Source organism: Artibeus jamaicensis, unplaced genomic scaffold (assembly GCF_021234435.1).
Source record: "Artibeus jamaicensis isolate MK-2021 breed Jamaican fruit bat unplaced genomic scaffold, CSHL_Jam_final contig_519, whole genome shotgun sequence".
NCBI classification, from domain to species: domain Eukaryota; kingdom Metazoa; phylum Chordata; class Mammalia; order Chiroptera; family Phyllostomidae; genus Artibeus; species Artibeus jamaicensis.
The window spans coordinates 29,308,302-29,558,890 of record NW_026521871.1 but is presented as its reverse complement, the minus strand read 5'-3'; the positions used below and the strand labels follow the sequence as shown (position 1 = coordinate 29,558,890).

The window sequence follows — 250,589 nt, the reverse complement described above, 5'->3', positions numbered from 1 at the left end:
TGAATTTTTTTAGAGATGTGACAATTTGAAAAAACAAACATGTAACATAGAAATATTGAAAAAAATTTTTTAAAGATATGTCATATGTGCATTAAATGCATGTCACTGCTAGTCTATTTTATCATTTACTATTATAAAGTATCTATAACCTGTCATAAAAAGATAAAATTTATCAAACATGCACCCAAAGACTGCATGATGCCATTCACAATCTAGAGAATGTTAGCAAATGTAAAGATGCAATATTATGACTTCCGCCAAGATGGAGGCGTAGGTGGAAACACTGTGCCTTTTTGCACAACCAAGTTTAAAAACAAGGTTTTAGCAACAAAAAGGCAGTTAAACCACAGAAAATTGAACTGTACGAAGTCTGACAACAATGAATCGTTCAGCCAGACCGGTAAGGGGTAGAGCCAGCAGCAGAGCTGGGTGGGGCAGGAAAGATCCACTGGACCGACCCAGGAGTGTGACCCAGGTGCACAGACAGCCATGGGCGGATCCCAGGTGTGGAGTAGCAACGGGCAGACCCACTGAGGGTGCAAGGCAGCAGGCTGATCTTGGTAGCACATTCACGTTCATAAACCAGGTGAAGGAGCTGTGAGACAGACTGCGCAGGCCCCAGCAGCGGGAAGCAGCAGAGGGGACCGCCATTGCCCCTCTCTGACCCCGCCCCCACATACAGCGTCACAACCCAGCGACCTGGGCAACCCTGCCCTGCTGAACACCTAAGGCTCCGCTCCTCATACCTAACAGGTGCAAACAGACCAAAACATGGCTCAAGAAGAACTCAAAGCCCAGGAGCCGATAAATCTAAGTGAGGAAGAAATAGCCAACCTATCAGATGCACAGTTCAAAACACTGGTGATCAGGATGCTCACAGAACTGGTTGATTTTAGCCACAAATTAGAGGAACAAATGAAGACTAAACTAATTGAAATGAAGGGAAATGCACAGGAAACCAATAGTGATGGGAAGGAAACTGGGAATCAAATCAAGAGAGTGGATCAGAAGGAAGAAGAAAATGACCAAACAGGAAAAATATGAGGAAACAAGAATTCAAAAAAATGAGGAGAGGCTTAGGAACCTCCAGGACATCTTAAAACGCTCCAACATCCGAATTATAGGGGTACCAGAAGGGGAAGAGGAACAGCAACAAGTGGAAAACTTATTTGAACAAATAATAAAAGAAAACTTCCTCAATCTGGCAAAGGAAATAGACTTCCAGGAAATTCAGGAAGCACAGAGAGTCCCAAAGAAGTTGGACCCAAGAAGAAACATACCAAGGCACATCATTATTTCATTAGCCAAGATTCAAATGAAGGAGAGAATCCTAGAAGCAGCAAGAGATAAGGGGCCAGTCACCTACAAAGCAGTTCCCATCAGACTGTCAGCTGATTTCTCAAAAGAGACCTTACAGGCAAGAAGGGGCTGGAAAGAGGTATTCCAAGTCATGAAATCCAAAGACCTACAACCAAGATTGCTCTATCCAGCAAAACTTTCATTTAGAATAGAAGGACACATAAAGTGCTTCTCAGATAAGGTCAAGTTCAAGGAGTTCATCATCCCCAAGCCCTTATTATATGAAATGTTAAAGGGACTTACCTAAGAAAAAGAAGATAAAAAATATGAACAGTGAAAGGACAGCAAACTCACAGTTATTAAGAACCACACCTAAAACAAAAGCAAACTAAGAGGAGAGCTAGATCAGGAGTGAACCATAGAAATGGAGATCACATGGAGGGTTAGCAACAGGGGATTGGGAGGAGGAGAAGGGGGGAGAAGGTACAGAAAATAAGTAGCATAGACGGTAGGTAGAAAATAGGGGGGCAAGAATAGTAGGGGAAATATAGAATCTAAAGAACTTGAGACACGTGGTCATAAACTAAAGGGGGGGGGATGGTGGGGAAGGGGTATGCAGTGTGGAGGGGAATGAGGGGGAGAAGTAGAACAACTGTAATGACATAATCAGTAAAATATATATATTTTAAAAGATGCAATATTATAACTGCATAAAATTAGTACATGTTATAATTTCGTAGCTACCTGTTGCTGTTGTGAATTCGTGTTGTGAGCGTCCACTTAAAATGTCTGATGTTAATCATCTCCATGTGAGAGTTCATCTCTCTGGTAAATAGCATATTACAGTAAAAAAAAATGACCTCTTGCAGTTCTGGTGTGTTTCCATTTTTCGTACAATACTGTCAACCTTGTATGACAGCATGGGACTCATATGAAGTGTCACTAGTGTGCTGGGACTGCTCCTGAGAAGCAGAGAACAGTGATTATAAGGACAGTCGAGTTGCCTGGTGTGTGGTGTACACTGGGGTCCGCAGCTGTGGTCGCCCATCGTTTCAGGGTTAGTGGATCCAGTGCAAGGACCATTGTAGAAAAAGACAAGGAAGTTGCGAAGTTTTTGCTGCAGCTACGCCAGCAGACACAAAAATTATGTGCTTTTGTGAAATACCTTTTAAATGCAGCTTTTGTGTGGGTGCAGGGTTGGTATAGGAAAGTCATGCCTGTAGACTCTATGATGATTAGAGAAAAAGTGAAGTCATTGTATGATAAAGTAAAAGGAAGGTGAAGAATCTAAAGCTGGAGAATTTAATGCCAGCAAAGGATGGTTTGATAATTTTGAAAGCAGTTTGGCTTAAAAATGTCAGGATAACAGGAGAAGCAGCTTCAACCAACCAAGAGGCAGCAGACAGGTTCCCAGGTGATTAAGAGAATCACTGAGGAGAAAGGATGTCTGCCTGAACAGGCTTTAATGCAGATAAGAGGCCCTATTCTGGGAGAAAAAAATTCTACAAAGGACATTTATAGCAACATCCAGGGAGGCATGGAAAAGCTAACCCTATTGTTTTGTGCAGATGCACTGAGTTAATGATGAACTGCCATATGTGTATCTTTAGATATATAAGGATACACAGGTATATATCTATGTCTGTCTGCTAACGCCTGAGCCTTGAAGGGAAAAGATAAACACCAACTTCCAGTGTTCTGGTTGCACAACAGAAGGCTTGGACAATAAGAACTCTGTTTCTGGATTGGTTCCATCAATGATTTGTCTCTAAAGTCAGGAAGTCCTTTGCTCGGAAACTGCCCTTTAAAGTTCTTTCGATATTAGATGATGCCCCTGACCACCCGGAACCCCGTGAGTTCACTGAAGATCTCAAAGTGGTCTACTTACCACTAGACATTAATTCGGGTTCATCCTCTAGAGGTCATACGGACCCTTAAGGCTCATTACCATGTGACACTATAGAAAGGATTGTCAGTGCTGCAGAACCCCATTAGAGGGAACATTGTGAATGTCTGGAAGGGTTACATACACCACTGAAGATGCCATCCTTGTTCTAGAAAACAATGGTGAAAGTCACTGAGTCCAAAACAGTGAACTGCTGGAGAAACTGCCCAGACGTTGTGTCTGACTTCACAGGATTTGCGACAGAGCCAATCAAGGAAATTGTGACAGATTGTGGATATGGCAAAGGTGGGTGATGAAAGGTTTCAAAATATAGATCTTGGAGAAATTCAGAAACTAATAGACACCGTACAAGAGGAATTACCAGAAGACGACTTGATGGAGTTGAGTGCTCTGAACCAGTGCCAGAAGTGAGGAGGAAAACTTGGAAGCAGCAGAGCCAGAAAACAAATTGACATTGGACAGTCAGGCAGAAGGGTTCCGATTATTCAAGACTGCTTTTGTCCTCCTCTTTTATAATGTAGACCTATCTATGACATGGGCCCTTAAAGGAAAGCAGATGGTGGAAGAAGGGTTGGTACCATATAGAAACATTTTGAGAAAAATGTTTTTTCCCCCCAATGCCACCGAGAGGCAGCAAGCCCACCTTCAGCCTCCTGCTTCTCAACGTGGAGATGAGGAAGAAAAGCTTGATGTATTTTAGTTTTTTCTTGTGTATTTTTCTTTTTTTTTACCATTTAATTTTATTTTATTTTAAGATTTTGTTTACTTTTAGAGAGAGGGGCAGGGAGGGAAAAAGAGAGGGAGAGAAACATCAGTCAGTTGCCTCTTGCACATGCCGAACCGGGGCCTGGCCACAACCCAGGCATGTGCCCTGACCCGGAATCAAACTGGTGACCTTTTGCTCCATAGGGTGATGTTCAACCCACTCTGCCACACCAGTCAGGGCAGCGGAGGAAAACCTTTATGAGGACCCACTTCCACTTGCTGAATAGTGAGTGATCATCCTGTTGTACAGTTACAAACTTCCTGGTTAAACTTTGTGTGTGTGTCTTCATGTGAAAATCTAATAACTGCTCTGCAGCAACAGTTTGAGACTTTGTCCTCGTGGTTGTGGCCTCAGTGTTCCAAATGCAGAACATCCTGCGCAAGACTGAGCGTGAAGAGCCTGTCCTTACATAGGCATAAGGTGCACGATAGTATATTTATATGAATAATGAGTTTTCTTATTTCATAACTTTGCTTTCAAAGAATTACAGTAAGATGCCCTCTCTAATTGGAAAAGTGGCCTATCATCAGAGGCAGGTGGTTTTTTTTTAAGTGGCAATGTTCCCAGTAGCACATTATGAACAGGACCGTAGCGCCGTGTGCCACAAGACTTGGAGAACCCTGCTGGCGGTGCCGCTGTGAAGCCCTGGCGTCGATGGCACTGGGCCGCCATAATCATGCTGCTGCTCCGCACAGTCAGTGCAGGAACCATTACACCTGTATATGGATATGAGTTCCTTTTTCACATTATCTTCTCATTTTCGATGTCGTCTTAGTAATATGTATAACATCTACAATGTTCTGTATCATGCAAGACAGTATTTACCTGGGTACTAACAGATGATTCATTATGCAAGCAGGTGATGTCAATGTATATCTATAAGTACAATATAATACTGTACATTTATTTTCTTAATAACATTTTCTTTAGCTTTATTGTAAAAATACGGTATAACATACGCTTACAAAATATATGTTAGTGGAGTATTTATATTATTGGTGAGACTTCCAGGCAACAGGAGGCTTTTATATTATTGGTGAGACTTCCAGGCAACAGGAGGCTATCAGTAAAGTTTTGGGGGAGTCCGCAGTTATACACAGATTTTCAACTGTGTGGGGTGTTGGCGCCCTGCCCCCTGTGTTGTCCAAGGGTCAGCAGTGTCTTTATTGAAGTTAAAAATGTTCTGTCTTTGACCAGTGGAAGGGAGGTTCTTTGTTCTGGTTGCTGAATCATTTTTATTTATTTTAAAAAATTAATGTGGTAAAGTACATATAACATAAAATTTGTCACTAAACCATTTTTGAGTGTACGGTTCAGTGGTGGTAAATCCATTCATAGTGCTGCATGGCCGCCATAGCCACCCACCCGCCACCCTCACTTTCCATCCTGTAAACACGAACCTTAAACCCATCAAACAGTGTTGTCCCCCTCGCCTGTCCCGGCGCCTGGCAGACACCATTCTACTTTCTGTTCCCCTGTTTTGACGAAGTAGCTCATGTAAGTGGAATCATACAGTATTTATCGTTGTGTGACTGGCTTATTTCCTTGTGAAACTAGACTTTAAATACGGGCAACCTATTCAAAGTTCTTAAAACCAAGCGGGGCATTTAAAAAAAGTACCTGTGGATTAGATTGGACCCAGGTTGCCAGTTTGCTGCCTCAGGAGAAAATCTGAAGTTTAGTTCCCTGGAAATAAAGTGAAAATTAGAGATTACAGGAAATTGTTGAACAGTGTACTTTTTACTGAGCTCATTGTTGAATCCGTTGTCTCTTTAAGTGACTGAACTGCTTGCACTGTGGGTAGTTTCACCACCAGGGGCACTTCTGCTGCTTTTATGAGGGGAGATAGGAGGGCAGGACTTCAGGGAAGCTCGTTGTCAAGGACTGAATATCCCCCTTATCATATCTTAAAGCCCTAACTCCCAATGTAATTGGAGGTGGGGCTTTGGCAGGTAAAAGGGTTAGATGAGGTCAGGAGGGTGTGGCCCTCACGAGGGGATTAGTGCCCTTGTAAGGGCACTAATGCTCCCTGTCTCTTTCACGTTCACTGTGAGCTGGTTGGTGAGCACGCTGCGAGCTGGCAGCCCTGCCTGCAAGTCAGGAAGAGAAGCCTCAGAGTGAAATCTTCCCTGCCAGAACCTTGATTTCAGATTTCCCAGGCTGAACAACTGTGAGAGATAAATTTCTATGGTGCAAGCCACCTGGCTTATGGTAGTTTGTTATAGTGGCTTGAGCAGCCTGGGGGACCAGTTAGCAGAGGGAGAGGAGAGTTTGCTCTTCGATATTCAGGGCAAGGGACTGATCAAATCAGAGCCGCCTGCCCATTGAATGAACTTGGTATAAATTAGCTAAAACTTCAGAAACAGCTGGCAGCCTGTCCTGAAGCTGCGGGTGGTAGTGGGGGCATCCCCCAGTGCTGGCATGAAGCACACACCGAAATTTGGAATTGGTACCGTGTCAGAAGCTGGTAACTGGTTTCTGGCTCCAGTGTTGGTTCTCATTTTGTTTTGCTTTTTAAGTATGTGTGAAATTTTGAGTATTCAGGTTACACCAGAGCCCGCTGGGTGCCTGAAGACCTGGGTGTTGGTGTTAAATATCGTTCATCCTCATGCACATCAACCCCAAGTGGTTGTGTGGACTTTGAGTTGAATTCTGTGTCTCACTTGTGGTCTTGTTACCTGGTCTGTTTAAAGGAGAACAAGAGCCCTGGATGGTGTGGCTCTGTGGATTGAGTGTGGGCTGCAAACCAAAGGTTCTCTGGTTTGATTCCCAGTCAGGGCTCATATATGCCTGGGTGGTGGGCCAGGTCCCCACTGGGGGGCTTGTGAGAGGCAACCACACATTGATGTTTCTCTCCCTCTCTTTCCTAAATAAATAAATAAAAATAAAGGAGAGCTTGGAGCCAGGTGAGCTCTGGAGTGGCAGTTGTCCAGGCTGCGGTTCTGGCCGTCAGTGTGTGACCCTAAATGGGGGTCACAATACCTCCCTCACCGCAGTGGTCTGTACATCTGGGAGATAACTTTGCAAGAGAGGAGTAAAGCCCCAGAACTGTTCAAGTGTTGGTTCTGTGTACAAATAGGAATTAATACTCATGCTTACATTTTTATCATTGAATTGGTGTGTACTTTATATAACAAGGTTCGTGCGGTCGCCGTGCATTTCCAGTTCTCCAGTGGCAGTATGTATACAATCTGATGCCCAGAAGGAACGTTTGCCTCAGTTCCTGGCCCCTGCCAGTCCTTGCAGTGTGTGAGCAGGAGGAGAGGAGCCCCGTGTTCTCAACCTCCTCATTTCAGGGAAATTTAATGAAGATGTGCCTGGAAGTAGTGAGGGAATGAGTCATTTCTCTTCTGCAAAAGGGACATATGGAAGTAATTCTACAAATACTTAACAGCACATGATCAGTTGTATTGCTGCAAATAGAACTTAAGCTCAAACCCCACTCATGACACTTCTTAATATTTTACAGGACTCAAAACCAGCCCTTCATATACAATTATCTGGTTTCCCAGCTTTCTGAGACAGGAAATGGAGCAAATTTCCTGGCTTTCAATGTAAGAGTTGACCAGAGACTATCTTGTCAGCCTTAAGATAATCGGGGTGAGTTCAGGGTCTTGATGCGCCTCTGGAGTTTAGAGCAGAATACGTGGTCGTTGCCTGTGGAGCTGGGTGAAACCACACCCTCTAAGTGACTGGGACTTTCCTAAAGCAGCTCAGGCTAATGGAAAACCTCTGAAGTCAGGCCTTGGATTGAAAGTGCACAACCTGCTCTAGCTCCAGGCAGGAGAGGAGAGGCTTGAAAGAAGCCAAAACAGGGAGGCAAATTTGGAGAAGACAGACAATGAAGGAAGAGGAAAACACTGGAAAAGAAAGCTATCACTCAAACACTTAAGAGGTAGTAGCCATTACATCCAGAAAATAACAAGATACTACTTAAATTTTTTTTAGAGAATTAAAACCAAGACTTAGAAATTTCTTAAAAAGAAAGATAGCAGAAGTAAAAAACAACGGGAGACAGTGAGATGAAGTTGAGAAACAATTTCCTGAAGCAGAGTAAAGAGACGGGAAAATAGGAGACAAAAGTTAAATGAGAGACTCAGTCCAGGAGGCCCGTTGTGCAAAATGGCCTAGGTCCTGGGGGAGATGAGTTTTGAAAAAAAAGGCGTGAGCTGAACAAATGTTTGTGTGGCCCCCAAATTCATGTGTTCACATCCTAACCCCCAAGGGGATGGCATTTGGAGGTGGGGCCTTTGGAGGTGGTTGAATCCTCATGAACAGGATGTGTGCTCTTATAAAAGGGACTCCAGAAAGCTCGCTTCGGCTCGTCCTGCAGTGTGATAACACCATGAGATAGCAGCGTTCGGAAACCTGAAACAGGGCCCTCCACAGACGCTGGGTCTGCTGCTACCTAGATCTTGGATTTCAGCTTCCAGAGCTTGGACAAATAAATGTTTGTTGTTTTAATCCACCGGTTTAGGGAATTTTTTTTACAACAGTCCAAACTACTAAATGGGTGGAGGACACAATACAAACTTCAAGACTTTCCCAGAAAGCTACTGGATGCCCATTCTGATCGATGAAAATAAGCTGGTACGCATGCAGGTCGTTGTGAAATTTTACAACATGAAAACAGGAGGTTTTGGTGAGCTTCCAGGGTGTGGCAGGAGAAGTGGAACACATTTCCTGAAAGGGGCAAGTGTTTCTCCGGAACACTTAAAATTAGAAGACAGGGAACGATGCCTGCAGAAGTCAGAGAAAAGGATTTCGCAGCCCGGAGCCTGGATCTAGTCAAACTCCCAACTGAGTGAGGGGACAGAATTGAAATTTGGGAACACACAAGGTCTCATATTTACCTCCCATGAGTGTTTTCTAAGAAACTCCTGAGGGAGATTCTCCACATTGTGGTGAAAAAGATCCTAAATTAAGACAGTAGCTTATACCCGACTTAGAACACAACCAGCCCAGAGGCTCTGGGAACCTGTTCTTGCCGAAGATGAAACTGATAGACAACCTGGGTGTGCAAATATACTGGGGACGGGGGGTTGACCTGCCTGAGAGAAGAGTTCAGGAGGGTCAGACAGCAAAATAATCATAGTGCATCTGACATGGGAAGGTTAGGTTTTGACTGGCACCAACAGAAGCGTGGTGCCAAAGGGATTATAGTGGGAGAGAGAAAAACAAGGAGGTGGGAGAGAGGGCATGGAACTTTGTTGGGGAAAGAAGGTGAAAGACAGCTGACTCTTCTAAATTGAATCTGGCAGTAATGGCTATAACATGATCAGCATAACACTACGAATAGTGTTTTATCACCAGGCCAGATTTCCCAAGTGTGATGATTGTGCTATGGGTAAGTGACATGATGTCTCCTGCTGACTCCCCAGTAGCAGAGGTGTGTGGGGGAGGGGTGGCAAACGTGCGTTTAGATCAGGGCATATACTTGTTGATGACACTCTTCATGTAACCTTTCTGAAGGTGTGAGGTTCTTTGAGAGTGAAAATGGAGAGGACTAACAGTGTGACTGCATTACTTAGGAGTAGGTAGCCCTGCTCCTTACGTGTTGAAGTGGCTGCCGATGGGGATGGGAAATCAGCATGTTGGAAGGGTTGGAAGCAGGAACCACTGATGTTCTTCGTAACTGACTTTGAACTCCGATAGTCCATCTTTGATTAAGAATAAAAACTAAGTTTTGAAAAATCACATATTGGGGACTTCCGCCAAGATGGAGGTTTAGCTGGATGTGCCTGCCTCCTCACACAACCAAGTTTAGGGACAACTAAATATTAGCATCACAAAACACAACCAGAACACGGAAAACTGAACTTTTCGGAAGTCCGCTAACAACAAATTCTTCAGCCTCACCGGTAAGGTGCGAAACCAGTGTCCGGTGAGGACTTACAAAGGAGGGCTCGGTCGGACCGGCGCGGAATCGGCGCGCGAATCCAGTTACGCGGGTTCCAAACCCAGGATTGGACCTGGTGAGCCGCCGAGCAGCCCACCGGGGGAGCGACACAGTGGGGAGGCGGTGGCAACGAATTGACTCTGGTTGCGCGCGAGTGAGGGAGTAAGCGGTTGGACCAGCCCGGTGGCGGCGGCGGTGGCGGTGGCGCCGCTCTGACCACACCCACACATACAGCGTCACAACCCAGCGACCTGGGACTCCAAGGCGCCGCTTGTCCCACTTAAAGGGCCAGAACAGACCAAAAATGTCGCAGGCAGAACTCAAAGCCCCAGAGATAAATCTAAATGACGAAGAAATAGCAAAACTCTCAGATGCACAGTTTAAAACACTGGTCATCACCTTTCTCACAGATTTGGTGGATTACAGCCACAAATTAGAGAAACATATGGAGGCTAAATTAAGGGGAAATGAATGGAATTCCACAGGAATCCCATAGAGATGAAAAGGAAACTGGGACTCAAATCAATGCAAGAGTCCAGAAGAAAGCAAATAATGGACAAGCAGAAAAGAGTCAAGGAGCAAGAATTCAAAGAAATGAGGAGAGTCTTAGGAACCTCCAGGACATCTTTAAACGCTCCAATATCCGAATTATAGGGGTACCAGAAGGGGGGAAAGACACAACCACCAGTGGAAAAACTATTTGAACAAATAATAAAAGAAAATTTCCCCAATCTGGCAAAGGAAATAGACTTCCAAGAAATCCAAGAAGCCCAGAGAGTACCAAAAAAGTTGGACTCAAGAAGAAACACACCAAGGCATATTATAATTACATTAGCCAAAATTAAAATGAAGGAAAGAATCCTGGAAGCAGCAAGAGCTAAGGGGACAGTCACCTACAAAGGAGTCCCCATCAGGCTGTCAGCAGATTTCTCAAAAGAGACCTTACAGGCAAGAAGGGGCTGGAAAGAAATATTCCAAGTCATGAAATCTAAAAACCTACAACCAAGATTGCTCTATCCAGCAAAACTTTCATTTAGAACGGAAGGACAGATAAGGTGCTTCTCAGATAAGACCAAATTCAAGGAGTTCATCATCACCAAGCCCTTATTATATGAAATGTTAAAGGGACTTATCTAAGAAAAAGAAGATAAAGAAACATGAACAGTGAAAGGACAACAAACCCACAGTTATTAACAACCACACCTAAAACGAAAGCAAACTAAAAGGACAGCTAGAGCAGGAGTGGAAACAGAAATGAAGATCTCAAGGAGGGGTTAGCAACAGGGGAATGGGAGGAGGAGAGGGGGGGAGAAGGTACAGAAAACAGGTAGCATAGACAGTAGATAGAAAATTGATGGGGGGGGGGCAAGAATAGCATGGGAAATATAGAATCTAAAGGACTTGAGACACATGGACATAAACTAAAGGGGGGTAATGGTGGGGATGGGGGGGCAGGGTGGAGGGAAATGGAGGGGGGAATAGAACAACTGTAACAGCATAATCAATTCAAAAAAATAAATAAATTTAATTAATAAAAAAAAAAAAAGAAAAATCACATATTAAGGGGAAATGAAAACTTGGTAAAACCAAAATTTTAAAACAGTTTTTGTTCATGTCAGCAATGTGTAGGAAATACAAAAATAGTATCCACAACAACACAAATATCATAAAATATTTAGGAGTTACCATAACAGGAAATGTGCAAGATTTTTACAAAGACTGACCTCCTCCTGAGACTCATGAAGGAATTTCTGAGTGGAGGACATGTCTTACGGTGGGATGACTCAGTACTGCGGAGGTGTCCATACGGTAAACTCAGTGCAGTCTCCAACAACATTTCAACAAAGTGATTTTATGGCTCATTTGTGAGATACTACAAAACTATGGGAAAGAATATAGATGCAATTGCTCAACCAGATTTTAAAGTATACTAAAAAGCTAGGGAATTAAAACAGCATGGCATAGACACTGTAAACAAAAGGCGAACAGAAGCAAACAGTTTAAAAAATCAGTCCAAATAGACGATAAGTAGCATGTGATGAATGAAGGTGGCCTTTCCATCTGGCTTTTTGTGACAGCACGGAGGGACTGGGAGGTGATTATGCCAAGTGAAATAAGCCAGTCAGAAAATAATCTAACAAACAAAATTGATGAACAGAATAGAAACAGGCATAGAAACATGGAACAGACTGACCTCAGAGAGGGAATGGGGAACTGGACCAAATAAGGTGAAGGGATGAAGCAAAAAAAAACCCACCCAACTATATAATATGAAAAATAGAGACATTTATTGAAGAAGATACGAGAAACATTGTACATAGGACAGTGACGCCTCAGTTCCCTTCAAAGCAGGCACCTTGGGACCTCACACAGTTCCCCAATTGCTGTCAGCTGCCCTGTTGTATTTTCCAGAATTTTCATCATGGTCTGAAATCTCTTCCCTTTCAAAGGTGATTTTAGTTTTTGGAAAAGCCAGAAGTGGCAAGGCACCAAATCTGGGCTGTAGGGGAGCTGAGTCACCTGGGTGATTCGAAGTTTCCCCCCAAAACTCTGTGTGAGACGTGGTCCCTGAGCGGGCGCATATGAAGCTGCTGATCACCAGTGGCCCACAGCTGCGGCCTTCTGAGTCCTCCGAACTGTTTCCGTGGAGGAAGGTTCGTGCCTAATGCAAAATCAGATGCAGGTTCGTTGCTCCGCTTGCTCAGTGATTTTTGAATGTGATGGCCACACAGTACACACGCTCACTCAAGGGCGTCTACCTCCCCCGTGGGCTGGTACAGTGAAGTTGTCACTGTTCACACGTGCACATTCCAGTGCACTGTCCTTGGCTGCCAGGTGACATGGATGTTGCACAAACAGTTCTCATTATATTAACAATGGCTGGAATTTTTCCCAACAGACCTCATGTATATAGACACAGGCCACAGTGTGGTGGTGGCCAGAGGGGTCAGGGGTGGGCAAAGGGGTGGACATTTGTAATTGTGTCAACAATAAAAATTAAAATAAAAGATGGCCTTTCCACTGAGAATGTGTGTGTATCTGGGTGAGAGAGAGAGATGGAGCCATCGAGCAACTGGCTAGCCATTCTGTAGATCCGTCGTACATAGGAAAGGGTCTGTATAATGAGCCGCTGACCCATTTTCTTCCATGCACATACATCCCAGGTACACCAGAGGGTTAAAGGAAAAAATAAATATAAAATCCATTAAATAAACCTGAGTGACCCATTCTAGCCCATTGCCTGGCCAGAACCATGAGCCCTCTTCACACCATTTTTTTAAAGTTTAAATGCATTTTATTTTTAGACAACCTACATGACACGTTTTCTTAAAACATGACACAATTTCTTAAAACAGGGCCTCCGCTCCATATAAGTCAAGGTCAAAATTTGAGGAGCTCAACATCAGTCCCATTTGTCCTAGTCTGGTATCCCCGTCCCATTTTTAATCGGTCTTCTGTTGCTGCTCCGTCCTGGCATCTCCAGTCTGTCTCCCCCATCGCATAGGCCTCTGACAGAGTCTGGACAGAGTCCATTCTTCATCGGGTCCTACTGCTAAATCCAGCCACGGTCCGATCGATCTTCCCAGCCCCGGGCTGAATGCCCTTCCACCACTCCAGGTGTTCTTGGGCCTCAGACCCGTGCCTGGTCTCGGGCTGCGAGGCCCTTTAACGAGGCAGCATTTCTCCTGCTGTCGTGGCGTCTCTCCAAAAATGATGAACTCAGTTTCTAGAACTAGCCAACCTTCTCCGCCAGCCCTTCCAGAATGTTTCCCCCCAGAGCGTTCTGTGCTCTTCCTCGTACCTCTCGTTTTCAGATCTGGGAGCCTTTCGTGACTCCCTGATAACGCGGACTCTTCCGACGAGAGTGTGCTACTCAACACACCCTTCCCGAGGCGGGAGACGGCACAGGAAGAACTCTGAGGCTGCAGTACTGTTACCGGTCAGCACTTAGCACCCTGGTTGCCAGGAAACGTCTTTTACCAATTAGGTAGAATGAATAGTAAACCGAGGCAGGGAGGAGGAAGGAGACAGGTCTCACATGCTAACTCAGCAGTCCTGGGACTGGTCCGATAATATTGCCAGGTGTTCCAACATCGCAAGGGACACTATGTTAGCAAGAAAGAAGGGATGTTCTTGAAATTCTATGTAGTGTTTCCACTATCTGGGAAAGAAAGCCTTGAAACTGCTTTGTAAGTCCTGAGAACAAAGGTCTCTCTCTCTCTCTCTCTCTCTCTCTCTCTCTCTCTCTCTCTCTCGCCTTGGCTCTCTGGCCACCAGGCCTCAGGCTGCCCAGGGGCGTGACACCCTGGTCGTCAGCGGCTCCTGCTCATGTCACCCTGCTTTGCCCTGAAACTTTGCCTTCACCCCCTACTCTACCTGGTCCTGTTCCCTTCCATGGGAATGGGCCACTAATAAACTGATTGCACACCACTAGATTTGCTGATTTGTACTTCTTTACATGTGTCGGCAAGAAGAACCAGGTCTCTCCCGTCAGCGTTCCCACAGGAGGTAAGGTTGGCTAGGGCAGGGATGACGTCCGTCTCTTCCACCTTTACACCCCCCAAATTAGCATTATGCCTAGAATATAACAGACGCCCATTAAGTACTTTGTGAATGAATTAGGCTGGGCTTGTGTAAGTCAGTTCTTAATGATGTTTTTTAAATGGCGTGCGTTCACGTGGTACCAAATGGCTGGTAACAACAAACCGTAACCTTTATCAAGTGGCATTAATAAAACTCTGGGCTGTCCTCAGTCAGTGCCCGGTGGTGAAATGACAAATTCCTGCCTCAGGCCAGTTTCCTTTGTCTTCTAAGTATTTCCAACAATACCAGCTCCTCGGAATTTGGCCCTTTGAGGTTTGGGGGTGGGATCCATGTCTCCAAATGAGAAATCCCACCGTAATGTTATCTTGCTTCCTGCTTCTAGGTTCTTCAGTTGGGGTTGTTTCAGACTCACCTGGCAGTGTCCTCAAGTTTCTACTGTGGAAATGGGATCTTAACAAGAAAATTTTTATAGAGTATTTCCCATGATTTTCCTGTGTAAGTACCAGTTTATTATCTCAAGGTTGTGTGGTTGATAAGAATTGGACTCTATCCAGCACAAACAGGTGGGGTTTTCACTTGCATTGGCGGCTGGAGGAAATACCCCTGCGGGCGAGGACAGCCCGGGGATCTCACTCGTCGGGACACCCTTCTGCCCAGGATCGCCCAGGTCCTCCCTCCCAGCTCTGCCGTCTTGGCCTGGTGTTCTCTCCGTTCCGTCTGCTGCTGTGCTGCTCCGACTAGAATGTCAGTGAGAAATCCTTTTGATCTGAATGCACTTTGCTAAGTCCTGCAGCATCCATGCTCCACTTCTGGCAAAATATTAGCAATTCTGTGAATGGCTGTCTCTGCCTCTTCTGGACGGTGTTTGTCTTGAGCTTTGCCAGCAAAAGCAAAGTTAAAAATAGAACAAAGAAAATCACTAACATAATATGTGAGGATCACAATATTTTGTGGGTTTGTTTGCCTGTCAAATTGTTTACGCCGTTCAGCTGTCTTGCAGGGTTGGAAAGAGACTAGTTGCAAAAGGGTTTCAGCTGGATTTGTAGCTAAAACTAACTTCAACCAAAGGGGGAGGGTAGACTCCAGGATCAGCAGGTCTGTGTTGCCTGGAGAGCGGCACCTCGACCACCCGAGTGCAGGCAGCAGGAGGAAGCCCACCTGCTCGTCAGGAGCACAGAGGAGGGGCACTTACCCTTCTGGGTGCAGAACAGGGACTGCCGTTCTGTTCAAGGGGGCCATCCCTCAGGCTGATTGAGAGCTTAGTCCCTGGTAGTGCGGAGTTCATTTAGCATCTTGGAGACAGAGACAGGCGTTCCGAAGAAGTAAGTGGAATGAAATGCAGCAAGTAAGCCATTTGGGGACAATTTCCCCTGAAGCCAAAAACTTCATCACAAACAATTTTGTGGGGAATGTGGGAGAGAGTAGTTGATGATCCCAGTTTTGAATTTTATTAAAAAATGTCTCACCCTGGCTGGTGTAGCTCAGTGGATTGAGCATGGGCTTGCAAACCAGGGGGTTGCTGGTGCGGTTCCCAGTCAGGGCACATGCCTGGTTTGCGGGCCTGGTCCCCAGTAGTGGGTGTGCAAGAGGCAACCACAGATTGATGTTTCTCTCCCTCTCTTTCTCCTTTTCTTCCCCTCTCTCTAAAAATAAATAAAATTTAAAAAGACAAAAAGATCTCCTTTTGCCATGACAAAATTGTTATGAATTCCCACCAAACTGAGAGAACTCTGGCTCACAGATCAGCTGTACAGCCTTAAGAGCCTGAGCATAAACCCTCTGTTCCTGGGTGTTGGGGCCAGCGCTCTGTTTCTGCTTGGAAACCCTAACCCTGACCCTGACCGCCCTGAGCGAACACCACTTCTCCCTCAGATGATCTTCAGTGGTGTTGAGAGCACAGGATCCTTGGTCAGCTTGAAATGCTTAGCAATTAATCCCTTGCCCTGCTGAGGTAGTTCATTCGTTCATTCATTCATTCATTCATTCATTCATTTTTTATCTTAAATATAGGAAATGCACTGGAGTTAACTTTTTTTTTCCTTCCCCGGACAAAAACATGAAAGACAGAAAATCGCTGTCCTCCCTTACTCACTGTAGTGACAGTTGCTTTGGGCTGCCTGGCATCTGTTCTCCTTTGCTGTTAATGCCCCAGGTCCTCTCCCCGAGGAGTGTGCTTTGGCGGGAAAGTGCCCTGGTGGCCCCTCAGACTGTGGGAGCTGAGTGACGGGGCTGCTGTCCGGTACAGTAGCCACTGGCCACCCAGTGACTGCTGAGTGTGTGAAATATATCTAAGGAACTGAAATTTTAATTTAGTGAACTTACTTAAATTTAAAAACGGATGTTCAATTCAGTTTTTGAAAACTTTTAAGAATTTGAGTTCAGTGAATCTACTTTTTCATTAAGTTTTAGGAACTCTATGTAAGTTAACTCCTTACGGTTCAAGTATTTCCATTGAAAATTCAGCTTCCAAATGAAGATGTGTTATAAATGTAAAATATTCTCTGGATTTGGAGGGGGAAGTATGAAATGTCTTATGGATAATTATTGATTACATGTTGCCATGATAATAGTTGGGTATATTAGGTTAAATAAAGTATACTGCTAAAATGAATTCCACATGTTTCTTCTTACTTTTTAAAATGTAGCACCAGAAAACTTCCACTCCTCCACGTGGCTTGCATTATAGTTCTCTCCTCTCTTCCTGTTCCAGGACAGGCGAGAGCAGACCTGGGACCTGAGTTTGGCCAACCAGAGGCTCCTCAGAGCCGGAGCAAACCAGACAAGGACAGAGGAGCCGGGAAAGGTCGGAGGGAGGCGAGCCACTGCAGGGGTCGCTCTGCCCACCCGCGTCTTGGTGAGCTCCTTCACGCCGCCTCGGTCTTCCACCTCCACCTGCCTCACGGAGTCCCTTTGGCTCACGGGAAGCTAGTCTCTTCCTGGTGTTTGCAGGCAAACATCCTGATAGACCCAGTGAGAATTTGGCAGGAAGTGAGTCTGTTCCCTCGACCCCGGTTTCACCAGAATCTCTGGTACATCTTACTACCACTGAAGTCACAACACTGGGGCTGGGGCTGCCGAGTCTGGACCAGGCTCCCCGGGATGCTGACGCTCAGCCAGGGTGGAGAAGCACGGCTTCAGGTCTTCCTTGCAGCATCTGCATGGCCAGTGAGTACACAGTGAGTACACAGAAGCCTGTGCTACCATGCTTCTCTTTTACAAGTTAAATTCGTTGGGGTGATACTGGTTAGTAAGATTATAAAGGTTTCAGGTGTACGTTTCTATGATACATCATCTGTATATTGCACTGTGTGCCTACCACCCAAAGTCAAATTTCCTCCTTCACCATGTATTTGACCCCCGCCGCAGTACAGAGGTGGATGTTAAGCAAACTCGCCGGACCGCTGTCCTCCCACCGGAAGTGTTGCATTCCTGCATCCAGCGCATGTTTGGTGAGGGCCTTTATTATGCATGTTCCAGGCATTGTCCTAGGCACTAAGGACATAGAAGTGAGCAAAACAGGCAAAAACGTTTCCCTGCTAAAGGTACTTTTTTTAAAAAAAGATTTTATTTATTTATCTCTAGAGGGGAATGGAAGGAGAGAAACATCAATGTATGGTTGCCTTTTGTGCGTCCCCTGCTGGGAAGTGACCTGCAGGGAACCAGCCTGCAACCCAGGCATGTGCCCTGACTGGGAATTGAACCGCGATTGTCTGGTTCGCAGGCCCGCGCTCAATTCACTGAGCCACACCAGCCAGGGCTAAAGGTACTTTTTAAAAAATATGTATTTTATTGATTATGCCATTACAGTTGTTCCATTCCCCCCCTTCATTCCCATCCACCCTGCACACCCCCTCCCCCACCATTCCCCCTCCTTTAGTTTATGTCCATGTGTCACAAGTTCTTTGATTCTATATTTCCCATACTATTCTTGCCCTCCCCCCATCTATTTCCTATCTACTGTCTATGCTACTTATTCTCTGTACCTTCTCCCCCCTTCTCCTCCCACTCCCCTGTTTCTAACCCTCCTTGAGATCTTCATTTCTATGGTTTCACTCCTGATCTAGCTGTTCTCTTAGTTTGCTTTTGTTTTAGGTGTGGTTCTTAATAACTGTGAGTTTGCTGTCCTTTCACTGTTCACATTTTTTATCTTCTTTTTCTTAGATAAGTCCCTTTAACATTTCATATAATAAGGGCTTGGTGATGATGAACTCCTTGAATTTGACCTTATCTGAGAAGCACTTTATTTGACCTTCCATTCTAAATGAAAGCTTTGTTAGATAGAGCAGTCTTGGCTGTAGGTCTTTGGATTTCATGACTTGGAATACTTCTTTCCAGCACCTTCTTGCCTGTAAGGTCTCTTTTGAGAAATCAGCTGACAGTCTGATGGGAACTCCTTTGTAGGTGACTGTCCCCTTATCTCTTGCTGCTTCTAGGATTCTCTCCTTCATTTTAATCTTGGCTAATGTATTGATGATGTGCCTTGGTGTGTTCCTTCTTGGCTCCAACTTCTTTGGGACTCTCTGAGCTTCCTGGATTTCCTGGAAGTCTGTCCTTTGCCAGATTGGGGGAATTCTCCTTTATTATTTGTTCAAATAAGTTTTCCACTTGTGTCTGTTCCTCTTCCCCTTCTGGTACCCCTATAATTCGGATGTTGGAACGTTTAAAGATGCCCTGGAGGTTCCTAAGCCTCTCCTCATTTTTTTGAATTCTTGTTTCTTCATTCTTTTGTTTGGTCATTTTTTTTCTTCCTTCTGGTCCACTCCCTTAATTTGAGTTCTAGTTTCCTTTCCATCACTGTTGGTTTCCTGTGCATTTCCCTTTATTTCAATTAGTTTAGCCTTCATTTGTTCCTCTAATTTGTGACTAAAATCAACCAGTTCTGTGAGCATCCTGATCACCAGTGTTTTGAACTGTGCATCTGACAGGTTGGCTATCTCTTGGTCACTTAGAAGTATCAGCTCTGGGGCTTTGAGGTGTTCTTCTTGACCCATAATGTTTTGGTCTGTTTGTGCTTGTTAGGTATGAGGGGTGGAGCCTTAGGTGTTCACCAGGGCAGGGCAACCCAGGTCACTGAGTTGTGACGCTGTATGTGGGGGCAGGGTCAGAGAGGGGCAGTGGCATTTGCTCTGCTCTCTCTAGGATTTTGGGTCCTCTGCTGCTTCCCACAAGCAAACTGGGCCCCCCTGCTGCTGGCTCCTGGGTGTGTGGGCCTGTGCACCCTCCGGGACCCTGTGGGTCTCTCCAACAAACTCTCTGTGAGCCTGGGAGCTTCTCCCGGCTCCTGGACCCCAAAAGTTTTTCCAGTTGGTACTTTTAGGCTTTAATTCCCAGTGCTGGGGCCCTAGCCTGCCCAGTCTGTCTCACTGCTCGCTCCTTCGCTTGGTTTATCTGCGCATGACTGTGTGACCAAGGTCAGCCAGCCGCCTTGCATCCTCACTGGGTCTGCCCATTGCCACCCCACACCTGGGATTCGCCAACCGCTGCCCGCATGCCTGGGTTGGTCCAACCGATTTTTCCTGCATGACCCTGCTCTGCCAGCCTCTGACTCCGCCCCTCTTACTGGTCTGGATGAATGGTTTGTTGTTGTTGGACTTTGGTACAGTTCAATTGCATTTTTGTTAATAAAATTTTGTTGTCTTTAAACTTGGCTGTGCGAGGAGGCACAGTGTTTCCACCTATGCCTCCATCTTGGCTGGAAGTCCCCTAAAGGTACTTTTTAGTGAAGGAAGGTGGTTAAGTCAGCCAGATAAAAAGGAAAAGTATGTTGCATGGTGAAAGTTCCAGGAAGATGATTAAACCAGGGAAGGGGATAAGGAGTGCAAGGATGTGTGTTTGAAATTTAGATGGCTGATCCAAGAAGGAACACCTAGGATGTTGTATTTTCAGGAAAGGAGCAAGCCTTGGGAATATGGGATGGCAGAGTAGAAAAGCAAGTGCAAAGACTCTGAACTAGGGCCTTGGCCTTAAAGTTGTTGGGAAGTTCGTTAATTTAGGCCACGTCTGACTTGTGAGGCTGAAGGCTACTCAAGGCTTCTGGATGCCAGAAGTGGCCGCTGAGGAGCAGTAGGCAGGACCACGTGGTCCTGAAGGATGGGGGTAGGAGGAAGCTGGGGTCAGGGCTCTGTGTGGACTTGGCAAGACTGTTGCCATTACAACAGCCTTGATCTTGTATAATTTGGTGTGCTATTTAAGAACATTTTGACAGGTTTGTTCTTGTCCATTTACGGGATCTCAAGAAGATTTGGAGATGAAGTTAAGTAGCTTCTAGACCAGGTACCACCTGTGGCCAAAGAGCTGTTATATCAAAAACCCTCCTTGTTTTTTTTTGTTTTTGTTTTGTTTTTAGATTTTATTTTTAGGCAGAGTGAAAGGGAGGGAGAGAGAGGGAGAGAGAGGGAGAGAAATATTTATGTGCAGTTGTCTTTCGCACATCCCACAAACCGGGCACCCTGGTCTGCAACTCAGGCATGTGCCCTGACTGGGAATTGAACCAGCGACCCTGTGATTCGCAGGCAGACACTCAGTGCACTGAGCCACACCAGCCGGGGCCCCAAACCCTCCTAGTTAAAGAGGAAGTCTCAACTCTCATTGGAGACACTGTGTGTTTTCCAGCAGCTGACCAGGAGCTCAGACTTCTTCAGTCCCTAGTCAGGACCCCGGACTGATTGCCAGGTGTGGGCTTGAGGCCCACTTCCATCTTTCAGGCCCAGTCCACTGGGCATGTGTGCCTACTACAAACAGATCGCTCATTAGCAGTTGATTTGAATAGTTGCATGTGTGAGAAAAGAAAAGTAAAATGAGAGTAGCCTAATCTCCCGGTGGAGAGCTTTCTGGTCCACACAGGAAGGAAAGTTTGAATCGACAGCCCCAGCCTGCTGAGGTAAGAGGAAATCCAGGAAGGCCTTTTTGCACAGACTTTTCCCAATAGTGTGTCCTACTTCACCAGAAAACAATAAATATTCTAATTTTTAAAAAAGATCTGCGGTATTATAGGAACAGGTGGGTCGTGTGGAGTGAGGAAGGAACCAGGGTGTAGAAATCGGAGTCAGAGAGGTGAGGGGTGGGGAGGGGAGGGGTGGGGAGGGGAGGCAGCGCGGTCTCCACTCTCTCCCGTGTAGAAAGGGTGTCGGCCGTCGCCCTGCGGCACAGCAGTGCTGGTAGAAGGCCTGTAGGCCCTGTCCACCTGCCGTCCTGCACGGAGCAGTACTCACCTCTGGTGCCCTGAGGGAGGGGCCCCACTCCGGGGTAAGCGCCTTTTGTTTTTTCACACACTTCCGGGCGAACGTGAGGCAGAGAGAAGCCCTTGTTTCACAGGGCTTATGACAACCACAGTCTTACCTGAGAATGTGTGTGGGTGTTGGTGATAAACACATCATCACAATCAGAGACACTGAAAAAAAAGGGGGAATAAAAATGTTGTGGCCGGATCCTAAACCCTAAATATTCTTTGGCTGCCTTAAATGAAGTGAGGGCACTTCCCAGAATCCTGTTTATTTGGGAAATTGGAAAATTCTAACAGTCACACAAGAATGGTTTTGTTTTTCCGAGCTTTCCTGGCTTCCCCCTGGACCTAGAGCTGATTGCAGCAGCAGAAGTTTGAAAAGTAGGCGTGCATTCTCCTGGATTGTTAAATACTCATTAAATACTCATTAACAAGTATTAAATACTTGTTTCATCAGCTGAATTGCCCAAACTGCCGTGTGCTCTGCCTGCCACTGCTAGGGGACCCATGTCCTGTCTCAGCCCCCTTTTCTCCAGCCACCTGTACCCCATTCTGGGCCTGCTGTCCAACCTCAGTGTGCAGGGGCCAGGGGCCCAGGTGCAGGCTTTCTGCTCTGTTCTCACTGCAGACCTAGAAATAAATGTTTTGTCCTCTCACTGATTGCAAGTCAGGTCAGGAGAGCATCCATGCTTATCATTCATTCATACTTAAAAATTTTTTTCTTTTACTTTTCAATTACAGTTGACATACAATATTATGTTTCAGGTATACAATCCAGTGACTACACATTCATATAACTTATGAAGTGATTACCCTGATAAATCTAGTACCCATCTGACATCATCCGTAGTTATTACAATGTTATTGACTATTCCATATGCTGTACTTTACATCCCTGTGACTATTCTATAACTAACAATTTGAACTTCATTTTTTAAAAGATTTTATTTATTTTTAGAGAGAGGAAGGGAGGGAGAAAGAAAGGGAAGCATCAATGTGTTTGCCTCTCGAGCTCCCCCTAATGGGGACCTGGCCTGCAACCCAGGCATGTGTCCTGACTGGGAATTGAACTGGTGAACCTTTGGTTTGCGGGTTGGTGCTCAGTCCACTGAGCCATAGCAGCTGCGGCCAACTTGTACTTCTTAATCCCCTCACCTTTTCCACCCATCTTCCCATCTGGCAACTGCCAAAATGTTCTCTGTATCTTTAAGTCTGTTTCTGGTCTGCTTATTCATTTATTTTTGTTGTTTAGATTCCACATACAGGGGTGGGCAAAGGTAAGTTTACAGTTGTTTGTATGGAAAAATAGTATAATAATTAATGAAAAACACAAGAATTGTGTGTTTCACATTCTCACAACTGGAAACTTACTTTTGCCCAACTCTGTATAAATGAAATCATATGTCATTGGTCTCTGACTTACTTCATGCAGCACAATACCCGCTAGGTCCATCCACATTGTTGCAAATGGCAAGATTTCACTCCTTTTTTTAAAAATAACTAAGCCATATTTCATTCTATATATGCTCCAGTTCTTCTTTATCCATTCATCTATTGACAGACACTTGGGTTGCTTCTATATCTTGGCCACTGTAAATAATGGTGCAGTAAAAACATGGGTGCTTATGTTTTTTTGACTTAATGTTTTGGGTTTCTTCAGATAAATATCCAGAAGTGGGTTTGCTGGGTCCTTGTTTGTCTCATTATATACAGCCCTTGTTTTAAAGTCTATTCTGTCTGGTGTAAATATTGCTACTCCAGCTTTTATTTAATTTCCATTTTCCTGAAATATCTTTTCCCATCCCTTTCCCTTCGGTCTGTGTGTCTCGTATCTGAGGTCTCTTTTGACAGCCAGTGGTAGGGTCTTGCGTTGTTATCCATTCAGCCAGCCTATTTTTTTGATGGGAGCATTTAATCTATTTGCATTTAAAGTAATTATTGATAGATATGTATTTACTGCCATTTTATTACTTATATTTTTTATCTCTTTTGTTCTTCCTAAAGAAGACCCTTTAATGTGTCTTGTAATACTGGCTTGGTGATGATGAGCTCTTTTAACTTTTTCTTGTCTGGGAAGCTCTTTATCTTTCCTTTGATTCTGAATGATAGTTTTGCTGAGTGGAGTGATCTTGATTGTAGGTCCTTGCTTTTCATCACTTTGAGTATTTCGTGCCAGTCCCTCCTGGCCTGCAGAGTGTCTGTTGAGAAATCTGCTGACAGACTTATGGAAGCTCCCTTGTGGGTAACCAGCTGCTTTCCTTTTGCTGCTTTTGATTTTCTTCATCTTTGATCTTTGGCATTTTAATTATGACATGTCTTGGAGTGGGCCTCTTTACATCCATCTTGTTTGGGACTCTCTGTGCTTCTGGAACTTCCATGTCTCTTTCTTTCACCAAGTTGGGGAATTTTTCTGTCATCATTTTTTAAAATAGGTTTTCAATTTCTTGCTCTCTTCTCCTTTTGGCATGTCCATGATGTGAATGTTGGTGTGCTTGATGTTGTCCCAGAGTTTCCTTAAACTATCCTCAATTTTTGGATTTCTTTTTTTTTTTTTCTTCTGTTCTGACTGGGTATTTTTCTGCTTCCTTATTCTGATTTGATCCTCTGCTTCATCTACTCTACTGTTGATTCCCTCTAATGTATCCTTCATTTCACTTGTTTTATTCATAGTTTCTGACTGGTTCTTTATTTCCTGTCAACATTTTTATGTGTCCTCTGTTTTGAAGTTCCTCCTAAGTTCATCTGCTCTTCCCCTAAGGTCACAGAGCATTCTTATAACCAGTGTTTTGAGCTCTGCATCAGGTAGATTGCTTGTCTCCATTTTATTTAGTTCTTTTTCTGGAGTTCTGTTTTTTCCTTTGGGACATGCTTCTTTGTCTCCTCACTTTGGCAGCCTCCATGTTCATTTCTGTGTATTATGTGGAGCTGCTGTGTCTCCAGTCTCGGGAGAGTGGCCTGCTGTAGTAGGTGTCACATAGGGCCCCATGGCACAGCCTTCCTGGTCACCTGAGCTGCCTGCTCCAGGTATGCACTCTCCTGTAGTAGTCGAGCCTTGATTATTGTTGGCCTGTCAGTGGGAAAGATTTACCCCCAGGCCAATCAGCTGAGAGGACTAGTTGCACCACAGTCGAGCAGATGCTGTGCAGGAACTGACCCTATGAGAGGACTGGCTTATCAGGGCTCTGGTGCCCACTGAGTGTCATTCATGGAGGTGATTGGGTGATGCTCTGGCATTGTCTAAAGCTGTCCACTGGTGCACTGGCTTTTGGTCATCCCAGGAGGTGCAGGCCAAGGTAGCCACAGCCTGTGCCCTGCACAGGCCACCCAGTGGGAGCTGCAAAGCGATCTGCAGATGGCTGCTGCTTGTGCTGGACTTGGAGGTGCCCACAAGAGGCCAAGCAGTGAACCAAGGCTGGCTGCTGCTAGTGCCAGGCCTGGGCCACTTTAGCAAAAGCATGGGCACACTCAGACCAAATGCTGCTTGTTTGGGGTCTGTGGATGGATCTTTGAGAGATTTTAGGAAAGTCCCCAGAATGAGCCAAGACAGTCTATTTGCTTGGAGAAGCCACTGGAAAGGCTTGGGTGGGCCTGCAAGTTGCCATTCATTCATACTTTTATTGAGTGACTGAAGGAGGTCAGGTATGGTTGCGGGAGCTGTGGAGGCCCCACTACACAACAAGTATGAAATAAGTGACTATAGGAGGGGAAAAGAGAGGCTACACTCTAGCAAGACAGACCATAAATAAGTAGGTAAGAGATGGCAAGTGATTAGTGCTATGAAGAAAGAATGGCAGATAAACAGGTGGAGAATGGCAAAGCACGCTGTGCCCATTTAGAATGAGGAATCAAGAAAGGACCCTTTGATAAGGTGACTTTGGATCAGGCTTCTGGAAACCTCAGGTAGGTCTTTTCTGACTGGTCCAGAGCCCTTTACTCCTGGGGGGGAGGGGATCATCAATTGTCAGTGAAAGAGTGAAGCCAGCCCCTGCTATCTGGCTTGACTGAAGAGGGCATTTGTTCACGGAAGACATTTGCTTCAGTACATTTCACTTTTTAAAATCCTTTATTAAGACCTCTACTGATTTAATGCCCTCAGAAGCCTGGGTATGAAGTTCCTTCCTTCTGAACTTCCTACAAACTATAGTGGCTTAATTAAAGAACAATGAGAAAAATGTTTTTCTGCAAGCTTTATGCAACCTATTAAAGAACCTAAATGCTGCTTTTCACCCACTTTAGTTCTCTTGGGTGAAACAGGAGCCTGCCTGTGACATGTGACTGGCCACAATTGTGGGGAGAGCTGGGGTGATGTGGACCTTGGGAAACTTTTGTAAGTAACCAGAGTGATGAGGAAATCAGCTCCTCCATGATCAGCTGAACTTTCTATTGTGTGTTCTCAAAGTTATAATGTCGGCTACCTCAAATACCAGAGAGTTCCCTGGACAGGCACTGCCAGGCCTTCCGTGACGGTGACCGTGACCACTTAGTGTAGAGCCTTGTGGTAACTCCCCTGTGGGGCACTCACGAGGCCCCTCCCCCAGCTGCCAACCACATGCAAATCTTGGATGGTGAAGCGCAGGCTGGTGAGTTCTCTCCTTCCCACTTGTGGGTGCTATAAACAACAACTTTAAAGCTACAGGTTTCCAATGCACTGTGAACCTCGCTGATGGCCAGCCCCCGCTGACCACCAGCCCCAGGAAGGCTGCTGCACAGCGACACCTGGTGGCAGCCCGAGGAGCCCTGGGAAATGGCTCTGAAGCTCCCAGGTTTACACTCAGTCACCATGATGGAGGCAGAGGGTCCCTTGGTCATATGTTATGCTTTGGAGACTGGAATTTTCCCTTTCAAACCAAGCCTTACTGTTCTTTATACCATTTTATCTGAATAAACTAAAGGGAAGAGGAGAGAAGTGAGTGTGGATCACGTGGAGTGACTTGCCTTAGGGACAGGTGTGTACATGACATAGAACAAAGCAGGTTAATTTGAAACAAGTTAACCACCAATTCAGCCAGGTTTCCTCAAAGACAGAGGAAATATTTATCACAAAATTGTAAGTACAAGTTATAATCTTTAATTCTAATTGTTCGGAAACAGTCCTGATTTCTTCCAGGTCTCAACTTTTAAAACTAGTAATAGGGTGAAGTAGCTTGGGTTAAGGCTTTATCCACGTTAAGTCAGGCTACCCTTCAAAGTACTTCCTTGTGCTTCACAAATACCAAGGTGCTTCTCTGTGGCTTCAGTGATTGTCACAACAAACCCTCAATAGGTAAGGGTCCTCTGGGTTTAAAGTTCACTCCGACAGGCAGAAATAGAAATGGGGCGCTGAGAGGTTAAGGCTCAAGGGCCAATGCTTCGGAAGGAAGTCCACGTGACACCAGGGGTCAGAATCTAGACTGTCTGCTCCCCACCCCCACTCGGAGGTGTTTGAATGATGACTAAAATCATCTTGGGACGTCAGTAAACTAGTGTGATAGTGTAAACTTTCTAATAAAACCATTTTATAGTTTTTAGAAATAACATTACTTTCATTTGAAATTTAAAAATTTACCAGTTACTATTCCAGTGGCTTCCACGCTAAAAAGGTAACAAGGAAGAGGTAAAATTAATTTAAATATATTTTATTTAATTCAGTGCATCCAAATTTTACCAATTCAATATGGAATCAATATTTAAGAGTATTAGTAAAGTAAATGTTAATAAAAAGATTCTTCTTTTAATAATAAGTTCAAAATTTGGTGTCTTTTACACTCGGTTTCTTAATTTGGATGCTAAATTTTCATTCAAAATACTTGCTCTGTATTTAGATCTATAAAATTTACATCTGAAAAAGCCAGTTCACATACCCAAGTTATTCCAAACATACTTAAAGTTTTCCAGTAACTGAGTTGAGAATCAATTTAAATCAGCATTAAAAAAATAATAAAACCCTCACTTACTCAGTTGCACTAGCCAGCCCACAGCCCGAGTCCTGGGCGCCCCACAGGGGTCTGCTCTCTGCACAGGGTGTGGCTAGGCAGGCTCTGTGTGACCTCTTCTCAAAGTTAAAGAACTTTCTCGTCGCTTACACTGTCCACTCTCTCAACATAAGTAGTTAAATTCTTCTCAATTATGCTGCCTCATAATATGCCACATTTTCTAGTGAACTTTAAACCGCATTCAGATTTCACGTGTAAATGCTTCCTGCTGAGTGATGAAGATGCTTCTAAGGGCACGAGTTGTAAAATGACCCACCAATCATGCCTCTTTCTCCGATGCCAGCGTCACAACAAAGCATTAAACCAGACCTGAAGCGAGTGTGAAGGAGATACCGCTCTAGTTTTTACAAAGTAATGGTTAAATAATTCCTTTAATCGTTAAGGAATGATTCATGACATTCAAAAAGTAAAAACTTTTTATGCTTTAGCTCTCCAATTTACTTCATTATCTCTTTACTAGTTGAGTGTTTAAAAACTAAATGCTAAACACTTAAGTATTAGAGTGAATGACAACAGCTGTAGAATTTCTTATGTGACTTAGTTAAAACCCACTGATCAAACAGATGCTCAAATCTTTCCCAAAAGCGAGTAATTAACCCTGTGCTCCCCCTGCCGCGTGAGAGCCCAGTGCTGCAGCCCCGCCTCACATCCTGGCCCTCACACCTCTGGCCTGGTCCTCCAGCTCCAGTTTGGCGATGGCCGAGAGGTGGACTTCGTCGGGTCCATCTGCTATGCGCAGACAGCGCGCTATGGTGTACCTGGGCAAACAGAAAGAACAGGATGGCAGGAGTTACCAGAGGAACATGGTACCTCGACACCGGTCACTTTGATTCTGGCCACAGCAGTGATGAGAAAAAGAGCGCAGGGAAAATCAAGTGAAGAAGCCCAAGGACTTCTGAAAGGCCCCTTAAAGTGGCACAGTGCAGGGGGCTTGTCTCAGTCTTGGTTTGCTGTAGGTTACTAGAAATTGCTCGAAGAGATCTCATAGGTAAGCCACAAGCAGTGAACTATGAGTATATAATACTTATATGCTAAAAATACGTAGTACTATGTGTTTAGATCTTCCTTAAGGTTAAAATTTGATAGGGGAACCAAAGGGCACTTCTCCAGGGGGAGGGAGCTGGCTGTGGAGGCAAGTGGCCCTCCCTGACTCCTAGCACCCGGGATCCGGCCATGAGAGGGTCACCAGGGTGCTACTGCATGGACGGGCTTCATGGTGGAGGGGTATGACATCCCGAGTCCCTGCCTCGCCTGGCCCTGGGCTCCCTTTGGCCGTCTCTGCCTGCGCCTCTCCTGCCTGGTTCAGGGTGAACTCCCATGCTATTTCTTCTACCCAGGAACCCGGGTGTGGAAGTTTACACAGTTGAGTGAGATGGCCATTGTCCGTATAAGAGGTCTGTATTAAAGCACCCATGTTACAGCCGAACCTTCAACATGGGGGTTGGGGCGCTGACCTCCTGCATGGCTGAAAATCTGTCTAGGACTAGTACTTTATTTAGCTTTCAAGGATAATTTAGAGTAAATTGGTATCTCTATTTTCTTCTTAAATAATTAGTGTCAAGGCATCTGTAGGTTTGTGACTCCAAGCAGGTCAAATATGGGTGGTTCTTAACACCCACAGAGTAAATAGCATCTACTCACATATTAGCCAGAGGGTAATCCTGGGAAACACCTGCAGCTCCGCACACTTGGATGGCCCGGTCAATAATTTTGCAGACAGCCCGAGGGGCGGCCACTTTAATCATTGCAATCTACAAAAGCAAGATAGAAGAAGAATTTCCCTTTCTTCCACAATACACCACATGGCAGAATTTGATAAAATCTGTATTTTCTTTGTGAACTCTAACAAAGGAACTTTTCCACACACTCGCACCACTGAAACAGGATCTTTGATGAAAACCAACACAGAGATCCAGTGTAACACAGCTGATGGCCATATTTCAGTCAATGCAGACCTTTGGGAAAGGTATCACTTCTGAGTCACATTTTGTAAACCTAAAGAATTTCAGGCAGCTGATAAGCTACATCCATCACCATAGGGATGATAAAAAACATCCAAGAGTTTTCAGTAATCAGTTTTCTCTTAGCAATTTTACTTGCTGTTAGCATTAAGCGATCATGTTCCTATTCCACATAATCCAGAACCATAACGTGGCGGAGGACAAGCAGTTCTATGAAGCATTCACTGCATGGCAACCCAGTGCTGCACAGCCTGTGTCATCTGGGCCAGTCTTCTTTGCTAGCACCCCAGGCTTTTGGCAGAAGGGTTGGCTACTCTGCCCAAGGTCACAGAGCTGGCAGAAAGTGACACAGTGGGTACAATTCCAAGTCTCTGTGAAGTTTCAGGTCTCCCTACTCCCTGTTGCGGCATCTGAAGAGCACCGAAGACATTCTGCATCCTGAAAAATCACTCTCTAAACCAGCTCAGTGAAAGGAAAACTAGCAAGTGACATGCATTTATAATCCTTAAACCAGAAAACACAGAAGCTCCCAATGTTCTCAGTGCCATCAGAGTGCCACAAAACCCGACACGCCCATTGGAAGGGAGGCTGGAGAAGGCTCGTGAGGGGTGCTGCAGGGGCCTCACCTCCTTCCTGGCGTCAGCGCTGCCCAGAGTGTCAATGCTGTGGGCGGCTTTCAGGGTCAACAGGCGGATCTCTTCAATGGCAATGCGGCTTTCAGCAATCCAGTGAGCAACAACCTCCTGCAGGGGTCAGGGACCGCAAAAAGGAGGAGATGAGCTGATGTCTTACATCCCATGTAACAAGGCCTTGAACTCTGGTGAAAGCTCTCTAGTCCAAGGACTGTCCCCAAGCCTCGCTCTGTATATTTTTAAGTGAAAGAGTTTTTTCATCTGATACAACCTCTCTGCTAGTTGCAGAACCTTCAGGCACTTTGGTAGATGGTGGCTCTGGGGGAATCAGCCGGTTTCACCTAAGCTGTCTAATTTATGTGCTTGGCACACACGCCCTGATCAGGAGAGCAGAAGACTCTGCTTCAGCCTCAGCTCCAGGCCCGGTCTCCCATTCTCCCAGAGAGCCCTGCGCTGTGTGTAGACTGCTGGCACAGATTAAGAAAATGGCACTTCCAGTGACTTCTCCAGGAAAACAGAAAGATGTACTTTACCCATTTCTCTTGCTAAATGCAACCAAAAACCTAGGCATCATCTATAAAACAAACCTAAGAGAACTCCAAAAGGTGGCAAGAAGGCAGACCTGCCAGGGACTTCCGGACTAAAAGAACAACTTGGTGGTGACTTCCCTGGGTTTTCTCTTTGCCTCATATGTCTTGGAGTTGGAGCTGAGGAAGCCAGCAACCTGAAATTGTCGATGAGCACAAAGAATTATGCGAAAAAACAGCCCAAGGAAAGCTTATTCTCTGTAGCTGAGGGGTTGGGTAGGGGCAACCTAGCAAGAAAGCAGACTTACATGGAATAACTGCTCTACCCAAGTCAGACACCACAGAAAACCCTTCAGCCCTGCCCCTGCTCACACCAGCAAAGACTTCCACCCGCACCAGTGCTGTAATGAGGAGCCTCAGCCCCCCTGCCAGGGCGGTGTCAGAATGCCACGTGAGGAGCTGGGCCAGCAACAAGGACCATTCTCCCTGTGGTGTCCCTGGACTTCCATGCCACCACCTCCAAACAAGCCATCAGTGGTGAGTTTCCTTTTGACAGCTGTAAAATGGTGGTGACAATGTCATGAACAGACCCCACACTGGCCGAAAAGGGTTAAGTGGATAGAAAGTGCTCTGAGGAACTGCCAGGTGGCTTATTAAGACAGAACTTGGGCACAGAGCTTTCAGCCTTATCTCCTGGAATGTTTACAAGGCAGCTGGAAGGAGCCTCTGAATTCAGGGAAAAGGAATGTTAACTTCACACACACAAGCTGGCCCAGATTTTTGTTTATGACGTGCGTGCGCACACATCTCCTCTACTTCTGCCAGATCATTTTCTTTGTATCAAATGCAAAGAGTTTCCAGTAAAGGGAGTCATATTTCTGAAAAGCCCAGGCTTGTTCTGCTTGAAACATTAACCTGAAAAAGCAGGAGGGAAATTTCCCTTCAACGCAGTGTTAACACCTGTCCCCCGAAAGCAGCAGTTGAGCAGAGTGCTTCTGCGCATTCAAGATGCCTGTCCGGTGCCCTCCCTGCACCCTGCACCAGGGGAGGGATGAGACCTTAGACCCAGAAGAGCGTAAGAGGTGAGAGTGCCTTGAGCAACGTCTTCTCTCCTCCAGCAACAGTGGGGAGCAGCACCCACGGCCCAGTTCACTCCCGCTTACCTCCTCCCACAGAGCCCATCCGCAGGGCAGCCCCTGCCCTTGCTGTGTACTGAAGGGTTCCCCAGGAATGACTCCTGGGTGTGTGCCCTGCAGCAGGCTGTAGTTTTCCATAAGAACAATGTTATGACCAAATCACAGATACGATGAATAATATTTTACAAAAAGAAATATAACCTATAGAAATTTAAAGTAAAACTATACTGCAAAATTTTATAAGATGGTCACAAGTACACTGTCCAAGGGCATCAATGTACTAAAAAAAATACACATGTTCAACCAACACAAATACAATTCATCATGACATGCTTGACACTAACATGGTAGCAATCGAAAGCACGACATATTTAACGATAATTTTTCTTGTTTTCTTAAAAGTTAGAAGGGCTTTTGAGGGGATGATCTGCACATCCCACTTTGTAAAAAGCTTTCCAAGGAAGTCTGAAATGATACCTTCTTCTCTCTTGATAAATGTTCCCTAATTTTGATTATATTGCCTGCACATAATGCTGTTTACCGTGTAAACAACAGACTCGCGTGTGGTTTATGGGTGAGAGCTCAAAACTCACGAACGGCCCAGCAGATGTTGGTTCCACTTCTACTTGAGTTTCTCCGGTGAAGCAGCCCGCTCCCTGCTTGGGTCTCTCTCCTCTCACTGAGTGTTAGGCCCTTTCCCTCTGTCCTGACACTTACCTACCCTAACTCCTTCCAGAAAGCCCAAAGACAAGGCAATTCCTCTCCTGTTGGGGACCGCTCTGCCTGGTTTCAGGAATTGTAACTACCCCCCATGGCTAAGGATGAGCGAGCGACTTCCGGAATTCGAGCCACAGGAGACAAAGGTTGTCTCTGGTAGCAAACACTGCCTCAGTTTCGTCTCCCTGCCCCCAAAGCTTGGTCAGAAATCAATGACCGGTAAGACTACTCACAGAGAGAGTGGCAACCTAAGCCAAACTCGATCACTTAGGAGGCCTTCATGGAAGGACTGGGGGGGGGGCTGCAACAAAGAGGAAACAATGGACCCTTGCCCCCCCACTATGTGACATAGCCTGAGTCCCCATGTCCTCTAATCCACTTAAGCCTGAAAACCTGTGATGGGGAGGTGGTGCAGCTCCTTGCCTTGCTAGAGCAGTATCTGGGATAATCAGGCATAAGAAAGAATTCCTAAAAATCCTGTGAAACCTGCTTTGCTAAGAGTGCTTTCATGCATCTGTTAAGCGTCCAAACAGGAAATGAGTATGTCTCCCAAAGTTTCTGCAAACCCCCTTCCTGACAGACTCTGACTCAGACTAAGCCCTCAGATTTCTTTGAAATGTTATCTACTGTTTGATCCTTGCTGCCCTGTATTCCTGTGTATTACAACCCAATAAAAGCCCCTGGAGGAAGGGGCTCCAGGCCTTTTTCCTCTGAGAAACTGGCCACCTCTCCTCCCCAAGCAGATCATGTCTTGGTAGTGTTTACTTTCATCCGTGGTGGGCAGGGGGACTTGCGGGCAAAAGTCGCCCCCACATTCTCCCTCACAACAGCCCTCATGGACTACCAGGCTCTCTAGAGAGAATGGGAATCTGAGGAATTCTGAGACTCCCCTCAGAGAATGGGAATCTGTCCATACTCTGTGTGCTGAGGTGCTGAAGCACTTTAGGAGTTACTGAGTCTTTCACACAGATAACTCTCTCTCATCAGACTGTATTCAAATACAGATGTAAATATGCTTTGGGGAAAAGAATTAGCTGGTTTGTGTAGAGGAAATCTCTCTGCCCAAGGAATGCTGTTTGGTTCAGGGTTAGCCTAGTGTGTCGGGCTGTAGTAAGTGGAAATAAATGGTTATCCTCACGTGGGAATGCAGTTTCTTCCGAAAGGCCACCCTCTGCGCTGCCCGCTCACACATGATCTGCAAAGCACGTTCCGCCAGGCCCACTGTTCTCATGCAGTGGTGGATTCTGCCGGGTCCAAGGCGGCCCTGGGCGATTTCGAATCCCCTCCCCTCACCTGTGAGGGGAAAAGGGGGCATGAGGTGACTACGGTCCACGTGTTGTGTCCTGAGGACTCATGTACACAAATCCTGAGCAAATGACGAGCTGCCCTCAGTATAGATAAAGGCCGTCCTGGCAGGGAAGAAGTCAGTTCTACAACCGGGTTCATTATAGACTGATGGAACTTCTCACTGCTCAGTTTTTAAACTGCCACCAGTAAATGTTGTGATCAAATTTAAGAACTATTACCTGAGTATCTACTACACATAAGCTATCAATGCCGTGCTGGTTACAAAGGTCGGTTTGACGCAGTCCCTGCAGTAGGGACTGGGGACAAGGACAAAGACAGGCGCAGGAGGGAGAGACTGCAACCTCAGGGCTGGGCAGGCACAGGCGTCCAGGCTGAGTGCATGGGACGAGGGACGCAGACGCCTCCCCGAGAGAGGTGCCGTCTGACATTCCCTGAAGGCGAGTGGGATTCCAGTAAAGCAAGAGGGTGGAGTCATTCCAGACTCACAGTGCTCAGAGTTATTACACTTTGATGTGTGTGCGGCTTGAATTCGGAGAGTGCTGAGGTTTTCTTAAGGAGAGGCCTGAGGACCATGTTCTAGGAAACTGTGTGTTGCTCTGAACTATATAATTTCTTAGCTGTGTTTTCAATTGATGTGGTGCAAAATCACAAACACTTTAATAAAATATTCTATATAAGAAAATCCACAAAATAGAAAAATGTTCCCCTGTAAATGGACTAAGAAGGGAAATGAAATTAAGGTGGACTTCCTATCTTTTCCACTTTTAGACCTGAAAATATCTCAACACACAACACCACAGGATCATTTTTGCAAATGTATCTCACCTAGGATCACATTGGTGGCAGGCACTCGCACTTGATTAAAATGGATCTCAAGATGCCCTCCATGCAAATAATCTATCAAATAGGAAATAAAATTTGAAAGAGCAAAAGGAATTCACCAGAAGAAAACAAAACAGTCTCATGTAATTAACCTGCTGAAGTGTAATTTCCCAAAGAAAGTAGGCCTCCCACGCCTCGGGTGTCACAGGCCTCCCCGGGCAGGTGGGAGCCCCGAGCCCCGGCAGCCCCCGGTGGCCCCAGCGGCCCCAGCCTGGGAAACTCGTCCAGCGTTCAAGTCAGCAGGGACTGTAGAAATCTTCCGTCCATTCTGAACGTGTCTCTGAAGCTGCAGAGCTTTCACAGTGGAAGATGGCCGCACAGCTCCAATCAGATCATTTTATTATTGCTGCTTCTTTGAAGTTTTTAATATATGGGCTTCCAAAGAAAATTTTGTTTGGAGGGAAAAAAAGGTTTCTATAGTTTAAAAGTGAAAGTGCATAATGCAATGCAAGTTTCTTATTTTTTCATTGTAGAAACCGATGCACAGATGCGAAGGGGCTGCTGAGGGAGGAGGCGGGCTCGGCACAGACGAAGCGCAGGCAGGCCCTGCGGGGTGTTCACTCCCGGCCTCGGCTTGTTCACTGCGTGTCCCCTCCTGCAAGTGCTGGGGCTGGGAACACATTCACATTTCTGTCTTCACAGCGCCCCTCATCTCCGCCAAGTTCTGGAGATAATCTCTTGCTCACTCCACACCCTTTTCCTGTCAGAAAGACCTTAGTAATCAACCTTCTCCACACTGTTTCTTTTGGCCTTGGGCATTGGGAGTTGGAGAGGTGCTGGAGAAGTGGTCACACTGAAAATTCTCACATGGCTCTGCAGTGGCATTTGCAGCCGATCTCTGTTATGAACCCGCTTCGGGAGTCTGCACACGGCACTACAACTGCCCACGCACAGTCTGCTGTGCTGAGCTTGCTCGTCCCCGTTTAACCCGTGGGTAAATTCTACCACAGCCTCCTATGGGGACAACCACGTCAAGTGGTCCATGGAACTTCAAGTCCCACTCTGTTCCATGAATGTTTTCACTGGCCTTACTCAACAATAAAGAGAAGGCCAGCTTCTCATGGAACATGAAGTTCTGTGAACTTTTTCACAGCATCATCACCTGCTGTGTAATCACTATGCTTTCAAATGTACTTATTTACATGTTTATAGTCATTCCCCCAGCCCCACCCCATGTAATCTCTACGAGGGCAGAGGGTCTCTGTTTTCAGTCGTGCACATTAAGCACTGAGAATAGCCGTCAGCACTCAGACCCGCACTGAGTGAACGACCGAGCTGCGGGGAAACAGTGGGCGTGAGTCTGGCATGGGTGGCAGGAAATAAAATGCCCTTGCTTCTTAGAAATTCTATGCATGGAGCAAGAGAAGGAAAAGTTTTGCATTCAAATCAGGCAACACTGCTTGCTTATTAAGAGCTCTTATAGGTTGATTAAGATAGTTAAACATGAATTTTATTGTGGACTAACTGGCCTTCATTTTTCTGCGTGTATCTCATGAACCCATTCTCCTGGATGACAGACAGAAGACTGGTGGCCAGCAGAGCTGTCCTTCCTTGGATATGACCTGCCCTTTCCCAAAGTGCAGAGAACAAGGGGTACTGCTGTGCCACCTCTTTTTATCTGATGGCGTTTATGTTACGACAGTTGTTGGGGCCAAAAGGTTTCTAAGAACACATCTCGTGCACTGAAGCGCCGTCTCTCCCCTTCAGTGACACCACACACCGCAGCCTAGCCACACGGCCACGCTGATGGGGCACTCACCCAGGTAGCCAAAAACTGACAGAGGCCTCCTGACTTCTACTCCAGGCGTGCTGAGAGGGACAAGAATCATGCTGTGTTGTTTGTGTCTGGTCAAAAGAAAAACAGACATGAGGAGAAGCCTGCTAAGTGGAAAAATAAGACATGGTAGGCAGAACTGCAGCTGTAGTTCTTGTTGCTGTCATGTGATCGTGCCAGGAGTGCTGTCCAGAATGCGTGTAAAAACCACGCCAGGCAGAGTGGGATGTGGGCTGGGATCCGAGACGTAACAGGGATTTGAAAATGTGTGAAAGTTATTTACTGAGGCTTCTCATCGCTCAACAGTGGGAACTGATGGCATACCATGGTAAACATTTCAGGACCACTGCCTTTGATTTACACATCACTTAATTACTTACAGACAGCTTGGAAAAATTTTGGCTTATAATCTGACCTAGAAAGCTGTGAGGATTCACAGCAATACTCTAATACTGGAATTTCCACAGTGAAGAATGTGCAGCAACACTCCCTAAAATGTTTTCTCGATATATCTTTAAGCAAAATAACAGTAAAATACAAGTACATGACATTTAATCTCATAATGTATTTTATATTATTATGATTTGTGAGCCCAAATGGTGCGTTTTAAGTAAATTAAGTGGACAGAGAGAAAGACTGACTGGTAATCCTATACAGACTCCCAATCAAATTGTTTTATTACCTGGCTGCTGAGGTATTTTTAGTTCTTCCCAAAACAATCGCAATTTTGCACTTCGGATTCCCAGCTCCTAACACCAAGGGGAAAGTGTACAGAAAACATAAAAGGAAATTTTTAGTCTGACATTATACCCTAAAAATTCTAATTCTTCCAAGTTTATCTCTGGCAAAAAAACAAGAAAAATCCTTGATTTGTGAACAAAAATCCACTTCTGTACAAAACTGTGTGTCGACTCAGGAGGAATGACCCGGTGAGGCCCAGAATGGACGCTGTCCGTGAAAACTGCCGCATGTCGGTGAGCAGGAGTGAAGCCGCGAAGCAGCCGCAAGCCTTCAGACCACAGGACAGCTGTGCTGCTCCTACCGTGTCAGACTGCAGCCCACAGTCCCTCACGTCCAGAGCTCCTGCTTTCCAGCACGTAGCCAAGAAGGCATTAAAGCTCATAGGACGTTTCCTCCCCAACCCGTGGCTGAGAAATGAAGCTAACTTCCCCAGCTGCGAGCAGGGCGAGGCGCGCCTGCTGGAGCATCGCAGTCGCTGCCCCAGACCACGGCGCCTGCCCTGGCCACGCCCTGGAGCAGCAGAAGGCGCAGCTGTGCTCCGCGTACGTGAGGCTCTCCGGCTACAGAAAACCTAGGTTCTCATTTATGTATTCAGGGGTAGAAATTTGAAAATATAGTTTCTCTCATTTTAAGGCAAACTTTTACTTTATCGTAGTTCAGAGGTCTATGGCCTCATAGCAAAAAGCACATTCCACTTTCACCAATAAGTCTAAAATCCTGGTCCCACAAGGAAACTACCATTTAACTGGCTTTCTAATTACAAGGCCATAAACGACTGGGTCAGACTAAGTTAAACACATCTGTACAAACTCTTAAATTATCATATTTTTTCTTCTGACTTCTCATAAAAAGTGGTTTCAAGAGATTTGAAGTGACGTGAAGGTTCCCTGAGAAATGTCAGGAATGATGTCACATAGCCGAATGCCATGAAGCCCCAGCAGTTTAGAAGGAAAACACCACAGAACGTATTGGGGGACCACGCAGGGATGTAACCAGTAAAACCCACACTGGGATTTTTATCTATGGGACAAATGATCCGGTTCCTTTAACAATTAAACTGAAATAAAAGGAAAGAGAGGGAGCCTGCAGATTAAAAATGACTTTAAAAGCGTATCAACCAACAGTAATGTTTACATATCCGATGCCAGTGCAGTCACACAAACTGGAATGAGTGAATGACAATTGTGAAACAATCATAAATGTGAATCCTTCCTGGACACACTGACACTGACACAACTTCGGGTGTGCTAAGGGCGCTGTGGCCACACTTTTAAAAGTGCCCCAACTGAGAAACATCATAGAACATCGGAGGGGAATGATGTGATGCCTGGACTCCATCTCACATAAGACGGGGGGTGGGAGCAGGGATGAAGCCTGACTGAACATGAGCTGAAAGCTGCTGTGTGTGGAAGCTGTCCAGAGAGTGTCCCTAGGAGGCGCGCATGCAGCAGCGACACGGAGGAGGGACAGGCCGGCACGCTGCCAGGGTGTCTGGGACTCTCCCAGTAATGGTTCACAGTAATGGTGAACAGGACCAGTAATGGGCGGCGGCAGGGCCCGGAGAGAAGAACAGTGTGGTCTCTGCAGCCTGCGAGGGGACTCAGCAGAGGGCACAGTGAAGAGTCGGTGCTAGAAGAAAAGGTGATGAGGCAAGAAACAGAGAGCAAGGCAAGCTGGGGTTAAACACTGAAAAGTGAGAATGGGTCCACTTTAAACCCTAGCACTTGCATTTGAAATTGTGAAACTCCATGCAGTTGGATCTCTTGATCTATAGGAAAAAAAAAAAGACAAATGAAACAGAATGCACAACTGTAGCTCTTGTAGTATTTTCAGTCTATTGCAGGGGAGACTAAACAGAGAAAACTATATAATGGGAACAGTCTAGAATTTGCTAGAGTTCAGAATGGAAAACTGAATTGATAGCTTTTCTAAATCCAACTTGGAAAGATTCAAGATGGCCAGAACTGTTTCCCACTGATATAAAAATGTAAAAGTATGATGAAAGTATAACCTTAACAGAAAAAATATAGAAGGTGAGGCGTGGGATTGGTCAGCAGCAGATGAGGGCTCAGTGAATGCCCAGGAAGCAGAAAGGGGCAAGCTGACCAGCGGCAGGGACAGAGAAGTCAAGAGTCTAGGAAAGGATGGAAGGAACCATAAAGGGAGAGGGCTCGGGCCCCAGAGTCCAAAGGTATAACTGAGAAGTGAGGCTACCAGATTTATGAATGGGCACGGTTATGAAATTTATGAATGGGCGCCGTATCAGGCACCACTCACAGGCCAGTATCAGACAGCCTAAGGAGAAAAGCACACAGTGTGTTACTGAAAACTTGAACAAAGTCATTCCGACACTTGAAAACCTGAACAAAGTCAGCTTCCCGTCAGCTGACTCTCAAGTGAGTCCCAGCTGGTCTCCTTACAGAATTCCTACTCAGGAGAAAAATGTGGCTGGAAAAGAGCTCCGAGTTACTAATGAAGAAGACAACCAATTGCTCTTCCTCTTCTCTTAAGTCTGAACAGAAAATCAAGGACCTGCAGTATGTGAAGAGAGCTTACAGCATTAAAGAGAATAACTGTCCAAAATAGGGAATAAGAGGCCCCCAAGGAACAAAATAAAAGAAACAGAACCTAAAACAAAACAAAATTCAGCCAAACTGAACAACAAAACCTCTAGTTAATGCAACCTGAGAGACCCAAAGGTATTGCGGCCATAAAACCAGAAAAGAAATGTTATGAAACAGGAACACCAGGAAACACGAAAATAAAAACTCCGAGTGATTAACCTATGACTGCTCAGACATAAAATTCAACAGAATCCCTGCAAGTCAAGTCAGGAAAATTCCCATAAGCAGAGGAAAAAGTCAGAGATTAAGAACAGGAGAGCAAACATAGAGATACTTAGAGCAAAAACATAAAGTCTAACATCAGAATAAAAGGGGTCCAATAAAGAGAAAATAAAGGAAAGAACTTATCGAGGAAAGTTGTAGAAGAAAATTTTCTAAAACCGAAAAATAAGTCTTTAGATTAAAAGGACCACTGCCTGGCAAGAACCTTCAGATATGCGCTTGTGACACTTCAAAACACCAGCAATAAAAGGGAAACCCTAAATGGTTTCAGAGAGGAAAACCAGTCCCTTATAAAGGAATAAGGATTAGACTTGCATCAGGCTGAAGACTTTCAGGGAGAGGCCTTGAGAAAAGAATGAATTACAGGTACAATCTAGAATGTGTTGATGTGTAAGAGCAGATAATAAAACCAAATAATCCAATGCAAGAAAAATGGCAATTAGAAACTCCAGGAAAATACTTTCTGAATGTACAAGTGAACCATGGTCCAAATATAAAACCAACTACAAACAGGGCATGAACTGAAGTAATGCCTAGAGTGGAATATAAGCTTCTAATCGACCTTGATGCTCTTTCGAGTGGCCAAGGGGATATTACCTTGCCTCAGTTAGAGAAGGGCACGCAATCTAACACACTTAGATTAGAGAAGGGCACGCAATCTAACACACTTAGACCGGCACCGAACACTGTTAACCAGGCTCTGTAAAGCAAGCGTGCTGGGTGTGGGTTTTCCAAGTTGAGTCCCTGTGGTCAAGCACACCATAGAGACACAACATAAATGTCAGTTCTCCCGACAACGTAAAAGTAGAGGCTGTGGCTGCCATAAGCTATGATATGGAAGGAAGGGATAAAAGGTAAAGAAAGCAGTAAGTGCACTCATATCCTCGTGTTACAAAGTTAAGCTTGAAGAGAGTCTGTCCATGAAGATGCAGAGGAAAGATCACAGATCATTTAAAGTTTAAAAGTAATTGAAATATTGGAAACAATAATATATATGTGGAAATGGCGATCATATTACAAATGAGTGAAACTCTCATATTCAAATTGGAGAGTCAATGGATAGTGCCTAACATGAATAAACTTGGAGAGAAAAAAACTTCTGACTTAAAATTAGAGCACAAACCAGAGCACTCAAGCTAGAAGATGTTAGAAGAGTTTTCTCTGTGGTGTGGTACTGGGGTGTGGAGGAATGGGAAACAGTATGCTCTTAGACATGTTCTCATTTGTTACCATTTCTAATTTAATAATAATAGTAATAATTTTATTTTACTATTATTTTTTAAACCTTTATTTATTTTTAGAGAGGGGAAGGAAGGGAAAAAGAGGGGGAGAGAAACATCAATGTGTGGTTGGTTGCCTCTCACACACCCCCTACTGGGGACCTGGCCCACAACCCAGGCATGTGCCCTGACTGGGAATCGAACTGGTGACACTGGTTCGCAGCCCACGCTCAATCCACTGAGCCACACCAGCCAGGGCTAACAGTAATAATTTTAAGAGCATTTTATAAACTAGCCTACCATCTTGCAGACAAATTAGATCAGAGGAAGAGGGGACAGAGACTTGCTGAGTAAACTGCAACATGTTGTTTTTTTCCCCTTTCCTAATCTCTTTTTAATTTGAACATTTAACACAGCTGCAGAGAAGCATTTCCTGCCCAGGGCAGGGCATTTTCCCCACTTCGTCTGTGTGATAATGCACAACTCTAGAAGTCCTCCGTGCACGCTCTGCCTTATGAAACATGTAAACTGATTTTTAAAAATGCACTAAAAATAACCTTCATCCGGGAAAGGGAGAGAAGGGGGAAGAAGACAGTGTGCCTAAACTAATGACTCAGTCCATGCCCAGGCTTGTGGTGACATAAGGAAACACCTTAGACTGGTTTAGACCTCGAATCACACGACTGCTTTCCGGCCCTGTCGGGACCTGCACTTGCATCTACGTACAGGAACATATGATCCATCTGTGACTAGAGAGTACAGGAGAAGCCTGTTAACTTAGAACAGGACATCTTAAAAAATCGACATGAAGTTGGTGAGTAGATACCACACTGTAATCACAAAACAAATAGGCAAAATTGTCTCCAAATGTATGACTTATTGTCTCTATTACACATGAGGTAAAGAGCTACACCATTTTTTCCTGCCTTCTGGGCTTTTGCAACATAATCATTACTAAGTCCAATTGTTTCAAGTAAAATTAAAAAGTTCTACTAAAAAGAAATAAATCTGTTTTTCATTAAAAGAAAAATACAAGCGTTTTCATAATACAAGAGAAATGTCATGTTGTTCAAATAGAGCGCTGTACAAAGCCCTGAACAGTCGGCAGTCTGGGTACTGACATTAGACAGTAGGGCCCCTTAATTCAGGATAAACATATTTATTTAAACAGCTGATAATAAATCACAGTATTCGAATTTGTAGAGAGAGAGTGTGTGCGTGTGTGTGTGTGTGCGTGTGTGATTTTTTGAGCAGTTCTAGGTTCACAACATTTAGGGGAAGGTACAGAAGTCCCTTGTATGCCTCCTGCCCCCACCCACACGCGGCCTCCACGACTTCCAGCATCCCCCACCAGCAGGCCCGTCTGTTAAAGTAAACTTACACTGACCGATCACAGTCACCCAAAGTTCACAGTTTATACCACAGTTCACTAGATGCTGTACATTCTGTGGGTCTGCGCAAATGCACCACGACGCGTGTCTGTCACACAGTATTTCTGCTTCCCTGAAAACCCTCTGTGCTCCACGTGTTTCTGTCTCTGCACCCTGAACTCCTAGCAACCACTGGTCGTCTTAGTTCTGCCTTTTCCAGAAGGTCATGTGGTTGGAGTCCGAGCCTTTCACTTAATAAAATGGATTTAAGTTTCCTTCATGTCTTTTCATGGTTTGGTAGCTCATTTCCTTATAGGGCTAAATAATATTCCATTATCTGGATGTTATTCTTTTAAATGGCAATCTCTCTCTTTGGAAATTCTGATCACATATATTTTACACTTTTTGATATTGTCCACAGCTTTCTAAGAATCTTCATTTCTTTCCACCTTTTCTTCAAATGGGATAATTCCTACTAGTTTATCTTCAAGTTCATTAACTCTTTCCTCTCTCATCTCTATTATGCCATTAAGCCCATTCAGTGATTGTTTTTTCAGATATTTTACTTTTCAGTTCTGATATTTTCCAATTGATTTTTTATATTTCTCTTGCGATATTTTTTAACTGTTTATTTTCTAACTTGACTGAGCAAACTTATAGTTGCTGCCTTAAGCCCTTGTCTGATAATTCCAATATCTCTATCCTTTGGGAGTTGGGTTTTCCCTTAAAATCAGTAGTCTCCATGGTTCTTCATTTGGTGAGTAATTTTAGACTGTATTCTAGAAATTGAGATTCTTTTGTTTTGAAGAATCTGGATCTGTTATCTCTCTCCAAAGAGCACTGATGTTTTTCTTTTATCGGGCATTTAACTCAGGTAGAGACACACCGCAGGATCTGTCTCCCATAGAGGTGGGCGGGAGATCGAGTTCCAGTTCAGCTCTACCAGGGGCTCTGCATCTGCCCTGTGCAGGGCTCTGATTCAGGAGTCAGCCAGAGAGCTGGGCAAAGCTTACATGCAAAACCTGAAACTCCCCTTTTCCGACTCTCCTTTCCCGGAATATCCACCCTACTGTCTCTTTATCCAGCAGCAGTGTCTGCCCCAGGCACTGCCTTCTGGTTTCTTAGGACACAAAGACCGACACCACATTGGGGCCTCAAAGCCTGAACATGGAAAACTCACCTTGTGGTCACCTCATCTTCCAGCTTTGACTCTGCTACAAAAGCAGCCTGCTTTTGTTCATTCCTAAGAGTTTTTAGGAAACTTTTTGGTAGCTTTTTAGTTGTTGATCTGTGAGAAGGTCAATTTTAGGTGCTGATCCCACCACACTGTAAGTGGAATCCCCTTAGATTCTTTCCTTTAAACTTTGTCAAAACCACTTTTCACATATTCATGTACCTATCATTACTGTTCCCTGAAGTTTCAGAAATGCAGTCACCTCAGAATATGATCATGTAAGGACAATTAGAAATCTTAGAAGCTCTAAAATAGTAAAACCAAGATCTTAAAATTCTAATCCCCTCAATTATTCTGTATTGTGCATTACACATGTAAAATATAGTTAAGATTAAAATGCAACTGTTTTAAAACAGAAACAGACTCATAGATACAGAGAACAGACGGAGGGTTCCAGGGGTGCGTTGGGACTGGGTGAGCAAGCTGAAGGGATTGAGACGTGCTGATTGGCAGTTACAAAACAGCTGTGCTGATGTCAAGTACAGCACAGGGAACGTCATCAGCGATGCTGTAACGACTGTGTGTGGTGCCGCGGGAGTACTGCAGGTACCGGGGCAGCACTTTGTGAAGTATATGGTTGTCTAACTACCGTGCCGTACACCTGAAACTAACACAAACTAATACTGAATGTAAATTATAATTTAAAAAACTGAAAATTATAAAAATGAAATGTATGCATGACTTGTGACTTGAAAGTAAAAAAGAAACTTTATTTAAAAAATGCATTTGTTTTAAAAACCAATGGCTGTAGTTTGGGTTCCTTCAAATTTAATGGAATCTACTTTCTAATCAGTTCTGAAAAGTCTCTCTTTAGAGAAGGATGTTTCCATTGTTGCGCCTGTCAAATTTTAATGAGAAAGGATTCCCCTAGTCACAGATTTCAAACTTAAGCTTTAAAAGTCTCAGATGTTATGCTCTGGACAGTAAGTCCACCTGACTCTCATCTGTGGAACCACATCTGAACTTCCAAAATTATCGCTGTTTTATTTTTACAGGAGTGTGTCCTTTTGGTTTCTCTAGGTGCTAGTAGGTTAAAAAAAAAAAATGAACTCCCTTAGTAAGAGGACCAACCCAGAGAACACCAGGATGATGCAAACGGCAAACGATAGTACTGGCATTCACTGCAGATCTAAACTGAAATTTCTTATCTGAAAATGCTGGGCTGGGGGATTTCTTTTCACCCTTGATTGGACCTAGATGTGCAATAATATGCAAGCATGCTTTGATTCTTAGTTAGAAATTATAAAGCGCCTCTCTTTTTCTAGCGAGGGTCACTTTTAATTTTTCAACTAGGTATTTTTCTCCTTGGGGTTTTTAAGGTTTCAGTCGTAGGAAACCTCAAGGCCCCCAGGCCAAGGGTCAGGCCACTTGCCCCATATAACTCTTTGCCTCCTTGGTGACCATACTTCTGAAAATCAGATTAGGACATGACGGTATGACTTGGGTTCACTTTCATTATAGAACTTTTCTTTCTCAATTTCTATCCTGGTAATCAAGAACATTTTGGACAAATCTTTTAAGATTTCATGGATCTTAATCCTAGATAACCAGAAGCTAAGTCCTTCTCTCCAATTTCCTTAAACCCTAGTCAAGAGCCCTGCTTCCTAATACTCGTAATATGTATTTTTCTCTAATATTTCCCAATAGCATTTCTTACCTTGGAATTTCTGTCATGAAAAATTGTTGCCACAGCACTGTGTAAGTGCCCAGCAGAGTTCAGGTATCTGGTACAATTCAAAGACAATAGATAAATAAATAGTAAATAATTCCTTGATTCTCCCTTGCTCAGTCTAATCTAAAACAATGCAGATTAAAAAAATCACAAAGCCTCTAAAGTGGCTCTCGTTTTGGGGCCACTAAGTAGGGGAAGTAAGAGTGAGCGCATAGATTGCAAGGGTTGAAATATTTTGATTTAACCTTGATGTTGCATGAGATAGAAAAGAACCCTCACAAATATATCATCTCCTCTTGGCTCCAAGCAGACTTTGGCAGGTACAGCAGCTGAAACATCCTTCTTCTAGAGAGAGTTTTGCTCTTTCATATTATTTTAGTTAATGAACAGGATACCAAATGTCGTAGATAAAATATATTAGAGGAAACCTGAATAGACTAGCAAACATTCAAACATATCTTCTGTGTCACAGGCCTTTGTGAATGAAAACAGATGGCATAGATAAAATAACTTTGTTTTTGAGTCAAACTCTGGCATTTCAAGACTGTTCAAGTGCCAGGATTAAGTCAGGCTGAAAAGGACATCTCCCTCATGTTTGCTGATGAATTTTTATTTCTTAGACTTGTACAAACCACCGAGTTATTAAACAGAATCACTCTCTACCAGAAGGAAAGATGGCAGCTGGGGAGGGAACATGACTGCTGGGTATGGGTGCGGTCTGTAGCGATAAAGAAAGTGATGTGAATGATTTTATGATACAAAGCACAGTCAGCCATCTACAAATTTCCAAGGCTATTTCTTCTACCAGCACTGAATCTCTAAGGTGAAATACTTAAACTTCATTTGGTCTTAGGTTTAAAACTAATACTTAGCTTTAATCCAAATTCGAATGAAAAACCATTATGAATTAAGTACCATTTTACAAAGAAATTTCCACTTGCTAACAGTAATGTTCATCATATACTATCATTCAGTTTTAAAAAAACCAATCTCATGTATTCTGTAAAAGTATTCATAAAAGTATTAATATGTGTGGTTTTTAATGGGGGAACACTTTGAAATTCACTTATTTCAAATGCTATTACCACGCCTCCAGGCGAGTTCAGTATCCAGCACTCAGTGAGTGAGTGTCACCCGCTCTGTGGCTTGCTCTACTGCTGTAGTCACAGGATGCAGCTGGATCAAATTCCAGATAATTACAAGGGAATTTTTTTTTAACTTAAATAAGCCATAAGAAACTAGAAGAGAATTTTTAAAGAAATCTTTGGATAGAAAAGAAATTTTAAACCTTAAAAACGATAAATGAAATCAAAGAAAAAGATAAGTTGACGTATCTATATAAACCTATCATACATTGAAAACAATGTTAAAAAGAAAAAAACAAAAAATTGGAGGAAAATACCACACGTGGCTGGCATGGGCGGGGAGGGAGGAGCACTGAATCTGTTAGAAGCCATTTGGAAAGCAAAGTGCTGGTCAGATTACACGTCTCTAGGCCAGGTTCTAGGGAAAAGACACTTCCGTACCTTATTGGTGGGAGTACAAGGTAATGTACAGGGAGGCAATGTATAATCCTGTAACAACTCCACTGCTGAACTTGTAGGTTGTGGAGGATAAGTTACTTAAAACTGATTGATTTGTTGATTCATTCATGTACTTAATAATTATTCAGTAAGCTAGTACTTTGCAGCCATTCAGCATTCAGCCTGAGAATTAATTCCACCCACTGATGCGCCAACAGCAATCAGGGCTCAAGTACAAGAAGACACACACAACCCACACAATGTTACATACATCCCTGGAGCACCCAGCTCAGGTGGCCACGGGGACTGTGTCACAGGCTTCATAGGACACCTACTACGTCAGTTCAATCTGTCAAGACTGGGAGATGTAGCAGCTCTACCTAAGGCACAGAAACAAACACAGGGAGGCTGCCAAAATGAGCAGGCAAAGGAACATGCCCCAAATGAAAGAACTGGACAAAACTCCAGAAGAAACAAAATTGAGGCAAGCAATCTACCAGATACAGAGTTCAAAACACTGGTTATAAGGATGCTCAATGAACTTAGGGTAAGAGTAGATGAACTCAGTGAGAACTTACCTGAAGAAATGGAAACCATAAAAAAGAACTAGTGAGAATTGAAGAAAACAATAATTGAAATGAAACAAATGAAATATTCCGTTTAATACATTAAATGGAATCAATAGTGGATTAGATGAAGCAGAGAACCTGAACTGACACTTCTCCAAAGAAGACGTACGGATGGCCAATATACACATGAAAAGATGTTGAATATCATTGATCATCAGGGAAATAAAAATTAAATCCACAATAAGATTATCACCTCACACCTGTCGGAATAGTGAATAAATCAACAAACAAGTGTCGGTGAGGATGTGGAGAAAAGGGAACTCTCATGCACTGTTGGTGGGACTGAAATTGGTGAAGCCACTGTGAGAAAGAGTATCAAAGTTCCTCAAAAAAATAACAATAGAACTACCACAGGACTTAGCAATCCCACTTCTGGGTATTTATCCAAAGAAATACAAAACATGTATTTGAAAACATGCATATATCCCTATGTTCACTGCAGCATTATTTACAATAGCCAAGATATAAAAGCAACCAAAGTGTCCATCTATAGATGAAGAGAAAAGAGGATGTGGCACACACATACAGTGGAATATTACTCTGCCATGAAGAATGAAATCTTACCATTTGTGGCAACAGGGATGGGCCTAGAGAGTATTATGTTAAGTGAAAGAAGTCAGTCAGAGAAAGAAAAATACCAAATGGTTCCCTTATATGAGGAACCTAAAAGACAAAATAAATGAGCAAACAGAACTGGAACACACTCATAGACACAAAGAACACACTAATGGTGGTCAGATGGGAGGGGACTGGGGAGCTGGGTAAAAAAGGTGATGGGATTAAGTACAAAGTTGCCAGTTATGAAGTAGACAGGGTGTAAACACAGCATAGGGAATGTAGTCAGCAATATTATAGTAACCGTGTGTGGTGTCAGGTGGGTACTAGACGTACCAGGGGGATCACCTCTACATTATACAAATGTCTAACCCCTCTGCTGTACACCTGAAACTAATGCAATACTGCATGTCAACTGTAATTGAAAAAAAAATTATTTTTAAAGATTTTATTTATTTATTTAGAGACAGGGGAAGAGAGGGACAAAGAGAGGGAGAGTAACATCAATGTGTGGTTGCCTCTCACATGACCCCCACTGGGGACCTGGCCTGCAACCCAGGCATGTGCCCTGACTGGGAATCAAACCAATGACTGGTTTGCAGCCTGAGCTCAATCCACTGAGCTACACCAGCCAGGGCTGAAAAAAAAATTTAAATTAAAAGAAGAAGTATAGCATCAAGGGCAAGTAAAATGGGGTAATAATCGGAAGGAAAAGTACGATTATTTATTAAATAAAAATATTAATTGCAGACATACTACGTGCCAGACACTATTCTAAGCACTTGGAAGCTTCTATACCAGTGAAGAAGCAAACAAAAGTACCCGCCCTGATGAAGTTTATATTCTACAACAGGGCAAGAGACAACAGACAACTGATATGGTACATTAGCACATGGTCAGTGCTACGGGTAAGGTGAATTGGAAGTGTAGGCAGAGGGAGCGCATTTCCTCAGTGAGAAGGTGGTGACTGGACAAAGAGCTGAAGCAGATGAGAGAGCGAGCCTTGCAAACATTAAGAGGAAGCACATTCCATAGGATAGAAGAGACGATACAAAAGCTCTCAGTAGGAAATATGCGTGGTACATTCCAACCCAGCAAGGAGGCTGGTGTGGCAGGACGAGCAAGAAAAGGGGTGAGTACTATGAAGTTTGGTCAGAGAGGCAGTGAGAGATGGAGGGATTTTGTAGGCCACTCAGAATTTTGTGGAAGATTGCTCACTCATTTCCTCCTGCCCTGATGTGTATCAAATCAAGAGGAGTAACAGGTAAGAGAGGGGCAAGACCAGATAGTCTAGAGAGGGGAGCGATGGGGATAACGTTAAGAGCGGCGTCCTTCTGAAGGCAGCAAAAGATTAACTATCAGTTTGGTAAATATAAGCGATGCCTCCTTTGGGAGAAGCGTGCTGGAGCCTGCTCAGGAGGGCTGATTCTGCTCTCAGCCATTTTCCTTTCGGCAGCTTCACGTTGGTAGCTTAGAACTGGCCATAGAGGGAACATTTATGGAAAATGACAAACATCACCGATCCAGGGACTGTTTTTCCTGGTGTGCTGGTTTAGTTACATGAAAATGACTCTTCCTCAAAGCCTGGTGGGTAACAAGGAGGAGAACCTGGCGGTACCCTCAGATATGTACTGTGGGAAGTTATGGGAAGACAGAGGCTGCAGTGAACCGGAGCCTCTTCTGTGAACTGAATTAGAGCAACTGCTTGAAGAGAAAAATGGCATGGGTCTGAAATAACTTCTGCAGGTGGAGACTGAGCCCAGCCTTGCGTGAATACATAGTGAATGGGAGAACTTATGTAAATGTGAGGAGAGTAGAGTTCAAATGAACCCCAAAGGCTAAATCTGCATAAATGTCTCATCCTTCTCTAATTTTCATTTGTTTAAAATGTAGGAAAATTAACAACTTACTCAGACACAGGATGGGCTGCTGGCCTGAAGGAAAGGGTTACAAGAAGGCAAGGGGGTTTAAAGTCACGGGGAAGGACATTCTCTGAGATTAAGGGTAGGGGAGTACAGTGAAGTAAAAAGGAGTCTCATAGCTTAAGTAAAATATTAATGTGGCATACAAAATTAAATTCTAGATATGCCTAATGTTTACTTAGAATTTAGTCTTTGATAACATAGTCTTCAAAAAGATAACTTTCTGGGTGAAAAAATCATTTTGTTTGCTTTCCTAGGCAATACAACTTGAGAGAGAGATTTCCTCTGCTGCAACCTGCAAATGCTTGTCAGCTGCCTTGCTGCTCCTGGGGGAATTCTTTAGCCGGTGGCTTGGCAGTCAGTTCCTAAACCACAGGAGCTTTCTGGTTGCTTTTGGCTAAATGAAAACTTTGAAAGGCCTGTAGTTGTTGAAACAAGATGAAATTCTTTCAGGTTTGTATCCCTGGACACTTAAGAACCTGGATTTAATTTCACAGGATGGTTAGACATAAAACACAGATCAAGCACCCACAAGGTTAAGTTGCAGGAAAGCCCTCTTGGATGCAAGACAAAGGCGGGGTATAAAACGAAAACAAAAGTAAGCGCAGTTAAGAAGAGGTCTTTGGATTTCATTCACACCGCACTCAAGACTGCTCCTCTCTGCTCACTGAAACAGGTTGGTTTTCCTTTTCTCATTCTGACTTAGGATTTTTTTAAAAGCCCAAAGACTTTGTGTATTTGCCTTTGTAGGGGAAGCTTTCATGCATAAAAATCTAAATGTTTATGTGCAAAAAAGAACTTTCTGAAAACAGCTGTACACTTTAAGCTTACAACAAATATCTGAACACAATAAGAAGAAAATGTATTATTTTAATACCATTACTTGTCTCTGGAATGTTGTTAATGAAAAAAAGCTTTTGCTGTTTATCATTTTGTTGCTTTGTTTTACAAACACTATTTTTTTAAAATTCTTGTAGTAATTACAAAGACATCTAATGTGTCTCTATGAATCTGTTAGAGGATCCTTTCTGGAAATAATTTCCATTCCTATCCCTATTTATGAACATTTTTGGTAAGGTCAGTTCTTATTTTAAAACATCTTTCCCTAAAACCTTGTATTATTTGGCCATGTTCTTCCTTATGATCAGGTTTAAAATTTCTGGTTTAAGATGAAAGAGAAAGAAAGAACAAAGTTCTTTTTTTTGTTAATAATTAATAAAAATCAGAGTAATCTTCCAGATTGGAACTTTCAAATTCAAATCGCATTAAGGATAAAAGTAGTCATTTTAAACTGTTAGCACCTGGTTTTTACATAATTAAAGTAATTCTTTTATGTGGTGTCTTTCCTCAGGGGGCCTTCTTTATTTTACTTTACTCATCCCCCAAAAGGTTAGCAGGTATAAAAATATTATTTTGAAAATGTACTGTAAAGTTGTCACACTGGTTTTTTAAAGATTTTATTTATTTATTTATTTATTTATTTATTTATTTTAGACAGAGAGTAAGGGAGGGAGAAAAACATCAATGTGTGGCTGCCTCTCATGTGCCCCCTACTGACGACCTGGCCTGCAACCCAGGCATGTGCCATGATTGGGAATTGAACCAGCAACACTTTGGTTCACAGGCACTTGATCCACTGAGCCACACCAGCCAGGGCATTCCACACTATTCTGAAAATATTTTCATTACTGATTCTATAAAAATATTTGGGGTTCTTCCAAGGACAAAAATAACCAAGGGCAGACAGAAAGGCTAAAAAAAGTCAAAACAAAACTCATTAATAAAACTCTAATAAAACCATTGAAAGTTATTATTAAATACATTTTAAAACTTGTGAATTCTGCATATTAATAACCAATATAGTAAAATAACAATAATGAGACAGGAGAGTAATAGTTTAATATCTGCTGGCGAAACCTTTCTTTGATAGATATTTACTGAGCAACTAGTGTGTGCCAGGCACTCTGTAAAGTATTAATGACAATCTCAGGAAACTTAGAACACAGAGGGAAAATGTGGTCTAGGAAACACATCTTTTCCATAGGATAGGGTCAGTCCTCTGAGAAGTATGTATGTATAGCTTTTGGATCAGGACAATCTTCCTGGGGGGAACAGGTGACATCCAAGGTCACTGAGTAGGAACTGGCCCTTCAAGGGAAGGACAGGAAATAGTATAACAGGTAAAGGACCAGAACGAGTACCATAGCTTGCGTTACTCAGTACTAGTACTGCCGATGGTACTGGGGCCCACAGTAGAGAGAGGTGGCAGGAACCACAGGTAGGACCAAATTATGGATGGGGCCTTGGATATCATGCCAAGGAGCTTGGACTGCATCTTTCAGGTGAAGAGATGTGTCTTTCAGGTGAGGAGCCAAGCGGGGGAGTAACAGATGGGCGTTTTAGAGACACAGCACTCTGGTGACAGGAAGACAAATGTGTTTGATGAGGAGGTAGGAAGAATAAGAACAGTAGGATGCCAGTTAGGAAGCTACTGTGGTAGGCCAGGTGAGAAACAGTGACGGTCTGTCCGTGTGGATGTGGCAGTGCTGATTAAGAGGAGACAGATTCGAGATCTGTTTGGAAGGTCAAAATCAGAACTGAAGGACTGCCTGGAAATCACTGATGAAGGTGAGAGAGAAGTGGGATGGTGCGTGCTTAAGGGACTAGTGGGCTTGGGGACCAGTGGGGTGGCAGGGCTACCAAACAGTGGTGCACATTGAGCAGGTGGCGACAGCATCGAGAAGAAGGCGAACTGGAAGAGACTGCTTTACAAATGCCAGCTAATGAGGCTAAGCATAAATGCTCAGATAACATCTAAACATAAGTTTATAAATAAATAACATAAAAAGAAACTTTAAGCAATTAAAATATGTATTTTTATATAATTGGTCAATATACTGCATATGAATCACAAACTTGTATATGTAAAAATTATAACATTTTTATTTCTTTTAATTGAAATCTGACTAAACTTTCATATTTTAAAAACTTTTTTTCACAAAAAAGTCATGATTTTTTATTTAGGATTTAATGATTAAGAAAATTCCTCAGGGTATTATTTTTAGCTTCTGGTATAAATCCCAGCTCCTGCACCCAGACTTATAAAGACAAAGGATGAGAAAAGTCCTTGGGACATACTCTAGTGTGGCTTCCATTAGGGACTTCAAAAGTGGCAGATTCAGGTTCATGGATGTTATGGTAGCAAACTATTCTCTAGTAAGAGAACAAAACATATGCTAGATAAAAAGTGTTTACTTTTAAGCAACATTAAAATGAGTATCCTGTATTCTTTCTGCCATTTAGATTGCAGCTATGGCTTTGGAACACAACCAATCAATGGATTACTACTACGAGGAAAATGAAATAAACGGCACTCATGACTACAGTCAGTATGAAGTGGTCTGTGTAAAAGAAGAGGTCAGGAAATTTGCCAAAGTTTTCCTGCCTGCCTTCTACACAATAGCTTTCATCATCGGACTTGCCGGAAACTCCATAGTAGTGGCAATTTATGCCTATTACAAGAAGCAGAGAACCAAAACAGATGTGTACATCCTGAATTTGGCGGTGGCAGATTTACTCCTCCTATTCACTCTGCCCTTTTGGGCAGTTAATGCAGTTCATGGGTGGGTTTTAGGGAAAATCATGTGCAAGGTCACTTCAGCCTTGTACACAGTCAACTTTGTCTCTGGAATGCAGTTTTTGGCTTGTATCAGCATAGACAGATACTGGGCGGTAACTAAAGCCCCGAGCCATTCAGGGGTGCAAAAACCATGCCGGCTCATCTGCTTCTGCGTCTGGATGTTTGCCATCTTGCTGAGTATACCTCAGCTGGTTTTTTACACAGTCAATCACCAGGCTAGGTGCATTCCCATCTTTCCTTACCACCTGCAAACGTCACTGAAGGCATCGATTCAAATGCTGGAAATCTGCATCGGATTTGTTATTCCCTTTCTCATCATGGGCGTGTGCTACTTTATCACGGCAAGGACCCTCATCAAGATGCCAAACATTAAAAAATCTGGACCCCTCAAAGTTCTGTTCACAGTGGTTATAGTTTTCATTGTCACTCAGCTGCCTTACAACATTGTCAAGTTCTGCCAAGCCATAGACATCATCTACTCCCTGATCACCGACTGCGACCTGAGCAAACGCATGGATGTGGCCATCCAAATCACAGAGAGCGTTGCACTCTTTCACAGCTGTCTCAACCCAGTCCTCTATGTTTTCATGGGATCCTCTTTTAAAAACTACATTATGAAAGTTGCCAAGAAATATGGGTCCTGGCGAAGACAAAGGCAAAATGTGGAGATTCCTTTGGATTCCGAAGTCCCTACAGAGCCAACCAGTACATTCACCATTTAAATTGAAAACTGCCTCTGTCTTGCTTCGACGCACATGAGTGATGCTTGGCCCTCAGATGAAACATCTGCATTATTCTGAACTTCAAACCTCAAACACATGGTCACAACTCAGAACAAAGAAGAGTTGGGGTGAGGAATGGGGGAGGGTAGAAGCCACGAACAGGAAACAAAATAATCAATGCATAAAACATGTAAATTAAAATAAACAATATCAGAAAACAGTAGTAACAAGCATAAGTAATAAGACCATCATGCTATAAGTAGGCCATCTAACATTAATACAGAGGCTTATATTAAGGGGCATTTATTATTATTTTATATTACATAAAAATGATTTTCCTGCATAATTTTAATACTTGAATAACTATACAGCACAATTTCATTCACCCTTCTTTTCTTGTTTCTTGTAAGCGATTTCATAAAACTCCAAAAATAACAATCAACAATAAAAAAGTACATAAGCTTTTCTGGCCTTTTTAATACATTGCTGGTAAGTTTCTCAGCACACAGTTTGCTTCCCTGTGTCACCTTTCTTTAGTGGTGAACTGGTCATCCCGTTGGATTTATCATGCACACTCCAGAAGTGATCGTCAGACAACCACATCTGATTATTATAATCAGTTACTTTTATAACTTTCTAAAGTGTTCATCTATTTATCTGAGTCTTTTATCGAGAGCTGACTAAACAATGTATTTTTCTGTGTAGAAAGATTCTTACTTTTCATTTAAGAACTTGTATTTTTAAGACATAAAAATATGTAGTACAATAAATTATTTTAGGTAACATGTAGCTTCTCTCTAAAAACAACTACATATAAATTATTGTAGTACATATGACATGACCCTGTTAAAATTTAATTTTGATAGATATTCCAAAGGTCAAAAATATCGTGCATTAATATGAATTTTACCTTTCACAAACTGTAAAAGGAAAAGACATTTTCTGCTCCTAAACATCATCTAATCAAGACATGTTATAAGATTACTTTTTATCAACTATTTCTAAATTTGAAAATGCTAAGACGGAATTTAAAGAACTGGCATTGTAAAAGCAAGAGCTGTGTGTCATATTATTTTAGGACAGCATCTAGCACAAAGGATCGGTTGAATACTCACCACTGCTCCACCATTTCTTGCCATTAACTACATAGCTATCTCCATCTCGTTGGATGCTACATTCGATGTTTGTGGCGTCACTGGATGCTACATCGGGCTCTATAAATAAACAAAGGCTGAATATGTCAGTTTACAAGAGACTTGCAGAGGGAAATGGGAACTCTCTGAGGACAGAGAGAACATCTTTTTCATCTTCCTATCCTTCCCCCATTCTGCCCTGGTTCTCCCATAACCTACAAATAGTAGGTATTCAATAAATGTTCATTGGAAGAATAAGTGAATGAAATAGTTAGAACAGTGGAGATCAGCAATCTGAACTGTGCTCTTGGTTTCCTCATTGATATATGTCTTGGGATAAAACCCAATCCTTTTTCCAGTCATCAAGTGTAGATTAAAAACATTGTTCTTACCACAACGGAAGTCTGTACTAAATATTTACAAGCCAGATTTCCTTACCATACAGTTTACTATCTTAAACAATTTCTAACTATGCCTTGCAAATTCCATCAGGAATGCTTTCACTGACTTACTTACCTTGCTTTCTATAAAGCCTGCTCAACACTTAGCATCTTCAGAAAGTTTTCCGTGGAACTCCTACACGACTGCTTTACTGCATGGAATTTCAGAATCCATGGGCTAGGTCCCGATCATAGTAATCTGTACTTGGTAACAGAATGCTCTTTTAAATGGGTCCTCCTTCAGATATTTCATGTGCTTGGTTTCTAAAATTAGAGACTCAGTTTCTTTAGAAAGGGGGCCGTGGACTCTGCTTAATCTGTAACCTCAACTTAGTGCTTCATAGATAGTGCATTGTACTACAGGTGTTATAAATGCCTGTTACTAATAGAGAGTAGTTTGCTATTATAAATGTATGTAATATTACAGAAGACAACAAAATCTGGCCAAAATTATGGCCAGATGAAATTTAGTTTACTTCTATCTCAATTACAAGAATACTGTTTGTCTCTTCAAGAGTTAACTAGTGTTTCCTATGTGCAAGTGGTACCAAACCATTTTTATTAACATGCTCTCAGCTGTATTTCCCCATAAGATAATCTGAGTTACATGACCAGCATTGGTGAAAGCTCTACTTTTCCAGGTTTATGCAGAGTTAAGTATTTTGTAAGTATCAATACAAAATTATCACAAAGATGTATATTTCATACATAAGGGCAAAAACGATCTTTAATAACCATAGGTGGCAATTTTAGAAAAGCGAGGCAAAACATTATGAAACTAGGTGTACTCTGCTGCTAATGTCTATGAGAAAACACCTCGTGTCCTCCCTAAGGGGAGGTCAACTTTAATTTTGCACATTTAAAAATTCCAAAATTTAGCCCTATCTGGTGTGGCTCAGTTGGATGGGCATTGTTCTGCAAAATGGAGGGTTGCTGGTTTGGTTCCCAGTAAGGGCACATACCTGGGTCCCAGATTCAGTCCCCAGATAGGGGACATGCAAGAAGAAACAGATCAATGTTTCCCTCCCTTTCTTCCCCCCGCCTCCCTTTCCCTCTCTCTAAAAACGAATAAATACAAAATTTTTAAAAGGGCCCAAATTTAAAACTGGGCTCAAAACAAAGCCATTCACATTCTGACCACAAACAAATTGCCTGCCACACAGAGCCACACCCCACATTTCTTCCGCTCACCCACAACGCCTCTGAGATGATGAACTTCACGAGGGAGAAGAGCGGTTTGCTTTTTTACCTGTCATACAGAAGCAGGAGGCAATGCTCCCTTGAAGAAGAGGCTGAAGCCACTGCTGCTTCTGCTTTTCACTTCCATATAGGTGGAGTAACTCCATGTTCCCTGTGTCTACATGTGATAAGAAAAGCATTTGTTTTCAATTTTATACTTTACTAATATGAAGTCTAAAATTTATGCAGATAATACAGATGTTCATCTTTTTAGAGCAAACTTTGCTAACAATATTTTGAAGCATAATAGTAAATATAATTTACAACAAAGGTGTGCTATACAGTATTCATAAGTACATGGCTTTCAGTGCAAATTTATTCGGCTTGTTCTGAATCACAGACACTTGTCCACTCTATCTCAGTGAAGCACAGCCCTAATGAGATCTAATTCAATTAGGACTGATGGAAACAATTTACTGGCCTAACCTTTGCTGGGTATCTTGCAAATATGCTCTGCCAGGGTTGAAACACTCCTGGAAAACAGTGAACATTATTCTGAGATTCCAGTTCCTTAAACATACTCCTTGCTTTCTAACTTGCATATGTTTGCACCAGCCAGGGCTTCTCTCAACTGAAATTCTACTGATCATTCCTAAGTAAATTCCTGCTTCTGAGCCACCTTCATTATGAAGAATCTTTGATTACCCAGTGAGAAATATCTCCTTCTGAACTCACATAGTAATTATTGTCTCTTTACCTCTAACAGTGTTCTTAGTACTGTGTACCCAACACCGTCTAAAAAAGTATCAGCTTGTATCTCAAGGATGCTAAACACAGAAACCCTGCCCTGGGTAGAACATGACCAAGACCCTCTACAATGCTCAGCAGGCATTGTGCGGTGCACGATGACACTATGGTATCACTCTCAGGTGTTTTTAAAGAAAGAAAGAAAAGCCTCAGGTCTGCCATAGAGCAAAACACTCTAGATGCCTTTCTCTGATTTTCATTTCTATCAAATTTCAAAAAATAATATATACAACCTTTCCCTTGAATACTGATTACTTACAAGATTTTGAGAAGGAATTTAACATCACCTCCTACAATGACTTTAGGACAGTCACTAAAATGCCTATGAAAATTGAGTGAAGTCTAAGTTAAGTCTCTCAAAATATGTTTGTACTCTGTTCAGATTCTTGTCACGGAGCCAAAGTCATAGTAAAATGCAAACTTCTCAGTAGATTAACACAAGCTTAAAATTCTTTTTGACTGAGGAAGAAAATGAGACCTGAGCTGAAAAAAAAAAACAACAAAAACAAACCAAAAAACGAAGCTCACTGTTTTCTTTGTTTGTTTTAAATTCGGTGTTTCTTGTTATAGTTCAAATGAGGTAAATGTTGAAAATAAACTCTCCAGAAGGGTTTACCAGTTTATTCCAAGAAGCTGGCCCAACAAACCTATTATCTATGGGTTGGGAAAAGAGCCTAGGTAAATTACTTCTACAAAAGTTTCTCCCCTCATCAGCCCAATGGACCCCCAATTTTCCACTAATAGCTTTAGAATTAAAATTGCTATTTTTGGCACTCCAATATACAATATTGGAGTATGACTTATTGAAGGGCAAAGCTCAAAAAAATCAAATTGGATGATGACATATGTTTCCTATAAACTTTTATAACTACTTGAGAAATAATTTAGGTAGCTTGAGTAGAAATTCATCTTTTTTAAAAATTATACTTTATTGATTAAGCTATTACAGTTGTCCTGATTTTTCCTCTTTGCCCCCTTCCACCCAGCATCACCCTACTCCCTCAGGCAATACCCACAGCACTGTTCACGTCCATGGGTCATGCGTATAAGTTCTTTGGCTACTTCATTTCCTATACTGTACTTTACATCCCATGGCTATTCTGTAACTACATATTTGCATTTCTCAATACCCTCACCTCTTCACCCATTTTCCCCCTCGTTGCTCCCATCTGGCAACCTACTGGTAACTAACTTCTTTTATCTTGCTTTTAGAAGTCTTTATCTTTAACCTTTGGCCTTTTACGATGATGTGTTTTATAGTGGGCCTCTTTGCACCCATCAGAATTGGGATTCTACTTCCTGGACTTGCATGTCTATTTCTTTCACCAATATAAGAAAGTTTTCTTTCGCTATTTTTTTAGATAGATTTCCAATTTCTTGCTCTTTCTCTTCTTCTGGCATCCCTCTGACGTGAATGTTGGATCTCTCTTAAAGTTATCCCAGAGGCTGTTTCTCCTAACCTCACTTTTTTGGATTCCTTTTTCTTCTTTTTGTTCTACATGGTTGTTTTTTAGTTCCTTATGTTCCAAATCATTGATTTGATTTTTGGCTTCTTCCATTCTATTGCTGTTTTCTTGCAAATTGTTCTTTATTTCAATTACTGTGTCCTTCATTTCCGACTGGATCTTTTTTATGCTGCTGAGGTCCTCACTAAAGTCCTTGAGCATCCTTATGAAAGACTGTTTTTGAACTCTGCATCTGATAGATTGTTTTGTCCATTTTGTTTAGCTGTTTTCGGGAGTTTTGATCTGTTCTTTCATTTGGGTCATATTTCTTTCTTTTTTTTTAGTTATTTTAAGTAAGTTTTTTGTCTATTTTTCCATCCCAGCCTCCGCTTGCTCTTTCTGTCTCCTCATTTTGGCAGCCTCCCTGTGTCTGTATCTATGTATTTGGTAGAGTTGGTTTGACTCTGTGTCTTGGTAGTGTGGCCTAATGTAGTAGGTGTCCTGTAGGCTCCAACGGCAAGTGTCTCCTATCACCCAAGCTGGGTACTTGAAGTGTGTCCTTTGTGTGAGTAGAGTACATCCTCCTCTTGTAGTTGAGCCTTGGTTGCTATTGGCAGATCGACGGGAGGGATTTACCTAGGCCAGTCAGCTGCAAGGATTGGCTGTGGCCACTACCACCAACCTCTGCTCTCTGTAGAGGATCAGCTACGCAGGGACAGGGTAGGTGCTCAGTGGTCTGTAGGTGTCCACTGGGTGCACAGGCCCCGGGGTTTCCATGGTGGTGCAAGCCAAGGTCAGCTCCCACCTGTGTTTTGCCCAGGGTACTCTGTCAGAGCTGTAAAGCAATCTGAGACAGCTGCTACTTGTGCTGGGCTTAGAGATTCCCAGATGAAGCCAAGCTGTGACTCTAATCTGGCTGCTGCTAGGTCTCACTGAGACCACCTGTTGCTTGTTTGATAGGATTTAGGAGCCAATACAAGCCATTCTTATGGAAGAGCAGCTTGGGTGGGCCTGTAAGTTGAGTGGGGTAGAGCCTCTGTGGATCACCAAGGTGGGTCAGACAGTGTTAGCCAGGTTGATGGAGTTTCAGATATGGTACTAGCCTACTGGGTCTGTGGGATGAGGGTTTAGAAAAGGGACAATGGCCTCTGCTCACCCTGATGTCAGACACGTCAGTTTCTCCCTGCATGCCACTGGTGCCCTTCAAGCTGCCATCCTGGTTCTGGAGCTCAGAGGGAGCAAGTCTGAATAAGCGAGGCCATCTGTGGGTTCTCCAGGGGGAACTGCTTAGGGCTTCAGCAGTCTCCTCCACTAACTCAATCCTTGCTGGGTTTTGCAGCCATAAGTTGTGGAGACTTATCTTCCTGGCACTAGAATCCTGGGCTGTGAGGCCTGGTGTGGGTCTGGGATCCTCGCTCCTGAGATACCTCTTCTGAATTTTTATCCAAGTGGGTGTGAGACCAGCCCGTTCTGCATCTGTGTCCCTCCTATCAGTCTGTGTAGATGTGGTTTCTTCAACTCCGTAGTTGTCAGACTTCCATTCGACTGGATTTCGTGGTTGTCAGACTTCCAGTCAACCTGATTCTGATGTTCCTGAGTGATGGTTGTTGTATATTTTAGTTGTAATTTTGATGTGGTTGTGCAAAGAGGTGAGCCATGTCTGCCTATGTCACCATCTTGACTGGAAGCCTACTGGAATTCATCTTTTATACTTAAGAAACCTCCCAAAGTATTTAATTGACATCCATTACATACCTTTTTATTTGCTTTGGAAATATTCCAAAACACAATGCCCCAAGCCCTTCATGAAGAGATCTCCACTACAAAGAGAAAATGCGTAGTTTTCTACTTATGAGTTTATACATCTTGTTTGCTGAGGAGAGTTGTTGATCATACTTTGATCAAAGAAAATATATTTCCCTGGCCAATTTAAAAATTTCAGTGGTTTGGTGATATCCTTTACACAGTACAATTGATAGACTCATGAAATTTTAAAACTGAAAAAAGAGTCCGACCACCTTGTGAAAAGTTCACAAGTCAAACAGAGAAATAGTGGCAGAGCTGCGAGTGCAAAGGATGTCTGTCCTCTGTGGCATTATTTTCATATTATGACTCATTAGTGTGTCATGGAATTGATTTTGTAGAATGTGGATAGCAACCTATAAAAACTAAAATAGATCAAAACAGACTGCATTAGATTAGACTCAGTGGAAAATACATGAATGTAGTAAGGGAAACTTGTTTCATGAAGCCTTTTTTCTTTTAAAAAAGGATTCTATTTATTTATTTATTAGTTATTTATTTATTTTTAGAGATAGATGAAGGGAAGGAGAAAGAGAGGGAGAGAAACATCAATGTGTGGTTGCCACTCATGTGCCCCCTACTGGGCACCTGACCTACAACCCAGGCATGTCCCCTGAGTGGAAATTGAACCGGCAACCCTTTGGTTCACAGGCTGGCATTCAATCCACTGAGCCATACCAGCCAGGGCAAACCTTTTTTTTCAATAATATATAAATATCTCTCTCCCACTTCATCTCCCCCATCCCCCCTTTTATCCATAATGAAGACTCATACAACTACTATATATGCTATATATTGGGTCACATTATAAAATATATTTCATAATATTAACAATAAACGAGTTTTAAATAAAGATGAGAAGTTCTCTTTCCATAAAAGTGAGCTACCTATGCAGTATGATGTAATAGCTTCACACCAATGAGATGAATCTTTAGAAACTTTGTGAATAGATTTCTTTACTTTCACAATAGTCTCATTATTAGATTAGAAAGTACTACAACAGTGATTTGATAAATCAGGGTTTTGCAGAGGGAAAATCACACAAGGGTCAAGGTCAATCATCAACAGAAGTCTAGGAACTATCTCAATTGTTCCAAAGAAATGAAGAGTCAAAGAACAGGGAGGAAACACTTTGCTAAAACACCAGCTTATGTTTTCTCTCAGATATCCAATATACCTCTTTTTGGCAATTCCACTCCTCACTAATACTTTTAAGGAGAACTTTAGCACCAGGGCCATACAATTAGCTCCAAAGACAATACTGAGTCCTAACTTGTGCAGGAATACTATAAGCTATCATCCACTGCCCTTCTATTCCACATCAACTGCCAGTTCTTGACTGGCAGCATCAGGGTGTTCCCAGGGCCTGTCCTAGACCTACCGAGTCAGAATCTCCAGGAATGGAGCCTGTGACTCTGGACTTTAAAAAATTCCTTAGGTGGTTCTTCTGCAAATCCAGTTTTGAAAACACCTTCCACAGATTATATTCCACATTTTCTTTATAAAGAAGAGTTAGCCTCCTTCCCCCATCCTTTCAATTTTCATGTCAAAGTCCTTAGCAGTGTCCTTGACTTCCCCATGTACACCCCATATCCAATCAGGAAATCCTCTTGGCTCTGCCTCCAAAATATATTTGGAATTTTTCCATTTCTCACCCCTTCCACTGCTAGTCCCCTAGAACAAATCACTATCATATTTCACTAGAATAATTACAATAAACTCCCCACTTCCCTCCTTCTGTTAATTCTCAACATAGCAGACAAAGTGACACTCTTAAAACATAGGTCACATCTTGTCACTGCTTTGCTCGAATCTCCAATGGCTTCCCATTTCATTGTGATAAGCCCTTACCTGCTCTGTAAGGCCCAACATATAAATAAGGTCCTTTCCTCTCTATGTCTTCTGCTATTCTTCCAGCCACACTGGCCTCCTTGGCTATTCCTGGAACACACCTATCACACACACTATTGCCTTCAGGCTGTACATTTTCTGTTCCCTCAGCTCTGAAAACTCTTCCCCCAGACATCAGCATGGCTAACTCACTCCTCTTAAGTCTTTATAAAATGTCATTTTCTAGATAAGGCCCAGTCCAACTGTTCTATTTTAAATTGTAATCCACATCCCTTGTCTTTCAGCATTCCAGAGCACCCCCATCCCAACTTCCCTGCTGAGATCTTTTTTCCCAAAGCACTTTTCATCTTCAAGCTTACCACATTATTTACTATATGTATCACTTAATTTTGTCTCCCTCCATTAGAATATCAGCTCCATGGGGGCAGGAATCTTTATTTTATTCCTTGATATAACTCAAGGATCTAAAACAGGGCTTGGCACATAGTAGATAATAAATAATTGGTGAATAAATGGAAAGACAGCAAAGTTCCACATCAAAAGATGTGGAACTCCCTATTCATGCCAACTAGCCACAGAAATATCAAATACCCAATCAGGAAACTGCAACCCATCATTATACTATCCATCCTTGGGTGGCAGATTCTATTAACTAATACTCTTAATGTAATAATGTTTAACAAAAGAGTAATCCGTTGAGAACATTAGATTCAGTTTTTAATATCTAAATCAAAGTAACTAAGAAGTAAAAGTATAGACAAATTTAAATCAAAAACTTTATGTATGAAAAACTTCTTTGTCATAAAATAGAGAAAGTTTAAACACCGCTCAAAATATGTGAGAACATCTGTTATTAATAATGTAGTAACCTGGTGCTTGGCAGTTAAAGACTTCTGGGGCAAAAAAGCATTTTCCTGTTTCTTCAGCAATAAAAGCATAGTCCACCTGGCTGAGACCGCTGACAGCCGGCAAAAACAAGTTCCAGAGACCTTCTGCTTTGGCCATTTCCTGTCAAGGTGATGAATATGTCAGAGTGATCATAATTTGCCATGACTTAAAGTAGTTTTATTTATATGGTATTGATACTTAAGCTTTTTGAAATTTAAGAACATTTATGAACTTATTTATTTCATTTTATCCTGTTATCTAAAAACAAGTCACTATTAATTCATCATGACTGATAGTTTCTTAACTGATAAATGACTTTTCCTCCAAGCTTCCTTGGATTTGGCTAAAAAACTAAATTTGCTTGAGTACTTCTTACTGAACAGAGCTATTACAAAAGCTCCCGTACTTAAGCATAATTATGCCAAACAACTTTTTTGCACTGTGATTTGAAAACATGAAATTTGGGTTAAGCCCAGGTAAGACAAATGCCTTGCTTGACTTTAGCCTCAATTAAGAGACAGATGGTGGTAAGTAGTGTTCACTGTATTTCTTTCCTTTGAACAGCTTTAAAAGGCTGTCTTCATCAGTATACATAAAACACTATGCATCCTCCTTTGTATATTACATATTTTATTTTTAATTTTTTAAAAAAAGTTATTATTGCTATAATTATCTCTACATATATAACAGCAGCAACAAAAAAAAAACTAAGGTCTTAAAAAGACCTACACATAAATTTTCCAATGTTAAAGGTGTTATTTTTCTTACCTTGAGTTTATCAATTACTGAAGGCTTTTTCCACTTGTCTACTGAATTTTCATTTTGAACATAGAATTCAATTACCTCCTTAAAGGAATAAAAAGAAAAAAGTTCATTGGCTAAAGTTAGTACAAAGTAAATCATGCCATAAACTGTTAATGTCCAAACAAAACATATTTAGGTGAAGCAGCACTTTCAACTATTATTAAATCAATCATATTTCTTTCTAAAACCAGACACAGAAGTATAAAATATTCTGGAGGCTTGCTGCCCACAAAACTATGCTCCCTCAGTGTTAGACGACAGAATCCCAAAATCTATACCAAGGTTTGAACGTTTCATTTTCAGCAATGAGACACACTAGATGGTCACAGAAACCCCTCCCAGAGTAGTACAGCTAAAAATATCAGGTGACATATTTAAAATAACTTAAAAAATACCTTTAGTAATGCATAGCTGTGCTGGGAGGAAAATTTTAAAAACCCTCAGAGGCCAGGAATTAAAAAAGCCTGACTCCAGGTGTGAGCGAGCACTGGAGGTGCGTTCGACTGAGGGGTGCAGTCTGACCCAGGGCGGCCCCGGCCTTAGTTTCCAATGGGCCACTCAGGCAGTGGTCAGGAGACAAAGCCAAATGCCCTAAACAGGGCAAAGGGGAGAATCAGAGGTTATCTCTTCCCTCCACCAAAGCTAGGGTACCTAATGGGCGAAAGCTAAGTGGGGGGAAAAAAGAAAACAAAACCTCACTCCTCAGACGCAGACCATGTGGAAAAAGGCCACATCTACAATAGGATGAAACAGAAAAAAAGAAGTATTTCTAGCCTGAGGCCTGTCTTTGTCCAAGTTTGGAATCTGAATTCAGAGACCTGTGGGGCACTAAAATCTGAAGCCAAAAATTAAGCTTCCATCGTTTCTGGGGACAGTGCCTAGATTGGCAGGATCTGAGCCAATCCTCTCTGGGGGGAGAGCTGTGAACACAGACTTACATTATCCTAGCAGGTAAAGTGAAATTCTGAAGAGCATGAGTTCAAAATGAAAAATTACCAAACATTTGAGGAAACAAGCCACCATTTGCAAGAATCACCAAAAACAATTGTTCAGCAAAACAGAAATGCACTCCCCAAAGACTAGATAGAATAATGATCTGATACAGAATATAAAGCAGTTGTCTCAATAGGTTTTGAGAACAAAGGAAGGAAATAAAAATATGACAAAGGATTATCAAGCTGGACAAATATGAAAAGAACAAAGTGCAACTTGAGGAAAAGAAAAGCAATAGTAATTAAACTGAAAAGCTCAGTGGCAGTGGTTCTTGAACTTCAGCATGTTTCGCAATCACTTGGTAAAAAAAACAGGGCCCAGGCCCTCTCCTATCGCAGTGACCTGGGGCTTCTGTATTCTTTACTAGCTTTCTAGGCAATTGTGACACAATCTACATTTTGAAAACTACTGCTCTTTGGATGGTTGAAAAGTGAGATTAGATTCATCTGGAAAGAAAACAATCAAAAGAAGGATTGGAAGAAATTCCTCCTTTCTTGAATGAAGCACAGAATTCAACAGAAGGAAAATACCAGTGGTTGAGGGACATGATAAACAGATAGAAGTTCTCACATACGCCTAATTGGAGCTGTAGATGAGGAGAATGAGGAGAGATGGAATGCTGGAGAAGACATCTAACACGTTTCAGAACTAGAAGACAGGAGCCCTCAAATTCAGAAAGCACAATGAAGCCAGAGCACAAACTGCAGAAAATCAAAGGGGAAGGAAATCTTTTAAATGGACAAGGTCACATATCATTAAACAAGACTGAGAGCTTACATCCCAGAGCTACAAATGAGGATGTCAGTGGGATAGTATCTCTAATTGCTGAGAAAATAACTGTTAATCTAAAATTCTATATCTAATAAAATTATCTTTCAAGAATTGGGGCAAAATAAAGGCACGAGAGAGAGAGAAACAGAGAGGCGGAAGGGTATAGAGGCACAGAGGTGGACAGATACAGAGAGAGAAGAGATGAGGATAAACCATTACTTCCCTCCCCTGGGGCAAAAAGAAAAAGAAGGAAAAGAGAAAAGCTTATTAGGAGATTCTCATTAAGGGAACTTGAAGAAATATCTGAGCCGCAGAAAGGAATGAACAGTAAGTGATAAACACGATAGGCAGTAGCCACACCAAACAACAATTTGTGCAACTAAAACATCACGATGAACTAAAATCTTGGACTACAGTGGCGTTCTCCAATATTTTGCTAGCACAGCGTCTCTGCGCCCACTTCCTTCCCTATACACCTGCACTTGGGCTAGGAGAATTACTTTACCGGATTAAAAGCTATGAACATTGTCAAAACTCCAGATTACAAAATTATTTTCTAAAACTGTTCCACCAATTTAGTCATATACGTAATGTACTAAAATATTCCTGTTTTTGAAAGATGGTTAGTCTAGAGCAGTGATTTTCAACTGGTGCACCACAAGAATTTTTAAAACATGCAGTACCTGACTATTTAGTCAGGGCCACTGACCTCTTTTCCCTCACATCGTTAAATTTAAAAAATGACAATGGCCAACACAACAATAGTTGTCTGGTGTGAATGAATCAAAATTATATATATTTTTTGGCCAGATTGGCAAAAAATATATTTTATGGTGTGTTGCGGAATTTTAGTTGATAGCTTCTGTGTGCTGCAATGTGAAAACGGTTGCAAACTGCTGGTCCGAGTGCTGCTAGATTCAGTAAAAACTTCAAGAAGACACAGGATAGCTCTTTCAAAGGCACCAGGATGAACCGCACTTGTTGTTTCTCTCAGGAAGTCACTGAAATTTCCTATTTAGGGTTGTTTATTATCTACATGCCTCGTATTGCCACAGAAATAGTCAATGCTGTTGTGTTTGATAAGAAACACGTTATGCAATACAGTTACGAATTCCTCATCTCTGACTGCCTATGATAATACAGTTCTGAGAAATTATGTCAGTGTTTATATAACTATTTGAAAATGTGATTATTTAATACTTCCTGTTCTAAAATCTATTCATTTAGAGATTTGCAAACTATTTGTGGTACAGTAAGGGTCAGAATTAAAATAAAACACCTCATTACAAAGAGCTTTCTTTAGTTCTTAAAATACAAAAGAGTTTACTGGTGGAAGAAGAAAGCAGAAAATATGCTTGATGCCTGATCAATTTCCCCAAAATATCACCTTTAGTATCTAACTTCCTCATTCACTGACTGAGATACTGTGATGGGGTCCGTTGGTTCCGAATCTTAAATCTGAGCCTACAAATAATTTGCAATTTACTATGTTTTTTATGTTAAACTTGAGTCTGTTAGAAAGAAGCAATAGTTCTTAGTGTATTATTAGACTCAGTAGGAAAAAAAGATGAGTGTTATTATGTTAAAGTGTGTCCTCAGTAACACGTCAAATTGCTAGTTCCTGTTTTACATGCTATTTTCAGGACTCCTTATCCTTCCTTGTACACTTTAAATAAGAATTGCTTTTAACATTTTCATAGATAATGAAATTACGTTCTACCTTCATGATATCCAAAAAGTTTCAAAAGGTCATTAAAATCGTTTAAATAAACTTATTTTTTCCTGTTATAGAAAATTGGGAAAATATGTAAAAGTACTAAGAAAAAGTGATTAATGGGCTTACTAGCTAAAGTTACATACTATTAAAATGTTTGTATATTATGTGATACAATCTTATTTTCTAAACCTTTTAGTTTTTGTAAACTTATATTTGATAGAATTTTATAGGCTTTCCCCCTTCCATTTTGAAAAAACAAATTTGTTTTCTCCAAATATCATTTTAAAAATGTGTGTTCAGACAGGGAATATTATTGTTCAGAATCATTCTATAGTACAAACCATTTTTACAGATGTTGGTAAGACTTTTTAAAGGAAGAAAGAGCTCACATTATCAAAAGTGCATATATTCCAGATCTGAAAGATCTACAACTACAAAATAATGGTGGGTTTCCTTCCCACAAAAAATACTGACAATCTTCCCTTTAAAGCTATAGTCTGGTGTTTTTTTTTTTTTGTTTTTTTTTTTACTTATAAACCATTTTATTGCAAATTCTTTTTTTTAAAAAATATTTTCTTTATTTATTTTTCAAGAGAGGGGAAGGGAAGGAGAAAGAGTGGGAGAGAAACATCAATGTGTGGTTGCCTCTCATGCATCCCCTGCTGGGAACTGGCCTGCAACCCAGGCATGTGCCCTGACTGAGAATCAAACTGGTGACCTTTTGGTTCACAAGCCAGTGCTCAATTCACTGAGCTACACCAGCCAGGCCTGTTTGACTGTTTCTTTAATTCCTTGGTTGTCTTAGTTCCATGCAGTTTGATTTGTTTTTATTTTACTATTATTTTTTAAATATTTTATTTGTTTATTTTTAGAGAGAGGAGAGAGAGGAAGAAAGAGAGGGAGAGAAACACTGATGTGTGAGAGATACCTCGATTGGTTGCCTCTCAAAACACACCCCTCACTGGGGACCCAGCCCACAACCCAGGCATGTGCCCTGACTGAGAATGGAAATGGCAACCTTTCCGTTTGCAGGCTGGACTCAATTCACTAAGCCACACCAGCCAGGGCTAAAATATTAATATTGTATTTTAATGAGGAGCATGAATTCGTACTTAAGAAGGTTGAAGCATACGTTTGAAACTCTCAAGGTCCCACATCTGGAAAGTGGCACAAAAGTAATTCAGATTTGAATAATCTGACCCCAAAGTGTTCGCTCCTAACCACAATATTATCCTGTCCCCCCCAAAGAAGACTTGCTTGTGGTCACTCATTACTACTAATTTGCAGAATTTATACTGCAACCCAGAGACAACTGTCTCTAACTGCCACGTTCTTCCAGGGGCCCTGCTACCTTTTCCTATGCAGTAGTATCAGTACTGCATTTTGTGACAAGCTCAGAGAATGGCCTTCTCTGTTGTCTTTTCAAAACCTTAGTCCTCTGATGTGTCCCCCTCCTGTTTTTATGCTTTCACCAATTTATTCCATTTGTGGGAGGAGAGGTAAATGCTACCATCTTGAATCAAAAGATTCAATACTGTAGGAGACCATTCTGTGTGGCGTGGCCCCAGCTCCCAGTGGAAAGCGAGGTCCGATGCACAGAACCCATGCCCATGGATAGGTTCTCCCATGGGGAATCAGGCCTGCATTGTACCTAGGCTGCTTTGAGACTCGCTTTTGCTAAAACTCCCTCACCTTGAATTGAGGCATCAAGTGCTTACTGCAACTTCCTGAAGTCTGTGCTAAACTTCCCCAGTATGGAGTATAACTGGTTCAACCACTTTTGCCTTTGGTCTGCAACATCCTTCTCTTTGAAGTAATTAGTGGCATCCTCTTCTTTGTCTTCTGTAAAAGGTAGCCATCTAAACCAATCCTGTGCATAGTAAATGAGGACTATCATTTAATGTGCCCAGAAAAGCAATAAAAGCCTGTCAAGGTGAGGGTTAGTGCCCTCTTTACCCTCAGTGAACTGACTGAAACATAATACCTTAAAACAGTATCGTGTGAGGAGATGGGGGGTAGTATTTATAAACTGCTTGAAATGACATTCAAAATTCTCTGGGTATGCCTACCTTGTTTCCTCTACAGTTCTCTTAATTTTCAAAGGGGTCTATAAAATAAACAAAACCAACCAACCAAACAAAACACCTTAAAGTCACTGCCTTGGTAAAGGCCCCCAAAGTAGTGTTTTGTTCTAATATAATAAGGTTCTAAATTTCACAAAAAGAGTTAATTTCTTTCAACTTAATTTTAATTCCACAGATTTATCTGTAGCATTCCCTTGGCATATTTTAGAAGCTTGGGATTTTTCAGGATCAGGTTCTATAGCAGCTCAGTGATAAGGTTAGGAAGGGCACCTAGTTAAGGACTGACTACAAAGACACAGATACTGTGGTACTCCTAGAAGCGGAGATTACAGAAGTAATTCGATAGTCCTTGAGCACAAACACATTCTGTTCACACAATGTTCACCTTTTCAGCTGGAAGGATGTGCTGCTTCATGAAATGCTTCACCCTCGTAAGAAGTTCCTGGCCTCTTCGAGTCTGTACAAACAACTTTGGGGTACTCCCCATCTGTGGTAGTGTAGTTCCAAAAGATCTTTACAAAAAGAAGTTATGAAGATATCCAATTATTATATTTCTGAATATAATATGAAGTCTTCCCTAACTCCCTAAAAATAGCACTCAGAAGGAGTTGCCATATTTTGAATTTTTTAAGTCTTTCATATTATGGGGTGAATGCAGAATTACTTTGTTTTTACCATAAACTTTAACGCTTACACATTACTTGGGGAAAACACAAGCCAGGTGTGACCTCAATCAATGATAATTTTGAATCTTTAATGAAGTCACTGGTTAGAATCTCTAAAAAAAGCGGGGGGAACAAAAGAAATTGAACATAAATTTAATGGTTACTCTCAGTATATGCCTCGCAAATATAACTGCCAGGTATCATTATAAACAATACCTCTAAAGATCATTATGATGAGCAACAGTCAGTTGTTATATTGTGGAGATTACAAATATTCATCTATACAGAGGATTGTAAAAACAAGACTGTGCTAACATTATGACATAAGTACTTGTCGCTTGGGCAGAATTTCCAGGGACAGCATCATCCATGAATTCAGTAAGTGCTATGTATTACACCACTTAGATGGAAGCGTGGCTGGCAAAGTGTATTAGATGCCTCACAAGTGCTCCACTGATGGAGACATGGATTTGAATGACACTCACAAAAGGTGGGAATAAAATTTCATGGCATGTGATGATGGAAGAAAGCAGTATTTCTAAATTTAATAAATTACCTTGTATAATTTATAATTTTAAATAGGTAAATGTGAGTAACGAATATTAGAAGGAAACATTTGGGAGTTTTATCTATATCCTTAAAGTTTATATACTCAAATTGTCAAAAATACTTTTAATCAGAAATATGAGTATTTTCTTTATATTTGAAGTTAATTTATCTTCAGGTAGGTAAGACATTGACCAAGCAAATTATTCTGATTGGCAGCAGCAATCCTGGTGTAAGAAATAAAAGCGATCCCCATCCCCCTCGAGTTTCTAACTTTCACGTACCTAATAGGGGCTCTAATTTGAGTTAGCCAAAGAATCTGTTTACTTACATTTTTGAGACCTGCAATCCAGTTTCTGCCAGAGGTTGAACAAAATCGGCAAACTGGAAGCTATTCTCAGATGCATTATTCCCCAGAAGGTATCTACTATATATTCCCTGTAAATAAGTTAACAGAGAATGAAGAAAAATTACTGAAAACTGTTTGTCAACTATCCTGCCTTTCCCAGCTCTGTGGAGTCACTAAACCCACAGCGTACCAAGGTAAAAATGAGACCGAGATGCTCAATTCCATTAATCTACATGAAGAAATAATTACATATCACCTCCTAAATTAAATAGTCATACTTACATCATCTGGTTAACACACTCGCATCCTAACAAAACTGCAACTGGGGGTCAAACCAAACTTGAAAGGGAACTCAACAGTAACCAAAGATACCAAACTGGCAAATTACACCACCTCTAAAAATCATTGCTCTCCCTTCATAGTGAGGGAAAATCTACAGAAACAAAAAAAATTTAAAAGAAACTATGAAACCAAAGAGAAAGCAATGAGATGGCCTCTAAGAATATTTTATCTCATTCTTTGAACCGAGAGTTCAGGTTCAAAGAATGAGATAAACTTCCTCTCCTTTGAAGAATGTTAGCAGAATGCTAAACAGCTTTTCTTTCTTTTTAAGAAAGTTTTATTTATTTATTTCTATAGAGAAAGGAAGGGAGGGAGAAAGAGAGGAAGAGAAACATCAATGTATGGTTGTCTCTCGCACACCCCTCACCAGGGACCCAGCCCGTCATCCGGGCATGTACCCTGACTAGGAATCAAATCAGCAACCCTGATTTGAGGAGACCTCAGCAAGGGACAATGGCCTCTGTTCACCTTGATGCCAAACACTCAGTTTCTCCCTACATACCACTAGTGCCTTTCAAGCTGCTATCCCAGTGCTGGAGCTCAGGGGGAACAAGTTTGAGCAGGCGAGTCCATGTGTGGGTTCTTTAAGAAGAACTGCTTGGGGCTCCAGAAGTTTCTTCCACCAACTCAATCCCCACTGGTTTTCACAGCCAGTTGTTGTAGTGACTTATCTTCCTGGCACTGGAACCTGGGCCTGGGAGGCCTGGTATGGGGCTGAGATTCCTTGTTCCTCAGATACCCTCTCAAATTTTCAGCCACCACACATTGGTATGGTACCAGCCAGTTCTGTGTCTGTGTCCCTCCTACCAGTAGGGATAGATGTAGGTTCTTTAATTCCATAATTGTCAGACTTCCATTCAACTTGATTTCTGACAGTTCTGAGTGATGGCTGTAATATATTTTAGTTGTAATTTTGATGTGGCTGAGCGAAGAGGCGAGCATGTCTGCCTGCACTGCCATCTTAACCAAAGTCCCACAAATGGTTTTAAAGTCTGAAGCAGACATCATTAAAAGATTTTAGCTGTGTCTTACAATGGATATTCACAATAGGGCCAATTTTCATAAGTGTTTCTTTTTTTATCATTATGTCTTTCTGCCTGCCTCTATCATTTAAGTTTAATATACCAAAAAGTGGTAACACATTTCGCTACTCATATTCTTTCCTCACAAATTCCTATTCTGTAAATTCTGAATTTATATTTAACCATGTCTGTTATTTGTCATTATGAAAATCCAAATGATCTAAGGATAAAAAAAGAAATGTAAAACCCATGAACACCAGAAAATACTTAATAAATAATGGTAAAACACATGTTAAAAACAATTAATTACCTGTGATATTCCAGCTATTTTAAAGTATGCAAGGGCAAGAAAGAAATTCCAGTTAGGAAGAGTACAGCTAATTTCCCTGCAGCGGCAATATATTGAAATTAGTTCTTCCATTGATGGTATTCCTATAAAAACAGTACATACTGTGAACTTTAATAAAAATCTCATGGTGAATATTTCAAAATGTCATAATATTACATGTGTTTAATACCCATGTCCATATAAAAAACCATTAGTCCATATAATAACCATTAGTCCATATAAAAATAACCATTAGTCCATATAAAAAAACATGTTCTAAATGTTGATTTCCAAAAGAAAATTGTATACGAAGGATTATGTTTTACCATAAATTACTATAAGTTCAACGCAATATTCAGAAAAAGAAATAAAAATGACTTAGGAATACTCCAAAGACAAATAAAAGCTACTTATCTAAAATTGAAATATAATCCTATTTTTTAAATGTTTTATTTATTTACTTTTTAGAGAGAGGGTAAGGGAGGGAGAAAGAGAGGGAGAAGAACATCAACGTACAAGAGATACAGTGATTGGTTGCCTCTAGCATGGCCCCAGCTGGGGACCCAGCCTGCAACCCAGGCACGTGCTCTGACTGGGAATCAAACCGGTGACACTTTGGTTCACAGGCTGGCACTCAATCCACTGAGCCACAGCAGCCAGGGATATAATCCTATTTTTAAATCATGAGGAATAATGAAGATAGATAATTTTATATTAATAGGAATTTAGGCATCATTATGTTTCCATACCTGTATTTTCTTGAACAGAAGAACTGTGATTTAGCATTGCAACTGTACTCGGCCAAAAGTAGATCATGGAGAGATAAGCTAAGTCTGACAAAGGATGACCAATGGTTGAAAGCTCCCAATCCAGTACAGCTATAACTCGAGACTGTAATTAAAAATACAAAGAATTGAACATTTTAGATAAAAGATAACTAAAATTGAGGAAATAAGTGAAATAGAATACATTCAAAATCGTATTTTCCATCAAAAGGAAAGCTGAGGCCATAGTTTGTAGCTTTACCCACAGCAGCACATCTCATATACAAACTAACTAACGGGCCTTGATTGTGCAGAGCCAAGTCCTCCGACCCATCAGTTCTCCTGCTTTCCCTTTGCACAGCCTTAATCTCTCTCCTAATGAGCAAAGACCGAAAGAGTAGGAAGGACCCAGTTGGGAGTAACTGTGGTAAAGAAGAAGTTCTAATAATATCTTACAGTTTAAGAATTTATGGCATGTGTAATTAAGAGTTTGCTCTGGTGATGAATCTTACTACATAAAAAATATTACAATTTTATGGCGCTCGTAATTTTTTAAATAAGTTATTTCACAGTGTAAGGATAAAAATGTAATTGTTATAAAAGATGTTGTTGGTTTTACAAATACAAAGTCTAGCATTATCTAGCAACATAATAGTCATATAATTTGGAATCAATAAAACAAAATTTCCCTCACTCTGTTTTGTATAACAATATGTACCAAAGGAATATATTTCTTCATGTTAAGAACACAGGACAGTTGACTGTAAATACAAGAGGAAAAGCAATTTTCTGGTAACATGTATAGTGTTTTTGTTTAAATAAAAAGGTTATAAATGAATTACTTCAAGGGGCTGAGGAGTGTGGGGGTATAGAGAAGGGAACATCCCTTGGACTGTTTGGGAGAGAGGAGTGGCAGGACAGAGTTTGCCTTTGGAGGGTCACTCGGGCATCTGAATGGATTGTAGGAGGGCCACTGAGGAGGTTCCAGCAATAATGTAGTTAAAATTATTCAAGCCAGATAAAACGACAGAGGTCACCTGGGCAGTGGGAATTGCTGGGTTTCAGGCCTTTACGTAACTTTCTGTGTGCTTGACCTCCCTTGCTCCTCTGGCACACTTACATGTACTATTGTAGCTTTGTGGAAAAACGTGGATTTTGCATTAGACAGACCTATATTCAAATCCTAACTCCACCATTTATTAGCTGTGTAATTCTAGACAAGACGGTTATCTTCTCAGATTCTTAATTTCCTCAGTCACAACATATATCTCCTTGCATAGCGTTAAATGTCACAATTAACGGAGTGCAGGGAGCATGTCTGTTTTTTTCACCAGTTCCTAGCAAAGTACCTGGCACACAGTAGGTGGCCAATTTATATTTATTCAATGAATAAGTACAGAGCCTGGTATATAACAGACAATTAAAATTTGCTATTAGGACCATGGGAAAATTGATCACTTCCTTCCACCATGATTTGATGTCATAAGACCTTTCATTGCTGTGGTTATTCTGTTATTATAAACTACTATACTAGCTAGATTTTATAAGCTAAAGAAAAACATTGGGTACATTTTTCTCTATCATTCTATTTGCTTCTGTGCTCTTAACATCCAGAGAAGATGAGATACGTATTGTATACTCTAAATGCTTAACTTTTGCCCAGTGAAAATTGGAAATCTCCTCCACAGTTACATTTCAAGATACCTGAAATATTTTTTAGGTAATTCCACAGAGCTGTAAAATAACAGCCAGTGAGAAAAGGTGATGGTTAATCAAATTGTATCAATTAGTGTAAATTAATTAGCAATAGTTTATTAGCATTCTGTCTATGCTATTTGTGTACAGAGCTGTAAAAAACTCCATATAACTACTAGTACTTGAGATGAACATTTACTAGTTCATTTTGCTAAGCTATTAACAAAATGATTTCTGACGGTTTTCCTGAAACCTCAGCACAAATGACTGTTTTCTTATTGTTGATTGTGTTCTACATTTTAAAATTTCTCTATGTATGCTTTTTGTACTACTTAGTTCTATTAAAATATATGTATCTTACCTTTTCAAAACAAAAGAAGCATATGAAAGCCCAGAGGACAAACAGTAGATAAAGAAGGCAAAGAAGAACATTATGGAATTCTTAATAAAAAGATGAAACTAAGAGTAAGGTTATTATATAAAATTAAATGTCATAAGTCATATCTAGTTGTTAGTATAAACAGTAAAATTTGTCTTTGAAGAAAACAGCAATGCACACATCAATTCCCAAAGCCTATTTAAACAATAAGTCAGGTATCACTCAGAGTTAGTCCCATCCTTAAAGTAGGCAACTACCCATGTCAGAAAATCCACAGGACTCATTTCTGGAAGTTCGAGTGGTGAAGACAGTCCTGAATGTGGGGGAAAGTGGGGACAGGTTGGCCTCCTTCAGCACTCTGTGGGGGGCGGGGAGGGACATCGACTTAGTACTTGTGTCCCATGTCGGACCTACTTAATTTATTGTAAACATGGCTTATCGTACCTCTTTAGGGTGGAAAACTATGTTATCCAGTTTGAAATCTCCATGAATCAAATTTTCCTCATTATCATTTTCTGGCAGGTTTTGCGTGAGCCAGTCAGAGAGCTGGCTCATGGCAGGGATGTCCTGGTGAGCTATAGCTTCATATTGCTTTGTCCAGGTTGATACCTGAAGGTGTATAAATAAAAAAAATAATAGAGTTAAAGTGGAATGTAAGATCCAGTACTTCTAAAATTGAAGCAAAATTTAATCACCAAATTTAGTTTTATTTTTAAATGCTCAAGACAAATGCCTGTAAGTGATGGTCATATCAGCCTAAAACATTAATATTGGCCTAAAAATTTAAACATTTAAGTCTTTCTTCTATTTAGTTCCATTTTACTTACATAGATTTTTATCACACACACACACACACACACACACACACACACACACACACACCACTGGCCTAGGAATCAAGAGATGTGGGTCCCTGTTTTTTTTGGCAAGTGTTTTGTGGAAGAAAAAGAAGAGGGCATGTAGACACACATAAATAAACAGGCACAGAGAAACTCTGGAAGGGCTGCAAGAAATAGGACCTAAACAAGGAAATATGGAAGCTAGAAGCAGGGAGATATTTACTCTTTATTTAAATACTCTTTCTTATTAGCCATAGAATCTTCTAAATATATTATTAGTATGAGAAGTGTAAAGATTTTTTATTGTTCTTAGACTTGAATGTAAACAAGTCAACCTATTCTTAAAGTCCTCCATAAACTGAGACCATATTATTTATCTGTTTATATAAAGAGCTCCACTCCTCAAGGTTATCTCTGTTCAGTTTAATGCAGTGAAGACCTTTATGTTTGGAATCCTGTGGACCTGGGTTTAAATTATGTCTAAGCCACTTATTTGTGTTACTTGATACCTGCAAACCTGTTTCCCCATCTGCAAAATAGGAGTGAAAATACCTATGCCTTAGGGCTGTTGCAAAGATTAGAAGGATGTGGCATATAGTGAGTACTCTCTAAACCTTAGTTCTCTTTATTTCTCTCCTTAATCCCCTTAAAAAAACACACAAAGGAAGAGACATACAAAGGGAATCAGCCCCATACATATCTGGTTCTGCTGATCCTTTGATTTTAAATGCTCGCCACCTGTTCCCTATCGCTCTAGGTTTTACACTTTCTTAAATACACAGTGCAAGATATCTCTCTCCCAGGGAGCTTTCCCTACTTAAGCAAGGGCATACTGATATGTACCATCTGAATGGAACAGCTCTCATGATGAGTGCAAAAACACTTACTACTAGATTTATATCATTTTCTTGTTTCATATAAATGAGATTCATGTACTGGTCTCTTAAAATGACCATAGTTCCTTTGTGCAGAGGACTTATTTCTGTTTTCTTGCTATTTAATGCAGTACTCAGCACAAATTAAACATAGTCATGCTTAATAAATATCTGTTAAACCAACGTCAAAAGGGAAAATTGTATAAAAATATATTAATAAAGTGACGGTAGATGAAAGGGCTGAAGTAGCTTTAAGTTTGCATTCATTTACATTCTGTCAGTTACAGAAACTTGCTAAACAAAATATGATCTAAAAATATAAAATTGTTTTACACTTAAAACAAATCAAACTAAAGGCTGATATTAAATGTTACAGCCAAGTTTTAGAAAAGTGTAAGTAATAGGTTTTTTATTTTGACTAATAATGTATATTACTCCTGAGAACTTTAAAAGAAGAGCGATGTGGGTCCATTACCTGTCTTTTGCAGTACCCAGCACCTACACCGTATCCTTCCAGCTGCAGTGAGTGTATGTTTAAAGAATGTAAGCGAGCCAAGGTTTCTATCACTGCCACAAACAAGGCTGAGCGTTCTGCTGGGCTAACTCCAGGAATTATGAAATCACGAAAGATTCGACCCTATGGAAGCAATTACAATTGATAATTTAAAACAAGACCAATCTTTTCTTACCAACTTTTTGCAGTGTTGCTATCCCCTACTGCCTATAAAAATATCAGGATAACAGTTTGCAACCAAAAACAATTATTTGTAGAATACGCTAGAAAAACAGACATAGATATATGTCTAATATGAGTGTACATGCATAAGGGAAAATACAAGGTGAATTTAAAGAACAAAGACTACTCTTAGTTATATTTTACAAAAAAAAATCTTTTTTAAAAAATATATTTTATTGATTATGCCATTACAGTTGTTCTATTTTCCCCCTTCATTCCCTTCCACCCTGCACACCACTCCCCCACCATTCCCCCCTTTAATTTATGACCATGTGTCTCAAGTTCTTTAGATTCTATATTTCCCCTACTATTCTTGCCCTCCCCCTATCTATTTTCTACCTACCATCTATGCTACTTATTTTCTGTACCTTCTCCCCCCTTCTCCTTCTCCCATTCCCCTGTTGCTAACCCCTCCATGTGATCTTCATTTCTATGGTTCTGCTCCTGATCTAGCTGTCCTCTTAGTTTGCTTTTGTTTTAGATGTGGTTGTTAATAACTGTGAGTTTGCTGTCCTTTCACTGTTCATATTTTTTATCTTCTTTTTCTTAGGTAAGTCCCTTTAACATTTCATATAATAAGGGCTTGGGGATGATAAACTCCTTGAATTTGATCTTATCTGAGAAGCACTTTATCTGCCCTTCCATTCTAAATGAAAGCTTTGCTGGATAGAGTTATCTTGGATGTAGATCTTTGGATTTCATGACTTGGAATACTTCTTTCCAGCCCCTTCTTGACTGTAAGGTCTCTTTTGAGAAATCAGCTGACAGTCTGATGAGAACTCCTTTGTAGGTGACTGTCCCCTTACCTCTTGCTGCTTCCAGGATTCTCTTCTTCATTTGAATCTTGGCTAATGTAATTATGATGTGCCTTGGTGTGTTCCTTCTTGGGTCCAACTTCTTTGGGACTCTCTGAGCTTCCTGGATTTCCTGGAAGTCTATTGCCTTTGCCAGATTGGGGGAATTCTCCTTTATTATTTGTTCAAATAAGTTTTCCACTGGTGGCTGTTCCTCTTCCCCTTCTGGTACCCCTATAATTCGGATGTTGGAATGTTTAAAGATGTCCTGAAGGTTCCTAAGCCTCTCCTCATTTTTTTGAATTCTTGTTTCTTCATCCTTTTCTGTTTGGTCCTTTTTTTCTTCTTTCTGGTCCACTCCTTTGATTTGAGTCCCAGTTTCCTTTCCATTACTATTGGTTTCCTGTGCATTTCCATTAGTTTAGCCTTCATTTGTTCCTCTAATTTGTGACTGAAATCAACCAGTTCTGTGAGCATCCTGATCACCAGTGTTTTGAATTGTGCATCTGAAAGTTTGGCTATTTCTTCTTCACTTAGATTTATCGGCTCTAGGGCTCTGAGTTGTTCTTGAGCCATGTTTTGATCTGCTTGTGTCTGTTAAGTATGAGAAGCAGAGCCTTAGGTGTTCACCAGGGCGGGACCACCCTGGTCACTGGTTTGTGACACTGTACGTGGGGGTGGGATCAGAGAGGGATAATGGCGGTCCCCTCTGCGGATTCCTGCCGCTGGGGCCTCACTGCTCGCTCCTTCACCTGTTTATGGTTTATCTGCGTGCAAGTGTGTGACCGCAGTCAGCCCTCAGTGGGTCCGCCCGCTGCTACTCCACACCTGGGATCTGCCCACAGTTGCTGGCGTGCCTGGGTAGCGCACCTGGGTTGGTCCAGTGGGTCTTTTCTGCCCAACCCCGCTCTGCTGTTGGCTCTGCTCCTCTTACCGGTTTGGCTGAAGGGTTCGTTGTCAGACTTCCATATAGTTCGATTTTCTGTGGTTTGGCTGCATTTTTGTCGCTAAAACTTTGTTGTTTTTAGACTTGGTTGTGCGAGAAGGTAAAGTGTTTCCACCTACGCCTCCATCTTGGCGGAAGTCTCAAAAAAATCTTTTAAACAATTTAAAATATTGTCCTCAATGGACTGAGTTTCAATTTGGAGTTTCTCCCCCCCACTATCTGGATAGTTCGGGGTTTTTACCATTACATGTGGCTCTTTACTGACACCTAGAGGAAAACACTGTGCTCAAACTAAAACAAACATTTAAGCCCTCACAAAGCAAACTAATCACCTAAAATGTTCACAATGAGCTATCATTATTAACATCTAATTTCTTAATTGTAAATAAAAGCCATGCCAAAGTAAGAATGAGTGTTAATTTACCTGCACATGTTCCATCACGTAAAATTCTGTTCCAATGACAGAAGCATCACTGCAGTACAACAGAGGCTTGGGAACAGGGAATCCAGTCGCAAACAAAGCTTTCTGGACTTCAAATTCTCTATCAATCTAAATAGGATGGTAGATTATGAAAAATCAGAAACACAGAAATTTAATAACTACTTGGGAGTTAACATTAAGGCTAGAATTCAATTTTGAAATAACCCAGAGGATAATAAGTTCCTTATTATTTTCTTTAAATATAGCCTCAGCGCAATCATTATAAATTAGACCAGCACTAAAACATAGTAATTTTTTTTCTGGGGGAATTTTTTAAAAGATGTTATTTATTTATTTTTAGAGAAGGAAAGGGAAGGAGAAAGAGAAGGAAACATCAGTGTGCAGTTGCCTCATGCGCCCCCTACCAGGAATACAGCCTACAGTCCAGGCATCTGTGCATCCACGACCCACTCAATCCAGCGAGCCACACCAGCCAGGGCAGGAATATTTTTTTATTTTGAGGTATAATGGACATGTAACAATGGGAAGTTTAATGCTGAGCCCTGTAATGTTAAGTTAGTATTATTATAAAACATAATTTAATTAAGCTAAAAAGAATAGGTATATTCATGGGGCTTAATCCCGGTTCTGGTAATATGAAGGCAACAGATCCTGACCACCATATTCCACAGATACTATCATAAAACATCTCTTTGTTCTCAGCAGTTCTCCGATCACTGGCTCACTCTGTCTCTCTATTCTAAGGTCCTGGGCATAGTCAGCCATAGGATGCTGGGGGAGGCCGGTAGGTATCAGATGGAAAAAAGCAACTGCTTCTTCTGGAGATCAGTGGAGGGAGCAGGGGTATGGGTATCCTTCCTAGGAACTGAGGCTGCTGCAGAGCTCAAGACAACTCTTGGGGAAGGAGGCAAAGAGAAGCAAGCTAATACTGAAGCAGGAGCCCAAATAAGATGGTGAGCAGAAATGGGTCACCTGACCAGGACAGATGTACGGGCCTGTCACTTAGGACCTGAAAACACAGCCTACACAAGAACTGTGGTGCTAACTCATCTGCATGCCAGTTTCGTTGCCCCAGGCTCAGGCAGTGGCAACTGATGACTCATAAAGAGAAGCAGCCATGCAGCTCACTTTGATAGCAGGGATAAGCAGGTGCTGCCGCAATAACTGCAGCAGGGAAGTGGCTAAATCCATGACCAAGGCCAGAGAAGCCAGTGGTGCCAGTGGCTGTAGAAATGAAGTGTTTGTAACACCTTTTTGCTTGGAAATGGGAGCGGGGGTGGGATGGGATGGTGGTGGGGACAGACAGGTTAGGGAGTCACAAAGTGGGTGACAGTGTGGGAACCTTGCTTTTTTTCAATGTAGACTTGGGAAAAATAGAGGAAGCTGAAACAAAGTACTCTAGATCCTTGAACTGAGAGCATTATGTTATGCTCTAATGTCTTCTGGTAGGATGTTATCAAAAAGAGAGACAGAACAGTTTTGGGGGGCATTCGTCACTGGATAGGTAGGGATTCTCCTTCGGCCACGCCCATGTTGAGGCATAATAAAAGTTTCCCATCTTATTCATCTTAAACATCCAAGTTACTTCACATTTCTGGGAATGTGATATGAGATCAAGAAAACCAAAATCAGCATTTTTTATCTCTGTGACATTAAGCCCACTCCTTAATGGCCTGAGAAGTCAGCTGGGCCTGGGAAGCACCTGTGGCTATAATAATACTCTAATTATAAATATCAATGTTTTCCAGGACTTTGATTTCTGTATTCTCCTGTTTTCTTCTCTAAAAATTCACAGATAATGTTTTCTGAAAACAGAAAGACCCAATTAAAAATATTTTATAATTCTCACTAAGTCTACTATTTAAAGAATACTATAAAATAAGTATTCAAATATTTCTTTTACCACCAAAAGATCAGGGGATTATTATAGCAAATATTTTTAAATAATTCAGTGAACAGATATTGTTATAAGATATAATATGCTTTTAAAAACATTACTTAAATATATAACCTAAGTACAAAACATCTATAAATGAGCAGCACTAAAAATATTCACTGGAGCCCTGACTGGTATGGCTCAGTTGGTTGTATATCATTCTGCAAAGTGAAAGGTTGCCAGTTCGATTCCCAGTCAGGGCACATGGGCTGCAGGTTTAGTCTCTAGTTGGGGCACATATGAGAAGCAACTGTTCAATGTTTCCAATGTTTCTCTCTCACATCAATGCTTCTTTCCATCTCTTTCTCCTTCCCTTCTCCTCTCTCTAGAAGTAAATAAATAAAATCTTAAATAAATATTCACTGGATGCCTTTATTTCTGGCCAGTTGTATAGGAAGAAATGAAATACATAAATGGACTCGGTGTTGTCCAAGATTAGTATCCTAAAGATAGACTTAATTTGAACCTCAAATCCTTTTTCAAAGCAAAAATGGGAAATGCAGTTCAAGTAAAATGTTTTATCTAAGGAATAAAATGCACTTTCTATTATTTAATAATCAGGAAATGACTTTTCTGTACAAGTCTGTTCCAGACCTCTGCCCTGACCTCCAGACTCCTGTATCTGTAGACTGTTTGGACATACCTGGATGTCTAAAAGGCATCTTAAAACTTAACATTCCAAAAGTGAGTTATGATATTTCCCAAAAGCAATTTTAATTGGTTTTGTGTGTATAAGAGGCATTTATTCGTCATCAGAGAATGTATCATTGCATCTGCATACCATACCTTATGTGCCTTAGGAAGAAGTGAACCAGGCGGCTTCTTTCTGAGGACATACTGTTGGAAGCCCTTCTGCAGATAAAAGGTTGGATTGGACTGTCCTGACCTAGGTAAGAGGAAAGAAAGGTCAATTACAAAGATATTTTTTCCTTCTTCCCCAAATCCTGCTGAAATGTTAGGAGAAATACAAAATGCAAACACATCCATTTCAGTGTTGGAAACCAAGAGTGGTGCCACCAGAAGCTCAGACTGTGGGTTTTTGGATAATGAAAAGCAGATGGCAACATAGTGGCAGCTGGAGAACCTGTAACTGACCCAGGTGGAAGAGAGGACCTTACTCACTGCCTGCCCATTTTTTAAAAAGACTTTTCCTGACCTCACTTCTCCCTATACTTAGAACATTTTTATTCCCCTTTGTGGAAAAACTTGAGAGTTGTTTACATTCCTTCCTCCAATTCCTCTCCTATTTTCCCTTATATGCATTTCAATCAAGCTTCATTCCTATCTTTCCACGAAAACTACTTTTTCAAGGTCACTAATACTGTTATGGTACCAAACCACAATTTTTCTCCTGCTGCTCCAGCCATTCCTTCATATGCTCCTTTGTAGCTTCCTCCTTAATTCTTCAGCTTCTTACTATTGCGATGCTCTAACTGAGTTTCTAGACCTCTTTCTGTTGACTCATTGTCTAAGTAAGTTCTATGGTCTCATGACTTTACATACTATCTCCATGTCAATGACTTCTATATGTACATATCTAGTTCAGACCTCTGCCCTGACCTCCAGATTCATAAATCTGTTGATTGTACAGATCAACTTGGATGTCTAAAAGGCATCTTAAAACTTCACATTCCAGGAGTGAGTTATGATATTTTCCTCCAAATCTGCTTCTCTATAGTCACCTCTACTTTATTATATGGTAACTCCATCCTTCTAGTTACCAAGACAAAAATGGAATACTAGTCGCTTCTTCTCTTCATCCCCCTATATCTGATCGGTTCTACAAAATAAATCCCAAATATGATCACTTTGAACCTATTCTACACTACCATCCTGATCCATGCCACTAATATTTCTTTACTGGGTCACTGCACTATATTCCAAACTGGCCTCCTTGACTCTTCCCCTTTCAGTCAAACACAACAGGCAAAGAGATTTGTTTTAAAAGACAATTCAGTCCCCCCTCTGCCTGCAAAACCCTAATCTCTCCCCATCTCAACTTGAAGGACCCAAGTCTTTATAACGACCAACAGGGACCTGTTGCCCTTGCTTCTCCTCCTTTGGACATAACGGGGCTCACTCCCCCTTCAGAACCTTTGCTCTCGCTGTTCCCTCTGCCTAGAATCTTCTCCCCCATGTAACTGCATGGCTCATATCCTCATCTCCTTCAAGTCTTTGCTGAACATCACTTTCTCAATGAGGTCTTCCTCCCCTACCCCAAACACTGCCTATTCTTCTTCCTCTCCATAATACATACCACCCTCTCCTACACTGTAATATTTAGAAAGTGATTTTATGCATTGTCTGTATTCTCCAGATAGAAGGAAAGTTCCAAGAAGGTAAGATTCTTTGTTTGTCATAGCCCCAGTGACTGGAGCAGTGCCAGGCACATATTAGACACTTAGCAGCAAAATGTGGGTTTTGTTGCAGCAAGCTATAAAATGCTTTCAATATTTAATTCCAAATATTTTGTTTTTCTAATATGATTTAATTTTTGCAACTTCAAAACTAAATTTTGCATAGATAAAAGGATATTTACAAAATCAGTAAAGGATAAAGAATGATAACACAAATACCAGTGTTCTCACTCCCCAGTTTAAGAAAATTACTGTATTTCTGAAGCCCTCTGTGTGCCCCTCCCCCCTCCGAATACCTACTGTTCTGATTTTTAAATTTACCTTTCCCTTGATGTTTAGATCCTTACACAGTATACTGCTTATTTGCCCACTGTTTTATTCTGTTGTTTTATATAGTGGCAGCTGAATCATTTTCATGGCTGTATGGTATCCTGTCATATAAATGTACTACAATGTATTCATCCACTCTGCTACTGATGAACATTGTATTATTTCCTGTATCTTTGCTATTACAAAGAGTGTTCTTATAGATTATCTCTTGATACCCTAACACAACAATATCTCTAGAGTATATACCTAAGAATAGAATTGCTGTCTCATGGGGCATGTATATCTTTCTATCCTCATCTTTACAAGATCATGTCAATTGTTCTCCCAGGTAGTTGTATTAATCATGTTCCCACCAACTGTGGATATGAGTCCCTGTTGCTCCATACCCTGACCACTGTTTGATATTGCCATATTAAAAAAAAAGTCAGCACAGAGGTGAGAAATGGTCTCTCATTGTTTCTATTTGCCTTTCCCTGATTAGTACAGTGCAAAGGACCTTGGGCATCTTCAAGTCTTTTAACCATTCTTCTGTTAGGCTGTTGGAGTTCTTTCTACTGGCTATCTTTATTCTGGTTATAAATCTTTTGTCCATTATTTTTATATATTGCAAACATTTCTTTTTAAATTTCACTTTCTTTAAGGTGTCTTTCACTGCAAATGCATCAAACATTTCCTTAATGGTTGTGCTTTCATCTTGATAAAGATTTTCTTCTCTACTCCAAAGTCAAAGATCATATCCTATACGTCTTCCAAATAGTTTTAGTTTTGCTTTAACACTAATTCACCTGGAACTTTGTGAGACGAAGTAATGAAAGGGTCTAATTTCAATGTTTTCATACAAATAATAATTATACCTATATAATTTATCAAAAAGTCCTCCCCTACACATACTGATTCCTGATGCCAGCATAGTCATATATCAAAATTCTACAGATATGTGGATCTTTTTTGTGGCACTTTATGATTTTATTGGTCTATGTCTGTGTCAATATCATGCCTTCTTAATTCACATTTCTCATTTTGTTCCTCTTTGGAAGTTTTTACTATTCTTAGTCCTTTGCTCTTGCACATACAATTTAGGAGTAATTTCTCAAATTAGAGAAAAAAATTTAGATTTTGATTGCCATTGTACTGAATCTATACACCAGGTGGGAAAAAAGAGATTTACTAGTGAAATTTTCTATTAATGAACATTGGCATCTCTCAATTTAATTCTTTTTAAGAGTCTAATAAAGTTTTATAATTTTCTCTGCAAATGACTCCCACATATTACATTAATATTTAGACCGTTTATTTTTTGATGAGTTTATTAATTGCATCTTTTTGAAGATAACATTTTAACTGTTGCTAAAGTACAGATATGCAATTGGTTTTTGCATGCTGAACTTTAATAAACTGTTATTAGCCATAGATTATTGGTTTTTTTTAAATCCATGAGTCATTTAGTTTCTAAACATGTATTTGGTAACTTCCTTCAGCTAATTTCTAAACTTTTGGCATTTATACTCTGAATTTTTTTAACTGACAGTTCAGAATTTTTATTTCTATTTTAAAAACAATTTTACTTACTTATTTTGGGGCAGAGGGAAAGGGAGGGAGAAAGAGAGGGAGAGAACCTGGTGGTGGTGGAATGGGCAGTGCCACACTCACATGTGGTGGATAAAAATCAGGACACCTTAGGAGCTGGCAATCCCAGCCCCAGGCCAAACTGCACAGCCCAGGGTTCCAGTGCCAGGAAGATAAGTCCCCATAACTTCTGGCTAAAACCAGTGGGGCTTTGGGCAGTGAAAGAAACTGCCAGATTTTCAGGAGAGTCCATTTAAAGGGCCCACAAGGACTTAGAACCTGTGCAAACCCTCCCACTCTGGGATTCACCAGGGCAGCAGCTGGAAGGGCACCAGTTACATACAGGAAGTAGGTGAAGTGACTAGAAATGGGGCACATGCCAGGCAAACCTCCAGAAGCCAGGCAGCAGCACTGTCCCCTCTCCCAGCCCTCTTCCCACACAGAGCCACAAAGCAGGTGAAATGGGTTGCCCCGCCTTAGAGATTACCTAAGGCCCCAACCCACACAATTTACAGTTGCCTTTTCTAAGTCAAGGAGTCAAAACAACTCTACTTAATACACAGAAACAAACACAGGGCAGCTGCTGAATTGAGGAGACAAAGAAATATGGTCCAAATGAAAGAAAAGAACAAACCCCAGAAAAGGAACTAAATGAAATGCTGATGATAACCAATCAGATGCAGAGTTCAAAACACTAGTGATCAGGATGCTCAAAGAACTCACTGAGTAAGGCAAAATAAATAAATAAATAAGTAAATAAATAAGGGAAGAAATGAAGGTTACACCAAGTGAAAAAAAGAAAAATCTACAAAGGCCCTGGTATGGCTCAGGGGATTGAGTGAGTGCCAGTCTGGGAACCAAACGGTTGCTGGTTTGATTCCCAGTCAGGGCACATGTCTGGGTTGCCAGCCAGGTCCCTAGTAAGGGGTGCAACGAGAGGCAACCACACATTGCTGTTTCTCTCCCTCTTTCTCCTTTTCTTCCCCCTCTCTAAAAATAAATAAATAAAATCTTAAAAAAAACCAAAGGGAACCAACAGTGCAGAAAATGAAGTCAAGAATCAAATTAATAATTTGGAACACAAGGAAGGAAAAAGCGTTCAATCAAAACAGCAGGAAGAAAACAGTATTAAAAGAAACGAGTATTGGCTTAAGAACCTCTGGGACAACTTTAAATGTACCAACATCCGAATCATAGGAGTGCCAGATGAAGAAGAAGGGCAAGAAATTGAAAACTTATTTGAAAATATAATGAAAGAAAACTTCCCTAATTAGGTAAGGAAATAAACATACAAGTCCAAGAAATTCAAACAGTCCCAAAGAAATTAGACCCAAAGAGGACCACACAAAGACACATCATAATTAAACTACCAAAGGTTAAAAATAAAGAATCTTAAAAGCAGAAAAAAAAAAAGAAAGAAAGAAAGAAAGAAAGAAAGAAAGAAAGGGAAAGCAGAGTTAACTACAACTGAGTTCCCATAAGACTAACTGATTTCTCAAAAGAAACTTTTCAGGCAAGAAGGGACTGGTAAGAAGTATTCAAAGTGATGAAAAGCAAGAACCTATAACCTAGATTACTCTATCCAGCAAAGCTTTCATTTAGAATGGAAGGACAGGTAAAGTGCTTCCCAGACAAGGTAAAGCTAATGGTGTTCATCATCACCAAGTCATTATTACATGAAATGTTAAAGAGTCTTATTTTAAAAAAGATCAAAAGTATGAACATTAAAAGGGCAACAAATTCACAATTATCAACAAATGAATCTAAAAAAACAAACCAAGCAAACAACCAGAACAGGCACAGAATCATAGATATGGAGTTCATTTGGAGAGTTATTAGTAGCGAGGAGCAAGGAAGAGAATGGGGGAAAGAAGCAGTGATTAAAAAGCAAAATCGTCAGGTACAAAATAGACAGGGAGATGACAAGAATAGTATAAAAAATGGAGAAGCCAAAGAACTTGTACGCACGACCCTTGGACATGAACTAAAAAGGGGGATTGCTGGAGGGAAGTGGGGTACCAGGTGGAAGGGGGCAAAGGGAGAACAACTGTAGTAGCATAATCAATGAAATATATTTTAAAGAAGGGACAAAGAGCCCCTTTTAGCTGGCTATCTCTCTTCCCCTGAGCCTGTCAAGCATAATTAACTGTTTTTTTTCCCTGAGCATCTAGTCTCAGGACGAGATTACTAAAAAGTATCCCCACATAGTTGTTTCAAAACTTAATACAAATAACAAACCAGACCGGAGGCCTGGACTCTGACCCCTGACCCTGACCCCAAAGGCAATAGTAAAACAAGTCGAAGCCTGCATAATCAGCCTGAAACCTCCTGATATACAGCTAATTGACAGGACTGTCCAGCTCCATCCCCCTCTCCCTTTATCACGAAATAAAAGCTTAAAGCCTCTGCAATTTGCAGTGAGTGTATCTCTTCAGACCAGCCCCTTTCTCCACTTGGAAAGTAAACTTTGATTTTTTTGCCTTTCTTCTCTTTGTGAATTCTTTCACAGCCCCAGGCACCAGCCACCCTAATAGGGAACTATTCTCGGGACATCTTTCAGTACCATTCCCTCACTTCAAAAAGAACTAAAGCCCAAAGTGGTGCTGTCATTTGCCAAGTGGAAGATCTAGCATTAGAATTCGGATCCCCCAGCTGATGCCATTAGCTCAGCCTTTTAGAACATGGCCAATTATAAAGGAATTTCACCAGTTTCTCGGGGATGGGGGCGGGGGGAAGATCTTATGGTTATAGACCAAAAGTTGAGAGAAGTCTTCTGTACACACCACAGAGCTTCCAAGCCTCAGTGAACCTTCGCGGTACATAATTGTATCCTTTAACAAAGACTCTTTCTCATGGTTTTGGAATCGTGACTATGATCGCTTCCAATATTGCCCACGAATTGGAAATACCCGGAATGTAATACAAGGGACGGGTGATCCCAGCTCCTTGCTGCAGAATTCGTCATTAGGAAAATAAACTGAAAAATAACTAAATAAAATTAAAAAAAAAAAAGAAAATAAACTGGTTGCGGAGAATTGGGAACCCATCCAGGGTCAAGGGAAGAAAATCGCAATGCACAGATTTGTTTCCACTGGAGAAGGCTGGCAAGCCTCCATACCTGTACTGGGCAACGGTCAGCTTGGTCTCAGGCTCGGCCCCGAAGCCGGGCAAGTGCTGGTTGAGGTAGGTCTCCAGGGACCTGCAGTCGAACTTGTGCTGAGGCAGCACTTCGGCCTTGTCTGAATCGCCAGAGGGACTTGTCTTCATGACTACTGCGACAAATCCCAGAGACGCTGAACGAGCAAATACTTCCGGCACAAGGAACTGCTCCTTTACCGACTGGGGGCGGGGCCCGCACGCATTTCGGGATCTAGCCAATCACACGCATGAGGCACGGTTGCTGAGCAACACTCGGCAGCAGATTCTGGTGATTTCGGCTCTAGTCGGGCCATGTACGACCTCTTGTGGTTTAGGATTTTAAATGATCAGTCAGCGTCAGAATTGGAGACCTCAATTTTAAAGACTGCGAAGCCGCACTAGTCGTTACCAGTAAAGAAGGACGCAGAGGCCTCTTCCACTTCAAAATTTATTGCACTCGCAAGCGGAAGACCTATAGGTCCGGTTCAGAAAAGCGCCCGTCGGGACCTCGAGGCCAGGAATAAAAGATCCTGGTGTTTCTCCTTTTCGCTCAGTTTAAAAGGCAACATCGCTGGCCGCCCGTTCAGCACACTTAGGACCCTCGCTCTGCTGCTGCCTCATCTCTTAGGACCCCACAAAGAAAGAAGCTAGAAGGGGCTTTTGTTTGTGTCCTGAGGGGGAGGCATGTCTGCAACCGGAACCAGTACCGTGGGAGGCTTGCGGGAGTGGCCGCGTCCTTCCGTGAGGCGCTGAGAGCACTTCCCCGGGGTTCTGAGCTTGGAAGGCCGCTAGGTGCCTTCTTATATACTCCTTAGGAGCCCAGCAGACCTGCCAACGTGGGGCGGCGGCGACGGCGGCGGCCGGGGCTGGGAGCGTTAGCGACCGGAGTCCCAGCCATGGCCGAGTCTGTGGAGCGTCTGCAGCGGCGGGTTGAGGAACTGGAGCAAGAATTGGCCAGTGAAAGAAGTCGGCGGGCTCTCGGGGGCGGCGACGGGGGAAGCGGCCGAGCCCGCATCGAGAAGATGAGCCCCGAAGTGGTGGACTCCAACCCCTACAGGTGACCTGGGGTCGGAGGGGGCGAGCGGGGCGAGGTGACAGTCTCTGTGTGGCCTGGAGTGAAGAGCTTCCCATTCGACCAGCTCACATGGCATCCCACCTCCCTTTTCTTGTTCTGAGGATCATGGCCCCCCAACAGGCAAGGCCAAACCTTAGTAAGGGTCCAAAGATGTCATTTCTCTTTAAAAAATTTAAAAAGAAAACCTAACAAGTGAATCAGCCATATGGTACTGCGCCTGCGCCTGCCCAGGACACGTATGCAGTTTTCTGCCGCTCCTGGCTGTATCATTCAGCCTCATAAAATTGATAGTAACACCTTTCAAAAGGTGACAACAAATGTAAAACCCGCTAAACATAACCTTCGAGTTTTGAGTTTCGTAAAGACTTCTTAATGTTTCTTAAATGGGGGTGTGGTGGGAATAGCTTGTTTAGTTCTAAAGCCATTGGATTTTACCAGTTCTGTCCCCTCCCCATTTCTTCGTTTTCTCAAGTTAACGCAGCAGCCGAATACAGCGCAGTGGTTAAGAGTAACATCTCTAGAGTCAGATTAATTAGATTCAAATCCCAATTCTTAGTAGCTGAGTAATCTTGGGTGAGTTATGAACATGTCTGCTTCAACTTTTCACTTGTAAAATGGGGATAATGTTAATATCTTTCTCTGTCAGAGTTGTGAGGATTGGAAACGTCAGTATATGTAAAATTCTTAGAAGAGTTTGTACATGACTTTATTGCTCAGTTGCATATACCACCGTTAACTGAGCTTTCACTACCTGCTAAGCACTTTTTGTGCGTCGTCACTCTTGCATTTCCTCCCCACCACAACCATAGGATATGACCATTACTATTTTACCCATTTTATAGATGAGAAAATTGAGGCTTAGAGAGCTGTTGTGACTTGCCTCAGGTCAGGGAGCTAGTAGTACATAGTAAGGCCTGGACTGGCATTAGATTTGTTTTACTTCAAAATTCACATGGAACTGTCTCCCCAGTAAAAATAAATAAGCCAGTAAGTACTGTGGCTAAAATTTGGATAGTTCTTAAAGTAGGTGAAAAGTTTTAAAGTAGGTGAGAAAGGAAAGATGTTATTGTTGCTCTTTTCCTTTAAAGAGCAGGAGAGTTTGGATTTTTTTAAGTTTTTATTTATTTATGACATAAAAAGCCTCAGAGGAAGTTTTGGAGTAAATGAATTTTTTTGACCAATGTAAAATGAAAATTAGTATTTAGGTGCAAAGATTTTAATTATAATGCTTATACTAGAAAAACATGACAAAATTCTAATTGTTCCATAATTACAGAAGAGTTCATATTAACCCAAACCAAATGAAATCATTCCAGGTTCTTGTTTTTCCCTCACTCATCAGATCTAATAAATTAGCACATTGTCTCAATTCTACTTTCTTCTTTTCCTTTTTCTTTCAATTTTATTGAGATATAATTGACAGGTATAATTGTGTGTACTTTGACTGTTTCCAAATATGAAGGATTTATGATCCAAAATTTTGAGATTTTGAATAAGTATGAATTGGCATCTCTAATAAGAATGAGTGGAAACTGTTCCATTGGCATCCTTAAACATTTTGTGATTTTACAAATGAAAATTTTGAAATTTTTCCATTCAAGAATGAAAAGCAAGGAGATGTGGATCATATATTTAGAATCATCTTTCAGGCATTATTTTAATGTGAGACAATCCATTGACTTTGTGTTAATCACAACCAAAGTTCAAAATTCAAATACAAACATTTAGTATTTTCTATCTTATTTGCACCATTTGTCTTTCTTAAAACTGCTACATAGGAGATGGCAGTTTTCACCCAAAGCTCTTCATTAGTACGTGGAAATTTGATAAAGGTCGGCCTAATTTTCTGAGTATTCATTCAGCAAACATTTAGTGAGCACCTTTTCATTTCTAGCCCTCCTGGATGGTATTGTCCACCATTTATTACCTGTTCCTTATTTATGCACAGACCCTGGGGAATACAAAGTAAACATGATCATTTCCCTCCAGAGATTACAAGATAAGCATGAGATAGATAGAAAGTTAAATATGGGATTGCAATGTGAGTGGTAAGAATTACCACTTGGATCAAGTACAGGGTTATCAAAAATACAGGAGAGGGGTTTGTAGGTGCTCAACATCATTTAACTGCGAGTGACACAAAAGAGGTGTAAAGCCTCAGACCCTCAAAGACCTTTTGCTTTAGTTTGGGAGACTCAATGGCTGTAAAATAATGATCCAATAACACAACGGTAAAATTGTGTGAAATAGAATATAATTATAAGCATATGGAGAAAATTGAAAGGGGGAGCAGAGGTTTTAAAATGAGAAAACTTGGTTTCAAATACTAGTTTAAAAACCCAGCTCTGAATCCTCGTTTGCCAGTTAGCTAATCTTGGGAAAGTTAATTCACCCAGATCTTTCCCTCATTTGTAAAAGGGGGTTGCACTACACTCTTTTTGGGGTTACTTATGAAGATTACAAAGAACATCGAGGTAAAGATGGCAGATTGATCGTAGGTGTTTATTATCACTGTCTACCTAGTCCCACCAAAATGACAGTAAAGTGGAGGGTTTCTATTAATAATCAGGATAGGGGCGGAACCTGTACTTGAAGATTATAGTAACAAAATTTTAGAAACTAGAAAAGGGATGAATGACAACGGATTTCATGGATCAAGTGAAGTCAACTCTTAAGCCTACACTTTACATCACAGAATTCCCAAAGGCTTAGGATTGGTTCTACACGGGCTTAAGGTAGGACTAAAAAAGATATGGTTGAAAGTATGTTGAATAAACAGGGCCCAGGTTTCCTATGTTGCTTTTTGTAGCTGAGGTAGTGTGCCATGGACCAGCTGCAGCAGGGTCCAGGGATTCCAGAAAGGTAGGTAAGGTGTTGGCGATGGGTAACAGATGACAACATGCCTCAAAGGATAGTGAAGCTCTGTTCCGTTTATTTGCAAGTACAAGCAGGTTTTTATATTTTCATTTTAGGTAGTGATTAACATTTGCAGGTGTGTAGCATGATCAGTTAAGCAGAAAAAAGGTTGTAACCTTTAAAACATTTTCCTCTTTGTTTTAAGCCGCCTGATGGCATTGAAACGAATGGGAATCGTAAGCGACTACGAGGTATGATAAACTTTCCCAAGTTTTTTGAAGATGATTGCAATAAATGAAAATAATTTTTGATGAAGACTTATTAACCAAGACATATAATTTTGCATTTTACAGAAAATCCGTACATTTGCTGTGGCGATAGTAGGTGTTGGTGGAGTTGGTAGTGTGACTGCCGAAATGCTGACAAGATGTGGCATTGGTAAGGTAAAAACATTTCTCTTTGCCTATTAGGTAGAGAACTACTCACTTCTGGAGAAAAGCAGGTACAAATTAGGATTTTTCTCTCCTTATTACTAATGGCTTATTGATTTGCGGTGTATTTATTCAGATTGTTCTTCCTACCCAAGGGAGTTAAGACATAGCCCCACCCAAATGGAAGCTGGTATTGATGCTCATTAAGCAAGGACTTTGTAATTGTGTTCGGGAACTTTTTTGTATAAACAATTTGGACTTAAGTGTTTGAAATTGAACTGGAGAATGCTCCAGATTTTTTAAACCCATATATATTTACTTTATTTTTTTCTAAAATTAGCTTAGACTGTGGATTGGAAGAAGTAACTTTATTCCAGGTATCAATCTACCAGTCTTAGACTTACAAAGCTGGAGTCCATGATGTTAGATATATAGTGGTTGAATACATAAACTTTCCACAAATTCTGTACCCTTTAATTTGTCATTTTGATAAAGCATGCACTTTCCTATAAAGTTTATCAGTGTTTTTTTAATATGTTGGTTCACTCCACATGCCAAATTTGTAAAAGAAAGTAATTTCAAAGTTGGCACTCATTTATCAGTATAAACAAAACAACACCAAAATACTAAAATTGTTTATTAACATTTTAAAGTCCGTGAAGAGGCTCACAAAAGCCAGCCATCAGCTGTTGACAGAAGCATCCTGGCTGACCGACCCCGGGCAGTACAGGTCCTGGAGACCCGTGGTTTTTAGGTTTGATTGTGCATCAGACGCCCTTGGAAGGCTCATTAAACCACAGATTACCAGACCCTTCCCCAGTGGTTTCAGTCCTGAAAGTTTCAGGTGAACCTAAGAATTTGAATTTTTAACAAGTTCCCAGGTGATTTTGATCTTGTTGCTGGGATGGCACTTGAAGGACCTCTGGATCCTTGCTACTCAAAGTATGGTCCCTGAGGTAGTAACATCAGCACCACCTGGGAGCTTATTAGAAATGCAGATTCCCAGACCTCACCCCAGAATGCTGAATCAGGACCTGTATTTTAACAAGATCTCCAGATAATTTGTATGCATATTAAACTTGGGGAAGTGCTCCTGTATATTCACAAGCTCCACGCGATGCTGATGCTAGACCAGGACACGTTTTGAGTATCAAGTGTCTAGACAGTGACTGTCAAATACTGCTGTAATTAGAATTACCTGGGAAGTTTAAAAAAATTCTCATATCCAGACTGTACCCCCCAATAAGTTAATCACAATCTCTGGGAATGGGACCCAGACATCTGTATTATTTTAACTCCCCAAGTGATTCCAATGCACGCTTAAGGTTGTACCCCAAGGATCTACATAGGTAAGTAGGGGAGTGCAGGGTTAGAGAGCCAGGGCCCACCGTTTATCCCAGAAAGTTTATGTCTGGAATCCCCAGTGCTCCCTGGAGCCCCAGATCCAGATCAGCTGCTTTATTTTACGGATGAGGAGGACACTCATCTGTTTCCTTTTTCACATTTAGGCCTTTTCACATTTTTTTCACATTTAGGCCTTTTTAGGCCTAAAAAGTGAAAGTGACTCACCCATTATCAGAACTAATTAGTGTCAGAGTTACAACTCACCCCTCCTGTCTTCAAATTTAGGGCCTTCTGCAATTTACTCATAAATTGGCTATGCAGCCAACACTCAAACTTAATGCTTGGCCTGACCCAGTAAATATTGTTGTATGAGTTTAAATAAATCATATTTTGGAGACTCGGGGGGTAGAAAATTATCATAGGGGACATAAGTGATATCTTTTCTAGCAATATTTTAAGGGTTATTTAGGTGTTGTTTTTATGCACTGGGTTAATTTTTTTAGTTTCCATATGGAGAAGAAGGAAAAGTCATTTTTTAATTTTGTTAAATTTAAGATGCTGGGAGTTGTATTACAAAGTCACAGAATTTTAGACAAGGAAGGGACTTTGGAAATCCTTGGGTCCAGTCTGTTCTTATTGGTAAGAAATGGGATCTTTGGGCCCTGTTAAAGTTGTGTGTGTGTGTGTGTGTGTGTGTGTGTGTGTGTGTGAGTGTGTGAGAGAGAGAGAGAGACACTGTCGTGCCTAAATATATAGCAGTGAACAGGAAGTGATTAGTTAGTAATTCTTTTTGGAATAATGCTTTAGCTGTGGCATGGGTACTTATGGTGTCATATTAACAAAATGAGTCATGCTATACTATAATTTTAAGTTATGGCATTTGTTTTTATCTTATTGAAAATTTTATTTATCTAATGGGTTCTTGGTTTTTAGCAAGAACTCGGAATGAACATTAATTTGGAGAGGCAGTACAGCATCATGGTTAGGGGGCAGATGCTGGACCGAGAATGTCTAGATTTGACTCCCTTTTCCACTACAGATGAGCTGCGTGGCTTTTGAGCAAGTGCTCTAGTTAAATCTCATTTCTAAAATGAGGATAACAGTATCTATGTGTTGAACACTTACCTCATATGAGCATTAAATGAGTTAATATATGGCATCCAATGTTTCAGACTTTATAATTACTGCCAAACTGTTAAACCCATCAAATGTAAACCCTACTATTTCATTCTCTCTTATGCTTTTCATCAGAATACTGCTATTTTTGTTCTAGTTGCTACTCTTTGACTATGACAAGGTGGAACTGGCCAATATGAATAGACTTTTCTTCCAACCTCATCAAGCAGGATTAAGTAAAGTTCAAGCAGCAGAACATACTTTGAGGTAAATGAAATAACAATTAAAGACCATATTTATTGAAATCTTACTTCATGTATTTGTTATGAGTTAACGTGATGTATAAATGGACCTGACTTTTTCTTTATAAAAATGCAAGTTTCACTTATGTGAATGATTCTCTTATCTCTTGGATCTGTGTTGGCAACCTTTTCCTGTAGAGGGCTAGATAGTAAATGTTTCAGGCTTTGAGGGCATATGACTTCTTTCAAAACTGCTCAGCTATGTCTTAGCAGCTATCTATGCCTTAGCAGCTATCTATGCCTTAGCAGCTGTAGGCAATGTAAAAATGAATGAGCGTGGCTTTGCTCCAATAAAATTTGATTTAAGGGCTCTGAAATTAAAATTTTATATATTTTACATGTCATGAAATAATTATTGTTCTTTTGACTGTTTTTTTCTGTAGCCATTTAAAAATGTAAATCCATTCTTAGCTTTCAGACCTTACAAAAGCAGGTGGCAGGTCAGTTTTAGTCTAAAGGCCACAGTAGGCCAACCCTTATTCTACGACGTTTCTTTGTGGGCCCAGACATACTTGCACTGAGTTGAGTGAAGGAACAAAGAAACTCTTTTGTCAGGCTGATGTGTAGCTAACAGAGTTAGTTGATAAGGCTTAATTTTCAGCACTTAGATTGTGGGAACATTTTCATAAGCCTTCTGATATATTAAGAGATAGAAGACTGCTTAGGGTTTTCGTTGAATAGCTTGAATTCCATTTCTCTGATTTCTGTTAAGTGATCTTTGTTTTTTTTCCTGCCTTCTCTTAACGTTCCTACTAGTAGGTTTTATACTCATTCCTTTTTCCTCTCTTAGGAACATTAATCCTGATGTTCTTTTTGAAGTACACAACTATAATATAACCACAGTAGAAAACTTCCAACATTTCATGGATAGAATAAGGTAAAATTTTATTTATGAATATTTTTCATAGTGTCCAGCTTAGTTAAAAAGTATTATTAGAAAAGATACTGATGACTAATTCAGTGAGTTGGTAGAATGAAATGTATTTTTGTTTTTAAAAGTTAATTTTTGTGTAGTTTTTATATGGGGGGAGCTCAGTTAGATGTATATACATTGTCCAAAATACAATGGTAACACCAAAATAAAAAACCAAAAAAACTCTACTATCATAATAGTATAACAAGGAATCCCCAATTATACATTCTGTGTTCTATAATATATTTCTATCTGAAAGTGGTTTTCTACAGAGACTCTAGTATTACCACTGAAATAATGAGTTGCATTCAATTAACTTTTTGTTACATTTGAACCAAAGTCTGAAAGCTGGTAGGTAAATGGTAACTTTTGTAAATAGACTATACTTGCATCCTTGTACTTCTCGTGAGAGAAGTACTAAACTATGTTGATGTTCTATTAATAGTTATTTAATAGTCTTTTTATACTGGATCTTTAGTATTACTTACTATTTCATAATTAACTTAAACATTTACTGAAACAATAGATGTATGACTGAACAAAAATAAATTAGAATGTATTTTGTGTCCTGATTTTTTTCCTAATAAAATTTATTTTCTTAGTAATGGTGGATTAGAAGAGGGAAAACCTGTTGACCTAGTTCTTAGCTGTGTGGACAACTTTGAAGCTCGAATGGCAATAAATACAGTGAGTGTTCCTACTGGATAAAATGTTGCACTTACGGATTTTTCTATTTTCCTGTTATGTTCTATTTATGTATATTCCCCATCCTAAAAGTAGTTCTGCATTTAAACCCTTTTATAATGTGTCTTATTTATTTTTAATGTTCTCTTCACCTACCTTTGAAATGTACTCTAATGGCTGGGGCACCTGTCTAGCCTTGCTATTGGGACATATGTCTCAACTTTCTGCTCTGTCAAATGCCACTAGAGGAAACTATAAAATAGCAGATACTTGTGATGTACAATTTTTAAAATAAAGGAACATCTTATAATACTGTTATTCTTTGTCAGCTTTGGTTTTAACTTAACTTTTGTTATTTTAAATAAATGTAGAAATATATATAAATTGCCTCTAAAAATGGTTTCTCAAAAATAAAACTGAATTTTTTTTAACTATTGTATTTTTAGCTTTTCAAATGACATTTGGCATTTTTTGTTGCTGAAATAATTTTAAAAAAATTAAGTTTTACATTAGTAAGAAGTTCAATGAACTATGCTTTAATTTAATTAGATTACTTACTGACTGCTTACCTGCCTGTTTATTTTAAACAGAGTGACGATGGCCAGGGAATCCCATTATTTACAACTTACCTCTCTTACTTTGAAAATTAATTTCAGAATAAAATTGATTTACACTTATTATTATACTTATTATTAATTTACACTTCATTCAGAAAATTAAAATATACTTAATTCAACCTCAGTTTTTCATGAGAAGAAGGTATAGTAAATTACTTCTTGCTCTTTTCTTTCTTGTATTTTTACCTATTTCTACCAAGGCTTGTAACGAACTTGGACAAACATGGATGGAGTCTGGGGTCAGTGAAAATGCAGTTTCGGGGCACATACAGCTCATAATTCCTGGAGAATCAGCCTGTTTTGCGGTATGCATACTTCATTTTGGGGTATTTCTCACTGTTAAGCACTACATTTCCTACAGGCATTGAAAGTGTATTACAGTGCAAAGGAAAACAAACTGAACACGGCGGGACACTATTTGAAATGTACACTTTCCCTTTTTTGACACATGCTCTTTTTTTAATCTTTTTCCTGCAGTGCGCCCCGCCACTGGTCGTTGCTGCAAATATTGATGAAAAGACTCTGAAACGAGATGGTGTCTGTGCAGCCAGCCTTCCCACCACGATGGGAGTGGTTGCCGGGATCTTGGTACAAAATGTGTTGAAGTGAGTGAAGCCTAATTTCTCTGAACAGTCTTGTTTCTTTTGATAAAAATAAAGATATTTTAAGAAGTATTTTAAGATTTGGAATTACCAGGTATTTAATTTAGATTTTGAAATTTAGTCTTAAATATACATGTATTTTTAATTTTATGTACTATGTATAATAATTGTATACTTTTTATTTGTATGTAATATACATTAATAGACATAATTTAACTGGACAGTTGACTCTTGAACAGTGCAGGGGTTAGGGCACTTACCCTTGTGAAGTCAAAAATCCATATATAACTTTTGATTCTCCCCAAAATGTAACTAGTTAATACTAGTCCCTTGGTATCCACTGAGGATTGGTTCCAGGACCCCCACGGATACCCAAATCCGAGGATACTCGAGTCCCTTATATAAAGTGGTGTCGAGCAATGCGTATAGTTGGCCCTCTGCATCTGCAGATTCCTGTGGATAACAGAGGGTTGACTATGTAGCTACTGAAAAAAACAAACATGTATATGTGAACCCCGTGCAGCTCAAGCCTGTGTTGTTCAAGGCCCAACTGTATGATTATTAATATGTGTAATATAATAATATGCATACACGTTTGTGTCACTGTCTACATTTGGGAAAGCTTTTGTTAAGTGGTATAATGGTACTGGTGTATTTATGTGACTCCTTAACCAAATAGTATAAATTTCTACAGGTTTGACCAAACGTTGGAGACTTAGGTATAAACTCACATGTTTCCACTCTCAATTTAACTCTTACTAAAAGTAATATGAATGTGATTAAACATTAACCAGGGTAATATCTCCATTATCCCAAAACAAATATCCAGCAACCACACCAACTAAGTCCAAGTTTCAACCTTCGTTATCTCATGGCACATACAAACTAATTACTAAAATTCTGTGGCACACCACAATATATATTTTTTGCTGATCTGACAAAAATGGGTATCATTTTGACTCATTCACATAGGATGGCTATTGTCTATTGTTGTGTTGGCTGTTGTAATTTTTTATTTGACTACCTCAGGGAAAAGAGGTCAGTGCCCTGACCAAATAGTCAGTTACTGAATGTTTTAAAAAATCTAGGATAAATATCCTGGGACACACTGGTTGAAAATTTCAGATATAAGCTGTAACTAAATAGGACAAAAGTTTCTTCAAAAATAAAATTACTGTAAAAGAGTTTTTGAATCAACTCACACTTAATTAAAAGTAGAACTCCTTTAGGTGCTCCCTCTCTCAGGCCTTTTTTTTTTTCTTGTCACTTGACAATGTTAATAAGCTTAGTTATGTTTCCTAAACCTCCAACACAGTAAGAACAGGCTGCAACATGATGTAGGGATGCACTCTGATATCAGAAGTGTCTACTACCAGCAAAGATGCTATAAAAAGCATACGTAAGAACTCTCGAGGCAACTGTCTGGAGCTATTTTCTATGGGAGCAGACAGCTTGTACAAACTTCAGGAGGCCCTGGCTAAACCAAACACTTTGCAGAAGGACATGGAAAGGGCAAAGGAATCCCGGCTGTAAAGTCTTCTCTCTCGGGTGTCATATTTAGCAAGCCTTCTATTGAGGGACACTTAGCTACTTACAGATATTTTGCTATTGTTAATAATGCTGCAGACAACATCTTGTCGTATATTATCTTAGATTTTTATAGTTTTAATTTTTAGGAGTGGAATTTCTGGGTTTATGTAAAATTTATTTTGACAGATACTACTAAGTTTCTCTTTCAAAGGGATTGTACATTTCCATCACAGTGTAAGAACACCTGGTTTACACACAGCTTTGATATCATTTGACATCATAAAACTCTTTAATCTTGGTCCATATGATATATGAAAAATGGGTATCTCTTTTAATTATATGTGTGATAATTTGAACACTTTTTTGTGAATTACTTGCTCATATTCTTCACTGTTTATTTTGTTTTTCCTTGTTGTATATTAAGAACATACATTTGCAAATATTTTTCCTTTTGTTATCGTATATATATCATTTTCCCTCTATATACAAGCTTCTGAAAGGAATCAGATTAGAGTGGGGGGAAGCACAGGAAGCTTCATGCACACTGGAAATGTTCTGTGTTTCGATCTGGTAGTAACTATATGGATGAAGACTTTTGTAAGATTTAATTGAGCTTTACTTTTAAGATTGTAAACTTTATAGTACTGTATAAAAATTTTTAAAAATTAGATTTAGTATCATATCTCAGGAATTTTTAAGACATACTTCTTTGACATTTTAGTCTCTCTGAAATCAGTATGCTTCTTAAAGTTGTTAACATACTATCATTTAATTGGCAGCACTTTATCTTTATTAGAGATTCAAAAAATAAGACTTCTATGGTTGATGAAAGTAATCTTTCTTGATGTCATTTAACAAATATTTTCTACGAGCCAGGCCCTGTAAATGAGACAATAAATTTCTGTTTTCTTGGTTTCTTATTGCAAAACTCATTACTTATTTAAAAATTGTTTTCCAAAAATCTGATTACTTTCTTTTAATACTTTCATTCTTTTATTTATTTAAGTCTACTTTGATTTGTTTCTCTAGGTTTCTGTTAAATTTTGGTACTGTTAGTTTTTACCTTGGATACAATGCAATGCAGGATTTTTTTCCTACTATGTCCATGAAGCCAAATCCTCAGTGTGATGACAGAAATTGCAGGAAACAGCAGGAAGAATATAAGGTACATGTCAGTCTGTCAAAATATATGAGACAGCATTTTGCATAGGATAATAACTTTGAAAAGATATTATCCTAATTAGATTTGGAATGATAATTAGATTCTGGGTTCTTAAAACTTTTAATTTATCCACCATGCTTCAAAAATAAAAATTCTGTTCAAAGTCCTTTTTGCTTTTGATTGGATAAAGAGTCTGTCTGAATTCTTGATTAATGCGTCAGAGAACTGAGGATGAGTTCAAACGCTTTGACACTGTTTGATTTCTACAGAAAAGAGTGGCGGCACTGCCCAAACAGGAGGCTGTTCAGGAAGAGGAAGAGATAATACACGAGGACAATGAGTGGGGTAGGAAGCCTTTCATGAATTGGAAGGGCAGCATAAAACATAATTAGAGAATCCAATTACAATTAAGGGTATAGAAGTTTTGAGTTCTTATTGCTTATTAAGTTCCTTTACAACTGTTAACAGGTCAAATTTAATTCTGCAGGGATTGAGTTGGTATCTGAGGTTTCAGAAGAGGAACTGAAAAAATCTTCAGGTCCAGTTCCCAGCTTACCTGAAGGAATCACCGTGGCCTACACAATTCCCAAAAAGGTATGTCTAAAACCTGATTTACCATAAGTAAATATTGTATCAGAGAAAATGTTTATCTTTCTTCTTCATCCAACTTTATAATACCAATGCATTATTTCCTGTATTAGATACTTTACACTGTAGGCATCAAGATGTGTGAGAGAAGTATTCAGTGCTAATACGGATGTGCACGCAGCACATTTAACTTTGTTCACTTACTAACGGATCAAGTAAAATAGATTTTGATAAAATGAAAATATTTTTGTAAGTTGGTAGTTTTAGCCACAATACCATTTAAAAGTACCACTTCAGTAGATAGCTCAGGAATATTGAAATTACTGCCTTGTTAATCAAAAGACTGATGTAGAAAGTAAAAGGACTTTGTCTTTCCTAAAAATTAGAAGGCATATTTAGTTTTTAAAAAAAAAGACTTTGTAAACTTGTTGAACATGGTTAAAGCTTACTGATTATATATTTCTAAGCATCAAGAATTGTATATGGTTATTTTTTCACTATATTTTCCTGTGTTGATAGCAAGAAGATTCCGTACCTCAGGTAACAGTAGAAGATTCTGGTGAAAGCTTGGAAGATCTCATGGCCAAGATGAAGAATATGTAGATAATGGACTGGACTACATTTTATTTTCTGTGTTGAAGCCTATTCCTTTGCAATTAAAAAAAATCATTTTAAAACCTGACAAAATTTAGGGCAACATCAATTGATGTGTTTTCTTTGCTAAATTTTTGTTATACTTCTTGAAAATACTTTAACTGTTGCTTTTTGCTCCCCCACCATCAACTAAGTCAATAACTCTTCATTCGGGTAAGAAAATTTCACAGGATCATTTTAGGCAGTTATAAATCCTATTGAAAACTTAGCTTTGGAGATGCTTTGGTCTTTGTGAAGGATGGAAGAAAGGACCGATTTGATGCTACACATATCCTTTATTTCCAGTAATCCTTTGCGGTTTGTGGTCAGGGGCAATGAAGCAGTATGAGGTCCCGAAATATCGGGAGAAGGACAAGAAGTGCCACCGCCAGATTTGCACCAGCAGGTATGTTCTCATTGTTTTGAAACTGCTCTCTACGAGAAAACTGCTCACCACACTAACTTGACCAACAAAGAATTTACAATGGTTAACCTGTGAAAGCAAACATTCCCTCAAACGTTTCCTGATTACATACTGAAATGTAATCATTGGAAAAGTTTGTAAACTTGTGAATTATATATTCAAAGTAGTCGGGCAACCTAAAGGACGTGTTTTTGTGGATAGACAGGTTAAGGTAGTTTGAGGAAGTACAAACTATATTTCTCCACTGACCATGGAAAAGGACTCATAGCGCCTGTGGGACATATGTCTGGAATCAGTGTACTTTAATGAGGGGCAAGGGATGCATGGAGGCTACAGTCATCTGGATTAGAATCCTATGGGTTACCTTCTGAATACTGTATTCCATTTAAATTTGATTCCCTAGTATTGACAAGGGTTTGTCCCGGAGAGTGGGTGTTAAAGGGGCCTAAAGTGCCTCTGCAATGACCGACATGGATTTATTCACTGGAATCGCACCATTTGCCCCGATCATGACCACCAAACCATAAATTGACATGCCGGTTTTCTCTGGACTTACATACAAATAATGAAGGCTTAGAGAGCCTTGCCTGTAACAAATTCCCATTGGTTGGGAGACCAATACAAAATCATGTGTGTGTAACCATTATCCGAGTGAGCGCCTGTCTCACTCATGTTCCCAGTGTCCGAGGGAGGAAGATCCGTAATCCAAGAGATCTGTAGGCTGTTGTTATGCTTATCTATTCTGATGATTCTTTGCTTTGAAAATATGTCTAAATGTATCTTTAGGGGGAAGATGTTATGGAAAAATTAAAAAGTGCATTCTCTACTTGTAAAATAAACTTCTAAAAACTTATTTCAGAAAGCCCCAAGTATCAGATGTGTTCGATATATTAGTTTTGAGATTCTAGGACTGTATCGTGATTCTTTGGTTTAGAGTAATGTCAGGAGAGTAGAGGGGCAGTTTTGTAGCCGTGAAACTTATGTGGCCTTGGTAGGTCATTTGACATATTTTTAAAATTTAGTGTATTCATCTATAAAAAACTTGTTACTAGAGATGTTTTGAATTTCAAAAAAGAAATTCAGTGTTCCTAAATCCTATTTCTTTGTAACCTCTGGTATGCTAATTTGGTAAGGCTTTATTTATCATTTAAAATTTTAATAGTTTGATAAAGTATAATAGCTAGAACTTGCCGTAATTTAAAAAATTTTTAAATATATTTTATTGATTACACCATTACAGTTGTTTCATTCCTTCCCTTCATTCCCCTCCTCCCTCCCCCATCATTCCCCCCTCTTTAGTTCATGTCCATGTGTCACAAGTTCTTTAGCTTCTACATTTCTTATACTATTCTTGCCCTCCCCCTGTCTTCTTCCTACCATCTATGCTACTTATTCTCTGTACCTTCTCCCCCCTTCTCCTCCTCCCACTCCCCTATTGCTAACCCTCCATGTGATCTCTCCATTTCTGCAGTTCCACTCCTGATCTAGCTGTCCTCTTAGTTTGCTTTTGTTTTAGGTGCAGTTGTTAATAACTGTGGGTTTGCTGTCTTTTCGCTGTTCATCTTTTTTATCTTCTTTTTCCTTAGATAAGTCCCTTTAACATTTCATATAGTAAGGGCTCGGTAATGATGAACTCCTTAAACTTGACATTATCTGAGAAGCACTTTATCTGCCCTTCCATTCTAAATGAAAGCTTTGCTGGATAGAGTTATCTTGCATGTAGGTCTTTGGATTTCATGACTTGGAATACCTCTTTCCAGCACCTTCTTGCCTGTAAGGTCTCTTTTGAGAAATCCGCTGACTGTCTGATGGGAAGCGGTCTACATCTTTGTAGGTGACTGTCCCCTTATCTCTTGCTGCTTCTAGGATTCTCTCCTTCATTTGAATCTTGGCTAATGTAATTATGATGTGCCTTGGTGTGCTCCTCCTTGGGTCCACCTCCTTTGGGACTCTCTGAGCTTCCTGGATTTCCTGGAGGTCTATTTCCTTTGCCAGATTGGGGAAATTCTCCTTTATTATTTGTTCAAGTAAGTTTTCCACTTGTTGCTCTTCCTCTTCCCCTTCTGGTACCCCTATAATTCAGATGTTGGAGCGTTTAAAGATGTCCTGGAGGTTCCTAAGCCTCTCCTCATTTTTTTGATTTCTTATTTCTTCATTCTTTTTGGTTGGATGTTTCTTTCTTCATTCTGGTCCACTCCACTGATTTGAGTCCCAGTTTTCTTTCCATCACTATTGGTTTCCTGTGCATTTTGCTTCATTTCACTTAGTGTAGCCTTCATTTGTTCATCTAATTTGTGGCTGAAATCAATCAGTTCTGTGAGCATCCTGATCACCAGTGTTTTGAACTGTGCATTGGATAGGTTGGCTATCTCTTGGTTGTTTAGAAGTATTGGCTCTGGGAATTTGAGTTGTTCTGCTTGAGCCATAATGTTTTGGTCTGTTCGTGCCTGTTATGTAAGAGGGGCGAAAGCTTAGGTGTTCATCAGTACAAGTCAACCCAGTTGCTGGGTTGTGTCTGGGGGCGGGGTCAGAGAGGGAGCAATGGCGTTTGTTCCACTCTCTCTCAGATTTCTGTCCCCTCTGCCACTTCCCACAAGCAAATTGGGCTCTTCTGGTGCTGGTTCTAGGATGTGTGGGCTTGTGTACTTTCTAGGACCCCGTGGGTCTCCCCGGAACTCTCCTGTGAGGCTGGGAGCCTCTCCTGGCACCTCAACCCCCAAAAGTTTTTTTCAATGGGTGCTTTTAAGCTTTATTTCCCGGCACTGGGGCCCTGCATTGCGCGGTCTCACTGTTCGTTTTTTCGCCTGGTTTATTTGCACATGAATGTGTGACCACGGTCAGCCAGCTGCCTTGCGCCCTCACTGGGTCTGCCCATTGCCACCCAACGTCTGGGATCTGCCAACTTCAGCCTGCGTGCCTGGGACGCTCCAGCAGCCACCACTTTTCCCTGCCGCAACCTCTCTCTGCTGGCTGCCAACTCCGCCCCTCTGACCAGTCTGGTTGAATGGTTGCCGTACAGTTCAATTTTCTGTCAGTTCTGGTTGTGTTTTTGTTTCTAAATCTTTGTTGTCCTTAATTTTGGTTGTGCAAGGAGGTAGTGTTTCCACCTACGCCTCCATCTTGGCGGGAAGTTTCGCTAGAACTTGCTGTCTTCCAGAAAGTTTGTCTGCTCTTGGCGCTGCACACTCCTGACGTCTTATATCAGAAGATCTTGTCTAAGTTGTCTAATTTTTTTTTAAAGTTTTAATTTATTTTTAAAGAGGGGGAGAGAAGGAGAGGGAAACATCAATGTGTGGCTACCTCTCACACACCCTCTAGTGGGGAACCTGGCTTGTAACCCAGGCATGTACCCTGAGTGGGAATTGAACCAGTGACCCTTTGATTTGCAGGCCAGTACTCAGTCCACTGAGCTACACCAGCCAGGGCTAAGTTGTCTAAATTTTGATATTACATCTTCCATTAAAAAGTTATTAGATTATTTCACCAGAAAAAAGTCTGGGAACAGGTATCTTTTATCTTTTGTAATCTAGAGTGTTCTCTTGACAGTCTGATTGCCCTGAAAACTTGTATATGCAGGCAGCTAATGATAAGAAATGAATCCTTACTGAAATTGATACTACTAAATAAGCCCATAGTGCACGACAAGATGTAATGCTATTGTTTCTAATGTGAAAGATGCAAATATGGTCCCAAGATTGCCTTAGAACAAAATATCTAAATTTTAGTAAAAACAGTAATGTTCAACTTTAATCCCTTCCCTCATTATTAATGGGAAGTTAGTTTGTGGTACTGCTCAAATGATTTATGTGGTAAAGAAAATATGTACTACAGGTTTCTTTAAAGAAAAATCCTCCCTTAACACCTACAAACACCGACAACACAAAAAGGTAATGACCGTTGAAGAGTGTTAGGGAAGCTCTGAGCCCCACCCACACTGCATGAAAATTTCTTTCTATAGAATGTTAATAAAAAGCCATTAGTACCATAATTTGGACCCTTCCAATTCAGTTTTATAACTGAGTTGTTGAAAGGTTCTTTTTTGGGGTGAAGGAGGATATTAATGTGAACACAATGTCCCTGGTTGAGAACCTCGAATACACATCATACCTGTCCCAGGTAGCTTTTCTCTTTTTATGTAGTCTATGTGAAAACATAGGCTCAAAATACAGTTTTAAAAATTATATTTAAGCCTAAATATTTTGAAATGTAGTCACCCCCAAATGTACTTAGTGAATTTTTACCATAGGCACTTGAATAATATTAATAACTTGAAAAATATTAAGTTTCCATTTTTTGTTTAAAGTCCAAATTTTGTAGGCATAAAGAATAAATGGATATTATTCTTTTGCTACTTTTGCCTTTTTTCAAGGTTCTTCTAATATATTGATCTCAAGTTATTTCCTAAAGCAGATTTTAATGCATTTAAAGTTAATGTATTACTTACAATATATTATCACTAAATAATCATTTTAAATTCTAATAGCTCAATTATAAAGCCAATGTCCAGTATATTTGTAATTAGATTAGTTTGTGCCTTTCATAAACCCACAAAGATGTATTATGGTCATATTTGATATTTTTTCCCTCTTGAACTTCTCTCATAAGGGGGAAGAAGGATGTTTATTTGATAAGATTTCACCTAATTTCTTTTTAAGTTACCACTGTTGTGCCTTAAAGTTAGACCAGCTTCTTAATCTTATGTGCATCTGAATCACCGAGGGATCTGGCTAAATTGCAGATTCTGATTCAGTAGGTACAGGGGCAGGCTCGAGAGTCTGAATTTTTAATAGGCTCCCAGGAGGCAGTTCAGGGACTGCCCTGTAAACAGCCAGGCCTTCAAGTCACTAAAATCCTACAGTCACCAAAGTTCAAGTTGAGCAAACTACTTAGCAAGTACAGACAACATTCCAGTCCTTTTTATAATGTTCAATGCATTTCTTAATTATGTAAATATAAACTGCTTGTATAAATGAATGGGAAAAAGCCAGAACATCAAATTGCACTTTTATTTTAAAACAGTGAGGCATGGTTATTAAATCTTTTCACCTTTACAATGACTACATATCAGAATCTTACAAATATTAAAGTTGAAGATTTTTTTATATATAAGTACATAAATGGTACAAAATAATATAAAAATGTGACAAAAATATTTATAAAATCTATAAAAATATTTAATTTTCAGTATAGAATCACAGACCTTTTAAGGTAGGACAGAGTAGAACACCAGGACCATATTTTAGGTCAAAGAACGCCAACCAGCTTGGTTTGTTACTGCGTCAACAACTTCAGATTACACAGATACCTACTACACAGTAAAATATTACACAATGTAGACAGCACAGAAAGCAGGGGCTTGGCCCATTCTGCTCAAGGAAAAGATAGAGTAAGAGAAATGTAGCAGTCAGAGATTTCTGTTATTAGTTCATTTTACAGAAGACAATCCATACTTTTCATAAACATTATCCCTTCATTTCTGGAAACTTTTCTTTGAGGTAGGGAACTGGGCCAGACTACTGCTGAAAAGCAAGGTAAGCAATGGTGAGGTAAAGCAATGTCTGAGAGATGACAAGAACATGGAATTCTTGAACTCCCCGTCTTAACTACTCTGCCAGCTCTGGTTGAACGGAGGCCGCTCCGTTCTTCATGTCATCTGAGGACGTGAGTGTCTCTACAGCCTTGGATCCCATGCAGCAGGGAAGTTAGTTCTTTCAGCTGCAGCCGACATCATCATGCCTCAAACGTCAACGAAGTCCAATCGAATTTTATACAAATACCATTTCATATAAAATAAAAATAATTTTCTTAAAAACATTTTAATAAGTTATAAGTTCTAATGTTCCAGATGTTTTTTCATTATTTTATCCTGAGGTGCATTTGCAATGAGTTGTACTTGCTGCTATTACCTTTGTCCTTGATGAAGGAAAACATTAGGAGAATGGGTTGTTTTTACACTAAATGTATCTCCACTTGATGAGTGTCGGGAAGGAGCTTTTCCGCCCAAAAGGGATGTTTCTGCTTCTTTTATTTCCATCGCCCTTTTGTACAGTTCAGCAGCTTTTTCAAAATCCCCTTCTTCATAGCTATTAGAGGGGAAGAAAAACCTCTTAAAATCAGAATATAACCTTCTAACAATTCTAAATGACCTTACAGGATTAAAAAACAAAACAAGTGAATAATTGCTTATTTTCACCCTAGTACATTTATTTACTCGGGTCAAAAAAAATAGAATACCCAAACTCTCTTCCTTTCTATCTGTGCTGCTAAGGAACATTTCAGTGTCTCCTATGGGCATCATTAAAGCCATGTTGTGGAGGATGCAGTGAAATTTCTAAGGGAAGTCGGGAATTCTCTGTATCCGGAGTTAAACAAACACGAAGCAGAAGTCAGCATGTTCTTAATGGTAAATTAGCTCTGAGGACAGCACATTGCTCATATTTTTCCAGGGCCAGCTGGCTGCAAATGTAAACCATTCTTCACTATTTGCCATGACAAGTTCCTCTGCAAAATACATTGTGCAACCTTCACTTTGTGTCTATTTACTACTACTGCATCTCTTGAAATCACTCAACCAGAAACAACCCTTCCACTTCCAAGAAAAAGCATTTAGCAACAAGTAATTTTTGTCATCTCATGATGAGTCAAATTAAAAGTTGTTCTAAAAGGGAGTTTGGCTGTGTGGGGAAAGTGAAGACATTCTTACCTAAGCACAGCTAAATTTTTTAACGTTTCTCCAACTCGAGGATGCATCCGACCCAGGCTGTCTTCATAAATCTTTAATGCTTTTTCATACAGTGGCAGTGCTTCGATGTGTTTTTTCTCATTAAAAAAGGTAACAACACTCACTTTAACACATTGGGTTTAGGAAATCATTATTAATGCACTCTGGATCAAGCTGACCAAGTTGGGTAAGCACTTTTAAAATGTTAATATCCTTCCAAACTATGTGGATAAACAGATTAATTTGTGACTAATCATAATGGGGGAAGCAGTACAATGGAAAATCAGAAACCACTTTTAGATGTAGCTTGGTAACCATTCATCTACATCCAATTGCATCAACACGACCTTGTTTCTTTACTGACCAGTGGGTACAAAACCTGTTCTCACCTGTCACAGGCAAGTATCCCAGCTTGAGGATAATATTAGATACAGAGATGCAGGGAGTCTCCGGGCTTTAAAAATACTAAGCCTATGCAACGAACTAAACAGTCAGTCAGTGCTTTATACTAGGAGGAATGTGACCTCAATGATTTCTCAAGTATTAAAGGTCGCATTAGGAGATAACCTTACATTTCCATGAATTATTTTTACTCTGCCACATCTAATTCATATTTACCTACATTTTCTACCTTAAAACCATTCATTTATAGAGTGAAAGTGTGGGAACTTACCATCTGGCTATAGAGGACAGCTAAGTTCACCAAGGCAGTAGCTACACTGGGGTGCTTTGGGCCAAAGGATTTCTGCCGGATTTCAACAGCCAACTCATACAAGGGTACAGCTTTGTCAAGTTTCCCCTGAAACATAACAGTGAAATCTAACAAAAATATTAAAGCAATAAATACTATCGCAGCTTTTCCATAAATAAAATTTTGTATTAAAAAGTAATTTTTGAGAAAAAATTCAGACACATTACCTCCTAGCTCAATGGTTGAGTTCAGAGACAACTGGAATCTAATAGAATATGTAAGTAAAACTATATTAAGTACAAAAACATCTTCTTTGATCATTAGAAAGCACTTTAGGATTACCCATCATTACTCATCCTTTCTGGTAAAGTAAGGACATGACAAAGTGCAGCACGGGGCAAAAGCAGGTTTGCAGCTGTGAGGACACCAAAGGCGATTTCTTCTGTATTATTATTTATTAATTATTGTACTATTTTCCATAGGAACAACTGTAAACCTGCTTTGCTTCATCCTGTATGTTGGTTATTATATATAATTTAGAGATGGCATCAAAATAAAAACTAATTTCCCACCAAATCTTTTCCAGACTTTTCCACTTATTTTTTAATTGTTAGGGAGAAACAACAGCAACGCGGCCTTTTTACTAAAGCAACCTCATCGCCTGGAGGACCAGGAAGGGTCCCACGAGGTCTAGAGACAGTGTAACAGCGAATGCAAACTGCACTGGATGAAGGGAAGCTTCTCTGGCTTTTTTTTTCTTTTTTCTTTTTTTTTAAGAAAAGTTATAAAAGTTCTAAACATCACTTGACTGGAAGCCTCTGGCAAAGAATGATGTTTAGTTCATTACATATAATTGTAGACAAAGAGAGTGACATTAAAATGCTCATTTAATCAACTATAAAAACTCCTTCAGCTATGACAACTGGATAATTTATGTTTATAGTAGCTTAACACAGCAAACTTAACACTGGTTGAATTTTAGAACTTCTGAAATGTAATAGGAGAACTGAGTTTAATTAGAATACTGACAAGCCCTGGCCAGTGTGGCTCGGTTGGTTGGAGCCATCATCCCCCAAACCAGAAAGTCTTGGCTTTGATTCCCAAAGGGGCCCACACCTGGGTTGTGGGTTCAGGGCTCATGCAAGAAGCAACTAATCAATGTTTCTCTCTCTCCCTCCCTCCCTTCCCCTTTCTCTAAAATCAAAAAGCATGTCCTCAGGTGACGATAAAAAAAAAAAAAGAATACTGATGAAGACATTTTAACAAAAACAAGCCATTACCTTAACTTAGTTAAGTCTGAAGTAACATTTCAGACTTAAATGTTCTATTCGGCTATTGTTAAAAAATGAAATTGTTATGATTTAAAAGCTCGTAGCAAATAACTTACCCATGAGAAGACAAATGATTTTGCTCATGCAGTTATGGTTGCACTGGTATATTATAAAACACATGTAAGCATGCCGAGGATTACTTACCATCTTCTTGTATAAGATCGCAAGGTGCTTCACTGTGTAAGCCAAAGAAGGGTGATCGGGAGCTAGTGCCCGTCTCCGAATGTCTAGAGCTCTTTCATAGAGCTCTTCCGCTTTGTCGTACTGTCTCATCTCATTGCACAGCGCCGCCAGGTTGTTCAGAGACTGGGCACAGTCAGGGTGATCTGGTCCTAGGACGCGCTCCCTCATTTCTAAGGAACGCTTCAGAAACTGGTCAGCTGTTCTGTGAACAAAGCCCCAAAGTGGTTTAAACAGCTTATTCTCTAGAAAGCAAAATCCCTAGTCTGAGTTAGGTGGAGAACCAAGCATTTTTGTTCTTAAATCCAAGGGAATGAAAATGAGGGATTCAGCTCAAAATCCTTTCTCCCTTTTTCCCAGCCCTCTTCCCTTCCTGCTCTTTTCCAAAAATCACAAATGCTTCCCTGCTAGCTTGAGGTCATAAATAACTGGGTGATGGCCTCAGTTCTCCACTTCACTTCTAAAAGACACACCCACATACATTTTCCAAATAAGCTTTTTACCTCTTTAAAATAATTAGACCTAAGGCAAACAAGAGATTATGATATTTGCTCTTTCTCCCTTTGGGGTTAGTACTTAATACTTTTTAATTAAAAAGCCTTTTTGTGAAGTAGACTAAAAATCTGTTACATTTTTGATATCCAAAGTATCAATTTTGCTATATTTTTCTGACATCTAAAGAAGCCCCAATACGCTTCTTTTTCAGAAAGGATAAATATTGTCATTTTATCTTTTATGTCCAATTAAAATGAAGAATTGGAATCCATCTACATTCTTTTCTTTATTCTCCTGTAGTCCCAAGTTTCTTTTTCTGTGAGGCTCATATACCATATTTACACAAACTTGCTTTTCATAAACACACAAAACTCTAGGGAAGCCACAGATAACTTTTTAGCTACTAAGAAAGCAATGTGAAAGAAAGCAGAGGAGAAAATGTCACGGACTTCGTTAGGTGTGGCAATCTTCATAACATGTCATACAGGCAATGTGGCATGGTTGCTATCTATTTTCTCCAGCTTGCCTTGATAGAAATGTAAAACAGCTTTGCATCTAACAGAAAAAAGATAAGATTCATGTTTGCATTATTAAGACCACGGTACTCACTCTAAGTTATTCTGAAGATAGTAGAGAACGCCCAGTTCATTGAGGGTCCGAGCATTGTCAGGAGTGTCCTTGCCTAACGTAAGCTCTTCTAACTGCAGGGCCCGCCTGCGCAGAAGGGCAAATCCGTACTGTAGCAAACACAAAATTGGCAGCAGTCACTACCTGAGTGCGAACTGTGGTTCCCAAACAATATACTGAGGCTCTAGAGATTCCTTTCTCCTGTTTCCTTTAGGGCAGATTACAATTACTTTAGGTATCACACTGAATCTAATGGTTACTGAAAATATACGTATCTCTGCATGGCATCACATTCCAAAATTCATTAAAAACTATGGTGAAAATAATTATGGGATATTTTAGCAAAGTGAACTGAGTCCCAAAGAGCTTCAAAAAAGATCAGGAAACAGAGTTAACTTGCAGATATTTGTTAACCCTACTGGTAAACACTTAGATTGTACAAATGGCTTACAACTAGTAGCCAAGGGAGTGTTGGAGGTCGAGTGCACAGTATAATGAACATAGATAACCACATGTATTACAATCATCAAACTCGCTAAGAGACTAACTCATAATTATCTCCTCTAAAAAGAAATGATAATTATGCAATGTGAATAGAGGTGATTATCACTTCCATGGCAATCATTTCAATATATAAATGTATCAAATCAGTATGTTGCACTCCTTAAATTTACACTTATCTGTCAAATATATTTCAGTTAGAAAATTGTATATAACATTTCAAGTTAAAACAAACATGTCCTATTCAGATTTTATCAGCAGCTTAGATATGTGAAAATAATTTTTTTGTTCTCAAGGGTAATAATTTCTTTGCTTTTGAATCCAACATAAAATATAGCAAAATTTCTTTTACTACTTTTTCCAACCTTTTAAAGAATTGAGGCAGCTTTCAAGTCTATCTTCCAAAGTCCAACCTTCACATGACTGTTCCAGTTTTCACTTGAAAACAGTGACATACAACAGTACAAGTTTAAAGTGCCCAGCACGATGACACTGTGGAGTAATTACTATATACAGTTCTACTTCTTAGGAGTCCACTAAGTTGTACCTCTCAGCAACACGAATATTTAATACACATTATAAGTGAATAAGAAAATACTAATCAGCATTTTTCTAGAAGTTGCTTTAAAACCTTGAAGTTATTAAACCATGTGAGGCCCACGTGGCTATATTCTGTGAGTTGGACAGGCTCTGTTCCCCTCTGGTCCAACACAGGACAAGAGAAATCTCTCCTTACCAAGTTGCCTTTTCTCCTTGTAGCTTTCTGACGAATTTTAAAGGATTTTTTCCTAAAATGTTCAGCTTGTTCGTATCTTAAGAAATAAAAAGGAAAGTGAGTCAAACAACAGAAACGTGTCCAGAGCATCACACTTCAGTGAAATGAGAGCACTCCTTACCCAGCGTAAAGCTTTTTTGGCTATTAAGACAGTGTTTTTGCTAGAAGTAAAAGTCATGGATTTAAAAATATTTTAAATAATTTCCCACTTTAGAGAGAGAACAGGGAAGAGACAGAGAAAAATATCAATGTGTGAGGGAAGCATCAACCTGTTGCCTCCCGCACACTCCCCAACCAACTGGGGATGAACCCACAGCCTAGGCATGTGTCCTGACCTGGAATCAAACCTGCAGCCTTCTTGGCCTATGGGATGATGCTTCAACCAACTGAGCCACCTGGCCAGGGTGGAATTAAAAATCTTTAACAGAACACTTCATAAAATGAAATCGAACAAAACAAATCTAGTCCTCCAAGTAGCAGATATTGAACAGATATTTAACTGATTTAACTCCCTTTGAATCTCTAAAGGACAATCTAAATAAAAATCTAAAATTTTAGTTTGCTATAATATCACCTTCTTCTGTAAAGGCTAATTTGTGGTCAAATATAAATGTGAAATTCATACAAAATTTGTGAACAATACTTCTAAAAATTAAAAGAAAAACATTCCAATATGTCTTAGTTTTGACGGAGTAAAAGAAATGACTTCTGGTAGAGGAAAAGATGTGCTTCAGTGGGTGCCTAATAGATACTTTTTGTTAGACCAGGGTCCAGCAAAGGGCTAGATGGTGTTTTTGGCTTTGTGGGCCATGTGGTCTCTGTCAGAACTACTGAAAGAACTCTATGGCTGAATCAAACAAGCAACCACAGACAGTATGTAAATGAGAAAATGCAGCTGTGTTCCAATAAAACCTTGCTTACAAAGCAGAAGGCTGTCTGGACTTGGCCACAGACAGTGGTTCACAGCCCCTTGTCTTAGTAAGGCGCTCAGTGTTACAAACACCAAGCTAGTAGTCCGTGCAGGAGCCCAGATTCAAATCCAACAACTCCGTGACTCCAAACACCATGCTCTACCCGCCACTCATCTTCAGACAGAGAGGAATCTTACAATTCTCATTTTCTGTTTACCCCATGAAGACGCAGGCCAAAAAAGAGTATCTGAACTTGACACATCCTACAGACACAGGATAAGGAAAGGTACACAGCCACAAAAGCAGCCTACCACATGACTGCTTTTAGAGCTATGTAACTCCCTGTCACAAGACCAGAGTATTAGTGATCTAAATCTTACTTATTTTGTTTCTGGTACAGAGTTGCAAGTGCCTCAAGTTCCCGAGCAATATGTGGATGGTCCGCACCATAGGCATTTTCAGAGATTTCCAAAGCCTGCTTATACAGTTGTTCTGCATTGCCAAATTTCTTCCACTGCACGTACACACTTGCCAACTGGTGGAGGGACTGAGCTACTCTTGGGTGATCTGGATCTAAAGCTGTTTCTCGAATTTCTAGAGACCTCTGCAAAGGCACCACAGCCTGGAGGGAAAAAAGATTAAAGGCCAACTAAAGTGAATGAATGGTTGGAATACCCACCATCTGATTAGCACAACAAATGAAGCCAGAGTAAACAGAAAAGCCCACACTGCCCCACTCCAGCCAGAGTTACCTGGCTGAGTAGGCCCAGGTCCTTGAGAAATCGGCCCAGGGTTTCATAGAGACCTGCTAAGCAAATCATGTTCTCCTCGCCTTCGCAGTTTTTCTCGTACTGCTTCAGCGAATCGAAGTACTCTGCTGCCATTGCACTTTTGTCTTTGCCGACAAACTGCCAGTAGCTCAGCAACTCAGCAAAGTGTCCTCTGTTTCAACAAATAATAGCAATTAATGACAAACTTTAAAAGCCATTATCAAGTGAAAATGCTAGAATTCATATCAAGTTATTGACAGTCTATTAGTAGGCAAGTATGGTGCAGCGAGGTAAGACTCGGACGCAGGCTGTTGTGTGAGTCACTGCCTCCTAGCTGTGTGTGACCGTGAACAGGATGGGTGACCTCTGAGACTTCAACTTCTGCAGAAAGGGAGACACTGACACTACCTGCCTCAGGTGTTCCTGTGAGTACATGATGGCACACACAAAATGCTCCACGGTAGGGGTTGTTACCATTAACATCGTTATGGATGTTACTCATCAATGGAAACTTATCAGAGTTCTTTTTAGGTACTTCATGACATGTAGTCAACTGCTGAGTTCACCCTAAAAAGGTATTTTAAGTGATGGAAATGAGAACAGAAGAAACTAACAAAACACTGGCAACCTGTCGTAGGATATCTACTTTGTATTTTCATCAAGGGACTGAGTAATAAAAGTAAGCTCAATCATCTGTAGATGATACTAAGTAGGATGGGAGTTGGTAAACTAAAGCATGAATTCTGATTTCAAAAGAATCACAACAAATTGGAATGAAGATAAGAAATGAGCTATGAGGTACAACAATGAAATCTGAGAGTTCACTCAGGAGGAAAAGCAAATTATGCAGCTGTCATGAGAAATGTCAAATTTTCTAAGTGAGAAAGAAAAACTTCCTCGTGAGGCTTACCAGGCCAGAAGCTTGGCTCATAAGAATATGTGGTTCTAACACTGGTATGTTCAAGTATACCAGAAAAGAAACTTATTTAAAAAGGGTAATAGTTTCTTTAAACTCAACACCAGTCAGATTCTCGACAGAACCCAACACACTGTGAGGTATCTGACAGCCTTGAGGGTCAGATATCGCAAACCACCTCTTCAGGTGATTTAGTATCAAACCTGTTTAAAGGCAAGATTAAGATACAAAGCTGTCTCAAGATCATTCTAGACTTTCGGACAAGATGGCAGCACATGTAAACACAGCCTGCCTCCTCACACAATCACATCAAAATTACAACTAAAATATAGACCAACCATCACTCAGAACCATCAGAAATCTAGTCGAATGGAAGTCTGACAACCGCAGAATTAAAGAAACCACATCCGTCCAGACCGGCAGGAAGGTTGCAGATGTGGGACGGGTTGGTCCCACACCCTCATGTGGTGGATAAAAACTCAGGAGGAATATCAGAGTGAGGAGTTCCAGCCCGGGGTTCCAGAGCCAGGAAGATAAGTCCCCATAATTTCTGGCTGAAAAAACCAGTGGGGATTGAGTGAGTGGGAAAAACTTCTGGAATTCCAAATGGTTCTTCTTCAAAAACCCAAATACGGACTTACTCAGACTCACTCCCTCTGAGCTCCAGCACGGGGGTAGCTGCACCAGTGGCCTATAGGGAAGAACTGAAGTATCTGGCATGAAGGTGAGAGCTGGGGTACAGCTTTCTCCCAAATAGAGAGGAGAGCAGAGGCCACTGTGCCTTTCTGTACCCCACCCCCCCCCAGCCACAGAGTTGGCAGGCATGTGCCATACCTGAGACTCCATCAACCTGGTTAACTCTGTTTGCCCACTCTACAAATCCCTTGAGACTGTCCACCCAGCTAATGGGCCCACCCCATATGAATGGCGGCTGGTTTTGGCTCAAGCTTTGCAACTTCCTTAATCCTCAAACTAGCAATAATGGCCTCACTGAGCCACCAGCCCCTGTACCTCTTGCTAAGTGGCCCCAGGCCTGGCACTAGCAGCAGCCAGCCTAGATTCACAGCTTGGCTTTGCCTTGGAATGTCCAAGCCCAGCACAAGTAGCAGTCATCTCAGATTGCTTTATAGCTCTTGCAGAGTGGCCCTGGGCGGAACACAGTGGGGTGAGTGACCTTGGCATTTGCCACCGGGAAACCCCAGAGCCTGCACACTCAGTGGACAGCTACAAATGTTGTTGAAGCACCAGCACCCTGCCCCTGCACAGCTGATCCTCCATGGAGGGCAGAGGTTGGAGGTCATTGGTCATAGATAATCCTTGCAGCTGACTGGCTTGCGTAAATCCCTCCCATTAACCTGCCAACAGCAATCAACACTATACTACAAGAAGAGGGTGTATGCAGCCCACACGAAGGGCGCACCCTGAGTACCCAGTTTGGGTGATGGGGAAGGGTGTGTCACTGGACCCTATAGGACACCTACTACATTAGGCCATACTACCAAGACAGGGAGCCATAGCAGCTCTACCTAATACAGAGAAACAAACACAGGGAAGCTGCCAAATGACAAAGAAACTTGGCTCAAATGAAAGAACAGATCAAAACTCCACAAAAAGAACTAAACAAAATGGAGATGAGCAATCTATCAAATGCAGAGTTCAAAACACTGGTTATAAGGATGCTCAAGGAACTTAGTGAGGACCTCAAAAGCATAAACAAGATCAGAAACAAAGGACACACTAATTGAAATAAAGAACGATTTACAGGGAAACAACAGTAGAGTGGATGAAGTTAAGAATCGAATCAATAATTTGGAACATAAGGAAGCAAAAAACAACCAATCAGAACAACAAGAAGAAAAAGAAACCCAAAACAAGGATGGTGTAAGCAGCCTCTGAGAAAACTTCAAGCATTCCAATATTTGCATCATAGGGGTGTCAGAAGGAGAAGAGAAAGCACAAGAAACTGGAAATCTACTTGAAATAATGAAAGAAAACTTCCCTAATTTGGTGAAGGAAACAGACATGCAAGCACAGTGTCCCAAACAAGACGTATGCAAAGAGGCCCACTCCAAGACACATCATAATTAAAATGCCAGAGATAAAGAGAGAATCTCAAAAGTAGCAGGAGAAAAAAAGTTACCCATAGGAAAGTTCCCATGAGACTATCAGCTGATTTCCCAAGAGAAACTTTTCAGGCTAGAAGAAAATGACAAGAAACACTCAAAGTCACAAAAAGTAGAGCCCTACAGCCAAGACTGCTCTACCCAGCAAATATATCATTCAGAATCAAAGGGCAGATAAAGAGCTTTGCAGACAAGAGAAAACTAATGTGTTCATCACCATCATCAAATCATTATTATATGAAATGTTAAAGAAACTTAAATTTAAGAAAAATAAGATAAAAACTATGAACAATAAAATGGCAATAAATACATATCAATCAACAACTGAATCTAAAAAACAAACTAAGCAAGCAAGAACAAAAACAGAATCATGGATGCAGAGAGTGTTTTGATGGTTGCCAGATGGGAGGAGAGCGGGGGGAATGGGTGAAGAGGCGAGTGGATTAAGAAGTACAAACAGGTAGTTACAGAATAGCCATGGGATGTAAAACGTGGTACAGGAAATGGAGTAGCCAAAGAACTTATACCCACGACCCTAAAGACGGGAGGAACAATGGTGCGGGACTGCCTGAGGGAGTGGAGGCTACTGGGTGAGGGGCACAGGGAGAAAAACTGGGAGAACTGTAACAGCATAATCAATAAAATATAGTTTAAAAAATAAAAAGATCGTCCTAGCTCTGATTTTATGAAGCAGCCATTCTCTATCTTTTTACTTTTTTCCTCCTGGAAAAAAATAGAACTCATTATAATTTGCAAACTGTCTTAAATGTCTCCCACACTTTTATATTTCAGGCAGGAATGAAACTGGACCCATTTTTAAGTTAAAAATGTTATTTTTCTTTGTTAAGCAGCACAACTGTTTAAACAGGTTTTTCTGGGGAAAGGGGTTCTAAAAAAAGTTTCTTACCTCTTATAGAGGTTTTGAGACACAAAGAGATTGAGAAGGCAATCGTGCAACTGCTGTTTACTTCCCTGCTGCTGAAAAAGCCACGGCAGCTCGTCTGCGCTTCTCCAAGTCACTGGGTCCTGACTGCGGAAGAGAAGGGACAACACTCACAGCACCTTCCTACAATGAGAACGCTTCGAAAGGCTTCAGACCAATGCTGAAGGAAGAGAAGTATGTGTAATGTACACCTCTGACTCTTTAATTACCAACGCTAGAAACTTTACAAATACAACTAGGGAAATAAATAAAGTCATACTCAGGGACACCAACCAAACTGTAGAGGTATTTTCCTAAAATTGAATTATAAAAAAAACCCTAACACCAACCCTCAATGAACCCACATATACACACACAGATATACACAGGCCATTTTTTTCAAACTATTTAACTGGAATAAGATGAAAATAATAAAGTGATCCTGTATTGGTTTTATTTAAGTTTGAATCTTTAGCACAGTAGTATAAGACTTACGGAATTATCTTTTATCCTTTTGACATTAACAAAATAGGGGGAGAAGTTCATCTTTTTGTAGTGATTAAATATTTATACGTGAAGTTGTACGTTAAGAAAGAGAACTAAGGACACAGGTGAGGTGGGCAGCAGAAAGCACGACGGACACTACGGCATTTACGGTACCTCAGCTGCGCGCTGAAGTAACCGATTAGCTTCTGCCTGTACAAGGACGTAACGGTGGCATCTTCCATGTGCTCCAGCCTAACTGTCTCCCAAGCCTAGGGACGAAAAAGAGAAAATACTGCATTCTACTTTTGTATTATGAATTCGTAAAATGGAATTTATAATTATTTAATTCTTATTGTTGTATATTAGAAACGGCATTAGAATATTTAAAAATTCAGGATGTATTTATGTGATAAACTGATACAAGAATAAAAATTCCTGTACTAATATTTTAAGAACTCAAACATAATTTACTTCAAGCTTTTAGTTAATATATTTTAAAAAATTCCAGAAATGTAAATGAGGAATAATTACTGTACACCTGAAACCAATATAATGTTGTGTATCAACTATACTTCAATAAAAATGCTTAAGATGTAGATTGATAAAGTACTAAAAAGAATAACAATAAAGGAGAAAAATAAGCCTGTAAAAGTATAAACATTTTATACTTACAAATACAATACAGCATACTCGCATGAAAGACTTTGTTTCCATTTGCATACGTATATAAGCCAATCATGGCATTGCAGATGAAAATTGTATTAGTAAATATTTCCTAAACATTTACTACTATGTGCTACACATCACGTCTCGTACCTCACAAGGACCAAGGACCATGTCAGTTACTTCTCTTCACAACCCCTGTGGTAGGCTGGAAAAGTTGCCCCGGGCTTGAAGAACTGGCCCAAGGTTATGTAGCTATTAAGCTCTAAAGAGCTTGGTTGTAAGCAGAGGCTGACTGACTTACAGAGTCCAAGCTTTTAATACATATATAACTATACCTGCAATTCAATGAATTATAAAACTGGGAAAAAATATGCTTCCTCTTCCAGAAAGAAATGACCTTTTAAAGTAATAACCATCTCATAAAGATATTACATATAATATTAAATATAAGCCAGATTTTATTAACCAAATTTTACATCTAACCTAAAATCATTACAAAAAAATTTATAATAATGAATTTCAGATTTCAATTTTGTCTTATAACTGAAACTTAAAATAATATTGTATAATACGGTATGATGCAGTATGCAATATGTTGACATTTGTAAGTAAAACTAAACAATATTTATTAAAATGACATTTACCTGTAGATGTTTAAACTTGAGCAAGCCACAACCGTAAGTCAGCAAACACATTTTATATAAACTATGAATAAGGGAGGTCAAGACAGGCCAGGACATCTCTGGATAGAGTTCCATCAGTTCTGATTCACTCACACCATTATGACTAACATTTATGAGGCAGAGAATCTAGGTAGAAAATCAGGTTTACAGTGATCATAAAGTACTTCTATACACAGCTAATGATCATTAAAATTTCCATAATTCTTTTAAATTTACTGATTTATTATTCAAATGACTTAAGAAACTGATAAAGATTTTTTAGAATGAAACACACTTCCCAAAAGACACTAATCAAGAACAAGATATGGAACTATAAACGACCCTGAATAGCCACAGCAATTTTGAGAAAGAAGAACTAAGTAAGAAGAATCACAATACCTGATATAAAACTACATTACAAGGCCACTGTAGTCAAAACAGTCTGGTACTGGCATAAGAACAGACACAGAGATCAATGGAACATAATAGAGAGCCCAGAAATAAACCTAAGTCCCTATGGTCAATTAATATTTGACAAAGGGGGAAGAAGCATAAAATGGAGTAAAAATAGCCTCTTCAACAAATGGTGTTGGGAGATCTGGATAGCTACATGCAAAAAAATGAAACTCAACGACCAACTTATACCATACAACAAAACAAATTCGGGGTGGATAAAAAACTTAAATATAAGTTGTGGCATCATAAAAGTCCTAGAAGAGAACATAGGCAGGAAAATGTCAGATATTACACACAGCAATATTTTCACTGATACGTCCCCTAGAGCAAGGGACATAAAGGAAAGAATAAACAAATGGGATCTCATCAAAATAAAAAGCTTCTCCATGGCTAAAGAAAACAGCATTAAAGTCAAAAGAGAACCATATTTGCCAATGATACCTCAGACAAGGATTTGATCTCCAAAATATATAAAGAACTCACATGACTCCATTCTAGGAAGACAAACCAACCAATTAAAAAATGGGCAAAGGACTTGAACAGACACTTCTCCAAAGCAGACATACAGAAGGTCCAGAGACATATGAAAAGATGCTCAATTTTACTAGCCATCAGAGAGATGCAAATTAAAACTACAGTGAGATGTCACTTCACACGGATCAGAATGGCCATCACAAACAAAGCAACAAACGAGTGTTGGAGAGGATGTGGAGATAAAGGAACCCTAGTACACTGTTGGTGGGATTGCAGACTGGTGCAGCCACTGTGGAAAACAGTATGGAATTCCCTCAGAAAACTAAAAATAGATCTGCCTTTTGACTCAGCAATACCACTGTTGCAATTACACCCTAAGGATCCTGAAACACCAACCCAAAAGAACCTATGCATCCCAATGTTCATAGCAGCACAATTCACAATAGCTAAGGATGGAAGTAACCTAAGTGCCCATCAGTAAATGAGTGGATCAAAACACTGTGGTACATTTACACAATGGAATACTAAGCAGTAGAGAGAAAGAAGGAGCTCCTACTCTTTGTAAGAGCATGGATGGAACTGGAGAGCATTATGCTAAGTCAACCAAACCAGGCGGTGACAAATACCATAGGTTCTCACCTGTAAGTGGAACCTAATCAACAAAACAAACAAGCAAGCAAAATACAACCAGAGACACTGAAATAAAGAACAATCTGACAATGATCAGGGAGGAGGAGGGAGAGGGAAATAGAAGATAATGGAGGGGGGGCATCAAGGAACATGTATGAAGGACACTTGGACAAAGCCCAAGGGGGTGGGTTTGAGGGTGGGAGGTAGGGATGGGTGGGGTGGGCAGTGTGATGGGATGAAAATGGAGACCAAGGTACTTATACAACAATTTTTAAAAAATTTTAAAAGAATAACATAGAGTGAAAATAAATAAAGGAAACATTTAAAATCAAGTCAGGAAGCCCTGAAGGGAGAACATCTCATGCACCTATCACTCACTGAAGCCTGCATAACAAGCAGGAAGAAGAAAGACAATTATTTTGACAAGAGAGGATATTAATCACATGGGAATTTCATCTCCCATGTTTAAGAAATAGGGAGATCCCTTTCCACCCCAGCAACAATGCACTAACCACCGCTTGTGGCCAGTGAGAAAGTGTCACAACCTTGAATTCTTGTTCTGATAGGGGACTCAAGAGTTGGAAAATTTTAGTTTAAGGTAAAAAATTATAAGCCTAGACAGTAATGTATATGTTAAAGCTTTTGTTCCGATAAGGTCTTGTTCAGATAAGGTCCGTCCTGGCTCCTGGGAAAACAGCCGACCTCCTGGGGCACTGCTACAGATTACTGCCTGGGGACAAGTGGAGGCATCCGGGCCTTTGTGTTTCAGGGAGAGAAAGACCACCACACTCCCCTGGGAACAGCTAACTGCCTAGGACAGGAATGTTGCAGCTTCTTTCACATAATCCTCCCTGAATCTCAAAGCCCTCGCCTCACCTTGTTTATTCCCTGGTATAAAAATCAGCCGGGAAAGAAAAGACAAGATGGTCTGTTAGGGTATGAACCCACCACCTTCTCAGATCACTAGCCATCTAAACAAAGTACCCATAAAGATTCAATCGCTGTCATTTCTTATTGGGTTTGGTAGTGACAGACAGCCCGAATACCTGTGTCTTTTCTGGTTTCAGTTCTCCAATGAAGTTCTGTTCAAAATAACTCTCCCCAGTGTCCTCCTAAACCTTGTAAAAGCACGCCCCTCTCCTTGTTATCTAGGCAGGCCTATGGTGTTGCCGTGGCCTGCTTGTCCCCAATTGCAATTCTCTGCATTCTTGAATAAACCCATTCTGCTAATAAAATAACTGGTGGTTTTATTTTTAAGGTTGACAATAGTGCATATATAAAATACAGCAGGCCAAAGATAACACATATATGGAAAAAGTTTAGTGAAAACTAAAACTTCAGGAAATGCATTATTAAAACTAATGAAACAGTTCCAATTCTTAGGGAGGATGTGGAAGAAACTAGCTCTTCTGCTAACAAATCCCTGTTAATATCAGACAACAGATAAAATATTTCCAAAAGCACAGCTGAGCCTAGGGGAAAGAAAGGGAAGTACTCTGGGTGCCAAAAATGATAGAAAAGTGAAACTCAGAGGGCTAAGTGCTAGGGTGCTGTCTCTGGGGGAAGGCAGGGATAGAGGATGGGTGCTTCAGAGCCCTGGTTTTCACACCCGGAGTGAGGAGGGAGGGTGGGCCTACATGCTCCTGGAGACAAGCAGCTGGAACTAGAACGCCTGCCAACACCGGGACCTTCCGGGGGCTGTCCCCTCAGGGAAGGCATACAAGAGGAAAACATTAGCCCACAGATGTGGGGGAAGACAAGGACATTCATGGGCTGGAAGGTAACATGAAAAGTCAAAACCCCAAGGAACCCCCAAGCTGAGAAATTAATGTAAAAATGGACTCAGGTTCAAACTATGAGTTCATCAATGTTGCTAAATATAAAGTAAGATTTCAGAAATCAAAATTGAATTTAACTAACACATTTTACAATGTTATTTTATTTATCTTTCTCTTTCTAACTTACTTCACTTTGTATAATACCCTCTGGGTCCATCATGGTGTCTCAATGGCAAGATTCCATTCCTTTCATTGCTGACTAATATTCCCGTGTACATACACCACACATTCTTTATCCATTCATCTATCAATGAACACCTAGGTTGCTTCCAGATCTTGGCTGTTGTAAATAATGCAGTAACGAACACAGGGGTGCATACATTTTTTCAATTTAGTGCTTTTGTTTTCTTCTAAATGCCGAGGGATCTCCATACTGTTTTCCATTGTGGATGCATCAATTTACAATCCTATCAACTGTGTATTAGGGTTTTCTTTTTCCCACATCCTTGATGTGTATAAAAGGTGAAGGGAAATAAGAGGTATAAACTTCCAGTTATAAAATAAGTAAACTGCAGGAATGTAGTATACAGCCCAGGGGCTATCGTCAATAATGTCACAGTAACTTGGCAAGTGACAAATGGTTACTAGACTTAGTGTGGTGATCACATCAAGAGGCATATAAATATCGAATCACTATGCTGCATACCTGAGACAAATGGACTGTTTTATGCCAACTAAACTTCAATGAAAATTAAAATAAAATGTTATTTTAATTATACAGTCCTTAGAAACAGATCTTAAGCAAACATGTATAAGACCTTTATGGGGAAGAAGGTAAAATGTTACTGAAAATCATTAAAGAAGTCGACTCTGTGGAGAGCTGTCTGGTTTTCCATGAAGGAGCAGACTTACACGGTACTTTCCTCAACTTAAGTCTCTAAATTCAATGAAATTCCAAAAATTCATGGGTTTCCATGGCACTTGCTGAGCCAGTTCTAAAAATACACATGGGAAATTAGCCAAGACAATTATGAAGAATAATATTAAGTAGGGGCTTGCCCAGTCAAATATTAAAGTTCACTTTAAAATTCTAATAGTTAAGACACCGGTATCGGCAAGAAACAGGCAAAACTGGAAGAGAAAACCCTGGAAGCGAATTCATGTGTCTGTATCGACAGACAGCATTCCAAATCTTTAGGAAAGATGCACTCTTGGGTAAAAGAGGCCAATGACCAACGATTAAACAGTAGACTCCCTTCTCACACAATAAACACAAACAAATCAACATGAGTTAAGATTTACACCTGACGGGCAGAACTGTCTGCTATTCTGAAGGGAAAATGAGAACACTTGCATGACAGCAAAGGATTTTAAAAAGAAGATAGGTAGGCCTAAACCATAAAAACAACTGTTGATAACTCTGACTTCATGAAAATAAAACTTTGTGTAATGAGTAACACCATAAAGTTAAAAGATAAGAAACAAACAGGAAAAGAACATTTACTTGCACACTGGGTAACAAAGGGTTTGTGCTCGGTATGTAGAATATTTAAAAATGCATTCTACAGATGTATAAGGAAAAGACAAATACCTCAATTAACAAATGTTTAAAGGACTTGAACAAAGAATTCACATAAGAAGAAACAAGAATAGCCAATAACCATGAAAAGATTAAAAATCTCAATAAGTAGGAAAATGCAAATGTCCTGAGATACCAGTTCTGGATGCAAGCACACACTCCTGTATCTGCTTGAATGTACTCAAGCACTGATTCACCAAAATTTGCTATTTGCTATTTATTTCAATTCACACAAATACAAACAAAGCAAAATACTCCTCTTTTCATAAGTTTATTGCACTTTACCTGTTTCATTAGTTCTCTATCCGTATCATTTGCCATGGATTCCTGGATAGACCGCAGAACAAGTCTGTACAAGGACACAGTGTCTTGACACTGGAAACACTGATGAAGGGTTTGATCTAAACTGTCTGCTCTCCCAGCACTGTTGGAATCGAGAATAGATTTAATTTCCTACAGACTGCCAACATCTGTGAAAAATTTGGGGTAGATTAAGAACAATGTGATCTCTATTTTTTACACAGCAACTGATAACAGGAATTCTGAAACATGATGGAGGAAAAGAGTAGTTTTATGGGGCTGCTAGGGTCAAGTTTATTTTAGCGTACCATTTAATTCAATTCAATAAACAAAGGCTGGTTCTTATTAAATTCAAACAATTACTATGTATTACAGAACATAAAAATGAGTAAGATATGGTTCTTATCATCTAGAAGCATGCCATCTAAATAAATATTAGTTAGTAGGCCATGCAAATTAAATTTTTTAGAGCCAGAATTAGGAAAATATCAGGCTAAAGAAAATTAGTAAACAGGAGTGTTTGTTTTAAATTATTACACAATATTTACCAGTTAATTTTTTAAATTAAAAAGACATCTAAAAAAGAGAAAAAATCAAAACAAAAAAAATGGTCCATAGCCCTTCTCAAATAGATAATTTCAATAAACACTGTGAAATGTGAAAGGGACCTGCACTCTTGAATTGTACTTACTGATGTTTGCAGAGGCCAGATTCACTGCACAACTATGGGAACAGTGGGAAAGAACAGTGCAAATACCACAGGCAAGTCAAAGTTTTTGAAGATTTTTTTCACTCCAGATTTAGTGCTTAAGATGAGAATGTGGAATTAAGAGACGAGTACTAGACTCAGTGTCTAGAATATGAGTTGTGCTAGGATTAGTATCTATTGTAATGAATACCAAAAATTAATCATCTTTAACTCTGGTTTCATATGAACAAACAAGTAGGCTGAGGGAGTACTAAAGAAGAAATAAAAATAGTGAAACTTCCTAATGCTCAGCTAAACATAAATTACTAATGAATTATCTAAAATAATCTATTTTAAGATGAAAGATTTATCAGGATTTGACACCAGAGACAAATAAAAATTCCTACCTACATACCTATCTACTAATACTCAAAAGCACCCGAAATAACTTTTTTATGCCTCAGCTGACTCCTCACTTCCCCAAAACCAGGGGGTCTCAAGCAGGTGACAATAAGCCCTCAGGGGTGGGCCCCGAATGAGGCCAAAGATGGCCTTCTTTTGCAACCCCCAGTAGGTAAAAGGTTAGTATGATGAAAATTACACAAACATATTCAACAAGTTGTGGTAGTTCCCAGGCTATTGATCTTCAGCCATAAGTCACATTCGCACAGGATGTTAGTATCACCGTTAGAGTAAAGAGAATCTGAGTGGCCTAAGAGATTGTCATGGTGATCAGTTCTCCGTGCCACATGGTGAGGAAGCAGTGTGCAAACACGAAATATGCAGAAGATCATGTAAAATAATCACCACTTACCATGCAATCATTTTGCCGAAAAGGGTGACATAAAGAGCATTGCAGGTTGTGGCAGAACGACAATGTCGTTCTAGCTTCTTCTCCTGCACCAGTTTGCCAAAAAACAAAACAAAATACAAAACCACCCTGGGATTAAGAGGTCTTTACTACCGAGCCACCAACAAATGTCCCTGCAGGAAGGACACAGGTCCTGCCATCTCATCAAAAGCATCACTGCCGAGGGGTGCTAGGCCACGGGGCAAGGAGGGGGGGGACATGCAAATGCTTGTGTGGCTTTTAAAATACCTGCTTAATATAATGTAGTCAGGTAAACCTACGACCAAAATCTTTCTTACTGCTTTTGTATCTGTTATAAATTTAAGAGCAAATGCACTTAACAAAGTAATTACTAACCTCAATTTTCCTTATAAGAAGAGAGAGTAATGACTTTTAAGTCTCATATAAGATGTTTTACAGAAAAGCTGATAAAGAGTAAAAGATAGCAGCATAATTCAAAATACTTACCTGCTCCTGACTCAATTCAATGTCTACAGAGTGGCATTCTGCAATTATAATAGATCTTGCATCTTTTGGATTTAAAGGATCAAGATGAAGAGTAGGCCACAACCTTTTATTTAAAGAAACAAAAAATGAAATTCTCTTCTAATAATAGCACAAAAGCTGTACTCTACCCAAAAGTCAAAATCCACTACAAGAATTAATTTTATATACCGCCTTTATAAAATAAGCAAAACTAATCTGTTAATCCTATTAAGTGATATTATTTCATCTATTCTAATGTGTGTCATTATTTTCAACAATTAATCACAACAAAGACTATCATAAAATAAATAGCATGTGCATTAGGTAGTGAAGTGGTAGAACATCTCTAGTTCTGTGTACTATACCCATGAGGAACAGCACAAAACACAGTCTTTGCCCACAAGTTACTTGTAATCCAAATGAAATTCAATCACCCTACAACATGCATTCTCAATGGCATGGTGAAGACTGGGGGGGGTGAAAAATCTTATTCTTTTTATGTATGAAGTACAAATATACACACATATCTGTTTATATGCATGAACTAACAAATAGAATATGTGTGGTATTAAACTTCTAGGCAGGGAGGTGAGAACATTTACTGAAAAAGCTCCGTGTGGGAGCCAAAACAGGTGGGGAAATCCTGCCCCATGGAAGTCCACCACTGCGTCCCTTCCGGGAGGACTGTCACCATGAGCTCGCATTTCAGGACCACAGATGTCTCAGTCCAGCCCTCTCCCTGTTTTCCTCATCCATAAATGTAACTGCCTACTAGACATCAAGTTATGATTGGCAACTCAGACTAACCATGTTGGAAAACAAACCTTCCTGTCCTTTGGGCTTCCCCTTCAGTTCATAGGACCACAAGTTACTTGATTCCTCATCAGAAACTCGGGAGTCATCTCAGCTCTCCCCTCTCTCACATCCCAGATTTAACCTCCCCCAAACCCTCCAGTTTGCATCTTTTTCCTGACAAGGTCCACTTCTCCCCATCCTCACTGCCACTTTTATAAAAAACACGAAAAACGCAAACACACATCAAAAACCTTGCCTTGTCTGTACCTAAAACATTTCACATAATCTGGAAGAACTAAAGTGAGCATCGTACCTCCATGCTGGAGGGCATGTTTCTACATTCACAGAAACAATTACTCTTACATTCACTGGCAGTGGGTCTATCAGCCACTTCATGTGTTTTTCAACTTGCTTAAAAATATAAAAACAAAATTCAATCTATTAATTAAAATATTTCAGAACAACCCAATAATAGCTCCCCAAGTTAAATAAAAATTCTCTGTAAGTTTCTCACTACTATTAAAGATAAAATCTTATTTTTTGGATGATTTATCTCAGAATATTAGAAGAAAAAAGTGGCAAAAGGCAATTGCTACAGATCTAAATTCTGGACACTTTAAGGAAATACCCAGGCCCTAAAAATATGTCAAAATTAACAATTTTTGCTATTTTTGAAAATTTAGTTGCTCTTTCCCAACAAGGTATTAGCATCTACTGGCAAACAGTATTTTTTTTTATCCACATGCTTCCTCTGTAGAAATTAAGCAGAAATAAAAGAAACAATATCAAGACTCTTTTCACAAACATGTAAATTAAATGCCTGCTATAGTCATTACTGATATTTTTGTACTGTTCTGAGTATATCAATAGGTTGCAAAGTAAAAACAGTACCTGAACTTGATCGATGGAATCAATGATGATGATGATGCTGCCTTGATGACGGGCAGAGAGCTTTTCTAGCCAGCGTGGAAATTCTTCTAGAAGCTTAGCAGGATCCAGCGTGAGAGCAGAAACTGACCAAGAGTGCTGCATCAGCTGGCGGATGAGAACACACACAGACTGAAGTAGTTACGCTTTATCACAGTTGGTGACAAGTATTTCTATCTCTGCATTTTAACCCAAAATTCAGTCACAAATTGCAATGAGTAGTATTTTTAACCTTATGCAAAACCAAAACAAATGGGTAATATTGAAAATTGGTTTATCACCAGGTACTTAGCCCCAATAACATCTGAATCTAAATAAAAACTCTGGTAATTCCAAAAGATGGCACACTATACCTTTAGAGTAAGTCGTTTAACAATCAAGGAGGACTCCGAGCTGGTTGACATGGGTCTCCCCACAAAATGAGACAGAATGAGCGTGTTAGGGGAATTCTTCTGTTGTAACTGAATCCTGAAAGAATGAAGCTCATTTACCATCACAGAAAAGGGTTCACAGTGCATTCATTTTCACATGCTACGTACCAGCAATCACAGGGCCAATTTTTTAAAAATATGGGAAATTTCCATTTTTCTCTACTTTTAGATACTTTTAAATTAACTATTAAAAAATTATAGATTCATTTTAATTACAAATTGATATTCACAAATATAAGCCAAAATAGTGTACATTTGAATTTAAAGTATTAGTAAAATGAGCATCAACTTCTAATTACAAACATGGCATTAGACAAAAAAAAAGGAGTTTCTTTGTTAAATACATAAATAGTATTTTCTTTTTTTTAATTTTATTTTTTATTAATTATGCTGTTACAGTTGTTCTATTCCCCCCCATTCCCCTACACCCTACCCCCCGTCCCCACCATTACCCCCCCTTTAGTTTATGACCACGTGTCTCAAGTTCTTTAGATTCTGTATTTCCCATACTATTCTTGCCCCCCCCCCCCATCTATTTTCTATCTACTGTCTATGCTACTTATTTTCTGTACCTTTCTCCCCCCTTCTCTTCCTCCCACTCCCCTGTTGCTAACCCTCCTTGAGATCTTCATTTCTATGTTTCCACTCCTGACCTAGCTGTCCTTTTAGTTTGCTTTTGTTTTAGGTGTGGTTGTTAATAACTGTGAGTTTGCTGTCCTTTCACTGTTCATGTTTCTTTAACTTCTTTTTCTTAGATAAGTCCCTTTAACATTGCATATAATAAGGGCTTGGTGATGATGAACTCCTTGAATTTGATCTTGTCTGAGAAGCACTTTATCTGTCCTTCCATTCTAAATGAAAGTTTTGCTGGATAGAGTAATCTTGGTTGTAGGTCTTTGGATTTCATGACTTGGAATACCTCTTTCCAGCCCCTTCTTGTCTGTAAGGTCTCTTTTGAGAAATCTGCTGACAGTCTGATGGGGACTCCTTTGTAGGTGACTGTCCCCTTATCTCTTGCTGCTTCTAGGATTCTCTCCTTCATTTTAATCTTGGCTAATGTAATTATGATGTGCCTTGGTGTGTTCCTTCTTGGCTCCAACTTCTTTGGGACTCTCTGAGCTTCCTGGATTTCCTGGAAGTCTAGTTCCTTTGCCAGATTGAGGAAGTTCTCCTTTATTATTTGTTCAAATAAGTTTTCCACTGGTGGCTGTCCCTTTCCCCCTTCTGGTACCCCTATAATTCGGATGTTGGAGCGTTTAAAGATGTCCTGGAGGTTCCTAAGACTCTCATTTTTTTTGAATTCTTACTTCTTCACTCTTTTCTGTTTGGCCATTATTTGCTTTCTTCTGGTCCATTTCATTGATTTGAGTCCCAGTTTCCTTTTCATTGCTGTTGGTTTCCTGTGCAATTCTATTCATTTCAATTAGTTTCGCCTTCATATGTTTGTCTAATTTGTGGCTATAATCAACCAGATCTGTGAGCATCCTGATCACCAGTGTTTTAAACTGTGCGTCTGAGAGTTTTGCTATTTCTTCATCGCTTAGATTTATAGGCTCTGGGGCTTTGAGATCTTCTTGAGCCATTTTTGGTCTGTTCGCGCCTGTTAAGTATCCATAAATAGTATTTTCCAAACATAAACTTAAATGAAAAGGCAATAAGAAACAACATATGCTAACTCTCAATGTCAATAGTTATTAATGAAAAAAATATTCTTACTACTTGTCTTTAAATAATATGATGAACTAAAATGAAATGGAAAGAATTTATTAGCTTACATGAACCTTAGTCCATAGTTTGAAGAACTAGTTGACATTCATAGTAAAGGTTATCCTTTATATTTATATTCTTTATGACTTATTTCACTCTAAATAGTCTTTGCCTTGTTTCACATATTTAAAATCCCAATGAAACCTTTAAGATGAAGCCAGTGATTGAAAATAAAGGCACATCCCTTCTAGACTTCACCTAACTCTGTGTCACACTGCTCACTCCCTTACAAAGCACTCCCTTAGCTCTCACCTGCATCATTAACTACACAATCACAAATTCCTATTCATTTCTCATTCTGTATCTTCTCTCTAATATCTCAACTGTGTACAGTTCAGGGCACAAAGCTATTATATCACCTCTTTTTGCTCTTTTAATGTTTAGCACAGACTACGCACCAAGGCAGACACGCAACACTACATTTTATTGAATGAACCTGTAATTCAAATGATACCATGATAACAATTTAATTGTACTGCATCATACCACTTTGATAAAAGAAGGGATTTTCCAGACCCTGGGCCTCCGGATACTAGAAGGGGCGGGATCGGTGCTGGTGCTGCCACGAGGTCATTAAGGCGTTGGTAATACTAGAAATGAAAATGAATTTAAATTGTGAGAAAGCGCATCTCCTTAAATAGTCAATACAGTCAACTTCTGATTATCCTCTCAACTCGTTGGAGAAAAGCTGCATGAGGAAATGAAACCTGCTGTAGTCAACAGCAGCCTCGTCATTGCTTATTTTTATGGTTGGTATTTTAACCAACTACAAATGGGCCCCCATTTCTTCTACATATAGTTTTGCTATAAACAATGAAAGGGGGACACTTAAGATCCCCGTGTGGTTTTACAGGACTCAGGTGTTTTGTACCATGCTGCAGGGAGGCCACTGTATTATCCATTAGCCCCTAAACTACAGAACGTAACAAAGAATGTTTTCGGGGGGCAACCTGCAGGCATCCTTGAGCTCCTGGTCAAAACACCTGTCCTGGAGACCACTTCCGTTTCCAGGGATTCCTGAGGGTAGGTCCAAACAAGAGCAGGTTTGCTACAGAGAATCAGGTTAGGACGGGCCACCTGAGACCTTTCTGAGCTCTGGGCGAAGTCCAAGAACCATTTTTCCCAGGCTTTCCCCAGATACTAAAAACTGGTTCAGAGCTGCAAAGGAAACATTCAGAAAACCAAAATATCTTAGTACTTATTAAGGAGATTCCAAAGTTAACTTGAGGGCTGAAACATTTATTAATTGTACCAGTCATCGAAATGACAGCTGATAAGGATTTAAAAGAATTTGTAATAAGTAGTTCGTGGCTAGCTTTAGGGCAGCAGAAATTTCCAGCAATTACAATAAATGATTACCTGGTACAGTTTCTCAATTTCTGTTTGTCAAATTTAAATACATATTATATTCTCCAGGATCTCAAATAATTCTGAAAGCAGTGAGTTTCTGAAGAAGCAAAAGCTTTATTGACTAATGAACTTGCATGCCGTAACAATTTAATTCACTGTCCCACATAGAGCTCATTTATAGGTCCATAGTTCCCAAATTAAGACCTCTGGCTATAGAAGAAAAAACCCTAAGATTTAGAGCCAGATTTTGGTTCAAATCCTGGATCTGCAATCTACTCACTGTGTGCCCTTCGGCAAACCATAATCGGTATCTTAGGTTCTTCATTTATAAAATAATGATCATAATACCTCTCTTACAAGGGGGGACCCCCCCAAAAAACCCCCAGAATTAACTTCTGGTAGGTAGGCCCCTTGTAGTACCAGTTTCTCCCCGTAGCTGAGTGTCCTGAGAACCCATCTGTGCCACTGTACCAGCTGAAGGTGGTGTGAAAGGCTTCAGTGGATTTTCTTGAAGACTCTTTCGATGCATTTGCCCATTTCACGATGGGTGATTTATGAGCTTACCTGCCCACACTGTGCTGAGTGTTCAGCGGTTTTTGACCAAAAAACAGCATGATCCCCATGTCCCACCCTCCTTATTCACCAGGTCTTGTACCTTGAGTGACTTATTTTTTTGTTTCCCTGCATGAAAAAGTCCTCAAAGCGAAACACTTTGCTGATGTGGAAGAAATGAAACAAAAAAATGGCAGAAGCATTAAAAGGCATCAAAAAAGATGAATTCAAAAAATGTTTTGAGCAGTGGAAAAAACATCTTGATAGGTGTGTTGCCTCAAATCGAGGGCAGCTTAAAAGTTACTAAAGTTTAAACATGTAAGAATACACAATTTTTTGTTAATTGGTTCCCCACTCATAAAACGATAACAACAATTTAACATTCATCTCGTGCTGGGTCCAATGTCAAGTGCTCTACATGTATAACCTGGTTTAATCCATCCAACAACCCTGTGGTGGGTACTGTTAACTATCCTTATTTTATAGACAAAAAAGTCAAAGTTTGGAGCTAAGTAACTTGACCAAACATGGTTAGGAAATGGAAGAATCAGGACATAAACATACACAGTTCAAATTATAGATAAAAATATAGCTGTTTGTGATAGCTACTATATAATATTTTTTAAAATATTAGTTCTTAACATTAATTTAAAAAGCACTAGAAATATTTTGAACTTGGACACAGATACCATGTGCACTTCAAATTCTGTTATTTAAAGATGCTGAAGGAGTGATCTGCCTAGAACGTAAATTCCTGTCATGTTTTCTGAATGCTTGATACTTTGATTTCTCCAAGAACTGGAAAAGTAGATAGGCTTACTCTTTTTATTACATTTCCTAGATCTGGTGAATGACGGATGGTAGCATAATGAACACGTGGTTGATAAATCCTAATCTGTAACTAAAACTGTTTGATGTTCATAAGTATATTTCAATTCACTTGAAATGTAAGTGCATGTCTCACAATAGACAGTCAAAGCCATGAGGGCGGACACTAACTGCCTTGATTAACCTTGATTATATTTAAGTGAAAAGACAATCATCACACAGCCTTTAAGTGGAGACTGATCTTTGTTGGAACAATACTCTAAATGCTTACTTTCTCAAAGCCCAATTCATGGGCTGAGTTTGAAGCCTGTTGAAAAGTTTCCATTTGCTCTTGCTCATCATGTATGTCCCACAGGACATCCCCAAAGTCATCTTCTTCTGGAACAGAATCTTCACTCCCCAAATCCTTAGTCTCCAGGTCTGTGTTCTCAAAGCCTAGGATGTCCTGAGCACCAAGAGCAAGCACATGAAAACTAATGAAACACAAAGAAACCTTGTAGCAAGTGGCATTCGCACAAAGGCCAAAGGTGGACTTCACTACTAGGGGGAACAAGTCCAAAACCATGGCTCTGGGGGTACCTACAAGAATAAACTGTAACTATAAAAGAACACAAGTTTTAAAATAGGAAAAATATTGAAACAATAAAGACAAAGACCTCTCTCTTTTATTAAAAATAGAGTTAGAAGGGTTACTTGACTCCCATGGGATCGGTTTTCTGAAAAATGTTGTACAACATCTTTGGTTCGATCTGGCTGATGAGTCATTTTAAAGATTGTATAAATACTAAGAAACATGCTCCTTTACATTTTTATAAGGATGTAATTACTTAGATGAGGTTCTTGATATCAAATATTTCTGTTGTGATCTGTAGCCTTTATAGCACTGAAAATCTGTGATCCTTTTAGTGGTGAAGATGGTATGTCCATCTCACTTGCTGTCACTTAACTATGCTCAAGTCATTTTATTTCATTGGTCCTAAAGTTCAAATGGTTGTTCAGAAAATCAAAACTGATAATGTCAAAAGTTATACTAAAGAACATCACACAAAATGTGTTGCCAGAAGTCTTATCATCATGTTTCGGGGCTCACTTTTTTAACTCTGATAATGTATCTCCATACTTCTCAAGTTGGGCCCCCAGTTCCCTAAAGGAGGTTTCAGCAGGTATGGGCAACCGTGGCTAAACATGGTACATCTAGTGCCAATGTGACTTAAAGGTGAAGGCTTATTTTTCTTTTCATCATTATTACCATTTTTGCTGATACGTGATTTTAAATATTCTATGTTAAAGTAGCCCTGGCTGGTGTGGCTCAGTGGATTGAGTGCCAGCCTGCAAACCAAAGGGTCACTGGTTCGATTCCCAGTCAGGGCACATGCTTGGGTTGCAGGCCAGGTCCCCAGTAGGGGGCATTCGAGAGGCAAACACTCAGTGATGTTTCTTTCCCTCTCTTCTTCTCTTCCCCCTCTCTAAAAATAAATAAAATCTTAAAAAAGTAAACACAGATGTACTATCAAGCAGCATATATATATAACCCTCATACAGTTTCAAGGTAATACTTGAGACATCATAGAAACTTCCAGCTCCAGACACCTCCACGACCCTGAGAAGTGTTTCGCCCCTCTGTGTTGTTAGGATTAATACAGTAGAAAAGTGCGAGGACTTTTCAAATACACTAAAATTCAAGGAGTGAACATTTTCTCTTACTTTTTAACTAGCACTTTTGTATTACATTTTATACTTCAGAGTACTGAAGCATCAAACAGTTGTGAGAGAGAAGAGAGAGGGGCGTGGTACTGTAATTGCACAACGACACCACAGGACGAACACCCAACACAGACAAAGGCGCTCTCCCTGAGCTGTTTTCAGAAAACAAACAGGTGATTTTCTCCAGAAAACCCAATTTTATGGAAAGCAGTCTTAAATATTTTAGATGAAATTTTACAGGGGATGCATATTTACCTGTTTAATAATCTTTTCCACATAAATATAAGTTTTATATACACCTTCTGCAGGATCTCCTGAGTGATCGATGATCTGGAGGGGGAAAAAGAAGTTTAACAAGAAGAAAAAACAGTAATAACGGGGAAGAGGGGGTGGTAACCACTTTTCTAGTGCTTATGTGCCATAAACTGTCCTAAGTACTTTCCGTGGATCAGCTCTTTTACCCCACAACAACCCTCTGAGGGAAACCCTGTGATCACTTCCATTTTATGGAAGAGGAAATCGAGGGAAGGAAAGTAATCTGTCTAAGGTCACACAAAGGATTTAGTATGAACAATGCTATGATCAAATAGTGTATGTTTTTGCATATGGATCCAAATTTTGTCTAAATATTTCTGTACCATTCAATATACATAACCTTCAAAACACACCAAAATCCATTTTTATGCCAGTAAATTCCACAAAACAACAAAGCAAAATACTATTTAGCTACGTACAACAGTCTTTTGAGTTTGCTGAAAGAATGCCCTATCTGTAAAGAACATGCGTATTACTAAAATGATTGACATCTGTTAAGATTAGAATAAGACAATGGTTTTAGAAAGTGTATCGGGTGAACTGCCATGAAGGCTTAGCATATGTTCTCATTTATAATATGGTAGAGAGAACCTTATTTTATCTTACTTCCATAAAATAAATTCATCCTTCTAGTACACTAATTTGTAAAAGCATGATTTATAGAATTAAAAGACTAGAGATAAGAAAGGTGAATTAGTATCTTTTCTCATGAGACCTGGTGGAGTAAACTGATAATAAAAAAATAAAAACAAAGACAGAAATGGTTCTGGAGATTAACTATAATAAAAAATCACTTTTTTGACTTAGACTCTTTGGATTAATGTTATGCTGGTCTCAAGCTACCTTTTTAACATTAAATGACGTAAGAAAAATGCTTGTGCCCTGGCTGGTGTGGCTCAGTGGATTGAGCACCGGCCTGCAGACCAGAGGTCGGGATACAGGCCTGGGTTACAGGCCTGGGTTGCAGGCCAGGTCCCAGTTGCGGGTGTGCAACAGTCAATCAATGGGTGTTTCTTTCCTTCACTTCCCTTCTCTTTTATTTATTTAATAAATAAATAAATAAAACCTTAAAAGAATAAAATAAAATAAAATGCTTGTATTCACATTTGATCTTATTTTCTGGCTAAAATAAAGAGAACTAAAAACGTTAAAAATCCTAGAGCTGTTTTCTTTTGTATTCTTAACATTATATAAACATTTCCCAAACTAACTCAGTGTGCAGTCATGCAAAGCCTGCAATCTCCGTTCTAAAGTGTATCTCACCATGAATGTAGGGATGATTAAATCTCTTCCTTCACTCATCAGTTTTTTGCTTTTCCCCACACTCTTAGGAAAGATTATTATAAAAAGGCTCCTCCTTATGCTAATTCTTGGTCAGGTAGATAGAAAAGAAAAGAAGAGAGAAAAGAAAAAAGAGAGAAAAGAAAAAGAAAGAAAAGAAGAAACTTGGGGGAAAAAAGCACAGAAAAGAATCTGAGTTGTCCACTCACAGGTCATACTTTTTAGCCACGTACTGCTATTTATTCCTCTTTCTCTCATAGTTCACAATGAATCTGTTAGGAAATCTGTTGACTCTTCTGCCAAACCTCACCCAGAACCCTAGCATTTCCCATCACCTCCTCTTCATCACCCTGGTCCAGGCCACCAGCACCTCCCACCTGGATGACTCCATCGTATCTCCAACTCTGACCTCTCCCACAGGCCCTAAACCACAGTCAGTTCTCAACACAGCAGCCTAAGCAATCCTCCTCAGAATTAAATTTCTTCTGCTGTTGCTGCTAAAAGTCCTCCAACAGCTTCCCATCTCACTCCAGGAAAATAAAAACAAGGTCCTTAAAATCGTCTCCGGGGTTCTTCACAACCAGGCTCCTCTCACCCTTTCTACTCTTCTCCCCGACTCTGCCTTCCATGCACTCTGCCTTCCTTCCTCTCTCCACACATGCCAGATCACTCCCATGTCATGGCCTTTGCTCTAGCACTTGCCTCTGCCAAGCATGTTCTTAAAAAACAACCTACGAATTTTACCTTGACTTTGTTGGTCTTGTTCTGGTTAGAAACTTGATCAATCAATTGTTGGACAGAGTCAGAACTGACTTTCCCATCCTCCAAACGATGATAAATTAATCGTGGTTTGCCTTCAGGATTTTTCAGGAAAGCTTCTTCACAGTCTTCCAACAAGCAGCTAGATCGGAAATCAGTATTTCTTTTACTAAACTGCACTGGAGCAGCAGTCAATCAACCTAAGTGCCCATATGGGGGTTGCTGCAATAACAAGTGGCCAGAAAAGGCCCAGGTGCAGAACAAGGGCAGCTTTCTGAAAATGGATGTTTTTATAGCTCTGTTCCAGCTTAGCCTTAAAATAAAATATGTCGATTATCAGATGGTAAGAGTGCATTAAATTAAATTTTAAAGTACATGTAACTTTAATTTTTTAAATCTAATATAAAAAACTCTCAAACATACTGTTAAACATGGCTCACAATGATGGCTCAAACTCATGAGGCTTTGCAAATAAATGAAAAAGTTAGAAGTTTAACTCCTGTAAAAAATTACACAATTTTCAGCTTACCTTGGTAAAGTTAAATGAATGAATAAGATAACTAATGAACTCTTCTCAATTTCCCACTTTCTTACAGTGAGGTATTGATTTTCAGTATCTATTGGAAAATGTTCAGCATGGAAAAAATATCCCATTGTCTCACACATTCTTTTAAGTTTAGGTGAATAGTCCTAAAAACAAGTTAAAACATATAAAAGCATAGCATATTTAACTAAAGGTCTAGTCAGTTTCATACTACTTAAATTAAAAAAGCATGCTTTAGAACAGGTTCACTATTTTCTGATTAAAAAATATACAAACATATTTTTAAAAAAATCTTTCAGAGAAAAGCCAAGTTAATGAAAAAGAACTATAAAATGAAAATAATAATAGTTTAATAACTTGGCTATTTCCTAGCTCAGAAAATGATAAAGCCTAAAACAACGTGAGAAAAATACTAGGTTATTTTGCTTTGGTATTTATTTTTATTAATATTATTCCAAATGATTTATGTTAATTTGTTGTAAAGAATGAAAAATATAAGTCCATACATCTATATAGGAAAAAAGTACCCACCATGAAATATTAGAACACTAAACAAACATATATAAAATAAAAATATGTTGGTCATAACAAATTAAATTACTAAGTAATGATGACTTTCATTTTGCAACATAATAGTAATTTTTTCAACATGTCTTTGGGAATAAAATATACTCAGTGAGTAAAAGCTTTGTTTGGCAATATATTTACCTTTTTACCAAAACTGAGTAACATTAAAAAAAAAGCACTAAATGAACTTACTAAGCAGTCTAGAGGATGCTAATATAGCAGGTACAGTACAAGACGCGCAGATTTACTTAAAATTCAGTTAGAACAACTGACAGCAGTCGGCAAATGTTTTCACAAATTCATAACAGCGGAACAACTTGGCTGCTCTGGCAGAGGTCTCTGTGGTCCACTTAGTCTCTGTCACAGGTTACTGAGAAGTGGCCACAGAGGAAATGTAAACAAACGAGCGTGGCTGTGTTCTGATAAAACTTTATTTAGAGACACTACAATCTGAATTTCATGTCACAAAATATTACTCCTCATTTGACTTTTTCCAACCATTTAAAAATGTAAAAAACAATCTTTCCTCCGGGTCATACAAAAGTAGACAGCAGGCCACATTTGGCCCACAGGCTGGAGTTTGCCAACCCCTGCCTTCCATTAACCCCGATGGCTGCTTTGAAAAATCAAAAGCCGTAACAAGGATTAAATTTTGTTATAACCTGACACAGATTCAAGAATAGAGCAGAGAGTTATTAACTAAAGCAGGCATTATCAGCAAGGGATGTACACATTGTGGAGAATGTGTAATGAAGCATTCAAAACCACAAAAGTTCCAAGACCTTAATTTAGAAATACTGATAATACCAAGCAAGATTTTCTCTTAAGAAAAGTCCGAAGTGCTTCCTGCTCTTTAAGACATATCAAGGAGGTAGCAAACCACAAGGTTTAAATGTAGTAGAATTAGAAATGGGAAACAATATTATTTTATATTTTAAATCAGTGAATACAGAATTTATAAATATCTTTACCTTAAGGAAAAGATCCATTTCAGGCTGGGTTTCATCTGTAGAAACGAGGTAACATCTGACAGTGTTACTCCACAGAGAATGTGAAAACAAGGGAGTAACCTGTAACAGACTAGCAACAGCAACATCCCAGTCATCTGAAAATAAAGTTTCCCGTAAGTTCATGAAAAAAATCACCAGAAAGCACTGACAAGATGATTTTTAGAAAGTCAGAAAAAACACAACAGGTATCTTACACTAGAATCTGATCTCACTTGTTAATACTGGTATAACTTTTAGATAACATATTAGAAGACAATCAGTTCTGTAATGTGAAATTCTATCCTGGGACTTAAAGCAATCAATGTCGCCAGTGGTCTTCGCTGGGGTACTGGTGGTTTCAGTCAAATGTCATGCAATTATGTCACATGGGCTGTTCAAAAGCCTGCTGCTTGGGGAGAACCTACGTTACCAGGCTGGCCTATGGTTTTACCTATTTACTATTCTTGAATTATATTAAGTCAAAATGAAAGTTCTAGAACAGTGTAAAATGATGGCAATCATATGCTATTTAGTGCTAAAGAACATTTTAAGAAATATTTGGCTAACTCAAAAGGCATAATTTAAAAAAAAAGATTTTTATTTTGCTAATAGATAAATAATTTTACAGTTCTAAGAAAAAAGAGCAGAGCTACTTACAACACCCCAGATCTGCATTGGTGCTGAAATTCTAAGCAGATGTTGGAGATGTTTTAGATACCAAATTATAAAAAATGACATTACTCTTGACTAAGAGAACTGTATTATATGACCGAGGTTTTGTATGCTACTCTGAAACCTGCTCTAACCTACTACATCATCAGAGATGCTCAGGGAAAGACTAAAAACTACTATTTCTCAGTTAGACTCTCATTACTCATCTAAACACCTGAGAATTCAGACCATCTGTTCAGTTATTAGAACATGAATGGACAGTCTGGCCATGGAGCACCACCTGATCCTGAGGTGAACAAGGTAATTTCATCAGCCCTGGTCAGTGACAGCACCAGCGCATGATGGTTTGACAATGGAAGGCATCCAGTATACGAATCTCAGGTTCTGCTGATGGTAGTTGTCCCAGCACCAGAGTATAGTAGATGAACGGTCACTATCCTCAGCCACAGTACTTGGCAAATGATGTGTGTTACCTCTGTTGACATTTGCAAAGGGTCCTTCCACATCTATAGAACTGTGGGCGAACTCAGGACCCCTGAAGGACTGCTGAAGCTGGATCATACTCCCTATGGAAGGTTCACTTCCCAAGGCTCCTCCAGGCCAATATTCACACTGGGTTCCAGCAGCTGTGAAAGCAAGAGATTTTATCTAAATGTTCAAAAACTTACCAGGTATACCGAACAGGATTTCTAGTTTAAAAAATACTATAATATTATAAGTACAACATACATTTGAACTTGAATCATTTTGAAAGTACTTTGCCACCCATTTCTGCCAAGTTCTAAGGTGCAGGTTAATGTAATTCTGGTAATCATCTCAGTTTCAAAGAAGGAATTAAAAAGGGAAAGATGAAAAAAATGAAGAACAGTACAATATACATATGATGTTTCAGAGAACTGTACACTTAAAACCTATATAATTTTATTAACCAATGTCACCTCCATAATCTTAATTTAAAAAAAAAGAAATTATAGTAACAGACATAAAAACATCCCCACATACAAAACTCTAAATAACATTTCTAACTATATGGTTTAAGTATCAATGTAAAATTTGAAGGAAAGAATTTCAAAGGAATGCTATTACTAGCACAGTAGTAATTAATGTTGGTAATTCATTAGGCTGTAAGTTAAAGATGTAAACAGTATATCTTTTTTAATCTCCCAAAGCAACAAAATTGTTTGAATTGATAGGTACTTATGTAAATTATATTTGCTAGAATATCTATAAAGCATCCTTGACTAAACATAAGGAAACTGCAGGTTGGGCTAAATTTCTGGCAAAACTGAGATTATCTGTAGGTTTTTGAATTCCAAATGAGTGACATTCCCTCAGATATTCTCTCTCCATGTTTAAATTAAAAGATGAAGAAAGACCTAGGAGGAAATATGAATTGGTTTTTTTTAACTTGTCAAGACAACAATACACTAGTTTTAAAACACTGTACACTTTTAACATGTGTCAAATCTAAAATAACTGCCAGGATTACTGTGGGGCATAAAAGCATCTTCTTAGTCACTCTGAGCTAACAAGAATCACTTCATTCCATGCCCCCCTGAAAACCTGGTAGTGAGAACCCTACAATGCTGGTCAGATTCCAATCGTACTAAAATACAAATTAAAAGGAGATGTCAGTTGCCATACTTTACTCCAAAATGTATCAGCTTGTAAGAATATAATTATTATTTTTTAAATAAATGGGAGTATGTCTGCATTTTCCCACCACATTTAAAATAGAATCTTTTTTCTTTTTTTCAATATCAGTCACACTTTATTAATGCTTTCTTGGAACACAGTAGACCCTTTCATTCTATGATTCCAGGCGTTTCTTTCTTTCTGTTTCTTTTAAATATTTTATTTTTAGAGAGAGGAAAGGGAAGGGAGAAAGAGAGGGAAACATTGATGTGTGAGAGAAACATCAATCGACTGCCTCTTCCAAGACCCCAACTGGGGGCCTGGCCTGCAACCCAGACATGTGCTCTGACTGGGAATCAAACCGGCAACCTTTTGCTTGGCAGGCTGGTGCTCAATCCACTAAGCCACACCAGCCAGGGATAGGTATTTCTTTATTTCTAGAAAAAATGTATTTTATATGTTTAATTACAAAATAAAAACTTTTTGAATAGTTCATAAAACTGCACTGGAAACTACACAATGAAATACTATGCAGACATTCTAACTGACAGTTGCAAAGATGACACCATTATGTAGAAAAACAACGTGACAGAGACTGTTAACTGTCCAACAATACCCATTTTCCCCTTCTTTCTTTTATAAGAACCCTGTACTTTAGATGGATACAAGGCTCTCCTATTAATGATTATACTTTTCAATTGTCCTAGGTGTAGTTCTGGCCAATGGAGTTTGAGTAGGAGTAACTTGTATAGCTTTTAGCCTCTGCTTTTAAGGAAGGGAATGTTACCCTTTCCTCTTCCCCTGGCTAAAATATAGATGTTGACAGTGGAACGTGGAGAAGCTATCTTTGACTAGAGGGAGAAAAGCTGTGGGTCAAGGCTGTCAGAGCAACAAGACAGAACAGACATCAGTCCCTGACAACATTATGTACTTCATGGAAAAGAGCTTTTGTAAGAGCCAAGAACCAGAGAGAAAAATGCAACTCTGTAACAGCAATCACTGGTAAGTAAAAGGATTCAAAGTTGGCTCTACGACAGCATCATACCCACATTGAAAGCTCAAAATATTGTAAATAGGAAATACATTTACCAGTAACATCTGTACAGTTGTCATCCGAATCAGACTCCCCGGGATCAAATACTTGGATCCCCTGAGCTTGCAGCCTCTGAAGTTTGCTCTCCAACTCTCGTTTGGCCCTCAGTAAGTCCTGAATTTCATTTTCCTTGGTCTCCCTAAAAATCTTGGAAAGAATTTATATTTTGAAAATCTGCTATAGTAAAAAGTGTCTTCAACTTTTAAAGGAAAAAATCTTTCATTCATCTGGTTCTTGCTCCCCTCCTTTGTAGGATGAATAATCCGAGTACCCCACCTCACTGTTTACGACTGGACCGGCTAGAACGACAGCAGGATGTGTGTGTGTGTGTGTGTGTGTGGTGTGGGGCTGTCTCGTGAAGTGCGGAATGTTTAGCGAATGTGTCCCCCCTGCCACTAAAGGCCAGTAATGTCCTCCCATTCAAAACACCCCAAACATTTCCAAATGCCTTCCCCCATAGAGAAACACTTCATTTCTTTTAAAAATCTTTGTTTATGTTCACTTTTATACCTTTCCTTTGAAACTATCTCAAGTTCACTGGGCTTAACTCAAAACTCTAAAGTGTTCTACTCTAGTTCTTAGAATTTTCATGACTCCCACATTGCTTACTATTATTTTTATCTCAGCATTTTATGAACCTTGAATATATGTAGTTATTATTCCACATCATTTTGAGAATAAAAATGCAAGGAATACCTTGAATTGCCTTTTAACTTTATCTCTGTCATGTTCAAATGTAGCTGCCCTCTCCATTGCTTGATATTTGGCTTCCAAAGCGCTCTCCTTTTCCCGAAGTATCTTCTGATAAGTTTTTTGAAGTGCCTGAAATAATTTACTTTATTATTTCTAACAAAATGGTATTCTTCCCCAGTTTTATATTACCTTACATACATATTATATATCTTAGAATTTTAACAATTTACTTATTATTATTTTACCAGTTATCAAGAACTATATATTGCCGTTTTATTCAAACACATAATAAAAAAGTGCAAACATGCCTGAACTATAGTAAATGAAGACACTTCACCATTAAGCTTTCCATGGAAAATACTTTTTCTCTACTGTACAAGTTCTTAATCTCACACCTCACTTTCCCCATCTCTCAGGGAACAAGAAGTATAATTTCTAAGCTTAACTTGAAAGATAATTCTGTGAGAACACATGCTCTTTGTATCCTATCCAGGTCTTATTTATCTTATTATCCATAGACCTCCTCCATTTAATATGACTAAATGCTTTAAGTAAATAGAGAAGAACTATTTATGCCCCGCTATGTGAGAAAGTAATGAAAAAGATTACATAAGGAATCAGGACTGGTAACAGGAGGAACCTGTGGCATTTGTCCACCCTTAGTGCACTTGACACTGGTTCTCTTCTACCTCCATCTCACAGTTATTTCCAATGTGCAGTGTTTATTGGAGAGTGGCTTGCACCCATAAAATCAGATATCTGAAATGTATACAACCATTCTGTACATGCAAGTGCATTAAGGCTGCTTGGTAGGAAAACTGTAAGACAACCGATGGACTGCTGATAAGTATTTATTTCCAGGTAACAAGTGTTGATGATACAACAGCTCATGTTGCGGTGGGGGTTGACTGGCATGGCTAGTCTAGAAGAAAAGACGGCTTCCTCCTTTACGAAAATGCAGTCTGAGGTATTTATTCAATTCCTACTGTGATGCGCCCAAGAACACTTGGACTGTCTGTCTAGAAGTGTCTTCCATAGTAAAGAAATAAGTAAACAAACCACAACTCTCAAAGGGTCCCCAAACCATTGGCACAAAGTCTCACAACTCTGATCACAGAAAAGCAACCTTTAGCTTTATTATATACTATTTTAATGAGTTAAAATAGATCTGCTACAGGGAAGTCAATTTTTTTAAAAGTAAATTAAATGGATTAAGGGAATTGGAGTATACCTCAACCACAGCAGTTAAGATCGTGATAATCAGGGGCTTCCAGAAAAATTCCCTTTAGGGTCATTAAAACCCAAGAGCAATGGAACCACACAAAGAAACCTAGACATATATCCCACCTCGGAGGTCTGTAAAATTTTAGCAGAGGAGGGAGGTAAAGACTTCTGGGAAGATTTTGATGAGTTGTTTCAACAGATTGTATCAGAGTATTTTTTGTGTGTGTGCCCTGTGTGAACCTACTTCTCTAGAGCCCCATGGAGACTAGCATTTGCTGCTTCGGGACACTTTCAGGCTAACTGCTTGAAGGCCAGTGAATGAATGAACCATAAATAGAAAAGGGGTGGAATTCGTTAGGAAATCAGTTTAGACTCCAAGAGAATATGCCCCTTTAAATTAATACGCACAGCAGTTTTCTGCGCAACTTTCAAAACTACTTGGTTTGGAAAGGAGACAGGATGGGCTCGGTCCGGGAACACCTACGCAGCCAAGCGTAGGCGGCCCGGACGCCCCTAGGCCCGGCGTTACCTGCAGCTCGGCCCGCAGCCGCTTGTTCTCCGTGTCCAACTTGGCCTCACGACGGCCCATGGACAGCAACTCCTGATTCTTGCTGACCCGGAAGATCTCGTACTCCTTCTTCAGCCGCTCGTACTCAGCCACCGCGTACTCTAGCTCCGGCACCGACGAGCCAGTGGACTTGAAGCTAGCCCCCAGCAGCCCGCCGCCGCCGGCCCCGCGGTTCAGCGACCCAGGCCCGGCCCCGGCTGCCGCCGCTCCCGCACCCCGGCGGAAAGAGCTGCGCAGCAGGCGGGCCTTGGGCTTCACCTCCACCGGGATCTCGCAGGCCTCTCCACCGCCTGCCCCGTAAGTGTCCTCGATTACCTCCCCGCCCGCGGGGCTCACGAGCGACGACGCGGTCCCCATTGCGCCTACAGCGGCCACTACCTAGAGTAATAGAAGGGGCGGGACAGAGCCAGCGGGGCGGGACCCAGCAGGCGCCCAGGAGCTGGGCAACCAGAGAGGTACGGGGTGGGACCCGAGGCGGGGCGAGGGGCGGGACGAGCACGACGGGGCGGGGCATCAGGGCCGGGCGGGGCGGGGCATCAGGGCCGGGCGGGGCGGGGCATCAGGGCCGGGCGGGGCGGGGCATCAGGGCCTGGAGGGGCGGGGCATCAGGGCCGGGAGGGGCGGGGCGAGCAGCGGCTTCTGGGACTGGCGCCGTCCCACGTAAGAGCCTTCGGCGGAGCGCACACTCACGGCCTCTCTTAGCAGCCCTCACCGGCTCGAGGTTCCCTGACTGGCGCGTACCCCACATTGAACACTGGCTTTGGGCTTCCAGCTGCCACCTCTCGCTGCTGCTGTTGGTGTCCCGCGGCCGCGCCTGACAAAAGCTCTCCTCCCGAAGGCAGTGGGGAAATCTGAGGAATTTCTTGAGCGCCGGCTCCGTGCCTTTCACTAAGTGTCTCTGGGTATGCAAACAGTTGGAATGCCCAGCAAGACAGAGTACGAGCCAAGAAAAAGCTTTTAGGCTTTGCAGCCTGAGGCCACCAGGGACAGTCCTTACATGAGGTGAAGGTTTTTGACGTTTTGCGACAACTGATACTGGATGGAAACTGCACATCAGAGAAACTGTGGGGCAGCTCACAAAATAAAGGAAAAGATATATTGCTATATGACAGGGGAGGGGAGGGTTTAGGTGACTAAAAAGAAAAAGAGAGAGGGGGACTGTTTTAGACGTTCAAGTCAGAGAAGAGAGGGGTGGCATCGTCTCCCACCGTATCTAGTGGTCTTGCCCCTCCACCTGACTCTGTCTTGTAACTTCTACAGGTTGGGAGCCCTGGGAGAGAGGACCAAAGAGAAGACAGGAAAGGCTTCTGTTTGATTGATACTGCTGTGGGCTGGATGTTGGTGCCTTTTGGACCACAGGTAAATTGTTAAAGCCGGCCCTTTTAGGTGGTTTTGTAAGTTCTGGAAAGACGTTTCTCCCCCTCATAACTGGAAGTCTTTAATCTTCAATTCTCTATTGAAGATTAGCTCTATTGAAGATAAAGTTAAAAGGCAATTCAAGGTATTGCTTGCATTTTTATTCTCAAAATGATGTGGAATATATTCATATTATGAATATATGAACTACATATATTCAAAGTTCATATAGTGCTGAGATAAAAGTAATAGTGTAGCTGTATTCCAGCTGTCCAGCAGAAGGAGTGAGCTTTAAGCATCCTCTCTGCTGATGTTTGTTCATCTCTCCAGGGTGTCCCTTTGACAGACCCAAGATCATCCAACTTGGTTCATTTCCCCAGGGGCCCACATCTGATCCACAGGTGTTACAGGTCAGGCTTCCTGGGAGGTGGACTCCGAGGTGGACATAACCATGCGCCATGTGTGCTGGGGAGTGCCTTTCCGTCAATTCACAGGGAAAGAAGCAAAACTGGGAAGCAGAAGTTGAGCTTCGCTGCAGTCTTAATGGAGACCTCAGCCAATCGGGGAGTTCAGAAGATGAGAAAACCCTGTAGAATTTGTCTCAACTTGGGGCGGAGGAAGGGGCTGGGACTTTATACCCCCACACCAGCCAGTTATGAGCTCTCTTCAGCCAAAACAATCCCTGTGGGGACTGACAGTTGAGGGCTGTCCACTGGCATCCCTTCTGGGGTCCAGAGAAAGTCTTTTAGTTATCATGACATCTACTGCAATAGGAAACACAATCTTTGCCCCAAAGAACTCTGGGGATGCAGGCCAGTTCTAACTCCCTCCATCAAAGTAGCTGGTCATCCTGTCTCCTCCCCTCAAGCTTTTCTCCAGGAGGGAAGCAGGCACACAAAGTGAAGTCATCTTGGACTCCAGTCAAGCCTATTTGCTAGCTCTTTACAACCAAGTGACTTGAGGGCAGAAGAATCACCCAGCTAGCCCCTACTGACACACGAAATCATGAGATATAATAAAATTGTGTTGGTTTAAGCCACTGACTGGGGGGCAATTTCTTCTCAGAGCTGAAACAAGAGAAATTTTTCTCACATTAGGTCAAGGTAGCTTGTAAAACTTATAAATACTGTTGCCACCTTTTAAAAACTGTCATTTGTAAAATAAATATTACCTGTGTAGGTTAGTATGTGGGTGGTTCTCAGACTATGAATCTCAGAATCACTCGGGACAGTTGTTAAAAATCGAGGTCTGCTGAATTTTAATTTCTGAGACTGGAGCTTGCAAATTTGCACGTTTAGCTAACTCCCAAGTGGTACTTATGTAATTTAAGACCTCAGAGCCATTGAAATTGTATAAAAACTGGCTAGGGATGATCTAATTCGTTGCTACTCACAGTGTGACTCACAGACAGCAGCATCAGCATCACCTTGAAGCTCGTTAGGATTCAGATTCTCAGGTGCCATCACAGGCCTATTGAATCACAAAGTGCGGAGAACAAGATCCCCAGGTGATTTGAATATTCCTTAACATTTGAGAAGCACTGCTGTAGAGCGATGAGTCTTAACCTTGGTTGCACATCACAATCACTCAGAGAACTTAAAAAAATACCGCCACCTAAGCCTCTCCTCAGACCAATTAGATCAGCAACTCCAGGGGGTGGAGATCGGGACATCGCTGGTTTTTAAAAGCTCCTGAGAAGATTTTAATCAGTAGTTGAGGGGGGAAACCAATGAGTTCATCCATTGCTGTCTCATTAATGCCAACACGTGTGTGATCCCCTTTGTTAACCTTCTCTTATGTCTGTGTGCATCTGGATTCCTGTTTACACTTTCTGTCCTTTTATCACAGTTCATCATAGAGAATGCACCTGGGATTTTGGTCACTTTGGTAGTTTGTACTTCAATTTCAGAGACAGACGTGGCATCACAAATGGGCAAAATATCCCTGAGAAAATGTATCGCTTTGGGATGAATGACCTATCCAGTAATGCTGTATAGGGAAATAGTCTTTGAAGACAAAGGAATTCCATAAAAGGAAGGGGTTCTAATTCTCATGAAAGTTGCTAACCTTTTCCTTGGCTGTTGAGTGCTCCTCAGTTCTACCAACTCTGATTGGTGAGAACTCTGATTCCCGAAGTCCCTTGCCACAAAGTTTATTAAGTATGACTCTGATTTCAGGAATTACATAATGATGGACAATATGTAATCTGATCAAACATCTGTGATTTAACATTTATACCACTAGAGGGCAGTATAACTCAGGAAAAAATTAATTTGACAGTAATCAGTATATACATGGTGGTCAAAAGTAGGTTTATAGCTGTGAGTACACAGAACACAATTTATTCCTCTATTATTTATTAATTACTTTATTTATATGTATGACAACTGTAAATCTCCTTTTGTCCACCTCTATATAAAAGAATCATATTTCTTATATGAAGATGAAGACAATCTACGGGGGTTGAAGGGGAGCATTGAATGGAAGATGGGGAGGGGAGGGCAGGGGAGAATAATGGGGAAGAAATGAGGACAACTGTAACGAAATAACATTTAAAAGTTAATAAAAATTAGATTGAAAAAATGAATACTGTCTGTAAGAACTCAGTTCAGGTGGTGTTTTCGGTAGTGATTATCCACATTGCCGTACTTAGTTCTCATCTCCAGTAATGATGTGAATCTGGAAATTAGTTATGAAAGAGACAAGAGCAGGAGTCTGCAAACTTTCTTTGATTAAGGACCAGATAGTACATATTTTATTCTTTGTGGCCCACATGGTCTCTTTCTCAGTTATTCAACTCTGTGCTATAATAGCACGAAAACAGCCATAATGATACATAAATGAATGGGTATGTCTGCATTCTAATGAAACTTTATTTACAAAAACAGGGTGGGAAAATACAACCAATTTTCATATTTCAAAAAGATGAGCTCAAATAAATACATTTCTTAAAAACTTAAAAAAAAATGAAACAGGTGAGGAGGCAGATTTGGCTTGAGGGCTGTATATCGTTTCCTGACCCCTGAACGGGAGTGATAGTTTTTGAACATGGATACTTTTCAGAAGTACCTGAAGAGCCTATTGAATATTTAGAGTCCCGGACCTGACATCAAATCTACTGAATCAAAATATCTGTGGATTGGGCCCACGTATCTGCTTTTTAAAAAAGTCCCCACAGGGTTCTAAAGCAAATACTAATTTAGTAACCATTATGCCAAAACAAAGTTGATTGCCCCTTTTAAGGAACTGCAGGGTGTTCCTTGGCCTATTATAATATTTTCACTATCTCACTCAGTAACCATCCGTGGTATAGAAGATACAATTTAACCTTAGGCTCAGATGATTTCTCTAGGTATCCTGCAAGCCCATCAATGAAGGTCTCATTCCTATGTAAATATTTGTACTAAGCCACTGGTCTGGGGGTTATTTTGTACCACAGCACACCCTAGCCTGTCCTGATGGATAGAGGGGCATAATGAATTAGTTTGAACAGAGATGGGGAGGAAATAGAAGAAAATGGTACAAAGAGAAGGAAGCATTTAGAGAGATGGTTGAATGTTGTGTAGTATCTCCCCAAAATGTTTCAAATCTTTAATAAATTTATAACTTCATAAAACTTGCTGTAATTGGATTTTTTATTTCTTTCTTTCCTTCTTTCGCAGAAATCAGTGAAGGAGAGGAATTGAATGCCTAGGTGAGTACACGGTGAAGCAAAGGCAACACAGGGATACAGTGGGGAAGGAAATTAGATAAGAATATTTTAAATATGAAGTGTCCATGCCTCATGAAGTGTGTTCTCCAAAGATAGGGTTGCTGTGGGCTGTTTCACCTTGGACTAAGTAAACCTATGGATATATAGAAAGCCATGCTTTAAAAAGATCTGCAATGGGTTTCAGTAATAATGTGATAACATATATATTTACTTGTGGTCCTAAAGCACACTGCGTATTTTGGACATTTGTTTAACAAATAAAGCAACTATAATTTTCTGGAGCAGAAGAAGCCTCAGATGCAAGAAACCATTTGTGTCTTGCTTGCTGAGGAATGTCCTTCTGTTTCTCAAGTTCAGAGCTGTTCTATTCCCTGCTGTACCTCTACTCAGTTCACTGGTGGAGTTGAATATAACCTCCGCTTAATTTCTTTCATGGAACTGCCCATTCATTCCAAGTCTGGTAGCCAGTGTCCACTTCAGGTTGTCAGTAATGACCATCACCCTTTTCCCAGACTCCTGACCCTCCTAATCCACATGACAGGAAGTCAGCAAGGGGCCAGATGTAATCAGCTCCCACCAGGGAGAAGCGAAGTCTTCTTCACCACTGTGTAAATTTGCAAAAGGATGTGCTTTTCTGACTTAAGTCAGAGACTGAGAAGAAAATTAGCTGAGGTCTGTAGTTAGGGAAGGAAAATACTATATCTCTTTAGAAGCATATATACAAAATAGCAGGTTTTAACTTTCAGAGTTTAACACATAGAAGTTTCTCTTTTAGATAAGATTTATTCGTGGTTATAAAATTTTAATAATTTTGATCATAACACTGATAGCTTTTATACACATTATAACCTCAATTTGTAAATGAGTCGTGTTCCAATGGCTAATTTAATAACCTAATATTTAGTATCTGAAGTATATTTTCTCAAGAAACAATGCTGGGGAAGGTGATTATTGTTTCAGCTCAGCACACAGAAAGCTATTTATGCTAAATGCTGAGCAAAAACAATCTGAGCACCATTATAATGTGTGTTCTATGGAACCATGCTTTTAGCATATTCACTCAAATTATTTAGGACCACATCTACTCTTGGGTTGTGAAATCTTAGATATTACTTCTGCTCATGTTTGTGGCCTGCTAGACGCCACAAAGGGGACACCTACAGGAGGAAATAATAAAGGGTAGAGCAGAAATAAATGGAAGAGAGAACAGAAAAACAATAGAAAAGGTCAGCAAAGCTAAGGTTTGGTTTTATGAAGCAATAAAACCGACAAACTTTTACCTAGGAAAAAATAAAACAGAGGAAACCTATAGAAAAGGCTCCTTGGTAATGGTCTTGGCAGTGATTTTTCTTTTAAGGCATAAGCAACAAAAGTAAAAATAAACAAATGGAATTTCATCAAATTAAAAAGCTTCTGTACAGTGAAAACAACCAACTAACAAACAAAATAATAATCAGAAAAATGAAAAGGTAACCTATGGAATGGCAGAAAATATTTGCAAGCCATGTATCTAGTAAGGAATTAATAGTCAAAATATATAGGGAACTTATATAAGGAACTTGTACATGTCAATAGCAAAAAAGAAAAAAAACCACAAAAAACAAAAAAACAACTGAAAAATGGGCAAAGGACCTGAACAGACATTTTTCCGAAGGAGACATACAAATGGCCAACAGGTACATGAAAGGTGATTAGCATCACTAATTACCAGGGAAATGCATATCAAAACCACAATGAGATACCATTTCACACCTGTCAGAATGGCTCTTGTCAAAAAGAGAAAGGATAACCAGTATTGGTGAGGGTGTGGAGAAAAGGGAATCCTTTCGCTCGACTATTGATGAAATGGAAATTGGTATAGCCATTATGGAAAATAGTATAGAGGATCCTCAAAAAATTAGCAATAGAACTACCATATGATATAGCAATTTCACTTCCAGGTATATATTTGAAGGGAATGAAATCACCATCTCCAAGAGATATCTACGCATATTTATCACAGCATTTTTCACAATAGCCCAGACATGGAAACAATCTAAATGTCAGTTGACAGAAGAATGAATGAAGAAACTGTGGTATACATACACAGTGCGATATTATTCAGCCTTAGGGGGAAAAGAAAGAAATCCTGCCATTTGTGACAACATAGATGGATCTTAAGAGTTCATGCTGAGTGAAATAAACCACACAAAGAAAAGCAAATACTGTGTGATGTCTGTCATATATGCATTCGAAGAAAGTCAGATTCATAGAAACAGTAAGTAGAATGGTGGTTACCAGAAGTTGGGGGAAATGTTGATTAAAGCATACCAATTTTCAGTTATAAGATGAATGAGTTCTGGGCGGTCTGATGTACAGCCTGGTGGCTATAGTTAATAATATCGTATATTCAGAATGTGCTAAGAGAGTAGATCTTTGTTCTTATGACACACCCCAACATTGTATCTGTATGATGTGATGGATGTGTTAATTAATCTTATGTGGTAATCATGTCCCACTATATGCATATCAACTCATCATTTTGTGCTAAACTTACACAATGTTATTTATCAAGTATATCATGTAAAGCTGGAAAAAATGCAATTTCACTACATAGCCAAACAAACAACTAAAAAACATGAAAAACAGAGCTAATTTTAAGTGTCACAAGGACAAGGATCTGGAGCAACCGGAACTCTCCTGCACTGTCTGAGAGAGTGTAAATTGAGGCAAGCACTTTGGAAAATGCTGTAAGTATTGCTTAAAGTTGCATATCCCAGCTATTTTAGTCCCAGGCATAATTCTTGCAGAAATGCATACATACATTTACCAAAATACACATATGTATTTTGAAGCCAATATGAAGTATTGGGTTAGCCAAAAAGTTCATTTGGGTTTTTTTCCATAAGAAGGCTTTAACAGTGCTTAGCTGTCTTTAACTTCATTCGAAATAATTCTGTTAGGTTATACTGTGACAGCTGTCATATCAGTGTGCATTTTAAAAAGCTTATCAAAATTGGTGAATTTTTGTGTAGCCATTTTAATATTGAAGATGGAAGAAAATACATAACCTTTTTGGCATGTTATGCTTTATTATTTCAAGAGAGGTAAAAATGTAACTGAAACACACAAAAAAGATTTGTGCAGTATATGGAGAAGGAGCCGTTACTAATCGAGTGTGTCAAAAGTGGTTTGTGAAGTTTCGTGCTAGAGATTTCTTGCTGGATGATGCTCCATGGTCAGGTAGACCAGTTGAAGTTGATAGCGATCTGACCAAGGCACTGAGACCAACCAACGTCATACCACGCAGGAGATAGCTGACATACTCAAAATAGCCAAATCAATAAAGTTATTGGTGAAAATGAAAACATGCCTTTTATTTTATGGAAAAAAACTCAACAGACTTTTTGGTCCACCCAATATATATTGTTGTTTTTAGCTATATTAAGTGTATTATAAAGTGTGTAATCATTTAAAAATTTTTTCCATTTCAAAGAAGTGATTAATATGTAAATAGCTAATATGCTTTCGTAAGAAAGATGTTGATGGCCCTTCAAGAAATTTAAATTACTTTGAAATTTCAGTATGTGGAGCATCTGTGATGTCAGTCACTTCCACTCATGCCTCTGTGTGTGTGTACGCAAGCATATGATTAGTTCCCTTTAAGAGATTCTGGTTTAATATAATATATTCACATAAAAATATCTCCTTTGAACACTGCATTGAGATTCAGTTACTCAAAGAATAAAAAATTTTAATTCGAGTATAGCTTCACAGAACACACTGTAGTGGGGTGTCAGAGGGTAAAGCCATGTCTGTCGAATAGTATTTCCTTGGATTGTGGACATCCTTTGAATAAATTAAATCTTTCTTCACCTTATGAAATATAACTTCAGGCTTCCCATAATTCCTAAAAAGTACTTTATAATCCTTAGAAGCCACATATAAATTGACAATATTTATTGTCAATACTCATGACTTAATTTTTAATTTTTCTTCCTTGTTTTATTTACCTCAAAAATAAACCAAAGATCTAGTTCCAATGGATGCTGGAGTTCTACTTCCATTTAAAAGGAGAAAAGAAAATATATATATCTTACCAGATTTAGATTAATCATGTACTTAAAAACATTATTCCATCTCTTTATAATTGTTAGTTATACATTTATGTATTAAACTTTTAGTGGTTGCTCTAAACATGTCATCATCTATCCTTGACTTATTAAAGTTTATTATGGACTAGAACTTTTAGCACTTCTCATACAAAGCAAGAATTTAAAAACTGAAACAACAAAAGCACAGAAGTTGAAGGAGAGTAATCCTTCAACTTCTGTGCTTTTGTTATGTATTTTATTTTTACATGTATTTAAAATTCCGTAAAACATAATTGTTTTATGTAGTTGATTTTTATTCATATCTATGCCTGTTCTCTCCTTTCTGTTGCTCTCCATTCCTTGCTGCATTATCTGGCTTTCATATGGGGGTCAGTTGACAAACTCCCTTTAGTGTGTTTGTGTGTATGCGCACATATGTATATATATCTATATGTGTGTGTATATACACACACACATACACATATATATTTTTTAGGGTAAATCTGTTGGTGGCAAACTCTCTCCATTTTTGTTTGTCTTAAAACATTTTTTTTTCACATCTTTTTGAAGGGTATTTTTGCTGAGTATAGAATTCTAGGCTGGAAGCTTTTTCTTTCAGCATTTTAAATGTATCATTTCATTGATTTCCAGCTTTCATTGCTTATGTTTAACTGTCAACCATAAGTCTCACTGCTGAGCACTTTAACACAATGTCTCCCTTCCCTGTGTGACTGCTTTTTGATTTTCTCTTTATCTTTCACCTTCAGCAGTTTGACCATAAGTTTTTTGATCCTGCTTGGGATTTTTAGAGTTTCTTGAGCATAAGGCTTGATGTCTGGGGTTGATCGTTGTTACAAATTCTCAGCCAATCTCTGATTCATATGTTATTTTTGCCCAAATCTCTCTTTTCCTTTTACAGGTCTTTGAATAAATGTCTGTTTGACCTTTTAACCCTATTTTATATGTCTCTTACTGGTTTTCTGCATTTTCCATTCTTTTATTCTGATAGGTGTAAGGTGATACCTCGTGGTTTTAATTTGCATTTCTCTGATAGTGATGTTGAGCATCTTTTCATATGTTTATGGAGTTCCTAGTGTTTTGCACCCAATGAGCACTCAGTAAATCTATATAATGAGGGCATTCTCTAAATCAAGCCTAGCAGATGACCTGCCCAAGAAACACAATACATTCATAGCTGAGTTGGAGCTCAGTCCAGGGGATTATGACCTAGAATTGTCATCTATAAAGTATCTTCCATTGACATATATCCTTTTCTTTTATTACACTTTTTATCATAAAAATTTAAAAGATATGCCAAATAAACAGAATGATTAAATATACAAAGTAGATAGAATAATGAATCTCCACATATGTATCACCAGCATTTAAAACTGGTCAACATTCTAATTATTATTTCATGTAACTATTGTTTTATCTATTCCTCTACCCACTCTCCAACCCTCAATTTATAGTTTTTTTACAAAAATTTTTAGTTAGAATTTATAAACATTGAAAAGACAAATGAGATCTATGCAGTGTTGGCAAGTATACCTATTCATGTGACCATACTGTTATGGACTGAATAGCATCCCTCTAAAGTTCATAATTTGAAGCTGTAATTCAACATGTGACTGTATTTGGAGATATGTTCTCTGAGGAGGTAATAAAGGTTAAGTCAGGTCATTAGGGTGGGCCTTAATCCAATAGCGTTGTGTCTTACAAGAAGACAAGGAAACACTAGAGATCTCTGCACACACAGAGGAAGGGCCATGTGAGTTCATAGCAAGATGGAGGCCACCTACAAGCCAAGAGAAGAACCCTCATGATGGGACCAAACTTACCAGCACCTTGACCTTAGATTTCTAGCCCCCAGAACTGTGAGAAATAAATTTTTGTTGTTTAATCCTTCAAATCTGTGGTGTTTTCTAATGGCAGCTGTGGCAGAGGACAGAGAACATTTAACCTACCCAGAAAATTTGCTCATGTCTCTTTCCAGAATGTCCTTAGTGCTCTTCTTCCCAAAATTTTGGTCAGTGCTATAAAGATATTTCTAACTATACCAATTATGAAGTTTCAGAGGCAGGAGGAAAAGAGCAGTGGCAAACTAAGTATGATGGCTTTCCCTGGGATGGTAGAGTACAGCTTTTCATCTTTGACCTGCTCAGAGATACTGTGTATTCACAAGTAGGTTCTGTGTTATCTTCCACCTGTTTTCCCATGTATAAAATACAGGTAACACTATATACCTATGGGTAAATACAAAAAGTTTATGTGACCCCTGAACGATAGGACAGGATAGTTCAATGCAAAAATGTTATGCATGTAAGCTATTTTAGTGTACGTGTTATGTGTTAGGTACAGACCCATTTTCCTTCTTTTCATATATTTGTAAGAGATAAAAATGTAATAAAAATGCATGTATCATTTACTTTTAGGATAAAAGCAAATGTATTATATTTAGGATAAACAGGTCCCTAATAGAAAAGATAGATCATTGGAAGCAAATTCATTAGCCATACGTGATATCCTCAGAAAACAGGAAGAAGGAGAAATCTTCACAAAGAAGATGTGTTCTAAGGACACCTTTTGCTGTCAGACACAGCTCTCCTTTCTGAAACTTTGCGATGGGAAGCTACTCCTGTTGGTAGTTATACCAGAATTAACTAATATTCTTTATGGACTCAAACCATCTTGCTTATATAAAATTGCCTTCTTCAGATTATGAAATCATTGACTCCTAAAATTGTAGACCTGAAGGATTGGAAGACTAACTTGTGTAGTTTTATTGTTATGAAAGAAGAGGTTCAATGACTTCTAGTATTTTCTCAAAAACTAGTATTTTCTAAAAACGAATGCCTGGACCCAGACCAGACATGAAATCCATTGCCTTCTACTCTGGAGTGTTTTTCATAGTTCTACGCTGAGTAAAGAAAATTAGTAAGTAGATTTTAAAACACATAACTACTTCAAAATGAAAAAATAGGACATTTTAGAATACGTACTTTTTAGCATAAAATGCATCCGTGCAAGAGCAGTGTTCAGAAGCAATAACTTGATTGTGTTTCTAATAAGCAAGAAAGAAACCACCAATCACTAGCATGTGGAAAATTGTGTGTTTAAAAGAAGGGCAAATTATGGTGCTCAGAGCTTATTGTTTGCTTACAGAGTGAGTCCCACTTTACAAGGCATTTTACCAGATGTCAGAAGGCAACATTTTTGGAGATATTTTCCATTTGCCACTTAAGAAAAAAAAATGCATCCGTCTGAAAACCTCTTTTAAATTTACCTCAAAGGAAAGCTATTGGTTGCAAGACTCTTCAGCTTATTTGTGAAAAAATGAATTGTCGTTTTATTTTAGAACAAGGTAAGCAAAGCCATAAAAAGCATTGCTCAGAGCTGTTGGAGATACATACATCTTTTAAATTGGAAGGCAAGTTCACTGCTGCATTTTAAGCCCGTGCTTTGTTATAGCAAACTAAGTAAGTTGTTGAAGTGATGAATTAAAAGGAAAACTCCATTCTCGTGTTACAGTGATAAACGTGCTACCCCCACTAGTGTTAACTACTTCAGTGTGACACATGGGACCGAGCCGCTGAACTTTGTAGAATAAACTCCTTTTTGTAGGCTGTGTGGAAAGCTTGTTATTATCTGCGTTTATTTTAAGTTAGGTCGACTGTTATTTGGACATAATATAGTTCTAGTACTTCCCAGTTAAAAAATGACCCAACTAAATGCTACTTGTTCTGTTACTTCCTCTGGTGTTTCATCCATAGGTAAGTGTCCATATAGACACGTTGGAAGATAAAGGAATCTGAAGCTTTTTGAGACTCTTTCTGAAAATTAATCAGGAAGTAAGGTATTGAATACAGGATCTTAAAGGTACAGCTAACATATTTAACTCAGAGAGCGTGGCTTAGCTAAGTTACCCGTTTATTTCCCATCACATTCTCCTACAGCACATTAAACTACTCTAATTAGATTCTCACAGAATATGCTACAGTGCCGTACTGGCCATTACATTTATACTTTATTGAACTAAGTATCTATTGTTGGTGTTTTGAACCCTTGGACAAATAATTAACTATTTGTGTAGTTGATACAAGTGAGTTGGTATGGGCTTTTCAATGTGAGCCCATTTCAGAGTTGAATGAACTCGGCTGAGGAGGGAGAGTGTCTATGAATTCTTCAGGAGGTTGAACGGGCAATGGCAGAGTGCTCCATACCTAGAATTCAACTTCTGAAGAACGGAAGATTCACCCAGTCCAGAGCCCCTCTATCACCTCATGCTGAAAATGAGTTACAGCCATAGAAGCACTAAACAGAAGTAAAACTTGGCACTTTTATTTTGTCACGTTTTTCTTAAAAAAAATACAGAGATGTTGTTAAATAACTAAATTCACCAAACAGTTCTTTTTTGGGAGTTAAGTCAGCAGGAAACCTATTATAGTTTCCCCTTTCTAGGTCAAAAGACAAACATGCCAACAGTGCTCAGGCGATTTTGAAGTATGTATCACACTCCCAAAAAAGAATGATAAAATCAGGAATATGAGTGCTTGACTAATGACGAGAGTGAGGCAATGCAGACTCTATTCCAAAGTGCTAGTGCATTGCCAGTCTGGCTGTGATGCTCATTTGGCATGTGTCTCAGTTTAGTAGAGTGAATACCACAGAATTACTTCTTGGCAATGTGCTGTATGATGCTTAAAGAAAGGAATGATGTTGACTGCGTAAGGACCAGCGTCCACAGTGTTGCTGGCACAGAGCCATAGCATGGAATGAGGACACGTATGTTCTACAGGGATGAAGATGGTCCCTGACAAATATTGAAATAATGTGACATCTTCATGGTGATTACTTTGCAATTTTTTTTACCCCAATGAGGCTACTTATTAAATCAGGAAAGACAAAACTTCCAAACATGTGACTGTTTAAAGATTTAACTAAAACTCCAGTGAGTGATAGAAACACAAACAGAATGACAATGATCATTCAGAGTGGTGACCATTACCCAATATCCTGATGATTAATTATGCCTGTTTTATGTTGAACTTCAGATTGCTCTTCTTGAAAGTCAGCAACCAGCAAAAACGGCTCCACTAGAACCAACTCATTATTTCCAGAACATTAATCAGAGACCAAGTCAACATTTATTTACAGCAAACTATTAATTGATATTTCCTGCAGGGTCATTTTGAATTATAATTATACGAGTGAGATAAATGGAAATCTCTATTTTGGATGGAACGGGTGATGCATTAATCAGCACCTTGTTTGTTCTGCAGATATTTCCTTCCTCCAGCACTTCAGGTCACCTTGAATGTGTGTGTATGGGGAAGCCGAAACCTCAGCAACTCTCCCCAAATCAATGAACAATATTGTTCGTTTGTATGTATTAAGAGTTCCATCTCAGACTAATGTTTTATTTAACTAAGGTTATTACTCTTAATGGCTATGACCTTGAGCAATTTGTTCAACACTTTTAAGCTCCAGTAGTTTATCAGAATTATACAAATGATGATAAAATGGGAGCAGAAATATAATCTGCTTCAGAAAGTTGGAGTGCGTGATAGGAGCTAACATCTGTGAAGTGCCACCACGGGGCTGGCACACAGTAAACACTCAGTGAGTCGTGTTAGTCTTATTGATGATCTATTAAAACAGTGAGGGTGTGTGTATTTGTGTGTGTGTGTAGAGAAGAGGATGTTTTGCCTATAAAGCGTTTGTTTATTTTTCAATAGGCTTAGTGCTTTAAAACAAAACCTTTTGAAATTTCCAAAAACATTTAAGAACAGACTTCATTCAGCAAATGAACATTGGCTTAGAACCAAAGTAGCATGAAAGCATTTTATAAATATTTATTGTAGATTATTTGAAAATGATATATTAAATATGAGAACTTTGATTAAAAAGTAGAGGGTCTTGGTCTGAAATGTGTGATTCGAGTAAATTAAAGCAAGCAGGACATATGATCCCTCACTTGTTCTATCTTTTATAAGTTGTTAATATGTAATCCTTTGAAAGAAGATTTCTTCTACAGCAGAAAATGCATGTAGATATTACATTTGATTAAAAATTATTGTTCTAACTGATTATTCTAGATTATATTATTAAAAGATATTGATCTTTTAAATATCTTTTCTCTTTCATGTCTAGCCTAGAATGATAAACACTATTATCAGGATATTTTCCCATTGTCTTAGGTTTCACAACTTTTATACTTTACACATTTTGAAAGTGACCCGCCATTAAAATTGCTCTTACGTTAATGGAAGAAAATCTTCATTTCATCAATGAGACCTAAAGATTCTGGATTGGCAGTACCCAAAGGCTTGTCCCTTGATGGAATTATAACCAGAGACCTCACCTTGCATTGCTCAAACCTTAGGGCATTCACCAAGGAGTTTGTGGGCTGGGGGAGGGGAGCACTTACTGGCAAAATAAGTTGTGTTTTACAATTATTCCTGGTCACACGTAAAGGAGACCAGAGACAGGAAGAGAGACACATAGATTATCCCCGAATCTTTCTGTCTTCCCTCCCTGTGCCATTCCTTTATTTAGTTTTCAGCAACACTTGGACTGTTTTCTATTTTCTGAGAGCTCGAGTTCCAGTGGTGAGGAAAAAAAACCCCAGACCTTACCTTGTACTTGTGGAACTTAGAGAATCTAGGGAGAATACCAATAGTGATAAAAATGAATTGTGTGATCAACGTAAAATTGCAACTGTGAGAAGAGCTACGTGGGAGAGACTCCCAGCATAAGCAGAATCCAGAAAAGAGAGACTTAACCTGGTTAGGGAGGTCAGGAAAGGCTTTCCTGGGGAGAAGCTGTATGAGCTAAAGTCTGAAAGGATGAGACAGAATTTCTAGATGAAAAGGCCCTTTGGCAAGATGGAATTTATTGCTAGTTAGTTCAAAGGGCTTGAGTGAAGGATGCAAAGGCCAGAACAGATTACTGCTGGGCAGTGTGGAGCCAGAAGAGGCTGGAGAGGTGGGCAGGAACTAGAGCATTCCAGACTTTGTCGACTGTGTCGACAAAGTCATTCCAGACTTTACCCCCAAAGCAGTGAGATGTCTCTGAAGGGTTTTGACCATGGATATGACATGATCTGATTTGCATTTTGGAAAGATGGTCAGTCTGGTTTGGGTAGAGAAGGGACCAGAGGGGACAAAAGTGGTTCAGGGGATATCCATACAGTGGGAGTGGCTTGAAGTAGCATCACTATAGAGATGGAGAGAAGTGGCCAGATTTAAGAATTGGATATGGAAGGTGGAGGTAAGGGAAGCAGGAATAAGACCTAGCTTTCTGAGTTAAGACTGGAAGGATGGGCACACCATTTGCTGAATTGGGGAGCAATACAAGGTGAAAGACCTGGTGTTTTTGAAGTCTGTTTGAGGGCCCTTAAAGGAGCTGTCAAATAAGATTTTGGGTATTGGAGTAGATCCAGGACTTCCCTCCTCCTTTCCTCCCTCCCCCATCCCCCCACCCAATGCCCACTACCACACACACTGGGCTACCACTGTGTCTGGTCTATGGGAAACGTTTTTTAAAATACCCTAACAAACTTCTAGTAAAAATGTACCTTGGATTTTGATCTTGGAGCTGCATTCTATGATCATGGCCTGCCCTGAATTTCCTGTTTGAAGTTCCACTGGCCCCTCTGTTCTATTGTAACAGGACTGTCCACTTTTCTCCACACAGAGCTGCCTTGACCTTCAGCTGGGTGGTGTAGTTATCTCCTTTACCTTCCTTGAGCTACAGGTGGGATTGACTCCTGGAAGTTCTATCCTTGGCTCTGTACATTTCTTTTCATCCTGTCCTGTCTGTGTGAACCATATTCACCAGCAGGCTGTTAAGTGTGGCTGTACTTATCTCTTCACCTATGGGTGTGAGCCTAATCATTGAGGGGACTTTAATGGCGACCCTCTATCCCAAGGGCCCTATCAGTTCTCTGTTGGTTCTTAGCGGCCTCCAGCACCAACTTCCTTGTCTCATTCTCTCTCTGCTGGAGCTACTTATTAAACCTTCTGGCAAATTCCTGCTTCTCATCAGGAATTTCTGTAGTTCTCAGCTTATAGGTAGGACTGAGAGTACTGAGAGGTCTTTGGTTTGCTTATATCCCCACATCGTTTGATGATTTGGCCCTCTGATAACTACCTCAAAGTGAATATCTAGAATCTTGTTTAATAACTTCAATTTTAGAACAGAAAAACACTCGAAGAATATAATAATAACTACAGATCATTCCTTTCTAAAAGAGCAGGCTCATTTCCAACACATAAATGTTGATTTTTAATGATTGATTTATTCATTTACAGATGGGTTTATTTGATAAACATATATCTCAGGCTCCTACTCATGGACTGAATTAGATGGAAGAATTCCTTCTACGTGTTTCACTTAGGAATTGACCAAGGAAATTTCTGCTGTTCATTTAACACAGAGAAAAATAAATTGTTCAGACACTCCTGGTAGCAACAGAATTAATTTTGATCCAACTTTAAATAAACTTAATTCTCAGAAAGAAGAACTTCTTACTTGCATGCTAGAAACACTTTACTAATTTATTAGTCGACATCCCAATCTTGGTACATCAAAAATGCTGACCAAAATGTTTATAAACCCTTTAGTTTCATTCACAATTCTGTGTGAATCTACCTTGTCATATGATTTTTATTTTTATCTACCTTAAATTTAAGCTGCAGAGATAAACTGGCTCATTGTGTCATCTTTTAATTATCATAAATATGTGCCTATGACATATAATTTAATTTACCTGCATTTAACTTCAAATATATCTGCAGTGATAAAATGAGATGTTTCTTAGTGTTCCCCAACTATCACCCTGTGAATTATATAAGATTGAGGAGCAGGATGTTGTTGGATAGATGAGGAAACCAAGTCACAGAACAGTCAAATGTCTATCAAAGATCATACAACATCCGTGTCTGCAAAAACTAATAAATTCTCCAGTGTAAATAAAATGGTGCACATTAGTACAGCTATCTCCAGTCAGCCTCTCAACGCTTCTTTGATGAATCTGTAATACATTCTCTTCAATTTGAGTTTCCTTCGCATAGTAAAAATCATGGTCATTCTCTTGTTTATTTTTGTTCAAATTTTGTTTGTAATTGTTTTCATTTATTTTCATCTGTGTGTGGTTTTGATTATAGATTGTGGCTGCTAGAGAGCAAGGGTCACAACTTCTATTTATTTATTTTATCTCTTAAGTGTATATGGTACACAGATAAGCATATAACTAGGAGTCAGTTGATGGTTAGCCAATTTCCACCTTGTATTGTTTTAAGTGAAGAATTCCTAACAAAACTCTGCTGATTGGTGGTAACTCAGGGCCAGAGAGGTTTCCTGCCTGAGTTGTAAGCCCTGTCATATCTGTGGGCAGATACTATGAAGGGAAGAAAAAAATTTTACATTGAGCATTTGAAATACTTGTAAAGGTTTAGCCAGTGTGTCAGAACTTCATGCTGGTATTCTGACTCCAAACTGCAGTTTTGCCTCTGTTTTCTATCCCTTAAAAAACACAGGATGGGCATTTTAGATACTGGGTCAAATTCCCTCCAGCTATGGGAATGAACAGCGTATACAGAAACATTTTCTAACATTAAAATCAAGAAATAAGGGAAGCAAATACTTATGCAATTAAAATGCTCTTATAGTAGTTCATAAACTTAAAAGGTAATTGGATGCTGAGATATTCTAATAATGAAACTGAAAAAAGAAACAATTCAAAACCTTGATTTAAAAAATTCTTGCCATTTAAGAAATTTCCTATTTATACTTATACATATATTTCAGTTTATGTTCCAGTTTCTGAGCAGCCACTTGTTGAAATATTAGTCGTAAGTCAAAGTCAAACATCTTACACAGAGAATAGTATTTCTCTAAAGTATAACACTTCTGTGCAGCTGGATTGTACATTTCACAAGCAGAACTCATTTGATTTGATTCCACCATTCACAAAACCCAGGCTCATTTTGAAGTGATAGCAATAAATGTTCTTTAACAAGGATGAAGCTACGATCCACTTCTTCAGACATTACCTCATTTGGCCTTCATAATGGCTCTATTAATTGGGTAGAAAAGTCATTATACTTATTAGCATGCCCATTTGAGACTGATGATCTCAAAGCTGTGGTTGAACAAGTTATTGTCCAAGGCACAGTCTGATGTGTAGTGTATGTGTGTGAGGGGGCATTTCATTAAGTGCCTTTGATGTATTAGAATGACCAACAGGCATTTGATTTTTATATCAGATTATATAAGATAAAGTATATAGGTTTTAAGAACATGCGTTCTGGGTTCAAATGTTAGTTTTATCACTTACTAATTCTATGATGTTGGGTAAATATAAACTTTCTTAGTATCATCTTAAAATGGTAAAAATAATTCACTTACTAGAAATTAAATAAGGGATAGAAAGTCTAAGCACAGCATCTGGGACATACTAAGCTCTCAGCAAAAACAACTCTTAGTATAATCCAGAGAAACCAGCTAACCCTCATCACACACACACAAGCACACACACTTACCACCACCAGCAACCCTATGAACAGGGGAGTGTTTTATATATATATATATATATATATATATATATATATATATATATATATATATATATATTATTGCCTTTTGAGAGAGAAAGAGAGAAATCAATTTGTTGTCCCCCTTACCGATGCCCACATTGGCTGCTTCCTGCACGTGGCCCTGTCCGGGATGGAGCCTGCAGCCTTGCTGTGTCAGGGCGCTCCAACCACCTGAGCTACCTGCCTGGGGCCTCTGTATTCTTTTCATATAAACACCCCGTGGGTGATCTCATCTGGTTTTATGGCTCTGAATATTATTTATTCATTGATGACTTCCAAATGTATATCTCTCATCTATACCTCTTCCCTGAACTTGAATATTCAGCTGCCTACTTGACATCTCCTTCTGGGTGTCTAATAGCATCTAAAATGGAATGTTTGCCCAAATGGGCTCACCCAGTCCCTCCTGCAAATCTTCTCATCCCAGATAATGGCAACTCTATTCTTCCAGTTGCTCAGGCTATAAACCTTGGGGTCCTTGACTTCTTATACTCCTTACTTCTCTTTTATATTCACTGTTGAGTCCAGAACTAAATTCTTTTGCCTCTACCTTCAAAATACATCCAGAATGCTCTCACTTTTTACTACTACTTGTTACTATATAATACCATTATTGTATCACCTTGTTTGTTGTCTTCTTCCTCTAGTAGAAGAAAAACTTCATGAGGGTAAAGAACTTTTGTTTACTTTATATACTAATTCTCTGTGCTTAAAACAGTACCTGGTACATAATAGGCACTCAATAAATATTTATTGAATGAAGGAATTAATCCTTATTCAATGGATGAAAAACTGAAACCAACAGAAATTGATTAATTTGCCCATAGAAGGAAGAGGGTAAATAAGAGCACCTAGGTTTTTGTGACTCCAGAGTCCACAGTTTATCAGTGTTTCTGGATATTGATCACAACCTAGACTGTCTTCAGGTAAACATTTATATAATGATGTCTTAGCACATCCTTGGGAAATAAAAATTTGCTATAGCAAATTTAGCCAATGTTTTAAAAAATCTTACTCAAAGGTAAGCGCTAATTGGCTTCAGCATGAGAAGGAAGGGGGTGTTGAGGGGACTGAGGAGGAACTTCTGATCTTGTTTCTGCTTCTGCCCACTCAGTTGGTCCATGCCTGGCCAGAGCCTTGAGATTTCTGAGACAGAGGTGCACTTTGCTCAGGTTGGGAAGATATCCCTTCCCGTCCTCACCCTTTTTCTTTTTTTCTCTCTCTGCTTCTCTCCATCTTGTCCTTCAGCTTTTCCCCAGCTTCCTTCTCTCTTGAGCTCTCTCCCTATCTTCTTGCCCCCAAATGCTTTCCTTGCTTCTTATTTTGTAAGAGTCCCCTTCACCCCTCACATACAATGTCAAGGCGGTCAACTAGGGTACAGGGCCCAAGATTCATCATACAAGATGTGAACACTGGCCTTTGAACCCCTGAAATTTCACATAAGTAAATCATCTTAAATGAATGTTAAATGACCTTGCAATAGGCAAAGATTCTGTAGAGAAGATACAAATAGCACTTATCAAAGCTAAGGTTGATAAATTAGACTTCATTGAATAAGAAATTCTCTTAATCAAAAAACACTTAAAAAGTGAAAATGCAACCCACAGACTAGAAGATATTTGTCATGTATGTATCTAACAAAGGATTTATATTTCAAATATACAAATTACCAATTTAGACCAATAACTTAACTAAACATGGGCAAAATTCTTGAGCAGACACTTCACAAAAAAGAGTACATTCAAATGACCACCTGAATTTTTCATCGGAGAAATATAACCACAACAAGACTGCATGACACATGTAACAGAAATAATAAAATTGAAAAGACCTTTAATACCAAGTACAGATGAGGATATGGAGTAATTGGAATTGTCATACATTGGTGGTAGGTGTGCAAATTGATACAGTTACTTTAGAAAGTGAAACATAAACTTACCTCTTAATCCAATAATTCCATCCCTGAGTCAAGAAAAACTAAATTATGTGTTCACCCAGGACACGTACAAGAATGTCCGTAGTAGCTACACTCGTAAGAGAAAGAAAACTGGGAACAACCTGTATCCGTCAACAAGGAAACAAACAAACAAACAAACAAACAAACACATAAATGTGTTGTGTATTCCCACAGTGTAACACAGAACTGCAATAAAAAGAATGAACTCCAATGAATCCCATAGACACATGTTGAGCAAGAGAAGGGTGCATTCATACTCTTTATTTCCATTTATATGATGTCCCAAAACAACAAAACTAATCAATGGAGACAGGAATCAGAATAGTGATGACCTCTGCAGGGGTCTGCTGAGAAAGGGCACAAAGGGAACTTCCTTTGGAAGTTGGAAATTTTGTAAATTTTAATCTGGGTGGTGTTACGCAGATGCATATGATATAAAAAATTATAAACCTATAAATTTATGATTTAGGCCCTTTATGTATGTTACACATCAATTTACAAATTGCATACCTTAGCAGAAGGGAAGGGAGGTGGGAAGAGAGCAATAAGAGTGAAGGAGGTCAAGTATATGGTAACCAAAGGAAATTAGATTTCCGGTGGTGAGCATGCAATAGAGTATATAGATATTGAATTGTAATCTTACACACCTGAAATTTATGTAATGTTATTAACCAATGTCACCTCAATGAAGTTAATAAGAAACAAAAATAGCATGTCTTTATGTCTAGGCATTTATCACACAAAGAATTATACATAAGTACTTATAGCAGCTTTAATCATAGTAACACCAAATTGAAAATTACTCACATGTGAATCAACATTTGAATAGATGAACAAACTGTGATATATCTGTACAACGGATGATTACATAACAAGAAAAAAAAACTGAGCGATTGATAAATGGATGAAAAATTTGAGAAATTATTATGCTGAGTGAAAGAAGCCAGACACAGAAGATTCCATTTGCACAAAATCCTAGAAAATGCAGACAAATTTATAGCGACAGAAATCAGATCAGCAGTTGGTGGTCTGGGGTCCAGGGTAGAGGGAGGGATGGACTGAAAAACGGCATGAAGAAAGTTCGGTGGTGGAAGGAAATACTCTGTATCTTGATTTTGTCGGTGGTTTCCATGGTGTATACAGATGCCAAAATGCATCACATTGTATCTTTGAAAGGATGGAGTTTATTTTTCATCAGTTATACTTCATTTGTTGAAAAATGACATATACCAAATTATGAATACTCAGAGTCTGGGGCTGGATCAAGGTCTAGAGTGCATGAGTTAAATAAACTTCAGTTTCCTTTCCAGGAAAAAGTAATGCTAACCTAAGCAGGATGTATATAAAGGGGAGGGATTGTCTCACCCACCTCACCTTATGGAGGCAAATGGAGAACATGAATGGAGAGAGGAGAGCAAAAACGGATGGTAGAAGACAGGCAGCATACGAGTCATCTGAACAGGGAGAATTTAATGCAAAGAATTGTTAATTACATAATTGGAAAAAAGAACACTGAGGCATTAAAAGGAAGCAATCACAGAATGCAGCTACAACCTCTGGGTTTGGGGAAAACAGATGGAAGAGGTTAGCGTTATTAAAACTTGGAAGCTCAGAGGATGATTCAATATAATCTCCTTATAAACGTGCTGATAATTGGCCTCTTGGTAAATAAGCTAATGGAGATTACTAATGGAGAGTCTCCATCTATGGAATGTTTTTTAGTGGGAGTGACCCCCGATTAGCATTGCTTGTGGAAAACTAATGTACAGTCTTGGATTTATGAAGTGTGGCTCCCTGGAGGATTTCAGTTAAATCATATAATGATCTGGATATGAAATGAAGATGATCCATAACCTCAATTCTCCCTGCTGTAAGATAACCCACAAATCTCTCTGCAGAACTCATCCTTGCTCTGGGCCAGACAGTGCATGTTGGATGCAGGAGGAAAGGACCTGGGGAGTCACACTCCAAGCTGTGCACCTCTGCCCGATTCACCTGTGCCTCTTGATTATGGGTACTCTTCATTATTAGTGAAGCTGATCTCAGTAACAGAAATTCAAACTAACCCAGGGAGTTGTTGGCGTGGTTCAGTCGTGCTTTTTAGGAGAGCAAAGTATTATTGAGTCCTAAAATCAAGGGGCTTAGAGGCTCTTAATTGTATTTATCAGAAACATTGGATTTTTAATTCATTAAATAATAGCCATGTTCAGGAGTCTAACTCATGTGTTTCCTTGGCTATTGTAACTTTTCGGTCTCTGAAAGAGTGAAGGTCAAATGAGCACTAAACTTCTTTTAGAAAATAAGGGTTCTGGTCCTGCCTATGCCACAAATGGACTGTGTAACCTTGGGTAAAACCCTTAACTTCTCTGAACCTCAGTTTTCTCATCTGCACAATGGTGGGGGCAGGATGACCATACTGCCTCCTTCATCAGACAAAAATGTAGGAAAATGCAAAATAATTGTACAAAGATACAAACTCATATTCTATTAGAGGTATTATTCTTTCTGTATGTCTACAGCTATACATTCAAATACAATGCCTTTGATTTAAAGAAGCAACACTTTCCATCTCTTCCAGTGCCTGAATATGTAGTAAAAAGTCTGAATTCCCCTACTTTTACTAGTATTGTGGGTCCTCAATTTATCTGTTTTCTAGAAATGTATTTTATTGAGGTAGAGTTTCCATAAAGGGAAACACAGATCTTAGGCACACAGTTGAATCAATTTTGACAAATGCATATACCTGCGTAACCTATACTTCTATCAAGTAGAGAACACTTCAAACACTCGAAAGACCACATGTGCCCTCTGTACTCTATCACCCCCTTCAGAAGCAACCATTGGTCTGATTTCTATTGCTGCATGATAATTTTGCCTGTTCAAGAACTTTACACTTTTTGTGTGTGTTTGGCTTCTTACATTCAGCATAATGTTTGAAATGTAGCTATATTGTTGTGGTTGTAAGAGATACATTCTTTCATTTTTTTCTGTATGGATTTTCATTGTATGAGTTACCGCAGTTTATTTATTCATACTGCTGTCACTGTTGGGTTGTTTCTAGTTTTTAACCATTGCAAATAAGACTGAGAACAGCCTTGCACAAGATTTTGCACAGACATATGTTTTAGTTTCTTTGGGCTAAAAAGCTAGAGATGGAATTGTTGGGTCACAGTGTAGATGCATGTTTACCTTTTTAAGAAACTGCCAGGGTATGAGAATTTCAATTTTTTCATATCCTTGCCAATGTTTGGGGTTTTCAGACTTATTTTCATAATGGCTATAGCTGTGTCGCAGTATCCCTGGTTCTTTTTTCAAGTTTTCATGGTTTTTAAACTGGTACCTATGGGACCCCCTTGAGTATGTTCATGAAGTTACATGAAAAAATGTATGGCTGCTTACATTTTCATAAACACAGAGCCTATATCAATTGCAGCTGCTTAAAGCAGCCCCTCATTCCCTCAAATTTAACAACTACACAAAGAGCAGTCTCTAAAGATATGATTTTTGTTTAGTCTGATGGGCTAGGCTATAGTTAACTAGCAGTAATCAACTATTTATGCTCTCACATCTTAAAGATTTTGTTTCACTATAACATGCAGTTAAACATAACACAACTTAGTAGCTCTCAACATCTTAAAATACCATTTGGTCCAGATTTCTAAAATACCCTCATGTATCTACAGTCCATTGTGTTTCAACAGAATGAAAATCGTGTGCTGTGTTCCTGTGCTATTAAGAAAGAAAATTTACATTCCCGATTTGATTAAGGAAAATTGGTAATAGAGACTTCCACAATGAATGTCTTTTGGTCCACCTTCAGCTCAGGGAAATAAACCATGTATGGATCATGGCCGCAGACATTTGGCATGTCCTGTAAGGCCCAGTTTATGATTTTGATTCGATTAGTCATTGTAGTCTTTTAGAAATTTGCTTCCTAGATTTTTGTTTATTTTCATGTATATAATTTCACAAAGGTTTTCAAAGCACCATTAGGGTGTGTGTGTGTGTGTGTGTGTGTGTGTGTGTGTGTGTATAAAGCTTAAAAAGCCAGTGAGCTTCAGATAGGATAAAGTTGCCTTTTTGCAAACCCCTCACATTCACTTTTACAATGCACACTGAATGAATTCAAGGATTAAAGAAAGAATTGATAAATGTTTTCTCATTCTGTGGATATCCTGTTTATGCCCAATTCAAAGCATGCCATTAATTTGCAGCAGTCATTTCCAGTGTAATAAAAAAGAGCCAGCTTCTAGCATTTATCTTTGTAAATGCCTTTTTTTGTAGGAGTGTGGGTTTGAATAAAAGTAACATAGAATTATGTGTTGGCCAACCTACACCACCTCTAATACGTCACCTGAGTATTAAAAAAAGAATGAGGTGCGGTAGGATGGCATTTCATTGCAGACTATCATAGGTCATAGAGGCATTGGTGTAGTGTTTTACTGATGGTCATTCGATATGACTAGCGGAGAAATGGAGCAGGGGAGAACGTTCTGCTATGCTTTTATTTTTTGGTAATAGATTTATGGAGTTATAATTCATGTCCCATACAGCTCATCCATTTAAAAGTGTGCAATTCAGTGGTTTGCAGTATATTCACAGAGGTATGCAGCCATCACAACAGTCAATTTCAGAACATCTTCAACATCCCAAAGAATCCCTTTACCCTTTATCAGTCACCTCCCACCCTCATTCTGCCTTGGCCTTTCCAGCCCTAGATAGCCATGGATCTATTATCTGTGTCTATGGATTTTTATGGATTTGGCTATTCTGGATACTTCATGTTAATGAAATCATATATTATGAACCTCTTATGCCTGTCTTCCTTCAATTAGTACAACATTTTTTGATGTTCATCCATATTATAACATGTATCCTTATTTTATTCCTTTTTTATTTTTAGAGAATATCTTATGGCATGGATATACCACATTTTATTTATCCAGTCATCATTGATGGATATTTGGATTGTTTCCACTTTTTGGCTATTGGGAATAATGCTGCTATGAACATTTGTGCACAAGTTTTTATGTAGATGAATGTTTTTCATTCTCTTGGCATATATCTTGGAGTAGAACTGCTGGATCAGATGGGAAGTCTAAGTTTAATGTTTTGAGGAGTTGCTAAACTATTTTCCAAAGCAGCTGCACCGTTTTGCATCCCCTCTAGCACTGAGTCAGTATTCCAATCTCTCTGCAGCCTGGTCAACACTTGCTACTGTCAGTCATTTTATTAAAGTCTTCTAATGTGCATGTGAGGTGGTATCTCATTGCAATTTTGAGTTGCATCTCCCTGATGGCTAGTAATGTTGAGCATCTTTCATGTGCTTGTTGGCAATTTGTGTATCTTCTTTGGAGAAATGTCTATTCAGAGCCTTTGCTCACTTTTTAATTGGGTTGTATCTTATTACTGAGATGTAAGAGTTTCGATATGCTTTTGAGTAACAACATGAAATGGAAAAACTTGTAAAATGGGTATCTCCAAAATGATAATGATATATATAGATTGAGATGCTTAGAATCACATAACTTAATCACATAACTTATGAGCTATAAGTCACCATAAAGGTGGTCAAGGCAAAGCCCTCCTTTTATAGAGGAGGAAACAAATCACCGTAAAGGTTAAACAGTTTCCTAGGAAGCAACAACCAGGGAGTTAAAGAACAGGGACCCAAACCCAAGTATTTTTATGCAGAATTTGTTACAGTAGTCGAGATACTTCATTGCTTGAAAATTGCAAATTATGCTCGGTGCTGCCAAGAATTCTTAGCTTTGGTCTGCCTTTTATTCTTTAAAGATGAATACAATATTGATATCTATTGCTGTGGATTATACCAGGTTTCTGTTTAGGGCAGGGCTAATGGATAATGAGTTGAAGCAATGATTCTCAGGCTTGAGCATGCATCAGAATTGCCTGGAGAACTTGTGTGAAAACACAATTGTGCCCAATGACATAATGTGCAATGTCACGTAAATATATTTTTGAATCACGATACATGATGCACAAATGCTATTGACAAAGGCGAAGTAATGTACACCATTTATTGTTTGACCCCAAATGAACAATCATTAAATGGAAATTTAAATACAGTCTAATGTGTAATCTTACATTCATGAGCCTCATCCTCAGAGTTTCTGATTTAGTAGGGTCCTGAAAGATCTGATCTGAGGAGGGACCTAATAGTCTGCATCTCTAACAAGTTCCCAGGCGAGGTTGATGCTGGCTCGCCCAGGGGCCACACTATGAGGACCACTGCACCAGAGGAGAGGAAATATGTTAGTGCCTGGGGTGGCAATACTGTGGTAGAGGGCAGGCCTAAATGTTAATGTAATGCCACATACAAGTGAAAACTCTCCAGATGTCCTTAATTTTAATCCTTCTCAGTATATACTTTGGAATACATGACTTGCTTTTCTCTTTCTTTTTTTTTTTTAATCTTCCTATCTTATTTTATTTTATTTTATTTTTTAATTAATTTTATTTAGTTATTTTTCAAGTACAGTTTTTTGTCTATTTTTCCCATCCCAGCCTCCCCCGCCCCTTGCTCCCCACCGCTTTTTTCTTATGATGGCTCGAAAAGAAGATAGTAACAAAGATGCCAGTCCTTTTGATTTCCCTAAACATACGTTGCAGAACTTTATACCATCCAAACATTAGATATAAATTATGTATTATATATTATATATATTTATATGTAAAAATTTGACAAGGATATTTGGCTTCACTTTTAACATAGAGTGGTGAAGCTTATTCTAAAACAAGGCAGCCAGAAGGTATCATTTTGATGTGGCTGGAAAGGCAATCAAATTTCTCTGGAAAAGCTAAGTCATGAGGTGGGTGCTTAGAGTACTTAACATTGATCCTTGCACACCATAGGTGCTCTGTAAATATTTGTTGAATGGATAAATGCCTTATCTTCAACACAAATACTTTCAAGTTCAAGAACATGAATGGTAAGTTTTAGCTATAAGTAGTTTTCAGACTTCCATATCAAGGTGAGAGGCACATGCATTTTGTTGTCTTTATGATTCCTTGTACATTTTTTTTTCTCCTGGAACTTCTGAACCAATATCTGTACTTAACCATTAGGCCTTATGTGATCAAATATATTTAAAAGTGAATAGTACATATCTGACACAAATGATGCCACTCAATTATTCCTGAATTCTAAAATAAAGCATTTGGAAGTTATATAATGAAGCAGCCTAAATAGAGTATGTTTGAAGTCTGTAGCATACTTACTGTTTTGGTTGAATTTAGTTTAAGAAATAAGAAAATTTTTGTGGATAACCTTAGAAAAGGTGTTAATCATAAAATACATATAGATCCAAGGTTGAATTATCTACATAAAACTTGAAAAATTCTCATGATGTAAGATACCAAGGCCATATTTTCAGAACCAGAATGCAAATTATTTTCTTTATTACTATTTTCTAAAATAGGGAACCAGTTGGCTGACTGCCTGTTGGGGCAAGCACAGTGGAAAAGTGCATGGGCTTTGGGGTCAGAGCTGCATTCGTATTCGGCTTGGTTACTTCCAGGCTGTGTGATTATAGCAGACATTGGGATGTGTTGCTCAGGTCCCTGTTTGGGACTAAAAAACTGATTTGCTCCAGCTGCTTGGAGCATTGTGGACTGCACCCTGCTGGTTGTCATGGTGGTGAAAAAAGTCCGTCCCTTCTTAAGTGTTATCACAGCTCTAGAGCTCCCCCATGGGATCAACTGAGACCTCACGGAGATTGCATTGAAGCCCAACTCCTCCCTTGGCCCCATCCTGCTTCCTTCCACTTCCCTCCAAGTCTTGACCCTGGGAATACTGTCTACAGTTCTGAACACGACTCTCCATCTCAGGGTCTGCTTCCCAGGAAGCCAATGTGCAATGTCAGTGATCTTTTGTAACTTAGTTAACTTTGACCCTAAAAGATGATTCCTATAACAATGCCTATCCCATTTCAGGTTGTTATCATAACTAAATGAGATAATGTGTTTGAATGGTCCTCACACAGTCTCAGACACAAGGTAGATGTCCAATAATGTTAAATTCTTTCCTGTTCTTCAGCTAGGTTTCCTTACTGTTTGTGGCTATTTCCAACCACCCCCACCCCCACCAAATACTCGCCTGTGCAAATACATGTAATTGTCAGAATTTGAGGTCTGACATTCCATGAATACTTGCAGTTGGTTTTCCTAACCTCAGGCAAAGAGTTCCATTCTGGGACTAGTTATAAAGAGAGGCGCTTTACAAAATATTACCACTAAGTAGGCCAAGGGCTGGTTCCCAATTTCTGCCTCTTTGTTAGGTTTCCTCTGACTGCCAAGAAAATGGGTAATAAGCTTTTTAAAAGTTGCTGGTCTCACATTTGATTTAAATACTTAACTTAAGGGAACATGACTGTGTTTTAAGAGCCAGCTTTTTGTGTTTTTAAGATTCTACTCATTCCTCCTCAAACATGTCACACAGCAAGAACATGCTAAAATGCTTTATTGTGCAACCTGTTGGATCATATAGCAGGTCAAACCAACGATGTCATATATGAAAAAATACTGCTCAGTAAAACTGTAAAGTCTGAAATCTGCATACTGTAAAGGGGTTTAACACAGATAAGAGCTCTTGGAGTGATTATGATTATTCACTTTGATAAACATTTATTAAGAATAATTCTGTGTTAGGTTCTAAACATGTACAACTTGTCTTCTTGTCCTTGAAGTCTGGCTATATGGGATTCTCAGTATAGAAAGGAAGATCGAAATTAAAATATCAAGTTTTTTTTAAAACCATAATAGAAATCTATGTAATAGTGAGAGAGTAGTTAATATAAATTTGTTCATCATCTCCCAATATCCATTCTATCCTTTCTCCTTTTAATAATAAACCACATTCCTCATGATATTAACTGGGCATATGTCCATTCAGATAGAAATTGCATTTCCCAGCCTCCTTTGCCATTAGATGTAGCCATGTGACTATGTTCTGGCCAATGGGATATAAGCAACAGTGATATGTGTCTGTGACTTCTGGGTCACATTTAAAAAAAAGAAAGCTCTTTGTCATAATTCTCTTTCCTCCATTGTTGGCCAGGAGTTGATCCATCCATAAAAGAAAGGTATATAGAAGGTGGGGCAAAAGTAGGTGTACTGTTGTTCATATGAAAAATAATACAATAATTAATAAATAATAATACAAGAAAAGCTCTATGTATTGTGTACTCACAACTGTAAACCTACTTTTGCCAACTCCATGTTAAAATCGCAGAAGTACCTATGAGTCACCACCTTTGGAATACTATATAAGAAATAGATTTCTGTCTTATTTAAGCGCCCCCCCATATTTTAGGCTCTCTTTGTTATAAAAACATAGTCTATACTCTGCTAATGTATGTATTATCTTATTTAATCCTTTTAATTATCATGAGAGATATTTGTTAGTATCTCCATTTATAGATGAAGAAACTGCTTCAGATATTAATTTGTCCAAGCAAGTGGAAAGACTTGAAGTTCAGAAAATCTGTATTCAAGTCTAATTCCTTTCTCCAGATAGATTCTTTCAGGAGGAAACAAAAACATTTTCTAGTCTAGAAAGTAAAATTTCACGGAGACATGACCAAAAGTTTATAAAATCAAGTAAGGATAGTTTGAACTGGTTGTTCATTAAATCTTGTCTAATAGAAATGGGGAGCTTCTTTAGAGATTGAAACCAGAAGAATTAAAGTTAACAAAAAGAGGAATTGTTCTATTTTATACAGAAAATTGACTAAGAAAAATCACTACTTCAAGAAGGGAAGACTGAAAGCATAAATAGGCCGAAGTTGGTTTAAGTCTTTCATTCACAATAGACTCAGATTAGGGAAGTTCTATGGGTGTTTGGGTACATCCTTACCTTGTAATTTTAAATTTTGAAGAAGAATTCTGCCTTCCCACAAACTTCCCTTCAGGGACTCTCTCTGCCAGAATCTCAGATGAACTAGCTGGCATAGCGTGTCATTCCTTAAATTCTCCTGCTGGTGCTAGCGCAGCGCACCACACTGCGAGCAGCTCGGCTGCCAACAGCTTCAGTGAGGAAGAAGCAGACCGTATGCTAAGATGTGACCTCTGTAAATTCACAGTGGTGAACAAGCAGGTGCTTAATAATCATGTTGTTAAATTGTGTTACAATTTGGATTTTGGAAGAACATCAATTAATCCTATTTGCACAAATAGAAGACTGCAGATTGCCTTTGAATTCATTGCTCTTGGAAGTGTTCCTATGTGAGGACCCTCAGAATGAAAGAGTGGGGACTCACTCTGAGTTCCAGCGCTGGGGCACCAGGAACATATGGGAAAGACCTGAGTAATCGGGCATCAGAGCAGGAGCTGGAGGGGCAGCTTTCTCCCAGACAGTTGTTAGGCAGAGGCTATTGTTCCTTTTCTGGGTATTCCCACCATGGAGCTGGCAGGCAGGCACCATACCTGAGTCTTCATCAACCTGCTAACATTGTTAGCCCTGCCCTGGTTACTCCCTGAGACCCCTTCCTCCACCCAAATTGCAGGCCCACCCAATCCATTTTAACTACCTTTTTAATATTTATGGCCTGTCTTGGCTCATGCTACAAAGTTTTCTAAAATCTCTGAAACAGGCAACATCTGACCTCAACATGCACATACAACTCGCTAAATAGCCCCAGGCCCAGCACTAGCAGCAACCAGCGCTGGTTGGCAGCTGGGCTTCTCCTGGGTACCTCCAAGCCCAGAACAAGTAGCAGCTATCTATAGATTACTTTGTGGCTCATTCCAGATGCCCCCAGCAGGGTACATGTGGCAGCTGGACTTAGCTTGTACCTCCCAGGAGGTCCCAGGGCCAGAGTACACCTGGTAGACAGCATCAGAACATGTAGAAGCACTACCCAACCTCCTCCACAAAAGACACACTCAAGGGGCTGACTCAGCAAGCACTGGAATCCAAATGAAGTAAGTCTTGTTCCATGGAATTGGCCCCTGCACAGCTGATCTTCCATGGTGGTCTCAGCTGGTCCTCTCAGCCAAACAGCCAGGGGTAAATTCTTCCAACTGTGTTGCCCACAACAATCAAGGCTCAACTACAATGGGAGAGTGTGTATAGCTCACACAGTGAGCACGCCCCACACAGTGAGCACACCTTGAGCGCCTAGCTTGGGTGATCAGGAGGCTGTGCCACTGGACCCTACAGGATGCTTACCACATAAGGCCACTTTACCAAGACCAAGAGACAGAGAAGTTCTACCTAATGCTTAGAAATGAACACATGAGAATCCATATGCCTGCCTTCCATCCAGATTTGTCAGTTAATAACATTTTGTTGTTAAAAAATTTGAAAGTAAATTGACATTTCACTTTTCAATATTTTACTATGCATTTCTTAAAAAGCAACTGCCCTCTATAACAACAATACTATTATCAAAGTTAAGAAATTAACAATAATTCCATAATATGTAGTCCATATTCAAATATTCCTGATTGTGTCAAAAATGTCACTTATAGGTATTGGTTTGTTATTCAAACTCAATCAAGGTTCATGTACTACATGTTGTTCTTGTCAGTTTATTTTCTTCCTCTAGAAGAATTTCTTACCCATCCATCTATCGCTATCTCCTGCCTGCCTTTTTTAAATGATGTCAACTTTTTGAAGAGTTTGGGCCAGTTGTCTTGTAAAATGTTTCACATTCTAGAATTACTTGATGAAATCATCATGGTGCCCTCTAACCTCTCTATTTCTTGTAAACTGAAAGATAGGACTAGGTGTTTGATTAGAATTAAGTTTTGCATTTTAGGTAGAAGTTTCTAAGTTTACTGTCAAGTTTATTAGCCTTTCTCTGAACGTTTCATGTCTTTTGTATTTTGTTTAAGGAATCCTTAATAAAGATATTCTACATTCCAAAAGTTAAAAGAAAGAAAGAAAAAACAAACAAACAAACAAACAAACAAACACAGGGAGACAGCCAAAATGAGGAGACAAATAAATGTGTTTCAAATTTAGAAAGAACAGAAAAGAACTCCAGAAAAAAACTAAACAAAATGTAGATAAGTGATCTGCTAGGTGTAAAGTTTGAAACACTGGTTATAAGGATGCTCAGTGAGAGAAAGAGTAGATGAACTTAGTAAGACCTCCAACAAAGAGATAGGAAACATAAAAACAGAGAAAAACATGGAAAAAATCAGTCGGAATCGAAGGATACACTAACCAAAATGAATAGATTACAGGGATTCAACAGTGGAGAAAATGAAGCAGAGAATTGAATCAGAGATTTGGAAGATAAGGAAGCAGAAAACACTCAATCAAAATAGCATAAGGAAAATAACACCCCAAAATGAGGATAGTATAAGGAGCTTCTGTATCAACTTCAAGCATACCAACATTGACATCATGGAGGAGCCAGAAGAAGAAGAGAGAGAGCAAGGAATTGAAAACCTTGCTCTATTATGTAAAAAAATGACAGAAAACTTCCCTAACCTGGTGAAGAAAGTACACATACAAGTGCAGGAATCACAGCGTCCCAAACAAGATAAACCCCAAGAGGGCCACACCAACACACATCATAAATAAAATGGCAAAAGTTAAAGACAAAGAGGGATCTTAAAATCAAGAGAAAAGCAGTTAGTTACTTACAAAGGAACTCCCATAAGACTGTCAGCTGGGTTCTCAACAGAAACTTTACAGGCCAGAGGGATTAGTGTAAAATATTCAGAATGATGAAAAGCAAGGACCTACAACAAAGATTTTTCTATCCAGCTAAGCTATCATTTAGAATCAAAAGATAGATAAAGATCTTCCCAGACAAGAAAAAGCTAAAGCAGTTCATTACCACCAAATCAGTATTATAAGAAATGTTAAAGGGTCTTCTTCAAGGAGAAGAAAAAAAGATTAAAAATGTGAATAATAAAATGGCAATAAATGTATATGTATCAACAATTACTTTAAGTGCAAGTGGACTAAATGCTCCAATCAAATGTGGGCACTAAATGGGTAACAAAACAAAATCCTTACATATACCATCTACAAGAGACTCACTTCAGATCAAAAGTAATTCTCACTTCAGATACACAACCCTGACTGGGTGGCTCACCTGGTTGGAGCATTGTCCCATGCACTGAAGCATTGTGGGTTCAGTCCCCAGGCAGGGCACATACCTGGGTTTTGGGCTGATCCCCAATTGTGGTACATACAAGAGGGGGCTGACTGATGTTTCTATTTCACATTGATGTTTCTCTCTCTTTCTACCCTTTTCTGTCTCTCTCTAAAAAACAATAAATATATCCTCAGGTGAGGACTTAAAGAGAAAGAACTCTTAAGAGAGACATAGACATAGACAAAGTAAAGAGATAGGAAGATAGTTCATGAAAATGGAAACAGACAAAAAAACAAAAGCTGAGCTAGCAATACTTACACCAGACAAAACAGACTTTAAAACAAAGGCTGTATAACAGGAGACAAAGAAAGATCCAGCAGTTCCACTTCTGGGTATTTAACCAAAGAAACCTGAAACACTAAATCAATAAGATTATATACATCCACATGTTCATTACAGCATTATTTGTAATAGCGAAGATATAGAAGCAGCCTCAGTGTTTATCAACAGATGAATGGAGAAAGAAGTGGTGAATATACACAATGGAATGAGACTCAGCCAGAAACGAGAGTGAAATCTTGCCATCTGCCAACAACGTGGTTGGACCTAGAGGGTATTGTGCTGAGTGAAATAAGTCAGAGGAAGAAAAATGCCATATAATTTTACTTATATGTGGATTGAGAAACAAAGAAGCAGAACAGAAATAGGCTCATAGATACAAAGAACATTTTGACATTTGCCAGACAGAAGTGGGGTTGGAGGGTTGAATGAAAAAGATGAAGGAATAGAATACCCTGGCTGGTGTAGCTCAGTGGATTCAGCATGGGCCTGCGAATCAGAGGATCACCCTTCAATTCCTAGTCAGGGCACATGCCTGGGTGGCAGGCCAGTTCCCAGCAGGGGATGCATGAGAGACAACCATACATTGATATTTCTCTCCCTCTCTCCTTCCCTTCCCCTCTAAAGATAAATAAATAAATAATTTTTAAAAACACGAAGGAATTAAGAAGTACAGATTGGTAGTTACAGAATTGTCTCGGGAATGTAAAGTATGGCATAGGGAATATAGTCAATAATATTATAATAATTATGTGGTGCCAGGTGTGTACTAAACTCACCAGGGTGATCACTTAGTAAGTTGTATAATGTCTTATCACTGGGTTGTACACCTGAGACTAGTATAATACTGTATGCCAACTATAATTAAAAAGTAAAAAATCATTAAAAAAAGAGTGAAAGAGGGGCACAAGTTGGTTCTTTGTGTTTGAGGAGGACCATCCATGCTGCCTTATGTGTGGTCTCCAGTCACCTGCCCCTTTTCCTTTTCTTCCAACAAGTGTGTGTGGTGCAAGTTACACCACTCTCTCTCCTTCCCAGCCCTGCCTTCTCTTATCCTCTCACCCTGCTTCTCCCTGTTTATGCTAGGGGAGGGAATGTCCTTCCTTTCAAACATGAAAGCGTAGACCTCTTCCCTTGCTTCTTCTGCTGGGCTGGGTGTGGGGGACGCTGCATCAACTGTCCCTCTTAACTGACTCCTTGACCTTTTCATCTGGTGATCTCTCCTTTTGTAAAATGTTCCTGAGCACATATACACACACCCTTGTGGTGGCTTTGTAATATGGTAATGCCTAGGCTGAACTACATTTCCCAGAATTCCCTTTCATCTATATTTCTAATTATTTGGGCCACAGAGGAGATTCTTGCTGGAGATTTGAAGGGTGGAAGTGAAGCAGCAGCCATTTTGTAGCTTGCACACTTTGCTATGTATCTGCTGGCTCACCTTTGTCTGTGAGGTGGCAGTCCAGTCTATCGCTTCTCTGCCTTCTCCTCGATCCTTCTTCCACACTCGCATTCCTAGGCTGGGTGTACTTATTCAGCTCTGTGAGGAAGGATCCAACTTCTGCAGGTCACCCACCCCACTAGGGTCAGAGGCAGCGAGAACTATCAGATTTCAGTCCACCTTGCTGGGGCTCCAGCTCATATTTGTGGGTTCTAGACTGCTTTTGATCTCCTCCACTTTATATCCACCTTCTCTTCTGTTTACCCTGTGGACTTCATATTCTAGCTTCAGATGCAAAGACAGCAGCCTCATGAGACTCTTTGATCAGTTGCCATAATTCAGTAAGGTCAACCCCCATGACAAATCCTTGTGTATGTGAGTGTGTGTGTGTGTGTGCGTGTGTGCGCGTGCGTGTGTGTGTTAGAGAGCGAGAGAGAGAGAGGAAGACAGAGAGAGACAGCATACACACTTCTCCTGGTGGTTGACTTATTGATACATACTTCTTGACATGTTTACCTAACATCCCAAATTATAGTCTTTCATCTTGATGTTGTATAGCACGTTGTTTATATTCAGTACTTTACTATGACATTGATGTTTGTGTTTCTCAAAGGGACCATCTGCATCATAATGCTTATTTAAAATGCAGATCCCTAGGCCCCACCCCCAGACTGATTGAATTAGAATCTCCAGGGGTGGACCTTTGAATATGCATTTCAAACAAGCTCTCCCTGGATGGCGATACACAGTGAAGTTTAAGAAACACTGCTTAACTCCCTGTAAGCTGGGCCGTCTTGCTTCACCTTCTTCAGTCTTCTTTGCCTTCTAACCTCCACTTGAAGCTTCTGTCTTGAATAGCATTGGTGGCTTTTTTGTCTGTCCAATCCAAAGACATATTTTCTGGCATTGGTTCTCAAGAGAAGTTGACATTGAAAACACTCTCCTTTTCTTCTTTATGTCCTCATAAGTGTATCTACTGGTGGGTCTTCCCCCAAATTTCCTGGCCTGTTCCAGTGACTAAGCACCCAGGTTTCTAACCCATCTCTCCTTCTTACTCCCACTGCTTTTCTTGTTTTCTTAGCTAGCTTTTCCTGGTGTTGTAAAATATTCCCATTCAACCAAGAAATAATATATTAAGCAGTTACTGTGTGCCCTGAACTGTACTGGGCCCTGGGAATAAACACATAAATAAGATTTAATTCTTGCACTAAAGAAGCTCACAGTTTAGTGGTTTGAGAGACTATAAATCATCCATTATAATTCAAGGTAATAACCGCTTCCAGAGGTGAGTAGTGTGTGCTAAGCTGAAGGAAAGAGGCCAGGGCAATACACCTACAGGAAGACTTGAAGTCTTGTCACTCCAGCCAGGGATGGAATTGTATGAGGGTGTTTTCAGAAGAGAGGAGAGCATTGTCAAAGGGTGGGAGACATCAGGGATTAAGGTGTATTCTGGGTTTTGTAAATAATTTGTTTTGTCACGTGAGGGAATGGGAAACATGAGGCCGAACAGGTACGCTAAGGGTGCATCATGAACAGACCTCTACATCTCATTAAGGAGTTGGTCTTTATTCTAAAATGGCCTTAGAGAGCTTTAAACAGCAGGCAATATGGGGAGAGAGATTTGTGTTTTGAAAATACTATCGTGCTAGTGATGAAAAAAGTGGTGATTTTAGAGCTAGGCCTTTGCAAAATTCTAGGTGATGGATGGTGAGGCCTTGAGTCAAGCGTTGGCCAGAGTAGTTGAAGACAAAGAGAGAGATCTAGAAGGTGGGATTGACAGAAGTTGGTGGCTGATTAGATGCGGGTGGTGGGGAGGATTCTGGAAATAAAAGAGAAAGAGAAGCTGAAGATATTATTTAGATTTATGGATTGAGTGAACAGTTTATGTGCCTTTACCTGAGATAGAGCCTCAAGAAAGATGAACAGGTTGGGGTCAAGTTTGCAGGACAGGGGACAGCAGGAGTGAAGAGTTCAGTTATGGGCCCACTCAGGTGGCCTTTCCAGCCTCATTCACACTGCTCTTTGGGGCACCTCAGAAAGATGTGTGACTGGGCTTTTGTAAGGAGAAATGGCTACCCTACAAATTGAAACAATGTAACAACTGAACTAATTCATCAATGCTATTCTCCTCAAAACTTTGTCAGTCATCATGTACTATTCCCTTCCTCCTCTCTAGCAACACTGAAGGGGAAGCTGTGTGTGGTGGGAGGCTGGATAATGGCCACTTAAAGAGGTCCATGCCCTAATCCCAGAAACCTGCAAACATGCTACAAGCATGGCAAGAGGGACTTTGCAGCTACAATTAAATTAAGCACCCTGAGATGGGAGGATTATTCTGGATTGTCTGGATGGCCCGATGTAATCACAAGGGTCCTATCAGAGGAAGGTAGCAGTAACAGAGTCAGCAGAGATGTGATGAAGGAAGCAGTGGTCAGAGTGATGTAGGACCATATCCAGGGAAAACAAGTTGCCTCTCAAAGCCAGAAAGGGCAAGGGGATGGAGTCTCCCCTAGAGCCTCCAGAAGGAGCCAGACTGCCTACACCTTGACTTCAGGCTAATGAAAGTGCATTTGGACTTCTGACCTCCAGAATGGAAGATAATACATTTCTGTGGTTTTATGCCACTAAATTTGTGTTAATCTGTTACAGCAACGATAGGAAACTAATGCAGAAGTATAACAAGAATTGAAGCTGACAGGACATCCAATGGCCTTAGATGCTGGGACAACTGAACCCTCAAGCCTGCCTCATAGAACGCAGGCACAAGAGGCCTAAGGCCCCAGTGTCCACATTCATTATTTCTGGTGGGACACCAACAACCAACACAATCCCTCTTCCCCAAGCAATCGCACTTCATTATCATCTCTTTTGCTAAACCCGTGGTTCCCAGACATTAGTGTGCATCAGAACCACCTGAAGGATGATCACTAGGCCCTACCTTCACAGTTTCAGGTTCAGTAGGTTTCATGTAGGGCTTGAAAACTGGTATTTCTAACAAGCTCCCAGCTGTTACTAGGGACCACAACTGAGAACTACCATTATACGTATACTAACCACATTTTTGCTCACCGTGTTGCTGCATACAGTCTCCACTCCCTTCTTTATTAGATTGTTAGTTCTCTTAGGTTTCATTTTTCATTGTATTCCCAGAGTTTAACAATGTGCCTGGCCAAATACACATTTTATGAATGTCTGTTGACACCCAATGTAGTTCCGTCTCTCCCATCCCCTAAAATTTAGGGGCCCGTTGCCTTTCAGGGAGCATTTCTATTGCACAAAGCACTCTTTAAGACGTGGAACTGTTTACAACCCCTGCAAATTTCACTGAGATATGCACAGTGGACACTATTCCCGATGAATTGGGCATAATCCACTCTCTGGTTTTTATATGCCTGCAACATTAAGCTCATTATCATTTGGTTGTTGGCAACTTCTCAATAAGAGATTTATTAAGTATAATGCTATCACGAGACATTTGGTGACATAAAGAGGAAATTATATAAGAAGAAGAAACACCCCACTAGGGGCAGGAAAGGGTGAGGAGAAGAAAACCACACTGGTCTCTCACGAGAGCATTCAGAAACAAAGACGTTGGTTTTACTGGGTTAACACTGGCTTCCCAGACGACGATGTTCCGTTTCAGTGAAGCCCTGCCCCGACAGCCCAGAGCTTGGCTTCATCCCAGAGCCATTTTCCAGCCTGAGTTGCACTCTGAAGAGAAGAAGCTCCCAAAGTAGGTTTTTAATCTTCCATAATGTTTTCAGAATTATTGTGTTAAGGTGTCTAGAGGCCCTCCCATACCAGATTCCTCAAGTAGTATTCCTTCTGGCTAGTTGGTCTGAAAATGTATAACCAGACAATAGAATATGAATGTCATCCTGTAAAATCATGAAGTATAATTGCAGTTTTCCTTTGTTATTCTGTTGGATACAATCCCAATTGGTTTACCTTTCAGAATAAGGTCACATGCTTATAGGGCATTCACTTTACAATAAAACAGGGGAGAGGTTTAACCTTAGGATCAACTTGGCTTTCAAAAGAATCTATATGGACATTTTGGACACTACTTGTACAGAGGTGGCAGATACATGACTGACCAGACTGTGCCCACCTGCCTTTGCCCCACGGAGCCCAAACACATCTTCAGAATCCTTCTTAACACATTAGGGTATGTGGGTAGAAACCTGGAATCTGGAGTCAGAACAGAGCTGGGTATGAATATAAGCTACTGTACTTACAAGGGACATGGCCTCAGGTAAGGTGCTAATCTCTAAGCCTTAGCATTACTAAACACCTAACGTCGTAGTTCACAGGTTCTGCTACATTAAGTGAAATGATGTATAACTAAACCAATTTTACCATAGGCTAATGGATATAAACAAGAGTTATGTTCCTAAGGTATCTCATCAGTGTTATAACAAAATGGCATTGAAGGAAACAATATTCCTTGAGGAACCGCTTTAAAAGTACTTACAGAGCCCTACGGAACATAAGTAAGAGCATGAACACATTCCTTAGCATAGGATCTGGCACAAAGATTTCCATAATGAAATTGTTTGTCTACCACCCTTTCTCCATGGTGCTTAGAGCATGCCTGGACCTCGTCCCCATTTGTTAGGGTTTGAAGTTGGTTAACTCATCAGGCTCCATCCCGTCTGGCCTGGGAACGCAACTGAGTGAGCACACAGTCACTACCCAACTGGGCGGCAACCTTATGAGTCCGAGCTCCACTTTCCTGGCAACCTGTAATCTCCTCTAAGTCATCCGCTCAAAGAGTGGTGATTCAGATAACAGAGAAGCTGCTGTTACTGTTGTTTGCCAGACCTCTCAATCTTTAGAGGGCTCAGCTTACAGCTTATTACTTGCTTCCATCTTTCACTAGAGTTAAAAGATGCTGAACACAGGAGTTGCTATTCCATTTAACTTACCAAGTGTGTCTTAAAACCCATATACATGTTGCCAGTCCTCTAACTCAACGTACCATTGTCTCTGGCCTATATTACTGAAATAGCTGCTACTTGGGCTCCCTCCTTCCAATTCTGCCTCTCTCCCAACCAGTCTCCATCTTGGCCAGTTTGATATTTTAAAAATGCAACCCTGACCCTGATCCCTGCTTACAATTCTTCCTAGGATCTTGTAATAATATGTAACATCAAGAACCAGCCTTCTGTGGGTGGCATGACTTGCCTCTGCTTGTTTCTTCATCCCCATCTCATGCCCCTTTCCTCCTCTCCATACATCCCAGCTACACTGGCATCTCTCAGATACTCAACTGAGGCAAACTCTGTTCATTCTCAGGGCCTTTGCACACCCTTTTCCCCTTTGACTGGAATGCTATTCCCCCAACCTTAGTCTGCTTGACTCTAATTGTCTCTTTAGGCTTCAGTTCAACTGTTCCTTCCATAGAAGTCTTCACTCATTCCCACCCCCTAATGTGAGTTATGTCTCCACTTGCTATTTTCTCTAGGCTATTTGTATTTTTCCTCCATAGAGCTCAGCACAATTTGTAATTCTACCCTTAACTCTACATTTACTTGTTTCATATTTCTATACCCTTCTCTACTGTATGTTTAATCATCTCCTAGCTTGGGAAGAATCTTAAGCATGGTGGGTTTTTTTTAGCTTTGCAAGTGTAAGAATAGGACCTTTCTCTTCATTCCCATCAAACACCATGGTAGATTATGAGGGCCCCACCTTCCTCTTGGGGGTTGCTTACCGTGTCCTGGTATTTTGCAGCGGGGGGCTTGTCCTCATGGGGTAGGTTGGCTAAGGAGTAAACTAAGTCCAGGGTTAGAAAAGGGTTACTTGAGCTGGGGCTTGCTTAGAATATACTTTCAAAGTAGTTTAAAATTTCTGTAATGAACGGCAGTCTTTCAGTGGCTTGATACAATAAAAATTAACTTCTGTTAACTTAAGAATTGACACAAATGCAAGTGATTCTGGTCAGAGTGGGACCAGAAACCTAGGGACTCAGGGATCCAGACTCCTTCCATCTTTTGACTCTGCCATCCCCAAGGTCCTTAGAGGCTGTCACTTACATCTGGCAGAACAGGAAATAGGAGGAAGCATGAAGGTTTGCATTGGAAGGGTTTATGGACACTCTAGGAAGTGGTGTATATCACTTCCCACATTCCATTGGTCAGAACCCATTGGTTCATAATATGGCTTTATTTCTAACTGCAAGGGAGTCTGGGAAATAGAGTCTAATTGTGTGCCCAGGAAGGAGAGGCAAGCATGGAATCTGAATGTCCGGGGAAGGGATGGTTGGTATGGGCCCAGGTGTAGGTGATAGGTTGTATTGGCAGATGTACCCTTGGCTGTCATCTGGTCCTGGCTGTACACAAATTCTCCTCACTAGGATCCTTGGCAGAGATACACCTTGTTCTCACTGATGGCCCCTTCAGGCCTGGGCTGCTCTCTCCTCTTTCCAATGAGGTGTCTGGAGTTCCACCTTTCAGCTCAGAGGAATCTTGATCTAGTGGAGTGCCTGTGTGCAGTGAAGCTCTGTTCATGCTAGCATTTTGCCTATGTCTAATATAACCTTTATTCCCCTAAAAGACAGAAGTCTGCCTTCCCCTCTGCTTTCTGCTTGTTACTTTCGTCCCTGGAGGCAACGAACACAGCCTAGCTACTTGAGTGGGAGCAGGGGAAGAAAACAGTGAACTCTTGGGAGAAATAAGCTTTAATATTTCAAAACCATTGTCCCACAACAAATATGAGCTCAAAGAGACTAGAGATCCTGTCTATATTTTCACCACATTATCTCCAGAATAGTGTTGAATAAATAAATGTGTGAATAAGTACATGAATGTTGTAAGAAGCAGCTGCATGCTGGTTTTTCACACCTTTCTAGGCTTTTCTCTTAAGAGAACATGAGCAGCACTCTTGTGGCATGAGACCAGAGAGAGCTGTAATCATGGTGCCTAGGACTTTCTGGGTTTGACGTACTATTACTATACTTGTACACACACAGACACACACGTGGGGAGAGAGACATAATTCAAGAAAACAGGCCAGAGAACAACAATAATAAAGGGAAGAGAAATAAAAACACCCAGTGCCTGGCACATAGGGGCCCTGGAAATGTTTGTTGAATGAGAGAAAAGAAGAATTGCTCAGTTTTCCCCATTCAGGGGCTGAAACGGGCAATTTATAAACAGACATTGAATTCCAACATTATTTTTGAAAATGTATTAAAGAGAGCTATGTTGTAGCCTCATCACAATGTCCATCTTCCCTTCAGCGATAGACTAGGTTTGTTTTTCTAGATGGCCCCTCTGTTCTCAGGGACTGTGTGAGTCTGTATCGTGCTAGGGAAGAAGGAACTCTCACGACAGCGAGAGGCAGGACTGAGAGACACTGAGTTGGTGCCCGTTCAAAATTGAGAAGGAAAGTGATGTAGCTGAAGACACGTTCTTAATCACTGATTCCTCTACCAAAGTTTTTTTTTTTTTGGGGGGGGGTGGAGAATTTAATGATGAACTTGTTTTTTTTGTTTAGTTTTGGCAGCATCTCAACTTTTGTGGCAGACACCTGGAGGTTGGCACTCCCAACTCTTATGTCGAACTACTTTCTTCCTGGCCTCTGTCTGTCACACAGGCTGAGAAACAAAATTACTCTGTTCCCAACCTTTCTTGTAGCCAGAGGAGGCCATTTGGCACAGTTTTCTAGACAAGGAGACATGTTGCTCCTCCCATATTTCTTCTTTTCTTCTGCCTTGAATGGACAAGACAACAGCAGCTGTAGCTGCCATTGTGTGACTGTGAGGGACAGGTTAGAGACCCACAGAGAGGTGTTGGCCTTGACATTGTTGAGGCACTGAGCCACTGCTAGCGGACACCTGTATTCAGACTTTCTCTCGTGTGGGGAAAAGTACCCTTCTTTGTTTCAGGCACTGAAATGACGTGTTCTGTCGCTTGAAGCCTGAAGTATTCCTTACAGGCAGCTCTTCTTCCTTTTTTTTTTCCAAACAAAAGGAAATGAACCAGCTATATTTAATAAACATGAAAAAATTTCCACAAAATATTAAAATAAGATCTTAAAACATGGAATGGCAGGATAGGCAAAACAATTTTGCAAAAAAATAAAGTTGGAGGATTCACACTGCTTGATTTTAAGACTTACTCTAAAACTAAGTATGTATAAAGTCTTTATACATCAAGACATTGTGTTGCTGGCAAAAGGATGGACACATAGATCAATGGAACACAACACAGAGTTCAGAAAAGATGGAGTCACCTAATATTCATCACTGCGAAGTATTTCCACATGGAAAAAATATCCAACAGCCCAAATTACCTCTTCTAGTTAGAGATTCAAGTCAGATCAATCCTAGTGACTTAGCCTGAGATAAACTGCAGTCGTAACAGATGTGTTGGAAAGTAACTTCTGTGTTAGCCTTTCCTCGACTGGGCTTCACTCCTCCAATTTCAGATCTTCCTGCTCTCCGCCCCCTGACCTCCCTGAGGTTTTAGGGAAACTCTGATTTCTCTCAGAGAGCCAGTCCTGGCAGTCAGTTGTCAGCATCCTCTGAACCACCTCACATCTGGAGCAGGTACAACAGCTGTTTTTACCTAGGCTCCCATTTTCCTTTCCTGTCTCTACTAATTTTCTCTCCCAGCCACGGCATCCATCAGTTGTCTTTGGCTCCAGTTTCCTCCTTCCTCGTTCTTTTCCCTAAACTGTGAATCAGGTTGTATTATTTCTTGCTCAAAACTTCCACTGGAGTTTCCTTTTCATGGGGTCTGTTTCTTCAACACAGTGGAGGTCTCAGGACCTTTGTTCTTTTTTTAAAAGTATATTTAATTGATTATGCTAATACAGTTTTCCCAATTTTTCCCCCTTATCCTCCTTCACCCTGCATCCCCAACACTCCAGCATTCCAACCCCCCCCCCCATTTCATGTCCATGGGTTGTACTTATAAGTTTTTTGAATTCTCTGTTTCCTGTACCATTCTTAACCTCTCCCCATCTATTTTATGCCTATCAATTATGCCTCTTATTCCATGTACCTTCCCCCCATTCCTTCCCTCCCCCTCTATGTGATCTCCATTTCTCTGATTCTATTCCTGTTTTAGTTGTTTGCTTAGTTTTTGTTTTCATTGTTTTTCTTTCTTTTGTTTTTTTAGGTTCATTTGTTGATAGTTTGTTGTCATTTTACTGTTCATAGTTTTTGATCTTCTTCATTTTCTTAGATAAGTCCCTTTAGCCTTTCATATAATAAGGGCTTCATGATGATGAACTCCTTGAATTTGACCTTATCTGAGAAGCACTTTATCTGCCCTTCCATTCTAAATGAAAGCTTTGCTGGATACAGTAATCTTGGATGTAGGTCCTTGCCTTTCATGACTTCAGATATTTCTTTCCAGCTCCTTTTTGCCTGTAAAGTTTCTTTTGAGAAATCATCTGATAGTCTTAGCACTCCTTTGTAGGTAACCCTCTCCTTTCCTCTAGCTGCTTTTAAGAGTGAAGAGGAACTTAATGATGATGTGCCTTGCTGTGTTCCTCTTTGGGTCCAACTTCTTTGGGACTCTCTGGGCTTTGTGGACTTCCTGGAAGTCTATTTCTTTCACCAGATTGAGGAAGTTTTCTTTCATTATTTGTTCAAATAAGTTTCCAATTTCTTGCTGTTGTTCTTCTACTTCTGGCACCCCTATAATTCTAATATTGGAATATTTCAAGTTGTCCCAGAAGTCCCTAAGCCTCTCCATTTTTTTTTTTTGAGTTCTTGTTTTTTCATTCTGTTTCAGTTGGATTTTTTTTGTTTCAAATCATTGCTTTGAGTCCTGGTTTCCTTCCTGTCACTGTTGGTTCCCTGAATATTTTGCTTTATTTCACTTTGGGTATCTTCATTTGCTCTTTAATTTTGCGACCAAGCTCAATTAGTTCTGTGAGCATTTTGATTTACCAGGGCTTTGAACTCTCCATCAGATAGGTTGGCTATGTCCTCATTGCTCAGTTCTCCTTTTGGAGTTTTGCTCTGTTCTTTCATTTGGGCCATATTTCTTAGTCTTGGCGCACCTGATAAGTTGTAAAGGGGTGGGGCCTTAGGTATTCACCAGGGCAGGGCAACCCTGTTTGCTGCATTGTGGCATTGTCTGTGGGGGTGGGGTCAGAGAGAGAACAATGCAGCTTGCTTGCTGGGCTCTAGCCCTACTTTCCATCAAATTCTAGTGTGAGACTGGAGACTGGAGAACTATGTGGCAACCGCTGTAGTTCACAGTCAGGTCTGAGTCTGTTTCCTGTTCGGCCAGCCCCACCCTTGTGGTCTACTGCCTTGCCCTGGTTTCTCTCACTCAGCCCCTGGCTCACTGTGTGGTCTGGTCCGCACCTCGAGGCAGGTCCAGGACCTATGTTCTGATCAGTCACCTGTCAGGAGCACTCTGGCCCCATATCACCGCATGCCCAACCTTGTCTGGACCTCAGGTCTCCAGCCAAATGTGTTCCCCTCAAGCAGGCCTTCCTGACCAGTCTACCTCTTCGTCACTTTACCCAGTTTTAAAATTTTTTCAAAGCTTTCTCAGTCCCAATGATCTTGTTCCTTATTTTGTTTACTTCATTAATTTCTATCTTCCTTTGTCTCAACTCCACCAGAGCAAGGACCTTACCTGCTAAAAGATGACATTTGCCTTTGGTTTATAAGAAAATGAGTGAACCTGAGGGGAAAGATTCACAAGTAGGGTGACCCCGTTTCCCCAGAACACTCCAGGTTATTAACACGTCATTATTAACAGCATCCCCTTTCACTCTCAAAAGTGTGCCCTTCGGAATAAGAATACCTTTCTCTGGGTCCTTGTCTTGGGTCCCAAGTGCTAACAATGATCTTTTTGTGATCAGCACTCTTGGTAACCGTGCCTTTCTGGCTCAATGATGGCCTCAACCTCAATATGGATAGGATGGAGAGCCGGGACTAGATGTGAGGTAAGCAAACAGGATGACAGCTACTTCAGTTAATAGAAAATTATTTTTCTGCCATTGAGGTATATTTGACTGTTTTTTTGGTACTTGTAGTATATTCTAGAATATAAATGACTGATAATTTAACTACTCCCTTATTAACAAGCATTTCAATTGTTTCCAATTTCCCCCTGCTATCCGCCTTGTGATAATGAACATTCTTGTATACATGCACAAAATTTTACCAGATAAATTTCTACCAGTAAAATTTCTGTGTTGAATGGTATGTACATTTGCAATGCTGATGATTATTGTCTAAGGTAATTTTAGGCAGGAAATTAATATGACAATCATCTCCCACTAAAGCTGGCATGTGTTTCAGTTTCAATATCAGGTTACTACACTTTTATTTTACATATTTATACAAGGATGCCCTTTAGAGGAAGAATTTTTAGATATTCAAACTATATAATTATCTTTTGCATTCTGAGTTTTTATTTAATGCTCTCTAATGAATGCATATGGAATGAATTTGTGGATTGTTGGTAGTAATGTGCCTTCTGTGTTAATTTTAGACTCTTTAATGGTCACAGATGGATCCTTAGTTTGCACATTTCATTTTTTTTTAGACAGGAGTCCCACTGTCTACCAACTTAAGGATGCAATTATGTGTTAAACTCTGAATTAAAGTCAGTGCCTGGGTTTAATTTTGAATCATATGCCCAAATCACAATATATTAGAACTGTAAGGGATCTGATAGATCTGGACTGGAGTGCCCCAACTTATACTCTGGGGTGTGGAACAGGCACCACTTGGGTAGGGCCCCAAAGTTGAGCATGTGAGCCCTGACATGCTAAGTAAACAGCCAAGAGTGTCCTTCCATGAGAGGGCCATCCTAGTTGCTTCCATCTCAACTTCTGGAGTCCCAACTCAGATGTACTCCCTCAAGGCTGGGGGACTCTGCAACCCCATAGAGGCAAATGGCTCCAGAAGCAGCTGCTAGCATAGCCCCTTGCCTGGACCACTGCTCTTCTTTAATGGGCCATAGAGGACATTCCCAGCCTTCAGGGGGAAGTTCAGCTAGGGGTGGGCTCCATACAGCTCTGATGATTAGTGATGTTGAGCATCTTTTCATATGTCTACTGGCAATCTGTATGTCCTTTTTGGAGAAGTGTCTATTGAGGTCCCTTGCCCATTTTTTAAATTGGATTGTTTTGGGGGGTTGGTATTGAGTTGTATAAATTCTTTATAAATTTTTTATATTAATCCCTTATCAGATGCATCATTGGCAAATATGTTCTCCCATTAAGTGAGTTGTCTTTTAATTTTTGTTGATAGTTTGTTTCCTCTGCTGTGTAAAAACTTCTAGTTTTTTTTCTTTTGTTTATTTTTTCCCTTTTGTTTCCCTTGCCTGAGGAAATATATCAAGAGTAATTAAATGTTTTCTTTTGTTTCCCTTGCCTGAGGACATGTATCAGAAACAATATTACTAAGAGAAGTGTTCAAGATTTTACTGCCTATGTTTTCTTTTAGGAGCTTTATGGTTTCACAGATTACATTTAAATCTCCCTGAATTCTGAAATTACAGGATCATGAAAGATTTCTGGTCTTGGGGGAGAGGCCTGGCCGGCCAGGAACGTGGGGACACCTGGGGAGATCAGCACAGGGGCTGTTTACCAATTGCATGAAAGCATTTTAATATTTTAACAACAGGTCCTCCTGTACTCATGTATAAGTAGGCCACAATAGTTCAAGTTTTGGCCCTCTTACTGTTGCCAGGGATTTCCTACTCTCAAAGGCTGTTTGTGGTGGGGTGCTGTCCTCTCTCCAACTTCATCTTCTATTGCTCCCCAGTTCCTTCTCCTTGCGCTCCAGCCATACTAGCCTTCTCTGTGATTCTTGAACACTGCCAAGCTCCTTCTTGCTTTAGGGTCTTTGCACTTGCTGTTCAGTCTGCTGGAACTTTCCATGGGATGGGCTGCAAAGTTATGTTGCAAAGGGCATGGGTACAAAGAGGGTGATGACAGCTTCCAGTTTGGCAAATCTACCATGTGGCCCCTTTAGGTACATATTCAGTATTATAGATAAAATGCTCAGCACCTCAGACTTCTCTCTCTCTCTCTCTCTCTTTACCTCTCTCTCTCCTTCAGAACATTCTATACTGGCTTCCAGAATCTGAATAGTAACTATTTTTCTTTTTGTTTCTGCAATCAATCTCCTAATTGTCTTTCCTCCACTTTCTACTCCATACTTTCTGTCCACCCCCTTCCCCAGATTAATGCTTTATACCAGGTACGAAGATGCTTCAGAAAGAACAAAGGAGAAATGCACATTTATATGATTTAATATTATCTCAGTTACATTTGCAATAGTCACTCATAATAGGTTCAGGCAACGGGCTGAACACTTTCTACACACTGTCCCATTTGATCATCACAAGAGCTCCCCTTACATATGAGAAAATGGAGATCTTCAGTGACTGATGAAACTGCTTCAGAAATTGTTGAATTCTACTTAAATAGTAGAACAGGATTTGAACTCAGGACTGCCTTACTCCATGGCCCATGCTCCTAACCCTTGCTGCCTCTGTGCCCTTTAACAAAGCTTTAGAATTCCTTTATGCTGCCCATTTGTTGGCAGCTTGCCTACTGCCCTAACTATATACTGACGGCAAACTGCAGGGCTAAAACTTAAAAGAATATAAGAAAAAGAAGCATGCCAATGGCAATCAGATAACAGGAGAATAACAGGAAAGTCCCCATACAGAGGCTTTTTCTAATTCGGGAAGTGGCAGTGATATTTCATCATGAAGCACAATCTAGCAAGAATGGGCCAGCAGGCTGAATTTTATTTGAATATATTCAAGTTGGGCACATGAGCAAGGGTACATATTATATGCATGGTTATTTTTCTTTGGCTCAAGGCATGTTATTGATGCAATAAATTTCTCTTGGTGTGTAGTATCCCAATTGGCTCCTCAAAAACCCAGGGTTTCCTGCTCCTAAGCTCAACATGGTTGAAAAAAAAAGTTTCTTTGTGGCTTTTATAATTTCTACTGAATCCTAAATTAATAGTTTCCAATTTATTCCTAAGAATTTACATTTTACTTTACAATTATTCAAAGGGAAAATTTGAGTGGAAAATTTTTCAGTACTTATATTTTCTTTTTCATCTTGCACGCTGCTGTTAAGAAGTAATGACAAAATGTGGTCACTGGACCAGCAGTGCGCGGGTCACCGGGCACACTTGTTTGAAAGGCAGATTCTCAGGCCCTGACTCAGACCATCTGCAGTCCCCTACAAGCTGTATAGTTTCAACTTTTGCATTCACATTTATAATTTATTTTTCCATATACTTATCCAGTTGTACAGGCACCATTTATTAAAAAGACCTTTCTTCCCCCAGTTGATTTGCTGTAGCTCTTTCACCTAAAATGAAGTGACTGTAAATGTGTGGTCTATTCCTGGACTCTTTAATCTGTTCTGCTAGTTTATTTATCCTTCAGAAGTATCACATGCCTTGATTACTGTGTCTTTATAATGTCTTGAAACCAGGTAGCGTGAGTCTCCAGCATTGTTCTTTTTTCCTCCATTTATTTAGATCTTTAATTTCTCTCAGCCCTCTTTTGGTGTATGGGACTTGCATGTCTTTTGCTAAATTTATTCCTAAGATATCTGTATATATTTTAGAAATATATATGTAATTTAGTGCTTCTGCTAATGGTATTTTAATTTTTTAAATTATGGTAATATATATATATAACAAAATTTTATCACTTAAACTATTTTTAATTGTGTAGTTCAGTGGTCTTAAGTACATTCTCACTGCTGTGCAGCTGTCATTACCATTCATTTCCGAAACTCTTTTCATCTTCCCAGAGTGGAAGCGGGTACTCATTTAACGGTAACTCCCCGATTCTTCCCTTCCTTCAGCTCCTGCCCACCGCCACTCCACTTCCTGTCTTTATGTATTTGACTACTCATGTAAGTGGAACCATACACTATTTGTTCTTTTGTGACTGGCTTATTTCACTTCTTATAAGGTCTTCCAGGTTCCTCCATGCTGTAACATTTGTCAGCATTTCCTTCCTTTATTGGGGCTGAATAATATTCTATATTATGTATATACTATATTTTGTTTACCTATTCACCATCCATGGACACTTGGGTTGCTTCCAGTTTTTGTCTATTGTGAATTATGCTGCTATTAATATAGGTGTACAAATATTTGATTGATTCCTTACTTTTAATACTTTTGAGTATATACTTTAAATGATATTTTACAACTATTTTCTAAATGTTTATTGATAAAATTCAGAAATAAAATTGACTTTTGTATATTGATCTTATATCCTGTGACTTTGCTAAATTATTTATTAGTTCTACTAGTTTAGTAGAATCTTGAAAATATTTTTTTATATATTTTAATTAATTATGCCATTACAGTTGTTCTATTTCCCCCCTTCATTCCCCTCCACCCTGTACACCCCCTCCCCCACCATCCTCCCCCTTTAGTTTATGACCACATGTCTCAAGTTCTTTAGATTCTATATTTCCCCTACTATTCTTGCCCTCCCCCTATCTATTTTCTACCTACCATCTATGCTACTTATTTTCTGTACCTTCTCCTCCCTTCTCCTTCTCCCATTCCCCTGTTGCTAACCCTCCATGTGATCTTCATTTCTATGGTTCTGCTCCTGATTTAGCTGTCCCCTTAGTTTGCTTTTGTTTTAGGTGTGGTTCTTAATAACTGTGAGTTTGCTGTCCTTTCACTGTTCATCTTTTTTATCTTCTTTTTCTTAGGTAAGTTCCTTTAACATTTCATATAATGAGGGCTTGGGAATGATGAACTCCTTGAACTTGATCTTATCTGAGAAGCACTTTATCTGCCCTTCCATTCTAAATGAAAGCTTTGCTGGATAGAGCAATCTTGGTTGTAGGTCTTTGGATTTCATGACTTGGAATACTTCTTTCCAGCCCCTTCTTGCCTGTAAGGTCTCTTTTGAGAAATCAGCTGACAGTCTGATGGGAACTCCTTAGTAGGTGACTGTCCCCTTATCTCTTGCTGCTTCTAGGATTCTTTCCTTCATTTGAATCTTGGCTAATGTATTGATGATGTGCCTTGGTGTGTTCCTTCTTGGGTCCAACTTCTTTGGGACTCTCTGAGCTTCCTGGATTTCCTGGAAGTCTATCCTTTGCCAGATTGGGGAAATTCTCCTTTATTATTTGTTCAAATTAGTTTTCCACTTATTGCTGTTCCTCTTCCCCTTCTGGTACCCCTATAATTCGGATGTTGGAATGTTTAAAGGTGTCCTGAAGGTTCCTAAGCCTCTTCTCCTTTTTTTTGAATTCTTGTTTCTTCATCCTTTTCTGTTTGGTTCTTTTTTTCCTCCTTCTGGTCCACTCCTTTGATTTGAGTCCCAGTTTCCTTTCCATTACTACTGGTTTCCTGTGTATTTCCATTCATTTCAATTAGTTTAGTCATCCATATGTTCCTCTAATATGTGACTAAAATCAACCAGTTCTGTGAGCATCCTGATCACCAGTGTTTTGAACTGTGCATCGGAAAGTTTTGCTATTTCTTCATTGCTTAGATTTATAGGCTCTGGGGCTCTGAGTTCTTCTTGAGCCATGCTTTGATCTGTTCATGCTTGTTACGTATCAGGAGCAGAGCCTTAGTTGTTCACCAGGGCGGGGCCACCCAGGTCTCTGGTTTGTGATGCTGTATGTGGGGGCAGGGTCAGAGAGGGACAATGGCGGTTCTCTCTGGCGCTTTCGGCCGCTGGGGCCTGTGCGGTCCGTCTCACCAGTGCTGGCTCCTTCACCAGTTTATCTTCTCGCGAATGTGTGACCACAGTCCACCTTCAGTGGGTCCGCCACCTTGTGCCCTCAGTGGGTCCGCCCGTTTCTCCACACCTGGGATCCGTCCACAGGGGCTAGCACACCTGGGCCGTGTGCCTGGGTGGGTCCAGTGGATCTTTCCTGCCCGGCCCCGCTCAGCTGCTGGCTCTGCCCCTTGTACCAGTTTGGCTGAAGGGTTTGTTGTTGTCAGACTTCCATGTAGTTCAATTTTCTGTGGTTTGTCTGCGTTTTTGTTGCTAAAATTTTGTTGTTTTTAAACTTGGTTGTGTGAGAAGGCGCAGTGCTTCCACCTACGCCTCCATCTTGGTGGAAGTCCTGCCGAAAATATTTTATGTGTGTAGTTTATTGACAGTGAGTAGAGAGAGTTTTACTTCTTCATTTCAAACTTTATACCTTTTACTTATTTTTTTCTTGCTCTGAAGCATGACTAAGACCTTAAGCACCATGTTTAGTATAAGTGGTGGGAACAGACATCCTTCCTTGCTCCCAGTCTCGGGGTGAAGTGCTCATTCAGTATTCCTCCATTAGGGAAAACATTAGATGCATGTCTTTTGCTGATGCCTTTTTATCAGATGAAGGAAACTTCTCTCTATTTCTGCTTTGATGAGAGTCTTTTTAAAAAGTACAGTGATATATAAAAAACTGCACACGTTTAATGCATGCAATTTGATGGATTTAAACATATACATATACCTGTGAAACCACGATTAAGATAATAACACATTCATCACTTCCAAAAGTTATTCTCCCTCACGCACGTACATCAAATTTGGTCAAGTGTCTTTTCTGTGCCTATTAAAAAAAAACCACTGGCAAAGGGCAATGAATTTTATGAACTGCTGATGATTCAGTGTGTGGTAAGGTGAGGGACCCAGCTTCTTTGTGCATTTTGTTGCCTTCACGAAATTAAGATTTTATAAGCTAATAATGAAGAAAAAGTGGTTGTTGGGGTGGCAGCCAACAGTGATGTCAATAAGGCCTTTCGACTCAGGTTTGGAATTTTGTGAAGCTTACATTACAAGTAAGTAAATAGAATAACTTGCTGCACTTGACACCTCATTTCACCTACCCATCTTGCTCAAGGCTAACTTGTCTTCTTCAAATACAGATCTGACCATGCAACAGCTTTGATGGAAAAAATCTGCTCACTAGTTACCACTGCAAAACAAATTCCAGGGCATGGTATCCAATGTCTTTCTGGACTTGGCTCGACGTTGTCTTTTCAGTAGTATTTTTCAGTGCACCTCTTTCTGCCTTTGTCACACAACATTTGCCCTCACTCTGACATGCTGCGCATCTCTGTGTCTCTCACTGTTGGTAATGCCTTTGCCCCCGCCATGTACTCCACCATCCACTCATCTTTCAAGACCCAGCTCAAATGTTTCCTCTTCCCTGATACCACCCACAATGTTTCCAGTTGCAATTGATCTTTATCATCCCTGTGCTCCTATTGTTACCATAACACTTTGTTGTGAGATATTTATTGGCAAATGTGTTTGTATTATATTCTCCTTAACTATGTATCCCCACATTGCCTCACATAGGAATGGCAGATAGACAGCAAAGAAGCCACAAGTCCCTGTTTGTGAGCCTGTGGAAGATATTGCTAAATGATTACAACATGATTTTTTAGTAATCCTAGATGCACCTCAGGACACCTAAGGACATTATTAATTTATTATTAACAACTGATCCAGGCAGTTATTATTAGCTGATTAAATGAAATCTGCATTCTGTCTCTAGCTCTATTTACAACCTTGTTAATAACAAAAGCTTAGGTCTTTGGTTAGTTGAATTGGATTTCATTGCGTAGAATCCACGGGTGGTTTCCACCAAGAGTTAGGTTTATTTGGAAGAGGGCAGGCTAGAGGACTATAATGGATTACTGTGCTATAGCATTAAAGCATGTGAAGGAACTGACTACATAGAAGAAATCTGTTAGTAAGAGTGACAAGCTCTTGCAGAAGGGAGGCCAGGCTCTCAGACCTATTTTATTTACTTCTCAGACTCACCAGGAGACCTTGTTATTTTCTTGGTTTAGAATCTAAGAATCAGATAAAGGTCTATACATCATCTGTGTGTAAGGCCATGTGCTGGGAATCTCACGGGCCAACGGGAGGAGTGAGTGTTTCCAAATGTCACAATCCACTTCATTACTATGGGGCACACTTTCATTAGACATAGCTGTGCCACCCTGGGAACATCAGGTGCTGACAACAAATAGAACTCTTTAAACCACACAGACATGTCTGGGCAACATTCAAAAGTCAGTTTTGGTTGTTTTTCTTTCTGGCATTGAGTTGAATTAGCTCTTTGTATATTTTGGAGATTAAACCCTTGTCAGATATATCATTGGCAAAAATGTTCTTCCGTTCAGCGGGTTCCCTATTTGTTTTGCTGATGATTTCTTCAGCTGTACAAAAGCTCTTTAATTTGATGTAGTCCTAGTTGTTTATCTTCTGTTTTGTTTCCAGTGCCTTAGGATATATATTATCAAAAACATTTCTACTTTGAATGTCTGAGATTTTACTCCCTGTGTTTTCTTCCAGGAATTTCATACAATTTACATTTAAGTCTTTTATCCATTTTAAGTTTACTTTTTTGAATGGTGTAACTTGGTCTTGTTTCTTGGTTTTTGTTTGTTTGTTTGTTTGTTTGTTTTGCATGTACTGGTCCAGTTTTTCTAGCACCATTTATTGAAGAGACTATCTTTGCTCCATTGTATGCTCTTGCCAACTTGTCAAATATCAATTGCTCATACAGGCGTGGGTTTATTCCTGGGCTCTCTGTTCTGTTCCACTGATCTGTATGTCAGTTCTTGTGTCAGTACCAGGCTGTTTTTATTACAGTGGCCTTATAGTATAGTTTGATATCAGGAGTTGTGATACCTCCAACTTTGTTCTTCTTTCACAAGATTGCTGAGGCTATACAGGGTCTTTTTTGGTTCCATAAAAATTTTTGGAGTATTTGTTCTAGTTCTGTGAAGTATGCTATTGGTATTTTAATAAGTATTACATTAAATGTGTAGATTGCTGTGGATAGAATGTCCATTTTAAGGATGTTAATGGCATTGTTTTCTTAGTTTCTCTTCCTTTTTAAGAAAGATTTTATTTATTTATTTATGAGAGAGCGGAGAGAGAGAAAAAGAGAGGGAGAGAAACATCAATGTGTGGCAACCTCTGGCGTGTGCCGCACTGGGGACCTGGCCTGCGACCCAGACATGTGCCTTGACTGGGAATCAAATCAATGACACCTTGGTTTGCAGGCCAGCACTCAATCCACTGAGCCACACAAGCCAGGGCTTAGTTTCTCTTTCTGATATCTCAATATTGGTATATAAAAATGTCATCAATTTCTGGATATTAATTTTGTAAACTGCTACTTTGCTAAATTCATTTCTTATGTCTAGTAGATTTTTGGTGGGCTCTCTATGTACAGTATCATGTCATCTGCAAATAATGACAGTTTTACTTCCTCCTTTCCAATTTGGATGCTTGTTGTTTCTTTTTTGTGTGTCTGATTGCTGTAGCTTGGATTTCCAGAACTATTTTGAATAAGAAGGATGGAAAGCAGACATCCCTGTCTTGTTTCTGATCTTAAAGGGAACATTTTAATTCTTGCTTATTGAGAATGAGGCAAGCTATAGGTTTTTCATATATGGCCTTTATTTTGTTGAGGTATGGTACATCGGGACACCCACAAGAATGTGGGATTACCTCGGGTTGGGCAGAGGGTGGGGTTGGATGAGGGAGGGGAAGGGGAGAAAAGTGAGAACAACTGAAACAGCTTAAACAATAAAATAAATAAATAAATAAACCTATTTTAGCTGTAAAAAATTCAGTTTGGGAAATGACAAAGTCATCAGGGGTTTTTTTGAAGATAAGTTCAGTTTGAAACATTTGTCTATTTCTAAGGATAGACTGTCCAGTTCAATGGCCACTCATCACATTTAGGTTATTTAAAGTTAAGTTAATTAAATAAAATTAGAACTTCAGTTCTTCATTCACATTAGCCACGTTTTAAGTGCTCGACTAACCTCATGTGGCTAGTGACCACTACACTGGACAGAGCAGATACAGAACATTTCTGTCACTGCCGCGAGTCCTGGTGGGCAGTGGTGTTGTACGGCCTGTGAAAGACTTAAACTCCTTGTGCTGTAGTTTCCGTTTTTGCAGAAGTTTTGGCAGAAGTTTTGGCTTGCATGCAGCAAATATTCTTTGATATTAGCATTATTTATATTGTATAACTCTTTTATTTATGTTTCTTTCACCCAAATAAATGTTTTCCTCTTCCAAGGCCTTTGTTTAATGTCACATTTGAGAAAAGTATCAAGGAAATATTCATTTCCCATAGTTAGAGGCCTGAGTAGTAAGCAAGATTCTATTATTTATTTTTTGTTATTTCTTTATGATGGTTAATATCTTCCTTGATCCTTATGAGTTTCTTTTTGTAGCCCTGTGCTGCTAAGTTGGTTATGTCTAGCGTGGTTGTTTGAATTTAAATTAACTACCATTTTGCCTTACTAAGGAAGATGTAGTGGATTTCATCATTAAAGAAAGGGACTATTGGGAAATAATGTGTCATATGGCTGCTATCTATTCTGTGATATTTTTATTCTTGACTCGTCTCCCACATTAAATAAAAGCTATTGTATATAGGTAAAGGCATTAAAAATAGACCACGCAATATGAAGTGGCTAAAGCTTCCACGGTTTATTTGAAATGACTTTAATCTTTGTTATGGTGACTATTGAAACGTTCCTTCTTTGTTACAACTCAAAGCCATATGTTTACTTCATTTATTCCTATGAAGATAAGATTAAATGTGTTTAAAACATTTTAAGTAAGGTGAAATGAAATGGATTGTAGCATCGGAGACAAAATCTAATCTTTATTTATATCCCTATGACTCCACAGATTTTCATCATTCTTCATAATTTCCTGCTAAGATGCCTCTGAATAAGGTCTAGATCAGCTACTTAATATTCATATGTTCTCTTTATCCATACAATACTGAGGCTAAAAACTTGGTATATGTACTTGGGAAAAAATGAACAAGAATTTTTCTCTAGTTTCATTGCTATCATGACAAATCCTCCTCAGAGACAGATGTAGTGGGGTGTCCAATTACATCACTGGTTTAAACACCAGCTCCACTGTGCCTGGCTGGGTGGACCACAGAAATGCCTTAATATTGTGTACTTCAGCTTCATCTTGAAGATGAGTTTGATTTTCAACCTATATTATTGGATTTTCCTGAGGCTCAATAAAAGCCCTTATAACAGTGTCATTACTTTTCACTTGGCTTTCAAACCTGAAAATCATTTATCTATGACTTTGAATTTTTTAATTAAAATGTAATTACTATGGTCTGAATGATTGTGTCCTCCCAAAATTCATATCTTGAAATCCTAATGCCCAGTGTGATGGTGTTAGGAGGTGGAGCCTTTAGGAGGCTATTAGGTCATGAATAAGACTAATGCCCTTACAAAGAGTCCCCAGAGAGAGCTCGCTTGTCCCTTCCGCCATGCGAGGATGCAGCCAGAAGTCCGCAGACTATAATCTATAGAACTTTCATCAGAACTTGACCATACTGTATCCAGATTGTGGATATCCAGCTTCCAGAATTGTTGTTTGTAAGGTACCCAGTCTGCAGTATTTTGTTACAGCAACCTGAATTGACTAAGACAGCATTATGGACAGTGAAATGCACAGATCTTAAGTAGTAGAGAGTTTGATGGGTTTTGACAAAAGCATATACCATCTAACTCACTATCAAGGTAGTATAGGAAATGTCTATCTCCTTATTAAGTTCCCTTAGCCCCTTCCCAATAAATCCCTGCTATCTCCACCCCACAGCATGTGCACACGCACACGTACACACACACGCATACACACCAGAAATCACTTGATTTTATCACTGTTACTTGTTGTCTGTTCTAGAATTTCACCTGAATGGAATCATATAGTACATATTCTTTTGTATCAGGCTTTTCCCATTCTCTGTGAATTTTGATGGAATGTTTTACCTTCTTCTATAATATCACTTTCGTTCACATTTTATGTGGATCACCTGTCTTTAACACAGTTAAAAAATCATGGCTAGAGAGGTTCAGTTTTAAAACTTTAAGGGAACGGCTTGGCTTGGTGTTTTGAAAATGGCTTTGTAATTCCTAGCTAAATGAACATATGAGATTTGGCAAGGTACTTAAACTCTCTGAACCTCACTTATCACTTTGAAATGACTGTTGTAATATTTACCTCTCATAAATTTTTATTAGGATAAAATAAAATAATGTATGTGGAGTATGCATCATTTGTGAATACAAAAATCTGTCAGTCCCCTCCTCTTTTAGGCCAGTAATTCTCACAGCAGTAACCAAGCAGTCATTTTGGCCGTGTGTGTGACTAATCACACACCCATCAATTACACTGAATAAGAGGCTCAGTAGGCTCAGAGCGGTTGCTCTTATATAATTATAATGTTTTATACTCATTTGCCCCTTTGTAATTTACAGAACGTTTCCATTTGTTAGTTCATTTAATCTCTATTGCATCTCTTACAAAAAGTAGCTGATGTTATGTAATATTTATTTTGCAGATAAGAAAACCAAAACTCAACATGGTTAAGTGACTGGTCCAGAATCATTCAACTAGTTAGTGGACTTTAAAACCAGATGTCGGGCGCCAAAGCTGGTCCTTTTCACGGAGCAATGTTGTGTCCCCTAGGGTAAAGATGAGAGTGACCTAAGATCTTCAAGTTTTGCTGCCATCGATCTGCACCTAGGAGCTGGCCAGGCAGGAGTGTGCATTCTGCAAAGCTCTCCACATGTCTTTTGCCTTCAGCACCAGTTGTGATTGCTTGTGAATTGATGATGGCCCAGTGATTCCTTTGTTCATTCATTCATCAACAGGTGTATGTTATTCTGGCCCTCCTTGTGACTATTGCCGTGTGCCAGAAACTATTCTGGTCCTTGGAAATTCAGCAATATGCAAAGTACATGAAAAAAATTTTTTCTAATGGAAGTTATAGTCTAAATGGGGAAGATGGACTATAAATGAATGAACAAATATGTCTATTTACTTAGTTACTTATATAATGCTGAAGGGTAATAAATTTTTTAAAGAAAAATAAAATAGGGGAGAGGAACACAGAGTGCCAGGGCATGGGATTTGTTGTTCTAAACAGGGTGGTGAGAGAAGGCTTAGCTGGTAAGTTGAAGGAGGTGGGAAATAAGCCACACAGATAAGGGGTGGGGTTGAGGGTGGAAGGTGTTCCTGACAAAGGGAAGAGCAAGTTCAAAAACACTAGGGCAGGAAGGCGTTTGGCATCTTTTAGGAACAACCAGCAAGTCAGTGAACCCAGAGCAGAGTCAAATAAGAGCGGAAAAATAGGGAGCTAATTATGGCAGGCCTATTTTGCCCTTTTAAGGATTTAGGCACTTACTACAAGTGAGCTGCAAAGCCATTAGAAGATTCTGGGCAGAGGAAGCACATGATTTGATTTATATTCCTAAAGGATCATTCTGGCATCTAGGGTAGCAATAGACCATAGGAAGGTGAGGGTGGGAGCAGGGAGATCAGTTAGGAGGCCCCTGCAACAGTCTAGATGAGAGATGATGTAGTGATGGAGGTCATGAGAAGCTGTTTGATTCTGGATATGGTCTGAGGCTAGAGCCAATAAAATTTCCCAATGGATGGGCTGGGTTTTGTGAAAGTGAGGTCAAGGCGATATTAGGGGTTTTGTTCTGAGCCAGTGGAAGGAAAGAATTTCTATCACCTAGGATGGAGAAGGCAGGAAGAGGAACAGGTTCAGAACAGAACATCAGGATTCTGCCTTTGGAGAAGTCGAGTTAGAAATGCCTGTCAGACATCTAGATGGATATATGGGTCTAAAGTTTTGAGACGAGGTCTTGGCTGAAGATGCAAATTTGGAAGTTGTCAGAAAAGAGGGAAGATTTAGCCCTGGCTGGTGTAGCTCAGTGGATTGAGTGCGGGCTGTGAACCAAAGGGTTGCCAGTTCGATTCCCAGTCAGGGCACATGCCTGGGTTGCAGTCCAGGTCCCCAGCGGGGGCCATGTGAGAGGCAAACACACATTGATGTTTCTCTCCTTCCCATTCTCCCTTCCTATCCCTTTCTCTAAAAATAAATAAGTAAAATCTTGAAAAAAAAAGAAAAGAGGGGAGATTTAAAGCTGGAGGCTAGATGAGCACATCAAAGGTGAGGAAGTGTAGGCAGAGAAGTGGGGACTAGACTTATTGGAGGGATCACTTTGTAAATTATATAAATGTTAACCTCTATGCTGTACGCCTGAAACTAATATAAAATAACATTGAATGTCAATTGTAATTGAAAAAAAAAATAAGTTCAGTTAGGGTCTCTTTGGAACTCATGAAAATGTGATTTAAAATGAAAACTATCAGTTACAGAAAGGTTATTGGAAAGGTTTTGTCTCTTATTACTATTTAATATTTTCAGACATTTATAACTTATTCCTCACATACTAAAGAGATTCTTACTAATTTTATCTTTAGGATGAAAATCAGCCCTGCAGACCATTTGTTCCTGGTTCCTCTCAGATTAATGGGCCCCGATGTACTATTGGTCTCTTTTTGAAACTACGCTACTCTGTTCGACTCTTTAGAAATTAGGAGGAAGCAGCTAAGTAGGCACAAAAACAAATATATCTTCTGTGGGCTGAAGGGCTTTATGAATGTGAGGAACAGAGTTTTAGTTCAAAAGTTTCGTTTTTTTATAAGAAGTAAAGATAAGAAACATTCCAACTGTTTTTTTTTTTCATCTCTGACCTTGAGAACTGCCTTGAGAAACAAAATCCTCTTTGGTTGAAATGTGGATGGGCAGAAATAATCCTCCCACTACCCTAGATGTTATTACATAATCTTTAGGTTATTTGAAAAGGTCACTCTGAGAGTAATATAAGATGAAATGAGAGAGGAAATAACTGGAAAGATTTTGTCCCAGTACTATGACTGCATAACAAATTAGCCTAAAACTTAGTGGAATAAAAAAGACATTTATTATACTCTTGAATTCTGTGGGTAATGCATTTGGACAGGGATTGCCTATCCTGCTCCATGAGATCTGGTACATCAAATAGGAGATGTGAGGCTGGGAGCAGGAGCCGTCTGAAGGCTCACGCACTCGACTAGCAGTCCTTACTAGGTGCCACTTAGGGCCACAGTTCCTTTCCACGTGGGCTTCTCCATTTGGTCTCTCTGCATGGGCTAGTTTGGGCTTATTTGCAGTATAAAGGCTAGTTTCCCAGGGTGAGTGTCCTGAAAGAGAGAAGCAGGTGGACACTATCTCTTTTGTCTGACTTAACCTCAGAAGTCACACGGCATCACTTTTGCCATACTCTTTGGTAGGGGCAGTCTTGAGCTCATCCAGGTTCAGTGGAAGGAATATAGGTCCTGCCTCTTGGGATGGGGAGTATCAATCATATTCTAAGAGGAGCACATGGGGTAAGATAGATACAGTGGAGTATCCATTTTTGGGAAAATACAATTTGCTAAAGATTTAGTGACTATTAGGAGCATAAGCTATTAAACTAAAGAGTTTTTGGTTTAAGAAGTAGAGAAGACATAAACACCTCTGAGAAGAGATTGAAGATGGAGGTAAGAACTTTCATTGCTAATTTTAGAAATACTTTGTTCCTTTTTTCTTCTCATTTTTGCAGTTAATAAAAAGGTTGTCTTAGAAAGGTCTGTCTGTATCTGTGTCTCTGGCTCACAGCCTCATTAGGACAGTATTTGCACAGTTTTCTGGGTGACAAGTCTCTCAGTAGGGCATGGGAACTGCCATATGGTGGAGCTGCAAACAATTACTGAAGGCCCTTGGGAGTTTGCAGGCATCACCCACGAAACAGAAGCTTTCCTATGAGGCTGGTCCCCTGACAAGAAACCAGTGAATTCCCTAACCTACCTTGCGCTTATTTCCCACCATTTTCCCTCGAGACACGTGCAGTCAGGTTATATCATACCCTTTACCTGTGCAGATCTAGATCCAGGGGGAGAGCTCTTCTCTCAACACATACAAAGTCAGTTAGAGGAGACCGATTCTGGTTAGGGGATAGATTAAATGATTCACAAGCTCTAGATAAAGACTGAGAGGGAAATGACTAAAATCCTTGGTGTTAAAAAGGCTCAGAGTAAAGTGAATGTAATATGTAAACCAAATTTGGGGCTCGGCTGCGTGGGAGCTGCAGAAGCAGAGGCATCCAAGGGAATGGTGATTGCTGTGAGAGCAATGAGGGGCCAGGTTGGCTTGGTAAAGGCTGGGAAGTGTTTGCCAGTCAAGGGGAAGTGAAGAAACAAGACAGAGAATCTGGTCTCCCTAGGAGTGGGCAATGTCACGAAGGCATGGTGGAAAGGATTTGGAAGGAAGGGAGTAGTAGGAGCTCGGGTTAGGGATGAAGAGGTACAGACCAATTTTGAGATAAGTTTGGGAAAGAAAAGATGACCTGGGTGGGTGGAGGGCTTATACTTTGGGTTCTGGTAGATAATGCAAATTTCAGGTAATTCAAATATTCACAAAGAATTGTAATAATAATTTATACAGTAGAGTATGTCTGCCTTATGTGGTAGAGACTTAGTGCTAACCCTGCTCTGTTTGTCTCTCTTTCTGCTCCATAAGAGGTTACTCTTGCCCATCTATCTTCTGTTTAAATAGGGCCATGTAATTATCCTGGGCAGGGGGCAGAAGTGATGTGAGAACCAAAGTATGTAATTCCTGCTGTAAAACCCTCCAATTCTCTCTTTTGTCTGCCCATCAGAAGCTGATATGTTCCAGATGATGGAGCCTTCAGTAATCTGGGTTTTGGATTGAGGGCAACATGGACTAGAGACTAATAACCACCCATAGCCCCAGTAATGTAAAATGAACATATTGCATGAGCAAGAAATGATTCTGTTAAGCTACTGAGATTTGGGGCCTATTACTTTGGCATAGTCTAATCTATCCTGATTGACAACTGAGGTGTGTGAATACATTCTTTTCTACAATAACTCCTTTCATTTTGCTGTCAAGACTGCATCTTGTTGGCAGTTGACAAAAGGGGACTTAAGTGTGCCAATTAATGATTACGGTCTCATTGAAATATACAGACAGATTTTGAGTATGGGGGGTGGGGGGTCTTTTAATATATAAAAAAAAGAAATATACAGACAGAGGTGGGCAAAAGTGGGCTTATAGTTGTTCATCTGGGAAAAGACATGTAGGTTGTTATTATTACAATAACTTTATTAACTCAGAATAAACACTGTTTTGTGTACTCATAAGTGTAAACCTACTTTTGCCCACCTCTCTATATAAATTTTTTTGTCAAGAAATGCTCCCAGGAATTTTTTTCCAGCCAACATGATGGTATCCGGGTTTAGAGGGAAGCTCATTTGTCCTTGTGACAGAGGGGAGGACAGGGATTTATGCTCTTTCTGGCTCCTGGATACCCTGCCGACTTCGACTGCAGAAGTTTAGGGCTAGGACTTCTGCAGACTCAGTCCTAACTAAGGTTTCTAGCCCTCACGGGTCCTTAGAACTCACATCCTGCCTCAGTCCCATCCAGTAGCCTTGCCTGGGATGTCTACCCCTGGCCCAGCCTCCACTATCACTCCATGGTAGCATCATGCAAGCTTAACAGTCTCTAGCCTCAGCTACTTTTTCATCCCCCCATCCTTAGTCTATATGCTTGTCTGAATCAGTTTTTTTATTGCTTCCTTTCTGTCTACCTTAGATTACTATCCTTTTACTGTCTGCTCCCATTGCCTGAGCTAAGGATCACAGAGACAGGAGTGCTGGGATCTTATGGGACCAAACAAAATCTTCCTCCTATACTCTCCCCTCCCCCTGATCTTTTCTTTCCCTCCCTGATAGGGAATGACTTGCCTTTTCTGTCTGATGGAAGCTTCCTCTATGTCGTTTCCTCTCTCGTTCATCTGTAGACATCTTTGCCCTAAGTGGCCTTGCCTTCTTGCTCAAGTCATTAAGCCTCATGCTTGGCCTTAATGGTGAATATAATTTATGGGAGACTAAAAGGAAAATTCAGGTTCACATTTTAAAAGATAATTACATTAGCGTTTGTGAAGTACTTTCTCCTTGAATATTCTGCCTACTTGCTTGACATTGTCATTTGCTGATTCACTTGTTCGAGAGTCTAGCCACCTCCAGTGTGTGGTGAGCCCTTTGAGGGCTATGGAATGCCCTTGCGTCGACCCTCATGGTTTATATTGGTGGATTAACTCAGGGAGCTCCTTCCACTCTGTATAAATAAAATATTTGCCTGCAGCAAAATAAACTCAGAATTTAACCTCCAATTTCCATGAAAACCTGGGGAATATAATCCTTTCTTGTTATGTCTGCCAACTGTCTTGTTTTCCTTAACACCATGGCTTAATTTTCTTGGTGGTCTTCTCACAGAGTCATAACACTTCAAGAATGGCAAGGGTCAGATGAATAAATGCAAAGATTTTAATTTTTTCAACTTTCTTTTGGTCACATCTTTGGTCTGTACATTGATTGAAGCCATGAATTTTTTCCTATTAAGAGAAATCCTCATCTTTGTACAGAGTATCTTGTCTAAATTTGCACCACTCCTATGGGAAGGCCACGTAAATACAATGTCCATAGATCACTTGAAGCTGAACCCTAGGGAGTCTTGATGCTTTTAAACCTGGAGAATAATTTGACCTGGAGACTCTTTGTTGCTCTTTATAAAAAATAATGATCGCTCAAGAGCTTCTTAATACCTTTTTTAGTTTGGGGCTGAATATTTTTAGCCATGCATGACCTTGTATTTGTTGAGCTCATGATACTCTGTCTTTTGTCTCCCCATCAAACAATCAAATCGTACTTTAGGAGGAATCTGCCATCTGTCTTTCTTACTCTCAGCTGCCGAGAGTCTGTGTTAGATAGCTGCTACACTTCCCTTTGGTGGTTCGAACAATAGAGAGGAAACTCTTCTTCTTTTCTGTTAAAATGATCATGGGAGCACATTCATGAGCAGATATGTGGCATTTTTAACCAAACAAAATGCATTCCTAAAAATGACTTGAATGTGAATCTCTTTATTCCAAATCCTATGACATTATTTGACTGGACAGCTTTTGTGCGTTATTTAAAGTATTTGAGCCCTGGCTGGTGTAGCTCAGTGGATTGAGTACAGGCCTGCGAACCAGAGTATCACAGTTTGATTCCCAGTCAGGGCACATGCCTAGGTTGCAGGCCAGTTTCCAACGGGGGACACACAAGAGGCAACCATACATTGTTTCTGTCCCTCCTTCCCTTCCCTTCTAAAGATGGATGAATAAAATCTTATTTAAAAAAAATAAAGTATTTGTCAGGTCAACCTCTTACTTGGGCTACTTCCATGGGAACTAGTTCCTGCAGATTTCTATCTGCTTCATGCAGGGACAGTTAGGCTGACACTTGCTATGGACTTGTGCCATGACCATGTACCTCATTTCTTGCCCTAAGGATTCTCTGGTATCACATCATGGGATACTGATTTCTTCGTACTTACAGAAATTTACTTGAATCACCCTTGACCATTGAGGCAGAGAAGTAGATGAATAAATGTTCCTCTTTTGTCCCCAGAGTGGACACTTCTGAGATACACTACATAAGTCTCCTTGAAAGGTCCCAGTAGATCAAGCAATGGCTGCTCATAGGAATGGCCCACTCAACAACTCATTCTTGTGTTGGCTTTGCATTCTTGGTTTGCTTTCTCTGTCTTGCAGTCTTGCCCTCTGGAAACCGTATTTCAAAATGACCTATCTGTAAAAATTTTTCTTGGGTTCTTTTTGGGGGAACCAAGACTAAAACAGTATTCTTTATAAAATAGGAGCTAGTGTTCTCTCTTGTTTCTTAGCCTCTCTAATTAAAGCCTACCAACAGAGAGTCAAACATACAGAGAAGAAGCATTTGTGAGTTTGGTGAATGTGTATGTATATGTTGGAGTGTGTAACTGCATTCCAAAACTAGCTATGGTAATTATTTTATTATCTACATAAAGAGGCAAATGGATTATCCAAAAATCATTTACACTTTATATTAAGATGTGCCCGCTCCATTTACTGATAGTCCAAACTCATCTTTTCTATTCCTGGTTTCAAGTTTATTCCAACGTGGTACTTCTTTTATAACCTAGGATCCTGTGGTGTAATGGTTGGGAAGAGATCTTGGAGAATCTACAAAGCAAATAAACGGACTTAACTGTAAAATTTATATTGAAATTATCTGATGCTTGGGATAATCTGCATTTTATTCCTGTCTATTAACATGAATAATTAAGGACTGATTAAATAGATAACAGTGATATTATTTTATTTTATCTAAAACTGGAAACCTGTCTAGTTAGCTGATCCTAGTGGATACATTGTCAAAATGGCTATCAGGAGAGGGCACCTCTTAATATAATTTAGAGGGTTAGAAGGGAAGGGGGTTAGAAAAACACCTTCTTAGGTGAACCTGAGCCCCCTCCAAATTCAAGAGCCTCATGATTGTGGAAGGAAATGCTGATGACGATTTCCATAATCAATGTCTTGAGAAAGAATTTGTTCCCTAGTTCTGATGTTGTGATTTCTAATAAATATATATTTGGCCTTCATCCTACTTCTGGCACAAAGTTCCTAAAACCCTTGGAATTTTCTGAGTGAAGACAGAAAAAGTTGTCTTATGTTAATGATGTGACATTTGGAAAGCCTCTTGGTAGCCTAAGGATGTGGGCTGGTTGCCAGGGAAACCAACCTTTTGATTAGTGTTGGAACTTTCAGTCTTACTACTTCCCAACCTCCCAGGTTGGGAGAGGGATTGGACAGTGAATTCAATCACCAGTGACCAACGATTTACTCAACCATTATTATGTAATGAGGCCTCCATAAAAACCCAAAAGGATGGGGTTCCAAGCACTTCCAGGCCAGTGAACACATGGAGGTGCTGGGAGAGCAGTGCATCCAGAGACAGTACAGAGGCTCTGAGCCCTTTCCCATGTACCTTGCCCTATGTACTTCATCTGGATGTTCAGCTGCATCCTTTATAATAGACTTTATAATAAACTGGTGGCTGTAAGTGTCTCTGAGTTCTGTGAGCTGATCTATCAAATTACTTGAATCCAGGAGAGGGTGGTAGGAATCTGCTCTATAGCCAGTGGTTCAGAAGCACCTGGACTTATGATCAGCACCTGAAGTGGTAGGGGTGTGACTTTGTGGAACTGAGCTCTTAACCTGTGGGTTCTCCAGGTAGTGTTAGAACTGAGTTAAACGGTAGGACACCCAGTCTGCTGAGAAATGGAGAATTGCTTGATGGCGTTGGAAACAACACATATTGGACCGCCCAAGAAGATATAATTCCTTTGAGATCAAAATCTCAAAGGAATAAACATGCTATAAGAGACCTTTGGAGTAGGGGATCCCTGAAATTTTGCCTTCTACTAGGGATGCTGAAATTGGGGTTTCAGTCCCATGATAGCCTGCTTTAAATGATTTTTATCCTACCATTTCTTCTTTCTGAATAGGTAGCAGATACCTGGTGGTTCTGTCCTTTTGCCAGGACAAGCAAAAATTAAAGAGTCTAGAACCACCCCTTTTCTTGAGGTTGCATTATGTAATCAGTCATCAAGGCACTCCTTCAATCTTCTGTTCAACTTGGATCATTGTATTTTCTTCGGTGGCTCATAAGACATCATTATTACAAATACACATATGTTCCCTTTTGAAGTCTTTCAATAATATAGCAGTTGGATTAGTCATTTTAGAAGTTGATTGTACTGATGAGGACTACTTTGGTTGCAAATGACAGAAAGCCAAGTAACAGCAGTGGAAGCAAGGACCTTGTGGTGTGTCACAGACCTCAAGGGCAGCAGTGGGGCTCAGAAGCCAGTCTCAGACAGGCCTGTCTCTTTACCTTTTGCTTGTTCATGTCTTTATTTTTCTGCCTAAATTCTTTCTTCCTCACTCTTTCAACTGCTCGCATGGAACAAAAATGTGGCTGTTGCTTGGAGCTACCTGAACTTTTCATTTACAGTTTTAGTTCCCTGGGCAGAGATGGACTCAACTTGTTTTCAGTTACTAAATACCTGCAAGGGACTCTGAGAGGCCCAGCTTGGATTGAATGCTCACTCTGGAACCAGTCTGCTGGCCAGGGCAGGTTCTGAGAGGTGACTGGCCCAGATCGGCTTCCCTTCGACCAACTAATATTACTTATATAAGATGATTGGTGCAGAGGTTTTTGTGTTAACGGAGTAGGGGAAAAGAGCGGGAAGAGGCTATTTTTAGAAGAAAATAAGGGAGGGGTAGAGATGGTTCTATGTAGTTAGAGCAGTAATTGTTCACTACAGTGATCTGAAGGAATTTGGCCCTTTTTAGTTAGTAAGATAAATTTCACATAAAATACCAAATCTCTTTAGTGCTTGGAATATTAAATGGCTTATTTAGAAAAATAGGGCGTTTTAAAAATATATGGTTCCTGATTGTGACATGGATGAGGATGATGTAATAATTTAGTATAAATATCTAGTGTTATTAAAAATATAAATATTGAAATGTTGATAGAATTTACAATGCAATGAAAATGGAATCTCAAATGATAATTTGGCTTAATTCTCCCAGCTACTGAAATGCTCCTTTAATTAAATGTGAATTTAGTTTTATTTGTTAATTGTGAAAGTAATAAGTAATTTAGCAGGCTAGCTCTGGAGGTATTTTGCTTGGTTTGATATCTTTATCACTTACTAGCTACATGGCTTTGGAAAAATTAGTTAATCTCATTATGCCTCAGATTACTTATCGGTAAATTGGGGATAATAACTGTGGCCTTTTCATAGGTTGGTATGAGTATAAAATTAGTCAATACATGCAAAGAACTTAGAACAGAGCCTGGCATGTACTCAGCATTCAGTAAATGTTAGCTATTATTGTTAGAATACTCTTTGGGCATTATTACTTTCTTCAAGATTATAAGTGAATAATACAAATGGTCTTTCTTGCATACCTTTCAAATTTCATTGATATGATCACTTAGGGCTTCTTGACAAAAGTTTTTGACCTCTATTTCACAGAAAAATACAAAGTTCAGCTGACTTACTGGTAGTGTTTTGAGGCCCTGAGACATCTTCTGCCCTAGTATCCATTAAGACTTTTTACGCATGTTCTATTTCGTACACATTGCAGCACCCTCTCCTTCTTAGCACATGATAGGATTTTTTCCACCTATGTGAAGTTAAGTGTGGCCACGTAACATCCTTTAGCAATGAGGGGCATCTTTGGGGGTAGAAACTTAAGAGTCAGTGTATGTTTTGCCAGATCCTCTTTTCCTTTTACTATGACAGCTAGCAACTTTGACAGCTCACAATGGATATGTTGGATAGAAAACAAGGAAATGTTCTTTTAAATAACTGAGGTTTTGCTCTTTTTGATTCCTGAAATTCTTCAAATAAGACCTCTGGAAAGGAGGGTGTCTTCAAAGTGTTACGTCTGGCTGGGCTGGTTCTTCTTTGGCTATATTTCATTCAGGAATGAACATCTGCATAATTAGGGTATCCATTTCACAGAGCATCACATTATTAAGAGCAAATGTTTTAATGCAGGACAAAACACCCATATTTTGTGCAACAATACTGTAATTTTAAAACTCTGGCATCAGTTGAAAATTTATATTAAAGTAATAAATTTCTAATCCTGTCTCATGAAAGCAGAGCTCATTTTTCAGGCTGCCATCTCCCTTTGTCTGGTCAGGCCCCCCGCCCCACACCCATCATTCCAACACTTCCACTGACAAACCATGTTTCCTCGTTCGGTGTAGTTCTAACTAACCATCTCATCTATCATTTTTTTCTGCTTTCATTTATAAAAGACCCAATTTTCTCTATCTAGAAATTATTTTAGGTTTATCCATCTTGAATCTTAAAAAGTACAGTTTACTCGGCCTTTTAAAATGGCATTTCCTGTCATTCCTAGGCTAGAAATAAATATACAGTTGGGTAAGGGGCCAGTTTTGATTTACTTTTAATTTAATTTTCAATTTGATTTTACAGAGGCCAGAGTTTTACTGTACCATTCCTTTCAAATCGAACTGGCCAACAAAATCTTTTTGTTTTCCTCAGAAATGTCTCTTAAATTCACTGATCATTTCATGCTCCTTGGGCCATACATCATCAGTTTGGGTTTTCCTTATCTCTGGTTCAAACTTCCCAACTGGTCTACCTGACACTGTTCTCTTATCTACCATCAGAATTACCATTCTAGAAAGCAAGTTCTACAAGCTCATTATCTGCCCAGGGGGTAAAATGAAAGCTTTAGCATTGAGTCCCTTGTCCATTGTGTCTTTTTTCCTCACTTCCCATGTAAGTACTCAAATTCTCCAAAGACACATGTTTACCATTTGTTGAAAATGTCATAGCTATTCATGCCCAGAGGCTCTGGGCATGTTGATTTCCCAGCTCTGTAATAACATCCTCTTCCACAGCTGTGTTGTTTTGCTAGGGCTACCGTACAATGTCACAGCCTGCTGGGGCTTAAACAACAGAACTCCAAGATCAAGACATCAGCTGGTTTGATTTCTTCTGAAGTCTCTCTCCGAGCCCTGCGGAGAGTGGCATTTGTCCCTCTGTGCATCTCTGGTGTCTCCCTGTGTGTCCAAATCTCTTCTTTTTATAAACTGGTCCAATTTGTTTAGAACTTGCCTCAATGGCCTCATTTTAACTTAATCGCCTCTTCAATGACACTATCCAACTAAATAGTCACATTTTGAGTTACTGGAAGGTTAGGGCTTCAACATAGGAGTTTTGGATGGGATACAGTTTAGCCCAAACATACCATATTCTTCAACTATTTATCCTTCAAGCTCCAGTCTTCTGGGAAGCCTTCCCTGGACCCTCTAGTTATGAACTCCTTGATGCCTACTGCATTTGACACTTACCTCAATTATCACACTTACAGTATAGTATTGTAATAATTGATTTCATAGGTTGCAATCTTTTTCTTGAAGGGCCAGGTAACAATATTTTAGGCTTTGCAGGCCAGTCTCTGTCACTTACTCTGTCACTCAGCTCCTCAACTCTGCCATAGTGGTGAAGGGAGTTCAGAGCTCTTATATCCAGGTGCCAGTCTGTATGGGCATCATAAGTATGAGAATCTTTCTTTCAATTTTAATAGGAGTTTAAGGATTCTGATATATAAAAGAATCTTGTTTTGGGGGGGGTGGGCTGTGATGGAAGTAAAAAACAGAAAACTGTACTTGAACAATAATGAAATAAATTTTTTAAAATCTTCTTTGGTTATATATTAATTTACTTTTCATGACAATCAAGTGCAGCTTCATAAAAAAAAACACACGTGGATTTTTTGGCCAACCCAATATACAGCAATTGCCTCTTTATTTGAAAGCTGAGCTAATCAGAAAGCTCAGATGACCAGTTTTTGTTTGGTATGTGTTTGGGGTGTGGACACTGTTTACTCTTCTGTTTTGAGAAGACAAATGATAGGTAAAGAACTTGTGTTAATTCCGAGGTGTTGCATGCAAGACACGGCATTGGGTTACCTCAGATTTAACCCAATCTCTGACCCTTACACAACTTCCAGAATGGTAACCAGTAGCCCCGAGTGGCCATTTAAGTTTAAGTTTAAGTAAAATTAAATGTTCAGTGTGTCAGATGTGGTGACCACATTTTGCTGCCCGTGTGGCCACACTCGTGGCTCATGGCTACCCTATTAGCACAGACCTAGGACACTGCTTCAACACAGGGTGTTCCAGTGGAAGAAGCTCTTACCGTCCTAGCTAGTCTAAGTGTTTATAATATTTTATTTTATTCAGCTTATTTTGAAAACTGAGAATGCTATTATATTTTAATTTATTTAGCAATCCAGGCATGAAAACACTTCTCCCATCCATTTAGGAATGCTGAAAGTTTATTGCAGTCAGTTTATATGCATTTAGCAGTTAAAATATTTAAATATTTTATGTGATGGATCAGCATCTAGAAGAACTAGCAGCCCAGACTTTTCTGTATGGAAGCCTCGTAAGACTTACTTCTCTGTTTCCAAGAGCTTTGCAAATGTGGGCATTTCCACAGTCATCTCTTCCTTCTTGTATATGTTTGGAGTTGTCAAAGACAAACGTAGTCACTCTGATCTAGCACAAGTCTTTTGACTGTATGAGTTCATTTGCTGAAGAAGGTTTGCTTGCTACCTGGTGTCAGGATTAAAGAGTTTGTGTCTGGAGGGCTTCTCTCCCTTGTTTTTTCCCTCCTGGAACCTCATGTGCCTGTATCCTGTCCCAGAAGGCAGGACTAGGGCCTGAAATTGCAGAGCAGATGAGGCAAGTGTGAGATCACAGGTAGGCTGGTAAGTCCCTCATGACCACATGTGCTATGTTTTAATTAGTGGAGCTTTTCTTATCTCCTTCACTGTATTTTAATTGCCCATGGGGCAGCCTCACTTCCTAGATGAAGTTCACAGACTCCCTCAGAGACTGAAGAATGATTCACCACTGCTTATCCCAAGGTTCCAAATGGCTTCCTGTTGCTGCAACTCTAACTTAACTCCCAGTTACAAACAACAGGCCCACACTGAGAAGCCAATCTGATTGTCAAGCCCCTTTAATGACTTCTAACTGCAAAAATCAATTTCTCTTCAGATAGCCCTTTAGATGGGGAAATAAGCTCGTGTATTTGCACAATAATTATAGCTGGCATTGATGGAATATGTACATTGTACCAGGCAGTGGGCTAAGATACTTACATATATATTTCACTTATTCTTCCCAACTTAATGAGGGTGGTTCTATCATTAGTCCTGCCCACTGAAGGTCACACACCTGGGAAGATGTAGAGCTGAGATTTAACCCCAGGCCATTGGACTTCAGAGTATATGTGTAAAGACACCCACACACACACGATTTTATTAGGTGCTTGACTACTTTCTGCTCCATCTTCTTCACAATCCTATGCATTATAAAAGGGCCCGAAATAAAGCCAAAGAAAAGGCCAGAGACCCTGACACCAGAGAAGGTAAATTTCAAAGCTTGTAAACAACTGAGCTTGTGCTCAGACAAGATCATGCCTGTAACATGCCAGGACAGGCCCACAGAGGGAATGAGCATAAATGCAAAAGGAGATGACAGAGAATCATGGTCTCTGAAGGGATGCAAGAACTTGCTGGTGTGAGAGACTCCTGCCAGCTAGGCTACTCTCCTCTTCAAGAGTAGCGGAGCCTCAGGTAATTCAGAGATGGGGCAGTCATTCTAAAGTACATTTGGGACAAAGAGAGATGAGGACTTTCATGCAAATCCACTCAGCAGGTTTGGTCTTCTAAAACCAGGAGGTGGAAAGCAACTGGGTTCTGAGGCAGTTTAAGGTGTTTCAGGAATCTGCCCTTTGGACCCCTACTACCAGGACCAGCTTCTCTAGTGCACCCACTCCTTCAAGGATGTCCACCCACATCTGCCTCACACCTCCACTTGACTTTTTCTTTCCCTACTTCCAAGTCCAGTAATGAGAGAGGGAATATGATTGGCTTAATGAATGTCTATCATCTCTGTTTGGGTAAAATCCCAGGCTCCAGGAGGACTTGTTATAGGCAGATGATTGGCTATCTTTCCTGTCAGTTGCCAACCCTGGCCCAATCAGCTGGGCTGAAGGTGGGGAACAATAGGATAAGAATGGGTGGGGCAAGAAAAATGGGAAATCTTGGTCAGTTAGACAAAACCTGCTGCAGAGCTGTGTCCTGCAGAAGGAGCTGGGGTTCAGAGGCACTGACATTAGAGTATCTTTTACAGAGGGAAAATACTGCACATGTTTATAGCTAGATTAAAGTTTACTCCTGTCTAGTGGGTGTTTGTTTTAGGAGGTGATTTGCCAATTTTCTCCAGGTTACTCAATTCCACATCTACCCATCCAAAGTGCTCATTCACACCCCACTGTCTCTCGCAGATTAGGTTTCAGTAAAATTCCCATGCCAGACTTTTTTTAAAATTTTTTTATTGATTATGCTGTTACAGTTGTTCTATTCCCCCCTTCATTCCCCTCCACCCTACCCTCCCTTCCCCACCATTACCCCCCTTTAGTTTATGACCATGTGTCTCAAGTCCTTTAGATTCTATATTTCCCATGCTATTCTTGCCCCCCCATCTATTTTCTATCTACTGTCTATGCTACTTATTTTCTGTACCTTCTCCCCCATCTCCTCCTCCCACTCCCCTGTTGCTAACCCTCCTTGAGATCTTCATTTCTATGTTTCCACTCCTGATCTAGCTGTCCTTTTAGTTTGCTTTCGTTTTAGGTGTGGTTGTTCATAACTGTGAGTTTGTTGTCCTTTCACTGTTCATGTTTCTTTAACTTCTTTATCTTAGATAAGTCCCTTTAACATTTCATATAATAAGGGCTTGGTGATGATGAACTCCTTGAATTTGATCTTATCTGAGAAGCACCTTATCTGTCCTTCCATTCTGAATGAAAGTTTTGCTGGATAGAGCAATCTTGGTTGTAGGTCTTTGGATTTCATGACTTGGAATACCTCTTTCCAGCCCCTTCTTGCCTGTAAGGTCTCTTTTGAGAAATCGGCTGACAGTCTGATGGGGACTCCTTTGTAGGTGACTGTCCCCTTAGCTCTTGCTGCTTCTAGGATTCTCTCCTTCATTTTAATTCTGGCTAATGTAATTATGATGTGCCTTGGTGTGTTTCTTCTTGGGTCCAAGTTCTTTGGGACTCTCTGAGCTTCCTGGATTTCCTGGAAGTCTATTTCCTTTGCCAAATTGGGGAAATTCTCCTTTATTATTTGTTCAAATAAATTTTCCACTGGTGGCTGTGCCTTTCCCCCTTCTGGTACCCCTATAATTTGGATGTTGGAGCGTTTAAAAATGTCCTGGAAGTTCCTAAGACTCTCCTCATTTCTTTGAATTCTTGCTTCCTGACTCTTTTCTGTTTGGCCATTATTTGCTTTCTTCTGGTCCACTCCATTGATTTGAGTCCCAGTTTCCTTTTCATTGCTATTGGTGTCCTGTGCAATTCCATTCATTTCAATTAGTTTTGCCTTCATATATTTGTCTAATTTGTCGGTATAATCAACCAGTTCTGTGAGGATCCTGATGACCAGTGTTTTAAACTGTGCGTCTGAGAGTTTTGCTATTTCTTCATCGCTTAGATCTATGGGCTCTGGGGCTTTGAAAACTTGCGACATTTTTGGTCTGTTCTGGGCCTTTAAGTGTGAGAAGCGGTGCCTTGGACTCCCAGGTCGCTGGGTTGTGACGCTGTATGTGGGGGCGTGGTTAGAGCGGGGAAATGGCGGCGCCCTCTACTGCCGCTTGCCACGGGGACCGCTGGGGCCCCGGTCCAACCGCCCACTCCCTCGCCTGTCCCCTTGCGCACAAATGGGCGACCACAGGCACCGCTTCCCCGCTGTCTCCTTCGCGGTCGCTGGCCTGGTGGCTTGCTCGGTCGCTCACTAGGTCCAACCCTGCGCCTGGATTCCGCTCGTCTGGATTCCGAGCCTGAGTCTGTCTGACCGAGTCCTCCTGTGCAACCCCTCACCAGCCGCTGGTTTCACCCCTTACCAGTCAGGCTGAAGAATTTGTTGTTAACGGACTTCCGAAAAGTTCAATTTTCCGTGGTCTGGCTGTGTTTTCTGTTGCTAATATTTAGTTGTCTCTAAACTTGGTTATGTGAGAAGGCACAGCACATCCACCTATGCCTCCATCTTGGCGGAAGACCCAGATTTTTTTTCATCTGGAATCTTCTGAAACTCTAAATTTACCCCAAAATATCACACCCATTTCTGAAGGTCCCATTTGGAATTTTGACTGAGGCTCTCAGGGCTTAAATTCTTAATTTTTGTTTTCTTCTCTGCCACATAATCATTCTCATATAAATTCTGAGTTACTAATGTTTATCGCTGGCATTCACCCTACCTAGTGGTTCTCGTGTCTGGCTACACAGTGGGTTACTTGTAGACCTTCAAAACTACCTTAGCCTATGGCATACCTTGGAAAATTATGATTTAATTGTTTTGTAAAGGTCCAGAAATTTGTAAAAAGCTCCCCAGGTGACATTAATATACACCCAGGGTCCATAGCCACAGTGTGGTCCCCGACCAGCAGCATCCACAGCATCAGGAAACTGAGTAGGAATTCAAATTTGGGGGTCTTATCCTGGATCTGCTGTTTTAGAGTCTTGGCGGCATGGGGGTGGCACTCAGCAACCTGAGTTTTAACAAGCTGTCTGGGTGATGCTGATGTGGGCTCAGGTTTTAAAACCACTGTTCTACATGGAGCTGCTTAATTTATTATAACTCTTCATAGCACCATAGCTCATGCCTTTTAACTAAGCCCTTTGGAGGTGGCCCCTTGAATTACATTTGTCACACATCCTAAGAGCTGCATTGGGCTGTCTTATGGCTTGGCAGAAGGTTAATCATCTTGATTATTCTGGCAATCTTCAGCTCATTTATTTATGATTATTAATGACCAAAATAAAATAGCTAAGTTAGTCCTCTTAGTGGGCTCCCTTTGTCAATTCTTTTTTTTAACATGATTGTTTTCCTGATTGTTTCAGACCATCATTTTCTCCCCACACCTGTTCCATGACATGATAAATTAGCCAAATATTAAAGTGGCTGTTTGTTCTGTCTTCAACTACCATGATAAGATTTTCCAGTTTGGGCGGGGGGGAGAAAAACCCAACAACTGTTTACCAAGATTTCTGATGCCAAATATTTTTTTACAGACACATAGAGTATAATGTGCTTGCCACAAAATAAAACACATGTTGTGCAGGGTACCACACAGGATTGGAAATCCAGGATATAATGCAGTCATTGTTATTGTACTGTAATTGTCTATTTATGAGTCTGCTCTCCACTAAATACTAAGCTTCTAAGGAGGGATGGGGTGCATTTCTTATTCTTTTCTGTCTCAAAGAGTGGCTAATGTGTAGTGAACACTGAGCACGTGTTTGGAGAACGGATAAAAGAATGGATGAATGATGGCCTCATCCAACACCAGCTGGTTGCATCCAGGCACCACGTTTGTTTTATCTGGAGGCCACACTATAGAAGACCCACTGTTGACACAATCTAGTCTTCCTTCACTCCTCAGAGTAGATTAAATCTCAACGGTATAATCCAGAGGTCTGTGAACTGTGGCCCTTTGGGCCAAATCCAGCCAGCCTCCTGTTTTTAGAAAGAAAGTTTTATTGGAGCACAGCCACACCTGCTCATTTACATATCATTTATGGCAGTTTTTGCAATGTAATGTCAGGGTTGAGTAGTTGCAACAGAGACTGTGTGGTCTGCACGCCTAAACTGCTTACTCTTCGAGCCTTTACAGGAAAAGTTGATCAATTATTAGCTCTGTATACCTTTCCTTCAAAACCCTAATGCAAGTTGTAATGATATATCATATGAATATTTTATTAATGTTAACCTCTCACATTATCTTTAAGCTCTACTGTTTTAAAAATCATGTTTATTATCCTCACTATTACATTCCTAGAGCATACACTAGTGTTGACACATAGCAGTTGCTTAATAAATGCTTGTTAATCTAATAAGTATATGATAAGTTGGGAGCAAGTATGTTCTCTGGGGTCCATCTACATTTCTGTTTAAATCTGTGGGATATAATGATGTAGCCTAAATGGGATAATACACAAAGTGCTGAGCATAATGTCTAGAGCATGAAATGTGATGAATAAATGATAGTTCTTCACTTAAAGACCCCAGGGAGCCTTTGCTACCAGGGAGTAACCTTAGAAATGCACAAAAAAATTAGGAAATACATTTATTCTAGGACGCACTTTTATTTTAAAAAGTATTAGGTGGCTACCCCATGCCTTGTATAGTCACTTTTCTTACTACGTGGCTTCTAAGTTTTCCCACTCTGCCCGTTATTTTGTAAGCCCTCGCAATCATGTGTCTTCTAGAAAAGAGGACCAGTGGAGATGTAAGCAGCCTTACCGAGGGTTGTGACCATTCTCCATGTGTCTGATACTGGTCAGGGCTGCGCTTTGGAGTCACCTGGGGAACTGTTAGAGGTACGATGTCTGAGCTCCCCAGACACCATCCCCTGAAGTTCTGGTTAGGTCCAGGTGGTGCTTTTAAAGCTTCACATGCACTTCTAATTTGCAGTCAGGAGCAAGACTGTCAGCTTCACCAGTTAGGAGGTATTCAGTGAAAATTTATTCTGAGAGACTGAATATACAAACAGATAATAGTCAGACCATATATAACAAAAGAACTTTGTAGTAGCTGACCTAGAATAATCAGGAGCCAGTCAATAATTGCCAGGTTTCCTCTTTTTTTATTCTCAGGATCAACCATAGAAAGTCACATATACTCCCCAAATAAATCAGATAGTATGCCCTGCTTCTAGTTAGCACACCTCCAGCATTTCATACTAACAACCTCCAGACAGGGCATACCTGAAGTCTTGTCTTTTCTCACTACAAAGCTTTTTTTCTATTCCATTGCTTGCATTTTGAGTTTCTGCCAAATGCAAGTAATGGTGCTGACTCCCTTGCTGTGCCAGACTATGAATTAATGGCTTTTCTTTGTTCTCATTTGGGTGGTCTTCATTTATTTTCACAGGGCTGTTGTTCTTGACTTGTAACTAGTATTGCGTGTATAAATGACGTACTTTGGCTTGTTATAACCAGGAGAATCATGTAGAAGAATACCGCTGGTATTGACCTAGGTAAAAACTGGACTGAGTATAAAAAATTAAGGGTATCTCAGACAACCCAAGGGCGGAGGCCAGCTGGGTGGCAGGAACCCAGGAAGCAGGGAAGGCTGTTGGAAGCATGCAACAGTGGTAAATGCATTTCCACAGTGCTGTTTTCCCACTGTGTCTCTTGTCTCCATTTTTCTCTGTGCAACTGCTTCATTTTTCTTCTTGCTCCAAACCGCCTGTCTCGATTTTCCAGTCCCCATGGCGGAATAAGCACTGCCAACATCTCCCTGGTTTGCATCTCCTCACTGAAAGTCAGAAGACCTCAACTGACCGGAATCTCTTATCCACTGGCCCAAATTGGGGAGGTTTTTCTCCTGCTGCCTCCTGTAACCACGTGGATTTGTGGGAGGCGGTCAGTTCCCACAGTAAAGGGGGAGTGTGGCTGGGTGGCACATTTTAGCAATACAACCTTAATAATAAAAAAAATTTAATTTAAATTCTAGACTTTCCTGAACCCTTTGTTCAGCTGTTTTTCAGCTGCCTAGTGGTTTTGGTCCACACTGGTAAGGCTTACTTTGTATAACTTGCACCTGCAGTTCCATTCTCAGGCATCTTGGGGTCACTTGAATATTTAAGGAAAATTGTCCTTGAGGCCATGGTGCCTCAGGGACCTTATGGGTGCCTCTCTACTTTATAAGCATGCGTGCCCATAGAAGTGTGCCAGCTATGTCCTTGCCCCTACCACCTCCAAGTGTCCTTTGGAAGTACGCTTCACCCATTACTTGGCAGGGGTATTCATGCCCAGACAACTGCTACAACCCATGCTATCCTTTTGGGGGCTTTGTGTCTTTGGATTTTCTTGTCCAGGAGACCTCGGGTTGGAACAATTGTTTGGAGCACTCTACCTAGCTCCACTCATCCAAAATGATGCTCTTCTCTTTCACTTTCCCCTCCCTCCACAAACCCACAGGGATGCAGAGTCAGCAGGGAGATACTAGGAATGAAGCTGGAGAGAATTTCTTGAAGTGGAATGAGCTCAGAGCCATTTCTTTCTAATCAACTTAGGCACTAAATTCTGGCCAACATAAGGAGGTAATTAAGCATAAGTGTATGTCATTTGCTTTGCAGGTGAATATAAATTGCAAAGACTAGAGTTTTTGAGACACTGTTCAAGCCAAAACTAGGGCAAGCTGTGCTTCTCCTATCAAATCACATACTATGAGTATAGAGGAGCCCATAGGATTAAATCCAGAATTGATACTTTCAAAGGAAGCTTGGAGAAAATGCTGCTTCAAATGTTCCAGCCACTATAACCATGGAGCTCCACACTGAGTCTTGACATCAAAGATTTATTGAAGACCTGACACATTTGCCATTATGCAAATAAGGTATTCTTACTTTTTTTCAACTGTGAAGTTCAATGAACATTTTATTGCGTGAAGTCAAACAGGAGCCGGCTCCTCAAACTTAAAGCTTTAAATACACAGCAATATTGTCAGTCTACTTTGATGTCTGCTTATCACTAAGCAGTGAGAACAAGAACAAAGATATCTAGGAGTTTTGTGTCAGTTATGCAAATACAGAGTTCATAATCTCTGCCCTTTTCAAGGTCTGGGGACTATCTGATTTGACATTTTCCAAACCAGATGCTTGAGGACAGCTCGTGAAAGATCATCTCTTCCTTTCATCCCCCTCCCCTCCTGAAATGTTTTATATGAGTTTGCAGTGCACCTGACCCTCCACTGGGAAGGATTCATTAGGCTCTTAGAACCAGAGGGCACTGTGACCCCGCTGGGAGGGACTGAGCTTCCATTCCTCTGCTTGTGCATGTAGGCTCTGGCAACGTATGTTTTTGAGCCTTGATTTCATCATCTGTCAAATGGGAACAATGTTGGAAGCCCTAAACTCATTTGTAACTAAGGGTGCACATTGCACATGACATCAGAGGGGAGACAAAAGTGGCTTTGCATCATCAGATGACCACAAAAAAAATCAGAAATATGCTGTCGAAAATCCTAGTCTTCAAGATAAAACCTTGAGTCCTTTCCTGAAAGTTAAAAACAATTTCATCTTGTTCATCACTTTGATGTTTTCAAATATATAATAATCCTTGCAGATATAATAATCAAGTGAAGAATTGTTTTTGAGCAATGAAAATAGCAATCAGACTGATTGTAACTTTACAGTATTTTTCTTTAAATACCCACTTGATCCTTTATTTAGGGTATCCCATTCTTCTGAAGATTGGACTGTTTGCAAACTTTGCAAGGAACTTTTTTTTTTCCTTGAATCTCCCTCTAGGTTTTCCCTTGACTATTGTGTGTCTGGAATTGTTTGAAGTGAGGCTAGAGGGATTTAGAGGGGCCAGCTCACAAAGAGTCCTCCAGGCCACATTCAGAAGTCTTGTTTTTTCCTTGAGATCAAGAGAGCAGTCATTGTGGATGGTGGAGACGTGATCCCTTGCTCTTTAAGACCATCACTCTTCCTACAGAGTAAAGTGTGCTTTAAAGAGGGACAGAGTAAAGTGCAAATGGGTAAGCTAGGAAGCCACCGTAGCAACTGAGCAGAGAGAAGATAGTAGCTTGTTCTCGGTGGTGACAGTGGTGGCGCAATGGGCAGAAGAGAATGGAATCAAAAGATAGTTTGATGGTAAAATGAACAAGACTTGATTCTGGCCTGGAAATGAGTTGGGTGATGAAGCCATGCCCTGAACAGGGAGGCACTGGAGGAGGGCCAGGCCTGTGGTCTTGTAACATCCCATGGACAGGTAACATGTGATTCTCACTTTCCAGGGACCCAGGAATTCTTCAGGGGAAGGAATTCTGAGCCACATGGTGCCTTTTCAGCATCCCTGAATCTCAGTGTGTAACCCATTAAACCCTCTGTGGGTTTAATGAAAATGCACAGAAAAGAATGAAATGCACAGAATTCATTCTTTTACCAAAGCCACTACAGTATTGTATCTTCCTGAAGAACCATATACATGCATGCATCCCCCAGGGCCAAGACAGATGAGACATTAAGCCATGGTCCTCCTCTTTGAAAAACTCTTCATGTTTACATGGCATTTAAAAATTCACAGGGTGCTTTATCACCGTGCCACTCAAAGTGTGGTTTCCAGAAGGCAGCCTCAGGATCACCTGGGAGCTTCTTGGAAATGCAGACCCTCAGACCTTCTGAATAAGAAACTCAGTGTGCGTGTATCGGGGGTCAGCAGCCCGTGTTTTAACAAGCTCTCCAGGTGATTCTGATGCACACTCAAGACCAAGAAGCACTGCTTATCATGCATCTTCCTTGCTTAACAACTGTGAAAGGTGAGTATTGTCATGCCTGTTTTAGTAAGGAAGAGCTGAGGCTCTGAGAAGTTAAGTGACCTGCTTAAGCATGCAATTGGTGGTAGCAAATGTAGAAATCTAGTCTGCAAAACATTTAAATTCACCTTTAGTGTCTTCAGAGCCTCCTTATTTGAAATGAGTGGAAAGACCTTGAGGGAACAGATGGATGTTTAAGTATTGATGGAGACAGAGGGTGGGAAGGTGGGTTTAGAAGAAAGAGATGGAAGAATGAACTACTTGACACCAAATAACAAACAACCAGATTGTATTCTTCTGCCTAGGGAGGGCCTCAGAGGCGGGCGCAGAGGTCATGAAAACCTATAATGTATATCTCTTCTAAAGTCTGTTCAGGGACATGCTCAGAGGTTAAAACAGGCTGGGTTGGGAGTATTTACACCACAGAAAAAGCCAAACACTACAATCAGGGTTCCTCATCCCTAGGCCCAAGAACGGGTTGGTAAATACTTGCCAGCACTCTCCTGGATGGTAGGAGAGCTCTCAGAGATGAAGTGTCGTAAAATGGTAGGAGTTGACAGAGATGTTGGGCAAGGTCACTAGGATCCAGACAGTGTTGCTGATGTTTCCCCTGTGGATCAATGTAACTGGCAGCAAATAAACCAATCTTAAATTATAAGCCTTAGACTCATTAACCAAGTCAAGATGGGGAAAAACTTATTGAATACACTTATGTTTAAAACAAAGTCACAAATATTTCAAAACAGGGGTCTTTTTCATTGAATCTAAAAAGTCACGTGGACAGGATTTTCATAGTAAATAGCACCTCTTCAGTCACTGTCTGGCTTCAGCTTGGAGCCACTTTGAACTCCTGAACAAAATGGTAACAGGTGCCATCAGCGAGACCTGCAGCATCTGGAAAGGAAGGAGCTTTTACCAAGATCTTGTTTATGTTATGTTTCAGTTAGAGTTCAAGTTGAATACAATTCTGAGCATTTTCTTAAAAACCCAAGAGAGAGAAACTATAATTATATTGAAACATAGCTTCATTCTGAGAGGCTCATTCAAAATGAAACCCGTCTTAGCAAAAATTGAATTATATTTAGCAACTAAGAATGAAGACTTCTGATATTGGGGTTTTAACTCATGATATCATAGAACTTAGCTACTGCAACCAATTATAGGAATCACTTAGAACCCCTTTAAACCTGCTGACTCTCCGCCTGGATTACACATTAGAATCACTTAGGGGAGTTTTTAAAGATGGCAATTTCCAGGCTGCACGCCACACCTGTTAAATCAGCATCTCTGGGACTGGGACCCAGGCCTTACTTCAGAGCACCCCATAGGGTTCCAGGGCACAGTTGGAACTGGGGCTTGAACCCCAGTCCAGGAATAGTGATAGAAACCACCTCCCTTATTTTACAGATGAGAAGCTTGTAGCCCAAACTGTTTCGCTGGCTGTCTCAGAACCAGTTAGCTGCCTGCTGAGTGAATCATCAGTACACTGGTGTATCATCAGCCAGTTAACAATTGTAGAGCACTTACTGTTTGCCCAGTTGTGCGGTGGTGGGTGCCGTGAAATTTAGAGGGAAGGCTGGTGTGTCAGACTATGGAGCCCCACGCCCAAAACGCCCACAAGCAGTCACATCCTGGTGAAATCGTTTTAGATCAATTGTGATTCCATTTGCTGCATGCACCCCTGCCTCCCCAGGCTTTTTCAATTCCCTAGTTAATAGGACTCGGACAGCACACCAGAAGGTGTTTTCCCAGCATGTGTCACCCTTTGTTGTTATATATTTATTTATGAGATTATGATATTAACAAAGACTCTGCCACCAGTCTGTGAGCTCCATGAAGGCAGGGATTGTGTATGGGTTTTGTTCACTATTTATTCAACAAATATTTACTGAATGTCTAGTCTGGATCAGGCTCTGTTGTAGGAAGTAGAATATTGCCTGGAACTAGTAGTCACTAAATAAATGATTCTGTTATTACAAAAAGTCAGGAGCAAAGTGGTATATGGAAGCATAAAGAGGCAGCCCTTTGCCTTAGAAGGTGGTTCTCTGAGTGGTCCCCAGACAAACGACATCAGCATCACCTGGGAACTTGTTAGAAATGCAGATTCTTGGGTCCTGCTCCTGAACTATTGAATTAGAAACTCTAGGGGTGGGCCCAGCGACCTGTTTTACAAGCACCCCAGGTGATTCTGATCGATGCCAAGGTTTGAGAGCAACTGCCATGGGGAAGCTCCAGAAATTGGGAGCTGATGACGTGCCTCAGATTTTATTTTGCCATTAGTTAACAAATGCCACCTTTGGTTCCCCCACCAACTGCCTCTTTGCCTTCATCCTGTTCCAGAAATTCTAAGGATTTGAAGTGACCACTCAGATTCTGATCCTCAAGGATAGTTCTTCTATCAAGCTGTGACCTCTACCTTTGAGGAAGAAGACATTGCAAGGTAGGCATGGCTGAATATCCTTTTTAAATGAGTTGGTTCTCTTCTAACCCAGTGATTTTCAGCTAGCATATTGTGGCACACTGGTGGGCCACAATAATTTTTAAAATGTGCAGTACCTGACTATTTAGTCAGGGGCACTGACCTCTTTTCCCTTAGACTGTCAAATGAAAAAAAAATGACAACAGCCAACACAGCATTAGCCATCCAGTGTGAATGAATCAAAATTATACCTATATTTTTTGGTTTAGATTGGCAAAAATATATGGGTTTTGGTATGTTGCAGAATTTTAGTCATTAGTTTATGTGTGCCGTGAGATGAAGAGGTCAAAAATCGCTGTCCTGCCCTCGTAAGTCAGGAATGGGAGTGTTGACTGGCCACCGAGTTGGAGACCACTTTGTCCTGCTGTACCTGCCTTGCTGGTTCCAGCCGTCAGCAACCCCCAGCTGCTTTTGTCTCTCCTTTGCTGGGATGGCCCAGAATTTTTGGAGAAAGGCACAGATCCTTTCTCTCTGGTCCAGTCCCCAGTCACACCATCCAGTTTTTCACCTGCTCTTCCTCACTCCTGACTATTCACCTCCCACTTTCCTCACCACCAACCCCCCTCTGACCCTTTTCACTCTCAGCGGTGGTCCTGCCCCTCTTCACTGGAGGTCAAGGAGTTCGACACTCTCTCAGGCTCCTCTCTCCACTTCATCTTTCTGTACCTGCACTTGTTCCTTCTTACTTCATTTTTTATTTCATTTACAGATGATTTTCTGAGAACCTTTTATATACACTGCAGTCTATAATCCTGCCCTCAGGGCGCATTCAGGGGAAGCTGATAATAAACAGGCAAACTAGCAAACACATATGTGAATATACAAGCGAGGATAATTATAAATTACAACAAGAGCCACAAAGGAAATGAACCAGGTCCAAAAAGAGACACTAACAGAAGGAGGAAGGTGACCTGTTTTTTCTCAGGGCCTTTCTCTGAACTTTGTGATTCTAGCCTGGTCTGCTTCCTCTGGTTTAATTACTATCATTTCTTTCTCTGGACTCCAAATCCTTTCCTTCTGCCTACCAATAGAATTGACTCTCTCCAGTTGTCAAATATGTCTTCATAATTCTGAGGTTGGTTTACAACTGTTTTTTTTTTATTTCCACTTCTCTGTTGAAGGTGGACTTTTTTTTTAAAATTTTTTAGTTATTTTTCAAGTACAGTTTTTTGTCTATTTCTCCCATCCCAGCTCCCCCACCCCATCTCCCCACCTGGACCTTTTGTTAAACAGGTCACTAAAGTCCAAATCCAGTGGCCATTGGTCAGTATTACCATTCTTGTTGTGCTATCGGACCATCCATGTCCCCTCCAGTGAAACCCATTCCTCTCCTGGCTTTGTGAGGTGGAGCCAGCCTTGTTCTCGAATCTTTCCAAATGTGCCTTTTCTCCTTGTCTTTCTCTCCTCCATATCTTTACGTTTATCACCTTCATGAAATTATTTCTTATTTTCCCCAGCCAGTCGTGACCAGGCCCTCCTCTGATATGTCACAGCTGGCTTTTTAACCAGTGGCAGCACTCACGGCCCCATTGTGGCTCTCCCGTTCTCCTTTCCAGGGATGCAAAGTGCCGAAGGGAGAGAACTGGGAATGAAACATTCTGATTCTACCACAGGGCTCTGCCACGGAGGCCCTCAATAAATATTTGGAATGGATTGCTGTTAGCTGCTTAGCAGTGGTTAGTGGATAATCTTAAACAATATCTTTAAATATTTCTTAACTGATTTGATGCATTTGTGTGTTTAATGAATTTGAAGGCCCAGAAACCAGGAATTAGATATTTTAAGGGGAAAGGAATGGATTCTTACTCTGAGACTAAAAGACAGGACCATCTGCAGCCCCAGTGCCCAAGCACAGAACCTCAGTAAAGGCTGCCATGGCAACCCACAGCATTGCTTTGTCTTAGTCTCAGCTAACCTTTTCCAACATATGACTATAAGGGGTTATATTATTTTTGTTAAGTATATAATCACATTTTTTACTCTGAAAGACTCCCTGCACATCCCTGTCATTATGACTTTCTGGAATACATCCCCATCCCCCCCTCTGGTACTTCCTTCCAAGAAGCAGAAGTGCCTCTCGTGTTTTATTTAAGAGGGTTGAATGATAATGGAAAAAATACAATAAGAAATTATAAAAAGAAAACTCTTGTGTTTTAACATCCAAAGTGGTACAATTGGTATGTTCCTCCACCAACCTCATGTTCTGTGACCTTTAACACTTAGACTGTGAATGCCTCCCGTTCAGGGAGAGAAACTGGTCCATATGTGTGTCCCTGAGGTGGAGCGCAGTGCTTGGCAATCAGAGATATCCAATGAATGCTGTGTGAACAAGAGAATAAAGGCATGGATGACCATTCTCTTCCAGTCCACCTCGGAGACTTGGGAGGTCCATGGGGGAGATGCAGCAATGGGAAGCTGGTGGGGGTGACTGGAAGAAGACATGGAGGATATCTGGATAGATGTCGATGATGAAAACCTTTGATTGTACTTATATTAGAAAATGAGAATGAAATATGTTTTACAGATAGGCCTTACATAAGGTATTTGTTGGCAGCTGTCACACTTCAGGGATATCCTTGTCATACTGTGAGATCCTACCCTTCTCTCCTGTGAACACGTGTCTCTCCACTCACCACGCTGGGTTATTCCAAGTTCTAAAGCTTCTCAGAGTTTGGGAGAAAGGAGTCAGGACAGTTCACACACCCCTACGGGCTGGCAAAAACAAAGCAGTTAACATCATTGAGTACCCTTTCATGTCAGGGTATTTACATACACATTTTAATTTAATCTTATTAATGGCCTAATAAGGTTAATATTATTTTTATTTTGAGGTTAGAAAATACAGGCTCAAATAGACTCAGTGTTTTAGGGAAGCTTTGGTGAAAACTATAGAAGCTATTGTGAACTCACCACCAAAGTGCCAGAGTCTGGTGGTGTGACATCTTTGGCCAGTTTTTCTTTCCCTTCATAGCATTAATTATTGGGGTGGCCAAAACATCCATCATAGGTTTGTTTGTTGTTTTTCCCATAAAAAGGCACATTTTTCATTTTTCATTTTCACCAATAACTTTATTGATTTGGATATTTTGAGTATGTCGGCTATCTCCTGCTATTAGCTTTTAGCAGGTAGAGGCCAGGGGTGCTGCTAAACATCTTCCAATCCGTAAGACAGCCCCACAGCAAAGAATTGTTTGGCCACAATGTCAATAGTACCCAGAAACTTCCTAAACCATTTTTGACACATGTGATCAGTCACAGCACCTTCTCCACACACCTGCACAAATCTCTTTTTGTGTTTTGTTTGCATTTTTACCTTCTGTGAAGTAATAAAGCAAAATATACTGAAAATGTTGCATATTTCCTTTCATATCAAAGTGGTGGTACAAAAATTCACCAATTTTGGTAAGTTTTTAAAAAAATTCATGCTGATACACCAGCTGTCACACCCTAACAAAATTATTATTTTTTTAAAAGATTTTATTTATTTATCTTTATAGAGGAAGGGAAGGATAGAAGGAGAGAAACATCAATGTGTGATTGCCTCTCATGAGTCCCCTGCCGGGAACTGGCCTGCAACCCAGGCATGTGCCCTGACTGGGAATCGAACCACAATCATGTGGTTCACAGGCCTGTGCTCAATCCACTAAGCTATGCCAGCCAGGGCCTAAATTATTTTGAATGAAGTTATATACAACAAAGCACTAGTCGTAGACCCATTGTACAGAAGAAACATAACAGACTTTTGGGCCAACCTGATACTATAGTGAGCATGTGTACCAAGTGTGCTTTTCTTGGCTTTTTTTACTTTTGATGTGTAGTTCTATGAATTTTAACATATACATAGTTTGTTACCAAACGTGACAGCTACATTGTGCTGTCACCTTGTTGTCATAGCCTTACCCCTCTATGTCCCCTGACATGTACTGAGTTGTTCTCTATCACTATGACTTTACCTTCTTGATAATGCCCCACAAATGGACTCATAAAATATGTAACTTTTTGTTATTGTCTTTATTTACTTAGTATAAAGTCTCTAAGATTCATCCAATTTATTGTGTATATCAAAGTTTGTTTTCATTGATGCATAGAATTCTATTGTATGGACATAGCACAATTTGTTTATTCACTTGTCCATTTGAGGTAGACAGATTGATGGCCCTCCCAAGGCTACCCACATGCCAATCCTTGGAGCCTGTGGTATGTTATATTACATGACAGGCAGGATTAAGGTTGCTAATAATATGACCCTAAGCAGAGTTGTCATGGGTTAGTCAAGTGGGTCCAATGTAATCACAAGTGTCCTTAATTGTTCATACAATTGAGGACAATTAAGGGAGTCAGAAGAGTCAGGACCAAAGTGACAGCATTGTGAGAAGGACATCTGGCCACTGCTGACTTCAAACATGGAAGAGGCCATGAGCTTAAGAATGCAGGCCTCCTCTCAAAGTTATTGTGTAGTAAATGTGACTTCTTTTCTTCTGATATACAGTTCTATGGATTTTAAAAGCAAGTCTTTGTTTCTTTAAGGAATGTTTTAAAATACAAATTTAATGTGTTTATTTAATAGATATAGGGTTCTTTAGGTTATCTATTTCATCTTGTGTGAGTTTTAGTAGTTTGTGAGTTTGAAGAAATTCACTTTATTTATGTTGTTGAATTCTTGTGCATAGAGTTGTTATAGTATTTTCTTATCCTTTTAACATCTATGGGGTATATAATCATATTCACTCTTTAATTTCCAAATTCACTTACTTTTTCTTCAACTGAGAGTATCTTCATTTTACCTTTATTTCTGAAGGATATTGTCACTGGATAGAGAATTGTGTTGACAGTTCTTTTCTTTCAGCACTTTAAAATTGTTGTGCTCCTTCCTTCCAAGCTTTTGTGATTTCTGATATAAAATCTGTTGTCCTTTGAATCATTCATTGTTCACCTATATGTAATGTGTTATTATTCTTTGGCTGCATTCAGGTGTTTCTTTGACTTTAGTTTTCAGGATTTGGGTAGTGGCGGTAAGTCCAACTTTTGGGGTTGTCTACCCCAGAGCCATCCCTCTTCTTCCTCGCTGATGTGGCCCTGAGTTTGTTCCAGTATCAAGGAACAGTATATGAAGCTTCAGGGCTTGTATCATGATTAGTCTAGGGAATTGTGCTCATTCCATCCCTTTCTCTAGTAGCTGACACACCAGGGATTCAGCTGGGAAACTCTTGGAAAAGATTTTTCTCTCTGATTAAAAACAATAGACATAAAAAGAAGTTGTTTTTTTCTTTCCTACTTTCAGCACTATACTGTGAGGGTGTGATTTATAGGGTAATGCAGCCTCCTTGCAACTGTGAGGGAAACTGGAGAAGTTCAGCCAGAGTCCTGATATTGGTGAGTGACTAAGGCAACCTTAAGATAGCCACTTTGAGACTTTGTACGTGAGATTACTAGTTAACGCCTATTGTTTCAGCCACTTTTAGTTGTATACTCTGCTACTCGCAGCCAAAAGTATCCTAACTGATGTAAGGACCATGTATGTTTTGTTCACCACCATCAATTAGTGCAGTGCTTGCCATATGGGTAGGAGCTCGATAATTGTTTATTGGATTCATTAATGACATCACTGTTCAATCTTACTGATGAGTCTACTCTGTGTCTTGCTTCTTGTGACTAGGTACCAGTTAGGTCCAAGGAGGCTACCTAAGTCCTTGCCTGGGTACCTGCCTTAAGTTTCAGTCACTTGTCCATTGAGTCTGGTCTTTTCTTCCTCTTTGGAGTTCCTTCAGGGTGGGAGTTAAACCTGTTGCTGGCAGTGCCTGCCAGCTCTCCCGGAGACCAACCTCTGCCCAGATTGCGAAGGTATGGCCTGATTCCATATCTTCTGTTACTGAGTTCCTTCTGGAGAGGAACACTATGTGTGCTCTTTGATGAACTGTCCAACCACAGACCATCTGCCTAAATTGCCAAATTTTGTCTACTTTTCATCCATTTCCATATCCCTTGGGACAATATTTCACCTGCTGGCCTGAAGCACTTTTTCCCTCCTACCACTACTATCTCTTATCTGTTATCCACTATACAAGTACCAGCAGTTCCTGGAGGGTGTGGCCTGTTTACATCACTAAGCCACCCCCTGGTCTGATTAGGTACATCCTATCACAAACTTCCCGCCGAGCCCTGGAGGGCTCTCTTCCTGATATACTCAGAAGCCATTTCTGTCATCAACTGACATAATTGGGCAGATGCTAGTGGACAATGACAATTGTTTCTTCCGTAGGCTAGTCAGCTTCACCTGTGATTGAAATGTCAAGCAAAGCTGAATTAAAGGAAGAACAAAAAAATTCTCCTTTGCTCATTGCTCACCTCTACGATGAAATAAAAAGGCCAAGGCTATTTGAAATCTCTGTGCAAGGATATTTCAGCCTCACTGTTTCTAGAATCAAAGAAAGTAAACTTATTTTCCATCTTAGTAAAATTATTGAGAACTAAAATAGTGGAAATTTTTAGTAAGTTATTGAATTACATGACCAGCCAAAAATGAAACCTACCCAAATGTCCATTATCGATAGCATGGTAATTCAACTGTGGTATATTTATACAATAGAACACTATATCAATGAAAATGAAAGGACTACAACCACATGGACAAATTTCAAAAATAATTCTGGGTTACAGAAGTCAGTCACATACATACCATATGATTCCATTTATTTTAATTTCAGAAACAACAGGCCCAGTATTTTCATTTTGTGCTGGTTCCCAGCTAGTCCTGGATATGTAGTCCTGGATATAGGACTACATGGGACTATATGTAGTCCCAGCTAGTCCTGGATATAAATGTTGCTTTGTGTAATACAGACAGTGCAGGTCAAGGATTTGTAATCAAAATCTAGTTTAAATGAAGTATGGAATTTGATATTTAAAGGTAAATCCTATACAACAACAAATCATTTCTATACAAAGAATAATTTTCTAACTTATTTATTTTACTGCTAAATTTCTGGACCACAAGGTGACTTAAAACAAGAAACCAAATGTAAAGTGAAAAACTAAATACAAATCTTGGAATAGTCTTATTTAAAAGCTAGAAGATCTTAAAAATAATCAAATTCATCACTTTTGTTTTGCAATAGAGAAAAATTAGATCTAAAGAAAGAAGTGATTCATAAAGAAATTGACTCAACTACGTAAGTGGAAGTCAATGAAAATTGATCAGTGTAGTGCAGTATTTGAAGATTCAGTGATATTTGGAAATTTCTGGCAAGGTTTCTGGAGGACTTCTTTTTCTGTGCCAGAAAAAGCCTCTTAGCCAGGTCAAAATAATAAACTTTGCTTTATACAGAATCACTTTCTGGGGAGAAAGTATACAGGCAAATTGATTACACTTTGTATAAAATAATTACCTGAACGTAGCATCTGCCATATGTGATTTTCACTTGGAAAGAGAAATGGCTGTCAGAATGGCTCTGCCACAGTTGGTTAGCACCAACTTGACCCAACGCAGTGTCTGCCACATGCAGATTCCATGCCCAACAAAGACTCTGGGGAACGAGGCGTGCATTCCAGTTTGGCTTCACTGAACAAATTTAGGTGGTTGGGTCATGGCCATGTTCTGCTTTAGATCAATGACATTTCTGGACCCAGAGAAATTATGGATGAATTACAATATTTAAGTTGCTAAGATGGGCCAAGAGTTGTGCTAGGTGACAGGATTGGAACACACCTTTGCTCTCAGGGAGTCCCCAGTTACAACTCAAGGCACCAAGTGTAGTAGTATGAAGGATAGTGGGATATGAGGTTGCTTTGTGGAGACTTGCGGGAGAGTGGGGGCAATGATGTGCTTCCTGAGTCTTAAAGGATGAACGGAAGTCAGCCTGATAAAGGGCCAGGAGGGGGATGACATGGCAAGCAGGGCATAGAACTTCAGGGGAAGGTGTGAGCAAAGCCAGAGAATGGTTTTGAACAGGGGGGTGAGTGGTGGCTCGGGAAGATTACAGTGGCAGCAGCATGGGCAATGAATAGTGGATGATGGAGGGCAGGGTGATGGCTGGAAGTGGTCCAGGTAAGCAAAGATGAGAGTCCAAGCTATGAGTGCCCCTTACCCCTTCTCAGAGAAGGTGTCTGAAAAAAGAGGAGAGGTAAGGTTATTAGGCCTGATCATCTATGAGCATAGAGGTTAAGAAAAATGGTTTGGTCTTATAGCCATGGTACTACAGGCACAATGGTGCCATCAGCTGACACGGGCTTTGCAGGAGAAGTATATTTAAAAGGAAGAATGATGAATTCTTAGAGATGCTGAGCCTGAGGTGCCTATAGAACATCTAGATGGATGACTTTCACCATTTCAAACACTTGAACCTTTAGGTAAAGTTGTCTGAATGTGCATTTGTGGTCATTGAATAAATGAGTTCAAACCTTGCTTGTGCACATACTTTGCAACGTCATGTGTCTTCAAGTGAACGTATCATATCATTAAGTATTCATTTTTAAAACATGCCTAAAGAGGAAGATAACGTGAATACAGTGTAATATATCAAGTGTATCTGAATTTAAAAAATAAAAACAATAAAGAGGAAGAGAATAGAGAAGTTAAATATTACAATTTTATTGCTGGAAGAGGCCACATTAATCACATTCCATACAAAACAGTTGGAGGTCAGCAAGACACCTCCCAAGGTCTCTCAGCTATTAAGTGGCAGCTGGGGCTCCAGCCTGGTGGTCTGTTCCCCACCCTAGGCTGCCTCATCAAGGTATCCCAGAAGGATGCAATTCACCTGTCTAAAGTGTTTCTTACCCCAACCTCCCATTTTAAAAGGAGAGCCTTCAAAAATCTTCTTCCTGTATCTACATCTGCCCTCCACCTCAGGTCTCAATTTCATGCCTTGCCCCTCTTTACTGCTTACATTAGTTTCTTTGAGGAGCACCTTGGAGAAAGTTCTCATGGCCGGGCAGTTAATTCCATAGTTCCCAGTGAAGTGAGAAGCCTTCTGAGCACCAACAGTTAATGGTGGTCGAGTTGCCTGCATTTGCTCCCAGGACGAGCAGGGCCTTGAATGGTCAGAGGCACAGGGCAGGAAGCATTGCATCAGCTGTTCCTTCTGACAGTTCATTTCAATGAGAGAAACATCGTTATCAGAATTCAAGTCAAGCAGGTGTTAAGCACCCACTAGGAGGGCTTTTAATTTTTAAAGATTAGGTTTTGAATAATTGTGCCTGAGTCTTTCAAATTACACTCAAATTCTAAGAAGGCAAATATTATGCGTCATGGCCAAGGCTTCATTGGATATCAAATTTACACTTATCAGGAGGCTCTAATACCATCAATATGTATAATGCAGTTGTGTCCAAAGTGCAGAAAGCATAGAATGTTCTTTCTAAAATGACTTATTTTATAATAAAACGTGTGCCTGATGGGACAAATTTCTCTGTCCCTGGACCTTCATTGTCTTCCTTCACCTGTCTTCTGGTGAAGAGGGGAACTTTCAGCATAATGTAGAATCAAAGGTATTGTGAGAGAAGTCATTATTACTGGCCAGAAAGAGCTTTGTCTGTCTTGTTGCTGCTCCACTCTGAAACATTTAAAGCCTCGGGCTATGGGATTTGCCAGCCGGCAACCATGGAGACTGAAGTCTGTGCTCTGGGCTAAGAACAGTGGGAAAAGAAGAAGGGAGGGGATTCCAAGGGGAGGGGAGCTTCCAGACCCGTGTAAGCCGCCCTTAGTGCAATAGGAGAACTGTAAAAGCATTTATGACACTCTCTGGGATCTGTGTTCCCACTTTGCCTTGGGTAAGACTGGGCTCTTCCTGGTGAAGGGCTGCCTGCACACCTCAACCCTGCAATGCAGCAGGGTTTCATGTCTTTTTGTGGCATGTTGGTAAAAGCCATGATATGTGGGATGTTGAACCCTTCTTAGGAGTGCATGATAATAATGAAAATTATAGACTATCATGCATCGACTATTTATTGTGCTGAACACCTCGGTTGTGTAGTTTGACCAAAGTCTGATTGTCAACATAGCGGTGCCTGGACCAGAACCCAAGTCACAAAGCTGCCATTTCAGAGCACCTCCCACTGTCCTGTGCTGCCCAGGGTTTTTGATCTAGTGTGCTGGTGTGTGCACATATGGAGATGGGAAAGCTGTCAGGACTCCAAAGAATGAGTCCCACATAGATGGGTGATGGGGTTTTAGGCATGTGATCAGAGTATTATTTTTTCGGTTTCTGAGAGTTGTGCCAGATTGGAAGGCTGCCCTGTGCAGATTAAGGATATGCTGTAGAATATGGTTGTTGGGAAGGCTCAAGATAGTACATGGAAAAGAGTCTGGCACAGACCCTGGCATACAATAGTGATTAATAAGTGAACTATATGAACTCCAGAGGGCCTCTTATAATGGCATATTTGAAGTCCCTTTCCCTACTGCCCCACTTTATGGAGCCATTAAACATGGTACCACCATTTGATAGACTTTGAAGAGCTCATCTTCCTTGGAAATCCTGGGGGTGCCCTGGGTTTGGAGACGCATGGGATGAATTTGTGGCTGGTTCTGACAAGCCCTAAGGGTCTACCAGGTGTGTTCTGGACAACCTTGCCCAGTCCTGAAGTTTTATTTTTCACTAGTGATGTTTCCACCTCAGAGCTGAGGCAGAGAGCCTGCTTTCTGGTACAACTTTTCAATGTCAGCCCACAGATGGGGCAGGGTTTTCTGAACAGTGGCATTATGCAAGGTCCTATTCTGGCTGCCTGATTTTGATTCTACTTCTTCCCCAGGCATTTACCTCTATTCCTAAGGTGTATCTAAGACTCACATCCATAGGCATCATAGCTTCAACACCCACCTACTGCTCTAGCTAAAGTCTCCTTTTTTTGCTTCTGGCCCCTGCAAGTTTTCTTTCTTGTTTGCATGTGTATTAAAGAGAAACCTTGTTAAGTTTTGAGAATTTGAGCCATTTACTGAATGGCCCCCTGCCCACTGGAGGCTTAGGTAACCCATCCTGGACTTGAAAGCAGGCACTCTGCCTCCTGGGCCAACCGAAGACCTGAGCTCAGAATCTTGCCTTAGTTGGTACACAACCTTCCCTTTGCCATAACCAAATTCTTTGAATTTCTACTTGGAGGGACCTGCTGAACTCATACCTGAATGAGGTGACATGACTCTCCCTTCCAAGTAAACAACAAATCCAGCTTTGTTTTAGACCATATTTGGTAGTCTTTGTTTCATACTGTCCAACACTTATCAATTTTTTATTTAATTTATTGTTTTATACATCTGTTAGGTCTGCCACCATGTCAGGTAACTTCTGCAGCATCTACAGTGTTGGCTCACATTGTACGAAGTCCACAGAGGCCCTCAAAGTCAGGGGAACATGGACAAAAGTAACCAAACAAGGAAGGAATGACAAAAGCATCTTTTCACTGCTGTACAAGGGCTCTCAGCTGCCCAGCCAAGGGCATGGCTTGCTCTTCAACCCAAAGTCCAGAGGGAGATGGGCCACTTTCTGTGTAGTCAGGAATCTGGGTTCTCACCCTCAGCAGCCATATGGGTTAGGGAACATTTGTCAGCTAGAGAACTCGCTGATCTAGAAAGGGAGACTTTTCAAAGGACAGCCCAAAATATTTTGTAAACTTGTGGAAAACTGATAGCGACTTTCTTCATGTGCCAGCTGCTGACAAGCATTTTTATTTAAAGATATATCAGGTGGAAAAACAGTAGAGTATTTCAGTGCACGAGGGTTGCTCTTCTAAGGGTCACTCGAAAGAAAAGTCACCCTCAGAGAAAGTAACAGACTCAGCACAGAATGTGAGGAATTCAAGCCGAATTCCGAATGGAGACAGTCTCTTAAGGTGACTTAGAGCATGTGTCTCGGGGTTCAGAGGTTGATTGGGTCTGTACCTCCTGGGTAATCTTGACCCCTCTCTGTTTCAGTTTCCACATTTGTATAATAAAGGTGAAAATTATAGCTCCCTATAGACCTGTGTGGGATTAAGGTGATTTCATGCAGGAAAAAGATTTGAAATTGACACATAGCAGACATGACATAAACTTAGCTCTTATTATACTACATAACAGGATGTTAAAACCTCAGAAGTTTGTTTAGCTGAGACCTCTGAGCTGAAAACAGTGTCAAAATACTCCATGCCAATGTGAGTCACTGAACCACCTAGATCTTCTGTGCAGATCACCTGTTTTGCAAAGGGGGTGGCTAGAGTCCGGTTCTGCCAGAGTCAGGCAGGTTGTTTGATTGTTTCTTTAGAGAGAGGAGGGGAATGATTGTTTCTTTAGAGAGAGTTGTTGGAGAACTGTGCAGTTGCCACTTTCCAGGGAATAGAGGTACTTCTCTGTCACTTTAAGTCAAGTGAGGAGAATGTGTTGAGCAAACTATCCAGAGAGCTTGGCCTGCATCTCCTAGAATTTAGGGATGAGAGGAAAGGTCTCTAAAACACATTTGGGAAAATCTGTAGGTGAGAGGCTGTAGATAAAGAGGCCAGAGCAAAAAAATAGAGAGTGGCATAGGGAGGGAAGTCATTTGGGGGAGGAAAATGGGCCCACAAACATATGGACCCCCGGGAAGGGATCCTGGGGTGAGTTGTCTTGAAAAGGATATTTCCTAAGAGTGTATCCTTCCTGGGGCAAAGTGACCTGGGCAGAAAGAGGCTGGAGGGTTACTGCTACATGCAGAGACTGAGGGTCCTAGGGGGAGTCACAAATGGCCATCAAGGAGGAGCATCATCACACCAAAAAATAGCAGTTGCAGGTCGTGTGTGTGTGTGTGTGTGTGTGTGTGTGTGTTTGCAGGGAGGAAAGGGAGTGCCTAAGGAACTAAACAAAATGTCCCAGAGGAAAAAGAGTTACCACGTAGACATCTATTCTACCAGGGAACATCAGTGCCAGATTGTAATTGAACCTTTTCATAAAACAAAACATCTTTTCTGTCACTCCCAGCTTCATCTCAACCTCTGGGGAAGCCTGAAGCAGAATTGTAGGTGATAGTAGAAAGAATAGGTAAACAATATGTGGAAATAATGATGGGGCCAACTCTACCCCATCTTTCTTCCCCATTGCAGGATTTCAAGCTTGTGTTAGAACTAATGAAGGAGGAATTTTTAATTACATGAGAGTTTAAAGTCAACAAAGTGAGTTTGCAGAGGCAGATGTGAAAGATACTAGTTTTCAATCCTTGCACCTTACCATCTTCAATGGTGTTATATCACTTATCCTAGAAGCAGAGACTGGGACAGGTATTCAGATCCCAGCATTCATTGAGAAAGTACTTTCATGAGAAACCTATAGGGGATGGAGTAAAAAAGAGTAGAGCAGGGGAATAAGTTAATCGAAGAAGTGATCTCAGGTAGGGTCTAACCTTGGCCTGATCCGTAGGATCAGTGGACCATAAATAACACCACAAAGATGTCCCATCTAGAGGGGAAGGGACTGTATTAGTCAACTGGGAGAGGTTGGGAAGGTAACCTCCTGGATGAATTGGCTCCTGTCTGTCAACCAAGGGCAATTCTTCAAAGAAGGGGACAAGCTTTCAACTAAACAGCTAACCCTTGACCTAGCTGAGTGGTGGGTGTCCCAGCCCAGTATAAGGGATCTAGGTGAGCACAAGAGTGACTACTATAATACCTTATTCCAGAGAGTATTCCAGGTAGTCTTTTCTTTTCAGGAACTCCAGCAGTCTCCTTAAAATGTTATGTGTAGTTGATATCTACATTAGAGACTTAGTTTTGAAAAGTGCTCTGTCTGTGAAATACCCAATGAGGCAAAGCAAGTTTCTCTACCCAATTTGTGTCGCTAGATCGAACTTGACATATAGTGCCCTTCTTTTTGGAATTCGTGTTTTCCTTACAATAATAACGATGCAGCATAGCATACACATATGTTTTTCTCTTTTCCAGAGTAAGAAGCCATGTAAAATGGAGTCTTGTGCACCCCTAACATTTGTTGTGCCCAATGCAAGAGGACAAGTGGAGGTCTACATGCCATATATCAGAATATTTAAAAGGTATAAATTAAGCTAACAAGCTATAAAGCAAAATTAGCTGTATCCATCTACGTTATAGTATATGCTTCATAACAACCTGGGAGACCCAGTCTGAGTTTATAATTTCCATACCCCTTGAAGTTCATGCTGGAATGAGATGGCAGTAGAGAGTGGGCCCCTGAGCTCCGGCTCCCCTCCCCTCCTCTCCTCATCCCTAGTTCTAGCCTGTTCTGTGAGTGACCTTGTGCACAAGTTTATCAGTCTGCTTGGGCTGCCATAACAAAATATTACAGGCTGGGTAGCTTGAACAACAGAAATCTATTTTGTCATAGTTCTGGAGGCTCGAAGTCTCAGGTCAAGGTGCCGGCTAATAGGCTCCTGGTCAGAGTTTCCTTCCTGGCTTGCAGATGACTGCCTTCTTGCTGCACCCATACGTGGCCCTTTATTGAGGCATGTGGAGAGAAGGCGCTCTTTTGTCTCTTCCTCTGCACATCATCCCTATTGGATTATGGCCCTATCCTTATGAGCTCACATAACATTTACTACCTCCTAAAGGCCTTACCTCCAAATACAATCAACACAGGGGCTAAAACCTTAATGTATGAATTTGAGAGGGATGCAGTTTAGTCTGTAATGCAAGGTTATAGACGTTTTGTTGTTCTTTTATTTGGCCACCTCTCAGGCCTTGAGGTGTCATATCAATAACACAGTCTACTTTTGGAAAGACTAAAACAAAGAAAAAGCCGATAGCTTTGGAAATAGACTTGGGGCCTTTGGACAGGGATTTTGAGCACTTGGCCTAGATAAATGCTATCCAGTGCAATGATGAAAATATTCTATATTTGGGCTGTCCAATATGGTAGTCACTAGCTTCTCGAGAACTCAAAATGTGGTTAGCATGACTGAGAAACTGAATTTTAAACTTTATTTAATCTTAATTGAAATTTCAACAGCCACATTTGACTAACAGCAAGAACATTGCTCAGTCAAGATGAAGAAGTTGGGGAGCAGGCTCTGTGTGAACATGTCCCCTGGCCCCACAAGCATCTTGCTCTGTGGGTAGGTGCCAGATTGTGTTTTTCAAAGATGGTCAAACATATGTATTTATCCCATCCCACACACTCTTAGAATGTGATTGACACACACTCTATCCAGAGGTGGGGGTATATGTTCTCCCAAGGCAGGGGATTGTGACTTCCTGGACTAAGGAAGAATTCTCTTTCCCTCCCTCCCTCCCTCTCTCCCTCCCTCCCTCTTCTCTCTTACTCCGTCTTAGAAC

The 250,589-nt window shown here is 40.2% G+C and overlaps 4 protein-coding genes and 1 long non-coding RNA gene across 9 annotated transcripts; 3 read left to right on the top strand and 2 right to left on the bottom strand.

The window, feature by feature from the left end:
* Positions 1–14,832: 14,832 nt before the first annotated feature.
* Positions 14,833–55,352, top strand: ACKR4 (atypical chemokine receptor 4). 2 transcript variants are annotated; one of them, XM_037143888.2, is made up of 4 exons: positions 14,833–14,910; positions 17,126–17,591; positions 50,516–50,934; positions 53,562–55,352. In XM_037143888.2, exon 4 carries the CDS (start codon positions 53,571–53,573, stop codon positions 54,618–54,620), a length of 1,050 nt encoding a protein of 349 aa, XP_036999783.1. In that variant the 5' UTR covers positions 14,833–14,910; positions 17,126–17,591; positions 50,516–50,934; positions 53,562–53,570; the 3' UTR covers positions 54,621–55,352. The 2 variants fall into 2 exon arrangements, with proteins under 2 accessions (XP_036999783.1, XP_036999781.1); XM_037143886.2 differs by lacking the exons at positions 14,833–14,910; positions 17,126–17,591 and having other exon boundaries at positions 49,796–50,934.
* On the bottom strand, positions 26,699–90,799 carry ACAD11 (acyl-CoA dehydrogenase family member 11). The gene is made up of 20 exons (XM_037143883.2): positions 90,565–90,799; positions 83,980–84,079; positions 81,240–81,365; positions 78,815–78,976; positions 77,070–77,234; positions 74,537–74,678; positions 73,770–73,891; positions 72,078–72,184; positions 70,921–71,047; positions 64,935–65,012; positions 64,148–64,286; positions 57,443–57,550; positions 55,736–55,834; positions 37,229–37,295; positions 36,532–36,617; positions 34,716–34,787; positions 33,721–33,875; positions 30,197–30,313; positions 29,251–29,360; positions 26,699–28,367 (listed from the first exon to the last, which is right to left on the bottom strand). The coding sequence occupies exons 1-20, from the start codon at positions 90,711–90,713 to the stop codon at positions 28,253–28,255; spliced, it is 2,346 nt and encodes a 781-aa protein (XP_036999778.2). The 5' UTR covers positions 90,714–90,799; the 3' UTR covers positions 26,699–28,252.
* A 96-nt stretch (positions 90,800–90,895) lies between these two features.
* UBA5 (ubiquitin like modifier activating enzyme 5) lies at positions 90,896–113,001 on the top strand. 3 transcript variants are annotated; one of them, XR_008392339.1, is made up of 13 exons: positions 90,896–91,641; positions 94,721–94,766; positions 94,869–94,958; positions 97,564–97,673; positions 98,499–98,585; positions 99,224–99,308; positions 100,123–100,227; positions 100,400–100,527; positions 103,084–103,219; positions 103,486–103,561; positions 103,704–103,810; positions 104,324–104,843; positions 112,888–113,001. XR_008392339.1 is itself a non-coding variant. In XM_037143884.2 (12 exons), the coding sequence occupies exons 1-12, from the start codon at positions 91,481–91,483 to the stop codon at positions 104,405–104,407; spliced, it is 1,215 nt and encodes a 404-aa protein (XP_036999779.1). In that variant the 5' UTR covers positions 90,896–91,480; the 3' UTR covers positions 104,408–105,714. The 3 variants fall into 3 exon arrangements, 2 of the variants coding, with proteins under 2 accessions (XP_036999779.1, XP_036999780.1); XM_037143884.2 differs by lacking the exon at positions 112,888–113,001 and having other exon boundaries at positions 104,324–105,714; XM_037143885.2 differs by lacking the exons at positions 90,896–91,641; positions 94,721–94,766; positions 112,888–113,001 and having other exon boundaries at positions 94,867–94,953; positions 104,324–105,714.
* On the bottom strand, positions 109,867–149,996 carry NPHP3 (nephrocystin 3). 2 transcript variants are annotated; one of them, XM_037143880.2, is made up of 27 exons: positions 149,535–149,996; positions 147,785–147,910; positions 147,085–147,235; positions 144,834–144,986; positions 143,671–143,804; positions 142,118–142,278; positions 141,574–141,730; positions 139,489–139,563; positions 137,801–137,974; positions 135,286–135,389; positions 132,955–133,069; positions 132,566–132,709; positions 131,988–132,085; positions 130,862–130,964; positions 130,358–130,440; positions 128,841–128,979; positions 123,621–123,785; positions 122,485–122,579; positions 121,810–121,932; positions 117,846–118,035; positions 117,474–117,715; positions 116,144–116,219; positions 114,889–115,016; positions 113,749–113,989; positions 112,256–112,381; positions 111,565–111,680; positions 109,867–110,944 (listed from the first exon to the last, which is right to left on the bottom strand). In XM_037143880.2, the coding sequence occupies exons 1-27, from the start codon at positions 149,928–149,930 to the stop codon at positions 110,764–110,766; spliced, it is 3,996 nt and encodes a 1,331-aa protein (XP_036999775.2). In that variant the 5' UTR covers positions 149,931–149,996; the 3' UTR covers positions 109,867–110,763. The 2 variants fall into 2 exon arrangements, with proteins under 2 accessions (XP_036999775.2, XP_036999776.2); XM_037143881.2 differs by lacking the exons at positions 109,867–110,944; positions 111,565–111,680 and having other exon boundaries at positions 112,256–112,401.
* Positions 149,997–150,839: 843 nt separating this feature from the next.
* Positions 150,840–249,299, top strand: LOC128628024 (uncharacterized). Its single transcript, XR_008392341.1, has 4 exons — positions 150,840–150,932; positions 154,592–154,623; positions 235,208–235,307; positions 249,225–249,299. It is a non-coding gene; the product is annotated as an uncharacterized LOC128628024 (long non-coding RNA).
* Positions 249,300–250,589: the final 1,290 nt, after the last annotated feature.

Coding starts and splice junctions, on each gene's coding strand:
- ACKR4 (XM_037143888.2), top strand. CDS start 53,571: ATGGCTTTGGAACACAACCAATCAATGGATTACTACTACGAGGAAAAT.
- ACAD11 (XM_037143883.2), bottom strand. CDS start 90,713: ATGAAGACAAGTCCCTCTGGCGATTCAGACAAGGCCGAAGTGCTGCCT. Junction 71,048..72,077: donor GGATTGCAGGTCTCAAAAAT/GTAAGTAAACAG, acceptor CTTTTTGTAAAG/ATCTTTTGGAACTACACTAC. Junction 37,296..55,735: donor CAAGAAATGGTGGAGCAGTG/GTGAGTATTCAA, acceptor CCTTGGTGTTAG/GAGCTGGGAATCCGAAGTGC.
- UBA5 (XM_037143884.2), top strand. CDS start 91,481: ATGGCCGAGTCTGTGGAGCGTCTGCAGCGGCGGGTTGAGGAACTGGAG. Junction 94,959..97,563: donor CAAGATGTGGCATTGGTAAG/GTAAAAACATTT, acceptor TTTTTGTTCTAG/TTGCTACTCTTTGACTATGA. Junction 100,528..103,083: donor TTGGTACAAAATGTGTTGAA/GTGAGTGAAGCC, acceptor TTGTTTCTCTAG/GTTTCTGTTAAATTTTGGTA.
- NPHP3 (XM_037143880.2), bottom strand. CDS start 149,930: ATGGGGACCGCGTCGTCGCTCGTGAGCCCCGCGGGCGGGGAGGTAATC. Junction 147,911..149,534: donor GGCTGCGGGCCGAGCTGCAG/GTAACGCCGGGC, acceptor AAATTATTTCAG/GCACTTCAAAAAACTTATCA. Junction 116,220..117,473: donor CTGTACCAGAAACAAAATAA/GTAAGATTTAGA, acceptor TTATTTCTTAAG/ATACGAACAAGCTGAACATT.